General features: G+C 33.7%; 26 protein-coding genes across 41 annotated transcripts; 18 read left to right on the top strand and 8 right to left on the bottom strand.

Moving 5' to 3' along the window:
• Window positions 1-2,633: 2,633 nt before the first annotated feature.
• Window positions 2,634-11,636, bottom strand: UbcE2M (NEDD8-conjugating enzyme UbcE2M). Of its 4 annotated transcripts, XM_023172957.2 has the most exons (5): window positions 11,506-11,636; window positions 8,518-8,599; window positions 8,373-8,467; window positions 3,630-3,948; window positions 2,634-2,892 (listed from the first exon to the last, which is right to left on the bottom strand). In XM_023172957.2, exons 1-5 carry the CDS (start codon window positions 11,515-11,517, stop codon window positions 2,834-2,836), a joined length of 567 nt encoding a protein of 188 aa, XP_023028725.1. In that variant the 5' UTR covers window positions 11,518-11,636; the 3' UTR covers window positions 2,634-2,833. The 4 variants fall into 4 exon arrangements, with proteins under 4 accessions (XP_023028725.1, XP_074029067.1, XP_023028717.1 ...); XM_074172966.1 differs by lacking the exon at window positions 11,506-11,636 and having other exon boundaries at window positions 3,588-3,948; window positions 8,518-8,749; XM_023172949.2 differs by lacking the exon at window positions 11,506-11,636 and having other exon boundaries at window positions 8,518-8,749.
• A 240-nt stretch (window positions 11,637-11,876) lies between these two features.
• Window positions 11,877-13,398, top strand: RpL18 (Ribosomal protein L18). The gene is made up of 4 exons (XM_023172940.2): window positions 11,877-12,010; window positions 12,142-12,228; window positions 12,289-12,547; window positions 13,116-13,398. Exons 1-4 carry the CDS (start codon window positions 12,008-12,010, stop codon window positions 13,331-13,333), a joined length of 567 nt encoding a protein of 188 aa, XP_023028708.1. The 5' UTR covers window positions 11,877-12,007; the 3' UTR covers window positions 13,334-13,398.
• A 3,192-nt stretch (window positions 13,399-16,590) lies between these two features.
• Window positions 16,591-18,310, bottom strand: LOC111516486 (uncharacterized). The gene is made up of 3 exons (XM_023172643.2): window positions 17,993-18,310; window positions 17,766-17,935; window positions 16,591-16,927 (listed from the first exon to the last, which is right to left on the bottom strand). Exons 1-3 carry the CDS (start codon window positions 18,184-18,186, stop codon window positions 16,593-16,595), a joined length of 699 nt encoding a protein of 232 aa, XP_023028411.2. The 5' UTR covers window positions 18,187-18,310; the 3' UTR covers window positions 16,591-16,592.
• A 1,776-nt stretch (window positions 18,311-20,086) lies between these two features.
• LOC111516824 (uncharacterized) lies at window positions 20,087-33,107 on the top strand. Its single transcript, XM_023172931.2, has 9 exons — window positions 20,087-20,495; window positions 20,572-20,986; window positions 21,897-22,127; window positions 23,168-24,033; window positions 27,041-27,305; window positions 28,005-28,383; window positions 30,298-30,453; window positions 32,881-32,938; window positions 32,989-33,107. Exons 1-9 carry the CDS (start codon window positions 20,293-20,295, stop codon window positions 32,990-32,992), a joined length of 2,577 nt encoding a protein of 858 aa, XP_023028699.2. The 5' UTR covers window positions 20,087-20,292; the 3' UTR covers window positions 32,993-33,107.
• Window positions 33,108-39,881: 6,774 nt separating this feature from the next.
• Window positions 39,882-43,932, bottom strand: mRpS35 (mitochondrial ribosomal protein S35). Its single transcript, XM_023172922.2, has 5 exons — window positions 43,580-43,932; window positions 43,437-43,524; window positions 42,147-42,678; window positions 40,832-40,997; window positions 39,882-40,016 (listed from the first exon to the last, which is right to left on the bottom strand). Exons 1-5 carry the CDS (start codon window positions 43,683-43,685, stop codon window positions 39,940-39,942), a joined length of 969 nt encoding a protein of 322 aa, XP_023028690.2. The 5' UTR covers window positions 43,686-43,932; the 3' UTR covers window positions 39,882-39,939.
• Window positions 43,933-44,514: 582 nt separating this feature from the next.
• LOC111516801 (p21-activated protein kinase-interacting protein 1-like) lies at window positions 44,515-45,935 on the top strand. The gene is made up of 2 exons (XM_023172913.2): window positions 44,515-44,713; window positions 44,770-45,935. The coding sequence occupies exons 1-2, from the start codon at window positions 44,645-44,647 to the stop codon at window positions 45,916-45,918; spliced, it is 1,218 nt and encodes a 405-aa protein (XP_023028681.2). The 5' UTR covers window positions 44,515-44,644; the 3' UTR covers window positions 45,919-45,935.
• A 301-nt stretch (window positions 45,936-46,236) lies between these two features.
• On the bottom strand, window positions 46,237-51,050 carry BHD (folliculin). Its single transcript, XM_023172905.2, has 3 exons — window positions 50,637-51,050; window positions 48,060-48,209; window positions 46,237-47,926 (listed from the first exon to the last, which is right to left on the bottom strand). Exons 1-3 carry the CDS (start codon window positions 50,895-50,897, stop codon window positions 47,117-47,119), a joined length of 1,221 nt encoding a protein of 406 aa, XP_023028673.2. The 5' UTR covers window positions 50,898-51,050; the 3' UTR covers window positions 46,237-47,116.
• A 3,749-nt stretch (window positions 51,051-54,799) lies between these two features.
• msk (importin-7 msk) lies at window positions 54,800-86,351 on the bottom strand. The gene is made up of 13 exons (XM_023172879.2): window positions 86,125-86,351; window positions 83,293-83,604; window positions 81,087-81,239; window positions 79,287-79,439; window positions 77,676-78,114; window positions 76,142-76,406; window positions 75,867-76,083; window positions 75,397-75,804; window positions 73,467-73,865; window positions 71,593-71,824; window positions 69,927-70,187; window positions 69,726-69,869; window positions 54,800-55,355 (listed from the first exon to the last, which is right to left on the bottom strand). The coding sequence occupies exons 1-13, from the start codon at window positions 86,206-86,208 to the stop codon at window positions 55,294-55,296; spliced, it is 3,129 nt and encodes a 1,042-aa protein (XP_023028647.1). The 5' UTR covers window positions 86,209-86,351; the 3' UTR covers window positions 54,800-55,293.
• On the top strand, window positions 59,266-61,750 carry LOC141481419 (uncharacterized). The gene is made up of 2 exons (XM_074172912.1): window positions 59,266-60,043; window positions 61,349-61,750. Exons 1-2 carry the CDS (start codon window positions 59,434-59,436, stop codon window positions 61,654-61,656), a joined length of 918 nt encoding a protein of 305 aa, XP_074029013.1. The 5' UTR covers window positions 59,266-59,433; the 3' UTR covers window positions 61,657-61,750.
• On the top strand, window positions 61,995-68,115 carry LOC111516773 (uncharacterized). 2 transcript variants are annotated; one of them, XM_023172889.2, is made up of 2 exons: window positions 61,995-64,420; window positions 65,305-66,597. In XM_023172889.2, the coding sequence occupies exons 1-2, from the start codon at window positions 63,908-63,910 to the stop codon at window positions 65,926-65,928; spliced, it is 1,137 nt and encodes a 378-aa protein (XP_023028657.1). In that variant the 5' UTR covers window positions 61,995-63,907; the 3' UTR covers window positions 65,929-66,597. The 2 variants fall into 2 exon arrangements, with proteins under 2 accessions (XP_023028657.1, XP_023028664.1); XM_023172896.2 differs by lacking the exon at window positions 65,305-66,597 and adding an exon at window positions 67,400-68,115 and having other exon boundaries at window positions 62,854-64,420.
• Window positions 86,352-88,560: 2,209 nt separating the features above from the next.
• MED23 (Mediator complex subunit 23) lies at window positions 88,561-114,621 on the top strand. The gene is given in 11 exon segments (XM_023172871.2): window positions 88,561-89,145; window positions 89,287-89,632; window positions 91,131-91,417; window positions 95,652-96,073; window positions 96,143-96,352; window positions 100,920-101,176; window positions 105,752-106,193; window positions 109,371-109,453; window positions 109,456-109,984; window positions 113,271-113,566; window positions 113,954-114,621. Coding segments are annotated over 11 exon segments (3,894 nt in total). The 5' UTR covers window positions 88,561-88,734; the 3' UTR covers window positions 114,565-114,621.
• A 1,302-nt stretch (window positions 114,622-115,923) lies between these two features.
• On the bottom strand, window positions 115,924-117,435 carry LOC111516479 (18S rRNA aminocarboxypropyltransferase). 2 transcript variants are annotated; one of them, XM_074172880.1, is made up of 3 exons: window positions 117,122-117,435; window positions 116,498-117,049; window positions 115,924-116,087 (listed from the first exon to the last, which is right to left on the bottom strand). In XM_074172880.1, exons 1-3 carry the CDS (start codon window positions 117,204-117,206, stop codon window positions 116,044-116,046), a joined length of 681 nt encoding a protein of 226 aa, XP_074028981.1. In that variant the 5' UTR covers window positions 117,207-117,435; the 3' UTR covers window positions 115,924-116,043. The 2 variants fall into 2 exon arrangements, with proteins under 2 accessions (XP_074028981.1, XP_023028405.1); XM_023172637.2 differs by having other exon boundaries at window positions 116,498-117,052; window positions 117,122-117,423.
• A 924-nt stretch (window positions 117,436-118,359) lies between these two features.
• On the top strand, window positions 118,360-126,044 carry LOC111516733 (uncharacterized). Of its 2 annotated transcripts, none has more exons than XM_023172862.2 (4): window positions 118,360-118,924; window positions 119,151-119,388; window positions 120,143-120,604; window positions 125,577-126,044. In XM_023172862.2, exons 1-4 carry the CDS (start codon window positions 118,724-118,726, stop codon window positions 125,909-125,911), a joined length of 1,236 nt encoding a protein of 411 aa, XP_023028630.2. In that variant the 5' UTR covers window positions 118,360-118,723; the 3' UTR covers window positions 125,912-126,044. The 2 variants fall into 2 exon arrangements, with proteins under 2 accessions (XP_023028630.2, XP_023028628.2); XM_023172860.2 differs by having other exon boundaries at window positions 118,369-118,924; window positions 119,151-119,430.
• A 4,383-nt stretch (window positions 126,045-130,427) lies between these two features.
• LOC111516723 (uncharacterized) lies at window positions 130,428-134,691 on the top strand. 2 transcript variants are annotated; one of them, XM_074172856.1, is made up of 3 exons: window positions 130,429-131,058; window positions 131,748-131,806; window positions 132,423-132,491. In XM_074172856.1, exons 1-2 carry the CDS (start codon window positions 130,614-130,616, stop codon window positions 131,780-131,782), a joined length of 480 nt encoding a protein of 159 aa, XP_074028957.1. In that variant the 5' UTR covers window positions 130,429-130,613; the 3' UTR covers window positions 131,783-131,806; window positions 132,423-132,491. The 2 variants fall into 2 exon arrangements, with proteins under 2 accessions (XP_023028619.1, XP_074028957.1); XM_023172851.2 differs by lacking the exon at window positions 131,748-131,806 and having other exon boundaries at window positions 130,428-131,058; window positions 132,423-134,691.
• Window positions 134,692-135,260: 569 nt separating this feature from the next.
• LOC141479890 (uncharacterized) lies at window positions 135,261-139,137 on the top strand. The gene is made up of 2 exons (XM_074172829.1): window positions 135,261-135,922; window positions 137,315-139,137. Exons 1-2 carry the CDS (start codon window positions 135,493-135,495, stop codon window positions 139,135-139,137), a joined length of 2,253 nt encoding a protein of 750 aa, XP_074028930.1. The 5' UTR covers window positions 135,261-135,492.
• A 1,638-nt stretch (window positions 139,138-140,775) lies between these two features.
• On the top strand, window positions 140,776-146,902 carry LOC111516650 (uncharacterized). The gene is made up of 3 exons (XM_074172822.1): window positions 140,776-140,892; window positions 141,629-142,076; window positions 143,472-146,902. Exons 2-3 carry the CDS (start codon window positions 141,632-141,634, stop codon window positions 145,550-145,552), a joined length of 2,526 nt encoding a protein of 841 aa, XP_074028923.1. The 5' UTR covers window positions 140,776-140,892; window positions 141,629-141,631; the 3' UTR covers window positions 145,553-146,902.
• Window positions 146,903-147,383: 481 nt separating this feature from the next.
• On the top strand, window positions 147,384-152,951 carry LOC111516662 (uncharacterized). Of its 2 annotated transcripts, none has more exons than XM_074172841.1 (5): window positions 147,384-147,853; window positions 147,969-148,133; window positions 148,191-148,292; window positions 148,356-148,432; window positions 148,780-149,045. In XM_074172841.1, exons 1-5 carry the CDS (start codon window positions 147,844-147,846, stop codon window positions 148,897-148,899), a joined length of 474 nt encoding a protein of 157 aa, XP_074028942.1. In that variant the 5' UTR covers window positions 147,384-147,843; the 3' UTR covers window positions 148,900-149,045. The 2 variants fall into 2 exon arrangements, with proteins under 2 accessions (XP_074028942.1, XP_074028937.1); XM_074172836.1 differs by lacking the exon at window positions 148,356-148,432 and adding an exon at window positions 152,267-152,951 and having other exon boundaries at window positions 147,394-147,853; window positions 148,780-151,007.
• Window positions 152,952-159,277: 6,326 nt separating this feature from the next.
• Window positions 159,278-167,173, bottom strand: LOC111516711 (pre-mRNA-splicing factor ISY1 homolog). The gene is given in 5 exon segments (XM_023172843.2): window positions 159,278-159,645; window positions 160,800-160,909; window positions 161,332-161,481; window positions 165,049-165,413; window positions 166,038-167,173. Coding segments are annotated over 5 exon segments (798 nt in total). The 5' UTR covers window positions 166,064-167,173; the 3' UTR covers window positions 159,278-159,498.
• On the bottom strand, window positions 162,480-164,933 carry LOC141481370 (uncharacterized). Of its 2 annotated transcripts, XM_074172777.1 has the most exons (5): window positions 164,473-164,933; window positions 164,193-164,357; window positions 164,034-164,135; window positions 163,894-163,970; window positions 163,284-163,546 (listed from the first exon to the last, which is right to left on the bottom strand). In XM_074172777.1, the coding sequence occupies exons 1-5, from the start codon at window positions 164,480-164,482 to the stop codon at window positions 163,427-163,429; spliced, it is 474 nt and encodes a 157-aa protein (XP_074028878.1). In that variant the 5' UTR covers window positions 164,483-164,933; the 3' UTR covers window positions 163,284-163,426. The 2 variants fall into 2 exon arrangements, with proteins under 2 accessions (XP_074028875.1, XP_074028878.1); XM_074172774.1 differs by lacking the exon at window positions 163,894-163,970 and having other exon boundaries at window positions 162,480-163,546; window positions 164,473-164,841.
• Window positions 167,174-169,579: 2,406 nt separating the features above from the next.
• LOC111516699 (uncharacterized) lies at window positions 169,580-172,455 on the top strand. Of its 2 annotated transcripts, XM_074172770.1 has the most exons (3): window positions 169,580-170,100; window positions 170,167-170,403; window positions 170,870-172,455. In XM_074172770.1, the coding sequence occupies exons 1-3, from the start codon at window positions 169,995-169,997 to the stop codon at window positions 171,781-171,783; spliced, it is 1,257 nt and encodes a 418-aa protein (XP_074028871.1). In that variant the 5' UTR covers window positions 169,580-169,994; the 3' UTR covers window positions 171,784-172,455. The 2 variants fall into 2 exon arrangements, with proteins under 2 accessions (XP_074028871.1, XP_023028605.1); XM_023172837.2 differs by having other exon boundaries at window positions 169,585-170,403.
• Window positions 172,456-173,071: 616 nt separating this feature from the next.
• Window positions 173,072-176,272, top strand: LOC111516678 (uncharacterized). Of its 3 annotated transcripts, none has more exons than XM_074172762.1 (3): window positions 173,072-173,217; window positions 173,458-173,902; window positions 174,714-176,272. In XM_074172762.1, exons 2-3 carry the CDS (start codon window positions 173,461-173,463, stop codon window positions 175,598-175,600), a joined length of 1,329 nt encoding a protein of 442 aa, XP_074028863.1. In that variant the 5' UTR covers window positions 173,072-173,217; window positions 173,458-173,460; the 3' UTR covers window positions 175,601-176,272. The 3 variants fall into 3 exon arrangements, with proteins under 3 accessions (XP_074028863.1, XP_023028588.1, XP_023028585.1); XM_023172820.2 differs by having other exon boundaries at window positions 173,072-173,320; XM_023172817.2 differs by lacking the exon at window positions 173,072-173,217 and adding an exon at window positions 173,257-173,398.
• A 1,724-nt stretch (window positions 176,273-177,996) lies between these two features.
• LOC111516623 (uncharacterized) lies at window positions 177,997-185,828 on the top strand. Its single transcript, XM_023172778.2, has 3 exons — window positions 177,997-179,999; window positions 181,102-181,398; window positions 184,895-185,828. The coding sequence occupies exons 1-3, from the start codon at window positions 179,546-179,548 to the stop codon at window positions 185,722-185,724; spliced, it is 1,581 nt and encodes a 526-aa protein (XP_023028546.2). The 5' UTR covers window positions 177,997-179,545; the 3' UTR covers window positions 185,725-185,828.
• A 4,481-nt stretch (window positions 185,829-190,309) lies between these two features.
• LOC111516613 (uncharacterized) lies at window positions 190,310-195,822 on the top strand. The gene is made up of 5 exons (XM_023172762.2): window positions 190,310-191,078; window positions 191,748-191,908; window positions 192,059-192,301; window positions 192,634-193,041; window positions 193,902-195,822. The coding sequence occupies exons 1-5, from the start codon at window positions 190,993-190,995 to the stop codon at window positions 195,296-195,298; spliced, it is 2,295 nt and encodes a 764-aa protein (XP_023028530.1). The 5' UTR covers window positions 190,310-190,992; the 3' UTR covers window positions 195,299-195,822.
• A 2,860-nt stretch (window positions 195,823-198,682) lies between these two features.
• On the top strand, window positions 198,683-208,023 carry LOC111516641 (uncharacterized). 4 transcript variants are annotated; one of them, XM_074172745.1, is made up of 3 exons: window positions 198,683-199,347; window positions 200,331-200,627; window positions 204,251-204,424. In XM_074172745.1, the coding sequence occupies exons 1-3, from the start codon at window positions 198,903-198,905 to the stop codon at window positions 204,283-204,285; spliced, it is 777 nt and encodes a 258-aa protein (XP_074028846.1). In that variant the 5' UTR covers window positions 198,683-198,902; the 3' UTR covers window positions 204,286-204,424. The 4 variants fall into 4 exon arrangements, with proteins under 4 accessions (XP_074028846.1, XP_074028840.1, XP_074028849.1 ...); XM_023172788.2 differs by lacking the exon at window positions 198,683-199,347 and adding an exon at window positions 205,844-208,023 and having other exon boundaries at window positions 200,468-200,627; window positions 204,251-204,701; XM_074172739.1 differs by having other exon boundaries at window positions 200,331-204,255.
• Window positions 208,024-209,458: 1,435 nt separating this feature from the next.
• LOC111516603 (uncharacterized) lies at window positions 209,459-212,379 on the top strand. The gene is made up of 3 exons (XM_023172753.2): window positions 209,459-209,575; window positions 209,673-210,123; window positions 210,896-212,379. The coding sequence occupies exons 2-3, from the start codon at window positions 209,676-209,678 to the stop codon at window positions 211,807-211,809; spliced, it is 1,362 nt and encodes a 453-aa protein (XP_023028521.1). The 5' UTR covers window positions 209,459-209,575; window positions 209,673-209,675; the 3' UTR covers window positions 211,810-212,379.
• A 2,337-nt stretch (window positions 212,380-214,716) lies between these two features.
• On the top strand, window positions 214,717-216,908 carry LOC111516457 (uncharacterized). Its single transcript, XM_074172792.1, has 2 exons — window positions 214,717-215,663; window positions 216,427-216,908. The coding sequence occupies exons 1-2, from the start codon at window positions 215,216-215,218 to the stop codon at window positions 216,669-216,671; spliced, it is 693 nt and encodes a 230-aa protein (XP_074028893.1). The 5' UTR covers window positions 214,717-215,215; the 3' UTR covers window positions 216,672-216,908.
• The last annotated feature ends 8,127 nt before the right edge of the window (window positions 216,909-225,035 follow it).

Here is a 225,035-nt window from a genome sequence, read left to right as displayed (position 1 = left end):
AGCAACAAAGATACAAGACATTTTTTCAGTTTTTTTTTCAACATAGTCTCTTTTTATATCTACACCCAGCGTTTTTCTCTGCAAAATAATTGTTCAGAAAGGTGATTGCCTCTTTATTTTACGAAAATCTGTCTTTCGAGCACAATTTTCAGATGCGGGAATAATAAAAAGTCGTTTGGGGCTAAATCTGGTAAGGAGGGTGGTCAAATAGATCAAACCGTAACTCGGCACAGCACAAAAGGGATTCTGAGGTGCATAGCAAATTATTCAAACAGAGAATCATGCAAGGCACTTTTTAAGGAGCAGGATGTCCTAACTTTAACATCTGTTCATATGTATGTGTTCCAAAATAAATCAACTTTTACAACAAATCTAAGATTTCATCAACATCTTGGAAATCATTGGAGAGATGAGATGTAAAAACAAAAAGATAAGTTTACCTAACGATATAATTCTTGCAGATGGAAATACAGTAGCTGGTAGTGAGTCTGTGGCTAATGCCTCCAGTAATCACTTCACAAATTTCCACTGCCCTACACCGAACCATAATAATATTAAATTTTCTGCGTACGCAACAAAAACATTTTTTCTGTATCCAACAACACCTGAGGAAATTATTTCTGTAATTCAAAAAACATCCTCAAAACCCGCAGCAGGTATTGATGAAATCAGAGGTGACATTCTTCGTGCTGTAGCCAACATCATATGCATCCCACTCTCTTATCTTATAAATGAATCTTTTTTGAAGGGTGAATATCCAAACAGCCTGAAAATATCAAAGTCCATCCCAGTGTTTAAAAATAAAGGTGCGAGAAATGAAATCGTAAACTATAGAAATATTAACCTACAGAGCCAAGTAGCAAAAATATTTGAAATGTGTTATAACAGAAGAGCAGTTGATTTCTTAGAATCATGTCTCATTTCATCTCATCAACACGGTTTCCGGAATAAGAAATCTACATTATCAGCAATTAGTGAATTGACCACTTTCATTTATAATTCATTGAATAGTAAATTACAACCGGTAACTATATTTTTTGATCTCACAAGAGCCTTTGACACCATCAATCATGCTCTTCTTATCGAGAAACTTCATGGAATAGGAATTCGTGGTATTACTAATAAGTGGATTGAATCACATCTTAGTGATAGGAAACAGATTGTTACAGTTGCGAATTCCAAATCTGACGTAACGTATGCCAGTGTTGGAGTACCATCTTAGGCCCATTATTGTTTATTATATTTGTGAATGACATAAAGGAAGTATGTTTAACCTAAAATTCAATAGTGGCGTATGCTGATGATACTACATTTGGCATTAGTGGGAAAAACAGAGAATTCATAGATGTCGCTAATGAAAGTGTGGCCGAATTTCACCAGTACTGCGTGAGCAACGGACTTACTGTGAATCCTCATAAAAGTGTTTTTATGACTTTCTTACCGAAAAATATTCGTCACGATTATAGTAATCTGATAAGATTAAATGGACATTCCTTACATGAACTGAACTCAGTGAAATTCTTAGGAATAACACTGGATAGCAAGTTGACATGGGAGATACATATTAATAACATAGTAGGTAGGCTGAGCTCGGCATGTTTCTTAATTAGATAACTAAAGAATACGGTTTCGATCAGTGTCTTAAAATTGGCATATTTTGGGCTGGTTCAGTCAATATTATCTTATGGCATAATATTCTGGGGATCATCGGCACACTTAAATAATGCTTTCATTCTTCAAAAAAGGGTGATACGTTGCATGAAAGGAATACATCCCAGAGAATCGTGTAGGCCTTATTTTATTGAATTAGGCATCATGACACTACCATCTCTTTATATATATTTGTTAGTATTAGATATGGCAAATAAAAAATTGGTAGGAAATAATGAAATACATGGTTATAACACTAGGAATAGCAATCATCTTCATCAATCGTTCTCTAGACTGACAGTGGGTCAAAATTCTAATCATTATAAACAGATAAGATTCTATAATAAAGTTATAGACATTTTTGGTCATATAAGAAAGTTCAAAAAAATAAAATCTTTATTATCAGACTATTTGTTAAATATGGCATTTTACTCCACAGAAGAATTCTTAAATATGTAGAATTTATATGTTTAGTATGTATAATATTTGTATAGATGTATGTTCTGGGCCTATGTTTAATTATTTAAAGTGTGTATACACATATATTATGTTCATAATTTTAATCTAATCCTATTTTCTGACAAGTCCAACAGACTCTATACATTGTTTTTCTTTTTTTTTCTTGCAATAGTATTGGAGTTTACAGTGATGAATGAATTGATTTTGATGCTAGAACCAAAAACCATTTTCATTTGCCCTTAGCTAAATTCAAAGTAACTTCATGTGGACTGGAATACATAGATCCAAAGATATATAACCACCTTTCAGATCATTAAAAAAAGGCCTCGACTAATTTCTCTGTGTTCAAAAAATCATTAAAGAATTATTTATTAGAAAAATGTAACTAATATTCATATTAGTTTTAGAGTATGAGCCTGTCTCCTCTTTTTCATTTGTATTTCTGCATTGACACTTCCTAAACAATTTTACTGTCTGACTGGAAATAAAGAATTGTTATGGTTATTATAATAAAAACCCGACAAAATATTTCAATATTTTATTAAGAAATTACCCATCTATGTTGTTTAAAAAGTAAGATGAATTAGCATAAATAACAAAAAACAAATTAAAAAGCCTCCTAGCCACAGTATCATCCATTACAATTCGAATAATCGTCCAAGTGCAATACGAAAATTTTGAAAACCCCATACCCAAACATCAGCCAGACTCCTGAAAGTACAAATCAGAGGTAGTTCTTCCATTGTTTGAATTTCTTGTAACAATGCTGCCTATACTCAGGATCTACAAATAAAGAATAATTCGTGGACAATCGGGTTTCAGTTATAAACCAGTCTTCTCAGCTGTTGATTTTTTTTGGGAAGATACAAAGTTTCGCAGTTGCGCGACACGAACTCAATTTCACAAATTGATTTTCTCATTCAAAACTAGTAAGAACTATATAATTTCAAAATTAATTCGTTAAAGTCAACAGTTTGTAAAGATCAATCTGATATTCTCAATGCCCACTAGGTGGCAGCATTGTATTGCAAGTTAAACACGAATATGATCTAAGAGATCTCTTGTTGCATGATGCCCAGTGGATCGTCATACATGGTCGATAACGTTTTCAGCTGTTAGGAATATTTTCATTGGTTCTGTGATGATGGTGTGCAACATGTTCACAACTGCAAGTGATCACACCTAAGTACACGTACGAATAGTCTTACCCCTTTGATGAATATTCAGAAAAAACATGGATTAACTAACACGCTAATGAATTTACCAAGACTCTGAACAGTCGTCAACAAACACTAGGATCTCTATACCTAGCAGCTGAATGAATTTCATCACAACTACGAACCATACTGAAATCCGCTGTCCACCACAAGAGATAAGTTAAGAAAAAAATAATCGACCCAAGCATTTTCAATAAGATAAAACTTTACGTATTTATCGAATCAACCACTGAAACATATCCTGGCAACAAAAGTCCTTACACACAGCACTCCATCACTTTAAACAACGGTCAAAGTAAATACCACCAACGTATCCCCCACGGATGGCTTTCTGCACGTTCTGCTCAAACAGTCTCCGATTGTTAGTGAGAACTTCGGCCGCTTCCTTATTCAAGGGATCTTCCGGGTTGGGTTCTAGGAATAGATACTGCAACCCGTAGACGATGCTGTTGATTGTTAGAACTGGTTTCCAGTCTTCTCTAAGAATGTTGAGGCATACGTTTCCTTGCTGATCGATGTTGGGGTGGTAGACCTGCGTTTCGCACTTCACTTTCGGGGGCTCGTGCGGATAGCTGGGACCCACTTTGAAACTGAAGATGAAACGACCAGTTCTGTAGAAGCCCTGAAATGGAACAATCATATTGCAAACTGTGGGATGCAAAAAATTGCAATTATATTTGAGTAAGTATGACTGATTGATTGATATGTTTAAGAATAGAATTCTTCTTACAAACACAATGTCATAAATAAATATTAATATAAACATGAAGTATAAGATGCGAAGTATGAATGTATAAAATTCAGTTAAATAAAATAAATACATATGCCAAGACAAGAACCAGGACAACGAATAAAAAAATATGTTTTTCACACACAGTACAATCGCAATTTTCATACATTCTAAATTACAGGGCATCGTCGAAATATCCTTGTACATCATAATAGGCTTTATCACTCAATAGTTTTGTATATTTCTTTCTAAATATGATATAAATTTTTGTGAAAGAAAGATTTTGGCTTTCTACTACTCCATCTTGATACAAAAAAAAAAGATGAGGGAACCTTCCAAAGAAAGGAAAGAAGTAACTCTATACATGGATGTGTAGATCATGCAAAGAAGTAACTTTCAGACACAAACTGAAAGAAAGTCCTCCTGAAACAGCTACTCATATAAACATTGAATTACACGAAAGAAAAAAAAAATTCTTTCGAAACAAATACTTCTATATGAACACTGAATTATACAGAAGATACTTTTCTCTACTCAGTTTGAATTTCAAACATTCGTTGTGAAATAAAAATCAGATATCATTCACATGAGTTCTAATTTATATGAATGGTAACAAATTGCACTTACATGGATCACTGTCATCCTCACTGGTATACATTGAGGTTTCGCCTTAAGACACTTGCCCCAAGGCTCTTCAGTACCAAATTGGATTACATTATAGAAAATACATACACTTCATTCATACACTTAATGTCACGGTATATCCTGATTCCATTATACATCAACGAGTTTTGAGCCAAACATGTTTTTAGAATTCTCAATTCATTTGACCGCCTTGTGTGGTATGTGGCTGTAGCTGTAGATTCATAGTTCTTCCTATTTTTATGTATGATCGATACGGTTTCCAATATAAATATTAAAATAACCGTATAGATTATATGTTCTCGAAAAAGGGGTTTACATGAATCCCGTCATTAAGCTTTACATAAGTAGACTCACAAAAACTTTTGAAACGACCTAATATATTATATAAACAATGAATACACATCCTGATCACAAAAATATGTACCACCCAATCTTAAAGAACCCCTATAATGCAGCAAATAACACTACAAAATCCATTCAGACAGAAAATATAAACTGTGTGAAACTAGATTGTGCGTATATTCAAAAGATCAAGTGGATTATAACAAAGAAAATCTTAGTAGTTTTTTTTTTTAACGAACTCGTGTTTAGATATAGATTCTAAAAATGATGAAGATATTCTAAGAGCAGCAAAAAAACTCAAACCAAAAAAAATCTTGTGGCCCCGATATTATTTCCTCTCATATAGTTAATTGATGCATACAACTCTTGATCAAACCCCTAAAAATAATATATAATATAATCTTGCAAACTAGTACTCACCTTATACTATGGAAACGCTCAAAAGTGTGTCCAATATTTAAAAATGGCATAAGGGAGGATATACAAAACTATCGGCAAGTAGCACTGATTTGTGCAACCGCTAAGCTTTTTGAATCAATTATTCACGTTTATCCATGTCTAAGCGAAAAACAACATGGGTTTTTACCTAAAAGGTCCACGATAACTAACCTAACATTTTGAATTATTCAAGGAAATCGAAAGTCAAGAAGATATGATTTTGCTACAAAATGGCGTAGATAGAGCTTTCGAGTGGTTCCTGGCAAATCGCCTCACATTTAATATTGACAAATGCTTTAGTATGTCAATTGATAAGAAAAAACCAACGAAATGATTTTCAGTATAAAATAAATAATGAATATTTAGCCAAGAAGACAGAATGTAGAGATTTGAGAGTTACACTGCATGAAAAACTCACTTTTGAGCAATATATGACCAATTTTATAAGAGCATATAGAATGTTGGGCTTCATTATTAGGAACTCATTTAAATTCACAAAAATATCCACATTACCAACACTTTATAGTCCTTAGTATATTGAAATATGGTGCAATAATATGGTCTCCTTGAAGGGGTTATATTTTTAGGAGTGATTAATTTTTGGCTGGGATTAAATCAAATAGGTGAATGAATGCCATTACGATGTCATCGATGACATAAGCAGATCAAGCTTATTCCGTGACATTAAGTGTATGAACGAAGTGTGTGTATTTTCTATAATGTTATCCAATTTGGTACTGAAGAGCCTTAGGGCAAGTGTCTTAAGGCGAAACATCAATGTATACCAGTGAGGATGACAGTGATCCATGTAAGTGCAATTTGTTACCATTCATATAAAGTAGAACTCATGTGAATGATATCTGATTTTTATTCCACAACGAATGTTTGAAATACAAACTGAGTAGAGAAAAGTATCTTCTGTATAATTCAGTGTTCATATAGAAGTATTTGTTTCGAAAGAATTTTTTCTTTCGTGTAATTCAATGTTTATATGAAAGTAGCTGTTTAAGGACTTTCTTTCAGTTTGTGTTTGAAAGTTACTTCTTTGCATGATCTACACATCCATGTATAGAGTTACTTATTTTCAAATTGATTACTTCCTTCCTTTCTTTGGAAGATTCCCTCATCCTTTTTTTTTATCAAGATGGAGTAGTAAATGGTCTCCTTATTATTCAGTTCATAAAAATGAAATTGAAAAGGTATAGAAAACATTCTTAAGATTTCTACAATACAAAAAACATGGTGAATATATTTTCAATCTCAGTTATCATACCTCCTTAAGTGAATTTAAAATGCACAACCTCAGAATTTAAAAGAAAAATTGCTTTTCTATTTTTTTCTATAAGCTATTGCAAAATGAAGTAGACAATCCACACTTGTCGAAAACGTATCTGAACTGCAATACATACTTTAATAATAGAAGAAATGATATATTTGCATAAACCTCCATTCAACCTAGGTTTAAGTTCCCCATTATACAATATTTGTTCTCTTGCAAATTGTTTGAGGAATGTAGGCAATGTATTGAACCAATAGGAATGAAAATGGTGTACCATTGTATTGTTTAATGTATTATAATTGTAAATTTTTTGTTACTTTGAGTGTATTTTACTATTTAACTACATTGTTGGCATCTGTAAAATATTCATTATTAGAAGCACAAATAAATATCTATCTATAATGACTTCACTGTATCACAAGAAAAATATTAACCATTTCTGAATAACTGAGAATTTTGTTTCCAAAAAAATAAAATTTCATTTGTGACAATTGATATTGAGCCCATGATCCATAATTACACTTACGATTTCTAATTGCACTCACCTCACTCAATTTGCATTGTTAATCTTATAATCGTAAATAGACAAGAACAGAAACTATGATTAGAATGCATTTGATGTAAGTAGCAATTGAATTTCTTGAAGATTTTCAAATATTTTCAAAGCAAATTTTGGTCGTTTTGTATATTGGCCTCTATTACGTTGCTTATTCGCAGTTTTACAAATATTACGTATTCTACAAAATTCAAATTAAAAGCCACCCTTATTGATTTCTTTATAGCACTTGTGTGCTCTCTTTTTTTCAATCACCAATTGTTTCATTTCTGAGATGAACTTCATCGGAAACAAGATTTCAATATTTTCACTTGGACAAACATTCAAATGGTTATATAAAAAAAATGTAGGGCAAGAGTAATATCTATCTTATTGAACATAATAGACAAATCAACAGCGGCTAAGTAAGCAATAAAACAAGTCGTGTTAATTTTTTAGTCATAATATAGAAGACAATAACAATATTTTGATGAAAATTTGGCTCCATTACTTATAATCATCGAAATCAGAACTTTCAACTAAAATAATTCTAAAAATGTCGCGATCATTTGGATAACTATTAATATTCATTTCTAATCAAAAGTGTCATTTATGAGTTAGTGGAGATGTATGACATCATCAATGATTTTGATTATTAATTTGCAGCTCATACTTAAAAGTATATCTACTTGTGACTCAACTTGACATTGTTGGGTTGTAAAAAATTGATGAATTCAATGTGAAACATGTCTTTAAATATTCAAATACACCTGACAATTTTTTTTGTTCACATAAAATTTTGGCATACAGCCAGATTCAATTTGTTTCAGATAAAGAACTGCTTAATATATCAGAGAATATTTGCGACTATTGACATGATTCAATCCATAGAAATGATAAAAATGCAATTAAAATTTACATTTATGGGTATAAATGTTTTTCGGTAATCATTAGAATTGGAAAGCTCTGCCTAAAAATATCCACTAGCTTAGCCACTGAAAAATACTACAAAACTAGTAAAATATGGGTCGCATAAAAATACACCCAAAAACTCGACTTTCTATTTTATTTACATACCTCATCAGGGCAGATTATTAGTTTAAAAGTAAGCAGATCATCTGGATCTGGAAATTCTGTGGTGCAAGTTTTTGGAAGGTTCAACTCGTTTATATCTGAAAAAGAAACTTTGATAGCCATTTTAATAACATTAATATTTACTGACCTTTTGTTATTCTCAGTTGTGCAGCTGATGCCTTTTTTTGATTGCCAGTTCTTAGTGAAGATTCGCCATCTTTTTTTTGTTGCTTTAATGAAAATAATTTTATCATATTTAATAAGTATTTTTACTTGGTATATAATAATATCAATTATTTATAGCATATGAAACGTATAAATTTATACAAATAGAAATTCAACAATTTTTTTTAACCACTGACAGCTGTCAGAAGTGACAAGAAGTGACATCGCAGAACTCGAACATAAACATGAAGCTGTTTTCGATTGCTTGTACCAGAATCACACCTGTTTATATATGTCATTTCCAAGTCAACCGCTGATAGTAGAGGTTTTTGTTGACACTGCTGGTTTTCTGCATTTTCTGGCGCTTATGTATTCAAAACGGATTCGTCTGTGATTCTAATACATTCATGATGATTCTTACCTAGCGTGAGGTTGGTTTCGAAACGGAATTTGACGTTACGTTACGTCAGTTGTCCAAATTGCTAGTTGGTCCATATTTTGAATAGAAAAAAGGAATCTGGTACATTGGTTTTAAAAATGCAGCTATTTTGTAATATTCATGTAAAAAATTGAGGTTAGAGAAAATTGAAAAATTCGTTTTTATTAATGAATTTAACATCTGACACAAATTGAATCATTCTATTCTGGCGAATCTTATTATTAATGACGTCACTACGAATCGTTTTTGAATACATGCTCGAATAGCAGGACAACGAATGACTTTTGACAGAAATGACCCAGTCTAGATAGAATACGTATAATATCAACAAAATACACCTAGTATCAAAGTCAATTGGAAATGGTCGGCACTGATTCGTCTTAAAAATTAATGGAATGAGTAGCGAGTCAAAAATGTAGAGAAGCCTCTTTAGTCACCTCTCAGGTAACGATTGTGTTTTTTGACTTTTTCACGTATTTGCTATTGACTAAAATTGAAAGAGTAGACATCACAATTCAAAAATCAGATATAGTATTTTTTGAACAAGTCAACTTATATCTTCATTATAATAAAAGCTCCCAATTATATACAGATATGGAGATAGAAAGCAAACCATTTGTATATATATATATAGACAAAGAAGATTTTATCGAGTGTGTATGATATACAAATCAAAAAAGAAACAATTAGTGGACATAACACTCCAAAAAGGGGGGGCAAACCGCGGACATATATATATATATATATATATATATATATATATATATATATATATATATATATATATATATATATATATATATATATATATATATATATATATATATATATATATATATATATATATATATATATATATAAATCAAGAATGGAATAATTCGTGGACATAACACTCAAAAAAAAACGGGAGCAAACTGCGGACACGTGTTTCTGGCTATTGACTTCATCAGCGGGGTGCAGCCAAGGGTAAAGATGGGCAACACTTGTTTGCCGAAATCAGGACACAACACAAACGCACGGAGTCAACAACAGGAGCCAACCGCACATTTGCGTGGTCATGTTAGATGTAGCCTGGGAATTCTAGGTCTTCTAACTGGAACCACAAATGTGCGGTTGGCTCCTGTTGTTGACTCCGTGCGTTTGTGTTGTTTCCTGATTTTGGCAAACAAGTGTTGCCCATCTTTACACTTGGCTGCACCGCGCTGATGAGGCCAATAGCCAGAAACACGTGTCCGCGGTTTGCCCCCCTTTCCTTTTTTTTTAGTGTTATGTCCACGAATTATTCCATTCTTGATTTGTATCATAAACACTCGATAAAATCTCTATCTGTATTTATATCGTGGACCCGGATGTCACGCAGGTAGCTATAGCTGCCTCCGTGGTCATGTTAGATGTAGCCTGGGAATTCTAGGTCTTCTAACTTGATCCACAAATGTGCGGTTGACTCCTGTTGTTGACTCCGTGCGTTTGTGTTGTTTCCTGATTTCGGCAAATAAGTGTTGCCCATCTTTACACATGGCTGCACCGCGCTGATGAAGCTAATAGCCAGAAACACGTGTCCGTGGTTTGCCCCCCTTTCCTTTTTTTTTTGAGTGTTATGTCCACGAATTATTCCATTCTTGATTTGTATCATACACACTCGATAAAGTCTCAAGAAAATAACTATTTCGAAATAAAATTCTGAAACATCATTCTCTCCCAACTACCTACACAGTAGGTTCTGGTAAACGCCTACCGAAAAACAACTACTTCCAGACTAATACCACGCTGGATATTGAATTATATCCTACAGACACTTATCCAGATACCCCATAAAAATTAGTCTCGCAGAGACTAATTTTTATGGGCAGAAGAACCATGCTGAAATTATTTATAGTAGATTACCTACAGACCGGTTTCGAGCTATTACTTATCTGGTACGTATGTATCTCTCCTTGATACAGTCTTCAGGCACGTTTTGATATTTGTTTCTGAATTTGGGTCCGTAAGACAAAACATTCAAAATTGATTTAATCAAAAATAAAGTAGAACAAAAATTGTGAAATATAAATATACAAAATAACCTGTAGTAATTACATTGCGATTCACACTCATTTACCTAATTTTCATATTTTTAATGTTAATAACAGATGATGTGATATAATGAAAAATGAAAACGTTTCCAGTAATGTCATAACGGACCCATGTACCTTTTTTTCAAATTACACTTCACATATAGGATTTCCACAAAATTTTGGCTTGAATATATTAGAAAATTGAATTATTTAACTATGCATTAGTTTCATTTACTATATTGAATAATAAAACCTTTGCCACAAAAATCAAATCTAAAATATTTACACAGAAAATGACGAATGAATCCTTTTTCCAACATTCTTCCTCGTGGTTAAAACATGTAGGGCGATTACTAGTTGACAAATCAATCTAATCCAAATTTTTGTCACTTTGCTTTTAATTTCATTGATCCACTTATGCTTTTATTGTTCAAATAAAAATGAAATCATATCGTACGAGTTAGATGTAGTCACTCACCTGATCAGACATTCGTAAATTTATTCACATCCATGAAATTTCAACTATAAAATTTGAATCATTTTTTAACATTACGAAATCTTCGACATCCACTACCTACTCTGTCATCAACCGAAGTTCTCATAACCAAAATAAACATAAAAGTCAAAATATCCTCTCTGACGTATATCTGACATTCGGAATTATGTTCGAAATAAATATTTTCATTGTCAATAGAATCGCCAGAGGATGCAAATCAAAATCGTTTTCCTGGAATATATAATTTAATTTTTTCATGATTTTTGGGAACAGAACAGAATTGTCGATACTGTATTATTGCATGACGTGTTTGGTTTGTTTTTGAAATGTGTTCCGAACTTAATGAAGAAAATGTCAAATTACAACTAGATTAATGGTAACGTATTACAATGTGTTCCGTGACTGTTTCTATCAATTCCATTCCGTGAAACAAAACAAGCCTTCCTCTAACCTCTCACTTCTTCTCTAGTAGTTTGTGTCGAAAATGGTGAGTGCTAATTTTACTGTCTCCTGAAAGTATTTTGAAATATTTAAAACATCGTGTATTTAATTTATCGAATTACCCAAAATATCGTCTCAAAATGAATCATACAATGTTTTCAACAAAATATTTTTCAGGGTATCGACATAAATCACAAATATGACCGTAAGGTCAGAAGGACTGAACCTAAAAGTCAAGATGTGTATCTTCGATTATTGGTAAAGGTATGTAACTTTAAGGTAATTTCTTTTTTAGATAAATGCTTTATATTATGTTCCTTTTAGCTCTACCGTTATTTGGCTCGTCGTACTGGTGCCAAATTCAACAAGGTTATATTGAAAAGATTGTTTATGAGCAGGATATACAGGCCCCCAATTTCCCTATCTAAGGTTGTTAGATTAATGAAGAAGCCTGGCAGAGAGGGGCTCACAGCTGTTATAGTTGGAACTGTAACAGACGACTCCAGGATTTTCGAAATTCCCAAATTGTCCATTTGTGCACTTCGTGTCACTGAAACTGCCAGAGCTAGAATCCTCAAAGCAGGTAAATCAATGTCCTACTTTCCTTAAAGCCAGTATATTTGGTTGTATTCTTAGAATACTGATTTTTGTGCTCTACTCGTAGAATCCCAATCTTAAATTGATTCATGAACAAAAAGTTGCCCATTTGAGAGCGTATCAATTAATAAGTTATGCAAAAACTGATTTACAGATTTGTACTTAAAATACTGCCTGGGTTATTCAACATTTAGAAAATCTAAGAATATTGTTTGAAAGTGCTCTTTTTATTTATTTCATACAATTCAAATCAATTATGTATCAGTTCATTCAATTCAAGGAACTCTGTAACTTAATTTTCCATACTAAGAAGACTCCACCTTTCTGGTGATGAGCTTCACGCTTTTCGACTACTTTCTCAAATTCCTCCTTCGTTTCCTTGAATACGTTTCCAAATTATAACTTCATGTTCTCGTGTGATTCCTAGTAATGAAATCATTTTTATCATCTCGTGTGTTTCAACTTTTAGCAAAAATTTCACAAACATTTTTATTTTGAAATTATATGGATTTAAATTCTTGAGGCTAGGAATAAATAATGTTCTCTATTCTCAGGTGGCGAAGTTATTACTTTCGATCAGCTAGCCCTCAGATCGCCTACTGGCAACAGGACTGTCTTGATTCAAGGCAAGCGTAATTCACGTGAGGCAGTGAAACACTTTGGTCCAGCTCCAGGTGTTCCTCACAGCCACACTAAACCTCTGGTGAGATCAAAGGGACGTAAGTTTGAGAGAGCAAGAGGACGCAGGAAGTCGTGCGGATACAAGAAGTAATTTTAGTCTTATAACTTGACTTCTCTGTATTTCGTTTATGTTCAATAAATTTTGAATACAGTGTTCGAGAGTTTATCATTTTTCTACTACCAGTATACTGTGTACTAGACCATACAAAAATTAATATCTGTTCATGATACACGATTGTGTATATAGTAAATCACAGATAAATGAACAAAAAAATTAAAAGAAACATTACCGTATTACACCAAAACATGAAATGATACAAAATACTCTGTATACACCTAAAGAATTTCACTTGAAATGCTCGGCAGAATTCACACAATTAACAACTGACTATATATCCAGAAATTTTAATTAAAATGTGGATGTGTCAATAGATGATGAATGAAATACATAGTTAGACAAACGATATTCAAATTCGAATAGAATTCTGAACAGAAACTCAAACTTCAAAGATTTTTTTCTTTACAGTTGCTGATACCCCAACTATATTATTCAATTTAATATCACGACAGAGACAATTACTTTGCTCTGATTGATGTAACTGAATTATATTTCTCTACATCTAATCTCACAATCACAAAAGAACACAGATATATATATATTATATATATATATTATATATATATATATATATATATATATATATATATATATATATATATATATATATATATATATATACAGTTACAAATGTATCAATTGGAAATAGTTTTGGCTAGTTGAGAATACAGGTTAGATTTAATTTCATTTGCAATTACGTGTATTGAATAAATTTTCAATAACTTTAACCGGCTGATATCGATTGTGCTGAATGCAAAGGGTATAAACGAGGAGTTCGCAGACGCTAGTCGTAATTCACAAAGACCCCTGGATACTAATTTTGTATGAAATCACATAATATGAAACCTCAATCGTAATTATAAATATTCATGATTTCTTGTCGAAAATCCTTTATATCTGACGTCACAAACCGTAACGCTTGTTCATCAAATTTGAGAATAAATCACAAATTTCTTCATCTGATTATATGAAGCAGAGTTCATTACTTTTGAAATAGTAAGATTGATTGACTTACCTGGTAAAGAAGATCAATCGAGATTTTTCGAGCTTGTCTTCCGAAAATAATTACACACCCTGTAGTAGTCGTTAGGTGTGGATTAACGACTACTACAGGGTGTGTAATTATTGAGGAAGACAAGCGAAGAAAAATAGTAAGATTGATTGACTTACCTGGTAAGGTAAGCTTGTCTTCCGAAAATAATTACACACCCTGTAGTAGTCGTTAATCCACACCTATCGATTAACGACTACTACAGGGTGTGTAATTATTGAGGAAGACAAGAGAAGAAAAATTTACATTTATCATTGAAACATTACACATTACCAAATTACACCAAAACATGAAATGATACAAAATACTCTGTACACACCTAATTTGATATGTTCGAACATAGACCACTTTAATGAAATTGTGTATTTTTATGTTTCAATCATAATTTTTTTTAAAGAATTTCACTTAAAAGTTTGTTGGTTTTGACTTTGTCAATGATTCAAGTTATTATAGAACATCAAAAAATTGTTTGCTCAGTCATACCTTTGTCTAAGGGGGGTGATTCTAATGATCCATCAAACCTAAGACAAATTTATCTTAACAACCAACTCTAGCAAAGTTCATTGAAAAATTAGTTGAGATAAGACTTTATCAACTAAATATAAACAGAATCATCGATGCGGGTTTCAGGAAAACAAAAGCAATATTTAATATTCTCAGTAAGGCATACAGTACTTTGATAGTGAAGCAACTGCAGCAGTGTTGTGTAAATTATCAAAAGCTTTTGATTGTGTCGACCAAAAAGTACTACATCATTATCAATTTACTGAAAACTGCCTGAAATGGTTTGAATCCCACAGAGCAGAGACAAAGAATGTAAAAGCAGGAGCACCCCAAGGATCGATCTTAGGACCCATACTCTCTACCAGATGTAAATGACCTGACTCTAATGTGTGTAGTTCTGGTAGTTTTACAATTTTTCTAGATTATACCACACTTTTGTGCCATGACAAAAACCAACAAAATATACACTATGGGGCATTTGTAATAACATTAAAGAAATTAAACCATGGTATGACGCAAAACTATTATCATTTAACATAAAAAAACAAGTATAATCACTTCTTAAGTGCAATCTACCAAAATTCAAATGGAAAGTACTCTAGTGGAAAATAAATCTCTTTAAAACTCTTGGGATCTAAAGAACTAGGGTTCCATGCTGCAAAAAAGTCTATGCCTCCACCTAAGATGTGACAGCATTTTGCGGTGTATGCAGTAAACGGCTTTCTCATTATCTCTAACAAAAATGTGCAGTACGGTAACCCTGTGGAGCTAAGTGCAAACTTATGTTTGTGATGCATGGAATATCAACTGTGAACTATATTGATTTTGAATTATTCATTCAAAAATTGATAAATATCGTTGAACTCACTTTTTTTACAGCAGTAGATTAACTTTATAGTACCTACTTTGTTCGTTTCAATCTAATGTGTTTTTGTAACTCCATATCTTAATAATTATTTATTCATGGTATGTACTGTCTCACCCAGCATTCTTCCCAGACCTCCCGCCAATCGACTACCATCTTTTCAAGCACTTCAACAACTTTCTCACCGGTAGAACCTTCGCCAATCAGAACTAGTCAAAAAGGCCTTCGTCTACTTCATCGAATCCCGAGCAAACAATTTTGATGCTGACGGAATTAATCGATTTGTTATGTTGGCAAATGTGACCAATTCAAATGGCGCTCATCTCGATTAAATTAAATAAGTATTCAATGGAGGGTAGGCTGGTAAGTTGACGGTGGTTTGCTTCACTCGCTCAATTGACCGCTGTGTGAACTGGTGGTTAGTCCCGCAAGGTCGGACGATCGATTTTCACTTCCTATCGTCCAACCCATGTTAGGAATCACACGTTAAAATGTATGACCTCGTTAGTCCTTAGCTCGCACAAGTTTAGACTTTTGAGAGTTGTCATTCGTATGGGGGACAGCTGGTTAACGAAAAAACAGATTTTCAACAGATATTACAGTTTAGTAGACTCATAAAAACTAACAAAATTTTTGAAATAACCTAATATTCATGTGCCTATGTATTTATATATATATATAACTACTTTTCACCTTCTGTTTTCACACAAGCTTTGTCAATAAAAGTGAATCTGAGGGAATAAAACACATTTTGATCAATTTATTTGATTTAACTGATGGTTACAACTCGAAAAAATAAAACTACAAAAATTTTATTTGTAATCTTTATTATCACAGTTTGCCAAGAGCTCTTTCTCAGCAAGTTTATCTCTCTTACTAACACATTTGTTACCCAAAATATAAAACCTCAAGGGCCGTGTCGTCCATTCTCCAGCATTGTTTATACCAATTCGTGATGTATGAACTACTGTGAAATCTTCAACGATTTCAGGATGCTCCTCCAACCAAATATCTTCATTTTTCAGATCTGTTAGGTCAATTTTATTACAATTTTCTTTGGTTATGTTCATTGCAATGCAGAGTTTAGAGGGCCCATCACATAATTTTGAAATCGTTTCGATTTGCTTGCCACGTTTATTTTTCTGCGCTGGAAATTAAATTCAAAAACGTAAATGATGACAGTAATTTTATTCTGGCAATTTGACACATGTTCATTTACTGCGGCTATATTACATAGAAAATTCAGAAAATTAGCATAATATCAATACTGATATCCAAAATATCGGTACATGGCTTTGTGATAATGTCTTGAATGTAATGAAATCTAAATTTATATTTGGAAAAATTCAAATTAAACGAATAAATGAAAATGAAACCATAAAAATGAGCAATGAGAAAATTAAAGACGTGAGAGGGTGTAAACATTTGGGAATTATTTTCTAATAATTATCAAATTGAATAATTTGAAAACATTTCAAAATATAGCAATGAGCTTGTAATGCACTGTTTGGAACCTTTGGCGTAGTAATGAATATTACTGGAGTTTTTTCCCAACACCAAACCTTTATTTTAATAACTCGACACGTGTTTCGATCACCAAATGATCATCTTCAAGAGGAAGATTAAACAGTTTAATATTAAATCTACTACTAAATCTACATTCGTTCATCTACAAATATAATAAAAAATGATAAAGTAAGTGAGAAAAAATGGACCCTACAGTGATTGTTCATGACCATGGTACTCATAGAAGAAATTCGAAACATAGTTTGAGAATTGTTAAACATTATTTGGTAAATGGTTTGAACAAATATAGTGTAACATTATTTGCCACAATATGCTACATTTAAAAATCATAATTACTTACAGTTGACTAACAATGACTACTTATCTATTTGATCCTGTTCTGGTATGTCCAAAAAAAGTAATTTCGCTGTAATCATTATACACTATTATAAATCTTTTAATAAATGGCTATAACCTACCTCTTGAGGATTTCATAATATCAATTCCGCATAAGGGTTCAATAGCTCTCAGTAAAACGGCTGCTCCTGGCTCTTTGCTGGAAATATTCAAGCAATAGTACATCCCATAAGTCATATAAACATAAGTTGTTCCGGCAGGCATGTACATCGGTTCGTTTGCGGAAGTTCGTCTTCAAACATAAAACAAAACTCAGTACGTGGGAAAACGAAAATTGATTTGTTCTTGCCTGCCATTGAAACTGTGAGAGGCTTTATCTTCTCCACCTAAATAACACTCAGTTTCTACTATTATTCCTTTCAGAATTGATCCATCTCCTAACTTTCGAACTAGTATTTTTCCCAACAAATACAATGCAAGTTCTTTGCATGGGATTTCGATATCCTCTTTGAGGAGTCGTTTACAATTTATATTAGGAAACATCTCTTGATTTCTTCATCATTCAAATAAAATTCAAACAAATCATAAAAATAATAGCTATAATAGAAAATGAATTAGCGTCTGTAGAGATCAGCACCTTCGCATCAATACTTGTCACCTTTAACAATGTATAGTTCTATAAAGGCCCTTACGTGAATCTGCGGACTCCGCTGAACTTTGGTGGGACTTCTGACAGGAATCATGATGGGCTCCACTTCCTAACCGATGATTGGAAAATCTCTGAGTGTTAAATAACTATAATAGGACTAACATGCATGATAATGTTAAAAAGTTATTAATAATACAGACGAAAAAAGTTCACCCTCATAACTTTTGAACAGAGAAATATATCAGGGTTGTACAAAGTCAATCAGTTTAAACACTAGGGTTTTTATGCATGTTCCACATATCAATATCAAATTTTCAGTAGTTTGCAAAATAAATCAAGTTTTCAACTCAATAATAATCCATGCCGTTAACAGTTCCGGCAGACTGAGATCGATGGACAGGTTTTTGTCAATAGTGAAAAATGCTCGGCAAAATTCACACAATTGACAACTAACTAAATATTCAGAGTTTTTAAATAAAATGTAGATGTGTCGAAACATGATGAATGTAAATTGAATGAAATTCATGTTAGACGGCAGAGACAATTACTTTGTTCTGAGTGATGTAACTGAATTATATTCCTCTACATCTAATCTCACAATCACGAAAGCGTAGAAAGAACACAGATATATGTATGCAACAGATTCACACTTACAAATGTATCAATTGGAAATAGTTTTGGCTAGTTGAGAGTACAGGTAAGATTTCGTTTCATTTACAATTATGTGTATTGAATAAATTTTCAATAAATTCAACCAACTGATATCGAGTGTGCCGAATGCAAAGAGTATAAACGAGGAGTTCGCCATTCGCAGACGCTAGTCGTAATTCACAGTTACAACTATAAATTTGACAATTTACATTGAACCTCATAATTCACACTAATATTTGTAAACTCGCAGTTAAAATGAAAATTACCAAAATCACACTCGAAAAATTTCAATTTTAATACCGTTAATAGTGACAAATAATGTATACCATCGAATTTTGGGACTCTTCTATGTTTTCTTAGGTTTTGTCTATTCAAAATTATTTATGATAATCGCATTACGTCGTTGCAAACGTAACCAAAAATTCGGTTTAGTGATATAAATATTACAAAAACTTTTTATGAACGAACAAGATGTTATTTGAGTATTGAAGTGAGATATATTTAGTTCATGAAAAAATTGAACTAGTGTGATTCCCAGAGATCATAAACCACATTTCTTGTTACTTTTAGAAAATCCTGATTATCATAGAACATTTCAATATAATAAAATCTAACTGCAGCCCGCGATGTCAAAACTCAAAGCGCCAAAGAGTTTGCTATCTCGCCTTCCTAAGATGCATGTTTTTCAGTGAGAAATTTTTTTCTCCACTTTTTTTTATGATCAGCTTGTTTATTGTTTTGTGTTGATAGCTAGGCTAGTGTAACTAGTATTTGCTATGTCACTTTTTATATCCATATACATGATAAAATGGATTGCTTGTGACGTCATTTTTACATATATTTACATGCAATCACACAACGTCTTGACCACTGAGTCACACCACCATCTGACGAATCAAATCTTAAAATTTTCACATTAAATTTGGAATACATACATAAAACATCATGACGTATTTGACACTAAGTGTATGACTGATGTCATACGGCGCCGAAGGGAAGTAAAGACCGTAAAAAAAGAGAAGAGGGAGAAGATGAGTGACGTAAATGCCACGACGTGAATCTTTTTATCTTTTTTTAGTTGTTGTAGTCAAGGTTCTCACTTCAATGACCATTATATATTATGACGCCACTGTTTATATCTTTAAATTTGAAATAACCGTTACCAACGGATGTCTGTTTATGCTTCGTGATGTCTATATGTTTTGATATTTGAAAATTGTTTGACATTTCCATCTTTATGTATTTGAACTTTATACAAATGGATTATTCAACTTTGTTTTTCCTGATCTGAAATAAGAAAATTGTGCTTAAGGCAGTAGTGAGAGAGAAATCAAGAAATAAGTCTAAAAATGGTGAAAAGCAAGCGAGAATTGACCACTCCTCGAAGGAGAAATTCTTTGTCCAAACAACGTATTTTGGATCGAACTATTTCCAAAGTCGTTTCTCGCCCTAATTCTGGTACGAGTACTTCACGAACACCTGCCGTAGCAAACATCAAAGTTGTGGTGAGGGTTCGTCCACCAAATGGATCTGAACGAGAAGAAAATTGTAGGTAGGTACCATCAAGCATCTTATGTACTTGACAGGGTATCTTTGAATGCAATAAAATTTTCTATGGGATTTTACAGAATTGTTGTCAAAGTTGTGGATGATCAGATGCTCATTTTTGACCCTAAAGAAGACACCCAAGGTTTTTTCTTCCATGGCGTTCAACAGAAAGGCCGAGATCTTCTTAAAAAATCTCACAAGGACATGAAATTCATTTTTGACAAAGTATTTCCTGAGAATGTGACTACTGAAGAAGTTTTCAAGGACAGTACTTATACGTTGATAGATTCGCTGATGGATGGCTTCAATTGCTCAGTTTTTGCCTATGGAGCCACTGGTGCTGGTAAAACATTCACGATGACTGGTAAAGCTGACTGCCCTGGCATTACATATCTCACAATGACTGAACTATTTAGAAAACAAAGTGAACTCAGTGTTGAACGAGATTTTGAACTGGGCATAACTTATTTGGAAGTTTACAATGAACTTGTAAAGGTATGTGCGTTACCATCTTATTTGATTTTTCGCCTGCTTTGTTTATCATCATGTGATAAACAATAATGAAAAATATTTACAAAAACAAGCTATCAGAGGTCTAATTGGATTAATACATATAAGAGTAATTATACCCTTTATTATAAGGGTTGCTATTGGAATTGTAAATCATTTAGCAGACTCCGCTGTATACTATTTAGAATGATTTCACTTTCCTAATCTTTGAGAAAGGTTTTTTTGTGAGATTAGTATTTGGAAAAAACTTTTGGCTTTCTATTTCTCCATCATTCATAGCGATGCTACACTAGGTAATACATTGAAGAGTATTGATATTAAATTTATATAGGCAATTTATAAAGGACAATTTACTGGCTGAATATACAGTGTATATTATGCTATAACTTTTTGGATTGCTCTTTATTGTCTAGATTTCAAATTTATTCATTTTTTGTTTGTGGAAGGTTTAAAAGCCAAAAAATATGGAAAATATTTTGCCTCATTTAGATTATCGAAAGTTATTTTTTATTTTATGGAACTACTTTTTTTTGTTTTTTTATATCAGAAGAAGCAGTAACTGATGCCAAAGTCAAAAAGCTATTGATGAAAATCACAAGATGCAGATTTTACTGATCACACTGTATAAAAAGTTTCAATGTTTCCAATCAGTTCGTAGTTATTAACTCGAAGTACTTGTAGAGAAAATCAACCAAGTGGCTTTCCCATTTTATGTTACAGTTCTTCAACGAACTTTGACAACTAACTGGGATTTTTAAAATCTCATTTGTTTACGTATTCTTTTAGACTTCTATAAACTCTTTTTTATGCAGTAAATAATTCTAAAACGTTTTGGAAAGTTATTTGTAAATATTTCACTTCAGAACCGAGTGTACAAATGTTCAATTTTTTCAAGGATTTGTTGAACCCTGGGGTACCTTTGAATTTGAGAGAAGATGCTAAGTACGGGGTTACAGTTGCAGGAATAAAGTTGTATCAGATAAAAAGTCCAGATGAATTGTTCAATCTCCTAGAGCAAGGAAATAAAAACAGAACCCAACATCCTACTGACGCAAATGCAGAAAGTTCCAGATCACATGCGGTTTTCCAGGTTTACATCAAGATGACAATCAAAGGCACTAAAGAGGTATTATACATTGATCTCACCTTAGTTTTCCAGGAATAAAAATTTCAATTCGATAGGTATGGGGCATCAAATTGTAAATATATGACATTATTTTTCATTCATATGAATGAATTATTCTCCAAAAATTAAAGAAAAAAGTTTCCATAAACAGTAAATGCATTTTCACTGTATTAGGGAGCAGGTAAAATCACCAGATATATTATTTATTTATTCAACGGCAAAGCCAATTTACAAAAACATATATAGTGTGAGGAACTACAAAGTTTTTTGAATGTTCATGGCTGCTGTCTACATTACAATTTACAATTTTACAAAATATTTAGCGAAGTGTGGAATACAAAATATTAATAAATCCTTATGACTAGTGATTACATTACTAAAATATGAAACAAATCTGGTACTTACAAAGAAAATGGTAAGGTAAATAAAAGCTTTGAAAACTCTATAGCCTTTTCAATTGATTTTTAAAGACCTGAAGTGATACAATAAACAGATCTAAGTTATTGTGGTATCAATTTCCTAGCTTCAGAATATGAGGAATCGGACTGATCAAAGCATAATTGTTATGGAAAAAATTTATATGAAAAATATCAGGATTTCTTGTATCTTTTTGTTTGATATGAAAAGCTACTAGTTGAAGTGGTTCTAGGCAGTTTATCTCACTATCTATTGATTTGAAGAGGAAACTCAAGTTCATAGAAATTCTCCTATCTTCCAATCATTTTATATTTAATTTGGTTAAGAGTTGACTGTACTCATATTCCTTTAGAAGCGCAATTCCTTAAGAATTTCTTTCGAACATTCTCAATCAAATCGATATTTACATTATAGTATGGGTTCCATATAACCGAACAATATTCAAGAATGGATCTTACGAAAGCACAATATAAAATATTTTTTGTTTTAATTGAAAAATCAGTAGAAATTCTCGAGACAAAACCTAGCATTTTGAGAGTTTTTGCCACAATTTCAGACACTTGAAGATAAAAATTTAGACAAGTTTGGTATAATAAATGAATTTTAATACAATTTTTTTTCAGCTCCGTACCGCCAAGCTCAGCATGATTGACCTGGCAGGCAGCGAAAGGGGATCTGCCACTGGTTTCGCGGGAGCTCGTTTCACTGAGGGGGCCAACATCAATAAATCTCTCCTTGCTCTTGGGAACTGCATAAACAGCCTTGCTGACGGTCATCGTCATGTACCCTATAGGGATTCTAAGCTTACCAGACTCCTCAAAGACAGCCTTGGCGGCAACTGCCAAACCGTAATGATAGCCAACGTATCTCCCTCTTCGTTGACCTTCGAAGACACCTACAACACCCTGAAATACGCCACGAGGGCCAAAAAAATAAAATCCAACATGAAGAGGAACATAGTGAACGTAGAAGCTCACGTGGGGCAGTACATCAAGATGATTGAAGACTTGAAACAGGAAAATAGTGCTTTGAAAAAAGAATTGGAGGATAGTAAAAAAAGAGAGTGCGATAACAGTGACGTGAAAGAGATGGAGGGACTGAGAGAGGAGATAAACGAATTGAAGATTCAATTGAAAGAAGAAATGAGCAAGAAGAGTGAAAGTAACCTACAGAAGGAGTGCGAAAGACTGAGGATCCAGTGCGACTTATTGAGCAGACAGTTGAACAGCAATACCGACCAACCTGAAGGAGGTGAATCGGAAGGCAACAACAATTTAATGAAACGCTTGGAATCAATTCGCCATAATGGTCACTCGGTGAAAAAGGAGAGAACTTTCGTGAAGGATCTTTTGGACAATATCGGAGATGACGGAGGGGGTGCAGATGAGTTGATTTTGAATGAAATCAAAGCATTGATAGAAGAGAAGCGAGAGTATTTGGAGCGGCAGTTTCAGTTGGAAAAAACCGAGTCTGGTACATATTTGCAAAGGTGAGATTTGGCTGACTACAGTAATGATAGAAATTTATTCTGGGTTGTCCATAAATTATTTGCCTTCTATGATGCCCCACATTCCCATGAACAATCACGAGTTGTTTCTGAGCCTTTGTGGCATTAAACATATTAATAATAGTAACAACAGAAATATACAGTTTTATGAGGGAATATAATAGCATAAATATTATGAAACAATGACTGAAGGTAAATTCCAAAGCTGTATTGAATAATTTCTCTTCCGCGATAGCTCTAAAATAGAATGTAACTGTGTCAAAGCTATTTCCCGGGTTTTTTGCCTGACGTTTCGTATTCCACCGCTGTAAACATTATCAAAGGCAATGAGGTAATTTTTGAAGTGCTCCAGTAGTTCTCAATGTTGAAACTACAATGCTGGAGTTTGTCTCCTGTTTTATAATGTCATAGTGGCTACGTTTCTCTTGATTGCTGACCTTGCTTGTGTACAATTAACGACAGGTAGCCAGATTTTATTTATGTTCATTGCCTCTGTCTTTCTATTGAAATTATTCTTGTGTTTCTGAATTTCTATTGCCTCTCTATATATTCTTGGATTGTAATTTTGAATTTTATTGAGTGTTATAGTATCTTTGAATCAGATAGGTAATTTGGGTGCCTTCTTTGGCTTATTTGTCCTATACTTCTTTTCGTGGTTCCAATGTAGACCGACTCACAGCTACAAGAAATCCGGCATACCCTGGGTATTGCTGATAGCTCTCCGGGGTCCTTAACTGACCTCAGACAGATAGTTTTTGTTGGCCTAAATATTGGTTTCACGTCGTGTTTCCCTGAAACTCTCCCAATTCGGTCTATAACATTTTTGAAATAGGGAAGGAAAGGGGTTATTTTGAAATTTCTCTCCTGAGCCGTATGGCCTGCTCGAATTCTACTTCGCTGTACCCATTCCCTTTGAAGGCATTTTTTAGGTCATTCAATTCCTCAGATTCACATATATGTCATGCTCTCCCAACCAACGTTTTAATTACCCCTGTCGTTTGTTGTGGCTGGTGGTTTTGTGTTAGCCCCTCTTTTGTTGTGGCTGGTGGTTAGAGTTTCCATGCAAATACTTGTATGTGTGTGTTAGTTTCCTGTACACTCTGTGGCCCAATGTACCCATGGATTTCTTGAGTTAAGATTTAATGAAAAATTGTTTACTGTCTCACCATCTTGCCATACCTCGACAGTTGTCTTGAATTTAGTAGCATAATGTATTCTACGAAAAAGTTGATTTGTGAAAATAATCAAACTTAGTTTGTAAATTTTGAAAATTTCAGTTTGTCAAGTCGTTTGAAAATTATTATTCTTCATAGTCTGTACGCTGCTCGACATCAACTGAATTGTCACTTCTGTTTTTCATTTGTATTTGAAAAAAAAATCAATTAAATTCAATTCAATTTACTTGTGATGCACTGTTTGGAACCTTTGGTGTAGTAATTAATATTACTGGAGTTTTTTTCCAACACCGAATCGTTATTTTCAACACCTCGACGTGTTTCGATTCCCAAGTAATCATCTTCAAGATACACGTCACAAATTACATATAGGTAGACATTTCACGTTTGAAAATGACAATTTTAAAAATACAATGAATAAATTAAAATATATTATTGAATAAAAGTATCCAAATAACTGTAATAAAATTCATCAATATTATAAAACATTTTCGACAACAGAAAAGTTTTGAGATGGTTTCTGAATTTGAAGTCATTAGTTTCCTTCTTAATTGATTCCAGGAGCTTATTGTAAATTCTTACACCATCGGAGATGGGTCTTCTATGAGAGTTACATTCAAATTATTTCGAAGTGTTTTTAGATATAGTTAAATCTGGTTGAGTAACTCTGATCATTACTATGAATGCTAATGCTTTTTTTACACGCTTTATATTAGCTTCACCTGTATGTATGTATGTTTGTTTGTATGTATGTTTGTTTGTATGTATGTTTGTTTGTATGTATGTTTGTTTGTTTGTAACTCTCAAGCTTGGGATCTGTATTGACAGAATTATTGCTAGATCTATTCGCGGGCAGATGGCGCTGTACGTAACTATCTATTATTGCTTGATCTGTTTGCGGGCAGATGACGATGTACGTAACTATCAATTATTGCTTGAGCTATTCGCGGGCAGATGCGGCTATATGTAACCTCCTTGATAGGTTGTTCAAAAGAAAATCAAAATAAAAAACATATTTTAAGAATTATAAGTGTTAGCGAAATTTTGTACTACAGATGAAATATTTAAATATTTATAATTACCCGTGATTCAGTACAGAAAAATGTTTCGAATGAAATGAAAGATACATTTTAAAATCTAATTCGATTATTTGAAAGCAAACCAGAATATGGATTTCAACAATGAAAACTTTATCGTAAATTGTGCACCTATAAAATTCAAATCAAAAGATTGATTTGAAAAATAAAATTATTCACTGAAAAAATATTTTTAGTCCAATAATATTTTGAATGAAACTTCAAATCAAAACATCAAGACTGAATTGTTTTTTAAAATTATTACTGTTGAAGATTTATAATACTAGTGACTAGAACTTAAAAAAAAATATTTTTGATAATAAATCGGACTAAAAAGTGAAAAGTAAATATAGTTTAAAAAAACTAAAAAACATGCCTTTAAAGAACATCGAACTACAAAGTTAAAAATAATTTTTTTTAATAAGCTTATTGTAAATATGTTTAAATATGTTATTGTTTTAGGCTTATTAAAAAATATTTTTAATTTTTTTGTTCAATGTTTTTATGTTTTCTCATTGTTTTAGTTCTACTTCTCCCATTTTAATTTCTATGTTTTCAATCCTTCCTTGTCTAGAGTGAAATATTGAAAAATTTGTTTTACCAGTATTGACATACAATTTGTTTGTTGAGAACCAAAGTCTGTTGAAGATCTGCACAATTAGTTGGAGATATATTGGGATACAAAATAAAAATTGAAGCAGACAAAATTCTTCTGAAAAGCAATATATTTATTTTCAGATGCCTCAAAGAGGAAACTGATGCAAGACTGAGTGATATTTGTGTGAATACCCCAGAAAAACAAGACGCTCGTAAGAAAATCAATATGGCCATTGATAGACTCAAGAAAAAAGAGACCGCTTTGAAAGGTGACCTGGACCAAGTAGAAGATTGTATAAGTAACTTAGAACAAAAAATTGAGAAAATGAAAAATAAATATCCTGAAATTGAAAGGTTTTTGAAGGAGGAGGTGCTCAAATTGTCCGCTTTACGTTTGAAACACAAAGTAAGTAAATTGCGTTCAGATTTTTTTTTAACATGAATGTCGATCTGAAATAGTTCAAGAATATTAAAACAGACGCATTGAAAAGTGCTCAGGATTATTTTATGAAGCAGACTATGAAAAGCAGACATTAATTTCATTTGGTTGATACAACCAACTGATAGACCGGTTTAGGAGTACTTGCCCCATCATCAGTGTGAACCGTCTGAGTATCACGACGAAACAAATATAACTCCAGCTAGTCATGAACTCTTTCTGCAGTTGGCTCAGTGGAATGTCCTCTGCGCCACTTGCAGACAGAGCCACAAACACATACTCTGGGGTGGGAGTCGGAATAATGATTAATATTTCAGAGAGGTGCATATGACATGCTCTGGTTTCTGATGAGACCATGCCCGGTACTGATGATGGGACAAGTACCCCGAAACTGGTCTATCGGTTGGTCTTATTGACCAAATGATATTAATTTCTGCTTTTCTTGCGACGAATCTTCTAAATCGAAGACGTTGCACGAAGGTGTCTGATGGGGTTACTTCAACTCTCTGCGCGGCATTGGCTGGGTTAGTTGTTGTTTTTCTGTTGGGTATCTGCCACACGTACCTACAAAGTCGTAGGTCTACATGAGAGACAACGGGTAAGGTGTTTTCACCTGAACCTATAGCATGTCAAATGCACGGTGTTTTCATTTGCGCACTGTTTCAGCTTCAAATCCAAGAAAAGTCAAACGAACTCCTCCACAAAGACCAAGAAGAGAAAACGATGCTTCTGGAAAAGATGGGATCGACTCTGAAATCGTGGTACATGCTGCTTCAGGGTCACGGTTTTGCGTCTTCGGACATCGTCCAGCACTACCACGAAATAGTGATGAGTTTTCAAGGCAGAAAAAACATAAAATGGAAAGAGGCTGTCGATTCAGGCACGAGCTCCATGGCGAGTATTCCCGAAGCGGATAAAGAAGTGAGGGCTGTCGGTAACAAGCGAAAGATCGAAGAGAATCCGCCAGAAAATCTCGACGATACTTTCACGTTACCCGTCGTGTTTTCTCCGAGACCGAGGAAAACCGAACAAGTCATGTCAAAAGGTGGGATTGGATATAGTTATCTAGGCGCTATCGTTATGGAATTGTTTCACGGTGTTTTCTTTAACGTTACCGTTAAAAAAACTTGACGTGTATCCAACTGCTGAAACATTAAATTTTTCTTGAAAGTGTTGCCGTTTTTACTGGAGAGCTTTATTCTAAATGGGTTACATCATTAATTTAAAAAAAAAGTGGGATACCGCAAGGATCAATTCTCGGACCTTCTGTTCCTTATATACGGGGCTAAAGTAATTTTTTTTTTTGGAAAATAACAAATATTTGCCGATGAAACGCTTCCATTTACAGTGGAAATGGCATGCAAGAAATGGGGAATGTTCCTCAATTTGGGTTATTACAGCAAATGCAATTTTGAACAAAATAAAGTTGAGTTTAATTCATGAGTTTTTCAAATTCACTTCGAAAAGTATTGAAATTGATGTTTCAAAGGTTGGGTTTTAATTTTTAAAGGGATTTGTTTCTAATTCACATATTGGCAACAACGCCTATATCGAGTTGAAATAATTTATACGTACCTAGATATTCTACTTTAAAAAAGGAAAATTATCTTTATAAATCAACAATTAGGGCAAAATATAAATTATAGTTCAATACCACCTCCACAAGCCACATGAATAACAGTTGTTTTGTTACTTATTTATATAGAGGAAGATGGGCTATGTGCACAAAATGTCATATGTCACAGAATGTCTCGGAACTCGGAACATAAGTAAACAGAAGACCACGCCTCTGAAATATGTCATCTTTGTTTGTCTCATACAGGTAACAGATTGATTGTCCTTTATTAGCTATAACCGATGTTGCCAAATGGTGAAATAGGAACGAATCCCTTTAAATGTTGAATGCATTATTTCATTCCTCTTTTTTAAGTATTTGAATAATTTTTTAAAGAAAAAGGTTGAAATGAAAAGGTTTAGAATGGGTTGTTTTAGAGCTCTTTTATGAAAACTACTTGATTTTCGTCAGGAGGAACATTCCCCATTGAAATTCAAAAAATCAAATATCATTATGGCTCCCTGTCTTTAGTTATCACTAACTTTTCAGAATCTTCTTTCAAATTCCATAATGAAAATATCGTGGTACATAGGACAGTATTTGATATTTTCAAACAATAAGACGGAAAAGAGCTTCTATTATTGGAATTTTATTTATTTATGTGCCACCTCCAGTTGGAAGTTATCCATATATATATTTCGTACCAACAAAATACTTTAAAGCAACGTCCAATATTATTATCACTTGTATATTCAAACTATACTACAAAGAGCTCACAATCAAACTTGTAAAAACCAAGGAAATGATTAGATTTGTCACTTTTCTTAAATTCAAATTATGCACCTTCAATAATTTAGTCAAAAATAAGCTCAAAACATTCAAATTTGCTTTCGAATACTAATAGTGACCAAACATTCAACAAGATATTCAGGCAATACAAAATTAATGGAAATGAAAACAAATATTAGGCAAAGCTCGACTTATTATAAAGGTATCAGTATCAGTGCTGATCTACTTTTTCTTTTATTTATAGTTTTGATTTTTTTCGTACTATAAACATGCTTTGTTTTTTGGAAAAATAAATTCGTTATTATTATCATTATTAGGCTCCAGTTTGCATGTTAGATCTAATATAAATCTTACTCATGTATGCAAAAAACCCGAAAGAAAAAAATATCACTATATAAACATTTGCATTTCACTTTCTTTATTTGCCTAACCTCTCATATGAAGAGCTAAATACATAGAATCTCTGCAATAATTTGATTTTCGCTTTCAACCCCAATTAGACTACATGTGGGAATCCCCCAAGCGTCTCCTTTTTGTCAGACTAGGAACCAATGACAATTGACTGACTGACCGTTGTTTGAGCTATATTTTCACGGAAATTGTCATTTGTTTCAGTTCTGAAGCCTCCCCCTACTAAGAGGTTAGCAAATTATCCAACTCGGTCGCCTAGGAATAAAGAGAATAAAACATATAGGAGGCCATTCGACACTACCAAAAGTGTGGCAGCTGCAAAAGCCATAGTCGCAGCTAAAACAAATTCAGGATTGAGAGGTATGTACTAAAGAGCATTCGTGACATTAGAAGGAAAGTATGCAGGCTTTGAATGAAATAACTGTGATAAAGTTAGTTTGTATGCTTTTTTATAAGCATATTAGTGCCATTCTTGGAATTTTATTTATGAATCACACATCAGTGTGATTCATAACACAGGTCTGCAAAAAAACTTTTTAAAAAATTGTTTCGATTTCGTTAACTGATCTTTATGTAGTTTTTTGCGCTGATTTCAAAAATGACATTTGTTTTTATCTATCACGTAAGGTTTGCCTACAAAATAAGGATGAAATAATTGATAAAGTACAAAAAAAACGAGGAATTGTGGATATATTTTTATTATTTTAACATGAAGTAAAAGCAAACAAAAAAACAATGCTAGATAGTTAAACTAAGCATAATAGTGATACACAAGTGTTTGCAAAGTGATTATAAGTCTTTGTAAAAACGTTTTCTTTTTCCCGTCAAAGCTTCTTTTGGTACTTTTTCGGCTGTGTTCTTGTGAATTGTCCCTTTTTAACATCCAAGAGTAGTCTGCCATCATGTTAACATCCACCGACCTTGGTATCTGCGTTCCATTTCTTTTATGTCTTGATGGAACCGTTCTCCTTGTTCCTCACTTATAGCCCCTAGATTTTCGGGAAAGTAGTCCAGATATGAGTGAAGGAAATGGACTTTGACACTCATGTTGCAGTCCAACATTTTGTAGTTTCGTATCAATTCAGCAACCGAAGTTTTGTAGTTTGGGTCTTTTTTGTTTCCAAGAAAGCCTGTTATTTCTTTCATTTCCATTTTAGTGACAAAGCTTTCATCTTTTAAAAGTTTTCTTATGTCAGACCCAACGAAGACTCCTTCTTTTAGTTTAACATCGGATAGATCAGGAAACTTTTTAGAAAGATACTTGAAACAATCTCCTTCTTTGTCTGATGCTTTCACAAACTGTTTCATTAGCCCCAATTTGATATGGAGTGGTAGAAGTAAGATTTATTTAGGATCCACTAAACTTTGTTTTTCAACATTTTCAACTCCAGGAATAAGACCCTTTCTTATTGGTCACACCCGCTTGACATAGTGTTGTTTCCTGTCACGGCTATCCTATTCACATGGGAATCATGGAAACTTAGTGTAACCACTTTGTTGACCTAGTAACATTGAAATAACTTTCAGATCTCCACAAATGGTCCACTTATGATCAGAGTAGCTGAGCTTATTAAGAACAAATTCAAGATTTTCGTAGCATTCTTTCAAATGGGCCGAGTGTCCAACAGGCACAGAAGAATATTGGTTCCCATTGTGAAGAAGTACAGCTTTCAAACTTCTTTTTGATGAATCGATGAAAAGTCTCCATTTCTCTGGTTCATAAGTTATGTTGAACATTTCCATGACGCCGGGTACATTGTTGCAGAAAACTAAGTCATCCTCTTGTGTAAAAAAAAGGAACAAATTCCCTTTCTCTAAATCGGTACCATGAAAATGAAACACCGAAGGCTAACATATGTCTTTCTTTAAGTCTACACCCTAAAATTTCTGCTGAGTTCTTTAGGAGGCCCAGATCTCGTACTAAATCGTTCAAGTCTGATTGAGAGAAAAGTTGAAGGTCATCGGTACCTGGATCGTGGCTGTCGCTACTGCTACTATGTGTTTTTGCGTCTAAATCGTCTCAAATGTTGTCCAAGGTATCCGGAGGTGAAGGAATAGGCAAGTTAGGTCCATGAGGAACAGGGCGACTGCTGAACGTATATTGGTGGGGAATGAAATATCCTTTCTGTTTTTTAAATTGAAACCTTGCACTGAACAAGAACAAAAATAACAGCTCCATAATTCAGACTCAATTTACCGCTTATATAGGCTATATAATACAGAAACATCGAACCCATACCGAACCTAAAAATTTCAGGTGAAATTTGTGACTAATCTATAGGTGATACATTTTTTTTACTATTTTTTCCTTAATCTGCACACAAAATACTGTTAAAATCACTAGTTGAATATCCTAAAATGTTTTTATCGCAGACCTTTGTAATCTGTCAAAATTAATATTTAAAAACAAATTAAAAGTAATTCCATAAAAGTCTCTTTCAAAATCATTGAATGATTTCTTGTATCTATTACTAATATGACTTCTGTTTTCATTTATATCTTCCATAAAATTTTTCATGGAATTCGTCTTTGGTGGATATTAACTACATAATAGAATAGGACATAATAGAAGCAAATGAGTTGCATTGAAAAAAAATTATGAGGCGAAATACCTCACGAGTCAGTTCTTGGGCCTATCATCTTTGATGTCTACATCAATGACCCGGCCAAATACTTTTGAAAGCCGTGTTATAGTACTAATACTTTATTTTTCATCCACTAATTAATTTTTCTAAAACGTTTTCATCTCATTGTATTTCTATTGTGTGATGACCGTTTTTTTTTCAGGAACAGCAAAAACGCCCACCAAGCCATTGTCTTTAGCAGATCGTCCCAGATTTAGAAGGTAAATAAGTTCTTAACAAACTGCAAATTCTAATTTCTGTTATTTTTTAGTTGAAATCTTTTTCATAATGTGTTTACTGGATATATTTTTGCAATAATTAAAATATTTATTTTACTTTTATATAAGATTTGAGTTTTATTGTAAATAAATTGCTTCTACACTTTTTTAACTGTCACTTTTATTGAAATCTATCTACTGAGTAAAATGCAGTTACAATAATCAGTTATTGAAACCATGTGGGTGTGGAAGGTTGAAAAATGGGTTTTGCTTTTTTCATTTGAAAGCTACTCACTCAATCGACTGCTGTGTGAACCGGTGGTTCAAGCCGCCAGGCCGGACGATCAATTTTCACTTTCTATCGTACTACCCGTGCTAAGAATTGCACGTTAAAAAGGTAAGACCTCGGTAATCCTCTGCTCTCACGAGTTTCTACTTCTGAGAATTGTCGTTCCTAGGGGAGGGGGGGCAGCTGGTTAACTTGTGTGACTGACAAAGTCTTACCTTGTTCCATTAGAAAACGTAATTTTGGAGTACCGCAAGGATCTATTCATGGTCCTCTCCTCTTTTCAATATTCATTAACAATTCGCCTATAAAGGACTCCGATAAATTATTAGCTGATGGTAAGTGTTTTTGAGCACTGGATAAGCAATTATGTCAAGAACAGGTCACATATAGTTAAAATCAAAAACTTTGAATCAGAAGATATCTTGGTATCTTCTGGAGTGTCATTTAGGCCCCCTGCTGTTTACTCTATTTATAAATGATGTAATTCAAATCATTACTGTAAATTCCTGCTGTTTGCTGATTACCTTAAGCTATATCGAAAGTATTGAAGATTGTCATAAGATACAGGATGATATCAATTCTCTATATGTTTGGGATGTCGTTAAATCAAGGAAAATGCTTTTGTATAACGTTTGCTAGAATAAAAAATGTCAATCTAAAACGGATCAGTGAAATAAGAGATTTGAGTATAATTTTTTATGTGAACCTTTCATTCATCACCCACGTCAACACCACCATCAATAAAGCTTTTAAACTTATTGGTTTTGTTTTCCGAAATTGTAAGGATCTAACAGTAGATGCCACCATAATTCTTTACCTAGCATATTTTGGAGTATGTGACACCAATCTGGTCTCCTCGTTATATTGTACATACAGTGCTTTTCTTTAATGTCCCCCTTTTATTTTTTGAACGGGTCAACTCAAAAAATTGAAATCTGGGATAATGAAATGAATGCATGAATACTTTATTTTGAAGTGAAATTGACAGATGAAACTTTCATGATGGCGACTGGGCGCTAACTGGGAAAAAACTGAATGGAAAAGGGGGTCTTGTGACACATCTTTTTGAAGCTCCTGACAAATGCTTCACAACCCTAGAATACAGCATGACTCACGGTCGATGGTAGGTTAGACGTTTCTGGAAAATGCAAAGCATGATTTTTCTGAAAATTTCACCTCTCACATTTCCTTACCTGTATATCATGTATGTCATCTTGAAGCATTTTTCACCATCTTTCAATTTATCGAGTAATATACAGGGGGTTTCATTTGAAAAAGTGAACTTTCGACTACTTTTATGCACAATGGAAATAATAGTAATTTTAGCACGCCCTGTATGATATGGAGTCGATTTCTTGGTGTTATTTGAATATTTCGAGTTTGTCCAAACTATCATCAAAATATCAACTTCTCATGAATTGAGAATACTGATGTACTTAATTTCAATTAAGGCTATGTTTTGGACCATATTTAGCACAATTTAGAGATAGAGATAGGTATAGAGATATAGATAGGTATAGAGATAGGTATAGGACATTATTAACAAAAAAGTATTAAAATACTAGAGCGATTCCAAAAATGTAATAATATACGGGGTGTTCCATTTAAATATAATTGCTAGGACTTTTTGATAGAAGTGGCAACGCCGCAATGCTTAAAATATTTTAGATCGATAGAACAGGTAAGGAAATGTGAGAGGTAAAATGTTCAGAAAAATCATGCTTTGCGTTTTTCAGGAACGTCTAACCTACCATCGACCGTGAGTCACGGTGTGTATTTCATTTGTGTATAGTATATATATAATAATGGACCTAGGATGGATCCCTGTGGTAATTATCCCCGAGATGTCATTTTCAATCAAATGTTGGGTTCTGTTTGTCAAATTGGATTTGATTAAGTCCAAAAATGTGTCTTATTTATCAAGTTTGTTGCATAAAATTTCATGGCTGACACTGTCAAATGCTTTTGACAGGTCAATACACAACTTACACAAAGTTACAGTACAATGGTCAGTCGGTAGCCAAGCGGTTCGGCGTGGGTGCTTTGTTCACTCACTCGAATTGACTGCCGTGTTGGTCGGTGGTTCAAGCCCTAGTCTGAACGATCGATCCTCACTTGCTACCGTCCAACCCGTGTTAGGAATCACACGTTAAAAGGTAAGACCTCGTTAATCCTTAGCTCGCACAAGTTTCGACTTCTGAGGGTTGTCGATCGTAGGGGTGCGACAGCTGGTTAACGGAAAAACAGATTTTAAATCATCTTTGTTCAAATGATGTAAAATTTTTTCAATGGCTTGATATATTGAATAGTAGTTAGTTTCTTCATCTCTGTTTCCTTTTTTAAATATAGCTTTAATAGATGCCACTTTCAATACTTCTGGGATAACTGCTTGTGAGAAACATACATTTATAATATAAGTCAAAGGATATGTTATTATCTCTGTTGTTTCTTTCAATAGACACATAGGAATCAGATCTTCATCAACACATTTTTTATTTTTTAGTTGTTAAATACATTCTGTTATTTCAAGCGGAGTGGTAGGTTCAAAGAAAAAAGCATCATCACATTCTTTTATTTTTGTATAATCTGGGATATTTGGTTTATTTATGTCAGGGCAAGCTTCATTAAAATACTTATTGATTTCATTCACTATGGTTTGTGAATCTTTATATTTTTTGCAAAACTTCCTAGGATATTGTTTTGAGGTAGTTAGGTTTTTTGATTAATGACCATGTAGCTTTGATTTTATTTGCGGCTTTCGTTATATATTCAGTGTTGGACATTTTTTTAGCAGCTGCAATAACTTTACTGACTTGTATCTTGATAACTTGAAATCGTTCCCATACAAACAATTTTAAATTATATATGATATCCTTCCTCACACACAAGCAGTTCACTGCTTCGTAAGTTCTTGTTGTGTTTTATTCTTGTATTGTCTAAACCAGTGTTTCCCAAACTTTTTTGCCTGGGGACCCACCTTCATTGTGGAATTTTTTTCACGACCCACCTATTGAATAATATTAAGTATTCACTATTGAGGAATACACGTCTAAAAGAAAATGGTACAGGTGATATAAATGAAGATAAAATACAAAACGAAAAAGATTTTTCATTCAGAATCTCAAAACTAAACGAATACAAAAAATTAAAAAATGGAACTTGTGTTATTAATGTGATTTGCGGAGCTGGTGCTTACGATTTACAGGAGTTGTAAGTTACAAGGGTTGGAAGCTTTAAACGCAGGTCACTTTCCACACAAAGCCTATTTCTATATTTATTTTTTAAATATTCAAAGTGGAGAATGCCCTCTCACACAAATATGTGGTTGAAAACCTCATCAGCTTTCTTTTAGGGCTATGTTCGAAAAAACTGGTTACTCTTTCCTAGCCTTTATCCAAAATGGGAGAAACAATTAAAAAGTATCAACTGTTTTTAATATGTTTCCGCGACCCACCTAAGTTGCACTTGCGACCCACCAGTGGGTCGCGACCCATAGTTTGAGAACCACTGGTCTAAACGAATTGTATTTTGATACCTTAATCAGAAAGTGAATAAAATTATTATGATTATTATTAACTGATTTGTTCTCTGACATTCAAAAAATACTTTATTTATTCGTAATACTATACAGATTTATTTACATTCACTTTTCAATATAACTAACAAAAATAAAGTCACGCTGTTCCAATTCACCATAGTTTCTACAAATTGTAAATCTTGTCTTTTTGACCACAATAACTCACTACCCGATGATACATTATACACCAATACATAAATTTCCCGCATTTGGAATAATTTTCAATCCTCTTTCAACTGCAACTCACATCACGTATCGTTCATCCTCTCATAACGAGACACGGCTCTCATAAACAGTTCCTCAACGGTAGGTTCCGAAGAACCTCTAGCTCGTATGATATTCGTAAGCCGTGCACGGTCCAAAATCACTAAGAACCCAACGACAAGCATAGCGACCATCATTACGGCTCCCATTAACACTACTTGGATTCCATAGTGAGGCATCATGAAGTGACTGTGGTGTGGAATCAGATCGCATAGTCTGTAGCTGTGATAACCGATCATATTTGCGCTGGTAGTTTCTCAGAGACTGATTTTTCATTGATTTCACTTCTACTTATAATATTAGTCATGGTTTTTGGGTATAATTTGCCTGTCTGTCAGAAGGGCAGTGTAGCATTGTTAGTTACAGTTGATGGGTTTTTATGGTGCTGAAGTACAAGGTCTGTTCAAAAAATATTCAATAATTCATCAATTTCTATTTTGTTCCCTTCAAAGAAGTCCCCCTCAGATGTAATACACTAGTGCCAGCGTTTTCACCAAACCTCTAAGAAGCTCTGATATGCACTTTTTGTTATGTCCTTGAGTTCTCTCGGCGATTCAGTTTTTATGACCTCAGTCATCGCAAAATACCGTCGTTTTATGGGTAGCTTCAATCTTGGGAACGGGAAAAAGTCGCAGGAGACCAAATCTGGTGAATACGGTGGATGAGGTATGATTACGGTGTTGTTCTTGGCCAAAAAATCACAAACAAGCAATGACGAGTAAACAGGGGATAAAATACTTACTGGCTGGAATAAAAAGCATGAAAAATTCCCCCTGTTACGACGTTTATGGATTGAACAGTTTAATATTGAGAACATTTCTGATGGTTTACTAGATCTCCTAAGCAACCTTATCAATATGCGCTTCTTGACTGGAACTTTTCCCGATGTATTCAAATCAACCAAAGTTATTCCGATCCACAAAAGTGGCGACAAGGTCAGCCCAGCAAATTACCGACCTATTTCGATAACCCCGATTATTGGAAAGTTAATGGACAAACTTGTGAAAAACAGACTAATACTGTACTTGGAAAAATATAAAATTCCAAATAGTAGACAGTTCGGTTTCAGTTGTAGGTCCACGGTTCAAGCCGTGGAGGAGGCGGTGGGCGATATAGTTGAGACTCTTGAAGCAGGTAAAGTAATTGCCATTGCGACCTCAGCGAACATTATGTTCGCGATGAGTGTACCAACATAAAAAAAATCGCTAATCGAATATACGTAGTCCGCGAGATTTGAATATTCGCTTTATTTTTTGAACGAACCTCGTATCACATTTATTGGGTGACTGATTTTTCTTTGAATTCAACACAATGTGATCTGTGTTGGGTGACCCATATTGTGAATGCCTAATTCAAAGAGTCTTTTCTTGAAACCACAACACATTAGTTAATTTGTATAATTATATCTGAATCTATTGTGTTTTGGACGAATTCAACCAACATACTCTCAGGTGATTGGTGTGCAGTAGTGTTTGTATAGATGTATTAGACGCCACAGGAATAGAAATCGTTTTAATTTGCAGCTTTGTTTATGAACATTTATGCTTATAATATGTACGTGTTACTTATATGCATTTCTCTTTAGTTCGGCTTAATTTATATGACCTGTCTATGAAGAAAAAGTCTTCAAATTTCAGATATCTAATTCAGTTCTCATGAGCATTATAGTAGGCAATCCAGTTATTATTTGAAAACTGCAAAAATTAAACGTGAATTTAAAAGAAAGTCACTACACTCTCATAGAATAACGATTTACAACAGAACAGTAGGTATAGTAAAATCGAATCAACTACTTCTTTGGCCAAATTAGAAAAAGATTTGATATCTGATAAAATATTCACCTATTGAACGAGTAATTTTTCAATTGAAGGTTTTTAGGCTATCAATTTTTCTGTAACTCGCCATTAGATGGGGCTGTAGAACAATTTTTTGAAAGCACTGTTCTATAACGGTGCGCCCGCCTAAGTTCGTTGATTCTGTCAAAACATTGGAACAACAGGGTTACAGCAACATACTACAAGTAGTTTATATTTGTTAATTTAGTGTCCCATATACACGTTTTATTTTACTAGACTTTGCCAATAAGATGTTCAGATCTTGGGTAATAAAGCATAATTTGATTTGATTGATAATGTTCATGTATACTTATTTGTTTATTTTTGTTAATGACCTCTATAAACGTTTTTTGCGATCAATAAACATGGTATGTTTTTTGGGAACAATAATCGTTAAATATTTCAAATTAATTTTTGGGAAAGATAGGTTTTGAAATTGATTGCTTCTTTCCTTTCTTTGGAAGATTCCCACAGAAATTACTATTTTTTGGCCGTAGCATTTTTCAGGTTTTGCCCCTCCTAGAAAAAGTTGAAGAGCCGGGCTGAGGATTCTATACATGTAATTTCACAATACTTTTTCAATAAAATAAAAAATGTATTACTGGGAAATGGGAGAACTATATTTGTATGATTATAATTGAAGATTTAATACAAAATATTTTGTATTTATCATCAGAATCATCATACACTCCAAGGTTACTTGTAAGCTATTCTTCAGGATAAAATGATATTTCTTACCACACTCTCTATCGTAGATTTCTTTGTATTTATTCAGAAAATATATATTTTCAATGGTGTGAAATTCAGAATTTTCATTTTACTAGAAGTAACAAGCTGAGGCACAAAACACCAAAGATTGGTAGCCTAAAATGCAATGCAGTTTTCATGTAAAAAGTGGTTTGCCAGGTGATTTCTGTATCAGGTGCAGTATGTATATTTTATTTATTTTGGACTGGGTTGTTTGAAGGATTTAGAATTGAGCAGGTTTTTTCCTTTAATAAATGCTTCATGATTTACAATAATTCAGTTCTAGTTATAATTAGGAAGGTGCAGCTGGCAATTTCAATAACTTTCTGACAACTTCGTTATATCTAGCCCATGCATACTCACTCTCACCTGAAAAAAAAAAGTTGATATCAAACATGGAACTTATCACAGTTGGAACACTAAATATCAACTAAAAAATAGAATTTCCATATTCCCAACAAAATTTTTTCATATTCTACAAGATATTTTTGTCCCAAACACCGAAGTTCCATAACTCTAACATTGCCTATTTATATCTAAGATATACTCCACGTACATACGTAACTTCACACAACACGAATGATTTCAAAATGTTATAAAATCGAAATTGTTTTAAAAATAACCTTCAAGAGGAAATGTCATTATAATGTTGAGATCAACATCTTCTAACACTCCGCTTTTCTAACCAATTTATGTTTATTGCGATCCCATCATCGAGAAACTTAAACAAATTGTTGCGAGCAAAAAATATTGTCAGTTCTTCAGAAATAACATAGAGAAATGACCAAAATACAGATCTATAAGTAGTTATTATTGGAGTCTGATTGAATTGAATTATATCTTCTGATTTAACATCTAACATAAGGTGAATCTGGCGTAGAATTAATCCAAAACAAGCACTCTTTTCCCAATCACTAGAAATGCAATACTTTTCTCGACTTCCGTTTCACAAACCAAGTTGACATCCTCAGGAGTTTTCTTCATCTCCTGGAGGCACCAACTTGGTGAGTGAACCGCTCTTCAAGAAAAGTATTGCACTGGAAAAAGCAAAGAGCTTGATAGATATCTGCAGATATATGTCCTGTCTGAGTGAAAAAAACTGTAACAGGATACAGAGCTAGGTTTTAGTCAGGGAACGTTCCAGCAAATATTTGAACTAGAAATTCAGGCGCAAAGTAAAATACCTTCATTCATCAATTTATTTACTGCTTCTGAGTACTCTTCAATATTCTCGATTTTCTCGGCAGGTTGACCAAATATTGCTTCTACATTAGTCTTGGATTTACTTTTTTCCCAATCATAATGTTCCATATCAGCTTCCGACTTCAATTTTTCCCAAGGTTCAACTTTCTGTAAAATAGCAATTCAGTAAATAGTCAATATAGTTTTGGAGATGAAGAAGGTGAAATGGAAACGTGAAAGGATTAAAATATGTCAGAAGTGAAGGAATACACAAATGGAGTGCTAAATTGATACATTGGAGATCATATTACCGATCTACAAAAAAGGTTAGTTCAATGGACCATTAAAGTTATAGACGAATCACATTGTTTTGTGCAAAACTGAAATTATATGAAAAAATGAAATATTTGCGAAGAAAGTCTATGGTCACAGAGAAAATAATGCATGGATATAGAAATCAAATATCTGTATAGTAAACGGACTATGCTTGAACTAAATGCTTATGGAAGAATTCTTAAGGCAATAGAGACAGCAATGTGAGGGTATTGAAATTGGGTTCTAATCTGAACATAGTGTACAAGAACACAACCTCAATTTGCAGTAAGTAAATGAAAAAAAAATCAATACCGGGAAATACGTCACTGTTATTTCGACTTGAAGAATTTTTCGGACGCTATATATGGAAAAACGCCATGAAAGGAAGAAAAACATTTATTGAAAAGCATTTAACTGAGTATGAATAGGAAATAGATCATTACTGAAATAAAAAATAACATAGAAAAGGATTGTATACTTCTTTGATCCTGTTTTTGGACTCCTGTACTGTAATAAAAAAGTAGATGATATTTTTCAGAAAAATACAAGGGGTATTAGAAAAAAATTGAAAGTTGCTTCAGCCAGAGAGCTATTGGACAAAATGAAATTGAGGACAGAAGAATAGAAAGACAACTTTCAACAGCAAAATAAAAGCAATTCGTCCAGGAACGGGAAATGACAAATTCAAGTAGAGAAAACAACTTCAAAATTTTTTCAAGCCAGAACACTATTGTAATAAAAGAAATTGTTTTCTTTTGGAACAAAATTGTTTTATTTTGGAACAAAAGAATAGAAATGTAGACCAAATATAAATTTCAACGGTGAGATGAAAGCAATTCTAATCAGACGAGTAAGTGACAAAAGCAGGTAGATAAATAAGAAGATAGGAAAATATTTCTGAAAGGAAACGGATCAAATGACAATTTGGTATGTGTGCAATGTCAATGTATATTTCCACATATTCAATTTCTTTCATTTATATTCTATCTCAATTGTTCTTACCCAAGATTCGTGGTAAAGAGCCGTTATCAGGTACATGGCATAATCATAATTCTGCTTTTTCAGTGGACACCTGTCCGTAACTATAGTAACGGTATCGTTTTCTTCGTTATACCTTTCACCAATCAGCCTCAAGAACTTATCTTTCGCTCTAGCATTCAACTTCAAGGACGACAATTTAAATCTCACAGTTACAATTCGTGACAGTGGATCTCTTATTGACGGGGACGAATGACAATAATCACTAGAAATGACCTCGATTGGAAAATGTTTCTGGCAAGTTTCCTCGTTATTAAGAGCTTTTGGCCAGGGAGTACAGAACTTTTTCAAAGCTTCACACTGTCTTTTTATCACTGGTGGTGTTAGATGGAGGAAATTTGGTATTTTTATCAACTCAGCATTGGCGAACTTGTCTGGCGGGGCCCCTTTTTCAACATAGCCTTGACGAACTGGCAGAGGTACTGTTGCAGGGTGAAATGATCGCGGGCCAGGCCATACATTACCCCAGTCCTGATCTACAGGCATCTGATTTGTTCTACAATAATTTTTTTAATTAACCTTCCAGTAGTCACGCATTGAACTATTCTATAGTAACTGCAGAGAAAACTAGTCTGTGGGAGCTGATTGAGTACTGATGTTTTTTTTCCTCTTTTACTAATAATTTTTATTCGTCAACAGATGGTACAATCAATTTAGAACAACTAAATAGAAAAAACAGTGCTGCTAGGAAAACAGACGACTTCAAGTACAGTGAAATGCAAACAATTATCACACATTTCATAATTTCTTTTACAATTTTACAAATTTTAATGAAATTTCTACACATTGTGCTGATTTGGTCTGGAATTTCCAGTATACAGTTATAAAACGGTTGGAATCTTATTTTAAGAAAATTCAAAGGTTTCTTTCAATTTATACAAAACAGTTTTAGTCTCAGATTTTTTGTCTTGCAATCCATTTGAAATAAAAATAAGTTATTTTCAGAAAGAAGAAATAAAGATGAACTTTTCATTAGAATAGAACTGTTTTTTCTAGTTTTATTCAGGAAGTAATAATGAAGTAAATTTGGATTACTTGTTCCAAATATTGTATTTTTTTTTAGTAACTCGAAGTTAAGATTCCAGCTCTGATTTGTGTGTAATTGATCATATTGAAAATGGATATTTCAATGTAATGCTGCCCTTGAAGGTATATAAAGTCACAGAAGCCTAAACTGTGACCAAATTAAAAAACTTGCACAACTGCTGGAAGGTTCAATTTTAAACAATACCGCAGACTAGTAGGGACAATTACCTTGGAGGCAATACACGTAATTGCTTCTGAGGTTTTCTCTGCTGAATTTGTCCTTTAACATTTTTCAGGTTCAACACTCGAAACTCATCTGAAATAAAATAAATGAAATGAATAAAAATTATTTTATCTGTACAAAGTACAACCTTTTCTATCAACTTCTGCGTTTGCAAGATTTGAGTACCAGCAAACAACAGATTTTTCAAAATGTTTGGATAGTCCCACCTCAATATTTCTTGTAAAAGCTAACATATTTTGTTATACGATTTGCAAAGGAAAAAATTATCCTCCTTAAGAAATAAGAATGTGTCTCAATACTTATTCTATAAAATTGTTACTATATTGAAGCAGAAATCTAAAAGGGATAAATCAGCTATTCATTATCTGTCATTAAAGTACCCAAGAGCTAAAAGTTAGTTTTGAAAATATATGGAAAATATATATGAATGTAATATAAATAACCTATAACCTATTCTATAATCTACTAGCCACCGTCTTCTTGTCAAGTAGTGTCTACTAGCCGTCAACCAGGTCAGGAGTCTAGAGTGACAAGATAATTTAAAACTTTTTAGCGACTTTTGGTACGGTGCGATGTCTAAAGCATCTTATTTGCTACCGTCGTATTGAAACTCTATATTCGTTAAAAATGTCAAACGCTGAAATATAATAATAAGCCAGACATAAACTTTTTATTGGCTTTTATTTTGAGGACCAATTATCAGTTTAATGATTCCAAGTATACCATAGAATGAGGCAAATGATATAATGAAAAATTGTAGCATTTTCCTGAATAGACCTGGTCCTGCTAATCTCGAAAATAAACCTGTGAGAACAGAAATGGTCGTAACAAATAATAAACTTAGTAGAAATTAGACAAAAGTTATTTTCTTTATCCAATATTCAATATGGATTCCTACAAAATAAATAGGTTATCCATCGAACAAATCATTCAATACTCAGTGAAATAAATGATAATTTTGCTGTTCGGAAGATGCTAATTAACAAACGAGTGTGAATCACAAACCATTTACTCTATAGTGATATAAATGCCTCATCAACTTACGCTAAGAAGCATAAAAGAGAAGAAGAGTAACTTAACCTGTAAATAACTCTCATATTTTTAAGGTTCGTATTTATCACATTTCATATTTAAAATGATACTTTCTATGACTTTTTATTTTTACTGTATACTTACTTGTTGATAATAAACCATGAAGACGTTCGAAATCATTGCTGGAACTTCCGAGGCATTCTTGTTAGGATATGATTTTGATAGTGATGTGAGTATTATTTTCTGCAACAGTTTCAACAACTCCATAATGTTTTTTTTCTTTAGAACTCTAGCCTAACACAAAGTTTTGCAACTCATGACCACAATGGTAGTTTGAGGTCTCTGGCAGTATCTGGGCGATATGTAGCTTCAGGAGGAGTAGATGACAGAATCATTATATATGACTTCAAACTCCGTAAAGAGTGTACCATGCTCACGCACCACAAATCAACAGTGAATTGTTTAAGTTTCACTAAAAACCATTCACATATTATATCTGCTAGTGAAGACGGTGTTTTATCCATTGTGAGAGTTGGAAATTTCAATTTGGAGAAAATATGGGACAAGGCACATAAGGGAGAGAAAATTCTTGACGTGGCTGTGCATTCTTCGGGAAAACTGGCTTTAACGCTAGGTGCAGATGGTACTTTAAGGACCTGGAATTTAGTCAAAGGACGACAAGCGTATGCTGTCAATTTAAACATCAAAAGTAGAGACAGAAAACTTTTGGAGAAAGTCACTTGGGCTGAAGATGGAGTCAGGTTTGTTATTTACGGTGGAAAGTATACCGAAATTTGGAGTATAGAAGTAGGGGGTGTGTTGAAATCAATTGAGCATCCTGACAAGGTAGTGAGTTGTATCTGGTATTCGGATAAAGAAATCCTAGTTGGCTATGATAATGGAGAAATAGCTTTGATTGAGATCGACACACTGAAGAAAGACATTAGAAAGGCTCATGATACAAGAGTCAAAGCTATCTGTCAGCATTTGAGTTGGTTGGTGACTGCCTCTAGCTCTGGCGAAATCAAAGTGTGGAATAGAGATTTTGATGAACTAGCTAAATGCAATTCCAATTGTAGAATAAATTGCTTACAAATCATTCCTCAAATCGACATTAAAAAAGAGGAAAAGGAAGATGTGGAACTTGAAGAAAAAGAAGACAACTTCCAAATGAACACAAAACGAACTGTTGTTATAGAAGATGGTAGTTCAGCTGGAGACAGTGATTCAGATGAAGAAATAATAGAAAAAATTGAAAAACCGAAACAAAACAAAGTTTCGCTGAAAACAGAAGTTACAGAAAGGAAGGGTGAGATACTTGTTGTTGAAAACTCTCAATCTGAAAAGAAAAAACACAAAAAAAAGAGAAAATCCGTTGATGTCTTACAGTCTAATGTGAAAAAAACAAAGAAAAAAAAATTTGCTTTGAAATAAATTTTTGTTTGTTATCATTAGTTGTATTTTTACAGTATGTATATGCTGAAAAAGTTTTTTATCTATTTGTGTGGTTGACCACGAATTCCCATTCCATTTTGTTCAAGTTGTAAAGCAACTGATTGCTTTCATATTATTCCTCTCATAAATATGAAATATTTATGAGGTATTATCATATGCATATGTGTGTAACATTAATCACTACATAGTGTAAAACAAAGTCACTTCCATCTGTCTGTCCCTGTGTATGCTTAGATCTTTAAAACTACACAACAGATTTAGTTGCATTTTTTGAAATAAAATATAGAGAAACACAGATGATTTTGGAGTTTTCTAATGTTATGTCATCATTGAACAAATGTGCTCACACTATAAATAGAAAGTAATAAATGAAACTGAATATCAATTTCAACTTTTGAATAGGCTGTACCCGTGATATATTAAAAAAAAGTGTGTACATACGTATTTTGACGTGAATATTATGAATCCGAAAGAAAAAAACGGTGCTCGCCCTTATTTCTAGAGTTACAGCCCTCCAAAGTTCCGAAACTTTTCAGCCTTCTTGCACATTACAAACTGTTGAGTCACAAGTGTTTATTCAACCTTATTTCACCTTTTCTGAAACATAAATAATCAACATTTTTCCTTTAAACAAACTTTAGTTAATAACGGATTCATTTTCTGGTGACATATATCAACAGAGAGAATGTAGGTTGTGACTCTTTGTATAGTTCTGGTCTGATTCTGTTTAAAAACTGTTTTTCCATTGATCAGCATTGCATTCAATGATTTGCCTAGTCCTATAAAAAGTTGTGATTCATTAAATTCATTCAAAAGAAAATGTATTGAATATATTTCAAGTGATAGTCATCAATAATTTATCTTGTTTTCACAATGCGACTTGTCTCTATTTTTATATTTTTCGATTTGTATTTTATAGGTGACTGACTGTACATCATTTGCTAATAAAGAGTGATATATTTGAATTCGTGGAGGAAAATTGGTTGAAAATCATATATTAATAAGCTGATGTGGTGAAGAAAGGCTGGAAAGTTTCGGAAGGCTGTAACTCTGTAAATAAGGGAGAGCACCGAATATTTCTTTCGGATTCGTAACCTACACGTTAAAAAATGTAAGAGCACACAACATTGTTTCTAAAATCGGCGGGTGCAACGTATCCGAAATTTTCCCTAACTCTTCAGTTACTTTCTGAACTTTTGCCATCAGCAAATTTTTTAAACCAGTCTGTTGTACACATTTCAATGCACCCACCGCTCTGGGGTATCCAGTAAGCCAGCAGAGGCAAGTCACACTTGCGAATCTCCAAAAGTCTCATCAGCTCGTCACATGAATTCGTGGCCCAGCTAAGAACGCAAGCGTTGCTAAACCAGTGCATAATGAGATCCATCAAATGATATGATAGTGTTGTGTCCGATATATCAGGATTCTTCACAGCTACTTCTATCGAACTGATCAGTCGCGGAATATTGATTGGAAAAGTGGCATCGAATTTGCAACTCCAAACGTTGTCTTTCTTGAAAACCTCGCACGATTTTCCAGATGCCGGTAAAGCAAACTTTTTGGGCAGTAGTTGGCGAAAATGCTTCAGGATGTCTGTGTTACACTCTGTCACTGTTATTCCAGTCAATGTGCAATATAATATTGTCTGAAACACATTTTCAGGCATTTCTTTTCCTAATTCTCTCAACATATTCACTGAACTGCATTCTACTGGACACTGCGGTACACTGTGGGGGACGTTTCTGTATATTTTGGCTCTCAGGAGAAAGACGAACCACATGTGCAAGTGGGCAAATACATTGTGTTCATTCACCAGTTGCGGAAGTGGTCTTAGTTGAACTTTACTGGCATTCTGAAATTGTTCAAAGTCTCTTCTGTATGCTGTAGTTTCTTTGGCTGAAGTTGAGTTATCTGCTTTCTGTTGTAATTCTTCGCTGATGTGTCGTAGGTTATCCTCAATGAAGTTGTAGTGGTTCAGCAGTGGTATCTGAAATAATGGTGCAACTCATTAATTTAATTAAAAAAGTGTGATGAACAAAATTAAACACCAAGTCACCAGGTGACTTGGTGTTTGATTTCGATTTTTTCAGCAATTGAACATTGTTTACTGATACATTTACCTGATGATTTCCAAGAACTACTATGCAGAACTTCCTTCTGAAACCTCTAGCTAGTGAATCTCTGATGTTGAATACATGAGATATGATGTGGCCTCTGGTATCATCCCCAAAATAAATAGTTCCCGATTTTTTTCCTTTTTCCTCCACCACCTATAAAAATAGATAGATAGATATATACTTCATTGTCCAAGAAAATACAATCTTATTGACAAAGCTTGTTAAAAATCTGATATATATGAGTATAGCACTTCAAAGAATAAAAGAAAAGAAACAATTCAAAAACACAAATACTCGGAAACACGATTTGAGCAAAACTAAGTTCACATATCTAATAGAAAAAATATAACAATAGAAAATAAAATTTAACAAAGTTTGTAAACAAAATAGTTTGTATATAAAAAAGTCCCTTTCAAAAAATGTAGATAACAAATATACACAATTTGAACATAAGTTCACATGTCATGGCAATAAAATAAGATATATCCCAGTATAAAATATAATTTAAAGTATAGGTGTCAATATAAACAACAAAAAAACGCCTATATTAAATCACAACAAAGTTCCATTGTCATATTCTAGTACACTTTAGTTGCAAGAACATCTTTAACAAGATTTCTGAACTTTTTATAGCTTTTTTCCTTTCTAATTTCGTAAGGTATGTGATTATACAGCTTTTTACTTTCATAAATTAAAGGATACTTTGTCTGGCTTGTTTTTGGAACAGAAAGATGTATTTTATTTTCAGTTACTTGCCGGGTTATGTAATTTGTATGTTCCGGAGTTCCAACCATATTATGTTTTTTGTAAATCAGGAAACAGTTTCAAGTATGAAAATACAAGTAACAGTGAGAATTTTTTCTATTAAAAATAATGGTCTGCATGACTCACGCACTCCCACCTTGCATAAGTATCTAACAAACACTGAATGAAAAAGTTGTTGACTGCAAAATCCCCAGAAGGCAACACCATATCTCAGGTGGGACTCAATTAGGGAATGATATACCATTTTTGTTGTGGATGAACTCAGTTCATTTGAAACTATTCGAAGTGCATAACATCCTGATGCCAATTTTTTGTTCAAAGCTGAAATACGTTGATCAAATTTCAATTTGTTATCCATGAAGATTCCCAGGAATTTGGATTGGTTTTTATTCTCAAGAATTTGTCCATTCAAGTATAAATTGTTAATATTACAGCTGAAGGTGAGTAGTTTTTTTTTATATTAAAGCACAAGTAGTTTGCATCACACCATTTTTTCACAACTTCTAAATCACTAGAGATAGTTTCTTTCATATGCCAAAGGAGCGTGGTGTCATCCGCAAAGATCGTAAAAATTCCTTGAATTGAGAGAGTCGTTTACATAAATAAGGAAAAGAATCGGGACCAGTACGTGGTGATATCAACAAAATTCATATTGCAATTGAAGAACATGCCGTGAAAACATATTTCGTAAAAAATGTTATGGTGCATTTCAAGATATTTCGAGAACTTCCGATTTTTTCTGAGTAGAATATTTATAATTATCGATTCAATATTCCGTTGGAGAGGTTTACAAAACTGTTACTTGTGTTTCGCTATGCAATAGTTTCCTCACGCAGGACTGATGTAGTACTCCTAAATTATTATTTTTTAAAAAAAGTGTTGTCCGTTTTAATCTCCATATCTCTACTATGTCTTTGTTATGTATGCTGAAGTTATATTTGGTTTTATACACTATATTGGCAACCATATTTTTAAAGAAATTAGGAATATTTCAAACAAGGTTGACCCAAATAAATTAGCGTTCTCTAATTTTTCTTCTAGTCTTTTTCTTTTATGGCTCAACTGTATATCCATGTCTGAACTTGTGTCCCTCTGTAAGGTGAGTCGCAAAAGTGGAATTTATGTTTCCACTCTGGAAACTGTTTCTATGTTCTTTAATGCATGCTTTAAATTTTCTTCCAGTTTGGCCTATGTGTAACAACGGAGATGAACACAAGACGATTTATACACTCTTGATCTATCTGACACCAAACTCTTCCATTTGATATTTTTGATATTGATGCTCAAGTTATTTGGGCCGATCTGGTATAACAATAATTCTCTCTCAAAATAGAAAGATTCAACAATTTGTCTCTGGTCCGGATTTCTGGCCAAATTATCCTGGAACATAATGAAGCTGCCGACTCTCTTGCAAGGGGGAGCAGTGCAAGCAGTTTTGTCAAACAAACAATGAATAACAGAACCCTAAGATAGTTTCAGACTTCTGACAAAATTTACCACGATCGGTCCATTCTGGGGCATTGACTACACCACAACTGAACTAATCGGCTTCATTAAGAAGAGACATATTCGTTTAGGATTGGAATTGATGTTAGCACAATTGAGTCCTTCTGGGTTGCAAGTGCGGTCAAAGTGAGTGACCATACTGAAATAGAGACGTTCTCTATGTGCTTAGAAACATTTTTCATCAGTAATTGTGCATCGTTGTTGAAAAATCTGTTTTGGTTATAATTTCAAGTAATTTGTCCAAATTGTCGCATCTTAAACCATTATTAAGCTGATATTTACTTAACCTCTCTATTAGTTTCAACTCACTTCGATACTAAGACTTCTCAGCACAACATCTTTGAGAGTATGTGCTACATTTGTGTTGAGAGATGCTCTAGAAGTAATGTAGCAATAATGTTCATCTTGGCAAGTGAAGACTGTATCTGGTGGCAAGGACTCGCAGGCTGAACAAACAAGGCTTTGGGAAAGTATTTGTTCTTTGGGAATATCCTTCGATTTTTCTGTACATAGTAAAACACAAGGTCCGTGTTTATCACAAAAGTGACCTAAAGCCACTGTTACATCCATAATACATCGAATAAAAGTGTAAGAACATTATATAACAGAGTAATTACATATTTCAAAATTACTGTATGAGTCAGTATTACAAGATATTTATTTTTGGATCAAAAATTGTACCAGGCCATAAAAAATATTTTTTTCAAATAAGTATTTTGAACATGTAATTCCATGATTGACGAAATATAATATTTATTTACATTACAATAGATTTATCCAGTCACAATAAATCTTCCTTCACGTTTATTCCCAGTAAAATTTTGGAAATAGAATAACACGAAATAGTACTAGTTTTCTAGAAAAAAAAGTACCAGATTTTACAGAAAACTTTTCAATTAATAATTATATATTATTATTATCTTTGTATTATACAAATATATACAAATTATAATATCCACAGAGTAAAATACAAGCAAACAGCTTCTGAAAATTGAGACTGAAATTTATGTGCACCACATATCACTTTTGGTTGGAAGTTGTTTTCATGAGTTCTGTAGGAAAGTATAGAAGGACCAGAAAAATTAATAATATTATTTATTCACAGTTATAAATGTAAATTCACATTTATACGTGTGTATCAAAAGTTACAACTGTTAATTGAAAAAATCACACTTACAATTGATAATTTAAACTTATGACTGTAAATCACCACTAGCGTGTGTAGACAGCAAATTCCTTACATGTAAACTTTATACTGTGCACAATAGATGGTAGCACGTTACAACTAACCTCTAACCTAACCGAAGTTATATTCAAGGAAAACATATGTATTAAAATTCATTAGTTAAATATAGCAAAGATGCGTAGAATTCTTAGTGTTAAACCGGTTTGCTTTTATCTTGTCAAAAATTCTAGATGCAAGAAATGTGATTGACCCAACTTTGTGCGCACGTTTATAGATGGGACAAAAATCGTTCCAAATGTAAACATTGGATTGCGCTGAACGCTTTCTGTGAATGGTATGCCGAGGTACGTTGAAATCTTCTTATTTTATGAAGAATTAAGAATGCTGTAGATCGGGTGTTTACATCAAAATATTTTACATAGGGAAAGATTCAAGTTACACCATGGTATTTCTATGCATCTTGGATACAGCTTCGAATAGCTTAGGTTACAGGTTATATTTTGTTTTCATTATACGACATTTATTATGCTATGTGAAAATGTGAAGAGATTGTTGTCTACAGACGCTTGTCCTAATTTACAATCATATCTGAGAATTCACACTTATAACTTTGTAGGTGAAAATTATAGGTATAATTATAACTATGAATTCACAGTGTTTATTGTGGAAAAGTAATATACATTTTCGTGACCCTTGCGGTTTTGTGTTTCTGATTTCCCGAAAACGATTTTCTCTCAATCATACATAATATGCTTTATATTCTGTGCTCTGTGAATGGAGTCTAGAGACAAATACCTCTGCTAAGCAGAAACACAAGTAGATTAATTATTATCAAAGAATGTCTCATAAATAATAATGATAACCGGAGTTATACACATTTTTGCTACTATTTCAATGTCGTAATGTGCGACGTTTATGATCATTCAAGTGATACCATTGTTGAAAAAATATCAAGATGGCGGTAGTATTCCACAATATCTTTTTCAACACTAAAATTTTCCATTCTCTGAAACGTTAATAAATATATTTATCTGAAAAATGTATGAGTTGAACAGCTATTTGAGAGTGCTTCCTTAACTAGTACTCACCGTATGGATGTGTGTAACTTTCCGTCACGTAATGATAGGCTTTTTCTTCATGTGACAAGCGCAAGTACGTCGCTATGTGGAAGGAGCGGTAGCAATATTATCCCGGCAATGAAGTCTATCATTAGAACAATGTATGTAGTTGTATTTATCCATGGTCAAGTTGAACCACATAATTGTGAACAATTAAAATATCGCTAAATTATGGGATTTCGTTGTTACCATTAGTACTAGAAAAATAGAAATCGTTAAACAAAAGTTTCAGGCTATTTCTGGGAAAGAAAGTTTTTGGCTTTCTACTACTCCATCTTGATACAAAAAAAAATGTGGGAATCTTCCAAAGAAAAGAAGGAAGTAATCAATTTGAAAATAAGTAACTCTATACATTAATAAATTAATCACTTCTAAAAATATAACACCTTCAATTCAAATGAGATTTCAGGTTATTTTTCGAAAATAATGTATTAACTAGACTATTTTCTCGGTAAAAATGTAGGAAGCAAATATAAGTATAATTCAAATTTCCTGTGTTTCAATCGTTTTCATCATGAAATTCACTTGATTAAATTTATTTTTCTGTGATATTCACAATAGGGTTTGGTAAACTTTATAAAACTCCATACAAACATGATTTTGTCCGTTTCCGATAGATGACGTTATAATCATTTGGATTTTTTTTTTCAAATTTATTGAATTGCGTGTGCTTCATTTCATACTTTTCACTGTTTATTAGACATTGGCACGGAAAAAATTCTGGTTGGAAGGTTTATACGCTTTTTTTCGAGGGAGTTTTACACCGTTAACTTCTAATTCGCGATAAATATGACAAATGTTTCTTTTCAACCGAAAGTTAAGCCAGAATTAGGTGCCTCCTTGGCTTGGAGTTCCGTTTCCGATATGGTGGTGGACGGACGTGCTACAAAGAAGGTACGCGGACGCCATTGTTGAAGACGGAATTCATTTCATGTTGTGAATGTCAGCCGTTATATAAGTAGCTAGCATCAATTAAATAATAATAGTGTTAGGTGTTAAAATAAATAGTACTTCGATTCACGCCGGTTGGAGGCCGGATGTCAACTAGCGTACGCTAGTTGCACACACACCGATTTTGGACGGCCGATATTATACCGGTCGTCCAAATTCCAATAGTGAAATACATGAGGGAACGGGACCTTGCACACACGCCGACCGGTGATCGTCGCCGGTAAAATACCGGTGAGCAGCCGTCCACTGCCACTGTATCGCCGGCAGTACCGGGAAGTAGTGGCGTACATGACTAATTACCCTCTTGCATACTCACCGGTTTTTACCGACCATTCCAGTCTCGAATAACATGGTTTAAACCATATCCACAGCGGCCGGTAGTAAAAGCGTCGCACCTATTGTGTGAGGCTTTCCATCTTTTGCAATTCTTAAACTAGCAAGGTATGACGCCTTTATCAAGTTAGTATCAGTATCGACAAACTTCGTCAAACATTGGGTTTCTTTCTTTAAAAAATTCAATGGGCCCACCAATCAAATCAGGGTGCTTAGTATTTTCGTGTCGCATCAGTAAAGAAGGCTTCATGGATTGGTTCGAAAGTGTTTCGACATACAACACAATGAGGAATAGGAATGTCACTGGTTTCAGTCACTGGCTTCACTATGAAACCGTACTGTAAGTAGCTTTCGTCATATTTACGATTGGCCGGTAATTTAGGTTTTTTAGCACAATCCTTTGACGTAGAAGAGGACGTCAGAAATCGTTTCATAGTTCAGTTTTCTTATACGAAATCAGAATTAATAATTACAACACCCACAACAAACCTGTAATGCCAATTGAAAGTAAAATACAATCCTGTTAAAGACCCACAGGTAAAAAATGAAACACCCTTTGTTTACCAATTGTACTATCTGGGGATTCCTAAGTCAAATTCCTAAAGTGTTTTATTATGTAATAGAAAAACAAAGATGTCAGGTCGTTCACTGGGTTATGGGTATTTCGTTTTTCTAGCGACCCGTGAGCTGAGTCATGTTTGCTATTAACAGCATGTTGCTCACATGACTCACGTATACCACCTGAAACGTTCTCACTTACTACCGGTTGGGAACCCTGCTTTAGAAAATGAAACAAGAAATTCAATTTTCAGGTTTATGCTAACCTTAAATCCTCATGGATAATATAGGCCAATATTTTTATTTGCAGCATATTCAAACAAGAATGAGTTATCAGAACATATAATGATAATTAGAGGCTTGCCTACACAATATTTCAAGTTAATAGAAAACTGGAAATTCATCCCAGAACATTAGTCCAAGAACAAAAAATTTCGTGCTAGGGATGTCACCATTAGGACTTAGGCATAATACTTGGCACTCATCGAACTAAACTCAAACGAACTTACAAGACCTATGACGGGTACACAGGTCTCGAGTACTGTTTGGAACACCCCTATCTCGAATAAAGCTTAATCATAAAAGAACCATAAATAACATATTTAATTTAATAATTAAATAAAACTATTTACAAAAAACCAAAGCAGCGGAGCAAACAACCAGTATTTAATGTAACCTGTTCACAATATAATCTAATAAAAAGGCACTTAATTAAAAAATGAAAAAGATGTTTTTATTCAAACTGTACAATCACTTCACTGGTCAGCAGTCAATTTTACATTCAGTCACATAAAAATTACAAGTGAAAACGATGAATCATTCATGAGTTTCCATCGCCGAATTTGAAGGATGCCGGCACAGCCTGTTGTGTGAATATGTAGCCTGGAAAACAAAAATTATTAGAAACACTTTCATTAATAATGTTATCTCAGTTATGAATACGTCTATAGTTTCATTGCCATTTTTATGAGTGGACCCAATCAAGGAATTTTAAGTTACTGTTAAATGACAAACATAAATCAGTGGTGCCATTAGTACCACACTGTCAGCGTCCAATGAAGATCAATCAATCAATCAAATCAAAATATACATTATTGTCAGAAGATTTTTTATTCCATCGACAAAGATTTGTAGGTATAAATATAAGCATAACTAATGGTGTATAGATAAAAACTGGCAATTGATAAAGGTTTGAATGAAACAGGTACAAATACAATAAAAATAAATATAAAATGGAATACAGGTTTTAAAATGATTCATTAAAATACTCTTGCAAGCTATAATAGGATCTATCAGCTAGCAAATTTCCAACTACTTTCTTGAATTATACGTTGGTCAGATTTGGAGAACTCATATCTACTGGTAAGTGATTGAATAATTTTCCACCATTATAAGAAATGGAATCCTTGATTAATGTTGAGTTAGGTATAGGAAGTCTAATATTAAATATCCTATTACGAGTAGCATAAGGAGACGAAATAATGTCAAACTCAGTTTTATGTTAGTGCACTAAACATACAGTTTCAAGAATGAACAGTGCAACGACGGTTAAAATCTTATTGGCCGCAAAATAATTTCTGCCTGATTCCCTAGGTTTGAGAGAAGGGTTGCACTGCATGTTCCCCAAAATGGTATTCCATATCTTATTTGGGATTCAATTAAAGCGCAGGTAACCGTTTTTGCTGTGTGAAAACCCAGCTCGTTAGAAACTACCCCTACTGCATAACATCCGGAGGAGATTTTACTCTTGAGTTGTCTGACGTGTTCATCAAATTTGAGCCTATTGTCAATATAGAGACCCAGAAATTTTGTGTTCAATTTGTTTTCCAAAATATCATTGTCTATTGACAGTTCTTTTAGCAGACATTCAAATGTTATTATATTTGTTTTGGAGATATTCAAGGATAATAAATTAGCATCATACCAATTTTTCACCTTTTCTAAATCAGCTGGGTTTTTTCCTTCCACAACATTGTTGTATCATCCGCGAATAGAGTAAAGCTGCCACATATATCTATCATAGTCAAATCATTGATATACAACAAAAACAGAACTGGACACAACACAGAACCCTGTGGCACACCAGATGTGATTGCCCTGTTTTCTGCGAGTTCTGAGAGGTACAATTCAAACCAATTGTACGTCACCCCTCTGCCGCCATACCGGTGAAGTTTTTTGAGTATTAATTCATGATTCACACAATCAAAAACCTTCGAAAGGTCACAGAAATTTGCGGCAGCTACTTCACCATCATTTATTTTTGAATAAAGTTTATAAAGGAAAGAGAATATTGCATCACTTGTATCTTTTTCCGTCTGGAACACAAATTGGTTATTACTCATGATATCATGCAAATTTAAGGAATCATTCAATCGTTTATTCACTAATTTTCGCTAAGGTTGGAATTAGAGAAATGGGCCGCAGATTGGAGGGATTATGCAAATCACCACCTTTATGTAGGGGAATAACAATTGAAGTCTTAAAAGAAGGAGGGAATGAGCCAGTTTCGAAGGAGACATTAATGAGATTAAGTAAAGTTTCCAATGCATTGCCTGGTAGATTCAAAAGTATTTTTACCGAAATCTCATCATACCCAGCGGTATTTTTATTTCTGATGTCGTTCAAGGTTTCAATTAATTCATGAATATCTGTGTAATACAAAATTAGGCTATCATCGATATTAATATTTTCTAGATTGATTAAAGGATCATAGGGCAGATAGATCTATCTACCTCCTCTCCACATTTTTCTGGATATAGATCTATCTACCACATAGATCTATCTACCTCCTCTCCACATTTTTCACATTGCCAATTGCACAAATCAATTTAATGCAGAGTGCAACTCAACAGATTGTCTCTGGCCTGGATTCCTGCCCATACTGACCTGGAAAGCAGTGTTGCCGGCGGGCAAAATTTAAAATCACCAAATCTATGAAGCAAAAATCACCAGATTTGAAAAAATACACCAGATTTCAGAAATTCTACCTATTGAACAAAAAATGAATAGGAAATTGTGTACAAAGTTTGAAACAAAAAATATATTGAAATAAATATTCATTCTCACACAATAAATAAAAAAAAAATAGAACTCTCTTATAAATATTTGAGCACAAACAGAAAATTAATGGCTAAGACAATAAATGAAAAAAAATAAACAGAACTCTCTTGTGAATAAATATTTGAACAAAAACCCAAAAACAAACATAAAATGGCCAAGTATATTTTGATCAACTACCTACTATTATTATTTTGATTCATACATTTCATGATCACATTTCCTTATACTATCAGAAATTTCAAAGATGTAACAGTATTTCTCATTGTTTAATATAACTCTTGTAGAGTGAAGAATTCTACTGAGGATATCTGAATTCAGTCGAGTTCTGATTTTCTTTTTATTATTGCCAAGTTTCTGACACATGAATGGTCAGTTGATTCATCAATGAGAGTGAAAAACTTTGTAGATCCAGTTTCCTGTAATAACGAAGCTAGTGAATGATAACCTAAAACATTTTTAATAACAGCAGTGCATTTTGTGCGCTTCAAATTAACATCTTTCGCTGCCTCAGGATGTTTGCTTGCTTCTTTCATCAATTCTTCCAAATGATCAACACTGCTTATAGCAATATTATGTTCCACTATGAATGAAACTAATCTTATTTCTAGTTTTTGTGGTTTTTTCTTTTGAGTTCGGTTTCTGTGAAGAACCTCATTTGTGAGATTGGTTACTGCAATTTTACAGAAGAAGCTTTCTGCATGTGTTTTTTCGTCCTTTCATACTTTTGTACTGATGCTATTCCACCTTGCAAATATATATTACATCATTTACACAAAAAATTATTGCTTCTTAATTTACTACATTGAATCCATGTAAACTTTTTTCCCATTGAGAATTGTATTTATGCTTATAATTCCTCTTCCGTTTGGATATTTACTTTGTTTCAGTATCATTAGGGATTGTATTTGTATATGTTTCTGATGAATCTGAATCAATGGGAGAATGAACAACTACTACAAAAAATACATCAATTCGTTAGCTAGACTTGTCCTACACAAATAATATCCATGGATTTCATCGTCTTCAATTCGTTTTCCTTATTTTGCATTTTGATATTTTTTATAATTTATAGATTCAAAAGAAAACAGGTTAGGTTCAGTTAACAATGTTAGTTAGCATTTGAATAATGAACAGAACCACAGAACCACAGAACACAGAAAATATGTGATGAAACATTGAACTCATATAATCATACGCTATACAACTGGTAAGAGTTGTATGAATTTATGCTTCATGCCGATGATAAACAATGCGAGGTTATCGTTTTCAGTTACCGGGCTATACGAGCGACAAGCTTAGCGTTCTTATTCTCTTTCAGTTTCAAATTTGTCATAAACAAACAAAAATCACCAAAATATCACAGTATAGGTACAATGTTCAAATAAAGCTCGTTTCACGAAATATGTAGTTGACAAGATAGCACTGAAACGAAATATTATTCTGCGTCTGGCCCCTTATCATTGTGAACTCGGTTGGACTCAAGTAAAGGATTTCGTTGCAAGACATGTAAAATAGAAGATGTTAAAATACTCTTTGAGGAGTCCTTACCACCTCTACCATGGGTGGCAGCAAGTTTTGAACGGTTATAATCACGAGAGTTCAAGATTGTGGCAAATTTCGACATCAGATTCGTGATTACGGAACAAAATTAAACAAGTACCAGTAAACAAAATTGAAACTCTAGGGCGAGTCCGGATACCGAAGTATTCCTAAACAAATTTCAATTTTGTTGTAAAAAAAAATTAAAATTCAAATTATACCATTCACCTCTTACCCATAATCCAGCCACGACACTGGATCAAACGCTGTGACAGATGACACTGGCAGTCACTGTCAAAGCACCATCAGCTACATTGCAACACCAAAAAATCGCGTCTTATCGCGTCAAAACCTCAACAACATGACCAAAATCGAGAGCAGACTATGCGCTTGCAAATTCAACAAAACCGACACAGGAATGAGGCAGAGCCCCAAGAAACTGGACCTCACCTTCGTCGAAAATCATCCGACATCGACAAATCTTGAGAAACACTCGCAGTGTTCCTGCACCGTAGAAAAATGCAAAATGACTCAACTGCTGAGATTGTGCAAAGAAAATCCAGATTGGATTATCGGAGTGTACCGCGTTAGCAAATCGGAGGACAAGTGTCTACCAGACATAGATTTGGATGCTCGACCGGTAAGTGACTCGTCGGATAAACTCACCGAAACTAGCGGCAAAAGTAAATACCACTACTTGATGACAGACCAGTCTACTAGTTATACCCCGATGGATAACGAAGAGTTGCACACAGAAGCTGCAGAAACGCCAAGTAAATGTTCACTGCCCAGCGAAAAACTCAAAATTGAAGACCAAGATGAAAAGCTAGATGGTGAATGTTCAGCGAATGATACGGATACATCAACCAAAGATACTAAAAAGGTCCCGAAATCGATTTTACACAAGACAAACACAATCATGAATTTGGATAACAGCAGCAATGTGTCGAAAGATGATTCAAAAAATGCAGGTCAGTGATAAAATGAAAACTTTCTTTCTCAAACACTAAAAATGTACCCCCTTTCAATTACTACTATTATTACTGTTTCAGCATTTACTAATTTGTTAATTTTGCTCCTACAAAAAGATACATTTTTAATTCAATATTTCTCGAGATTTTCCACGATTGACCGAGTTAGTGGGATACATACACAATTACTATTCGCAAAAAAAACCTTCATTTCTGTAATAAACCTAAGTTTAACGAAGTTTAAAGCCATTTTTCTAATATTTTTTCAATAGTGCGAGAAAACAGCTCGCAGGTGTCATGGCGACGGCTCTGACGTCACGCTTAGGTAAATATGCCATTGTGCCTATGCGCAAAACAATAAATTAATTCGTGCGGTACTGCACAGTGGCGTGCAATGTGTGCGGTGTGGTGTAAAAACATATCAATAAGAAAACCCATCAAAGTTTTTTTACATGTTCCAAACAAGAAAATAATAAGAGATAAGTGGTTAAAGCAGCTCGCATGGTGAAACCCGAAAGACGTAGGTAGTCACGAATTCGCCACTGTACTTCTGTGAAGACTACTTTGAAGTGAGTATGTTATTATATATTGATAGGTCCTAAACTTAAAACGTTTGTTTGACGCGAAATAGAAATATTGAGGCTATGAAATAACTAATTTATTGAGGTTATGTTTGTTTTGGTGTTTACTATCAGGAAAAATACTACTAGTACTAGTAAGTGCTTTTTAGTTACAAAATTTACTCGTTTTATCGGTTATTAACATGGTATTAACTCTAACAATAGCAACTTACAAGCTGTGAGGGAGCTAACCTCAAAAATAAACCATGACAAATTTACTGTATTAACAACCTATGAAAAAAGTAAAATAAACTAGTATGAGTTTGAAACGAGTTTGTATCTAAATTTGTTGTATCTAGGGTAAAGATAAATACAAAACTTACTTACAAGGAAGTTTTGACGTTACTAAACTCAGACGAGCACAATAATGGAAAATCAACCCAAATAAGCAATCAGTAGTATTCACAACAACAAAATACAGTGAATGAGAGTGTTGACAGAGGAGTTTACCTAAGCGTGACGTCATGCGCTGTGATTGGTGTTTCAGTCAAAATGGACGATTGCAGTATATTGATGTTGTAATTTATTGAAAATCTCAATAATTTGAATGTTTTAAATGAAAGTAAAGCAGTGTTTTAAATTTTTTTAATATGAATTTTCCCCTAAAACCATTGAATCGACTATTTTTTGATACTGTCATGCCTATTCTGTCACCAAACAACATTCTCACCAAATTCAATTGCAGATGCCAGCGAAGATAAGACGAAGAACGTTATGATCGATCATAAGGAAAAACCAAGCCATCCAAGTGATTGGAATATCTCGATCACTAATCACGAATCTTCGCATATCCTATCCTTGCTAAACTTCGTTATGAAAAAACAGAAGGAATCGCCCCAGACCACGATGGATATCCAAACCGATAAGAAAATTAAAAAAACGTGTCTCTCGCTCCTGAAATGTTTTCTGTGCACCAAGAAAAATGAACGCAAAGTCAGCTACTTCGATCAAATCGGTCCACGATATTCGTCTGATAATAATAGCACCGATTGAAGGAGAAAGTCGAGAATCGCTGCAAGAACGTCGCAGGTTTGACGTTGATGATACAAATAATAACGAAGAAATAATAAATTGTTTGTCACTTGTTTTTATCAATTTGCTTTTAGAGGACTTTTCTAGATAACTGTTTGGAAAGCCAGTGTCACAATTTTTCGGGTTTGAAGGCCGTCAATTTTTGGAATTTTTTCCTGACGTTTCTTTGGCGCCAGTCGCTAGCTACTTCAGAGGTTTATGCATCTTGAGTTCATCTCCGATGAATGGATATTACGGCTGCGTAAAACGTATTTACGTTGACTCAGGTAGTTTAATTTTCTTTCTGCTTTCAATGAACTGTCCGATCATATAAAATATCGTCAAATTCAAAAAATTATTGAAAGAATTTATACTTCAGGAAAGAAACTACGACAAATCGGCTCCCATTTTGGGGCCATTTTCAAGAATTTGATGTGATTTGACGCCGTGGTCTCAATCTGCCTACTCCCCAGGTCTCGTCGCGAGTTCTCTCTAAGGTCTCAATCTGCATACCCCTTAGATTGAACTGTTCAACCTAACCCATCCCATGTATTTTTTATGGCGCTTCATTCTGGCGATTTTTGGAACTCAGGCCCAGTTCAAACGGAAGGGACAAAGTTCCGCGCCTCGCCTTAGCCTTTGAGGCCCACTTTAGACCACCTCCACTCCTCCACTTTTGCCATTCATTCAATCGACTAATCAGAAACTACCGCGCGTACAGCGGAAAATTCAAATCAGTAGATGAACAAGGCGGGTACGAGCACACTTCAAGGCCGCGCGTCGCTAGTGTTTCAGAGAGACTTTAGTGAGTGGGAGTGCGAAACGTGTAACGTAATCAAAGCAGAGAAGGATGGAATGAGTATTGGAGATATTCAAAGAGCGAAGCCCGCCTTGGGACTCCGCCTCACCCTTCGGGCCCCCTCGTCGCGCACCAGTCACGTGGTCATTGGCAGCTGAATGAAATGAAATTAAAAAGACTTATCGGTATGAGAATCGAACCCAGGTCGTCGGCGTGGTAGACGTTGTCCTTAGCCTCGACACCAACGTGGAATATTGGAAGTAATTGCGAATTGTTGATATTTATGGCGGTTGTTTTGTCGAAACCGAAATTGACTCATTCTCTATACTTATACAGTCTCTATACTTATACAGTCTCTATACTATACGGTCAAACTTTTCTTGTGGGGTTTTCTCAAGTCGCAGGTGTATGGGAATAAACCACAACCCACAGCAGTCTTCAGAGCCAACATAATCCATGCCATCGATCAAGTTCAGCCTGATTTATGCGCCAGATTTATGGAAAATTGAATGTTTCCGATGCCCTCCACCCAGAGCTCTGGCGGACATTTAAACGATATTCCACACATAATGACATCAATAGGTCTTTCAAACGAATAACAAATTTCAATATTTCACACAAACTTAGTTTCATTTAAATTTAAAGATGAAATACCCTATATTTATCTATACTGAAAATTATTTGAAAAGCACAGCCCAAACACAACGCATTTAAGATCAATCACCAGACAACGTTGTTTAGAACCACCACTGGAGTTACGCTGAACCACAAATCCATTTGCTCAACTGTCCTCAAAGAACAAGCCTGAGTAAATAAGCCCCCTTAAGAAGACTCCATCTACTGGATAGACAGATAACTCAATACTCGAGTATCAAGAATAAAGGAGGCTCCCCGAAGCGGTCAATTGCAAAGCTAAGCTTCTACATCGACCGCCGAACTTGATTCGTCTTCCGTCTCTCAATGCAGATTTAACTGCAACTAGGAAACCCAGAATATAACCACAACGTATTTATCATTTCAGCGCTATTTCAACCGCTCATTGGTTTTATCAGTAGTGCTAGGCTGAAAAACAAATGTATTTCTGGACCCAACTGCTTTGGAAGAACAAGCCTGAGAAAAATAGGGCGATGACATCTCTCCTTAATGGCGCCCTCTATGGGGTAGACATAGAACTCAATCCTAGAATATTAAAGATATTCGAGGCTCCCCAAGGCGGTCAGTTGCGCGGTAAATTCAGTTATGATTTGTTATAACTGAATTTCACTCTACCTGAAATCAGAGTATACCTTATCACCCAAGAGACGAACATTGCCCTTCAACACCCAATAATAACTAACCCCTTATGAATATTTACGTCATTTTGACATTTTGACAAGTCAACTCGCTGTCAACGAAATTTAACGAACACAACTGTATAGAAAATCGCAAATAACCATGTTGCTAGTAGAAAATATCGAATCTCCGGCCCCTGTTAAAAACAAAAACTGCATATGTAGAAACCCGAAAGAAAAAAACGAGATAGATCAAATTCCACCCGATGACTCGGCAAAATTAGAACTCTGCAAAAGATGTTGCTTCAACGGAAAGTGCACAATTAACCAGCTACTGAAGATTTGCCAAGAGGATCCCGACATCATAATGGATGTCTTCAAAATGGCTACGGCAGATGAAAAATGTCTGCCAGAAGTCGAGTTAACATATGACCAGCCCCAGAACAAAGATGATAACAGTGATAAAAACGTAGACCCGCAGAACAAATACCATTTTTTGATGGTCGACAACTCGACGAGTCTCTATGTGGTTCAGCAGCAAGTGCCGGACAACTTTCGAGCAGCAGAGCAGGGCGACAAAAAGGAAGACATCGCGGAAATTAAGGAAGAATGCAATCATGAGACTGAGGACCAAGAGCGCAGCCAAGAAATTATTGAGGCATTACTTCAGAACAAGGTACGTGACATTTTTTTAACCGATATTCGAAATTGAACAACGATATATGTATAGGGTTTTGTAGTGGTTCAAAAATAATGTTTATGTTCAATGATAGCAATGTGAATTTGAAATACTTAACAGGTTATATGAAGGTATATCAACACACACCAACATACCAACCACACTGTACATTTTTAGGTAAAGGAAGACCGAAGAGGGTGTCACAAGTCATAGATATAACTAAAAGGAGTAATGAGACAGTTCAATTTCATTCCAATGAAAAAATGTCAACATAACTAAAAGAATAATTTGTTCAGGCCAGTCTCGACTCACCTACACTGTAGGTTGAAATTTTTGGCGATTCTGGACACGCCATATTCGTATAATTATCCTAAAGCGGTGACCGTAAAACGCGAAATTATTCGCCTGCGATTCACCTCACACGTTGATATAAACAACTTCATATTATTTTTCTTTCTCTGTTTACATTTCTGCGTTTTCTGCACACTATAATATCTGTATTTTTATTGAGATGCACAATCACTAAGAAAATCCCAAGAGTCCCAACTATCGAGTTTGTTTGGGTCTCGAATCTGGCGGATTACTCTACTAGTAGTTCAAAAAGGTTCCTATTAAGGCTTCATAAAATATAGAAATAATAACAGTTGTATTGATTTATTTTTGATAATTAGTTTACTAAGTAGAGACAATGCAAAAAAAGTAGTGAACCATTTGACAAAGTTCTTGTTATTTATTTACTTGTCTACTTATATGTTCGATGCGGTTCCTGGTGAGGCTCCTTTTATAACAGTCATGGCTCGCGAATAATCTAATTTTGAAATAACTTCTCTCCGCTACAAATGAAAAACCGCCAAAAAATAATTCAGTATCTCTCAATTTAGGAGAACCTTTCCAAAGGTATACTCAAGACGAGCCAATCAAAATACCAAAAGGACATCAGCATCAAAACTAAAACGGCTTCTATGGAAAAACTCATTGATAGAATTAGAAATCTTCTATGGACCGACAGCGATGATCAAATTATGCCGGAGATCAACGTGAGAAAATCAAGAAAAAAATCGATCAGGAAAAACTACGAACAACTTGTGTCGCCGGACACGGAAAAGAGTACGAGCGAAGACGAACAGGAAAAAGGAAAAAACATTTACTGGACCCCATCGTACTTTGAGGACGAGGATACTATACTTATTCCTCGAGTACAGCAAAATTGGCAGACTTCGCCGGACAATTCGGAACTCAGCTCGTTAATGAACACGCCTTCTACCTATCTCGAATCCTTGATAAAAAAACATAAAAACCGGCATTCTTCCCGCAGACATGGGACTATTACGACAGTGATAGGAAAAAATGTAGAGGCGAGAGATAAAGTAAGCCGAAAACATTGGTCGAGATGTTTCGCCTGTTTTAAATGTAAAAAGAAAACTAAGCCCGATACGAAATTGTCGAATGTGTTGGAAATCGCTAACGAAACTGAAGATACAGCGAGTTATAACTCTGAAGAATAACTGTGACGGTGATTACGAAATTTTGATTGAAGTAGTTGGTGTTTGGTGAACTTCGTATTGAAAATCGATGTTTTCAAATAAAATTTCAGTTCATTCATAAAATATTTGTTTCATGGTGACACTTGGTTGGGAAAGACACAAATTGTTTTTTTGTTAAAGAAGTGTGTTTTTTTTTAGTTTTACTCTTATCGATTTGCCAACGAAGTATAAGGTTGTTTCAACCTTATACTTCATACTTCAGTCGACCAATCAGAAGCTACCGCGCGTACAGCGGGAAATTCAAATCAGTAGATGAACAAGGCGGGTACGAACACACTTCAAGGTCGCGCGTCGCTAGTGTTTCAGAGAAATACTTTAATGAGTGGGAGAGAGAAACGTGTGACGTAATCGATACAGAGAAGGATGGAATGAGTATCGGGGATATTCAGAGAGCGTAGCCCCTTTAGGACTCCGACTCATCTCTCGGGCCCCCTTGTCGCGCATCAGTCTCGTGGTCATCGGCAGCTGAGTGAAATTAAATTAAAAAAGCGTACCAGTATGAGAATCGAACCCAGGTCGTCGGCGTGGTAGACGTTGTCCTTAGACTCGACACCAACGTGGAATATTGGAAGTAATTGCGAATTGTTGATATTTATGGTGATTGTTTTGTCGGAACCGAAAGTTATCGAAGTGTTTAAAAGATGGTAGTCGGTCAGCGAGAGGTCTGTGGAATGTGGTGGGTGAGGCATAACTCGAACCTCAATTCGTTTACATTTTCAGTCGGTGATTTGTGAAATGTGCGAACGGGCAGGATAGGACCTCTTCTGTTGACCGCTGACCACCATACAGTACTTATGGGCTTTTTCTGGTGATTTTCGCCTTTGGGAAGTGCCTGGGTGGCTCATCGGTGTCCAACCACTGTCCTGAACGCCTCCTATTGTCGTAGAGGATACACAGATCCGATCGTGCAATAGCAACGAAGAAAAGACCTCCAAACGTGACAGTTGCTATCGATCATTCAAATCGTGGGGCAACAACTTTTTTCGAGCATTCTGACTTTTCCAATACGTCTTAAACCATCAAAAACCATATGGGAGCTGAAACGCTGAGTTACACGAAATAAACTTTTCTCTACACAACATTTCTACACAATATGATTAATGTAAGAAGTAAAATTTCACTTACATGGAACACTGTCATCCAGACATCCGAAGTTTCGCCGTAATACATGTCTGTTACCAGTTTATGATATTTGTTTGACTATTCAAACCTACAGGACTTCCGCCTTCCTGATTCCAATTCAATAAATAGAAATAATTTCAGTTATCGGACCTAATATAAACGACCTAATAAATTAACCTAATATAAATATGCAGTTTTGTATAATGTAGTAGAATAAACTATTATATTCTGTATCGAATCCTGAAGTTTTTTCTTCAAATGCAATTCACATAGCTAGCACACAAACAATAATAAAAATATCTCTCTCTAGGAATATAACATTAGGAGCATAATGAAATCGAGCATCCGTTCGAGTGAGTCAAAAGAAGAAACATCGAGCACCTCCCACACCAAATCTGTCTCTACGGGAGAAGGCGTTATCCTGGAAAAGCCGAGAAGCATATTATGGAGCGACAGCGATGACCAAACGGAACCACCTATCAATCCGAGAAGAATAAGGAGAAAAAATAACGCGTCTTGGGATAAAAGCATAAGTGGAGAAGAGCAGGAAAAGAGCAAGAACATTGTGTGGAGTTCTGAATCGTATCAGGGAAGCGAAGAAACCGTGCGCCTTCATCAGCTGCCGAAAAACTGGCATATTACGCCCAGTAGTTCGGATGTCAGCTCACTGGATAACACGCCATCTTCCTTTCTCGAATTAGTGATAAAAAAAAAGAAAGAGCAGCTTTCTTCTGAACAGCTCGATCCCGTTAAGACCCTGGTGGGAGTGGGAGAAGGTGGGGAAGATAAAGGGAGGCGGAATTATTGGTCGCGATGCCTCAACTGTTTCAAATGTAAGAAGAAGACTAAAGCTGATACTAAATCCTTTTACGTTCTGGAAAGTACTAACGAAGAAGACGATTGAAAGATAACCAGCATGGTCTACTATCAAAATTGTTGTGAAGTAATTGGTTGTTATGTTTTTGTTATGAGCACTGTACTATTATTGAAATTTAATTCTTCCTTAAATAAAAAATGCAATTTCCATACGCGTGTTTTACTATTCATGATTCACTGAATGATTATAAATTAGTCGAGAACAGAGAATGTTTGCTCATCTTCCAACAGTAATATAATAATAATGATAATTTACCGCACATCTATCTATACTAATATAAATGTAAAAGTTTATGAGGATGTATGTATGTTTTTGGCTCTTTCACGCCTAAGCAACTGAACGGATTTAGATGAAACTACATAAATACAGCTTATACATCAAAATAACATATAGACTACAATTTACAAACGTTTTGTGTAATTTTGGTCATAATATAACGATAAGTATCAAGTCGAACAAATTCTTGCTCCCTGAGAGCTATCTTGGCGTGCGCTACCTATACCGTTGGAGTTACATGTAGATGACGTACCGTATGATTGTCGACCTTAAATAGTTCTAAATAAAAGTCCGTGATAGCCACTATATGCAAAATAATGAGCCATGAATACAATTAAATTGGATACTTTTTTTACAATGCACATTTTAGAATATCTATCAGGATCTTATAAAAATTGATGCAATTGTCATTTCAAGTATTTAATATAGATAAACTTTGTCTTTTACAGTAAGTAATTTGGACGAATCGTTTGAAAGTTATTACGATGAGATTAAGTTGAAGCAACACAGTAAACCATTACGTGTCGCGTCTACTGTAAAATGCCGGAGGACGATGCGCGGGGGTAGTGTGACGAGCCAAAAATCAGACCGCGTTTATTAACGTATTTGGGCCCCGAGAAGAGTTAAATTAATTAATTACCGTAAAATGACCCGCGCCATCAATTAGCTTAATTAGGCGAAAGCCCCGATGCTTCCTGACCGACGATGATGATAAGAATGGTCGGTATCTGTAATAATCGTAAACTTGTCACCGCTAATTTGCCATCGATAATTAATGGGGTCAGAATCTCGACAGTCACGTAGGCATGCAGGTGTTCAAATTATTCGCGATATAAATACGAGGAAAAGATCCCTATTAAATCAGTTCAGTTTGAGCCATCGAGTGGAAACCATCTCCGTCGGTGAAAGTGTTAATAACAGATAACAGATCCAGGGTAAGTTTGAAGTAAATATTCTTTAAAAGAGCATAGTTCAAGTTCAATTAATAGTTTAAATATTTTTTTTACTGTTACAGGGTGTTTCCTAGACAGATGTGCAAATAAAAGGACAGGTCATTTCCAATCAATTCCATTATTTTTTTTTGTTCAAAACTGTTCAATAGTTATTAAAAAAAAATTTCAAATTTCACATAAAAATTATTTGGGTTTGAAGTAACGTTGGACAAAACAAATGTACAGGTTCCACAAAAAGTTACCATTTATTGCATCATTATTTTTAATTTTAAACTATGTTTTTCAAATCAAATACAGAAAATGTTTTTAAATTTTTTGAATAAGTAGTCATTTCAATTTTTTTTTTCAACTTTTGAAGAAGGAAGGAATGAAAGATTTTGACTTCTACTTCTTCATTGTTATACAAAAAAATATATCTTGTATAAATATCTGTCGGATATAATTCAATATTCAGCGCGTATTAGCCGAGGAAGTTGTAGTTTTCCCACAGCCGATAATAAAAAAAAAACACAAAACTGATATCTACTCACCCCCTTGTTGTTCTATTCTTTTACTTTCTCTAGCTGCAGCCCTTTGTTCCGCTAATATACAAACTTCGTTCAAAGTTTTTCGTTGTGCTTCAGTAAGATGACTCGTCAAAGCATTATACCAATCGGGATCTTGGTTTTGAAGGGCTGGAACGAAACATCATCAGTTGTACGTCATTTCAAAAATTGTTGGCACATATTCACCTGTCATGACTTGTTTGAAGGCCTGATATTCGTCCACGGCGCAGTCTTCTTCGTCTAGAGGCGTGGTATATGACTCCAAGATAGTCTCCTCATTCGGTTCGAAATCGGTATCGTCATCGTCTGAATTATCCTCGATGTCATTTATGGTTGTGCTCATGTTGAGTCCATGTGCGGCTGCCCCGCTCGTAACTCTCTTCGATAAGTTTTCGAGATATTCTTGACCCTGGTCGTCGATTTCGTCTTCGTCCGAACTCAATGGATCTGAAAAACAAATGTACTTCGTACAACCTCTCGAATCATTTGAAATATTCAAATAATAATATTCATTTCTCTTACGAAGGGCAGAATACAGTAACAGATGTATAATAACCCAATATCTCTGAAGGATTTATGTTAAAGAATAAATAAAATAGAAAAAAGAGTATAACAAATGACCTGGTAGGTTGAATACTTTAACTGTATTACAAAACTTACACATTTGTTAAAATTAAATACTACTTAAGAGTCAACAAGAAAGAAGAGTACGGGTATTTTCCAGGTTTGTTGGCCGTGATCTGCAGGTTTTTAAGTCCGACGTTTCGTCTACTACTGCGGTAGACATTATCAAAGGTGATGAGATAACAGTCAGAGTGGGGATTATTTTTTATCCATATAAAAATCCTGTGTTATCATACGTTTGTGTTCAGATGCAATTCATTTTATAATTAGTTATTACTAGATGAGCTGAAAAGTTCATAAGCGAACACACAGATGGTGCTACTACTATTGAATTAGTATTATTTTTACTCAACTCTAACCTTCAAAAGACACGCATACAAATTTCACAGCTGTCGGACTATTGGTTTGTGGGATAGAACATACTGAGTGAAACAATTTTTGTCAGTTTGAAGAGAATGAATTAAAAGGAATTTCCTGTTAATAGAGCATTGCTTTTTAGCAAAAAAATAATTATTGAAGCCAAGGCTTGTCTTAATGAACAGCGACGATGCACGCAGTGGACGCCCCAAATAAGACTGTTACCGACAAAAACATCAAAAAAGACCACAAAATAATTTTGGATGACCACACAAGGAAGTTGATCTAGATAGCTGAGACTCAAAAGACATTAAATGAACGTGTTGGACAAATCATGCTTGAATATTTGGGTATGCGAAAGCTTTTGAAGGACGAAATCAGGGGAAAACGGTCCCATTAAAAAAAAAAAGTGCTGTTTTATCAAGATAAAGCACCATGTCACAAATCAATGAAATCGATGGTAAAATTACATGAATTGAGCTACGAATTGCTTCCACATCCACTGTATCTGGCCCCCGGCAACTTTTACCTGTTCTCAGACCATAAGAGAATGCTCGCTGAAAAGAAATTTAGCATCAATAAAGAGGTAATGATCGAACTGAGTTGAGGCTAAAACAAATCATTCTATAAAATGGCATCGAAAACTTGTATGACTGCTATAATCGCTGTATCTCCCTCAAAGGCAACTATATTGAATAATAAAATCAAACTGTATAAAAAAAATTCTATGTTAGCCTACGATACTTTTGTATATTCAGTCGATATCCCTGTTGAAAAAATGTACTTTCAGTGATCTCAATAACGATGACCAAATTAATTTGGACACCTCCACCATTCAATATATGTAGGCAGTAAACTGAAAACAACGCACCTTCAATCTCCCCCTCAGACGTGTCACTTTCTTCCTCTTCTGCAGCTTCCAAAGCTTTGGCAGCATACGCCCTCTTTAGTCCGTCGAACAATAGTATCAGTGATGGTACAACCTTTGGTGCCACTTCTAGTAGTGCCGAAGGTTTTGTTGGCATCGATATCAACGTACACAAACCCAAGACGCATAATTTCCTATCGTGAATCCCCAAGAAACAGTCTGTATCATGCAGCCACTGAGAAAGAAAAGAAGATAGGAGTTCAGTCTCTTGTTGGACAATTCAAAAACTGTATATGCTCAGGAACAAATTTTGAGATATTTCAAATACTAAAATGAAAATCACTATTACTACATGAGGGTCCCAATACTGATCCCTGTGGAACCCCATGTGTTAAATTTCTACGCTGACTGATAATATTTCCTATATTCACAAACTGCCTACAGTTTTCTGAACCAACAATGAATTTCACACCCATTCTGACACTATCTAATTTTTTTCAGTGAAATTGAATGATCAACAGTGTCAAAAGCTTTACGTAAATCAAGTGGTAGAACCATTTACGATCAAATTTTAAAATTCAATAGAATTTTTTTTCAACGAGTTGAGATTAAATGAACAAAATAAACGAACTACAACAGATTTATATATGGTATCATATTTGTTTTTACCACATGACTGGGAATGTAACACAGTCAAATTATATCAATTTTTTTAAATAATGGATGACGACTTTCATAAAATTTAGAATTTGTTATTGCTCTTGTCCTTTTTGGGCCTCAGGTAGACCATAAAAAAGAACAATATTCTTGACACTTCACAACAGCAGAGTTATTTCTCAGACTGCAGCAAACATAATGAATCTTTTGGTTCTTTCCATGCTTCTAAAAAAAAAAAAAAAAATATGTTTTCCTTGATGAACTTATCAAAACGTCTCTGAAGACTGTCATCAAGGTATCTTGCATAAATGTCTATCGGATATAATTCAATATCCATCGTGGTATTAGCCGGGAAGTAGTTGTTTTCCGGCAGACATTTACCAGAACCTACTATGTAGGTAGTTGGGAAAAATGAATACTTCGAGATTTTATTTCGAAATATTTATCTAACATATATAATTCTCGTGACACAGTATTAGTTGCCATACTCCTCGGAAACTGCGTGACCGATTTTCATGAAATTTTATATGTATATTCTGTAAGTATCTTTGATCAGTCATTCCCAACAGGTGTGTTTACCTGTGTCACTTCTCACTCAGTAGACAACACGGAGTAGGGATAAGAACGAAGCTGGTCCCGTCTCCCTCACACAATAAACCTTCCCTCATTCCTACACAGTTTTTGACCACTATTGTTTATCCATCGAGCGTAGATACAGTTTGTGATGCCACCGAAGGTGTGAATTATCCAACAGTTTTTGAATTCATTGGATTTGCCAAGCATGCCATCACATAATTTACAACTGAAGGTTGGATCGCTCCGTAATTTGAATCCACCACGGCTGTGCAACAGCACGCAATTGGTCGTTAAAAAATTAATGAAAAACGTTGACGAAACCAGAATTTTAAATAGCAAGTTCCGATAGAAATAATTCATGTGGCAAAACAACGTTTTCTGGGCCAGCTAGTTTTCTTATATTAATGAACTTATTTTGGTAGTTTTTTGGAACTTCATGTCCAATATTCTGCAATAATTTCAAGATTTATCCTTGTTCATCAATTTCATATGATTATTATATAATTTAATCATCATTTTATATTTGTATTGGTACATTTGAGTAGGTTAAGTCATCTATCCCACAATATTTTCACTTGTAATCGAAGATTCACCATTGGTAATTAAATAAACATGATTTGAACAGAGTTGTATCGTAATCTTACCTGCTTGATGAAGTGGTTGGTGAAGTTTGGCATCTTCTGCAACACAGAAAACAACAGCTGAGGATCGTAGTACAAAGCGGCTATCAACACTTGCAGGCACATTGTCCTCAACTCGCTAGTTTTGACCTCCCCGAGCAGCCTAGTGGCGGCGAGTTCCACCAGCATCGGAGCAGCCTGGTCGATTCTCTTGCGGCACTGTAGAAGCACTACTTCCAATAGTTTGGCGGCATGAGATTCGGGATCCTCTCCACAATCCTTACTGAAGATCAGTTTGCACATGTTGTAGATGGCCATCAGCCTATTTTCGTCAGAAAGGAAAGCATCCGTGTCGACACACACATAGTTGTGTAGGGAAGGCATCATGTCTGTGAAGTGGTCGTAGGCGTTTTTCACAAATACCTGAAATTAACAATGGTTGTTGTCAGGGTTGTCAGATTTGAATCAAAAGATTCTAAAACAAGTCGTAGAAGCAAATATCTGAAAAAACTCCTCATGAAATCTAAAAAAAAAAAAGATCATCCTTTATTTTCATAAATTAAACTCTAAAAAACACAGTTTACAACAACAAAAACAGCTATTAGTTCTTATTACCTGCATGAATAGATGATGAAAAAATAAAAATTATTAACAAATACATAAATCAGTATCACTATTTTTCGAGATTGAAGGCCGTCTATTTTTGGTATTTCTTCCTGACATTTCTCTGGCGCGACTAGCTAGCTTTTCAGAGGTTTATACATCCTGAGTAATCTTTGATGAGATATTACTCAAATACAAAAATTTATAAATAAAAAAATCACGATTCAAATAAAAAACATTGGAATTTTTTGTAACACTGATTCTTACTTTAATTTTTTACTGCCAGGGAAACTCAAAACAAATAGAAATGGAGTATACATGAAAATATCTACAATCCTTTGATTCGGTCGACAAATAAATTCTGAAAACATTCACCTAATAGTGTCATATGACCTACCTACTTAAAGATCTTTTGTAATCAACTTGTAATTAGCTTTTAATATGTTCAATTCCATGTATTTCACTGTATAAATTTGAAGTGGCGGTATTATTAATGTTCGCGATTTGTTTTACATGTCTCATGTTGTAAACACAATCTGAAGAGATTAATAAAGTATATAGGTATCAATCTATCATATTTAAGAAACTACTTCTATGTTCTTTTATTCTGTGGGAAATGGTTTTTCCCATTTGACCAATATACGGTTTTTGGCAAGAACCAGAAGTCTACTTATATACTGCTTACGTACCCAACCCTGAAGTTACGTCTTTATCGTTTTTAATAAATTTGCTTGAACTCTTATTTGCCCGGTGCAATTCAATATCCTGATTCTAGAAATGTACGACCCGAGTTTTTTCTGAAAGACAGTTTCCAGAAAATGGAAAGTTTTAAGCACCGCTCATTAGTTGGACCCCTTTGAGCAGAATTGTCCATAGTACATACACATGAAGGACAATGTCAAATGCTGCCTTTAGCTGTATGCAATCTATCCCTTGAACGAAGTCAAATTCCACGTTTAAGGTCATATTGCACGCACATAGCACAAGGGCCTCCTTCAAGGTCAAACCAAGGTCCCATGTCCAAGGTCGTATGGTCTTACACACAGTGCGGGACCGTGTGACGACAGTCAAAGTAAGAAGTGGTGGGGGATGATGTTTATATGGCGTTATTCACACCAGACGAAATTTTTAGGCTCATCTTGATGTCATCATAAATCATTGAAATGCCATTGATTACGTCATAGTGGTGGGGGAAGGCCGAGACCCGGCTGTAGACTCCTACTTATACACTCCTTATGTACCCAACCCTGAAGTTACGTCTTTATTGCTTTTAATAAATTTTCGTAAACTTTTATTTGCCCGGTTTTTCCTTTCCAAAGTATGTCAATGTCCTAAATAATTACCAACTTACCTGGTAGAGCAACTCGAACACCTTCCACATTTCGTACGAGATCTGTTTGCTGGTCAAATCGTAAATCAAAGCCATAACTTCCTCGTAGAACTCGTGTACCTCGTTCTGCAACACGTGTGCAATAACCGGGAGAATTGTCGGTTCGAGCATCTTTATAACTTCTGGACGTTCGTCCATGACAGTCAAAAGGGTTTCTATGGTATTCAACAAACCCATGGCCGTGATAGCCTTCTCGTCAGATCCCTCGTCCGTATCCAGGACTTGGTTGAAAGTGGTAGCCAGATGTTGACAAATCTCCACCGCGATAGGGATCAACTGCTCGGTGTAGACGCAAACGAGTTTTTGCATGACACCTGTTGCATCTTCATTTTCTGTTTCCCTGATTATAGTCAGTAACTCTAGAGCAATCTGAGGAATTGAAATCATACAATTATCTACTGAATACAATGAAATCATCTTGTCGTACATACCTCTTTCACTTTCGGCTCGATGACTTTATGTGCCTTTTCCTGGAAGTTGAGCAAGGATTGCAATGCTATTGCAGCTTCAACTTTCACCGGTAAATCTTTGTCATATAGCAGAGCATGCACTGTTAACGATATAGCTTGAAACAGAATCTCGTCGTGCTTATAATTGAACTCGGCAAAGAAATGCATGACCCAGCATGCCCTCGCTCGCATATGACCCCTGTATATGAAAAAAAAAATAGAACTGAAAGTCAGAAAAGGGAAAGTCTGATACATACTTGTCACTGTTGAATTCGGGGAAAACAAATTTAACGAACAGATGGTCCAATTGATCGCGGTACATTTTCTTTTTGAGGAGAACATCAGCCAAAGTTCCGATCATGTGCAGGGCTCCGTCTTTTTGAGGAGCCTCGGTGGCGGGGTTGGTGAGGATTTGATTAAGAAGCACCATGGTTTTCTGTAGCATTTCCTTGCGTTTTTTGCATGAAGAGTGCAACAAGGTTTGTGCGGCTGTGACAGGCGATACGAAGTCTTCAAACACGTCTGGAAAAGGATGCACAAATAATTTCCAGACAGACAAATGCTTTACAAAATGTTACAGTGCTTCCCACTAACAAATGAATAACTTCAAACCATTCAGCTTTTACCTGTATCGTGCCATTCGGGCAATTTTGAATACAATAAAAGCAGTTAATCCAAAAATATTTTTTCTTTTGCTTTAATTGAAGTTTATATGATAGTAGTTGTTTCGAGAGGGTTCTTTCCTCAAGTATGCGTCTGAAAGTTACTTTTTTGCATGATCTACACATCATTATAAAGAGTTTATTTTGGAATTGAATGCTTTCTTTCTCTCTTTGGAAGATTCCCACATTTTTTGTATAAAGATAGAGAGGTAGAAAGACAAAACCTCCTAAAAATATACCCCTTTCATTACTTGAGCATATTATTTTATCCCGACATTAAAAAACTGTCAAGAGTCAACCTCTTTTCAAAAAAGTTTAAAATATTTACCAAACAATCATCGTCCCATAAGCACAATATCTATAGCTGGAAAGATTATAGATTTTTTTTCAAAAAACAGGTTGAACTCTCACTTCAAATAGAATAAGCAAAAAAAACTTTTTATGTTAAAGGTTTAATTGAAAAAAAAAAGATAATGATGTAGATAATGCACTAAAAACTAAAAAATAATTCAGAAGGTCATAGGTTAGCAGTCATCACAAGACTTCTCGGCAATCTACTGTATTGATCAGATAAAAAAATAATTAAATTGTTGGGCGTAGCGTAACCTGAGTAAATATGTAAATACTACTATTATTTTATTATCTGATCAATACCGTATATTGCTGAGGAGAGTGATGTGATGACTGCTACCTATAACCTTCCCAATTATTTTTTTAGTTTTTAGTACATTATCTACATCTTTTTTTTTTTTTCAAAAAACCGTTCAAAAATTTTTTTTTACTTATTTTATTTTCAAGTTTTTAGTTTCTAATTTTTATCCACCCTAATAATATGTAATCCGCCATTTTATGGCTCTGGCTATATGGAATTTGCATCTTTTTGCATCATCTATTCTACCAGTCGAGCCGTGTCATTTGATACCCATATTGGGGTAGTTGTGAAAAAATATGTAATCCACCATTTTGTAGTTGCGGCCATCTTGGATTTACAATGATACAGAATTAATTAAATTGTATTATCATCAGAACTAAATGTGTGTACCAAATACCAGATCAATCTGCCAACATGTACAACAAATTGTTGTGCCTACAAACAACCTAACAGTGAACAGAAGATCAAAGTACTCACCGAACTTGACACGTATATATTCATGAGGATCCACTGTCCACAACTCGTGATCTTCTGCGGAGTAGCTCATCAGAGGAAACAGAACGTCTTGTATGATGACGGGCATGTGCTGTTTGAGTATTTTCCATGTGTGGGCATGAGAAACTCCCTGATTGATGTAGTTCAGAGTCTGCTGCAACACTCTCTGGGGTATCCACTGGTTTCCCCGAAAACCGTCCAGGACTCTCAGGAGCACGTTGAGGATACCGGAGCTGAACGTATGAAGATACCATTCGGAGAATTCGTTATACTCTTTGGTGACGTGTCCGGGAGAGCCGTATCTTTCAAACATGCGATAGATGATGTGCAATGCCCACTTTTTGCATTTCCACCATGGCAGGTCCGATCTTTCGTCTTCGTCGGGTTCTAGAGCTGCTGGTGGTACCGGACGCTCTATTACCTTTGAAGTAATATTTTTATATTGAAATGTGATACTTTCGCACAACAGAATAGTCACTTATCCAACTGTAGACTGTATGAATATCAATACTCCCAAAACGAGAACTTCTATAACTTACAAATGTTCCAAGGGTGATTTTAAATATCAGAATTGATTCAAATTTCCGCACCAGTAGAATATATGCAATTCCAGAAAATGGCAGGTATTAATCACCGCTCATTAGTTGGCTCGCTCTGATCAGACTTGTTCGGAGTACACATGAAGGGCAATGTCAAATGGTGCCTTTACCTTGTATGCACTCTACTCAAGGTCAAACTTCACGTTTAAGGTCATATTGCACGCACATAGCTTAAGGACCTACTCCAAGATCAAAACTTGAAGGTCATTTTGCACGCACGTACCTCAAGGGCGCCCTTACCGGTCAAACTTAAGGTGGTGTACCGGAGATAGGGTCGAATCTCAAGGCCAACCTCCCATGTTCAAAGTCATATGGTCTTACATACAGCGCGGGCCCGTGTGACGTCAGTTAAAGTCAAAATTGGTGGGGGATGATATTTCTATGGCGTTATTCACGCCTAATGCACCAGACGAAATTTTCAAGGTCATCTTGATGTCATCATAAGTCATTAAAATGCCATTAATTACGTCATAGTGGTGGGGAGAGGCCGAGACCCGGCTGTAATCTCCTACTCAGAAGTGAAAAAACTTAGAGAATAAAAAAAGCGATGGCGTCGTGAGCAGCTCAGAATCTTCACTTAAGTACGAGGAAAATTGCAACAGATACAGTGCTGAAGAGGCCGTAATGTTAGCAGACCTCACTCCCACTGATTTCCGTTATCTGGGAGGTTGTTAAGAAATGAGCCTTATGAGTCTTGTGTGGCCTATTCTGCTATGGCTTCATTCACAAGGTGTTCGTTCCGTAAGTTTCAGGAATAACTCAAAACTATTAAGTTCTAGAGCATTTAATCACAGTAAAACTGTGTTAAACAAACAGTTTTTTTCAAAAACACAAATATTTCAAAGACTTGTTACAGTAATTCCTTTTTTTCAGTTACTCTTTTGTTTGGTTTGATATAATTGAACTAAAATGTCTCTTTCAATTCGTAAATAAAAACTGGTTATTGATATTTTATTTGTCTAGTCAATAATGATTTAAAAAAATTAACACCTACCTGCCTACAAATTTCCATCCACTGAGCAAAAGCTTCCTTGCTGATCAAGTCCAAAGGTAAAACATATTGAGTAAGAGCAAAGTAAATCTTGAGCCCTTCTTTTTGTAACAGGACAGCTTGCTCTGATTGATCTGCTAGCAAGCGTACCTCGAGCTAACAATAATTCAAATAAGTGATTTGATTAAGTGGTAAACCTTATATAAAGAATTTTCAATAGACTGTATTTTGATAGAAAGATTAGTTCATTGCTACAAAGCAATGCGTTGTTCACTACATCAAGCAACATCATTACAAATATCTGGGAGTGATTGATAATAGATCGCCGGTGACCTGGAACCAACATCTACAAATAGTAAAAATGCGGAGGTAGCACTGATACTAGCCAGACAAACTGACGGAAAGTCATGAGCACAGATTTATGTTCATTTCAATCGGCTAAATATGAATGAGGAAACTGGCAGAGAGGGAACCCTTACAAAGCAACCATCTGAGAAGAGAACTAAGAACTGATCCTATAAACCAGAGATCAGCTCAGAAAAGTTAGAGGGTTACTTACCTGGACTCTGACCATTAAGAGGACACCTGAACAAAATAGGGCTGTATACGAATACCTTAGCTGCAGGCAATGAAACAAAGGAGTAGAGACAGATCGTCATGTTTCATATGCCTGAGGGGCATTCAATCACAAGAGGATAATAATTGACAGTACGCACGATTGAAAATTGAACAGTTAAAAAAACAGTAAGTATGGTGACAAGAGAAATGATGAAATGGAAAAATATGTCTATTTTGAGCGTGCAATATATTGAGTATTCAGTACAACATAAGAAGGAAGATTTTTCTTCGAAATTGACTGTGTAGTAACACAACCTCAATTTTTTTCCAAGCTAAGAGTATTCACTTGTACATGAAGTATATTGTGAAGATTGAGAATAAACAATAATTTTTCAGATACAGAAAGAAATGAACAGATTTGGTAGGGAAATTATATATGTGTATTAAGTGAATATTCCAAGAGCTATTAAAAATTCTAATGGGGGTAAGTTTCACTCCATAATTTGCTTCAGAATTTCAATGAAAAAAATCATGGTTTCCAGTAATGATGCATTGACTATGCTTTTAAGTTGCCTGGGAAGGAAAATAGTACTTCACATGAGAAAAACCGTAATTTTTCATCCAATGTAATGCTAGTAACTTATGCACGTCCTGGTATTATAAGGAGTTATGTGTAGGCATCATGATTTTTTGCGTTTTACTGGAATTGCTTTTTTTTCTAAAAAAAAGACGTACACAACATACATTAAAATATGATTTTTACATTCCTCAATAGTTGAAAAATTTACATCTAACGATAAATACTTTTTTCATAGACTTGTCAAATGATTTGGTGAAACTCAATAGTTTCATGAACATGATCAACTTTCTCTGATTCAAAGAACATTCTATAATTGTAAACAAAACAAGACACTTAATAATAATTATAGTGATGTCATTATTAAAATTCCAAAGTTTGCAAATAGTTTTGTGATATAATAACTCCAGAAGCCCAGTGCATTATGCTGTATTGTCAATCACAATGGAAGCATTTTTAATATGAGTGGCTGAGTATCCTACACAACCAGCACAACATACCAACTTCATGCATTAATGTGTCTATATAACCCTACCAATTTACGCAAATTAACCCTTAAGAATACCAAATTTTTGTGGTTCAGAAAACTATAATAAAATTGTTGTAAGTAAACGTGATTGTATTTGTGGCAAGCGAGAATACTTGGGCTCATTAATGATTGTGCTTACCTGATATAACTGCGGCAACAACAAATTCATTGCCTCATGTAGTGGGCCCCTATCTTCCGCTTTCTTGTATTCAAAGTTCTTAACAAGCTGGTAGAGACATAGAAAGGCTCCATGCCAACCACTCGGATCCGGATTCGATAGATAAACACTTATCTACGAAACAAAATAAATCAATATATCAGAATGGAAATGATAAAAGTAGATATTGAAATAATAATAGATCATCTCCATTCATCGATATGAGTAATAATGACAAATATCGTGAAAAAATCATAATTTTAAAAATTTTGTTACTATCATTATAACTTTTTGTAGGTTTTCCCTGAAGATGATAATAAATTTTATCAAAATATTGGAATAACTTATAACAGTACACTTCCGTTCTGCTGTTCACCCAAAGATACTTTCCAAGTTTTGTTCTTAACTAGTCAGCAAAGACTGTCCTTTGTCGGATTGCTGAAATAACTCTAGAGACCAACAAAAAGAGTCTAAAATTAAACTGTCGTGTGTAAAGTCTGAAATTGAACAAAGATAAGTTTATTCATAACACGGGCAAGCCCAATTCAGATATAAGTAGTACAGTGCTATGTAGTACTTGACGCAATACAGTGAATTAAAAGTGAATTATAAGAATAATACAATTATTTAAGAAAAAATTAAAATGTATAACAATATGAACTAATATAATTTCTTACACGCAAGTAACACTAGACATAATACAACAACACAAGCAGAGATTATTAGATGGATAGGTGAAGAATACGGTTTTAAAAGTGGGAAACTGATACATTACAGATTTGAAGGTTATTTAAAGAGTCAGCCAATCGAAGAAGAAGACGAAACAATTCAAAAACACAAATACTCAGAAACACAATTTGAGCAAAACTAAGTTCACATATCTAATAGATAAAATATAGATAGATAGATAGATAGATATGTTTATTCATCACTGAAGTTTTACAAGATACAACATATAAACTTGCATAACAATAGAAAATAAAATTTAACAAAGTTTGTAGACAAAATACTTTATATAGTCCCTTTCAAAAAATGTAAATAACAAATATATCCCAGCATAAAATATAATTTGAAGTATAGGTGTCAATATAAACAACAAAAAAACACCTATATTGAATCACAGCAAAGTTACATTGTAATATTTATCAAGATTTTAGTACGCTTTAGTTGCAAGGGCATCTTTAACAAGATTTCTGAACTTTTTATAGTTTTTTCCTTCCTAATTTTGTAAGGTATGTGATTATACAGCTTTTTACTTTCATAAATTGAAGAATACTTTGTCTGGCTCGTTTTTGGAACAGGAAGATGTATTTTAATAAGGAAAATAATCGGGCCCAATACTGATCCTTGTGGAACGCCCCATAAGATAAGATATCCTTAGTGTGTGATGATTAATTGAATTTGTGAAAAGAAACCTAAAAAGTTTGTCTAGTTGAACGACTGGGGACATGTAAAGATATTTTGGAGAGAAGCTCGGGGCTGATACTCAGTCCGTTGATAATTTTGAATAGAAGTAATGAGGGTACCAAACTGGGGAACAATAATCGAGATGAGATCTAACCAGGGAAAAATAAAGAGATTTAATAGCAGTGATGTTGGTGAAATCAAGAGTGGTTCTCTTTATAAAGCCAAGCATCTTCATAGATTTTTGAATTACAGCGGAAATGTGTGATTTATAGCTAAGTGTGGAGTCTAGGATCACACCTAGATCTTTGGTTTCAATAGCAGAATGTTATGAGTAAACTTATCTTTGTACAATTTTCAAACTTTACATATGACAGTTTAATTTTAGCCTCTTTTTGTTGCTCTTTAGAGTGATTTTAGGAATCTAACAAAGACACTCAGCATATTGTCCTCAGAGTAATCTTCATCAAGTCAGGAAAACGTTTATAGCTCATAAATATGACTCCAGAGAACCTTGATAATTTCTTTCAGCATGAGATTAACATATTGATTAACGATTATTCTGCAAATTGGACAAAGTTGGAACCGTTTTCAATCAAAATGATAAGGAGAGACTTTTATTCAACAATTAGCTCTTACCAAAAATTAATTATGAAATGAAAAAAAGTGGCCCAAGAACATTACCTTGTGGCACATCAATATCTACACCCATTTCAGAAGAAATTGGCACAGGTGGAATACTGCGTTCTAAATTCCAGTTTTGAAAAAAATAATTAGTCAGTACCTTATCGACGATCTGCGTCCACTTGCCGGGAAAATCATGTTTGACCATATGGTTGACGCACGTGCACAACTGCGTCCTGATCAGTTCGGGGGCGTGTACGACGGCGTCCACGATGCTGTCTCTGATGAGAGCCCTGTCCTGTTCGTGAAGAGCGAAAGCGGGCAATTGCCCCGGTTCCACTTCGCGCTCGTGCCAGTTGTTGGATATGAGGTTTTTCAAGTAAATGGCTCCTGCTTGACGCACGGGCATATCGCAGTCCGCCATCATGATGATTTGCAGCAGGGACGGGGCGAATCCGATTATCTTATGGATCTGTAGAAGAATAAGAATTAGAGAGCCCCCAAGAGTATAGCTTCTATCAATGGTAATGATAATCATATATACTAATGATAAATTCACATACTTAGATTACGATTTCAAATTACAAATTATCATCAGTAGGGTTTATATAAATATATATGCAATATTTGCTCTATGAATGATCTAACAGTTGTTTCAAACAAATGAACACTAAACTAAATATAAAAAATGACTACTAAAAGTTAATGAATAAAATCTTTAATGACATTAGCACTTTAAAAAAATGATGATGAATAAATTAATAACACTAGCGTCAATGTATAAGGTGATTGTTCAAGTTTCACAGGCTACTTACATTTAATTAGCGATTTTTAATTATTTTCATGCTTGTAAATTCGTTTCGAACATACATTCACACTTTCAGTTTTTAGCATGTTTAATTTGTTATTGAGAGGCATAAAAGTTAAAAGTGTTTTACGTGTTCAGCGATTCTCTGCTATCAATCAAAAAGTTTGCATCAAATTTTGTGTATAAAAATTGAATCAATTATGATCAAATATTTTGTCTGTCATTCAAGCGTCTGATAATAAATGTTACTAAAGCAAATGTGTTGAAAATATTCAAATCAAATCAAAATATGCTTAATTACCCCAGATCTGAACATCTTATTTATTGATTTGATTTGAAATATGGGTTATAAAATAATGCTTAGAGACAAGAGCAGGGTATATAGACAGAACGATATTAAGCCCAGCTGAACAGATACAAATATAAATCCATGAATATTGAGTTAATGTAAATATATAATGCAATGTAATGAACATTGGTAGCCATTTCGTGTTGATTTACTCGATAGAGCCTTGGTAGAATTCGTCCACACTATAATAGGGCCCTCCCAACAAGAATTTCTTTTCATTATATATTTGCCTTGAATTAATGGAAAGATGATTAAATAATGATAGAACAATATAATTTTGTGTAAGAGCTAGAGTAGGTGTTGGTGGTATTAAATTGATTTTTATATATTTTGTGGATAAGACACACTGTTTTCAAAATAAAAAGACATGCTAAGGTCGGATTTTTTTGCGTCACAAATAGTGGGCGACATGAATCCCTGTTGCATAAATATCCGATGGATCTTTTTTGTAGAAAGAATACCATATTGAAACGAAATGGTGCACAATTTTCCCAGAAACAAATTCCATAACGTAAATAGGACTCAATTTGTGGAAAATAAACTGATCTTGTAATAGTAGTATCTAACTCTAGCAACAACTCTCACTGCATGTCTTTTATATAAGTAGTCGACCTGGGAATCAAATATTAGATTTTCATCAATGAAGAGCCCTAAAGATTTGTTTTTCTCCAAATTTTCAATTTTTTACATTTTCAAAGTGTACTTCCCCTATGTTACATCTAAACGTGACCACATTTGCTTTATCGATGTTGAATGATTAAAGATTGGAATCACACCACTCTTTCACCTCATTTACCTTATTGTGTAGCGATCCTGTGAATGATAACTGATTCAATTCCATAACGAATGTTTATAATATAAACTGAATAGAGAAAAGTATTTTTTGAATAGTTCAGTTTTCATATAAAAGTAGTTGTTTCGAAAGTATTTTTCTTTCGTGTAATTCAATTTTTATATGAAAATAGCTGTTTCGACAGGGTTTTTTTTTTTCAGTTTGTGTCTGAAAGTTACTTCTTTGCATGACCTACATTTCTTTGCATAGATTTAATTCTTTGAAATTGATTGCTTTCTTTGGAAGATTTCCACAAGATGAAGAATTAGAAAGTCAAAACCTTTTCCAAAAAGTGATCTCTCCTGAAAATATACCCCTTCCAATTCAAATGAATAGTTATTGGCTTATAACTGTTGTTGAACGGACTATTTCTTTTTACACATTTCAATGGTATTGGGAAAGATCACTCTGGGAAAAGATAAATTCACTATGAAGAAAGGGCATTTCATCCAGATAACTTGATTATTTATTTGTATATTTGTAACCATTGGAAAACTTGAAGATCATGACTTGTGCATGATGCGAGAACAATAATATCTAATTAATTATTAATTTGTGTGTGGAGTTTCTCCATGTTTGGTGATCAAATTGAAAGAAACACTTGATTTCTGTGAAAGAAACATCTATTGATGATATTAATTTAGAAATAGATATAAATACATAATATTTGACAGTAGTTCAATTTGCCTCACAACCAGATAAATGGACAAAAGGCCTCATTTAAGGAAATGACCTATTCTCTGGTAGGCTACATTCTCAACTGCAGATTACTGGGTTATCAGATGTCAAATTTCATATTTGATTCAATGTGAGGAATTGAAATCTATTTATTGTAGGTTAATTTGATCTTGAAAGGATTATTTTTCTTTATTCTTTATAGAGGTCCGATGCCGCATATTTCATGATTTGTGATAACATAAATATCAACAGTAATATGTAAGCTCATTAATTAACTGTTCATGCTGCATAGGTTATTACAGGCACATGTATAGGAAATACTTACTAAAGTCAACTGGTTTTCGGCTTGTTCTCGTCTATTTGGGTCTATTGTTGCCCTCAAAATTTCAATTATTTTTCTCACTTCCATTTTTATCGCTGTTCCCGTTTTCACTTCTAGAGTTCAAGGGTAGGTAATATTAACTTTTCAATTTCTACAAGATTTTCGGGGCCCACAGATCGTGCACAGATTCCTATGCTGTGAAAGGCACGAAGGAACACGAAAAAAAGAGACATTAATGACATTCACTCGAAGTGTCAAATATCTTCTGCTAGCGTTTTCCATTAGTAAAACAAGTGCATAATCGGTGTACTTAGTTCTCCAGTAATGTATCATGAAATAGAGGGCGGTATTACACGAAATGTGAACTGGTTTTACCAATGGAAACTGCTATGAGTATATTTTCCGAAAATCGACAAATAAGTGATTGATCTGGAAGGAGCTTTAAGTTTTTTGATTTTCTACTTTTGCATAATTAAACAAAAAAATTGAAAGCCAAAAAGCTCTTGCAAAAAAAATGATCTAGCCTAAAATGTTTCTTTTTTCAATTCATACATGATTGAGTTTTATGAAACGATTAGCATTTGGTATCATTCAGGGTTTGTCTGACATCAGTGGTGTCAGTCTATCAGTATCTGATGTCCAGTCATCATTATTACAAAGGTACTTGTCTGTGGCTATTTTTTGAGGAACACTAAAGGCACAACACAAAAAAAAGAGCAGGAATCATTTCAATCAATGAAGAATAGTTATTTATGTATCAAGGAAATTAGGAGGGCCTTAATTACCGATGGCAAAGTTTGCGTCCCGAGGGCCTCTGGCCCGAGGAACAGCAATTGCCTGAGGTTATTAAGGCTCATTAATTCCCGTGGTACATAGATAATTTTATTTCTGACCGATTTCAATAAAATTTTGTTCATTTTTGAAACGGAAAAATGTACCAATTCATTACCTTCCCGGTATATTTGAATCAGGTACCATTGATTATAGTAGAGTTTTCTTGTTGCTAGGTTGTTGCTATGTTACTTGTTTATAAACAGAACTTTGTTATCAAGCTGTGTTTGCGGTGAAAACGTGTTTTCTACCCCAAATATAATGGAGGATATTTTGAAAAAAGCTGAACAAGCAAGAGAATCATTAATTCCATCGAAAAGTGAAGCCGTATACCAAAAAGAATACAAGATATATCTAAACTGGCTGACACGGAAAAATGTTATGCCAAAAGATGTCACTGAAACTGTATTTCTGGCATATTTTCAAGAACTGGTAAGGAATTTTCTATGTTTTTCGGTAGATTTGGTAGTAATTGTGTTTATTCAGGTACCTCGACTGTAGTGAACAGAAGCTCCAGCCATACAAAAGAAGAAATTGTTTCCAGTGGCGGAAGTAATTTTCAGGGAACATTTCAAAATTGTACATTTATTATTTGTAAGGACGTGAATAAATAAAATATGGTTCAGTTTTCATTTCTATTTATTTTTACTTGTGAAAGGTAGAGGGAATTATAAAATCTATAATGTCCCAAGGGAGTTATGACCCTCTTTATTGATAGCGTAACTATGACGATATAAGCTTATAATATCCCGGTCAGAAATAAAATAATATTGTTATAGTTCATTAGTTATAATGTTAGAGTTTATGTTTTGTATTTTGAAACACAACTTATTTACCTGCACCTTATACATTTACATTGAAAACCAACTTTCACCTAGTTGCGAAAATTGTCAAACTTGAAGTGAAAAAAATAGTTTTGTTGGAAGAAAAAATATTTTGGCGCTTTGAACTGATAAATGTATCAAAAAATAAATAAAGTGAGGCGGATCTTAAGAATCGATGCATGAATTGTAATAAACACATGTCCACAGATTTTCTCCGATACAGAGCTGAACGGCCCGATGAGAGATAAATCAAACTGTGAGATGACTCTTCACTTGGGTGAATATTCAGTGAATGACTGCATTCAGAGTCAACTTGAGAAAAAACGGATAGCATTATTGTGAGACATTTTTTTGTCCCACAATAATTATTGTTTAATTTTTTTTTCAAAAATTCGAGCCAATCGTTTTTTTCTCCGGTTGTAAAATAAAAACCCTCTGATTTCAAAATATCCAACAGTACTAATATTCCGTTCATTGTAATTTGCCAGAATCCAACACAGTTCAAAGTATTTGTTATATATTTTCGCCTTTGCTTTTAGAAATGCATAGTGTGTTAAGAAAATTATAAGATTCTTTCAATTTAAAGAAAACTTCTTTGGGCATAACCACAGGCATAACTATTATACACGGAATAGTGACTAGATATTTCAATTTCAATGTGACTGAACCACACAGAACTCATTTATGGTTGAATCATTGTACATTGAACGCCTTAGAACATCTCTTAGAGAGCTTTGAGGATTTTCCTGTAGTGCTTGTGTTCTGTCCTTGAAAAAAAAATAAGCATAAGAAGAATAGGAGCTGATAACCTGAAATTTATTGTTATGTTTTAATTTATTTATATTTACTTTTATGTTCCTTGTGAATTTGTAAACTGCAATAATGAACCATCGTCACGAATCAATACCATATAAAATATGAATATGATATGAATTGATCCACTAAAAAAATAGTTAAAATGTCTGAAGCAATTAATGTACTTCTGAATGATATTCTGAAAGTAGATGGTATCGAAGAAGCTTTCAACTGCTTTCTGGTACACAGAGCAGACCAAGAAACCGAGAAAATAGTACGATGGCAACAAGAACTGAACTCCGCATTTTGCCTGAATCCAGATCAGTTGGACGCAGCTATCAAACAATATTTGATAGTTGCTTCGGGATGCTCGCACAATCAGTTGCAGTTACTCATATCTCTACTGGAGACTGCTGTCAAAAATGGAATACTTCCCGCTCGAAAAGTCTGCGAAATTATCATAACAAGTACCATTTTACAACACAACAATTCTCACTTTTGGGTAGAATGTTTCAAACTAATCAAGAAAATTATAGATATGGTTGAATACAAGGGTGTACGAGAAATTATGAAAGTAAGTTGTGTTAAACTAAGGCGGTGTCATCTATATACTGTAGGATGTAATGATTTTTATTAAATTATGTTCAAAATGAATATTATTGATAATGATTTCTCTTCGAAGTCTAATTCACTTTCTAATTATTTGTTTTTGAAGGGTTGCTGTGAAAAAGCAAAGTTATTGCCTTGGCGCTTAAATTCTGGTCTTCAGCCACAAACACGTGTTCTCATAGACGTGGCCACAAAAATTATGGATCGGAATGCGTGCCTCCTACCAGGTTACCTACTTGTGAATGAACTTCAGAAAGCATACCCAGATTGTCCGCATTGGAGGCTTTCTTCATTATTTTCTGATTATGTGGACAGTTTCCGAGCTTGTGCTCAGATGGTATCGATCGTGGGGCAAGCTGAAATGAGGCCTGTTGTGGAACATAGCGGATGTCCTGAACATTTAGTCAATCCGTGGAAGCTTGACCCACTTACCTTGCGCTTTAGCCTCAAAGGTGAGAAAATTTAGTTTGTAAATGAGAAATTAGTTGGAGCAATCACTGACAGTAGCTGTAAATGATTATGTTTCCCACACTGAAATCAGTATCAATTCTAAATGAAAAAATATTGGTTAATTGGTTACAGTAGACGAAAAAATATTTTTTTCTGAACCATAAGTGAAATACTGTGTTTCAACTATCTGCACACTGCCAATTCCATTAGAATTTTACAGTATATGTTTTTTTTTTAATTATTATATGAATGTATCATTGATGTCTTTGTGTCATGATTGTGAATCCTGGAGCCACTATTATAATTATTTTCATTTACAAACAATATTGCATCTAGAATATAAATGGAAGGTAATGTAAGTGTGACTCATTTTATGAAGATTGGTTTAGCATGAGTTTTGGAATCAACTTTTTCTAAATATAACATTATCTTTTTTTTTTTGGGGCATGAATACTTCACTTTCATGTGGGAAGCTCCCCGTGTCAGGATTCCATAGTTTATGTTGCAGTGAGCCATACCAAAATATGCAATTCTCAGCACATCATTAGAAACTAAACTCCTTAGTCCTCTTAATGTGTAGCAACACCTTGAGAGCTTTTTACATAACGATGTCGCAGGTCGCAGGGTTTGAGGTATAATCAAATTATCTTTATTATTAGTATTGTGACCGTGTATATCGGGCACAACAGAGTAATTATTAATGATTTGTTTGACATATGGTAAGTTTACAAAAATTATCAAAGAGTAAAGTGTCATTATTCTCAACGTTTTAAATATATATATATATATATATATATATATATATATATATATATATATATATATATATATATATATATATATATATATATATATATATATATATATATATATATATATATGTATGTTCCATTGTAGCCTGGCATCTACATCTACACCCAGAAATTTAGTGTGTAGCATGTCTAGGTCGTTTTCTACATTGTAGGATATTCTGGATTCAAAAATGAGACTTTTGTTTTTTTTTTCATTGGGTATGAACTTGTTTGTCAAGAACCAGGTTTTTGCTTGTTCCATAACTTCCCCAAAGATTGTAGCCGGACTCTTCCCTTTATTGACACTGATGCCAAATGTCGTGTCATCAGCATACATAATCGTCTCGTTACATATTGAACAAAAGTATTTATTTGTTAAAAAAAATCAGTCTTTTGTTAACTTTTTTTGAGTATTTTCATCTTCCACAATCTGAAAACGTGAAACAGTTACAGAAAGGGCAGACTTCTAGTTCATTCCAATAAGTTACTGTGTAAATTCGAAATATTATTCATATCTATAAAGGAAGTTTAAGAAGAAAATGATTCGGCGAGGGAAAACTTTGATATATGTTTATTTTTTCCAATTCTGAGGTGACCCAGATACTGTCTCGCATGAGTGGGTTTTCGGTATATAGATGACTGCATCAATCAAGTGATCAATCATTCTACTTGGAATTCGTGTATAACATATTGTTTTTTTATATTTCAGGGACTCTACCGTATGCTCCGGAACTCTTAGAAAAACAAACGGGGCTGTTACGTTACGTCTTAGAACAACCTTACAGTCGAGATATGGTATGCGGCATGCTAGGCCTGAACAAGCAGCACAAACAGCATTGTCAAGCTATTGAAGAACAACTCATTGAACTGGTAGTCTTAGCATTAGAAAGGACCGAAGCTGAGGGGGATGAACAAGCTACCCAAGATTTATGGCTTCACCTCTCCTCTCAGTTGATATATTTCGTGCTCTTCCAATTTGCAAGTTTTCCCAGCTTGGTATGTATTTTTTTTATAACTCTGCTGGCTCTGAAGACTTTCAATAAGATCAGTCTTACCATATTTAGTTTTCCTGCATTCAGGTAAAACTAATTACAATCATATAGACATGTTAATGAATGAAAGTTACCTGAGTTTATTCCGGAATAAATGATGGAGTAGTGGCAGCCATTTTCTGTAATCTAACTAAAGCATTTGGTTGATCATGCATAGTGCTGCAAAAACTTTAATACTAAGGATTTAGAAAACTCTCTTAGCAATGGATATAATCACACCTATTGAATCGTACTCAAATTGTGAGAACTAACGAAAATTCAAGATTAAAAAACTCAAATGTGGGGTTCCTCAGGGCTCGGTTCTGGGTCCAGTTCTTTTCTTAATCTATATATGTTGATACATTATATGCTGACGCAACTGTCGTCTGGGACAGTCCCAACATTGAAGACAGGAAAAAATGTGTTGAGGAAGATGTGGAAAAAGTATTCAACTGGTGTTACTCACATTCAAGTACTCTTAATTTAGAAATAATAAAAAATAAAACCTCCGCAAAATATTTAGGTATAAATATATTATCTAATATGTGTGTTTTATGTGTACATTCAAGTACTCTTAATTCAGAATTAATAGAAAATAAAACGTCTGAAAAAGAACAGTTTATATCTTATAACGGCTATGATTCATTTTATTACAATCGTTTATCTGGAATACCTCAGGGGTCGAATCTCGACCACTTCTGTTTTTATTATTTATTAATGACCTCAGTAATTATGTCGATTGTAATAAGTTATTTTTTGCAGATGATTTAAAAATATATATACCTGTCGAAACTATCGAAGACAGTAATACATTGCAACGACACTTAGAAAATATACAGACTTGGTGTGAAGTTAACAAACTATATCTCTCTAATATTTACATATTTACTCAGGTTACGCTACGCCCAATGATTTAATATTTTTATCTGATCAATACCATGGATTGCTAAGGAGAGTGGTGTGATGACCGCTGTCTAGGCCCTTCCGAATTATTTTTTAGCTTTCAGTACATTATCTACATCACTATTACCTTTTTTTCCCTTCAATAAAACTGTTTAATATAAAAAAAATGTTTACTTATTTTTTTTGTTGTTCTGATATTACTTACTTATGTAATAGTTTTGAATTATTCTTTTTTCCATACTATGAACATGTATGTTTCTTGGGAAAATAATTTGTTATCGTATGCAATTGAAATCATGTTCTATATTTTCTTCTTTATGAAATATAAGAACAACTGATGTTGGCTTTATATAATACTTTCTGAGGTTCTTTATTTTTATTTATAAACATATCATTGGTCAGTAATCAGAATAGATCTGGTGTTATGGCCTACAAAATATTCTTTGGTTAATATATTCCTGTAGTTATTTTTAAATTTAAAAATATAAAGATGGACTTTAAAATTGAAAACAAAAAATATTAGTATAAAAAAAATAATAAAATAAAATGAAGTTTCACACCTACATGTTGGTGTAACTATTGTTTGAAAGATACAACATGGTGAAATTATACTCAATCAGCCTATTTTCTAAACAGTTATCTGTATGTTCAAATAGAATTTTTTCAAAGCTTTTTTGACTTCACAAATATTGCTTACAGCAAGTTGGTCGCTACAAGTTATACAGAGTATTTATTGATTTGTTTTGCGCTCTTCCTAGTTTGTTAATTAATTGTTGTGATGCATTACATATATAAATCCTTTATTTAGCAATGAAACTGCTAATACAGTACATCTATAATCAAATACGACACCACAATGTGTTACTCAACTAAACTCAGGAATAAAATTTCAAAGTATGAGTACTACAATAAATATACAACATCTACTTAAAATATCACAGTTGTTAGTCAATATAAAACACAAACAAAATTCAAATATAGAATACAAAAAAAAAGTTTATACAGTCAAAATTTATATTATATAAAGGCTAGTTCATTCACCCAATAGATGACTCTTCAACTTTCTTTTGAATAATGCAAGAGTGCTACATTCTTTAATATTTTTGTTCAAACTATTAAAAGCTAACATTCCTGCATGGTAAATGGATTTCTCAGTTCACTTTTATTATAGTGATGATGATTCTCATTGTATTCAATATGCCTACTCAGGTATGTCGGTGATAGGTGATTATTCATTTTATATATCATTATCATTGTATAGTAATATATGAGATCTGTCACAGCCATCCATTGCAATTGCAATTCATTGTATCTATCAAATGTTCCACATCATGTGCACAGTAATATACAAGTGTGTCATGAGCAAAGAGATGAATTTTACACATTGCCCCAACATGGTATGAGATACCTTATATGTGATTCAATATAGCTGTAATATATTGTTTTTTGACATTGAGGTTTATATATTTTGCACAGCATTTTAATGCTCCTGTCATTGAATCAATTTTTATTATCACTTTGTTAATATTCTCTGTCTACTGGAGTTTATTATCTATCAACAGTCCTAAGTATTTGTAAACTTCGACTTCTTTTAGCAAGTTATTGTTTATATATAATTGTATTGCTCGAATTGGTTTGATTTTGTGCTTTAGCACCATATATACAGTTTTTTCTACATTTAATGCTAGCTTATTCATCAGTAGCCATTGATAGTATTTGTTTAGGTCATTATTCACTGTTTGTTCTAATGTTTCAAGACAGTTATTTGAATATACTAGTGCGCTATTATCAGCAAAGGTGAAGTATCTTGCATCCAAACTAGCCATTTTCAGTGAGTGGACATACAAAAGATACAGTATAGGTCCGAGAACTGATCCCTGCGGCACACCAATATTTATATTACACTCATCACTTTGAATGTTTTCTAATTTTGTGTATAATTTTATCTCTGTTAGGAACGTTTTTAACAGTTTATAAGCAACCCGTCTGAATCCGATATTAAACAGTTTGTTCATAATCTTATCTTCATTCACAGTATCTCAAATGCTTTTCTGAGATCTACAAATACCGTTGTTGCACTCAGAATACTTTTTTTTCTTGAAAGCCATATTGATATGAGTCGAAGCAGAAAGTTTCATTAATAAATCTCACTATTCTGACTTTCAACACTTTCTCCACTATTTTAGAAAAGACACTTAGCAGTGATATGGGCCTGTAGTTATTTAGCCTATCATGTTTTCCATTTTTATATATAGGTATCACTTTAGCTATTTTTAGTTCCGGTGGGAAGTATCCCTTTTCCATAATGCCATTTATTAGCTTTACTAGATGATCACTGATTTCATCAATAATATTCAGCAAGTCCTCCTTAGTTATACCATCATATCCTGGTGCTGAAGCATTTTCCAGAGAGTGAATTATAGTTGAAATTTCTTTTTTATCAACAGGCTGGAGAAATATGGATTTATTGTTTTCTTGTTCTATGAAGTTCAAATCCATATCTTGTATATTCTCCGTGATATTTTCTCCTACCTCAAAGTAATACTTAAAGAACCCATCAACAACTTGGAGCTTATCTGTAATACAGATTCCATCTTCTAATGTTATTTTGTCAATACTAGTTTTCCTTTTTTGTTCTATTGATATTATGTATGACATTATTGATGACTTGCCATATCTTTTTTGAATTGCTACCTGCTTTGTTCATCTGTTTTTCAATCCAATTCCTTTTCAGTTACTGTCTCATTGTATTAACCACATTTTTGAAATAATTAAACCTTTGTTGAAGTTGGGGGTTGGGCGATCCTTTTAGTTTTTTATATACTTTGTCTCTCTCCTTGATTTTGTCTAGGAATTCCGATGTTATCCATTCATTTCCCTCTTTTACCTTCAGTATTGTTGTTTCTGTACAGCCTTTTTTTTCCTCTACAATAATTTTTATGATTCCTTCAAAGTTTTTTATTTTCTCATTATTTAGTCGGATTGTAACATTTTCTATGAATTTTTTGTAGTTAACTCGATTTTTTTTCTATTTTTACCAAGCTTTACCATTTAGATTTAGTCATTCAAAGTATATTCACATAATTATTGTAAAACTAAAAAATATTTCGAGTTGGCAAAATTTTTAATTTACTGCATTACCAGAGGATAAAAAATAGCAATAGTCTAATAATAGTTGGAGAAAAAAATAATTTGTGTTTGGTATATTACATAACTCGAGACTTCAACTTAAAATATAAGTAATCCTTTCTTGAACTCGTACCTCTTCTCAAATCATACAAATATATCCTCTTCAGGTTATATCTCTACATTCTCGTTTACAAGGAAGAGACCTCAGAAGGGGCAGGGACCAACTAATGTGGGTTTTGCTGCAATTCATTTCGGGATCGATTCAACGCAATCCTTTGTCGAATTTTCTCCCTGTCTTGCGATTGTATGAGCTGCTTTATCCGGAACAGGAACAACCCTTGCCGGTTCCCGATTTCAATCAGCCCCAGTGCACTCGGCAAATGGCCACAACTTGCATCTGGATTCACTTAACGAAGAAGGCTCAAGCAGAGCTGGTCAACATCACTTGGCCCGTGCCGACCAAGCTACGGGCTCATCACGATTTCTTGCAGCACCTGGTTCCCCCCAGTAATGCCGCTCTCGCGATGGGGAATGATTATAGAATCGCCCTGTTGTGTAATGCTTACTCAACGAATCAGGATTATTTTAGGTAAAAGAATAGCCGAGCGTTCGCACAGATTTAAGTCTGACGTATCTTTATAATTTTTGTGTATTCCAGCAAACCGATGGCAGCACTTGTCGAGACTATACAAGGGAGCGCCAAGTCTGCCTCACCTCCTACAGCTCCTTTGAGTATGACTGTCCTCGATTCCCTCACCGTACATTCCAAAATGAGTCTGATCCACAGTATAGTGACTCACGTTATCAAGCTGGCCCAGGCAAAGTCCGGGATGCCCCTGTCTCCGGCCTTAGTGGAAACATACAGCAGGTAATATTAATTAGATATTAATGAGGCATATGATAAATTGATACACTTTCGATTCTTGTTCCTTTAGAAGAAAATACAAAATAAAAAAAATTCAAAACCTTGGTTTGATAATTAGTGTCCGACCGAAACCGAATTTCGGCAACGGTCTCAGTTTCGGCCGAAACCGAAACCAAAAGTTCCTTACAATGATTATGTTTTGAGAGAAAAATAAAGAAAACTTTATTATAATCAGTCAGTCTTTATTTTTTCATCTTTAAATCACAACGTTATGCAGTCTTAGATATTTTCACTTATTGATAATCAACAAATCAACATAACAACCCCTTATTTAAGAAAAAATATTAATTGCACCTTAAAAATACTTAAAATAGGTGAGGTGTTCATTTGAGTAGGTGTAGATTCTTCTTTTGAATATTATTAATGGTTTTTCAAAAATATTAAACATAAAATTACTTATTTAAGGTATATAATAGGTATAGTTCAAGTGAAAGATATAGACCCCCCTACCTTCCACCAGTTCCCCTTTAATAACACACACAATGCGGTACTCATCACTACATTCTCTTGGTCACCGTAACATGACTTCAAATTTAATTTTATGACTATTCAGCAAATCATAAAACTTGGTTAGTAAAAATTATCCAATACGAACCGCCAATTCTTCAGTCCACGTGTAATTGGTTTTTTTTTGGCCTTTGACTTCGCCGACACCTTTAAGATTACTATATCGGTTACTTAGACTATACTTAATATTTATGTAATAAACAAAGTAAATCACAAAGTAAGTCACGACATTGATTAATCACGTGGACGCGTCGAATATGACCGATCACAGCGCGAGAACTCCCGAATGTAGTTTCGGCAGGTTTACCGCCGAAACCAAAACTCGGTTTTTTTGCCGAAACTCGACCGAAACCGAAACCGAACTTTCGGGTCTGACACTATTTATAATCAACTATAGGATATTCACGTTAAGAAGAGAATGACGCCATTTTCGGTAATTTTGTATATCCAACATAACAAGTTTAAAATTCCCAATGAAATGCTTTAAATAGCAATGAAACTAGTAAAATTTCATTTTGTATGTTGCTCAATTGATAGTAAAATTTCAGATGTTGCCGAAAAAAAACTCGAAAACTGTCTGTCTTTCTTTTCTTTTCAGAACTAATCATTTCTTTTGATAAGACCTGCGTATATTCAATATGTTTAAAACATTGTCGAAACAGTCTCAACAAAGTTGTATTTCAACAAAGTAAATTGATAGTAAGTAAAGTTAACAGCAATAAAACAAATCAACAGTACAAAAAAAAATTAAAAAGATCTAAATAGTGCACATGTTGGCAATGCCGTAACTTGTCATCTTGTGACGTCATTCTCTTCTTAACGTGAATATCCTATATCACAATTAATTTTAGAACGTGATAAATATTTTTTCAAGAAAAAACTTTTCCTAATTCTCAATTTTTTAATGAAAAAGGCTCTCAATTGAATAAATTCTTCAAAAAAAGTACAAGAGAAAAAAAATTAAAGTATTGTCAAGAACAATTCACAAATATTAGTCCCTGGTATAAAATCACTGTTGCACAATAGAAGTAATATTAATAATGGTAAAAATTTAAAAAAATATTAATTTGAATAATCATGAAACTGACAATTTATCTGAAATTTGGGAAATAATGATAATTTTGTTGCGATTGGAAAAAAATTGTCTTCTACCATTCCAAATATTTCAAGGCGACCTAAAAAACATTCAAGTGTGTCATCTATGTATTTAGGTCATTAAATTTAACTGAAATTGAAGAAATAAGAGAATATTTGAATCCAAGAAAAGCTTCTGGCTATGCTGATATTAGTATAAATATTGTTGAAGCAGTCAAAACTGAAATCTCACCAAATTTATTCTTCATTGTTTCGAAATCTTCTGAAAATGGTATTGCAATTGCAAAAGTTACACCTATTTATAAGAATGGCAAAAAAGATGATCCTTACAACTACCGCACAATCTCGGTATTATCAGTATTTTTCCAAAGTTTCAGAACGATTGATGAATGAAAGATTAACCGATTATTTGGAAAACAATAATATTTTATACTAGTGATCAGCATGGTTTTCGCAGGTCTAGTAATACAGAGGCAGCAGCAATGGATGTCATTTCAAAAATTCAAACTGAAATTGACAATAATAAAGAATGTTGTCTCTTGTCTTCAGATTTGTGTAAAGGATTTGATACTGTACATCATAATGTAGTGATCTCAGAACTAAACAATTTTGGCATTAGTTGGAAAATCCTTGATTGGTTTGTAAATTATATGAGTGATAGACAACAATATGTTTGCATAGAAAATCAAAAAAGTTCCATTAGAAGTATATGTTTTGGAGTACCGTAAGGATCTATTCTATCTAATAATAATTCAATAAGTTATACCCATTTTATTAAATCCCTAGGATTATATATTGATGAAAATTTATTGAGGACGAATCATATTGAAATTATTCAAAAAAAATAGCACTCGTCATTGGTATTCTATTCAAAATTAGGAACTATATTCCTCTCAAATTTTTGAAAAATATTTATTTCAGTTTTATATTTTCACAACATTAACTAATTTCTATTAGGGGATCAGCCGATAAATCCACGATCATTAATAAATTTGTATATAAATATTTTATCAGTGTTTTATCTCCGTGTCAGTTTAATCAACATTATTATTACATAATTAAAGAATTACAACAACTAAAATCTATAAAAATAATAAAAAACACTTGAAATACACATTCATATACATACACAAATATACACATGTACATTTACACGTTTATACACATATACATAAACACATACACGTACAAGTATTTGTACATACACATATATGTGTATATACATATACAGTGTGTCCGCAAAGTATGGAATAAATTCGATATTTCCAAAACCAAAGGTCGTTTTACAAAATTAATATTCTACATTTTACAACAAAATTTCATTATCTATATTATACATATTAATGTGATGACGTCATCAACAATTTTTTTAAATGCAACAGTTTTAGATAATCCGTAACGAGCTGATTTCGAAAAGGTATGATACTTGGGGTCTAACGGACATAATTTGAAAGATGTGCGCTTAGAAAATGAATTTTATTAATATCTAATAAAAGTAGAAATTAATTATTTTATATTTTTTTCTAATGTATAATTCAACACTGGGAAAGTAATCCAGTGATAAATACATGACTTTATTGTAAATGTTCGAACTGTACTCCTTGCTGTAGCTGTCAGTAACCGGGCTAACAAGTATTTCTTATTCATTTCAAAAAACTAGGCGGCTAGTTTTTTTGCTATTGTGAAATGTAATTATTTCGATACGTTCAGTAACTGTTAAATAGAACAGTAGTTGTTGTATTAATTCGTGAAGTTTCTGTAGTATTGCTTGGAATTAATTTTAAGAATTAATGAATTTAAGTGTAAAGCAAAGAAATGAAATTCTTATGATGATTGGCTATGGAGACAGATCGCGAACTCAGGTGGAAGTGTGTAAGTTATTTAATGAAAAATATCCAGAAAGACGCATAACGCAGTCAACAGTAAGTAATATTGAAAAGAAATTTAGAGAAACTGGTACAGTTGAAAATGCACGCAAATCAGGTCGTCCTTCTACTTTAATTAATTTATTCCCAAGTAGAAATATTCCTGGAAGTTTTGATGAAAGTTTATAGTTTCAACAGGATGGTTCGCCTCCACATTATGATGCGGATGTTCGTAGATATCTCGACCAAATGTTTATGAACCTATGGATTGGTAGACGTGGACATATTGTATGGCCAGCGAGGTTGCCAGACTTAAATCCGTTGGATTACTTTATGTGGGGCCATCTGAAGAATGTTGTTTATAAAACGAAACTAGCAAATATTCAAGAATTAAAAGAGAGAATTCGAACAGAAATAAACAGTATTTCTCAAGAAACCATAAACAAGGTTCAACAAGAATTTATTCAACGTTTAGGTTACTGTCAAATACAGCAAGGACTACAGTTCAAACTTTTAAAATAAAGTAATGTATTTATTACTGGATTACTTTCCCATTGTTAAATTAATCATTAGAAAAAAATATAAAATAATTAATTGATTTCTACTTTTGTTGGATATCAATAAAATTTATTTTCTCAGCGCACATCTTTCAGATTCTGTCCGTTAGACCCCAAGTATCATACCTTTTCGGAATCAGATCGTTACGGATTATCTAAAACTGACACCAAATACAGGGTGTTGCATTTAAAAAAAATACCGATGATGTCATCATTAATATGGATCACCCTGTATAATGAAATTTTGTTGTAAAATGTAGAATATTAAAATTGAAAATCGACGTGTTTCAGGTTTTTGTAAAACGATCTTTGGTTTTGGAAATATTGCATTTATTCCATACTTTGCGGTCACACTGTATACACCTCAGTGAACTGAGGTTGAGAGCATTTGCAACAAAGTTTTAATAATGGTTCTCTATATGGATGCTTACGCTGAAAGTATTCTTGAACAGATGTCATTTGTAATCGATAATATTGTTCAATCAGACTATTGGTCTACACGGAGATAGAATCTCTTGGAATCAAAGGATTTCTGAACCAGCTACTGCCTCAAGTGTACAAGTCTCACGCTTGGGGAACTTTGTACACACTTTTGGAGATGTTCAGCTACAGGATGCACCACATCCATCCACACTATAGGGTGCAGTTATTGAGTCATTTACATTCATTGGCCGCTGTACCGCAGGCCAATCAAACGCAGCTTCATTTGTGCGTGGAATCGACCGCATTGAGGTTAATTACAGGTAACTATTTTTCTTCAAATCATAACATAATTTACTGTAATTTTACAGTATTGAAAGTTGACCAAACTCATTACTTTTCAGTTGTGTTCGAATTGATTTCAGTTTCAAGTGAGGATCGAGAATTTACCTACCTCAAAATTGTGCTCAAAAGAAATGTTTTTGAGGTAAAGGTAGGAAATTGATATTTTTCGAAAGTTGTCAATAAAAAAATAAGGGTAGTTAGAATCTCAAATAACTTTACGTCACACTATTTTGAAAGAAGCTTGGTATAGCACTGATCGAGCTAATTTCCTGTAGACAAACACATTAATTAATCGATATTCGCATAAATATTCCTTCTTATCTGCCATATGGCAATTTCAACAACCCAATAAGGTTTGTTAAGTTATTTTTTGTTTATGAAAATGACAAAAAATGTCAGTACGACTGAATATTGGGAAACCATATTGTAGGACCTCTATTTATTGATCAAAATTTAACAGGGGAACTGTATTTGAAAATGCTGGAAACTACTGTTGACCCTCTCATCACTGAAATCGTCGAAGCGAATCCTAATGAATTCGATATTGTATTCCAACAAGATGTAGCAGCATCACATTACTCCAAACAAGTAAGAAACTATTTGGATACTACTTTTCTCGGTCGTTGGATTGGCCGTCGAGGTCCTACAGAATGGCCAGCCTGCTCATCAGATTTGACACCTTTAGACTTTTTTTATGGGGCTATTTGAAGCAAAAGGTGTACGAAAAATTCAAGTAGTTGGTTTCTGGTATAGTTATCTTCAAAATACAAATTGTTATCCAATAAAAAACTTTGTATTTTATCTTTCCTCGAATTTTTATTCGGTACTTTAATGAGCTGTCGCGAATGATAGGAAGCGTTGTCAAAAACTATCACACTATTCACATCCAAATTTGGGATCAATGTGTTTTCAAACCATTCCTCTAAAATATTAGCTTCCATGTTCTTATGATAGTCAATATTGCAGTCCTCCTGTTGCAATCCTTGCAACAGTCCTCAAGTTTTTTTCCACATAATTTCAAAGAATTCGAAACCCATACTTTACTTCCTCCGCAATGCACAATGATTAGTCGCGATCCTTTGTTTGCAGGCATGTTAGGCGTACACATTCTCGAACCATCAGTCCACCCTTTCGTAACTGTGTCGTGAGTGTCATACTAAGTTTCGTCCAAATAGAAAATTTGCCGTTGTTCTTGTCTATTTAGTTATTTGTTCTAAGTATTTCTTATGCAATTCCACTATTCTTCTGCTTTCCATAACTGCTTGGTGTTTGTTTATTATTTTAAATCTAAACCCTAGTTTCTTTATCCAATTTTGAAGAGTTTTGTCACAGCAGCTCATGTTATGGCCGGAAGTATTCAATTTCTTCCTTATGATTTCAATTGTTTCATTGCTTTTGTAACGGTTGTATTTTTTTAAAGATTTCATTAGATGAACATCTAAAGGTTTTGGTAATCCCGCATCAAATCGCGTCTTGCGTTCATAAGGTTTGTTTTTGACTATTTTACGTACAGTTGAGAAAGGAATTTCGGTCAAATCTGATGTTGCTTGTAATAGTTTTTTTCCCCTAGAAACCAAACTTGATATGTAGATTCTTATATACATTGAAACATACTATCTGTGTTTCAATATTTAAATGCATCCGAATCTTATTCACTGGTATCTCTTTTTCGCATTGTTCACCAGCGCTATTGGAATCACTACACAGGAAAAAGTCTGCGTTTTTATCATACTCGTTATTACTATTAGTACTTGTCCAAGGACGCCACATTTTAAACTAACCACAAAAATTTTAAGTAATCATAACTTCACCAATATCGAATTTCAACATTCAAATCGCGATCAGTCCCTGAACTGAACACGACGACGATAACTATCCCCGCATTCCCGATTTCTATTCGTCACCGTAACATGACTTCAAATTTAATTTTATGACTCTTCAGCCAATCATAAAACTCGATTAGTAAAAGTTATCCAATACGAACCGCCAATTCTTCAGTCCACGTAATTCGTAGCGGCAATAATTCTTTGTATTGGTTTTTTGGGCCTTTGAATTCGCCGATAGCTTTAAGATTACTATATCGGTTACTTCGACTAACCTGTATTATTGCCTATATGGGTGCTATATAAAGGCTAATTTAATAAACCATTGACAAAATGGTTTAGACTTTCACGGCTGAGGTTTTCAGTGTCATTGCTTTTCACTTAGTGAAGGAGACCACAAAATTTTGTTTGAAAACACGGATCTAATTACCCCCAACCAGGGATATCACAGCCGACTGGTACGGGAGGCAATAGAGATCCACAAACACACGGAGAATTTTAACAGAAAAGAAGAAGCGGGGAACCTCAATCAAATATGGAACCCCATTTTAAGGAATTTGAGAATAACGAACAGGACAACAGGCAGCAAGATTGTTAATGTTCCAGGTTCAAGTGCAGGTACGAGAACAGGTACAAATGCAGGTACAAATACAAGTGATTACCTGACAAGACATAAATTGGCTTTACGAAGCCTAAAAGGTAGTCATCGGACAGCAATCCATGATGGTTAAACCTCTGAAGAAGCTAGCCAAAAGTCCATTCAAATCGTTCTGAATGAACTCCAAATAACGTTCTCCATTCAATCGGTCCTGTAGAACGAATGGTCCTATAAGATGGTTTCCTATGATACCAGCCCAAACATTCACGTTGAATTTCCGTTGGTGTTTGGTTTGCAATATCCCATGGGGATTTTCTTCGGCCCATATATGGAGATTATGAGAGTTGATAACTCCATCTCTACTGAAACCTGCTTCATCAGTGAATAAAACTCGATTAATAAAAGTCATATCCTCTCTTTGCCTATCCATGAACCAATTGGCATATTCCAGTCGTGCTGGAAAATCTTGAGGTGTCATGGCATGTACCTTCTGGATGTGAAATGGGTGGAGCAGATGTTCCCTAATTATTCTATGAATAGTGGACTTGGATGTATGGAACTGTTCTGATAGATTTCTGATGCTCATTGAAGGATCATCAGCGACGGCTTCCAAAATATTTTCCTCCAATACAACGGTACGTACAGTCCTAGGAGCGCCCTCACCACCTCGTTTTGGCAAAACTGTACCTACAATAATATCGAAATAAAACAACGTGCTCAAATTAATTATCAATTATTACATACCTGTCTCCCTCAAGCTGCGATCGACACACTCGAATGTTTCTCTTGACGGTACCGTTCGATTGGGAAAATGCTCGGAATACAGACGACGAGCTTCTGCAGCATTACAAAATGCTCGTCCATAAAATACATGCATATCTGCATATTCATTGAATGTAAACTGTTCGGCCATATCAAAAAAATTCAAAATATCCTATAGAATATTGACAATACAATGATAGTCATATGACAACGCACTACTCAACAAAACAAAATCGCATTCCAGTTTCTCATTTTTTATCAAAACTTTCTAAAAGGTTTTTTTTTGTCAACATCTGTGAAAGAAATGGAACATAATTATTCCCTGGATATTTTTCACCTGATCATGTGCAGCCGTTTTTGTAGTTCATTCGTTTGCTTTTTATTAGTATAGTAAATATTTTTTCCGATGTGCGTTTTTTCAGCTAAATTTAGATTCGTGTTAAAGAATTTCTCCCATAAAATTATAATTATAATTATCAGTGAAACTCCTCAACAGTTTAGCTGTGAAGAAGAATTTGAAACATTCGAATGTTGAGTTTCATGAGATTCAGATAACTGATCAACACGAAACGTGATTATTCCACACGTATTATGTACATACAAAATATGAAATGAATTCGATATTTCATAGTAGAGTAGCTTGTTAGTTTAAAAACACCACGAATCTACAGAACTTGATATTTCTTTTGAAAAAATATCTGCTATCACAGTTATAAATGTTGTTGAATTAACGTTATCATTATTATTTTTGCTTTGATAATTATTCATTTCAAATAATGGTGGACGAGCGGGTTTGATGTCGTCGAGTAGAACTACATTTTTATCAAGACTCGTTGCTCCGATCGACTTTGCACACGAGTACTTTTATTCATGAAATTGTCCAAGTAACCTTATTTTGTTGGAAAATATTGAAAAATATCTGTCATTTCAAAGTTTTGGGGTGTGGACCATCGGGGGTAGTCCGTTCCTGACTTTGTAGCAAAACAACTGACTCCTGCATGAAAGCTCATCGACGGAATTCATTTGTTTAGTCAATTACCAAAATTTGGATGATTTTGAATATTCACTTGAAAAGTTATCAAAGAAAAACATTTTTCATTTTGTAACTTCGAGGGCCCGTAACTTGGTTACGAAGACTTTTTGGAAAAAAAGTTATATGAAGTACTGGTGATATTTTGACTTCATCTATACATTCCCGAGAGGAAAAGAGGAAGTCCAGGGACACCCTGTATATATAGTTGTATTATTTATGTAAAGTTTGTTGATTATAGTATATTCAAAGTTAGCTAACCTGTATATTAGGGAATCCTAATTCAATAAATTCTTCTCAAATTAATCATGCGCTGCAATCCAAACTTTTTCCTTCCCAGGTCTGGGCAGCGGCGACGTCCAACCGGAACTCTCCCGTTTCCTCCAAGAGCCCAAAACCATCGTATCCGCCGAATCCGAAGAGCTAAATCGAGTCCTCGTGCTCACGCTGGCCCGAGCGACCCACGTGACAGGCACTGACGGCTCCTGGTGCCACGAACTCCTCACCACCATAGCTCAGAGCACGCCTCACGCGTGGGCCCCTCACACGCTGGACTGCTTCCCGCGAGCCCTAGCCGAGTTCTTCACGCAGCACGCCGTCCCCAAAGAGAACAAGCAGCAGCTGAAGAAGGCCGTCGAGGAAGAGAACAGGAAGTGGGCGTCGATGAACAACGAGAACGACATCATGGCCCACTTCGGAGTGCCGGGAGCGCCTCCGCTGTTCCTTTGTTTGCTGTGGCGGATGCTGCTTGAAACCAATCACATCAGCCCCATCGCGTACAAGTAAGGCATGTTTTCTTCTGTAGTATTTAGTGAAAGTGTTTCTGAAAGCATAGAGACTTCTTTATCATTTCGGATGTCATATCATACATTAGGTTCGTTCCAACCTTGAGTCACAAACAGATTTCCAACTGTTTATAAATCGTTGTCAACGCGCATGTCTGGTAAATATTGGTTTCTGATTAATTTGAAATTTCTGATTGGAACAGCTGATAGTTCAACTGAAGTTTGGCATGGAATTTCAACATAACCTTTAAAAATAATTTGGGAAAGTTTTTGGCTTTCTACTACTCCATCTTAATACAAAAAAAGGGGATGAGGGAATCTTCCAAAGAAAGGAAGGAAGTAATCAATTTGAAAATAAGTAACTCTATACATGGATGTGTAGATAATGCAAAGAAGTAACTTTCAGACACAAACTGAAAGAATGTCCTCCTGAAACAGCTACTTTCATATAAACATTGAATTACACGAAAGAGTAAAAATTTTTTTCGAAACAATTACTTCTATATGCACACTGAATTATACAGAAGATACTTTTCTCTACTCAGTTTGTATTTCAAACATTCCACAACGAATGTCGCTCCTAAAAATATAACCCCTTCAATTCTTTAAAAATAAATCTAATCAAGTGTATTTCTGGAGAGTAAAAGAAGGTTGCAGTATTTTATATCTCTATTCTATTTACTTATCAACATGGAACTGAGAGGTCACCGCAATAATTAATTTGTGTAATTAAAGATGTTTATATTATAGGTTCACTTAAAGAATTCCCAATTTTTCCTGCGCCAGCAAATACATAATTTATTTTATAACAATTTTTGCAGGTTATGTTGTTTGTAAGTTGCATGAACATAAAACAGAAACAGTAATATGGAATACGCATGCGTCAGATTGATGGTTAGAAGATAATCCTCAAACCATTCTGATAGATTTCGATCTGATAGATTGGAATCTTGGATGGAACAGAAAACTGATAGTTTACTAATGGTTGGAAACTCACGTTGGAACGCAATCACATTACTGCGCAGAATCCTGACTGTCAGAAACTGTTTCTGACGCTGGTTGGAACGAACCTATTGTGTTGATGTTAAGTGTTTGCCTTATTCGAAAAACTTTGTTTTTTTTTTTGCAAAACTTCATATGAGGGATTTGACTACGCCACTCCATCAATCAGTCAATCAAACATTTATTAAATCAGTTTTTCTTCACAATCACATTTGACAAAAAAAAACATAACATCATAAAATACTGGCCGATTCAACTGGTCCAACAAACATAAAAAAGATAAAAAGTCAATATAAAACACATAAAAAAAAGTTGATAAACTACAATCAAATTACGATTCAAGGAGAAAGTCATCTACAGAGTAGTATGCTTTTTGCAATAGAAAAATCTTGAGTCACCTTTTGAAAAGATTGATATTTGAGGATGTAATGTCCTCACTAAGCTTATTATGTAGCTTAACCCCATAGCACATGGGGTGATTCTTTATAATAATAATAATAATCTCTTTATTAACTCAGATTGATTTGTATAGCCACAGGAGCAGAAGTACAAATGAAAAAGAGGAAAATGTCAATGTACAATATTGAAAAGAAATAAAACTATACAAAATAGATAATGTCACAAAGTTATAAATTGAAAAATGTGTAAAATAAAATAAATATATATATATATATATATATATATATATATATATATATATATATATATATATATATATATATATATATATATATATATATATATATATAGTTATGTCCTCACTAAGCTTATTATGTAGCTTAACCCTACAGCAACTGGGCTGATTCTTTGATACTGTTAATCTACTATAAGGTTGATGTAGTTGAGAGTTATTTCTGGTGAAATGTTCATGGATTTGCTCATTTCTAGGAATAATTGAAGTATTGTTTTTATATACATCAGTATTTGGTAGAAATGCAAACTAGGCATTGTTAATAAACTATAACGAATGAATAATGGCCTGCAGTGTTCACTTCAAGATGCACCAGCCAGAATTCTGATTAACTTTTTCTGAATAACAAAAACTTCTTCAGCTTTAGCTGATAAACCCCACTGTTCAAGACCATAGGAAATTACTGACTGAATTAAACTGTGGTATAAAAGCTTGAGAACATCAAGAGAGACTGTTTGTTTTAACTGACGAAGTAAATATATATGTTTACTGAGCTTCAGTTTGACACTATCAACTTGTCACTTCCAGGTAAGTTTATTATCAATATCAACACCTAAGAATTTAGTACAATCAACTTGATGTGAAGTTTCATTATTCAATCTAACCAAATAGCTTTTATCAATTGTATTTTTTAGTAACAAAGTCGAGCATTTGAGATTTAGCAGAATTTAGCAGCAGGCCATTCATAGAACATCACTCAGAAATTTGATCAGTCACATCATTAGCTCTGACAATTACTTCGGACATAGTTCCCGAAGATACTAAAATGTTTGTGTCGTCCGCAAAAATAACCCAAAACAAAGCCTTGAGATACCCCTCTTGATATACACATTGGGGATAGTTGATGATATAGTTAAGAAAAATACAAAGAATAAAAATAACTTACATTATACTGCTACCCAGCAGAATAGAAGAAAAGGAGATGTGTCGCATTCTTAAATGCTCTGGAATCGTTTCTGAAGAGTGATCAATGAATACTGAAAACTCAATACTTTCTGTCGATGATCCTGACATCCCTCAATATTTATAAAGATTCATATGCCAGGATTACATTGTTGCGTATTTGGAGATTGTTTTATATTTCTATATCCTGTAATCGTATCAATTTTGATGTCTATGAACTTGGAATATTAAAAGATGAAATTGTGAATACTGAGTGTTTTTGTTTTAGAATATTGAAGTTGAGGTTGAAACATTTTTAAATGCATGTATTTGCTTGAATGAATTTGAATTATTTCATGAATACTTTCCATATTTGACAATATTACTGGAAATCTACGAATAACTCAATGGAATTATTATTATTATTCTTGGAGCTCTTCAACTTTTGAGTCTCCTTATAGAGGAGCTTGCTTCAATTCCACGTTGTGGAAAATGAATTTTCAACTGTAAAACTCGTTTAGTTTTTTACACACAAATCCCATTCCAATTATCCCATCCCAATTATTTGTAGACTTAAAAACCGTATGTTTTTACTTCAGGATTCTGGAGAGGATTGGCGCCAGAGCTCTGTCCGCGCACCTGCGAAAGTTTTGCGACTGCCTCGTTTTCGAATTCAGCAACTCCCCGGAGGACAGCACGTCAACAAGTGCGTCGACACCATCAACGACATGATCTGGAAGTACACCATCGTGACGATCGACCGACTCGTGCTGTGCCTCGCCCTCAGAACGCAAGAGGGCAGCGAAGCGCAAGTCTGTTCCTTCATCATACAGCTAGTGCTCCTGAAGGCGACAGAATTCCGCAACAGAGTCCAAGACTTTGTCAAAGACAACTCGCCCGATCATTGGTTGCAAACGAACTGGCACGAGAGGCATCTCGAGTTCCAGAGGAAGTATCCGGAGAAGTTTGCCCCGGAAGAACAGAGCAGCGGTTACCATCCGAATTTCGGTAACGTCTGCCTGAGGTTTTTGCCGGTTTTCGATATCGTCGTGCACAGGTTTTTGGAGATTCCGCAGGTGACGAAGAGTTTGGAAATACTGCTGGAACATCTAGGATGTCTGTATAAATTCCACGATAGGCCTGTTACGTATCTGTACAATACGCTGCATTACTATGAGGCTAAGCTGAGAGATAGGCCGCCACTGAAGAAAAGGTTAGTATGGTTACCTCGCTTGATATTAGAATTTGTGCCGTTAAACATCCAGTTTAACACCAGTCAAGGACATACTTAAAATAAACTAAAGCTCTAAAGCTAAAGATAACATACATTTGAAAAATTTACAATTTAAAATAATTTTATCCAATAAATTACAATGTCAAGCCACAGTAGAATTATAAAACCAGTAGGCTCTCCTACCACGTGATCCTTCCGAGTTGCCGGGGACCTTCAACCGCTCTTAGGATGAGATTCTCATCAAACGCGTTCAGTGCTGTAGTATCGGAGGATTCGACGGTCCCACGGGCATCGGATTAGTTATAAAAAACGGTCGGAAATTGATTTTGTGTTCAGTTTATTCGCTGTTGTTATTATTGTTTTTAGTTTTTGTAGTTGATTATGAGTAGCTTACCACAAAATCTCCTATAATATCCTTAAATTTCGTTTTTCAAGTGGAAGTTGTACCCTAGTGAAATGTCTAGACGCAAAAAAAGGACTAGTAATTTAGACAACAGCTACGATAGTATACCATCTGAATCGCAAATTCTGAGAATAAATTACCAGGAGAATTAAAAAGCAGCGATTATAAAAAACGATCTCAATAAAGAAAATAGACGTTTATGTAAGACTATCGAGGAGAAAGAACTTTTGATTATTGAAAAAGACAAGATTATTAATCGATTGCAGAAGGAAAACAAATTACAATATTTTCATGATTTAATCACTACTATTTCGGCTCAGGCGAAGCTCTCTGACTCACATAGACAGGCTTGTCTGGCCACACCGTCAGCGGCCGATCCTTCTAAATCTACCTCCTCTCCACATTTTTATGGAGAGAGAGGCTAGATGGACTACATATAGATTTGTGCACATTGCCAATGGGGAATGTTCCTCAATTCGGGTTATTACAGCAAATGCAAGTTTGAACAAAATAAAGTTGAGTTTAATTCATGAGTTTTTCAAATTCCCTTCGAAAAGTATTCAAATTGATGTTCCAAATGTTGGGTTTTAATTTTTAAAAGGATTTGTTTCTAATTCACATATTGGCAACAGCGCCTATATCAAGTTGAAATAATTTATACGTACCTAGATATTCTACTGACATTGATGGAAATCTATTCAGGAATATTCTTGGAAAAAACCAAGGAAAATTGTTCATCAATTGGCATAATTTAAAAGTCTATGCTAATAATCAATTAACACAGTGTTACAAATGTTGCCGATTGAATCACTCTTCAAGAAACTGTAGAAATTTAACAATTTGCTCTCGATGTGACAATTGTTATGAAGAAAAAACTGTTCTGTTTCTAAAATAAAATGTGCAAATTGTGAATTTTTGAATTTAAATTTTAAAACCAAACAGCTCATTGACCATGTAGCTACCGATAAAAATTGTCCAGTGATCAAGCAAGTACTTTTCTCAAATTGATTATAGTTATCAATCCAATTCAATTGAATACTCTGAAGATTGGATTAAACTTGTTCATTGTTCATCGTCCCTAATTGCTATCCAAGATCGGCCTTTCAGCCTCTCCTAAATTTACTAGATTCATAGCGGAATACGTAGTTTCTGCATAAGTCTTTCTAATAGAACATTTAATCTAGTGACATATTTTCATGTGTACATGTATTTAAAAGAAAGAAATTTATTCATTCATGGACCAACTACTTGGTATCAAACATGTCAACTTATACTTATAAATATGTAAACAAATAAACATGTAAATATACATTCAATACATATAAACATAGGACCGTAAAATACAGATAGATATATATACATATATGTAATATAAATAAATAGAATAAATAAAATATAAAAGAATAAGATTATTTACACACAGATATCCACAAAAAACTCAATCAGCGAAATACTCTTGTAATGTATAATAAGATTTAGCCAACAAGAAATCTTTCAGTGATTTTTTTAATTCGATAGTATTACAGGCCTTCATTAGATTAGGGAGTTTATTATATATTTTTACCCCAGCATAAGTTGGCGATTTTTCAAATGCGGATGTTCTGTGAGTTATTGTTATTAAATTTGAAGCATTTCTAGTGCAATATTGATGGTGGTAATTGTTTTTTATTAGCTCATTTTCATGCTTTTTAATGTGTAAGCAACTTTTATAACTATAAATGCAGCAAACTGTCATAATCTTTTTACTCTTAAAAATTTCCCTGGAAGAATCACGTGGCTTCATGTTGAATATCATTCTAACAATTCGTTTTTGTGTAACAAATATCCTATTTATTTCTGTAGCATTTCCCCATAACGTAATGTGATTATTGGTTGCATTTTTACAATATGACTAGTTTTAAATAGATAATTTTTTTATTCTATCTGTACTTTTGTATTGGGTATTGTGAATTTTCTTAAAAATTGATTTGAGTGAAATGGGCCTTGAACACATAAATAAATAAGTATATAATTCGTGAATTTTTTTATGTCTCTCAAAAAAACTCTTAGCTTCTATAGGAATTTTGATCTGAAAAGGGAAAAATTCAAATAAATGAAAATAAATCTGATGTACTTTTGTATAAGGTATTATATGTAGCTATTTTGAATTTTTAAATTGTATTGAGTGAAATGGGTCTTGAAATATGTGAATTTTTTATATCTTGTAATCTTTATTATTATAGGATACATCCTAATCTTACAAGACATAATAACTAATTAATAATTTGAATTTCCACAGTGCCAAAAATATTAATAAAATTCAAATATGTATATAGATAATAACAATAATGAAGATAAACTAAATAAAAAGATAATAATAAAAAATATACAATTTATAATACCCAATGTTGAAAACCAATATTGATATAGTAACTACATATAATATACATATTTTCCAACTAACTAACGCTCTAGGTATTCCAATAATTTACTTTTAAACCCTCTTACAGTATTTTCCTCTTTAATGGCATTTGGTAATTTGTTAAATTCCCGTAGTCCCTTGTAGAATAAGTTTTTAGTTCCGCCACCAGTGTGAGTTCTATATATATATGAAAATTATTATAAGATCTTGTCTCATGTTCATGTATTTGATTATTAAAAACCAAAAATTCATTAAAATATGTTGGTTGGAGACTTTTGATTATTTTAAATATAAAAACCATTGTTAAAAAGAATAATCGATTTGAAATCGACAGCCATTGTAGTATATTTAACATGTGATCAAAGAAAGTTTTAGTTTCTATAGTAATTTTGATCTGAAAAGGAAGGTATTCAAAAAAATCGTGTCCTTTCGTCGAGCGTCAATATCTTGATGATTTTTAGGTTGGTAGCTGCCGTTTTAGGAAGTCTGAAAGAAACCCTTTCGGAACCGTATCAAGCTTTCCTCGCGAGGTCTCCTGACGAGGTATGGTTGCCGGAATTGGATTACTATGTTCAGGTGGTGAGAAGAATAGTAGATGTTATCAGAGGAACTAACACTAATCCAATGCCTGACTGGAGGTTTAACGAGTTTCCAAATGCGGGGGCACATATTCTGTATACTTCTTGCGTGGAACTGATGGCTCTCTCGGCAGGACCTCCTGCTGTTGCTAACGGGCTTCTGGATGTTGTTGCTAAAGGTATGTAGCTCTTTTAGATTCAATGTGATTTCAATAAGTACTATCTGGGCTCAAAAGTCTAGAGCCTCACACATAGATGGGCTAGTCTTATTGAATTCACCGCTTTTTCAGTTAGTTCTAACCTTAAAAAGAAAGCTGCTGAAATTTCATGATATGCTACTCATGAGTTGGTGAGTTATTGTGCTAAGAGTGACACTATTTTTGTTATTTTCAAAACAATGGATCAAAAACAAGTTCGTGTTTTAATTCCACACTGCTTTTTGATGGGAAAAAATACTGTTTAAGCAAAGCAACGGCTTGAAATATAATATAAATAATAAGTCTACAGTTGTATTCAAACACTATGTATTATGATTTCATTTTCCTAACGGAGGCTGTTTTTTCAAGGTTTCGTGATGATACCGTCTGCTGACATCCACCAGTGGATCAATGCAATCGGTCTGGTGCTGGCCGCCCTTCCAGTCAGCTATTGGAGCATACTACACGACCGCCTCCTATCGACCATTGCTGAACTAGAAACCTGGCCCTTTGACTGTTCACCGTTCCGCCTCTTCGACTTCAAACAGACACATGCGGGTCTCCTGCACAATCGATTCAGCTACATGCTGGCGCTGTCGCATTCTGTGTGGCACCACGCAGGCCCCGGTCTGATTTCCAGCGTCCCCCGTTGGGTGAGAGAATGTTTACCTGTCGTCGTTCATACAGAGGAGCAGTTCCTGTTCGTTTGTCACTTGGTCGGGCCGTTTCTGCAACGTTTTATGGCCATAACGGACCTGACTAATGCTCTGTATGAATTGTTGGCGCAAGTCGACCAGGCCCAGAGCGAGATGAAGTACATGGACCCCATTTGCGATTTGTTGTACCATATTAAGTATATGTTTATCGGAGATAGTATGAAGAAGGAGTTGGAGGCTGTTGTGAGGAGGCTGAGGCCCCAGCTTCAGCTGCGGCTGAGATTCATCGCGCATTTGACGATTGAAGAAGTGAATGCTTCTTAGAGTGATTTTAAATATTCGAGTTATTTTAAAATTAAAGTAATAAATTTATTTCATAAGCTAGTTTGTTTGTTTATTCATTCACAGGTTCAAAACCCATTTTACTCGGTACAAATAAATTAATGTCAGTATACGAGAATGCAAAAACAACGCTTAGAGAAAATAAATAAATGTATTCATTACAAAAAAATTATAAATATTCGATCAACAAAGATCAAAGACAGATGCATCTTTATCGGACTAGATAGAAAAATGGGATGTGAATACGCATTTTAACATACAGTTAAAATACAAGTTGAATTAACGTGCATTTCATTAGTTTGGACTTGCATTGTCTAATATGATATAAATTGTTTTGAAATCCCACTTTCACCGGTTATAGCCAACATATATATGAAGTGGTTTGAAACTCTGGCCATTGAAGAAGCCCTGAATTTGGTTGAGATACGTGGACAACACCTTCATAATATGGAACCATGGGAATGCAGAACTAGACACCTTCCTGAAGCACATCAACAACATAAGTCCTTTCATCACTTTCACAATGGAGAAGGAAGTCCATAACGAATTGCCATTCTTAGACGTTTTGATGAAGAGGGCCGACATTAAATGGGAAACATCTGTATACGGAGAACCCACTCACACAGGACAGTATCTGAACCAGTAATCCAACCACCATCAATCGACTAAGAGAGGAATCATCAAGACTCTATTAGACCGTTCTTTCGGGCTCTTTAATATAAAGGAACGTCTCAAAAAGGAACTGGGCATCATTAAAAATGATCTTCACCAGAATGGTTATTCCAGAGTGATGGTAGAAGAGGCTTTAACTAGAAGATAGCAAGAGCTCCTCAAGGAAGAGAAGCTGCCGCAACCAGTACTTGTACTTTCCTACATAAGAGGATTGTCAGAAAGGATAAGAATTGGGTGCAAGTATATGTCAAAGCCACATATATGTTGTCCAACAATGCATTTAGCCAAGCTAACGTAGAAATACGCAACATATGGAAACCTCTAATCGAGTGGAACACGACCAATTCCCGCCAAACGGTCAGCTCCCGCTAAAACCGATTAAGCAGAGAGAGGGAAGAGGGGATAGGTGAAAGCACTCGAATGACCTATAAATAGTCAGATCTCGGAGGAACAAGTCCAGTTATCACCTGAAGACGATTGTTGATACTAACAATCGATATGTCGTGAAGTAACTTGGTTTGGAATCTTTTATATTTTTAATTCTTGTTAATAATTTTTTAATTTTCTTCTCGTGTTGATAGTTCAATTTTTTTACTTTTTTCCATGTAAGTATCACTGTTTTGTGCTTTTTTAGGATTTATTTTTTGTTTTAATGAGATAAATTACAACTTTTGTTATCTCTGTAAATATAAAATACTTTATTTGATCAAAAAAACATACTTATACATTACAATAACATTGGAAAAATGGTACATTTATCTTTCATCATAAACTGATGATAGGATTCTGTTATTCGCTGTCACTTTCACTTGAACTTGGAAAATCAGATTGAGCTGAAAAAAAAAATCATATTTACTTACAAAATATTGATATTTGAGTGGGTCAGGTAACTTTAAACAGTTCAATGGTTCAATAAAAAACTTTATTGGCTTTCTACTTCTCCAATAATATAAAAAGGTAAGTTTTCCAAAGAAAAGAGAGCAAAAATATCAGATAATAATGAAATGTGTAAAACAGCTAAATATATTTCTTTCAGGTGTACACTTATCCATACGTTTATCGAATTTATACACCCCAAACATTTACAACGGGAAATCATAAAAATAGTTGAACAGATATCTATGAGAAAACTATAATAACACAATAATTATGAAAGTTTTGAAATAAGTAAAAGACTGCTAAACTGCCATAAACATATGATTTAGTAACACTCACTTAGAAGATAATACATCTTAAGTTATACCTTTTCTCTGTGTTTGTTTCAGCTGCTCTTCTTCCACAAATTTATTTTGGGCTTCAATAACTGATTTGCTGTCAGTGCACTGGGAGTATATGTCTAATATTTCCTTATTGAGTTCAATAAACGAATGCCCCCATGTGAATTTATTTAGATAAAATTTAGCAGATTCCCTGAAACCAGTTATATACATCGTTGCAGCTATAGCTTCAACACAACTCAACTGGTATGGCCTACCATAATTTATAGGATTTGCTGCAATTAACAACGGTAGAAGACGCCCGTGAGTTGCTTTCAAGGCTGATATTGGTGTCTCGTCTATTTTTGCCCATGAACAATCCACAACTGCAATTCCTTTGCTTTCAACGATTTCTCGGTCCTGAGGGCTGACACATTTTTCTCCTAGTGGTGAAAGGACGATTCCGGGAAATCGTTGTTTAATCTTGAGACACCTTATTAATTTCATTCTAGCTAACTTTCGACCAGAACATTTTCTGGGGTCACACTGGTTGAAGTCCCACATCGCTACCGGAAAATTGGGAGCTACTTCATCGTCATCTTCTGAAAGAATTAGTATTTCTTAGCATTTGTAAATTTAAATTTCCAAAAGAAACTCAATGTATGACATACCTGTGCTGGAAGAAGTATCATCACTATCATCATCAGTTTCTTCCCCCAATTGGACATGTTCTAATTTGTCCTCTAAAATATTCATATTGATTCTAGAATTCAACCTCTTTTATTAAATATTATATTCAATTACAGGAATATGTAAACCATTGATATAAATATAGCCTAATTTTTATGTTAGAGATTATAGGTTTTATTCTTCTCTTTTTTATGGACTTTGCTTCCTTTCGGCGCAGTAGGCCAGTCTCCTGGCATAACATCCGTTATACAATAGTCGCTTCGTCCGGGAGCGTGTGTGTCTTGCTCACTGACATGTCGATGGCACAGAACACCCTAAATAACTGTAGTTAGGATGTTTGTGTCGATGGTCTTGCTCACTGACATGTCGATGATCTTGCTCAACACAAATTACGTCTTCTTCAAAATTTTTGGAGGCCGATCGATTCCTCAGAAGCTTAGAACATAAAACATCTATCTTCCAAGCACATAAGCTATCATTCACAAGCGCGAAAAAATTGGAGTGTCATTCTCGCGCTGACAGGCCGTCATCTCATGACGAATTTCTCATTGGTTGAAACATACAAATGATGCTAAACAACGCGTCTTAGAAATTCTGATCTCAGTAGAAGAATTATTTATTATTACTCTGATAACATTTTCCGCTGGTAAAAATAGTGCACATTCTATGTATCGCTGTCTAAATAATTCAATGAAAAAAGAAATACACTGTACACTGGTTTCACTTACAAAATGCCGAAATAGTTTACTGTCCTGTTTCACAAATTAGTAACTGTTTGAGGCACAGAACAGTGGTTAGTTCAGTGTCGTCGGTCAGAAATATTTTCATACAAACTACTTGTTTTTCTGAACCTGACATGTCCCTTCGACATCAACGTTTTGTTTCGAGCTCACGAAATGGCAAAAGTCAAAGAAATTATCTTCCTTAGATCGAAGACACCGCACTCGATTGTATTTTTCAGTTGTTTACTCCTCTATGCTGACTCAGAGGAATGAAGTTTCATGTTTATCCTCTTCATCAGATATTAGAATGCAGGGTAGAACCAACCACCGAAATCGGTGTTTACGCAGATGTTGAATTTGACGTTCAAGTGTATGAGTGACGTAACACCAAAATTTGGATATTCTTTTTAATTTATTGGAGTCAATGTTCTCTCATTAATGCCAGTTCATATTATGACCTTACATAGGGAACTTACAGATTTTTTTTTTAATCGTAAATGTGTTCTGCTATGATAACTGTTAACTACTGCAGAATATTAGCAGTGAAATATCAGTAGTCAGTTTATAAACAATATAAAAAGTTAATTGCGTTGAAAAACCAACTCAAACAAGCGTTTGAAGACGCCAACTGTCATGACGTCATAGTGTATCAATCAGGGCGCACCTATATGGCGCAGGTTGTGACTGCCGTTTGTATAATTCTACTGCAGTTGCAGAGAAATGTTTTTGTGTAAAAATGAGGTACTGGGTTTTTAATAGATTGGTATCAAGTTGTATAGTTTCGATATTTGTATTTAACCTTGATTCAGCTTTGTTTGTGTTTTGTTGAATTTATAAATCTAACAAGGACTTTCAAAAGTAATGGAACAAAAACAATATTACAAATATTGCATTGTGCCTTTGTGCACAAATACTTCCATCAAATCACCCAATAAAATATTTATAAGAGTACCTGAAGATGATCGTAATCGTCGCATAAAATGGTTAAATGCATGCAAAAGGAATAAAAATGATATTTCACATAACAACAAAGCTCTTCATGTATGTGAAGACCATTTTAATGTAAGTATTTACATATTATTATCTATCTGATTTGTGAGATAATTGCGTTCAAGCTAGGGATATTGGAAAATTGAATATTATAATTGATATTAATTGTAAAGCTAATCAAAACTATCCAAACTGACACAATTTAACCCAAATTATTCATACAAATTTCATTGAGTTAGGTTCTATTATCAAATAATTATCAGTTCCTTAAAATTAATGCTTTTTGTTTTATTTACAGCTAGAAGAGGATATGGAAAATTACATAAAATTTAAGCTTATGGGTGCACAAAAGAAAATGAAACCTGATGTAATTCCTCATATATTTAATTGTCAATCAGATAGGAAAAGAGCATTTTGTCACCCCCCTAGGCCAGCGGCACTCAAAATAATTGAAAGCAGAATAGTTGATGATGCTGTAGCTTCTACTTCGACCTCAGTTACAGGCAATTTAAATTACATGAAAATAGAGCTACAGGGTACCCAAATAGTTGAGCCTGCAAATAATCTATTTGAATATGGTAAAGTGGCACATATATACATTTTTATATTCTTGAGGTATACACAAAACAAGGCTACTTTAAACATACAAACAACTGGCAGATTATCGTATTATTCTTTTATGAATCCGCTGTCGGTCATGTTTGTTCGAATTTACACACTTAATAGTAAATAATACTGTGTAAAATTAAGTAAATACAGTAAAAACCACAGATTTGGACAAAAATATCACAATAAACAATAGAAACTTCGAACCAGCACACGTCAACAGTTCAACATGAATGGTGTCTGGCGAAATACAGTATGACACCACATCCAATGGCTGGGCGTTTTGGTCACGTGACGAAATTTAAATTTTTATTAAACTTTGATTGTTTCTGTAGAATGAATAGCATTTAAAAAAGAGTTTTTTTGTAATGAAAGCTTTATTACAATATCTTTTGATCCTCAAATGTAATTTTTGTGATAACATTTTTATGTAAAGTAATTCATTGCTTATTTGATTTCACTTTGGTAAAGTGCTCGTAAAATTATAATTGTGCAATAATTCGTCTGTAAGTTAGTTTGGTAAAGCCAGACTCGAAGGTAAAACGGTGTAAACATTCTATTCCTGAATTATTATTGTTTGGAACGAGGAGATTATTACTATTAATCTGTTATTGGGTTGGCGTTGAAACCATGCTGTAAGTAGTTATATACAAAAATTAATTTTGAAAATACCTCTGCTTTTAGCAAAAATTTCTTGGGATATGGCTTCTTTAGAATGTGAAAGGCAAATTAAGAGGGAGGTGCAATCTGTTGATGATGAAGTTCCTTTTCAAAAACATGACGTGAAATCTGAACCAAGTGAAGCTGAAATGTTCAGTGAATGTGAAAGAAATGGCGATGCCTCTGATGCTAACATGTCTACCAACGATTTGGACGAACACGATGAATTGAAAGTGAATATGCATATAAATAAATTTGATCCAGAAGAAATCACAATTGAGGAAACTTTTTTTACTCCTTACTTTGATCTCAAATCTGAAAAGTGTGAGAATGCAATGATGGAAGGTTCGAATTTGAAAGCATGTGAAGAACTATTTAGCCACGAAAATGGATCCAGTAATAGCAGGCGAAACCATAACGAGTCTCACGCCATACTATTTGGAAATATGACTGAGGATTTGAAGCCTTCTGTTGGTTTTACCACTGGTAAGTTACAAAATTGCTATTATTAAGAATAAAACTACTGTAAAGATCAATACAGTTTTCTGTAAGATTTTTGCCATGAAAGGTTTACAAAACTTCTTGACCTGTATCACAATATCTCACTCAAGCAGGAATGATCAACAAGAACCCTTGAGGGGTTAAGTTGCACAGAATTCATTGTTTATTCATTTATTTACGGGCAAGCCCATTTAAAGTATAAATTACAATGTTAAATTATAATTAAAACAAAATCAGATAAGGTACTGAATTACAAATTCCAACTAAGAATAGCTTAAAAGGGGTAAATTCAAAGTTTAAAAAGGGGTTAATTTTATAGTATAAAACGACAAAAAACAATGAGCGAAAATAAAACATATACTGCTATAAACTATACACTAAGACATTAAAGATCTCGAGATGTTAAACATCTCGAGATCAACGTTACTATTGGTTAACCGTAAGATTCTTGGAATGCATCTATTGAATGTGTGGTTCAAACGATAAAATGGTACATAAAATGTTTGTTGCTGTCGAGTGGAGTGGTTTTTGAACATGTAGATAATTTTTTTTCTAGGAGTTTAGCACAACTGAATTTGTCGTTAATAATATTGAAAAGTAGTGTCAGTTCTCTCTGTTTCCTCCTAGTTTCCAGGGAGGATTGCAGTAGCAACTCAAACTTGCAACAAACACCCGATTTATATGCTATGTATCTGAGAAAGTAGTGTTAGACATTTTCGATGTTCTTAATAAAAGTTACACAATGAGGGGACCAGACAGAAGAACAATAATCCAGGTGTGGACGGACCAGTGAACAATAAAGGGTTTTGGTAGCAGTTGGGTCAGAGAATTCTTGGATTAGCCATTCGATAAACCCTAGCATTTTCATGGCTTTATGGATAGCCGTGGGTATATGTAGATTGAAGCTCTAGGTGGGATCAAGAACAACCCCAAGTCTTTTATTTGATTAACAGACTCCAAGACATGACCATTTAAAGTGTAATCAAAAGTGGTAGAAGGTAAATGGGATCGATAAAAGCACATGACATGGCACCTTGTGACATTCAAGTCCATGACATTTAAGGATCACCAGTTTGATTGTCAAGGTTAGACTAAAGCCTATGGGCATCCAAAGAGGTTTTAATAGTCAGAAAAAGTTTTAAATTACCTGCAAATAATAGTGGTTTGGCATGCCGGAAGCAATGAATAATGTCGTTAATAAATATATTGAATAATAAGGGACCGAGGTGTGACCCCTGAGGAACACTAGAGGTTACTTGGAATAACGTGGAGTAGTGTTGTGTTTCGACCAAAAAGATGTAATGCTCTTGCATTCCTCTCGAATTGAAAATAATTTCATTCCATTTTTGGTACTGCTCCAGTGACATTCAATTCTACCTACCCCCATGTGATATAACATCAAAGGTGATAACTGAAGTTTCATTAGGATAATGATCTCGGTTGCAATATACCAAAGTGCAATAAACTTGAATTAACACCTTTTTCTAACAACCTATAGAACGGTCGTGTCAAAGATATGTTCTGCGAGTCTGATACCTCTGCTATAGAAGGTTTCTCTAGACTAGTCTTTCTCAAAGTGGGCGATAACGCCCCCTTGTGGGCGTTGGAGGCCAATAGGGGGGCAGTAAAGGGCACAGAGGAGATTGATGGGCGTTGAAGCAGTTTAGGGAGGCGATCGCTAATTTAAAAATGTTTTTTGCTTTTAACACAAACTTTACCACTTCTTTACGCTTAACGCGCGGTTCCTCGTGTAACGCCATCTAGGGGACTAGACAGTAACTATTTCATGTCCGATAGTTGTCAAATTGTACCATAGATGGCGGTAAGCTTCAATGCGAAGCGAGAAGTTTCTAATCTCCATTCTTGAAAGTAATAGGCCCGCCCGCTGCCTCATATAAAAGCTCGCGCGCCATCCAGCCAGTAATGTCATTCGGCGACATTAGGAAAACAAGTGAATTTAGTTAGCGACTAGCTAGGTGAACTGCTGTACGTGCGGTGGTGAATAATGTAAGTGGTGTCATTAGATGTCGTAGATGGCGACAATTACCGGACTGGGTGTTTGATCCTTTTTTTAAATGTTAACACAGCAGGATCATCCCAGCTGAAAGAAGAACTAGAAAATAAAAATAAAATTCTAAAATGGATACCAAGAATTTTGGCTACAAACGCCAATCCCGCAATTGTACCCTGGATTGCGGTCCATCGTTCAACGATTTTTGATAGACTTTCCATCATCATATTTGTATGAACGTGAATTTAGTGCTGTGGCAACGTTGCTAACTAAAAAGAGAAATCGGTTGCAGATTACCGAACGCGGTGTGAGTCTTCATCCTTCACATTGGATTAGTTTCAAAATTCAAATTGAAATGTTTGTTTTAATAACATGAATAAAAAAATTCCTAATATTACAAAATGGTGTTTTACATTACCCTCATCAGAAAGTCTTATTTTCTCATTTCCTCATATTTTATTAAAATAATGATTGCGATTATAATACTCAAGATGTAGTAAATTTAAAAAAATGGGGGGGGGGCGCTAGAAAATAATTAATTCTCGAAGTGGGCGGTAGATTAAATAAGTTTGAGAACCTCTGCTCTAGACCCTCATCATCCTTCATTGCAAACTGCAATAAGTTTCAATAAGAATGCTAAACAGAATGTCGTGTGTGATACCAATACTTTCTACTATAACTTAAAATAGTGCAGATTTCTTTTCTACTTGTATTAATTTTGAATCCATGAATTGGGGTAAATTGTTGTTAGGTAAGTCACTTGAGAAAACTTTATGATATACTCTGTTCAATATTTGATTTATTCAGCCCCAAAAAGAAAATCTCTAGAAAAGTTTTCCTATGGCTTACCTTGGAAATGAAGACCTTCGCATAAACTACAAAATTTTCTGAACACAGATCCAGGTGCTAATCACTTTCAAAGGAATGTTATTCCAATTGAATGAAAGATACCGAATCAAAAATGCAATCGAATCTCTCATACTTTCGGAAGTAAATTAACTAAAAAACAGGTACTCAAAAAGCATCTAAAAGAATATTCCACCTCCCTGGACAATTAATCTCCCTCAGTGCAACACCATGCTGATTAACCACCATCCGAAAAATCAAACTACTCCACCCATAATCCAAAGAGCATTCTCTGCACTGACATCCAACTACAGGGACTACAATCACATCTACACCGACGCGTCTAAAACACCAGATGGAGTAGGAGCTGCAGTTATTATGGTAAACATACACTTTTCTTATCATCTGCCGTCAACTTGTAGTGTTTACTCGGGAGAATTATTAGCAATAGCGAAAACCTTAATCCACTGTAGAGAACTAGAAGGAAACTCTGTTATTCTTACCGACTCTTTCAGTGCTGTCCAAAGTATCAAGCAACTCTACCCCCGGAATGCCATTCTTCACATCATTAAAAAAGAACTACGGGAATTATCTCAGAGCAATGAATGTATTGAAATAATCTGGATTCCCTCCCATACAGGAATTGTGGGCAAAGATAAAGCAGACGAACTAGCTAGGCAAGCATGATCCAACCCTCTCGCCATCGCCAACCGTACCCAAAAAATTCCTCATCAAGACTACCACTTCGTAACACATGATGAATAAGTGGAAAGAGAGATGGACCTCCTTAGAAAATAATAAGTTGAAAGAGATTAACCGTGGCTTGTCCTCTCAGAATTACTACTCATCGAGAAGATATCAAGTTGTTCTCTCCCGTGTAAGAATCGGACACACCAGATTACCACACCAACACCTGATGAAAATAGAAGATCCTGCAAAATGCATATATTGTGATCAGATAAATAGTGACGTCAGTCAAAGTTATCCGGTGATTTCGATCGAGCATTAGAGCTGAAGAATATTGAAAATCTTATTCATTTTTTGAAAGACATCAATGTTCTTGTCAAAATTTAATTGTTTTAATCTTTCTTTTTTTTTCTCAATTTCATCAGTATTGTAATCGATTGTACTTCCGCTAATAACCCCCGAGGTTGATGCGGTTATGTTGAAGAAGAAAAAAAAAAATCCAAATGTTATCTATATTGGTTCTGGTTAAGCAGTTTTATTCTCTCCAGCCCTCTGAGCAACATTTTTTATTTATTTATTCAACGGTTAGTCCCATTTACAATTTGTTGAAAAATAATTTGTAAAATCTTAATAAAAATAAAGATAATAAATACATAATACAATATAAAATGCAAAACAATAATATACTGATAAAATCACAGTACAATTTTGACATGGAGAAAAAAAAGTTTCTAAAATCTTAAACTGAACTAAAGATAATAAATACATAGCACAATAATGATAATATAAAACAAAATACAACATGGTACTAAACTCACAGTACAATACAATAGTGGTACGATATATAGTATAAAAATAAAACAATATAATGATAAAATAGTATAGAATCAATCAATCAAAATGTTTCAGGAAATAATGAGTCTTCAATGTTAGGAAACTATACCTATTCTCAAAGGTGGTAAGTCGTCTGATGTGAAAAACGACCTGCCGTTTACAAGATAGTATAATAACAGATTAATTAACCTAACAAATATTTTAACATTATTCAAGAGCAATATGAACCTCCCCAAGTAATTGTGACATTTCTGAATTAATAAAAGAATAAATAAATATATCTTGAAAGACCAACTAAACAAGAATATACAGAATCACAAATTGTTCTTCCCTAGTAACTGCAACTTTATTATATGATATACAATATTGAAATATAATTGTATTAAAAAAAAAAGGTATTTGCATAAAATTGATTCGCAAACTAACAGAAAAATAAAATAATACAATTATCTCATACAAAGAGCCAGTCACTAATTTTGCTTTCTATAGGTATACTTTCCAACGAAAACTGTAAGTCAGAAATGGACGGGGATAACCCATGAATATAAATTCACTCCATTCATATGAATTTTTTTACAGATTCTGGAAACATCTTTGTTGAAACAAAGGAAGAAACTATCTTTGAGAAGAAAGAAGAGATAATGGAGTTTGCTGTTGAAAATGATCACGTAAAGCATGGGATTTTAGCAACAACAGTTAATGAACAATACAATTCTATAAACTGTTTGAATTTAAAAACCAGTGAAAAACCTCATAGTGGAGAAAAAACATTTCGGTGTAAAATATGCTCAAAATCATTTGCTAGAACTGATGCTTTAAAATACCATGAAAAATTGCATTTTGGAGAAAAAACCGTTTCAGTGTCAAATATGCTCAAAATCGTTCAGTCGAAGTGGTGTTTTGAAACGTCATGAAAAAATTCATACTGGGGAAAAACCCTTTCGGTGTAGAATATGCTCAAAGTCATTCATTGGAAATTGTGATTTAATTAGACACGAAGGAACTCATTCTGGGGAAAAGCTGTTTCAGTGTAAAGTTTGCTCAAAATCGTTCAGTCGATGTGCTTATTTGAAATATCATGAAAATATTCATACTGGAAAAAATCTCTTTCAGTGTGAAATATGCTCAAAATCATTCATTCGAAGAACTCATTTAAAAAATCATGAAAAAATTCATACCGGCAGAAAACCATTTGAGTGTGAAATCTGCTTTAAATCATTCTCTCAAAGTTATAGTTTGAAAATCCATGAAAAACTTCATACTGGCGAAAAATCTTACAAGTGTAAATTCTGCTCAAAATCATTCATTCAAGGCAGTACTTTGAAATACCATGAAAAAACTCATACTGGGGAAAAACCCTTTCAGTGTAGAATATGCTCAAAGTCATTCATTAGAATTAGTAATTTAATCACTCATGAAAGAACTCATTCTGGTGAAAAACCGTTTCAGTGTAAAATATGCTCAAAATCATTCAGTCAAAATGGTCATTTGAAAAGCCATGAAACTATTCATACTGGAACTAAACTCTTTCAGTGTGAAATATGCTCAAAGTCATTCTTTCGAAAAACTGATTTGAAAAATCATGAAAAAAATCATACTGACAGAAAATCATTTGAGTGTGAAATCTGCTTTAAGTCATTCTTTAAAAGTCGTTATTTGAAACTCCATGAAAAAGTTCATACTGGCGAAAAATCTTACAAGTGTAAATTCTGCTCAAAATCATTCATTCAAGGCAGTTCTTTGAAATACCATGAAAAAACTCATACTCAAGAGAAACAATTTCAGTGTAGAACTTGCTCAAAGTCATTTATTTGCCAAAGTAGTTTGATGAGCCATGAAAAAATTCACACTGGCAAAAAACCCTTTCAGTGTAAAACTTGCTCAAAATCATTTATTCATCAAAGTGGTTTGATATACCACGAAAAAATTCACACTGGCGAAAAACCATTTCAGTGTAAAGTATGTTCAATGTCATTCATTCGAAATAGTGAATTAATTAAACATGAAAGAACTCATTCTGGGGAAAAGTCGTTTCACTGTAAATTTTGCTCAAAATCGTTCATTCGAAGTGATTATTTGAAAAAACATGAAAACATCCATTCAAGGAAGCACTTCGAAATATGAAAAAACACTACAGGTGAAAAGAAAGTCCTTTCAGTGTAAAATTTATTCGAAATCATTCAAGTTGGTGATTTGAAATGCCACAAAAAATTTATACTGGAGAGCAGCCATTTCACTGTAAAACTTGCTCAAAATCATTTATTCAACATAGTGATTTGATGTACCATGAAAAAATACACTGGGGAAAAACCATTCCAGTGTAAAATATGCTCAAAGGCATTCATTCGAAATAGCGAATTAATTAAACATGAAAAAACTCATACAGATGAAAAACCATTTAAGTGTAAAATCTGCTTAAAATCATTTAGTCAAAATTGTCAATTGAAGTCTCATGACAAAGATCATGATTCTTTGGAATTATAATTGTCAACATTATAATATTCTTACTTCAGAACTGTGTGGGTTAATATGGTCGTGGATGGGTTTTTCTATTAACTAGCTGTTGTCATTCTACGACTGATAAAAGTGTAAACTGGTTTAATGTTTAGACTTGATTTCTATCTATAATTTACATACATTTTAACAAAATTACTCTACGTAACAAATCAAATTAAGTCTCAAGACTGTATTGACGTTATCTAAAGTGTTGTAATGCCAAAACGTGGATATCTCGATCCTTTTTTAGCTGTTGGGGTAAGTGTTCTATCATAAATGTCAGTCCATATTATGATGTCACTGTTATAAAATGTCATGTCTACCACTCTGTGCTATTACAAATATGTTGTACGCTGTACCAGTGCTGCCACTGGTAACATAATTATCGAATTGAAACATATTTTTCCTCAAAATTAAGTCAAACGGTGATGTGTAACATAATCGATAATTGTAACATAATTTTTTAGTCTTGGAATGTTTCAACTTTGCAGGTTTCATTCTTACTGTACCAATAAAAAAAATTATTTTTTTTTATTTCATTCAATCATTATCGTTACTTCTTGGCAACCACCATTTATGTAAATATTACCGTAGTTGGAAGACCGGCAAAGGTATCTGTCTCTTGTTTCACTGAGCGGGGAATTCACTTAACTACACAGGGTTCGGGCCAGTTCGGGGTTTTCCACGAAATCTTTCCCGTGTTATTCGCTGATTTCTCGATTTTTATGGCGATTTGCCGATGGCCGATGTTTGTTTTGCATTCTGCTGTGGTTTATTTGTTCTTAGTGCGTTCAATAGTTCAATGACAAATATTCTATTGTGTTTCACCTATCGAAAGTGATTATTTTAAGCAATATGGCAATTACCAGTAAATGCAAATTGATACACGAACGCGATGATAAAGTCTCTGATTCTGACTCGGAAAAAGATGCCAAGAAGTTAAAGTGAATAGGCGAGAGAATAAGCCTCAAAAAAATAGAGGTGAATGGGAAAGTATTCTTGATTTCAAAGGATGATTAAAATCTGTTGTAGGTAAGATCTGTTTTACTGTTGAAATATTTGTGTAGTATTATACGTATTTTTAAGGAAAATCTTCTCGTGTAAAATGTATTGTTTGTGATACAGAATTTCAAGCAGATATAACTGTTTTGAAAAATCATAGCAAGGGAGTGAAACATTTAAAAAACTTAAAGAAAATTGCAGAAAGTCAACCAAAAATTACTGCCATGATCTCTAAAAGAGACAAAATTAAGGATCAAGTATGAAGAGCAGAAATAAAAATTGCTGCGCTATTAGCGGAACACAACTTGCCGATGAGATTTTGTGATCTTTTGATTCTTTTATTAAAAGACGCGTTTTCGGATTCAAAAATTGCGCAAGGAATGCGGATGGGAATAACGAAGGTGACAGGAGTTATAAAACATGTTTTGGCAAATTCACATTTTGTTGAACTAGTTGAAGAACTGAAAGTGAAAAAATTCAGCATTTTGATAGATGAATCCACAAACAAAGGTTGTAGTAAAAAATATTTGTGTGTGTGTGTACGTTACTTTGGCAACAAAATGAAATAACCACGAAATTTTTTAATTTGGTTCAATGTTTTTCAAATCAAAATCCAGCTGAAGCAGACGCAGGTGCAACAGCAGAAGTAATTTATAACAAAATTCAAAGTTTATTTGAGTCTGCAAAAATACCTTTCGGAAATATAATAGGTTTTGGCTCTGATGGTTGTAACACTATGTTTGGTTCCAAAAATTCCATAGTAGTAGGTTGAAAGTATTTCCCTGGTATTATAGTATTAAAATACATCTATGTGCTACAATTTTAATGTTACAGAAGATATGATAAGTTCAATAATCTCGTATCGTATAAACACTATAAAGATGAAGATGTTGATATTCATTTTGATACCAAATAATTTCGGACTAGATTTAGGTTTTTGTGTTATTTTTTTATTATCTGTTTTTTATTTGATTATATATGAATAGAAATGAGTGCGGCGTTTTTTTCCAAAATAACAAAACAAAGAAAATTGTATCATAATTTTGAAGAGAAATCGATAATTTTGGCAGCTCTGCACGATAATTTCTTCATCAGCTGGTGGCAACACTGGTGCTATTACAAGTATGTAATGTAGTACCACAGATCACCCTAACTGTGTTCTGTGGTAGTCAGTGCTGCCGTTAAGGTACTATTGTACCGCATTCAGTACTATTCCATGATTTTGATACGAAGATACTACCCGGATCAATATGTAGACTATTCGGTACTATTTACTATAATCCCAATTTTTTACATTTTCACGTTGACTCCCATCGAGTACAGTAAAAAATAACAACAATATGTGTGGCAACAATGCAATTCCGTGTTTCAAGTTCCAGATCAGCAAATACCGTACTTGTGTCAAAATTGCGAGCTATCATCATAACTCTGCATTGTTTAATCCTGTGTTCTGTATTGTGCCTGTGAACTGTGGTTCTGTCATCTGTCAGTCAGTCAGCAGAACAGCAGTTTCAACTTCTAACCTCACACCTCACCTTGAGAAATTGGTTTTATTGTTTTGTCAAAACAAAAAGGAATATGGACAGGTAAAAATAAATTCTCGAATGTAGCTACTTGAAAACGTCTTTAGTATTGTTCATTCTATTGTGACAGAAACCTAATTAAAACAAAACACATTTGCAATCGTGAAAGAACAATTTGAAGAAGGAAAAAGACACCTTTTTATCAAATGTTCTGATCATGATCTTCCTCTTAAGGAATATTTCTTAGTTTCCAGCAAATTTTTTACTCCATATATTTTCCGAATTTAAATGGATAACATTATTACACGTTTGGCATTACTGGCATTTGGTCTGAAATGACTTATGCGCATGTGCCATGCTTAGTCTTGCGCAGTACATTTTGGGTACTATTTTCCTGTAAATTTCGATACTTTTTGAATTGACGTTGCGGCAGCACTGGTGGTAGTACGCTGTAAGTAGGCATCAGAAGTATTTCACGCCCTGGCATAATAGGATTATCATTATCATTGGTCAGAACGAAATTATTGGTGTTTAAACTGTACCATACAAAAACTAATTTTGAAAATACATCTGCTTTGACCAAACCTCTCAGGATATGGCTTCTTTTGAATGTGGAAGGCAAATCATTAGGGAGGTCCAATTTGTTGGTTATGAAGTTCCTTTTCAAAAACATGATGTGAAATCTGAACCAAGAGACGCTGAAATGTTCAGTGAATGTGAAAGAAATGACGATGTCTCTGACAGTAACATGCCCACCAATGATTTGGACGAAAACGATAAATTGAAAATAAATATGCCTATAGATAAATTTAATCCAGAAGAAATCAAAATTGAAGAAACTTACTTTAGTCCTTATTTCGATCCCAAATCTGAAAAGTATGAGAATGCAATAGTGGAAGGTTCAAATTTTAAAGAATGTGAAGGACAATTATTTAGCCATGATAATTGGCCCAGTAATAGCTGGCAAAGTTATAATGAGTCTCATGCCATTCTACTTGAAAATGTGACTGAGGATTTGAAACCTGTTGGTTTCACCATAGGTAAGTTGCAAAATTGCTTATATTAAGAATAAAATTACAGTAAAGCCCAGTGCAGTTTTCTGTAAGATTTTTGCCGTGAAAGGTATAATAATAATAAATTGATAGATGTAACCGTTACTACCTAGTAAGAAATAATCATGAAAAATGAGAAATGAAACTTTCTGTTTTTTATCACTTTTACTTGTAACTAACATTACTGCAGTTTCGTTCTATAAGGACATTTTCAAACTTATACATTAAATTAATGATTACATTATGATTACATTAGCCCTCATATAACACCACTTTAGGTACTAACAGAGGTACTTAACTTAATTGAGTATCTTAATTTTGTTCGCCTGTGACAATGTGGATACGCTAATTTCAAAACCAGTGGGTAAACTAGATTGATTTAATCATTTAACAGGTTGCACCTGCAATGCTTATGCTTCTGAATTTCCAAATAATTGAGTTTGCATACCAAGGGATGGTTTGAAAACGTCGAATCATTTTTATCTTGTCTGAAGGTCCTTTCATGTTCGGCATACCATTTTGAGAAATTTCGACCACACAAACACTATTACACTCCAGACACTTGAGCTTATGAACTCCAGATTTCTACAACTTGTTCACTTTATCTTTGGCAATCATCTTCTTTGAGAACCATAATACAAAAAACAGAAATCCAAATCAGCCTGTTTCTTTTTCAGAAGGTAATCAGACACAAAATATCCCAAATATTTGAAAACTATACCTTTTCTCCAAAGTGGTAAGTCATCTGATGTAAAAGAACGACCTGCCCGTTTACAAGATAGTATAATAACAGATTAATTTTCCTAACAAATATTTCAACACTATTATTCAAGAGCAATATGAACCTCCAGGTAATTGACATTTCTGAATTAACAAAAGCATTCTTCATATCGAAGGAATGAGTTAGGTTAGATTAATTGTTATTAACTCTCATTATTTTAAACTTATACATTCATTTTATGTTTTTACAAATGATGATTAGATGACGCTACTAGAATCAGCAACAATTCAGAAATTGACAGGTGTTTGTGAAGTGAATAACAAATAAATATCTCTTGAAAGACTAACTAGACAAGAATGTACAGATTTACAAAGTATTCTTCACTAGTAACTGCAACTTCATTATATGATATACAATATTAAAATATGATTGTATAAAAATATATTACTTATTAACGTGAAATTTGCATAAAATTGGTTCGCAAATTAACAGAAAAATAATGTAATACAATTGTCTCATGCCAGTCACTCATTTTGCTTTCTATAGGCTTTTCAATGAAAACTGTAAGTCAGAAATGGACGTGAATAATCCATGAATATAAATTTACTCCATTCATATGATTTTTTTACAGATTCTGGAAACATCTTTGTTGAAACGAAGGAAGAAACTATCTTTGAGGAGAAGGAAGAGATTTTCAATGGAAATATTCCATCAGGTCCAGATGTTATGGAGTTTGCTGTTGAAAATGATCACGTAAAGCATAGGATTTTACCAGCAACATTTAATGAACAATACAATTCTACAAACTGTTTGAATTTAAAAACCAGTGAAAAACCTCATAGTGGAGAAAAAACATTTCGGTGTAAAATATGCTCAAAATCGTTCAATCGAAGTGATGTTTTGAAACGCCATGAAAAAATTCATACTGGGGAAAAACCCTTTCAGTGTAGAATATGCTCAAAGTCATTCATTAGAAATAGTAATTTAATCATTCATGAAAGAACTCATTCTGGTGAAAAACCGTTTCATTGTAAAATATGCTCAAAATCGTTCACTCAAAGTTTTCATTTGAAAAGCCATGAAAATATTCATACTGGGGAAAAACCCTTTCGGTGTGAAATATGCTCAAAATCATTCGCTCTAAAAACTTATTTGAAACGCCATGAAAAAATTCATACAGGGGAAAAACCCTTTCAGTGTAGAATATGCTCAAAGTCATTCATTGGAAAAAGTAATTTAATCATTCATGAAAGAACTCATTCTGGTAAAAAACAGTTTCAGTGTAGAATATGCTCAAAGTCATTCATTGGAAATTCTCATTTAATTAGACACGAACGAAGTCATTCTGGGGAAAAGCTGTTTCAGTGTAAATTTTGCTCAAAATCTTTCAGTCGATATGCTTATTTGAAAGCCCATGAAAATATTCATACTGGAAAAAATCTCTTTCGGTGTGAAATATGCTCAAAGTCATTCTCTCAAAGTCGTAATTTGAAAATCCATGAAAAACTTCATACTGGCGAAAAATCTTACAAGTGTAAAGTCTGCTCGAAATCATTCATTCAAGGCAGTTCTTTGAAATCCCATGAAAAAACTCATACTGGGGAAAAACCCTTTCAGTGTAGAACATGCTCAAAGTCATTTATTCTCCAAAGTAATTTGATGAGGCATGAAACAATTCACACTGGTGAAAAACCATTCCGATGTAAAACTTGCTCAAAATCATTTAATGATAAATGTGGTTTGATATACCACGAAAAAAATCACACTTGCGAAAAACCATTCCAGTGTGAAGTATGTTCAATGTCATTCATGCGAAATAGTGCATTAATTATACATGAAAGAACTCATTCTGGGGAAAAACCTTTCAAGTGTAAAGTCTGCTCAAAATCATTCATTCAACGCAGTTCTTTGAAATACCATGAAAAAACTCATACTGGCGAGAAACCATTTCAATGTGAAATTTGCTTGAAATCATTCATTCAAAGAATCGATTTGAAATACCACGAAAAAATTCACACTGGAGAAAAATCATTTCACTGTAAAATATGCTCAAAGTCATTCATTCGAAATAGCGAATTAATTAAACATGAAAGAACTCATTCTGGGGAAAAACTTTTCAAGTGTAAAGTCTGCTCAAAATCATTCGTTCAACGCAGTACTTTGAAATGCCACGAAAAAATTCATACTGGAGAGAAGCCATTTCAGTGTAAAACTTGCTCAAAATCATTTATTCAACGTAGTTCTTTCAAATATCATGAAAAAATACACACTGGAGAAAAACCATTCCAGTGTAAAATATGCCCAAAGTCATTCACTCGAAAGAGCGTATTAATTAGACATGAAAGAACTCATACAGGTCAAAAACCATTTCAGTGTAAAATCTGCCTAAAATCATTCAGTCAAAATTGTCAATTGAAGTCTCATGAGAAAGGTCATGATTCTTTGAAATTATAATTGTCAACATTGTAATATTCTTACTTCAGAACTGGGTGGGTTAATATGGTCGTGGATGGGTTTTTCTATTAACTAGCTGTTGTCATTCTACGGCGGATAAAAGTGTAAACTGGTTTAATGTTAGACATGATTTCAATCTATAATTTACATACATTTTAACAAAATTACTTTATGTAATAAATCAAATTAAGCCTCAAGACTGTATTGACGTTGTGTACACCAGCGACGAGACCTGGGGAGTAGGCAGATTGAGGCCCCTGTGTCAAGTCAGAAAAACCTTGCAGCGTGTCACCATCTTGAGGATTAGGCAGATTGAGACATCAGTAAAAATGGCTTCCATTTCGAAACGTTGAACTACCAAAAATATAAAACCTTTCGAAACTGACTAGGAGCTAGTACTCCGGAATCGGTCTATATACATATATATATATATATATATATATATATATATATATATATATATATATATATATATATATATATATATATATATATAAAATAGATAAGTACTCTTTGATCATTCCCATATTGATTTCAATTTAAGAGCCACCGGAATACAGCTGTTTCAGCCTATTGGGCATCGTCAGCAGCTTGACTGCATTAACCTTTCTAGATTTTATATATATATATATATAATATGTACTACAAATGACTTCCTCAAGAATTATATTCTTTTGATAATAAAATATATTCTGATTAACTTCGAGAGTTTCAATTTATCTACCAATTCAGATGTGAAAAATGTTTTTATTTTGACAATAAAGTATATTCTGATTAACTTAGAATGTTTCAGTTTGTCTACTAATTCAGATTTAACAAATATTTTCATTGTTGAAGCATTATGATATATGTTTCAAAAATGAATCAAAATCCTAAAATTTCAACGACGAAAGTATGTATGTAACACGGAAAACATGCAGATGTCAAATCTGACGTTTAAGAGTGAAGTGTTGTAATGCCAAAACGTGGATATCTCCATCCTTTTCTAGTTGTTGGGGTAAGTGTTCTCTCATCAATGTCGGCCATATTATGATGTCACTGTTATAAAATGTCTAATTCACGTCTAATTACAAGTACGCGTACGCTTTACGCATCAAAAGTAGTTCATCCACTGACATAAAAGGATTATCATTATCATTGTTCAGAACGAAATTATTGTTTATTGGTGTTGAAACTCTACCACACAAATATAAATTTTGAAAATACACCTGCTTTGACCAAACCTCTTAGAATATGGCTTCTTTTGAATGTGGAAGGCAAATCAAGGGGAGATCCAATCTGTTGATGATGAAGTTTCTTTTCAAAAACCTGACATGAAATCTGAACCAAGAGATGCTGAAATGTTCAGTGAATGTGAAAGAAATGACGATATCTCCGATACTAACATGCCCACCAACGATTTGGACGAAAACGATGAATTGAAAATAAATATGCCTATAGATAAATTTGATCCAGAAGAAATCAAAATTGAAGAAACTTTTTTTATTCCTTATTTGGATTCCAAATCTGAAAAGTATGAGAATGCAATAATGGAAGGTTCGAATTTGAAAGAATGTGAAGGACAATTATTTAGCCATGATAATTGGTCCAGTAATAGCTGGCAAAGTCATAATGAGTCTCATGCCATACTACTTGAAAATGTGACTGAGGATTTGAAACCTGTTGGTTTTACCACAGGTAAGTTACAAAATTGCTAATATTAAAAAAAAATTGCAGTTTTCTGTAAGATTTTTGCCTTAAAAGGTATAATAATAATAAATTGATAGATGTAACCTTTACTACCTGGTAAGAAATAATAATGAGAAATGAAACTTTCTGTTTTTTATCACTTTTACTTGTAACTAATGTTACTGCAGTTTCGTCCTATAAGGACATTTTCAAACTTATACATTAAATTAAAAATGATCGATTACATTAGCCCTTATCTAACACCACTTTAGGTACTAACAGAGGTACTTAACTTAATTGAGTATCTTAATTTTGTTCGCCTGTGACAATGTGGATACGCTAATTTCAAAACCAGTGGGTAAACTAGATTGATTTAATCATTTAACAGGTTGCACCTGCAATGCTTATGCTTTTGAATTTCCGAATAATTGAGTTTGCAACCCTTCCTTGCATGGTGCAAAATTTCCGTATTAGATTTGGGAACTTGTGGTTGCATGCCAAGGAATGGTTTGAAAAGGTCGATTCATTTTTATCTTGTCTGAAGGACCTTTCATGTTCGGCATACCGTTTTGTGAAATTTTGACCACACAAACAATATTACATTCCGGACACTTGAGCTTGTGAACTCCAGATTTCTCCAACTTTTCCACTTTATCTTTGGTAATCATCTTCTTAGAGAACCATAATACATAAACAGAAATCCAAATCAGCCTGTTACTTTTTTAGAAGGAAATCAGACACAAAATATCCCAAATATTTAGAAACTATACCTTTTCTCAAAGGTGGTAAGTCATCTGATGTAAAAAACGACCTAATGATAACAGATTAATTAACCTAACAAATATTTTAATAGTATTATTCAAGAGCAATATGAACCCCTAACCCTAAGTAATTGAAATTTCTGAATTAATAAAAGAATTCTTCATATTGAATGAATGAGTTTGGAGTTAGGTTAGATTAATTGTTATTGACTCTCATTATTTTAAACTCATGCACGCATTTTATGTTTTTACAAATGATGATTAGATGACGCGACTAGAATCAGCAACAGTTCAGAAATTGACAGGTGTTTGTGAAGTGAATAAATAAATATCTCTCGAAAGACTAACTAGACAAGAATGTACAGATTTACAAATTGTTCTTCACTAGTAACTGCAACTTTATTATATGATATACAATATTAAAATATAATTGTATGAAAAAAAATACTTATCAAGGTTAGATTTGCATAAAATTGGTTCACAAATTAACAGAAAAATAATATCATACAATTATCTCATATAAACGTGCCAGTCATTTATTATGCTTTCTATATGCTTTTCAATGAAAACTGTAAGTCAGAAATAAACATGAAAAACCTATGAATATAAATTTACTCCATTCATATGAATTTTTTTACAGATTCTGGAAACATCTTTGTTGAAACAAAGAAAGAAACTATCTTTGAGAAGAAGGAAGAGATTTTCAATGGAAATATTCCATCAGGTTCAGATGGAATGAAGTTTGCTGTTGAAAATGATCACGTAAAGCATGGGATTTTACCAACAACAGTTAATGAACAATACAATTCTACAAACTGTTTGAATTTAAAAACCAGTGAAAAACCTCATAGTGGAGAAAAAACATTTCGTTGTCAAATATGTTCAAAATCGTTCAGTCGAAGTGGTCATTTGAAAAGCCATAAAAAAATTCATACTGGGGAAAAACCCTTTCAGTGTAGAATATGCTCAAAGTCATTCATTGGAAATAGTAATTTAATCATTCATGAAAGAACTCATTCTGGTAAAAAACCGTTTCAGTGTAAAATATGTTCAAAATCATTCAGTCAAAGTAGTCATTTGAGAAGCCATGAAAATATTCATACTGGGGAAAAACCTTTTCGGTGTGAAATATGCTCAAAATCATTCGTTCTAAAAACTTATTTGAAAAGCCATGAAAAAATTCATACAGGGGAAAAACCCTTTCGGTGTAGAATATGCTCAAAGTCATTCATTGGAAATAGTAATTTAATCATTCATGAAAGAACTCATTCTGGTAAAAAACCGTTTCAGTGTAAAATATGCTCAAAATCGTTCAGTCAAAGTAGTCATTTGAAAAACCATGAAATTATTCATACTGGGGAAAAACCCTTTCAGTGTGAAATATGCTCAAAATCATTCGCTCTAAGAACTTATTTGAAACGCCATGAAAATATTCATACTGGGGAAAAACCCTTTCGGTGTAGAATATGCTCAAAGTCATTCAATGGAAATTGCGATTTAATTAGACACGAAGGAACTCATTCTGGGGAAAAGCTGTTTCAGTGTAAATTTTGCTCAAAATCTTTCAGTGGATATGCTTATTTGAAAGGCCATGAAAATATTCATACTGGAAAAAATCTCTTTCGGTGTGAAATATGCTCAAAGTCATTCTTTCAAAGTCGTAATTTGAAAATCCATGAAAAACTTCATACTGGCGAAAAATCTTACAAGTGTAAAGTCTGCTCGAAATCATTCATTCAAGGCAGTTCTTTGAAATACCATGAAAAAACTCATACTGGGGAAAAACCCTTTCAGTGTAGAACATGCTCAAAGTCATTTATTTTCCAAAGAAATTTGATGAGCCATGAAAAAATTCACACTGGTGAAAAAACATTTCAATGTAAGACTTGCTCAAAATCATTTAATCATAAAAGTGGTTTAATATTCCACGAAAAAATTCACACTGGTGAAAAACCATTTCAATGTAAAACTTGCTCAAAATCATTTATTCATAAAAGTGGTTTGATATACCACGAAAAAATTCACACTGGCGAAAAACCATTTCAGTGTGAAATATGTTCAATGTCATTCATTCGAAATAGTGCATTAATTATACATGAAAGAACTCATTCTGGGGAAAAACCTTTCAAGTGTAAAGTCTGCTCGAAATCATTCATTCAAGGCAGTTCTTTGAAATACCATGAAAAAACTCATACTGGGAAGAAGCCATATCAGTGTAAAACTTGCTCAAAATCATTTATTCAACATAGTGCTTTGAAATACCATGAAAAAATACACACTGGAGAAAAACTATTCCAGTGTAAAATATGCCCAAAGTCATTCATTCGAAATAGCGAATTAATTAAACATGAAAGAACTCATACAGGTCAAAAACCATTTCAGTGTAAAATCTGCCTAAAATCATTCAGTCAAAATTGTCAATTGAAGTCTCATGAGAAAGGTCATGATTCTTTGAAATTATAATTGTCAACATTGCAATATTCTTACTTCAGAACTGGGTGAGTTAAAATGGTCGTGGATGGGTTTTTCTATTAACCAGCTGTTGTCATTCTACGACTGATAAAAGTATAAACTGGTTTAACGTTTAAACTTGATTTCAATCCATAATTTACATACATTTTAACAAAATTACTCTACCTATCAAATTAAGTCTCAAAACTGTATTGACATTGTGTACGCCAGTGACGAGACCTGGGGAGTAGGCAGATTGAGGACCCCGTATCAAGTCAGAAAAACCTTGCAGCGTGTCACTATCTTGAGGATTAGGCAGATTGAGACATCAGTAAAAATGGCTTCGAAGCCGAAACGTTGAACCACCAAAAATACAAAAATTTCCAGTACTGACGAGGAGCTAGTAGTCCGAAATCGGTCTACCTATATATATATATATAAATATAAAATAGATAAGTACTATTTTGATCATTCCTACATTGATTCCAATTCAAGAGCCACTGGTAGACAGCTGTTTCAGCCTATTGGGCATCATCAGTACCGGGCAGGCGGTCCTCGATTTTTACTACTGTCAGATAGAAGACAGAATGAATTATTTTTCTTTTCGTAATATTGGAAAATCATCTTCCAAAATGATTATCAAAGTTTTTCACAATGAAAATAGTATCAAAATTTCTAAAAGTAATATTAAAGTCATTGGAAATATTGAAACACAGTTGAAAGATTCTACACCCGACTTGAAAAAATCAAACGTTTTTTATAATATACCTTGTAATAAATGTGAATTAAATTATATTATAACAACTTCCACAACATTATCAAGCAGAATAACTTCACACAAAAGTCCTATAAGATTAAACGAAAATTCATGTGCACTAGCTCAACATTCAATTGAAACAGGAGACAAAATTAAATTTGATCAAGCAACAATTTTATTTTCAGAAAAAATTTGCCCAAAAAACTTTTTCACGAAATGGTCTTTATTAACAAAAATCCTAATAATAATAACAAAAAACAGACATTGAAAATCTGAGTATAATTTATAATTATTTACTAGACATAGATAAATCTCAGTAATATTCTCAATTTGAAGTAATCACAAGTATAAAATTCATTCAATGAGCATTTATGAAATAGAAATGAATATAACAAATTGTTACCATTCATTTAAAGTAGAACTCATGTGAATGATTCTGATTTTAATTCACAACAAATGTTTGAAATACAAACTGAGTAAAGAAAAGTATCTTCTGTATAATTCAGTGTTCATATAGAAGTATTTGTTTCGAAAGAACTTTTTTCTTTCCTGTAATTCAATGTTTATATGAAAGTAGCTGTTTCAGGAGGACTTTCTTTCAGTTTGTGTCTGAAAGTTACTTCTTTGCATGATCTACACATCCATGTATAGAGTTACTTATTTTCAAATTGATTACTTCCTTCCTTTCTTTGGAAGATTCCCTCATCTTTTTTGTATCGAGATGGAGTAGTAAAAAGCCAAAAACTTTCTTTCCCAAAAATTAATCACTCCTAAAAATATAACCCCTTCAATTCAGAAATTTTTTATATCAGATATCTGAAAATGACATTATTAATACCAATGCGTCAATTTTTTGAAATGTTTTTAGCAATATTCAATTTTGAATTGTGAAACTCATATTACTCATAAGTATTGTCCTTTTTTTTTTACTTTTTTTCTATTGTGTTTCATTTTAGCGTCCTGACGAAGTCTCTATTCAGAGACGAAAGCTTGGCGCTTTGTGAAATAGAGTAAGTTTGTTTTTTGAACGTGTTTGACTGTATATATATATATATATATATATATATATATATATATATATGTATGGAAGGAAGAAAGGGTTATATATATATATATGAAGAGATATAGATGTTATTGAGTGTATATGATATAAATCAAAAGTGAAAATTTGAGTATTCTGTCCACAGATTTTACCTTTTGATATATATATATATATATATATATATATATATATATATATATATATAAAATATGTACTACAAATGACTTCGTCAAGAATTAAATTCTTTTGACAATAAAGTATATTCTGATTAAGTTTAAGAGTTAACAAATGTTTTCATAGGAACATAATATATATAATAATTAGTTCAATAATGAATCAAAATCCTAAAATTTCAACGACGAAAGTATGCAACACGGAAAACATGCAGATGTCAAATCTGACGTTCAAGAGTGAAGTGTTGTAATGCTAAAACGTGGATATCTTCATCCTTTTTTAGTTGTTGGGTTAGTGTTCTCTTATCAATGTCAGTCCATATTATGATGTCACTGTTATAAAAATGTCTAATTATAGATTAATTACAAGTGCACTGAGTACCCTGTTTGCATAAATTCAAAAGTAGTTCATACACTGACATAATAAGATTATCATTGTTCAGAACAAACTTATTGTTCTTTATTGGCGTTGAAACTGTACCATACAAAAATACATTTTGAAAATACATCTGCTTTGACCAAACCTTTCAGGACATGGCTTCTTATGAATATGGAAGGCAAATCAAGGGGGAGATCCAATCTGTTGGTGATGAAGTTCCTTTTCAAAAACATGACGTGAAATCTGAACCAAGAGACGCTGAAATATTCAGTGAATTTGAAGGAAATGGCGATGCCTCTGATACTAACATGCCCACCAATGATTTGGACGAAAATGATGAATTGAAAGTAAATATGCCTATAGATAAATTTGATCCAGAAGAAATCAAAATTGAAGAAACTTGTTTTATTCCTTATTTCGATCTCAAATCTGAAAAGTATGAGAATGCAATAATGGAAGGTTCAAATTTGAAAGAATGTGAAGGACAATTATATAGCCATGATGATTGGTCCAGTAATAGCTGGCAAAGTCATCATAAGTCTCATGCCATACTACTTGAAAATGTGACTGAGGATTTGAAACCTGTTGGTTTTACCACAGGTAAGTTACAAAATTGCTAATATTAAGAATAAAATTGCAGTAAAGTCCAATACAGTTTTCTGTAAGATTTTTGCCATAAAAGGTATAATAATAAATTGATAGATGTAACCGTTACTACCTGGTAAGAAATAATCATGAAAAATGAGAAATCAAACTTTTTGTTTTTTATATCGTTTACTTGTAACCAACGTTACTGCAGTTTTGTCCTATAAGGACATTTTCAAAGGTATACATTAAATTAAAAATGATTGATTAAATTAGCCCTTATATAACACCAGTATAGGTACTAACAGAGGTATTTAACTTAATTGAGTATCTGAATTTTGTTTACCTGTGACAATGTGGATACACTAATTTCAAAACTAGTGGGTAAACTAGATTGATTTAATCATTTAACAGGTTGCACCTGCATTGCTTATGCTTCTGAATTTCCAAATAATTGAGTTTGCAACCCTTCTTTGCATAGTGCAAAATTTTCGTATTAGATTTGGGAACTTGTGGTTGCATGCCAAGGGATGGTTTGAAAACGTCGAATCATTTTTATCTTGTCTGAAGGACCTTTCATGTTCGGCATACCATTTTGAGAAATTTCGACCACACAAACACTATTACACTCCAGACACTTGAGCTTATGAACTCCAGATTTCTACAACTTGTCCACTTTATCTTTGGCAATCATCTTTGAGAACCATAATACAAAAAACAGAAATCCAAATCAGCCTGTTACTTTTTTAGAAAGAAATCAGACACAAAATATCCCAAATATTTAGAAACTATACCTTTTCTCAAAGGTGGTAAGTCATCTGATGTAAAAGAACAATCTACTCGTTTAAAAGATAGTATAATAACATATTAATCAACCTAACAAATATTTAAACATTATTATTCAAGAGCCATATGAACCCCTAAGTCCTAAGTAATTGAAATTTCTGAATTAATAAAAGAATTCTTCATATTGAATGAATGAGTTTGGAGTTAGGTTAGATTAATTGTTATTAACTCTCATTATTTTAAAGTTATGCATGTATTTTGTTTTTACAAATGATGATTAGATGACGCGACTAGAATCAGCAACTGTTCAGAAATTGACAGGTGTTTGTGAAGTGAATAAATAAATATCTCTTGAAAGACGAACTAGACAAGAATGTACAGATTTACAAATTGTTCTTCACTAGTAACTGCAACTTTATTATATGATATACAATATTAGGTGAGATTTGCATAAAATTGGTTCGCAAATTAACAGAAAAATAATATCATACAATTATCTCATATAATCGAGCCAGTCACTTATTTTCCTTTCTATATGCTTTTCAATGAAAACTGTAAATCAGAAACGGACGTGAATAACCCATGAATATAAATTTACTCTATTCATATGAATTTTTTTTACAGATCCTGGAAACATCTTTGTTGAAACAAAGGAAGAAACTATATTTGAGGAGAAGGAAGAGATTTTCAATGGAAATATTCCATCAGGTTCAGATGGAAAGGAGTTTGCTGTTGAAAATGATCACGTAAAGCATGGGATTTCACCAACAACAGTTAATGAACAAAACAATTCTACAAACTGTTTGAATTTAAAAATCAGTGAAAAACCTCATAGTGGAGAAAAAATATTTCGGTGTAAAATATGCTCAAAATCATTTGCTAAAGCTAATGCTTTAAAATACCATGAAAAATTGCATTCTGAAGAAAAACCGTTTCAGTGTCAAATATGTTCAAAATCGTTCGTTCGAAGTGATTATTTGAAAAACCATGAAAAAATTCATACTGGCGAAAAATCTTACAAGTGTAAAGTCTGCTCGAAATCATTCTTTCAAGGCAGTTCTTTGAAATATCATGAAAAAACTCATACTGGGGAAAAACCCTTTCAGTGTAGAATATGCTCAAAGTCATTCATTAGAATTAGTAATTTAATCACTCATGAAAGAACTCATTCTGGTGAAAAACCGTTTCAGTGTAAAATATGCTCAAAATCATTCAGTCAAAATGGTCATTTGAAAAGCCATGAAAATATTCATACTGGGGAAAAACTCTTTCGGTGTGAAATATGCTCAAAGTCATTCCTTCAAAGTCGTAGTTTGAAAATCCATGAAAAAATTCATACTGGCGAAAAATCTTACAAGTGTAAAGTCTGCTCGAAATCATTCATTCAAGGCAGTTCTTTGAAATATCATGAAAAAACTCATACTGGGGAAAAACCCTTTCAGTGTAGAATATGCTCAAAGTCATTCATTGGAAATTGTGATTTAATTAGACACGAAGGAACTCATTCTGGGGAAAAGCTGTTTCAGTGTAAATTTTGCTCAAAATCTTTCAGTCGATATGTTTATTTGAAAGCCCATGAAAATATTCATACTGGAAAAAATCTCTTTCGGTGTGAAATATGCTCAAAGTCATTCGTTCAAAGTCATAATTTGAAAATCCATGAAAAAATTCATACTGGCGAAAAATCTTACAAGTGTAAAGTCTGCTCGAAATCATTCATTCAAGGCAGTTCTTTGAAATACCATGAAAAAACTCATACTGGGGAAAAACCCTTTCAGTGTAGAATATGCTCAAAGTCATTCATTGGAAATTCTCAATTAATTATACACGAAAGAACTCATTCTGGGGAAAAGCCGTTTCACTGTAAATTTTGCTCAAAATCTTTCAGTCGATATGCTTATTTGAAAGCCCATGAAAATATTCATACTGGAAAAAATCTCTTTCGGTGTGAAATGTGCTCAAAGTCATTCTTTCAAAGTCATAGTTTAAAAATCCATGAAAAACTTCATACTGGCGAAAAATCTTACAAGTGTAAAGTCTGCTCGAAATCATTCATTCAAGGCAGTTCTTTGAAATCCCATGAAAAAACTCATACTGGGGAAAAACCCTTTCAGTGTAGAACATGCTCAAAGTCATTTATTCTCCAAAGTTATTTGATGAGTCATGAAAAAATTCACACTGGTGAAAAACCATTTCAGTGTAAAACTTGCTCAAAATCATTTAATCATAAAAGTGGTTTAATATTCCACGAAAAAATTCATACTGGCGAAAAACCATTTCAGTGTGAAGTATGTTCAATGTCATTCATTCGAAATAGTTCATTATTTATGCATAAAAAAACTCATTCTGGGGAAAAACCTTTCAAGTGTAAAGTCTGCTCAAAATCATTCATTCAACGCAGTACTTTGAAATACCACGAAAAAATTCATACTGGAGAGAAGCCATTTCAGTGTAAAACTTGCTCAAAATCATTTACTCAACATAGTTCTTTCAAATACCATGAAAAAATACATACTGGAGAAAAACCATTCCAGTGTAAAATATGCCCAAAGTCATTCACTCGAAATAGCGTATTAATTAGACATGAAAGAAGTCATACAGGTGAAAAACCATTCCAGTGTAAAATATGCCCGAAGTCATTCACTCGAAATAGCATATTAATTATACATGAAAGAACTCATACAGGTCAAAAACCATCTGACTAAAATCATTCAGTCAAAATTGTCAATTAAAGTCTCATGAGAAAGGTCATGATTCTTTGAAATTATAATTGTCAACATTGTAATATTGTTACTTCAGAACTGGTTGGGTTAATATAGTCGTGGATGGGTTTTTCTATTAACCAGCTGTTGTCATTTTACGACTGATAAAAGTATAAACTGGTTTAATGTTCACACTTGAGTTCAATCTATAATTTACATACATTTTAACAAAATTACTCTACCTAACAAATCAAATTAAGTCTCAAGACTGTATTGACGTTGTGTACACCAGTAACGAGACCTGAGGATTAGGCAGATTGAGAATCAGTAAAAATGGCTTCAAAGCCGAAATGTTGAACTACCAAAAATACAAAAATTTCCGGTACTGACGAGGAGCTAGTACTCCGAAATCGGTCTATCTATTTATATAAATATGAATAAATAAGTACTATTTTGATCATTCCCACATTGATTCCAATTTACGAGCCACTGGTAGACAGCTGTTTCAGCCTATTGGGCATCATCAGTACCGGGCAGGCAGTCCTCGATTTTTACTACTGTCAGATAGAAGACAATGAAATATTTTTCCTTTCGTAATATTGGAAAATTATCTTCCAAAATGATTATCAAAGTTTTTCACAATGAAAATAGTATCAAAATTTCTACAAGTAATATTAAAGTCATGGGAAATAATGAAACACAGTTGAAAGATTCTACACCCGACTTGAAAAAATCAAACGTTTTTTATAATATACCTTGTAATAAATGTGAATTAAATTATATTATAACTACTTCCACAACATTATCAAGCAGAATAACTTCACACAAAAGTCCTATAAGATTAAACGAAAATTCATGTGCACTAGCTCAACATTCAATTGAAACAGGAGACAAAATTAAATTTGATCAAGCAACAATTTTATTTTCAGAAAAAATGTGTCCAAAAAACTTTTTCACGAAATGGTCTTTATTAACAAAAATCCTAATAATAACAAAAAATAAGACATTGAAAATCTGAGTGTAATTTATAGTTATTTACTACACATAGATAAATCTCAGTAATATTCTCAATTTGAAATAATCACACTTGTATAAAATTCATTCAATGAGCATTTATGAAACTGAAATTTTTTATATCAGATATCTGAAAGTGACATTAATACCAATGCGTCAATTTTTTTAAATGTTTTCATCAATATTCAATTTTGAATTGTGAAACTCAGATAACTTGTGAGTATTGTCCATTTTTTTTCTTTAGTTTTTTCTGTTGTGTTTCATTTTAGCGTCCTGACGAAGTCTCTATTCAGAGACTTGTGGCGATTTGTGAAATATAGTAAGTTTGTTTTTTTTAAACGTGTTTGACTGAAAGTCCCGTTAGTTCCTACCTTCCATGTACTACCTTCAGCCGTTATTAAAAAATCTATATATATATATATATATATATATATATATATATATATATATATATATATATTTTGAGTAGAGCCTAGATGATGACAGCACGACCAGCAGTTGAAAGCGCTCACATATAATTTAATAGGAGTTATAAATATCATTGGAGTTTTTTCCCACCACCAAATCGTTATTTTTAACACCTGGACACGTTTTTCGATCACCAAGTGATCATCCGTTGTGACTCCGTTCGTTTGTGCTGTATTTTCCCTTTATTTGGTAACCAAGTGTTGCCCATCTCCGCACTTGGCTACACCGTGCTAATGAGGCCACCGGCAGACAGCTGTTTCAGCTATATATATATATATATATATATATATATATATATATATATATATATATATATATATATATATATATATATATATATATATATATGACTTCGTCAAGAATTATATTCTTTTGACAATAAAGTATATTCTGATCAACTTCGAAAGTTTCATAGTTAACAAATGTTTTCATTGGAACATTATAATATATGGTCCAAAAATGAATCAAAACAACGACGAAAGCATCGTCCATAGATATTCTAATAAGTCCGCTCACTCTCAGCAGCGACCCAAATCATCACCCTCCGTCCTCGCGCGTCCCTTGCCTGGCCGGTCGGTCGTCAGTGCCCGTCTGACGGGGGCGCCAGTTTAACAGAGTGTCTCCGATTGAACAGTTCGCATCGTTCCGGCCAGTTATACTTAGTGCGTAAAATAAACATTTTATTGGAACTTTTATTCTTGTAGTTATTTGAACATTTTTTATTGTTGTGATGACTTCTCACCGTACCTTTTGCAGTGTGGATTCTTGTGATAGTTTACGTGAAAATATTTCATTTTTTCGATTCCCCAAAGATGCCACAAGGTAATAAATTCATCAAATACATAATGTCAGTTATAGGTCAAAAATGTTTCGGTAGTAATGTGATTTAGATACTATTTATAACTAATGTTCAAACTATATTTACTATATTTCGCAGCATTTGGTTTTGTTGGAGACCACAAATATGCTAACTTAACACCTGAGCAAGCCTACATTAGAATACGAGTTTGTAGAAAACATTTTGACGATGAATCCTTCACTTCCTCTGGAAAACATTTACTTACCACTGCTGTGCCCTTAAAGTTTCCAACAAAATTGGACGGTAAAAAATTTTCCACTTCACAAGCATGGAATATTTTTTTGAATGAGTTATTTTCAGGTAATGATCAAAACAATGACAATCCAGGTCCCTCCAGCGTATTAGCTCCTTCAAAATTAGATGCGTGTACACAAACAGATACATGTCATGAAGTTGAACAAGGTAAATGCCAAAGCTCTATGATGATGAACATAATCACTCATTCATATTACAAATGTTTTTTAGAATTAATTCCCAACAAAGAAACTGATTATGTATCAATAAATCAGTCCAAAGTGGGTTATCTCAAGAATTCGTGGAAGGTGAAAATACAATTTTTTGGCTTTCTTCTTCTCCAAATCAAAAAAAATAGAAATAACAACTTCCATGAAAGAAGTAAAATCAAAAAAAAATTACAAACACTCTCTGTTGATAGGTTCATGTATATCATTCAAAGACGTTTGAATCATTAACAAAAGGGAATAAAGAGTCCATCTATTTTTTTGATTTGGAGAAGAAGAAAACCAAAAAATTGTTCCTCAAACTTCATTCTCTCCACAAAAAGACCTAATTCCTCAGTAAAAATACACTAATTGGTACTTGAATCTAACCTAAAATTCTTTCTATTTATTCCTCGAATCACTTCTAATATGTGCTAATTTCTTTATAGATGTATCGTGTCAAACTTCTTCCAAATTATCTGATAGCAGTCCCAGAAAGCAAGGACTCAGGAGAAGAATTAAGGAGCTGCAAAGCGAGCTCAAATCTTCGAAAAGGCGCAAAACGGTAACACGAGAAGATGTTGAACAATTTTTGGACGAGCAGTACCCACAGGAGGCCACTATGTTGATGAAAAATCAACTGACATTACTCGACAAAAATCCCAAAGGAGCCAGGTACTCTAAAGAAGTCAAGCATTTTGCTTTGAGCTTATTTTTATTAGGACCAGAAGCATACAAGAAATTATCTAAAGTTATGAGATTGCCATCTCCCTCTACTCTGAGAAAGCTGACTGAACATTGGAAAATTACCCCAGGATTCAATGAATTCATTTTTAAAATTTTGGAATTAAGAGTACCTTTGATGTCAGGTAAAACTAAGGATTGTATTTTATGCATTGACGAAATGTCAATCAAATCAAATTTATTTTATAATGTGTCAAGAGACGTCGTCGTTTCGACTTTTATAAAGTCATCCTCAGGGCACTACAAAGTTGCAGTGAATCAGATATAAATACACACATACAGGTGAAAAATTATTAAAATTTGCGACTAGAATCACTTCTGCGGATGAGAGGTCAAGATTGAGTAAATTTGGTACAATTCAATTGACAGTAAAAATGTAATGTAGAGGACAGAGGAGGTCAATTGAATTGTACCAAATTAATGTACTCAATATTGACCTCTCATTCGCAGAAGTGATTCTTGTCGCAAATTTCAATATTTTTTTATCTTGTGTGTATTTATATCTGATTTACTGTAACTTTGTAGTGCCCTGAAGATGACTTTATAAAAGTCGAAACGTCGGCAACGAAATAATAGTAGTTTCAGTTATTCGACCTAACTCCAACCAACCCCCAGCTAAATATTTGAAATGTGTCTAAATATATATGCCAAAATACTGAATAGATTATAATTATACTATCAGGGTATACTCAAGAAAACAACAAATCACCATTTGATTAGGTAATATGTAAATAAAGATTATTCATCTTCATTTTCTTTTTATTGTGGAGTCCCTTTATAAGTATCTCAACCTTTTTACCTGCCCATAATTTAAGAAATCAGATAATTCATGCCAGTTATTACAACGAAATATTCCTCAATTTATTGTTATTAGAATCTCATATTATATAATCATCTCAATGAAAGATCATACAAAAACATAAATACATAATATATAATGAATATGATCAACACTTGACGCCTGACCCTCGTAGACACACTTTCGAGTAAACATATTGTTCGCGCTGCTGACTGACCCTCGTATAACGTATTTCTACTGGTAGCCGCATGATTTACGACCGCTCGCAAAAAAAGCGGCATATTTTACCCACATCAAAGGAGTTACCAGACTTATTAGAATATCTATGGACGATGACGAAAGTATGTAACACGGAAAACATGCAGATGTCAAATCTGACATTCAAAAGTAAAGTGTTGTAATGCCAAAACGTGGATATCTCCATCTTTTTTTAGTTGTTGGGGTAAGTGTTCTCTCATCAATGTCGGCCATATTATGATGTCACTGTTATAAAATGTCTAATTCACGTCTAATTACAGATGTCTAATTACAAGTACGCTTTACGCATCAAAAGTAGTTCATCCATTGACGAAATAGGATTATCATTATCATTGTTCAAAACGAAATTATTGTTGTTTATTGGTGTTGAAACTGTACCATTTAAAAATAGATTTTGAAAATACATCTGCTTTTACCAAACCTCTCAGGATATGGCTTCTTTTGAATGTGGAAGGCAAATCAAGGGGGAGATCCAATCTGTTGATGATGAAATTCTTTTTCAAAAATATGACATGAAATCTGAACCAAGAGATGCTGAAATGTTCAGTGAATGTGAAAGAAATGGCGATGCCTCTGATACTAACATGCCCACCAACGATTTGGAGGAAAACGATGAATTGAAAGTAAATATGCCTATAGATAAATTTGATCCAAAAGAAATCAAAATTGAAGAAACTTGTTTTATTCCTTATGTGGATCCCAAATCTGAAAAGTATGAGAATGCAATAATGGAAGGTTCAAATTTGAAAGAATATGAAGGACAATTATTTAGCCATGATAATTGGTCCAGTAATAGCTGGCAAAGTCATAATGAGTCTCATGCCATACTACTTGAAAATGTGGCTGATGATTTGAAACCTGTTGGTTTTACCACAGGTAAGTTACAAAATTGCTAATATTAAGAATAAAACTACAGTAAAGTCCAATACAGTTTCATGTAAGATGTTTGCCATAAAAGGTATAGTAATATAATATAATCGGATTTTTAATGGGTTCCAATTCATTACAACTAATATTGTATCAATGGGAGTCGATTTTTTGCATACAAGAATGATTCACATTACTTTATTCTGCATTTTTTGTAATGCTGCGATACTGTTAGAATCTAATACCAGCAGTAAACTTGGACAATAGCTCAATACAGTTTTCTGTAAGATTTTTGCCATAAAAGGTATTATAATAATAATAATAAATTGATGGATGTAACCGTTACTACCTGGTAAGAATCATCATGAGAAATGAAACTTTCTATGTTTTTCATCACTTTTATTTGTAACTAACGTTACTGCAGTTTCATCCTATAAGTACATTTTCAAACTTATATATTAAATTAAAAATGATTGACTACATTAGCCCTTATGTAACACCACTATAGGTACTAACAGAGGTACTTAACTCAATTGAGTATCTGAATTTTGTTTACCTGTGACAATGTAGATACGCTAATTTCAAAACTGGTGGGTACACTAGATTGATTTGATCATGCTTATGAATTACCAAATAATTCAGTTTGCAACCCTTCCTTGCATAGAGCAAAATTTCTGTATTAGATTTGGGAACTATCATTTTTATCTTGTCTGAAGGACCTTTCATGTTCGGCATACCATTTTGAGAAATTTCGACCACACAAACACTATTACACTCCAGACACTTGAGCTTATGAACTCCAGATTTCTCCAACTTGTCCACTTTATCTTTGGCAATCATCTTTGAGAACCATAATACAAAAAACAAAAATCCAAATCAGCCTGTTACTATTTTAGAAGGAAATCAGACACAAAATATCCCAAATATTTGGAAACTATACCTTTTCTCAAAGGTGGTAAGTCATCTGATGTAAAAGAATGACATTGTTATTCAAGGGCAATATGAACCCCCAAGTAATTGACATTTCTGAATTAATAAAAGAATTCTTCATATTGAATGAATGAGTTTGGAGTTAGGTTAGATTAATTGTTATTAACTCTCATTATTTTGAACTTATGCATGCATTTTATGTTGTTGAAAAAATTTTGCTTTCTATATGCTTTCCAACGAAAACTGTAAGTCACAAATGGACGTGGATAGTCCTTGTATATGTTTTGTAACCTTCCATTAATATAAATTTACTCCATTCATATGTAATTTTTATACAGATTCTGGAAACATCTCTGTTGAAACAAAGGAAGAAACTATCTTCGAGAAGAAGGAAGAGATTTTCAATGAAAATCTTCCATCAGGTCCAGATGGAATGGAGTTTGCTGTTGAAAATGATCACGTAAAGCATAGGATTTTACCAGCAACATTTAATGAACAATACAATTCTACAAACTGTTTGAATTTAAAAACCAGTGAAAAACCTCATAGCGGAGAAAAAACATTTCGGTGTAAAATATGCTCAAAATCATTTGCTGATGCTGATGCTTTAAAATACCATGAAAAAATGCATTCTGGAAAAAAAACCGTTTCAGTGTCAAATATGCTCAAAATCGTTCAGTCGATGTGCTTATTTGAAATGCCATAAAAATATTCATACTGGAAAAAATCTCTTTCAGTGTGAAATATGCTCTAAGTCATTCGTTCAAAAAATTAATTTAAAAAATCATGAAAAGATTCATGCCGACAAATCATTTGAAAAAATTCATTCAGGCGAAAAATCTTACAAGTGTAAAGTCTGCTCAAAATCATTCATGCAAGGCAGTTCTTTGAAATACCATGAAAAAATTCATACAGGGGAAAAACCCTTTCAGTGTAGAATATGTTCAAAGTCATTCATACAAACTAGTGATTTGATTAAACATGAAAGAACTCATTCTGGGGATAAGCCGTTTCAGTGTAAATTTTGCTCAAAATCTTTCAGTCGAAGTGTTTATTTGAAATACCACGAAAATATTCATACTGAAAATAAACTCTTTCGGTGTGAAATATGTTCAAAGTCATTCGTTCTAGAAACTAATTTGAAAAATCATGAAAAAATTCATACCGACAGAAAACCATTTGAGTGTGAAATCTGCTTTAAGTCATTCTTTCAAAGTCGTAATTTGAAAATCCATGAAAAGCTTCATACTGGCGAAAAATCTTACAAGTGTAAAGTCTGCTCGAAATCATTCATTCAGAGCAGTTCTTTAAAATACCATGAAAAAACTCATACTGGGGAAAAACCCTTTCAGTGTACAATATGCTCAAAGACATTCATTCAAAATAGTAGTTTAATTAGACATGAAAGAACTCATTCTGGGGAAAAGCCGTTTCAGTGTAAATTTTGCTCAAAGTCGTTCACTGGAAGTGTTTATTTGAAATACCATGAAAATATTCATACTGGAAAAAAACTCTTTCAGTGTGAAATATGCTCAAAGTCATTCATTCGAAAAACTAATTTGAAAAATCATGAAAAAATTCATACCGACAGAAAATCATTTGAGTGTGAAATTACAAAGTAATTTGAAACTCCATGAAAAAATTCATACTGGCGAAAAATCTTTCAAGTGTAAAGTCTGCTCAAAATCATTCATTCAAAGCAGTTCTTTGAAATACTATGAAAAAACTCATACTGGGGAAAAAACCTTTCAGTGTAGAACTTGCTCAAAATCATTTATTCACCAAAAAAGTTTGATAAGCCATGAAAAAATTCACAATGGCAAAAAAAACATTTTATTGTAAAATATGTTCAATGTCATTTATTCGAAATAGTGAATTGATTAAACATGAAAGAACTCGTTCTGAGTTAAAGCCATTTCAGTGTAAATTTTGCTCAAAATCATTCAGTCAAAGTTATCATTTAAAATATCATGAAAAAATTCATACCTCAGACAAAAAATTTCAGTGTTTAATCTGCTCAAAATCGTTCAGTGGAAATTGCCATTTGAAGTCTCGTAAAAAAGTCACACTAGGTAAAGGCCATTTGATTTCAAATTTAGTCAAAAATAGTTATTTCATAGCTTTCTGAAACTTCAAATAAACGGTGAAACTATAGTCGTTGACATTGAAATTATAGTTGTTAGCATTGAAGTATTCTTATTTGGGAATTGGTTTTTTGTCAAAATTGATATGGATGGGTTTTTTTTTATCAACCAACCTTCAAACCGTTACAACATTTATTGTGAACATTTGAATTGTTTTCAGTTTATTATATATTAATATTGCTATGTCTCAACTAACTACTATAATCAGAATCATATGCATTGATATGTATTCCTTTCTTAACAAAATACTCTACTCATCAAATCAAATTAACCATAATAATAATTATAGAATTTTCACAAAATTTTATTCATAACGTTTGTCGCTACACGGTAGTTTCATCAGTTACCAGTACATTCTACATATTCTACAATATCTTTTATATATTTCTTATATAACCATATAATTCTATATTTCAAATAACCCTATATGAAGGAGATTATAAAATAGTTTGATGTACCAGTAACTGATGAAGCTACCGTGTAGCGAAACGAGTTTTAAACAAAATATCCTGTGAAAACTCTATAATTATCATCATGGATAGCATCAATCTTCATCAAGTAAAGGGTCAGAGTATTCGTAAATCAAATTGTGTCTAAAGACTGTATTGACGTATTAACAAAATAAATATTTCGAAATAAATTCTAAACTTTTACCTCTCTCACGTCCCTGCATGGTCGAATGCGTCATCTGAAAGCATAAAGCTTAGCTTGAGGCTTTCATATAGAAATAAAAGTGTGTGACCATGTAAAATGCCCGTTCTTAATGGTACATTTCCATCTATGTTGAAAGTATCAACAATGATTTCAGTTCCAGAACTAAAGAATACGAATAGAGCCAGTGGTGCTCAACCAATAAATACCCTGTTGGCTATAGAAACATTAATAGAGAGAGTTTATATACAAATGATGAGCTTTACGAATAGTAATGATATTCTATCTGAAAATCAATCAGGTTTTAGAACTGGACATAATTGTGAAACAGAGATTCAAATTGCTTTATTTGACTGGAAAATGTGGGCAGATCATAATATGAATATAGGAGCAGCTTACCTGGATTTGATAGTAAAAAATACTGAAAATCCATTCATCATTCAGAAATGTTTGCTTTCAAATGGTTAGTAAAAAATATCAAAGAATGTAGCTCTTTTGCATTGTTCAAAAGAAAGTTGAAGAATCACTCATTGGGTGAATGAACTGCTGACTTTATATGTATAAAGATCTGAACAGTTTCAATAATTCTCAATCTTTTGATGATTTTAGTACTATTCAAACGATTTTTTTGTGTATTTTATATTTATATTTTGTGTTATATATTATGTGACTAGCAACAATGAATCCAACTGGTTCAACTTCTGACTCTGACAACGGTGAATAACAACAAAATATTCAAGAATAATCGAAATGAGAAAACTCAATAGATTTTGCTTCAAAGTAACAACATGCTGTCAGTGATTTTAAGAGAAAAAAAAACATGTGGGAATATCACTTATTCCTGATAAAATCAATGATTATTATTGTTCGATTGCAAAAAACCTTGTGAGAATATAGTGGTACCTTACGATCCCTTATTAAATGTTGAAGATGTCGGAATTGAGGATAACCTAACTTTGTACGATACAAATATTAGTGATTTGAATATTTTGAGTAATATAAAGAATAAAAATGTATCTGGTTATGATGGAAAATCTTCCAATTGAGGCACTGCAAACATTGGTATCTCTAATCAACACCTCTTTCCAGAATGGAATTTTTCCTGATTTTCTGAAAACCTCCGTTGTCCTTCAATTATATAAAGTTGGAGATTCAGATGATCTCGCAAATCTTACCTTTCAGGAAGGAATCAAATGGTAAGAACAACAGGACTTTCAGAAAAAAAAAATTATGTGGTGTTCCACAAGGATCAGTTTTGGGACCCATCTTATTCGTATTATATATCCATGACATTAAATAATACTAACTTTAAAAAATTTTGTATGAATTCCAATGACAAGGTATTATTTTTAAATTATGATATTTGACAATTATCATGATTTTGTCTTTGAAAAACCCTGTAAAGAGCACTGAGCCACTGAATTCATTGGATTGAATAACTATCGACAAATAAATATCTTGGCAATATTTTTTCTACTTTTAAGAGTTGAACTTTATGTACATTGAATTGGTTTAGTGAAAAAGCGATGGAAGCAACATTCGATTCTCAAGTTCATTTTATGAACTCCACCAATAATTTCGGTGATATAAAATTCTCAGTATATAAGTTAAAAATTCCGTCATCATCTGAAATTTATCATCATCCAATGTTGTTGGAGTTTCATAATTTTCATTCTTAGATCGCTATACATGAACGTCTTTGTGATCGTAGTGGGAGATGATCTCGACTTTATTTCATGTATGTTTATTGAATTTTTTATTATATTTGCTCAAACTAGGTGGAATTTTCAAGTTGCACTAACCTAGGTTTTACAATAATTTTTGTGTATACGCCAATATTTATTAAAAAAAATTCACTGTAAATTGACCATTCATTAAACTGAGTTTCAACCTGTAATTTTTTAGATTGTTGTGTACTTGTTTTGATATATTATTATTTATTTGTTATCTTGAAATACTGTATTTTTCCAAGTAAAATTTTATTTCCAGATGTTTTTATTTTATTTCTCTCCTAGGAATTTTAATAAAAGGAAAATACTTTTGAAGTTCCCCAGATTGAAATTGAACTGAGAACCTTATCCTGACTTTTTACATGAAAAAACCATGTCTATAGTCGATTTCTTTAGGCCCTTGAGTAATAGAATCATTTTCGAATAGCTGTTCCATAGAGGTACATAATTGAGCAGATTTTTTGCAAAAATATCACAAACATCCCAAGAAAATGTATTTGCTTGTAACTTCAATTTCTTCTGAATGATAAATTGAAATATTCAGAATTTGTAAACATGAATTTGAAATAGGGTTAGATTTTGTACTTCTTTGTGCCGTTAGATGGCGCCACTTGTAGCACACTGTCTTTTACTTAGTTCGAAGGAATAAGGTAAGTTACGCCTCCGATAGGTTAACAGCCCATTTGTCCCTTTAACAAATATCAGCTGAAAGGGAGCCAGGCTTCAACCGAAACGAAACGAGGACGACCTTCCACATGGGTATGGGTCAACAGCTGTCAGTTGAAAGAATAAAGGGAGCCAGGCTCCAACCTGACCGAAACCAAGATGACGATTTAATAGCTTATCGAGCGGGTGGGCGGGCCACCAACCAAATCCAATTTGACATTAGTGACAAGACGTTAATTTATCTTGAATGATAAATAGAAATATTCAGAATTTGCAAAGATGAATTTTAAATTCAGTCAGATTTTTAATTTTTTTCGATGTCGTTAGATGGCGCCACTTGTATCACGTCCCCTTCTGCTTAGTTCCAAGAAATAAGGTAAATTACGCCCTAGATGGGTTAACAGCTCATCGGGTGGGCGGGCCACTAACCAAATTCAATTTGACGTCAACGATCAGGCAGAAGATTGATATTTTGAAATCTAGAATTTCTTGGACAAATTATAATGATTGTGTTTTGTATTCAAAGTAAAATTCTCTCTCCCCTGCTAATTAAAAATTACTAAAACGAAACCTTGGATTACCTTTATTTATAATGTTCAACTACACATTGAATAGTAAGTTGTAGGTGGTGTCATCTATTGGCAAAAGTGAAAAACTGAAACTTTCAGGTTTTTCTAGCATTTGTTCAGTTTCGGAAAAATTGCAGATACCATTAGCTGGAGTTTTATTCATTGGACACCTTTAGATTCGGTCTTGAGTCAGAAGACTCATATTTTGAAATCCAGAATTTCTTCGACAAATTATGATACTGATTATTTGCATTCAATTTTACAACCTCACTCCTCCGCTATTTAAAAAATCGCTAAAACCTCAAGTTTTTGTCTTTATTTATAATGTGCAACCACGCATTGAATAGCGACTTGTAGATGGTGCCATCTATTGGCAAAAGTGTAAACCTGAAACTTTCAGGTTTTTCTAGCATTTGTTCATAGTTTCGGAAAAATTGCAAATATGATTAGCTGGAATTATGTTCATTCGGCACCTTTAGATGCGGTCATTTGTGAAAACTTGTATTTTACTTAGTTTTAAGTCGAGACATAAAGTTAAAATACACCTTAGATAGCTTAACAGCTCATCAGGGCAGAAGACTCATATTTTGAAGTCCAGAATTTCTTTGACAAATCATGATGATTATTTGCATTCAACGTTACAACCTCACTCCTCCTCTATTTAAAAAATCGCTATAACCTCAAGTAGTTGTCTTTATTTACAATGTGCAACCACACATTGAATAGCGAGTTGTAGGTGGTGTCATCTATTGGCAAAAGAAAAAAGTTGAAAATTTCAGGTTTTTTTCAGCATTTGCTCATAATTTTGGAAAAGTTGCTAATAACAGCAGCTGATATTTTGTTTATTTGAACACCGTTAGATGGCGTCATTTCTAACACATCGTATTTTACTTGAAAAAAAACTAACATATTTGTCATTTTTCTTTGGTGGCGTGTAGTAGTAGCAGATTTCAGTCGTTTCTGGACCTCCCCCCACCACTATGACGTATTAATTGCTTTTTTTATGCACGGTACAGGGTTTATCATGTGCTTGTCTATGTACAAACATACGTCTGCATACTTCAAAGATCCTCCAAGTAATGAATGTTCCATCAGTGTGAGCCCACCAAGTTAGTAGTGGTGTGACGTCACAGCAGCAACCGTTCAACGATAGGAGAACGAGATGTTCACTCTACGGCGTGTGGCTGAGTAATGCGTATTCATCGGTGTATCCTCACCTCTCTCTCGATGAGATGAACCTTGACGGAAATTTAGTGGAACTATCAAGTCGTAGAACAGAATGATTTATTTTGAAGCTTTTACCTTTTTTTCTTATGATTCGGAAGTGTGCAGGACTTTCCCGGAGGAGGGTTGCGCTCAAACTCAATTAGGGTCAAGGAATGTCTTATATTGAATAAATGAATGAAAAGTTGAACTAACAATTGTGGAAGGTAACCATTACCCAAAAAAAGGTCGATAAAAAACTGATTTTTTCCTCCACAAAAAATGACTTTCGTTGAATAAGTTGAACTACTATTGTGCTGGAAAGCTATAGAAAGTACAATCAAAATATCTTTGAAAGTTGGATGTTCATTCATAGAAACAAAAAATTATCTATTATTGATTTAATTAATTACAAAAATCGAAACATATTTACAAAAGAAATAGTACCCATTTCTTCTCTTTGAGTAATTGCTAACAATATTTGTCAGGATCAGTATGAATCACTTTCTCATGAAAATAATATATTTTAACATTTACAATAAAACCAAAGACTTGATAATACAACATTGACTATGATTTTTTTATTTCTTTGAAACACAGAATTCCCTTAGGTATGTGCCATCAGTTCCAGTTTCCTTCTTTTCAAAAGGGCTTGCTCGATATCTTGTTGTGAAGGTACAGGTACATGCGCGACAAACCTTTTTTGTGATCCATCTTGGATAGTGTCAGTGTCAACGGTATTCTCCTCATCGGACTGAAAAAAATCAATGATCAGTAATCGAAACCAAGCAAACTTGGTTGTTGAAGACACATTTTTCACAATACCTCAAACTAATATCACTCCCAATGAAATCATTAAAAAATTATAGATCACGAGCAATACAGATGTATACTGTATCCTAATGTAAGAGATCTGTTCAAAAAAAATAGGTGAATTTTCCTTTTTCTCAAAAAATAATCATTTATTTATCAATTTCTATTTTGTCCCCCCCCTTCAAAGTAGTCCCTGTCAGATATATATAAGATACACTTGTGCCAGCATTTTTTTCCAATTCTCCAAGTAGTTCTGATATGCACTTTTTAGTATCCTTGAGCTGTCTCAGAGATTTGATGTTGACATCCTCAACAACGTCTTTAATAGTAATTTGACGATTCTCCATAACAATTTTCATCACTTTCTTAAATTTTTTATCGGTGTGCCAAGGTGAGCGTCATCATTCACATCTTTTCGACCTTCTGTGAGAAGCTTGTACCACTTGTAAACATTTCTATGAGTCTGAGCAGACTCACCGTGTGCCATTGTCAACGTTTCAAGTGTTTTTGAGTACTTAATTCAATTTTTTACACAAAATTTGATGCATATTCTTTGATCCGCTTTTTTCAATAGAAGAAAATTGCCAAACAATCAAAACACTTCTAATGTTTATGCCTCTCTCCAATAAAGTAAACATGCTAAACAGCTGAAACTGTAAACATATGTCCAAGACAAGTGTACCAACCCAAAAAATTGCTAATCGAATGTCCATAGCCTGCTAAATTGGAACATTCACCCTTATTTTTTCAACAGACCTCGTAAATATAATTTTGTCTCGAAATGGTAGTTTTCAAAATAGGATTCTCAAAAAATACAAGTGTAACATTACTTGATCATAAACATTATCGCTGTCAAATGCTACATTGTTGAGTCAAGATTACAATATATTTGAAGATAAAATAGTTTATATTTAGTTAGGGAATTATCTGTAGCAACAAGGCTTAAAAAAGAACTAAAAAATCCTTAAAACTATAGGAAATTTTGATTCAAAGGTTATTCAAATTCAAAGGGGCCCCACAAATTTTGTCTCTTTTTATTACATAAGCTGAAAAATGTTTAAAGTATCAGATTCTTCTGACAATAAAAATACTCACATCTGCAACTGCATATATATTTTCTTCCTCTTCTTCTTGCTCTGTATTGTCTGATTGATTTATCCTTTGCTCTTTTTTGTCCTTCCAGGCTTTAACTGCCTTTTGAATGGCTAGAAAACAGTATTAAATATTATTTTCCTTAAACTATAGAATTTTTTGCAATAGTTTTTGCAGATATATAATACGCAGATATATAATATTGATAGGACAGAACTCAGTACATAGCAATCATTTTGTATGTCACATTAACAGAAAACAAATGTGTATTTATTATTTAAAATTCTGTGCTTGAAGCTTGGAAATCGTTGAATCTTACAGCTCACAAAAACTGAATGTTTCAGATATTTTTCCAAATCCACAATATCATGGTTAATGGTAATGGTTAATAAATTTTCTATCTACATATTTTACTCTTAGAGAGAGAAAAAAACACAGTTTTCAATACCCAATATTTATACTTCATGGTTCATGTCAAATCACTATGAACCACCATTAGTAACTAGTGTAACGATAATATTGATGAAATAATTACCAATTTTTTCTGCTTTCTGTTCAAGCGGTATGAGAATTCCATCATCGTCATCCATGTACCCATAGAAATCTGCGTCGATGTTTTTTATCAGTTCCACTGTAGTCTTTCAGGAAGGAGGCTGCGGCTCTTGTTCAAACAACTCGCGAACCCCTGTTTACGGAAATAAAAAATTTTATGATTTCAACGTACACTTCCCACATGTAATTTATTGACTTGGTGCATATTCTACTTTTATCAAAACTCGAATCACACGTTGATCTTCCTCAGGAAATACTGATTTTCAATAGATAAATCTTGCATGATGAAAGTTTCTCCAGAATAATTTGAAATTGTTTGTCTTTACTCCACTTTATCTGATTACGGGGTTTTTCAAATTCGTTATATGAATAATGTGTAATTAAAATTCATTGACGATTTTATTTTCAATGCTAAAACCTAAACTGGGATTATGTATGTTATACAACAAACATTTTTGTCGAATATGAAATATAAGTAACAAGGGATTTCTTTGCAATTGTCATTAAAATCATCACTACTCTGAAAAATCCAAATATTTAATTATTATTAATTATTTTTATGCGAGACGAATTTTCAGCTTATCCTTACACAACAAATGAATCACATTCAACTGTCGGTCATGAAGTCTAATTTTATTACTATTAGGAGAGAATATGTTGAAAAAATGTCATTATTCACATTAAATGGTTGTTCAATTGAAATGATTATTTTTCATTTATCTTCCAGTCGTAACATGAAAATATTCAAACTACTATGTGAACACTTTAGTCATCGTCCATAGATATTCTAATAAGTCTGGTAACTCCTTTGATGTGGGTAAAATATGCCGCTTTTTTTGCGAGCGGTCGTAAATCATGCGGCTACCAGTAGAAATACGTTATACGAGGGTCAGTCAGCAGCGCGAACAATATGTTTACTCGAAAGTGTGTCTACGAGGGTCAGGCGTCAAGTGTTGATCATATTCATTATATATTATGTATTTATGTTTTTGTATGATCTTTCATTGAGATGATTATATAATATGAGATTCTAATAACAATAAATTGAGGAATATTTCGTTGTAATAACTGGCATGAATTATCTGATTTCTTAAATTATGGCAGGTAAAAAGGTTGAGATACTTATAAAGGGACTCCACAATAAAAAGAAAATGAAGATGAATAATCTTTATTTACATATTACCTAATCAAATGGTGATTTGTTGTTTTCTTGAGTATACCCTGATAGTATAATTATAATCTATTCAGTATTTTGGCATATATATTTAGACACATTTCAAATATTTAGCTGGGGGTTGGTTGGAGTTAGGTCGAATAACTGAAACTACTATTATTTCGTTGCCGACGTTTCGACTTTTATAAAGTCATCTTCAGGGCACTACAAAGTTACAGTAAATCAGATATAAATACACACAAGATAAAAAAATATTGAAATTTGCGACAAGAATCACTTCTGCGAATGAGAGGTCAATATTGAGTACATTAATTTGGTACAATTCAATTGACCTCCTCTGTCCTCTACATTACATTTTTACTGTCAATTGAATTGTACCAAATTTACTCAATCTTGACCTCTCATCCGCAGAAGTGATTCTAGTCGCAAATTTTAATAATTTTTCACCTGTATGTGTGTATTTATATCTGATTCACTGCAACTTTGTAGTGCCCTGAGGATGACTTTATAAAAGTCGAAACGACGACGTCTCTTGACACATTATAAAATAAATTTGATTTGATTGACATTTCGTCAATGCATAAAATACAATCCTTAGTTTTACCTGACATCAAAGGTACTCTTAATTCCAAAATTTTAAAAATGAATTCATTGAATCCTGGGGTAATTTTCCAATGTTCAGTCAGCTTTCTCAGAGTAGAGGGAGATGGCAATCTCATAACTTTAGATAATTTCTTGTATGCTTCTGGTCCTAATAAAAATAAGCTCAAAGCAAAATGCTTGACTTCTTTAGAGTACCTGGCTCCTTTGGGATTTTTGTCGAGTAATGTCAGTTGATTTTTCATCAACATAGTGGCCTCCTGTGGGTACTGCTCGTCCAAAAATTGTTCAACATCTTCTCGTGTTACCGTTTTGCGCCTTTTCGAAGATTTGAGCTCGCTTTGCAGCTCCTTAATTCTTCTCCTGAGTCCTTGCTTTCTGGGACTGCTATCAGATAATTTGGAAGAAGTTTGACACGATACATCTATAAAGAAATTAGCACATATTAGAAGTGATTCGAGGAATAAATAGAAAGAATTTTAGGTTAGATTCAAGTACCAATTAGTGTATTTTTACTGAGGAATTAGGTCTTTTTGTGGAGAGAATGAAGTTTGAGGAACAATTTTTTGGTTTTCTTCTTCTCCAAATCAAAAAAATAGATGGACTCTTTATTCCCTTTTGTTAATGATTCAAACGTCTTTGAATGATATACATGAACCTATCAACAGAGAGTGTTTGTAATTTTTTTTTGATTTTACTTCTTTCATGGAAGTTGTTATTTCTATTTTTTTTGATTTGGAGAAGAAGAAAGCCAAAAAATTGTATTTTCACCTTCCACGAATTCTTGAGATAACCCACTTTGGACTGATTTATTGATACATAATCAGTTTCTTTGTTGGGAATTAATTCTAAAAAACATTTGTAATATGAATGAGTGATTATGTTCATCATCATAGAGCTTTGGCATTTACCTTGTTCAACTTCATGACATGTATCTGTTTGTGTACACGCATCTAATTTTGAAGGAGCTAATACGCTGGAGGGACCTGGATTGTCATTGTTTTGATCATTACCTGAAAATAACTCATTCAAAAAAATATTCCATGCTTGTGAAGTGGAAAATTTTTTACCGTCCAATTTTGTTGGAAACTTTAAGGGCACAGCAGTGGTAAGTAAATGTTTTCCAGAGGAAGTGAAGGATTCATCGTCAAAATGTTTTCTACAAACTCGTATTCTAATGTAGGCTTGCTCAGGTGTTAAGTTAGCATATTTGTGGTCTCCAACAAAACCAAATGCTGCGAAATATAGTAAATATAGTTTGAACATTAGTTATAAATAGTATCTAAATCACATTACTACCGAAACATTTTTGACCTATAACTGACATTATGTATTTGATGAATTTATTACCTTGTGGCATCTTTGGGGAATCGAAAAAATGAAATATTTTCACGTAAACTATCACAAGAATCCACACTGCAAAAGGTACGGTGAGAAGTCATCACAACAATAAAAAATGTTCAAATAACTACAAGAATAAAAGTTCCAATAAAATGTTTATTTTACGCACTAAGTATAACTGGCCGGAACGATGCGAACTGTTCAATCGGAGACACTCTGTTAAACTGGCGCCCCCGTCAGACGGGCACTGACGACCGACCGGCCAGGCAAGGGACGCGCGAGGACGGAGGGTGATGATTTGGGTCGCTGCTGAGAGTGAGCGGACTTATTAGAATATCTATGGACGATGCTTTAGTTATCGAAATAACCAGATATGGTCTTGTCAAAAAGTGTATGCTCAAGAACGCTTCAACGGCCAAATAAAATTGGGAATCCCTGTCTCAGTAGAAGACTACTCTTTGATATTTCTTTGAATCAAAAACACATCCAAGTCTTTGACTGTACCATACTGTATTAGTAAGTTATTTACAATATATGTCTTGTAAATTGCATTTAGAAAATTAAAAATCATTGGTGCTCCCTTACCTGGCAATTCTTTTGCAGCACCGAAATACTTGTAACCCCTATTCCCTGGAACCTCTTTTCCTTCTTGATCCAGCATACGAGGCCCCACTCTCTGATAATCTGGTCCTCCCAGCTCTTCAATCTGATCCTCCCAATGGTGCTTCTCTCGAAGAAGTTTGTTAATTTCATCATTCAGGTCTCTTATTCGGAATTCTCCAAGACCCGCGTTTTGGATTTGAGCAACTTTCTTGGCAATTTCTCTAATGATCTGCATTCGTTACTTTTCACAAGCATATAAACTTTTCCATTCCGATGCTAGGTAAGGCCTTTTTTTGTGCTTTTCTGTTTCTCCCAACTGAGCTGCTCTCCATCTGGCTAAGGTGGTCCTGAAATCAATTGGAAAATAACAATGAGTATTTATTCACTCCTAAGAAACTACAACATATACAGGCAATGTATACAAGAAATATTCACTTATAAATTTATAATTTCAAAAGCTATTTTGGAATTGGTCAAAGAAAAATATAGGAGTATAATGATATAAATTTGTCCAGCAACTAATTCTTTAACGCCAATTTGAGCTTAACAGAATTGGGGAAATGTTTGCGATTCAATTCATTATAGACAGTTATTTCTTTGTGAAATGAAGATATCCTGAAAAACATAGATTTTTGGAAATAGCAGATTTGAGACCTACTGTTAACAGATAATTGTCTTGTTTACTGTACATGTACATTTCTACTTTTATCGACCTCTTTTTGGCTATTTTTTACCTTCCACAATCGAAAAATATTAAAATTATAATGGAGAACTTGTAAAAAGAACTTATATAAAGTTCTCCATTATAATTTTCATATATTTCAGATTGTGGAAGGTAAAAATACCCAAAAAAGGTCGATAAAAACTGATTTCCCTTCACAAAAAATGACTTTTATTGAATACATTTCTATGTTCTGTAAATTTTATAGTGGAATAAAGTATATAAATTAGAGGAGGTATTGAAAACTTACATAGCCTTTTCAGCATTACGTGCCATATCTCTGTCACTAATTCGAACAAAACTGTGTTTACTTCTATATGGTGTCACAGATTAAATATAGATGCGAAAACTAGGTCTCTCGCCAGAACTTAGTTTTTATACGCATGCGCGGTTTCAGGTGGTTTTAACTTCAACCTCACTTTTCACTCAACATTCCTTTGTTATTGTTTACAACTTTTCTTTCAGTAACACAGGAGAATGTTTCGCAAAGGAGGAACAGTTTGTTTTGTTCATAGTTGAATTCTACAAGGTAGGCAAATGTTAATAATTTTCATTTCCGTGTTAGGAATCACACGTTAAAAGGTAAGACCTCGTTAATCCTTAGCTCGCACAAGTTTCGACTTCTGAGGGTTGTCGTTCGTAGGGGTGCGACAGCTGGTTAACGGAAAAACAAATTTTTTTTTTAAACAGCATTATCTCAACACAGCTTTGTGAACATTGTATTTATAATCATTTGGAAATGTCCAATGCAAATAAACTTATATTTTGTTCATGTTTTTTTAGAGCTGTTTGTTGGCTGCGGTTATGTAAGAGAGAGGATTTATTATGTAAAAGGATCCATGCCTTGCATAGAAACTATAAGGTATGTGAGAAACATTTTGCCAAAGAAGTCATTTCTCAACCTGGAACTCGTAAACATCTATTCCAAAATGCAGTTCCATCCATATTTCCTCACAGTGCCACTAAGCACTTCTTGGAAGTTATCGATGATGATAATTGGGAAGGACCTCCTAAGAAAATTGCTGTCTTAGATGGTGAGTACCATTTTGCATGTTCTTGGTACATATTTTTTTGATGGGTACAGATACCTATGTTGTGTCCCAAGTTTACATATTGGCTGTAATATCTTCTGCATTTCTAAATGATAATTTGTTATTTTTGGACATTACTAGTAACATCGTCATGCACGCAGAAACCATAACTTCTCCTCCAGCTGCTACAGGCGTCAGGTATGTTTTTATGAAATATGAGGAAAGAAAACAATATCAATTATTATTCTATATGGGGTTATTTTGATTTTCTTAAAAATCATGTATTTCTTTACACACAAGATGTATGTACCAGTTTAAGAAGAAATTAGGCTAAATCAAGAGTTTTATCAAACATATATACCCTCACTGTATCAATGAATTACATTACAGTTTTTTTTCCAGTCCCAGGTTAAATTTCTTCACCTTCTTCGAGTTGTTACAAATTTTGAGCCATCGAACATCAAAGGCGGCATCAAAGCTTTCGTATCTGTATTTAATCTGTGACGGTGTCTTGAGGAATATAGAAAACAAAATACAAAATATGAAAATGCGGTTATGTTTCTTCTTTTTACATTAATGGATTTAGCTGATAGGGCTATCCAGCCATGATGTTATGTGAATGAATGACAGTAAGATGTTTGATGTTCTCTTCTTCTTCTTCCACATTTGGCTTAGTTATGTCAAAATCAAGCTGCAATCCCTTGTACCAAGAGAGGGCGCTGCAAATGCCAATATGTCTGTTTTATTAGTGAACACATATTTATCTGAGATTATGTTCATGTATGACGTTTTCTTCTTCGTCTCCTTCCATATTTGGCTCATTTGAAAATTATCTGACACGTTCTTCGAACTTTGTTCGATTTTATACGTTTTATATTATTTATACAGTGTGCCAAAATATTTCATATTATTCTGAGGTATGTTTGAAGTTGCAAGTTACTAATAGGTCCTTGATAACTTATTTTCAAATTGATTGCAAAATTTGAACCAAACTAGACAATGAGCGAGTAAATATGCGGAACAATTTGAATAAATCAAAAACGGTTCATGAAATTCTACATTACTACAGAACACTAATTTAATTTTCTATGAAATTCATTTAACTGTCGAACAGTTTGTATTTGTTATTAACTAGCGCTCTCATCGAGCAATGAATGAAATGTCAAAAGCTGACAAATCTACTCGTGACGGGTAATTATGGATGCGCAGGTTATCTTGGCTTTTGCTTCTGTACGGCGGGCGCATTTAGCCAACATATTATTGTGAAATCATCTAAAAGAATAATTCGTTCCCGAAACCGTGTGTTCCAATAATTGAAAATATTATTGTGAGATTAATCATTAGACCACAGAACAGTAAGTCACTAGATGATGAATAGAAAATAGAATGTCGTATGAAAACAACATTTTACAAATCAGTACAAGTATTTTTCGAAAGAATAGCTACTGCAGAAAGTAAAATGCCTATCGAGAGGGAGGTGGTAAATTTTTTTTCCGATTAGCGCCAATTATGATAACTTCATTCCATAAAAATTATAATAATTACACAAATAACCCTGCTCTGCTGGGTTATTTCAGGAAATATTTGAAAATTTAATGAACATGCCTTAAGACTGCTGAAGAGCACAATTTTTTAGCATAGGCAAAGATTATATAGTAGTTTATCCTAAAGTATACACACACCATGAATTTTAATTTGCATAATAACATAATTTCCCACAAATAATCTCGTCAAATGGGTGAATCATATATAAATGTTTTGAATAAATAATAAAGTATTCACCATTAATAATCATTATGTATATTATATGGATTTTTTTTATATAACATACATTTTTCACACTATGAATTGTATTCAAGGACAAAACTGAACTTGAAAGACTATGTAGTAGAAATAGAGTTTCTCTACTAGGTACTTTTCTTCCTGACTATCATTTTAGGAACGGTGTCATCAGCTACAGACCTTTTTCAACAATTTCGCGACGCAAAGTTTTTTCTATCCGGTTTTAAGCCATTTTACATTATTTTCATGTTACTTAGTTCTCCATATTTATATTTTCACATCATCAACAAAACGGCTGAAGCTGAAACATTGACTGAAACCAGAAAATTGCTCAGAGTCCAATTGGTTCAACTTCTGTCTCTGACAACGGCACAGAACAACGGTAAACACTAGCAAAATAATCAAGGATAATTGAAATAAGGAAACGCAATAGATTTCGCTTCGACGTAACAATATGATAACAAATACATGACCGTTATTTGAAAATATAACACTATGATAATAATAATAATTACACACATTCCACAAACATTTTTATTTCTAGATGCGTTTCGCTAACACCGTAGCTTCTTCGATAGAAGTAAAAATTATGTAAATATTATCATGGGAAAACGAGCGAATGAATGTTATTACATGCTGTCATCGATGACAGGAGTGGATTTAACCCATTCGTGGTATTTTTTTGAATGAACTGAGTGCTTTATTACAGTATTATAGCATTCTCTGTGGCTTTGTCTTGAATTGTTATCCAGATTGGTGCTGAAGAGGCAAATGGCTTATTCCGAAACATGGATGTTCTTCATTGAAGATGAGAGTGTTTCGTGTATGTGAAATGTTACCTCTTCCATATACCATACTGCGTAGCAATCCTGTGAATGATATCTGAATCGATTTCATAACGAATATTCGGAGTACAAACTGAATAGGAAAAGTGTTTTTATATAATTCAATTTTCCTATGAAAGTTGTTGTTTTGAAAGTATTTTTCTTTCATGTAATTCAATGTTTATATGAAAATAGCTGTGAAGAGTTTATTTTGAAATCAATTGTTTTCTTTCTTTCTTTGGAAGCTTTCCCTTTCTTTCCAAAGATGAAAACATAGTAATACAAGTAATGAAAGTGAAATCCTGCTGGTAGGTGATAGAAATGTGCATGCTCAAGAATTCTGTTATTCTGTACAAATAGAAGAAGAAAATGGTTATCAACCAAGACATATTCGATCACTTTTAGGCGCTATTTTAATTTTAGAGTCATGTTTATGGTTTGGGGACAATTGAAAATAAACATTAAGAAGATTATTATTGATTTTTATCTGTTGTGTAATTGATGACGACACTATACTATAACGAGTTATCTACAAAAATAAATCTGCTTTAATCAAACCTTTCTCAGGATATGGCTTCTTTTGAATGTGGAAAACAAATTAAGAGGGAGGTCCAATCTGTTGATGATGAAGTTCTTTTTCAAAAACATGACGTAAAATCTGAATATGGAAGAAAAGGTGATGCTAACATGCCTATCAACGATTTGGAAGAAAATGATAAATTAAAAGTGACTATGCTTATAGATAAATTTGATCCAGAAAAAATCAAAATCGAAGAAAATTTTTTTATTCCTCGCCTTGATCTCAAATCTGAAAAGTGTGAGAATACAATAATTGAAGATTTGAATTTGAAAGCTTGTGAAGAAGAATTATTCAGCTATGAAAATGGGTACAGTAATAGTTGGCAAAACCATAATGAGGCGCATGCCATACTACTTCAAAATGTGACTGAGGATTTAAAACCTGTTGGTTTAACTGCAGGTAAGTTACAAAATTGCTATTAAGAATAAAACTACTTTAAAGCCTGATACACTTTTCTGTAAGATTCCTACTATAAAAGGTCCATGAAAACACATGTGTATCACTATACAAGAGCTTCCAATAGATCCACATTGTATTTATTATATAGCCAAATGTAGCTATGCAACGGCGAACTGAAAATAATTGTTCATATATCTCCAACACTGTCAGTGTTTAGTCAGCACCTGATGATTCTAACTTGGTTAGCGAAACGAGGGTAGAGACACGTTCCACCAAAGTCTCCAAATCTACCTATTGAGTTCGAGGATTACTATGAACATATGCAAAAGTATATAACATACTGAAGGAAAATGTTTTTTTTAAGTTTTGTTACTACATTTTGTAAAACTTGAAAAGTTACCCTCAAAAATGTTTTATGATCTTCAATGGATATAAATTTACTTCATTCATATGTTATTTTTTACAGATACTGGAAACGTCTTTGTTGAAACAGAGAAGGAAACTTTTATTGTGAAGAAGGAAGAGATTTTCAATGAAAATATTCCATCAGCTCCAGATGAAATGAAGTTTGCTGTTGAAGATGACCATGTTGTTAAACCTGAGATGGAACCAACAACAGAGAGGATTAATGAACTATACAATTCTGCAGACTGTTCAAATTTAAAAATTAGTCAAAAATTGCATAGTGGAGAAAATTCATTTCAGTGTAAAATATGTTCGAAATCATTTGCTAAAGCTGGTTCTTTAAAGTACCATGAAAAAGTGCATACTGGAGAAAAACCATTTCAATGTCAAATTTGCTCAAAATCGTTCAGTCAAAGTCATAATTTGAAATACCATGAAAAAATTCATTCTGGAGAAAAACCCTTTCAGTGTAAAATATGCTCAAAGTCTTTCATTCGAAATAGTGAATTAATTAAACATGAAAAAACTCATTCTGGTGAAAGACCGTTTCAGTGTCAAATATGCCCAAAGTCATTCATTCAAAATAGTGAATTAATTATACATGGAAGAACTCATTCTGGTGAAAAACCGTTTCGGTGTCAAATATGCTCAAAATCATTTAGTCGAAGTAATAAATTGAAATGCCATGAAAAAATTCATACTGGGGAAAAACGTTTTCCCTGTAAAATATGCTCTAAGTCATTTATACAGAATGATGTATTAATTAGACATGAGAAAACTCATTCTGGTAAGAAACCATTTCAGTGTCAAATTTGCTCAAAATCGTTCAGTCGAAGTGATAATTTGAAACACCATAAAAAAATTCATACTGGGGAAAAACCATTTCAGTGTGAAATGTGCTCAAAGTCATTCATGCGAAGAACTCAATTAAAAAATCATGAAACCATTCATACTACAGACAAAACACTTCACTGAGAAATCTACTTAAAATCGTTCAGTGGAAATTGCCATGTGAAGTCTCATAAAAAAATTCATACAAAGGCCATTTCATTTTGAAATTTACTCAACAATAGTTATAGTCATAGATTTTCAAAACTATAGTTGTTAACATTGAAATATTCTTACTTGAAAACTGGTTTTGATCAAAATTGTTGTGGATGGGTTTTTTTATTACCCAGCTATTGTCACTCTATTAAGGACAAACTCAAAACTGTTGTAACATTTATTGTGAACATTAGACTTGACATAAATTAATTTAAGTATATAGACTGTATTGACAAAATAAATAATAATAGTTGTAGTTTATTGAACAAAATTACAATTTTCCTCGACTGGCTATTGACTAGAGTATCAATATAGGAATGATCAGAGCAGTACTTATCTATCTTTTATATATATGTATATGTAATGTGTATATGTATATGCAATGTATATCTGTAATGTATGTATGTGTTAGGAATCACACGTTAAAAGGTAAGACCTCGTTAGTCCCTAGCTCGCACAAGTTTCTCAACTTCTGAGAGTTGTCGTTCTTATGGGGGCGACAGCTGATTAACGGAAACACATTTTTTTTGAACAGATGTATTATATATATACAATATATTTTTTCCAATAAAAAAGCAAATGCTGAATTTGCAAAAGCAACAACGTTATTTATTCATTTATTTAGAAGGCAAGCTTAATATAAATACATATCTTACATTATTAAACTATGTAAATATAACGAACATTTGAAAGTACATTTAAAGGAAAACAAAATATACATATCTATAGATCGTTTGGTTAGATCACATTAAAGAAACAACAACAAAAAAAAAATATACCAAATACGATAATGATCTGTCACTAATGTACTTCTTTAATGATTGGTTTCATAATTTGGTTTGTTGAATTAGATCATTTTATTAATCTTAAACTTGTTATTTCTTCTCATATTGTAATCATGAACTTCATTATTTTTCAATAAGAAGATCTGAAAGTAATTGAATAGCAATCCTTTATACAGTTTAGAAACTAACATTAATTTAATTGCTCTGTAACGGCTACATCCCAATATTAATTGCATACCCCGGTTTTGAAGCTTTTGCAATTGCGCTGTTTTATTTTCACCAAGCAGAAAAAGTAATGTACGATAATAAAAAGGAGGTTGTATTAGGTTTTTACAAGGAGTCAACCTAGTATACATAGACATTTTTTTACATATACGAAAAGTTTTTTAGAAATATTTTTTTACAAATAAAATCAGCATGACTATTTAGTTTTAAATTTTTATCAATTATAAAGCCCAAATATTTATTTTGAAATCAATTGTTTTCTTCTTTTCTTTGGAATATTTAGCTTTCTTTGGCAAAATTGAAAACATAATAGGTACTAGATGTATTACGAAGTAATAAAAGTGCAACCCTGCTGGTGAGTCAAAGAAATAGGAAACTGTGCATGCACAAGAATTTTCCACAATAAGAAGAAGAAAATGGTTACATATACATAGGCGCTATTTTCATTCTTATTAGTGGTTAGTGTCATGTTTATGGTTTGGTCACAAATGAAAATAAACATTTATCTGTTATATAGCAGCAAAACTATACCATAAGTAGTTATCTACAAAAATAAATTCTGGACATAAATCTGCTTTATTAAAACCTTTTTCAGGATATGGCTTCTTTTGAATGTGGAAGGCAAATTAAGACAGAGGTCCAATCTGTTGATGATGAAGTTCCTTGTCAAAAACATGACGTTAAATCTGAACCGAGTGAAGCTGAAATGTTCAGTGAATGTGGAAGAAAAGGTGATGCCTCTGATGCTGTCATACTTACCAACGATTTGGAAGAAAACGATTTAAAAGCGAATATGCCTATAGATAAATTTGATCCAGGAAAAATCAAAATCGAAGAAAATTTTTTTATTCCTCACCTTGATCTCAAATCTATCAAGTGTGAGAATACAATAATTGAAGGTTCAAATTTGAAAGCTTGTGAAGAAAAACTATTTAGCTATGAAAATGGGTTCAGTAATAGCTGGCAAAACCATAATGAGGCTCAAGCCATAGCACTACAAAATGTGACTGAGGATTTGAAACCTGTTGGTTTAACCGCAGGTAAGTTACAAAATTGCTATTAATAAGAGTAAAAACCCGATACCGTTTTCTGTAAGATTCCTACAAAAAAGGTCCATGAAAACGTATGTGTATCACTATACAAGAGCTTCCAATATATCCACATTGGATTCATTATATAGCCAAATGTAGGTACGTAACGGCGAACTCTTTGTATCCTGTTATGGATTAGAGCCATTACAGTTGACAGTTGAGTATTTTGAATTCAAGTTGAACCCAAATTTGCATTTTGTTGTGTAGAGGCTCAAAAAATATGCACACACAAATTATTCATTCAGTTATTAACAGAAAATCTATTTTTTTTTATTTTTAATAGGTAGAAAGACAAACTGAAACAGAAAAGTATTTTACGATGATATCATATAATTTACAATTATATATAAATTGAAAATATAGGGCAATATATATATATAATTTTCAATTTCTGCAAATAGAAAATATATTCTAATGATTTAAAGCCAATCTTTTTGTGACAATTGTTCATATATTTCCAACATTGGTTAGTGTTTAGTCAGCGCCTGATGATTCTAACTTGGTTAGCAATATGAGGGTCGAGGAACTTTCCGCCAATGACTCCAATTCTACCTATTAAGTTCGAGGATCGTAGAGTAGGGAGGGTGAGTGTAACCCCACAGCACTTAGGCCACATGTGACCCATTGTACAAGTTCGAGGATTACTTTGAACATTTGCAAAAGTATATAATATATTAAAGGTAAATGTTTTGTAAAACTTGAAATGTTTTGGGACCTTCAATGAATATGAATTTACTTCATTCATATGTTATTTTTACAGATATTGGAAGCGTTGAAACAAAGGAAGAAATTTTCAATGAAAATATTCCATCAGCTCCGGATGAAATGAAGTTTGTTGTTGAAGATGACTATGTTGTTAAACATGAGATGGAACCAACGACAGAGAGGATTAATGAACAATACAATTCTGAAGACTGTTCAAATTTGAAAATCAGCCAAAAAATGCATAGTGGAGAAAATTCATTTCAGAGTAAAATGTGCTCAAAATCATTAGCTAAAGCTGGTTCTTTAAAATACCATGAAAAATTGCATACTGGGGAAAAACCCTTTCAGTGTAAAATATGTTCAAAGTCATTCATTCGAAATAATGAATTAATCAAACATGAAAAAACTCATTCTGGTGAAAAACCGTTTCAGTGTCAAATATGCCCAAAATCGTTCAGTCGAAGTGATCATTTGAAATACCATGAAAAAATTCATACTGGCGAAAAATCTTACGAGTGTAAAACTTGCTCAAAATCATTTACTCATCAAAGTGGTTTGATATACCATGAAAAACTTCATACTGGTGAAAAACCTTACAAGTGTAAAGTCTGCTCAAAATCATTCATTCAAGGCAGTTCTTTGAAATGCCATGAAAAAATTCATACTGGGGAAAAACCCTTTCAGTGTAAAACTTGCTCAAAATCATTCAATCATCAAAGTGCTTGGATTTACCACAAAAAAATTCATACTGGGGAAAAACCCTTTCAGTGTAAAATATGCTCAAAGTCATTCATTCGAAATAGTGATTTAATCAATCATGAAAGAACTCATTCTGGGGAAAAGCCGTTTCAGTGTAAATTTTGCTCAAAATCATTCAGACAAAGTCATCATTTAAAAAATCATGTAAAAATTCATACTTCAGACAAAAAATTGCAGTGTTGAACCTGCTCAAAATCGTTCAGTGGAAATTGCCATTTGAAGTCTCGTAAAAAAGTGTAGGTGAAGGCCATTTGATTTCAAATTCAGACAAAAATAGTTATTTCATAGCTTTTTGAAATTATAGTTATTAACATTGAAATTATAGTTGTTAAAATTGAAATTATCTGTTTAAAAATCTGTTTTTCCATTAACCAGCTGTCGCACCCCTACGAACGACAACCCTCAAAAGTCGAAACTTGTGCGAGCTAAGGATTAACGAGGTCTTACCTTTTAACGTGTGATTCCTAACACGGGTTGGACGATAGCAAGTGATAATCGATCGTTCAGCCTGGGGCTTGAACCACCGACCAACATGGCAGTCAATTCGAGTGAGTGAACAAAGCATCCACGTCGAACCGCTTGGCTACCGACCAAATTGAAATTATAGTTGATAACATTGAAGTATTCTTACTTGGTTTTATGTCAAAATAGATATGGATGTTTTTTTTTTATCAACCAGCAATTGTCGCTCTACGAACGACCACCTTCAAACTCTTATAACATTTGACTTGTTTTCAGTTTATTATTTATTAATCTTGCTATGTCTCAATTAACTACTATAATCAGAGTCATATGTATTCCTCTCTCAACAAAGTTACTCTATTTATTATAATTATAGAATTTTCACAAACTTTATTTAAAACGAGTTTCGATACACTGTAGCTTCATCAGTTACTAGTACATCAAACTTATCTGCTCTCCAGACGGGCGAGATATATATATATATATATATATATATATATATATATATATATATATATATATATATGTTATTTCTTTTATATTTAAACATATACCCATGTACAGCAAGCGCCAAAGGTGATGGCTAGCGATCGCGCTGGTATAGTTTCTCCCAACTGAATTACTCTTGGATTACAAAAAGCCACTTGCCGGCCAGTGTCGTACCTTAATAATATTTTATTTAGTATTATAGGTAGTGTTACCCATGCCCCCTCCCGGGTTGAATGCTCTGAAGTGAAAGCTTCGCCCCGCAACTAGTTTGCGAGGAAAACCTAATACTCCACTCCATCCACCCCCGCTCTCCGTAAGTCCTCAACTTACTGATGGACACTTCAGCAAGATTGACATCATCTGACCCCTTTTGGTCGAAAGTCAGCCTTTAGGTGCTATTCTTCCGCGATCGGATAAATGTTTAGTCGTGACTATTCCTAACTGAATTTTTGCATGGGGTCCCCCAAAAACTAACCGGCGGCTATTGTTATGAGCGTCGAACATTCCCCAGTGAATCTGAGGATTACTGAGTCGCGGTCGTGTTGTTCTGCGTTGAACTTAGCTGAAAGAGAATTCGTCTGATTAGTACTATGCTTACCTGAGTCGCCTGACGGCAACTCGTGGGGATGGTCGTTGGTTTTGTTTTGTTGGCCTCGGGTGTTTACCCCTTTCTCGGAATCTGGGGTCATCCATGTTCAACGCATCGTGTAGATCGCGTAGCGCTGGGTTGTTGTGCGTTCTGATTCTATCGAACACGCTTTTTTGCGTGTTCTCTCATATACACATCCACATATTGCGTTTCCAGGTCTAAGTCTCTGTATATAAATATGTTGGGGATGTAGTACGGTGCGTTTACGGCGGCCCTTACGCTCGCATTCTTAAACGACTATATCTTCTTCCTGTATGTCTGTGCGTACTGGCCCCAGGCATACAGTATTATGGGCATGAGTACGGGTTTAATCATCAGCAACTTCACTTTCAGCCCTATCTTGCCACTGCGTCCTATGTATGGTGCCAGGCGTGTCTAGCCATTCCTATTCTCTGCCGTACGTGAGACTAAAATGTTAGTTTCCTGTCTAGGATGACCCCGAGGTATGTCGCTTTGTTGGTCCACGGAATCTCTTGTCCGTTGAAGGTGAAGTTGCCTTCCGATTGCACAAGCCTGCGGGTTAACAGTATCGCCTGTCTCTTGTCAGGGTTTATACTGATCTTCCATAGGTTGGCCCACTCCTCTAATCTGTCTGCCTGTTGCTGCAAGTATCTTGTGACATGCGCTTGGCTCGTGGATCTCGCCAGCATCTCCAGGATCTCTTAAAGTTGTTCTCCGGCTTTGGCACGTCCGCTGTATATGCGGAGAAGAGGTGTGGCGAAAGGACTGCTCCTTGCGGGACCCCTGCTTCCAGTAGTCGAATTGTTGATAGTTCGTCTCCTACTCTGCAACGGCATCGCCTGTCAGCTAGAAAAGATTGAATTAATCTTACCATTGGTGTATCCAAAATCGCTCATCTTGGCCAGTAGTCCGTCATGCCAAACTCTGTCGAACGCCTTGGAGACGTCTAAGAAGATTGCTTCGGTGTTGTATCCTTTGCCGAGGTTGAAGCCTTCGGTCGCAAAGTCTACTACCCTCAGGACTTGTATCTCTGTCGAGTGTTCTGATCTAAAACCGAATTGTTCATCCGGGAGGATTCCTAGCTCTATGGTTTGATATTCGAGTCTCTTCAAGATGACACGTTCCGTCACTTTGCTTATGAAAGGCAGTGAGCTTATTGGCCTGTGATTATTTGGTAACAGGTGGTTCTCCTTGAGCTTCGGGATGTGGATAACCGATAAGCCTCTTTGAACTGGTACGGGAAGTTCTGCAATTTGAGTATAGCATTTATGATGTTAGTTATAGTTATGTTACCCTTGCGCGGTAGTACTTTCAGTGCCCGGTTTGTTATGTGGTCCGGGCCTGGTGCTTTCCGAGAGGAGAGACGTCTTAAAATGTCTTTCACTTCCTCGGGAGATGTCGGGGCCAGGGGTTGCGCGTTGTCCGTTTATCGTTTTAGTCTTCGTACTGTTCTTTCCGCCTATCTCTCTATTTCATCTACCTCGTCCGCGAACGGGACATCGTTCTCTCTGCACTGCCTTTAAAAGTTGTCCGCCAATGAGTCCGCTTTCTCTTGGTTAGTATAAACAATTCCTTACAGACAGTGCAGTTCTTTGAAATATATAATGATACACACCTGTGTACAGATCATTAGTATGTCTTGCATGAGCTGTAGTGGGGGTTATATTGAAAATTAGTTTTTGCGCATGGGGGCAGGCTCGCCATCACGTTTGGCGCTTGCTATACTGCAAATGACTTCGTCAATAAGCATTATATTTTTTTGACAAAGTATATTCTGATTAACTTCGAGAGTTTCAGTTTGTCTATCAATTGAGAGTTGAAAAATGATTTCATTGTTGAAACATTATAATATAAGGTCTACAAATGAATCAAAATCGAAAAATGTTAACAACGAAAGTTCGTAAACACTTAAAACACGCAGATGTCAAATCTGAAGTTCAAGAGTGTGAGGGTCGTAATGCCAAAACGTGTATATCTCCATCCTTATTTAGTTGTTGGAGTCAGGTTTTTCTCATCAATGTCTAGTCTATATTATGATGTCACTGTTATAACAAGTACGCATCAAAAGTGGTTCATTGGTTATTCAAAATAACTTTAGTAAAGAGCATTTAAATTATAATTATGCAATTATTTGTAAAGCGTGGTTTGAAATATTAAAGCTGGTTTGATAAAACCGGGCTTGAAAGTAAAACTATATACAAAGGTTAAACGCTGCAAAGATCCCTAAATCGCTGAAAAAATTGCCATATTAAAAATTTAGTACTAAAATAAAATATAGAGTGGTAAACTTGCAGTTGGTCATCTCATGGAATATTTCTGTGGTCATCTTCCTTCTGTTCCTTTTCTGTTAGGTCACGGAATTGTTTACTATTCTGTAGTCATGTCTATCCGTCATGTTTATGGTTAATCCACTGACATCATAATAGGATTATCATTGTTCCTGAACTATTATTTTGTTCTGAACGGGAATATTGCTGTTTATCTGTAATTGTATAGGTTTCGAAACTACCATAAGTAGTTATCTACAAAAATAAATTTTGAAAACATATATGCTTTGACCAAACCTCATGGATATGGCTTCTTTTGAATGTGGAAGGCAAATCAAGGGGGAGATCCAATCTGTTGGTGATGAAGTTCCTTTTCAAAAACTTGACGTGAAATCTGAACCAAGCGATGCTGAAATGTTCAGTAAATGTGGAAGAAATGGGGATGCCTCTGATACTAACATGCCTACCAACGATTTGGACGAAAACGATGAATTTAAAATGAATATGCCTATGGATAAATTTGATCCTGAAGAAGTCAAAATTGAAGAAACTTTTCTTATTCCTTATCTTGATCTCAAATCTGAAAACTGCGAGAATGCCATAATGGAAGGTTCCAATTTGAAAGCATGTGAAGAAGAATTATTTAGTCATGAAAATGGGTCCAGTAATATCTGGCGAAACCATAATGAGTCTCACGCCATACTATTCGAAAATATGACTGAGGATTTGAAGCCTTCTGTTGGTTTTACTACAGGTAAATACTATTCTGAGTGACTAAAATAAACTTGAACTATCACCTTTTTCAAACAACCTGAACCAGGGGTCGGCAAATAGTTTTAGGTTTAGTCCGGTAACAGCACACACGAAACGCTGCTTCTGTGGATTTTTCTTGGTCGCTCATTCAACGAAATAGTAATTTGTACTCTTTTCATATGAACTGAGATATGTCTGAAATTTATACTTTACGAGCCTGAATGCCAAGAGGAAAGTTTTTGTGGAGTTGCTGATGAGTTGTTTCGTAGTGTCGCTTCAAATTACCACTTTGAACAATAGCGACAGTTTTATTAAATATAAGGCACCCTGGAACCGCTTGGGGCCTATCAGGCAGCGTAAAACAATATTGTTCAATCTATTCTGCCAAATTTTGGTATATAATACAATATTTGCAAACTGCGATAAACTTCAATGAGAATGCTGAACAAGATGTCATCTGTGAGGCAGATGCCTTCTACTATATCTTAAAACAATGCAGATTTTTTTTCTATTTGTGTCAATTTTGAATCCATGAATTGGAATAAATTGTTGTTGGGTATGTCACTCGAGAGATGGTAAATATTATTTATGTTACAATCTGTGTTCAGTATTTGATTTATTCGGCCCCAAAAAGAAATTATCTAAAGAACGTTTCCTATTGTTTACTTTGGGATAAAATACCTTGTTAATCTATCAGAAAGCTTTATAGAAGCTACAAATCTCATGAAACTCAAAGAGAACTATTTGAAATTATCTGAATACATATCCAGGTGCAAACACTTTCAAAAGAATGTTATTTCATTATATGAAAGATACCAAAGCTGAAATATAATCCCATCTACCATACTTTTGGAAGTATATTGTCTTAAAAAAAGTACTGAAAATTAATATATAAAAAAAAAGTAACGTGAGAATTGCATGAAATGTGTTCGCACATTTACAGAAAAAGAAATATAATACAATTGTTGCATGTCACTAATTTTGCTTTCTATATGCTTTCCAATGAAAACAGTAAGTCAGAAATGGATGTGGGTAACCCTCATTCATGTTTTGTGCCCTTTCATTAATATAAATTTACTTCATACATATGTATTTTTTCACAGATACTGGAAACATCCCTGTTGAAATAAAGGAAGAAACTATGTTTGAGGAGAAGGAAGAGATTTTCAATGAAAATATTCCATCAGGTTCAAATGGAAAGGAGTTTGTTGTTGAAAATGATCATGTAAAGCATGAGATGGTACAAACAATAGTTAATGAACAATACTATTCTACAAACTGTTTGAATTTAAAAACCAGTGAAAAACTGCTTACTGGCGAAAAACCATTCCAGTGTAAAATCTGCTCTAAATCATTCATTCAGGAAAGTGCTTTGAAGTACCATGAAAAGATACATAGAGGTAAAAAGCCATTTAACTGTAAAATTTGCTCGAAATCATTCGCTAAACCTGGTGCTTTGAAAGACCATAAAAAAAATTCACACTGAAGAAAAAGAATTTCAGTGTAAAACATGCTCAAAGTCATTCATGCAAAATAATGAATTAATTAGACATGAAAGAACTCATTCTGGTGAAAAACCGTTTCAGTGTGAAATATGCTCAAAATCGTTCAGTCGAAGTGATCATTTGAAATACCATGAAAAAATTCATACTGGGGAAAAATTATTTGAGTGTGAAATCTGCTTTAAATCATTCTTTCACAGTCATGGTTTGAAACGCCATGAAAAAAATCATACCGGTGAAAAATCTTTGAAGTGTAAAGTCTGCTCAAAATCATTCAAATACGACAGTTCTTTGAAATACCATGAAAAAACTCATACTGACGAGAAACCATTTCAATGTAAAATTTGCTTGAAATCATTCATTCAAAGTATAGATTTGAAATACCACGAAAAAATTCACACTGGAGAAAAATCATTTCAGTGTAAAATGTGCTCAAAGTCATTCATTCGAAATAGAGATTTAATTAGACATGAAAGAATTCACTCTGGTGAAAAACCGTTTCAGTGTCAAATATGTTTAAAATCGTTCACTCGAAGTTCTCATTTGAAATACCATGAAAAAATTCATACTGGGGAAAAATCATTTGAGTGTAAAATCTGCTTTAAATCATTCTTTCTCAGTCATAGTTTGAAAATTCATGAAAAAAATCATACTGACACAAAATCTTTGAAGTGTGAAGTCTACTCAAAATCATTCAAAAACGGCAGTTCTTTGATACACCATGAAAAGATGCATACTGAAGGGAAACCATTTCACTGTAAAATTTGCTTGAAATCGTTCATTCGAAATAGGGAATTAATTACACATGAAAGAACTCATTCTGGTGAAAAACCGTTTCAGTGTCAAATATGCTTAAAATCGTTCAGTCGAAGTGGTGATTTGAAATACCATGAAAAAGTTCATACTGGGAAAAAACCCTTTCAGTGTAGAATATGCTCAAACACATTTATTCAAAAAAGTGATTTAATTAAACATGAAACAACTCATTCCGTTTCAGTGTAAATTTTGCTCAAAATCGTTCATGCGAAGTGATAATTTGAAATGCCATGAAAATATTCATACTGGAGAAAAACCCTTTCAGTGTGAAATATGCTCAGTCATTCATTTGAAGAAGTCATTCAAAAAAAAACATGAATACATACATATTTGAGTGTGAAATTTGCTTTAAATCATTCTTTCGCAGTCATAATTTGAAACGCCATGAGAAAATTCATACTGGCGAAAAACCTTTCAAGTGAAAGGCTGCTCAAAATCATTCATTCACGGCAGTTCTTTGAAATTCCATGAAGATAATCATACTTATTCATTAAAGTGGTTTGATATATCATTAAAAAATTCACACTGGCAAAAATTCAGTATAAAATATGCTCAATCATTCATCCAAAATAGAGAATTAATTACACATGAAAGGACTCGTTTAGGAGCAAAGCCGTTTCAGTGTAAATTTTGGCCAAAATCATTCAGTCGTAGTGATAATTTGAAATGCCATGAAAATATTCATACTAGCAAAAAACCCTTTTGTTTAAAATATACTCAAACTCATTCATTCTAAGAACTTATTTGAAAAATCGTGGAAAAAATCCATGCCTTGGACAAAACATTTGAGTGTAAAATCGTTCAGTTGAAATTGCCATTTAAGGTCTCATGAAAAACATCGTATTAGGTAAAAACTATTTTATTTTGAAATTTAGTCAAAAATAGTTATAGCTTTTTGAAACTATAGTTACACTTTTAACTCGTATGAGTATCAGGAATTAGTTGAACTGGTAGTCAGCAGTCCAATTATAAAAACGTTTATTTGTGGTTTGAATAAAGTGATTTTTTAAAAAATTTGTATCATCTATGTACAGCAAAATATTCTACAAAACTATCTATTTGATTTCGAGTACATTGCAGTTATTCTTAAGTTAGAAGCTAGTGCAACATTCTAAGTGCTTATAAAAGAAAACTGCTTTATCTGAATAAAAACATTGAATCATTATATTTATTACTATGGACAAAAAGAAATGCTCTGAATGTCTAGAGGAATATAAAGCCGGAATTATATTATTGTGTCGTGACGCGCCACAAGTATATCATATCTATGCATTTAGTATGTTTAGAATTGTATTACTAAAGTGCAGTATGTCGGGACGCGATCTGTCGTGACGGCGATCAGTCAATTCCCGATCGGCATCAAAACGATGGTGGGGTTATGACACAACACTCCACACTAGTATGTTTCTAATCTGATGCGTTAACTAGGTAGAGTAGAGAATAGTCGTTTGCATTTGTACAAGATGTCGGACGAACTCATTGAACTTGTTAGAAAATACGAAGTGTTGTATAATCCAAAATATAAAGAATACAAGGACCACTTAATAAGAACTGCAGCATGGGAAGAAATTGCTCAAAAATTGAATGAACCAGGTGAGTTTTCAATCTTTTTTATTTGTTTAGGTACTTAAATGGCATAAATAATAGACACAATAGTAGGTATTCATGAACAAAACTTGGTTATTCTTTTCTACACTGTCTGATGGATTCCATCTGCCATGGTACTTGTCCGTCTGGGCTAAAAAAATATTCTTTATATTTCTCTCTAACGTAAACAGCGTCATGAGATGGATTTCTTGCAATAAACTCAATATCAGATAAATAATCTGAGATTTTGTCGTTCACATGTAGATTTAACAAAGTATCTTCGGGTTCTTGTGGGTTTAGGGTACGTAAGTAGTTACGAAGGGTGCAAGCAGCTTATACGATTTTATCCGCCATGTCCGGTTGTACTTGCATTGGTCCTTGGAAAACTCTAAATTGTGCTCTCAATATTCCAAAAGCATTGTCCACAGTTCGTCGAGCACGTGATGAGCGATAATTAAATACTTTATTTGGGTCATTATTCACCAGTTTTGCTTTACTGTAGGATTTTAACAGATAAGCTTTTAGGGGAAACGCTGCATCAGCGACAATTGTGTATGACAAAGGTTCTGAATTTTGGTATAATGGTTTATTTCGTGGAACAGTCAGTTGTTGCCGCTCAAACATTTTCCCCATCAATGACTTATCGAATATACCACCATCACTGTTTCGACCGTAGGCACCTACATCTATCATGTTCTTGTTTATAATTATAATAAGTTGATCTAGCATTAATTGGACAAATTAGGTTGACGTGCTTGCCATCTAATGCCCCAATTCAATTTGGAAAATTCCAATATGTTTCAGAGTCTTTTGCAATTTCAATCAATTTCTCTTTAGAAGGTTGAGACATTACAATGGGGGTAATATTTTCTTGTACTATATTTCTCACTGTAGTAAATCCCATACGATAACTGAATGCCGGAGAATGAAAAGAGTTTCCAGTAGCCAAAAATCTGTGAACAAATGTTCAATGTTGTTATTTTTGTTACAGTTGAAAAGTGCAAAGACAACTGGACAAAATTAAGAAATGCATATGCCAGCGCAATAAAACGGCGTAAAAATAAAAAAGGTGGACAAGCCGCATCACAAGTGATAGCATGGAAATACGAAGAGCAAATTAATTTTTTACGCCCTCACATGGAATCGAGGAACGCCAAAACTAATTTTCCAGAGCCAACACCAGAATCACCTATAGACATGACTCCGTGTAGCCCCCCTGACGTTTTCGTTAATGACTCGCAAAACAGCTCAGCATCGCAACCTCCACAAACTCAAAGTTCGGATGCTAGTTGGAGTGATGGATCTCAAAGGAGCTCAGCGTCAAAACGAACATTATCAGTGAATAACAAACCTAGCTTAAAAGACATTTATGACTTGATGAAGTCGTCAAATGAGTTGAAAAAGCAAAGGCAACATGCTAAGCCAGATATGGATGATACTGACTTATTTTTTTTGAGTATGAGTAAGGCAGTCAAGGCGCTCCCAAAACTCGATCAATGCAAAATAAAGTTGGATTTACATACAGCTGTTTCTCAAGCAGAAATTCGAAAACTCACTCAAACGGATTACGTATTAAAGACACCGCTTAATATAGTATCTCAAACAACTATTCCAAAGAGTTCTTACCAACCTATCCAATCACCTGCATCCATCCAGCCATGCAAAAGTGTACAATCATATGATTTTTCAGGCAGCACACTTGGGACAAACTCTTATCAGGAGCTTATTCAATCTCCCACAATCATACAGTCATTCAACAGTCCAGAAATCGGTAGTCCAGAGTCTCGCGATTCGAGAACGAACATGGAAGAACATTGTTAACTTAATATATCAGGACTATTTTAAAAAATTGTTGAGTAACGAATATTGATGAATGATGTTCTTGATTATTTGAATAATAAATAAAAATAAAACTTACATTAAACATACAGCAAGCCTTTCTTTTGTTCCAATAGGTCGACGAAATCGGGTTTGCATTTTTTTAATATCATTTTCTACCATAGAATGTAATATCTCAAATTGATTTTTCGACATCGCCGTCACGTCAGAGAGTAGCACAACACACCAAGACACAACAATATAATTCCGGCTTAATTCTGAACAAGTTTTTTTGTGAAGGCAGTTGCGTAGAATGTGGGGATCTAACTAGCTCTGAAATAAAATGTCTGCTACTGAAAACTAAACGTAGAATAGTATTTCTATGTAATCAGGACTCTAGAAAGTTCCTATTCTTATGAAACAAATAAATGAAATAAAGGAAACCCTAGAGAAATTTATGAATGTAATAACCCCAGTCACCTATTGAATCTAACTAACCAAGGAATTACTGATGAACATGTTAGGAATCACACGTTAAAAGGTAAGTTAGTCGTTGGTCTTTAGCTAGCACAAGTTTCTCAACTTCTGAGAGTTGTCGTTCGTATGGGGGCGACAGCTGATTATCGCAAAAACACATTTTAAACAGAATTAAACATTCCTAGGAGATAATAAATGAGATAGCGTAATGACAAACAAGGCAATGTAATATTGTTATAACGAATATTCGGGAATATGAAGCAACAATATCATAAAAACGCCAAGAAAATGATATAAAGTCAGCAACTAATATTCTTCGGAGTTACAATATAAATCTGGAGAAGAAAAGAGAATTGAAACTTCCATCAATTTATTAAATCTGGAGAATATAAAAGTATTTAGAGTTGATAAAATTATTCCTAATAAAAACAGATTCCTAAAAGTTACTCTGAGAACTCGAAAGATGTTCTTACTGAATTGAAAAATGAATCAAATGGGACTCCAAGCATCAATATTTTTGGTGATGAAACGCGTAAACAGAGGTATTATCATAAATTTGTGAAAAATAAACTCGAGGAACTCAAACCTAAAGGGGATAACTCAAAAACGATTAGGTTTATAAGCAGTTAACCCTCCATCTTCACCAATACACAAATTACAAAAAACACATAGATAATCTTAGTATACTTTTTAACTGTGACATAAGTTATGCCAACATACAGAGTTTATTGGTAAATAAGGACGAAGCCAAAATATTATGTTATAACTCTGCACTGATTTTGTCAAAGTCGAACTATATCTGAAATTGAAGAAGCAGAAGTCCTTTTTACCAACTACAACATTACAAGGTTTGACTCTACTTCTGCAGAATAGAACACAGAACAAAATTGGCATAATTTTAGAAACATGGCAAAGATGTATTTTTTATGACATTAAACTTATATCTTCTCTCCGTAATGAGTTTGTAAATTCACTAAAACCTAAAAAAAGCAATTTCTCTGTGACAAAATTAATATGAATGAAAGAAATCCATTGTTGATATGGAAAGAACTCAGGAAAAATGTTAATATGAATAATAAATTATCCTAGTTTAGTCAAAAATGGAGAGGGTCAAATAAGCACTATAAGAAAGGATGATGAAATTGCAGAATGTTTCAGTTGATAGAAAGATTACGTAAGCTCACTTACAAATTTTATTAGCAAAAAAGTATAGTCAGAAGAAAAATGTTGCTTACTGTATATGATGCCCTGGCCGAGTCCATTTTACGGTATTGTCTAATAATATGGGGAGGAATATTCAAATCTTCCTTACCTAATTTAGAAATTATCCAAAACTCACTCATAAAAATTATGTTCAGAAAGAATAAATGCTATAATACTCATTATATGAAGAGAGTGGAATATATAGTGTAGAAAACTGTATACTTTCCGTTGTATATTATGGACAGCCAGAGTTACGAGTACATTTGTTCAGAATATATAATACTCGTTTACACACTTCTCAGATTACAAAGGTTCACGATGCCGACTCACTCACAATCAAAAATGTATTACATGCATTGGACCAAAACTCTACAATTCTTTACCGCCGTCACTAAAATGTATGAAGAGTTATACTAAATTGAAAATAGAATTGAAAACATCAATCACAACTACCACAGATTGGAAACAATACTGGATAGTTGACTAATTCACCATACTGCAGCCACTCAATACAATGTCACAAACTTTTGTTTCTGTATCTTCTTTCGTATTTGATGCTCTTATTATGCAAAAAGACTGCTCATCATTTTGGTCGTCCTTCTAGGACTCCCCAGAACAAATTAGTAGGTTTATCTTAGTTTGTAAATGTATTGGATTTGTGGCTGTAACACATGCTTGGCTTAGATAGCCACAATCCTTCATAGATATAATTTATAGTTCCGTAAAATAAGCTGTAATTGTTTATATTTTATATTAATCTGAATTGAATAAATTTTGCTTTGATTTGATAGTATTGGGGATATAATTGAAAGCATTGATGCGACTCACGTAAGATATGATTTACTGTCATTAGAAAGCACCTTTGCACAGATGATGATCTCACAAAAATCATGAATAACTTGGAAAATAAATCTAGTAATGAAATAATTGATAAAAAGTTTTTGAAAAGTACATATGGGGTCATTGGCAATGTGTTGTTACATTAATTTCTTCTACAAACGATGTCTCACTCTTACAAGAAGATTTGTCACAATTTTATGTCTGGTGTGTTGTGAATCAAATGAATTTGAATATATTCAATAATGCTTCTGCCAAACATTTTCTAGAATTATTCACCCTGTTCTACATGACTACAGTATCAATAATATACCAATTAATAGGAAATCAGTGATGAAGGACTTAGGAATTATCTTCAATCGTGAATTGAACTTCAAATCCCATAGTGAGTATATTATAGCAAAATCACTCAAGATGTCGGGCTCCATCAATATATCATGTAAGGAATTCAGTTTGAACAGTCTCAAGTTATTATATTGTTCATTAGTTAGATTATTATTGGAGTACGCTTCAATAATTTGGTGCCCATATTATGAGATACACATAAACCAAATTGAAGCTGTACAAAACACTTTCCTGAGGATCTGTGCATACAAGTTAGGTCTAAGAAGGGGAGAATATGCATACAACAACATTAGAGATCAGATGAATCTATTATCTTTAAAGAATAGAAGAATTATTTTAGATTCATGTTTTTTAAGCAAAATTTTAACTGGCAAGATCAACTGTGAGGAGATTTTATCTTTAATTAATTTGAATGTCAACAGACATACCAGAGTCAGTATCGAAACATTTAAAATACTGTTCCACTCTACAAATTATGTTTTTTTCTCTCCTGTCACAAATACCATCAAAATTGAACTGAGTCGCATTATTTCCATAAAGATTTCCTTTGAATATTCTATACTATTTCATCATTATATTTGCTTTCTTTTTATATTATATATCATATTATTATTATTGTGCTATGTATTTATTTTTAAGTTTAAGATTTTACAAACATTTTTTTTTTCTCCATGACAAAATTGTACTGAGATTTTTATCACTATATTATTGTATTGCGTTTTATATGTATTATGTATTTATTGTATTTATTATCTTTTGTTTAGTTGAAATTTTACAAATAATTTTTTTATAACAAATTGTAATTGGTACTACCTGTTGAATAAATAAATAAACATTTTATCAATATATCATAAGAGTATGGAGTTTTTCCTGATCAACTAATAACTAGTACTGTTGTAACTATCCAAGAGGTTTTGAATACGGTTACATCTCGGGAATATCGACTAATTAATACCTTAGCTAGTCTTGAAAAAATATAAGAACTGGTAGAATACCAGCAGTTATTACAATACTTGAATATTGATAGTTTTATCTTTGAAAATCAATCAGGCTTTCGACAACATCATTCATGTTAATCATCATTGCAGCTAGCTATTACTGAATGAAAAGAAAGTGTTATATAATTGCAGTATTCTTAGATTTGAAACGAACTTTTGAGACAATCGATGGTGAAATTCTGATACTGTACTTGAGTGGTTCAAAAATTATCCCAGAAATCGTAAACAAATAACTTATATCAACCAAAGTTTTCTCAACCTGTTGAAAATTCATTTGGCGTTCCACAAGGTAGTGTCTTGGGACCACTATTGTTCTTATTGTATGTAAACGACATGCATCTTTTCCATTCCTGTGACTTTAGTGGTAATTTGGAAAGCGCTATCAACAATTCATTCCTATCTAAATAACAATAAACTTGAATTTAATATAAATAAAACTAAAGCAATGATATTATCTACACCACATAAGATAAAATATGTTAATATGAACCACTATATGCTTTTAATAAATGGTGAAAAAATCACATTTATAAACGAAATTAATTATTTAGGTTTCATGTTAGATAACACTCTTTGAATGCCAATTTAAATTATATTTACAAAAAAATTTCGAAAAAAAAGATATATTTCTTTATTATTAAAGTCATCTGAGCAATCTTTGTAATCTAGATTAACAGTTTATAATACAATTATTCAACTTTGATTTCTGTGTAAGTATATTATATTCCTTCGATGCTAACAAAATTTCAAGTCTTCAGAATCGAGGAATGCGTATAATCTTAAGGTGTAACCAATATACAAATATTATTTTCATGTGCGACTCATTAAAATGGTTACCTCGTTCACAGGCAGATAGGGCGATGACAAACCTTGTTGTTTGTTGTCCGCTTCAGCCTAGTTCAAGGAATGATATTCTGAAGGAATTCGATTTTCAATCATAGGAAGTCATTGACTTTATGTTGCACTGACGAGTGGTCAAACAGCCCGAAACCGGTCTGCAAGTGTGTTTCAATAGATGAAAATCTACGCTTCAAAACAGTTTAGGATCATTTCGCAGTCGAAACCAGAACAGAGGATTCATCAGTATTGAAATTATCCTCAATAAACCAGAACGCTCTATATCAACTTCGCATGATCCTGACGTCCTAGAACCTGAATTTCGTAGAACCAGAACAAACCTATTAATTTCTTTCCAAATTTGTATCATGTTTTTCGTTCTTCATGTTCTATGTGTTTTGACAGTAGATTGTCATCTTTTTGACAGAAAGCCCATTCCATATAAGTAAACACTACTTTATGGTGTGTTTACAAAGTTGATGTAGGGAATATTATTACAAAGCGAGTCGTTAAGTGGTGGTTTTGTATTTGTGAAAAAGTTGTGTCTGTCTAGGTCTAGTTGTCTAGTTTCAAAATGAACAAGTGTCGTGCTGTGGGTTGCTGTAATTTGCAGGGTGATGTCGGCATTCATTTTTTTCGATTTCCAATTGACGAAAAAAGGTATGTTATTCTAGTTTTTATTATGTAAGATTGAAGGAGAACATATAGCGAAAATAAAAATTGTTATAGAACATATATAGCGGGGTCATTAATATGCAGACTTTTTTTTATGAAATTAATTTAATAAAACTGAACTTTATGAATAGTATATGCCTCACAAATAATGATATAAAATGACAAAATAATCGGAGTTCCACTGAAAATCCACAAAGGAAAATAATTGTTGGAACCACATCAAGCTTTTGGCTAGTGAGTATCTGTAGGAAAAAAATTACTTCCACTGAATCTCTGCACAACCAAAGTTTCAAATATATATTCAAATAACTTTTTTTGGAGCGTACTTTCCATTTATATGTTCCAGATTATCTACTATAAATAGCAAATATATCCATTCCAAAACTTAGAAATCTGTATTTTATACTGAAGTTTTGATTTACAATAACCAACCCAATAATATAAAAAAGTTACTTCAGAAAAACGATTCAAAACCAAACGAAATAAACGTTTGTTAAATAACCTTTTTTTTTGTCTCTCATCAAATTCTGATCCAATCTATTTAATACCTATATTCATTTGTATTTTTCAATTGATCAAGATCCTTACTTCAAACACTAAAAGTTTCTTGGGGCCAATAAAGATTATTGTTATTTATATTTATATATTCTCTAGATGCATGCAGTGGAAGAAATTCGTGGAGTTTGTTGGCGATGTTCCTCCAGAAAAATGTCACAAAAACATGAGATTGTGTCATTTTCACTTCGATGAGAAATATTTTACATCAACCAGAAAAAACCGCCTATATAAAGATGCAATCCCCACAATTCGTTCAGGTAAGAATAAGAATTCTAATATCACGTGAGACAACCTCCCCAAATATGAATAGGTTTTGGGCTTCCTTCAAGAGCCACATTTTCATTTGTGACTGAAAGTATTATAGAGATACGTATTCATACCAAAATTAAAAAGTTTATTTTCAACAGTTGATGTACCCGCGACATCGGGAAATGCTTATACAAGTGAGGACGTGAAACCTCTACGTCAGGGTGAACTTGAAGAAGATTCGAAAATCTGTATGATCGAGGAATCTTTTGATAGGGAAAATTATATGGAACCATTGGCGATAAAACTTGAATTAGATGAAGAAGCTCCAAATTTGGAAAAAGCTTACAAAGATGAAGATGAGGCAGTGTCAAATACTGATTATTCTCACTCATTTGATGGAGGTATGATTTTCTTCCGTTTTTCACGATATGCAAATAATTATTTTTTATGTTGGAAGATCCATTTGCATCTGGAAATTATTTGTGTGTGTGTGTGTGTGTGTGTGTGTGTGTGTGTGTGTGTGTGTGTGTGTGTGTGTGTGTGTGTGTGTGTGTGTGTGTGTGTGATATTCAAATCTGAAAGAGTTTTTTTTTCAATTTTTGATTAGATTTTTCATTCTCATATCAACAGGTAACTACATAATTGTTTACTTCTATGCGGTGCTTTTAGGTTAGGAGTTATTTATAAAAAATAAATTATGAAAATAAATCAGCTTTAATCAAACCTTTTCCAGGATATGGCTTGTTTGAAAGTGGAAGGCAAATCAAGATGGAGGTGAAATCTGAACCGAGTGAAGCTGAAATGTTCAGTGAATGTGAAAGAAATGGCGATGCCTCTAATACTAACATGTCTACCAACGATTTGGACGAAAACGATGAATTGAAAGTAAATATGCCTATAGATAAGTTTGATCCAGACGAAATTAAAGTTGAAGAAACTTGTTTTATTCCTTATTTTGATCTCAAATCTGAAAAGTGCGAGAAGGCAATTAAGGAAGGTTCCAATTTGAAAGCATGTGAAGAAGAATTATTTAGTCATGAAAATGGGTCCAGTAATAGCTGGAGAAACCATAATGAGTCTCGCGCTATACTACTTGAAAATATAACGGAGGATTCGAAGCCTTCTGTTGGTTTTACCAAGGGTAAGTTACAAAATTGCTATCAATAAGTATAAAACTACTTTGGAACCTAATATAGTTTCCAGTAAAATTTTCACCATAAACGACTCATGAAACCACATTATGTGTATCACTACACAGTAGCTTCTAATTGATCCACTTTGGATCTATTATATAGCAAAATGTAGCTATACAACGGTGACTACTGTTTCGGATTTGAGCCAGTACTTACTGAAATATGACAGATACTGATGAAATGCCAAAAATGCCAAGATACACACTGTTTAGAAAATTGAACTGTATTTTAGGAATTTCCTACTTCAATAAATAAACGTATTATTTAACTATGTAAGAAAATATTTCAAAAAAGCCCAATGCAATTCATTGATATCTTGAACTTTTAAACGAACTATTTTTTTACACTCCATCTTCATTTTCATTGTATGCACTCCATAAACCACTCCTATCTTATACAAAAACTGCGTGAACGGTAGTTTTTATCACTTAGTGAAACTGCGGCATTCCAAATCCATTTTCATGAGACAACTTCAGATAGTTCGTACTGGAACCTCTGGCGTTGGAAAAGTTGGAAATAGAACAACTTCAGAGTGGAAAAACTGTTTGAAAATTTATTGAAAACATTTTTCCCATGCCAGAACAAGCGGCAAAACACGGTACTTTTGTCTAATGTGGTAAAAGTATTTCCAACAGATTCATTTTTTGTCAAAGACTCTAATTTTACGTACTAAATTTGAGAGATGGTTTGAACACATGCAAAAAGTTTTTTCCTACATTTTGTAAAGTTTTGAAAGTAACCCTCGGTATATGTTTCGTGACCTTCAATGAATGAAAACTTTCTTTATTCATATGTAATTTTTTCACAGATATTGGAAACATCCTTGTTGAAACAAAGGAAAAAACTATATTTGACGAGAAGGAAGAGATTTTCATTGAAAATATTCCATCAGCTCCGGATGAAATGAAGTTTGTTGTTGAAGATGACTATGTTGTTAAACATGAAATGGAACCAACGACAGAGAGGATTAATGAACAATACAATTCTGCAAATTTAGAAACCAGTGAAAGATCTCATAGTGAAGAAAAACCATTTCAGTGTAAAATGTGCTCAAAATCATTTACTAAAGCTGATGTTTTAAAACACCATGAAAAATTGCATACTGGGGAAAAACCATTTCAATGTAAAATATGCTCAAAGTCATTTGTTCGAAATAATCGCTTAAAAATTCATACTGGCGAAAAACCATTCCAGTGTAAATTCTGCTCCAAATCATTCATTCAAGAAAGTAATTTGAAATACCATGAAAAGATACATACAGCTGAAAAGCCATTTCAGTGTAAAATTTGCTCCAAATCATTTGCTAAACCTAGTGCTTTGAAAGACCATGAAAAAATTCACACCAAAGAAAAAGAATTTCAGTGTAACATATGCTCAATGTCATTCATTCGAAATAGTGAATTAATAAAACACGAAAGAACCCATTCTGGTGAAAAACCGTTTCAGTGTCAAATATGCTCAAAATCCTTCAGTCGAAGTGATAATTTGAAATGCCATGAAAAAATTCACACTGGAGAGAAAGCATTTCAGTGTAAAATATGCTCAAAGTCATTCATTCAAAATAGCGAATTAATTAGGCATGAAAGAACTCATTCTGGTGAAAAACCGTTTCACTGTCAAATATGTTCAAAATCGTTCAGTCGAAGTGCTCATTTGAAATACCATGAAAAAATTCATACTGAGGAAAAATCATTTCAGTGTGAAATCTGCTTAAAAGCATTCTTTCACAGTCATAGTTTGAAACGCCATGAAAAAAATCATACTGGCGAAAAATCTTTGAAGTGTAAAGTCTGCTCAAAATCATTCAAACACGGCAGTTATTTGAAATACCATGAAAAGATTCATACTGAAGAAAAACCATTTCAGTGTAAAATTTGTTTGAAATCGTTCATTCGAAATAGTGAATTAATTACTCATGAAAGAACTCATTCTGGTGAAAAACCGTTTCAGTGTCAAATATGCTCAAAATCTTTCAGTCGAAGTGGTGATTTGAAATGCCATGAAAATATTCATACTGGAGAAAAACCCTTTCAGTGTAGAATATGTTCAAAGTCATTCGTTCGAAATAGTGATTTAATTAAACATGAAACAACTCATTCTGGAGCAAAGCCGTTTCAGTGTAAATTTTGCTCAAAATCGTTCAGCCGAAGTGATAATTTGAAATGCCATGAAAATATTCATACTGGCGAAAAATCTTTCAAGTGAAAGGATGCTCAAAATCATTCATTCACGGCAGTGTAACATATGCTCAGTCATTCATTCCAAATAGATAATTAATTACACATGAAAAGACTCATTCTGGTAAAAAACCGTTTCAGTGTCAAATATGCTCAAAATCATTCAGTCGTAGTGATAATTTGAAATGCCATGAAAATATTTATACTGGCAAAAAACCTTTCATGTAAAATATACTCAAAGTCATTCATTCTAATAACTTATTTGAGAAATCATGGAAAAAGTCCATATCTTGGACAAAACATCTGAGTGTAAAATCGTTCAGTCGAAATTGCCATTTAAGGTCTCATGAAAAAAATCATATTAGGTAAAAGCTATTTTATTTTGAAATTTAGTCAAAAATAAATATAGATTTTTGAAACTATAGTTACACTTTTAACTCGTCTGAGTATCAGGTATTAGTTGAACTGGTAGTCAGCAGTTCAATTGAATAAACTTTTATTTGTGGTTTAAATAAAGTGTAAAGTGTGGTTGAATAAAGTGATATTGAAGTAGTTCTTTGATTCTTTTCCCGGACGGTTCCCTAATGAAGGTTCTACTGTGTTTCTTGCCAGGTACTTTTGTCCAGTACTATGTGTGCTTCTTATTGGTCCATGTCCTAATCTGGTTTCGTACCAATGATTTTGGTACCCCCAAAGCTGGTTCAGGACCTATATATGCAGTTGATGATCCGCGTCTAGCGCATTCATCAGCTTTATCATTACCTGTGATTCCTGAATGCCCTGGCACCCAGTACAAAGTTAATTTGTTCCTGTTTGCAAGTTCATTCAGTTTTTCATGGCATTTCCAGACCAGTTTTGATGTCACCTTCGGGTTTTTCAGAGCCCCTAGTGAGCTCTTGCTGTCTGTTAATATATTGATCCGCTCATTTCTTTAGAGGTCTCAATTTAATAAGCCTTGCACACTGCAAGATAGCATACACTTCCGCCTGAAAGACGGTTGTGTATAGTCCTAGCGGATAACTGTAGTTTAAATTTCTATCCGCTCGGTATATTCCAGCTCCCGTTCCATTTTTGGTCTTCGATCCATCTGTATACTAGGTGTTTTTTCCAAACATGTTTTCGGGATGACGAATGGTCTTCCACTCTTCACGGCTTATGATTTTGGCCGTGAAGTTTGTGTTAAAGGTGTACTTCGGTGTCATGTGGTCCGTGCACATATTCAATATGTGCTCCTCCACTTGTTCCGAAATCTCTATTCGGTCCGATCTTTTGTAGTTCGGTGAGTTTTCCAGTCTGAATTAGCCCATCCTGGCCTCCCCCATTATCACAAAGTGTAAAGGAGATAGATTCAGAGGTCTCCCCAATGCAGCTGTTGGGGTAGTTCTCATTGCTCCCGTCTTTCCCAAACATGCAAGTCTTTGCACATTGCCTAGTTTGTTGATGACGGTCGCCTGCTTCATCTTTGGCCGCCAGACTAGATATGAGTATGTTATCATGGGTTTAACCACCATCGTGTATAGCCAATATACTATGTCTGGTTTTAGCCCCCATGTTTTTCCATAGGTGCGTCTGGCGAGCATCAGTGCTACCTCCGCTTTCCTCTTCATCCTGTGCAAGTGTTGTTTCCAGGTCAGTTTGGAATCTAGGATTACTCCCAGATATTTAGCCTCCCCCGATACTTGAAATACTTCACCTCGAAGTTTTAGAGGTCCGAGACCCTCCGTTTTAGTCCTCTTGGTGAATGCTACTGTGGTCGATTTGGATGGGCTTATGTTAAACCCTTCTTCGGTCCATCTTGTTATGATATTCAGGGCCTGCTACATGCATCCCTTCACTACATTATTGTATTTACCCTGGACTAAGATGACTAAGTCGTCTGCATAGCCCAGTGCTTTATACCCATTGTGGTCCAAGAGACATAACAGCTCGTCCATTACTTACAAGGTTCCATAACAGAGAGGATACAACCCCCTTGAGGACAGCCCTTTGCTACCTGTGCCACGACTGTTTCCCCCACCTACAGCTTGTCTTGTCGATCCCTCTTCTCCTCGACGCCTGGATGATTGATTCTAACGACGTATGTCGCCCTCAATGTCCAAGAAAGCAGCTAAAAGTACTTCCTTGTTTTTGTAAGTATGTTCTACTTTTTCTGTTACCCGACATAGAGCCATTCCTGTTGACATACCTGTCGTTACGACAGGTATGTCAACAGGAATGGCTCTATGGTCTCGATGTAATGGTCTGATAGCCAGTGATACGTTCCTGATATGCCTGTCAAGTAGTTTTTCTAGCGTTTTCAACGCAAATGACATGAGACTAATTAGTCTCAAGACCTTCGCCGAGTCCTGTCCGATTTTCCCAGGATTCCTTATATATTGCGTTACTTGGGAAGATATTTAAAAATGAATAAATATGCCCCGACACTGCAGAAGAGCGTAATTTTTCAGCATAGGCAAAGACCATATAGTTGGTTTACCCAAAAGTATACACAAACATGATTAATTTCAATTTGCAGTAATGTCACAATTTTTTTCCAAATAACCTCATTCAATAGTTAAATCACATACATCGTTTTGAATGAATAAAGTATATATGAATGCTAATAATTATACACTATAAATTTTATTCAAGACACGTTTCACTACACAGTAACTTCATCAGTTACTGATACATCAAACTATTCTACAACGTATTTTATACAAGGACAGGTAGTTACAAAACCCAATTAGATAAATGATGGTAGATTTCGTTTAAACAATTACAATGCAATATTATTTCGAGGTAAACAGGTAATTTATAAGAATGTTAATTCTGAGAATTGTGAATTGATGGATGTGGCCGTTACTACATGGTGGGAGATCATCATGAGTAATGAAAATTAGAATACATTTCCTAAAAGAACAATTCGTTCTGGCCAGTCTTGACTTATTTACTTAGCAAGGTAATGAACTGACTCCTATTAGAAAACAACTACTCCCTTGGCTAATACCACGAAGGGCGTTGGATTATATCCGACAGGTGTCAGTGGAGGATACTACACTGAAGCTATTGGCGATACAACTACTCGGAATACATTTTCAATTATGGGAACACACTTCCAGACCGGTTTCGGCCTGTTTGGCTCGTCAGTGCAAGGTAGTGTCTATCATCAACCTAAAGTCGATGATTTCCGATAATTAATAATCGAATTCCTTTCAGAGTATCATTTCTCGAAGTAGGCAGAAGCGAGATTACAAATCTTTGTAAAGAGTTTAATTTGGAATTTTTATTCTTTTCTTCGGAAGATACTTCTTTCCCAAAAATGAAAACATAGTAATAGATTTATTATGAAGTAATGAAAATGCAACCCTGGTGGTGATGGAAATAGGAAATTGCGCATGCACAATAATTTTATACAAATAAGAAGAAGAAAAAGGTCGCTGAAGTGACACATTCGATCACTTCTATACACTATTTTTATTCTAGTTTAGCATCATTTTTATCGTTTGATCACAATTGAAAGTAAACATTAAAATTATTGTTGATTGTTATTTATCTGTTATGTTAATTAGTAACAAATCTATACTATAAGGAGTTATCTACAAAAATAAATTCTGAACATAAATCTGCTTTATTCAAACCTTTCTCAGGATATGGCTTCTTTTGAATGTGGAAGGCAAATTAAGAGGGAGGTTCAAACTGTTGATGAAGTTCCTTTTCAAAGACATGACGTGAAATCTGAACCGGGTGAAGCTGAAATGTTCAGTAAATGTGGAAGAAATGGCGATGCCTCTGATACTTACATGTCTACCAACGATTTGGACGAAAATGATGAATTGAAAGTAAATATGCCTATAGATAAGTTTGATCCAGAAGAAATCAAAATTGAAAAAATTTGTTTTATTCCTTATTTTGATCTCAAATCTGAAAAGTGCGAGAAGGCAATTAAGGAAGGTTCCAATTTGAAAGAATGTGAAGAAGAATCATTCAGTCATGAAAATGGGTCCAGTAATAGCTGGAGAAACCATAATGAGTCTCGTGCCATACTACTTGAAAATATAACAGAGGGTTCGAAGCCTTCTGTTGGTTTTACCAAGGGTAAGTTACAAAATTGCTATTAATAAGTATAAAACTACTTTGGAACCTAATATAGTTTCCAGTAAGAACAATGAATTTAAAGTGAATGTGCCTATAGATAAATTTGACCCAGAACAAATCGACATTGAAGATAATTTTTTCATTCCTCACCCTGATATCAAATTTGTAAAGTGCAAGATTAGAATAACAGAAGGTTCCAATAAAAAAGCATGTGAAGGAGAATTATTCAAACATGAAAATGGATCCATTTATAGCTGGCGAAACCATAATGAGTCTCACGCCATTTTACTTTCAAATATGACTGAGGATTCTTTTACCATGTATGTTGGAAAATAGTCCAAAAAAGTCCAATGCATTGATATCTTGAACTTTTTCATATAAGCTACAAATCTCATGAAACTCAAGAGAACTATTTGAAATTTTCTAAACACAGATCCAGATGGAATTCACTTTCAAAGGAATGTTATTTCAGTTATATGAAAGATACCTAAGCTGAAATATAATGTAATCTTTGTTTGAAGGTGATTGACAATGTTTCATGATGAATTTCACTAGTTCAGACTTCCATTGTCTACTATATAAAATGATTTGAAATCCCTGAAACAACTAAAAAAGAAGAAGCTGTTCATTTTTTATTCTTCTTTTTCAGTTGTTTCAGGTGTTTCAAATCATTTTATATAGTAGAAAATAGAAGTCCGAACTAGTGAAATTCATAATGTAATCTCCCATACTTTGGGAAGTATTTTGTCTCAAAAAAAAAACTGAAAAATACTGTATGAAAAAGAAGTAACGTGAGAATTGCATGAAATTCGTTCGCACATTAACAGAAAAATAATATAATACAATTGTCTCATGCCATTAATTTTGCTTTCTAAATGCTTTCCAATGAAAACAGTCAAAAATAGATGTGGGTAATCCTCATTCATGTTTCGTAACCTTCCATTAATATAAATTTACTTCATACATAAGTAATTTTTTCACAGATACTGGAAACATCCTTGTTGAAATAAAGGAAGAAACTATCTTCGAGGAGAAGAAAGATATTCTCACTGAAAATATTCCATCAGGTCCAGAAGGAATGGAGTTTGTTGTTGAAAATGATCATGTAAAGCATAAGATGGTACCAACAATAGTTGATGAACAATACTATTCTACAAACTGTTTGAATTCAAAAACCAGTGAAAAACTGCTTACTGGAAAAAAACCATTCCAGTGTAAAATCTGCTCTAAATCATTCATTCAGGAAAGTGCTTTGAAGTACCATGAAAAGATACATAGAGGTAAAAAGCCATTTCACTATAAAATTTGCTCGAAATCATTCGCTAAACCTGGTGCTTTAAAAGACCATACAAAAATTCACACTGAAGAAAAAGAATTTCAGTGTAAAACATGCTCAAAGTCATTCATTCAAAATAATAAATTAATTAGACATGAAAGAACTCATTCTGGTGAAAAACCGTTTCAGTGTGAAATATGCTCAAAATCATTCAGTCGAAGTGATCATTTGAAATACCATGAAAAAATTCATACCGGCGAAAAATCTTTGAATTGTAAAGTCTGCTCAAAATCATTCAAACACGACAGTTCTTTGAAATACCATGAAAAAACTCATACTGACGAGAAACCATTTCAATGTCAAATTTGCTTGAAATCATTCATTCAAAATATTGATTTGAAATACCACGAAAAAATTCACACTGGAGAAAAATCATTTCACTGTAAAATATGCTCAAAATCGTTCATTCGAAATAGGGAATTAATTACACATGAAAGAATTCATTCTGGTGAAAAACCGTTTCAGTGTCAAATATGCTTAAAATCGTTCAGTCGAAATGGTGATTTGAAATACCATGAAAACGTTCATACTGGGGAGAAACCCTTTCAGTGTAGAATATGCTCAAAGTCATTTATTCGAAATAGTGATTTAATTAAACATGAAACAATTCATTGTGGAGCAAAGCCATTCCAGTGTAAATTTTGCTCAAAATCGTTCAGTCGAAGTGATAATTTGAAACGCCATGAAATTATTCATACTGGAGAAAAACCCTTTCAGTGTGAAATATGCTCAAAGTCATTCATTCGAAGAACTCATTTAAAAAATCATGAAAACATACATACTGGCACAAAATCATTTGAGTGTGAAATCTGCTTTAAATCATTCTTTCGCAGTCATAATTTGAAACGCCATGAGAAAATTCATACTGGCGAATAATCTTTCAAGTGAAAGGCTGCTCAAAATCATTCATTCAAGGCAGTTCTTTGAAATACCATGAAAATATTCATACTGAAGAAAAACCATTTCAGTATAAAACATTTATTCATCAAAGTTGTTTGATATACCGTGAAAAAATTAACACTGGTAAAAAACCCTTTCGTGTAAAATATACTCAAAGTGATTCATTCCAAGAACTTATTTGAAAAATCCATACCTTGGACAAAACATTTGTCTTATGAAAAAAATCATATTGGGTAAAAGCCATTTTATTTTGAAATTAAGTCAAAAATAGTTATAGCTTTTTGAAACTATAGTTACACTTTGAGTATGAGTAACAGGTATTAGTTGAACTGGTGGTCAGCAGTCCAATTATAAAAACGTTTATTTATGTTTTAAACAAAGTGATTTTTTTAATTTTGGATTATCTATGTGCAGAAAAATATTCTACAAAATTATCCAGTTGATTTCAAGTACATTGCAGTTATTCTTAAGTTAGAAGCTAGTGCAACATTCCAAGTGCTTGTAGAAAAAAAAATGCTCTGAATGTCTAGAGGAATATAATTCTGAACAAATTTTTTCATGTGATGGCTGTGAAAAACTTGTTTGCAGTTCTGAAATAAAATGTCTACTACTAAAAACTAAACGTAGAATGATAATTCTATGTAATGACTGTGAATCAGGACTCTGGAAAGTCCTTATTCTTATGAAACAAATAAATGAAATGAAGGAAACTCCAGAAACATTTATGAATGTTTAAGTGTATTTGTTTTTTTTTTGTATATAAATATAGTTGAGTATCTGTCTTAAGTGTCCGATCTATGTTATACTGTGGACCGTTATTGTTTTATATAATTTTCACATTTTTTATTTTTGACATTTCTTATATCATGTAAATGGTCGAAAACACGAATAAAATTATTATTATACACAAACATGATTAATTTTAATTTGCATAACAACTACGTTCAATAAAATGTAGCAATTTTTTCAAAATAACCTCGTTCAGTGGTTAAATCACATACAAAAGTTTTGAATAAATAAAATATATATGAATGCTAATATTTATACAGCTTTTACACTATAAATTTTATTCAAAGTACGTTTCACTACACAGTAACTTCACCAGTTACTGATACATCAAACTACTTTACATCTTGTATACAAGAGTAGGTAGTTACAAAACTTGATTAGATGAATGATTGATTCTGGTAAAACATGTAGATTTCATTAAAACAATTACAAGGCAATATATCATTTCTAGGTAAACAGGTAATTTATAAATATATTAATTCTGAGAATTGTGAATTGATGGATGCAGCCGTTACTACGTGGTGGGATATCATCATGAAAAATGAGAATCAAAACAAATTTCCTAAAAGAACAATTTGTTCTGACCAGTCTCAACTCACCTAAATGGTAGGGTAATGGGCTGACTCCAATCAGAAAACAACTACTCTCCTGGCTAATGCCACGAAGGCCGTTGGATTATATCCGACAGGTGTCAGTGCAGGATACTTCATTGATGGTATTCCTGCATTAGTAGGCTGTTGGCGATACAACTACACGGAATCCATTTTCTATTATCTGAATACACTTGCAGACCGGTTTCGGGCTGTTTGGCCACTCGTCAGTACAAGGTAGTATCTATCATCAACCTAAAGTCGATGATTTCCGATAATAAAAATCGAATTCCTTTCAGAGTATCATTCCTCGAACTAGGCAGAAACGATGTTACAAATCTTTGTAAAGAGTTTATTTTGGAATCAATTGTTTACTTCCTTTCTTTGTAAGATACCGCTTTCCAAAAAATGAAAATATAGTAATAGATTTATTACAATGTAATGAAAGTGCAACCCTGCTGGTGATACAAATAGGAAACTGCGCACTGTTGCCAACTGCTCAAAATCTTTTCCCCTAAGCCTATTTTAAAACCCCCTAAATCCAAACCAAGAAACCCCAAATTTTTTAAGTAAATGAAAAATCTAATTAAATATTCAAAGTTGCTATAACAGTTAACAAGTTAATGGATTATCGTACCTTCATATTATTATTATAACGAAGTTTTAAATGAAGAGGTTATTGAAAAATGTTACGTAACATTTTTAAAACATGGTAACTTTTTTATTGCCTTCATGTGAGTACGTCAGTACACAACATCAACTAATAAATGAAAAAATAGATACATCAAATGAACACACATATATGAGCATGAATACTTATACTATATTAATTCCCAATTCATTAATAATTTTGAAAAACTCATCATCTTCTTGTTCTTCATTTGTGTCGATATCAATTATTCATTTTCTCTCTAGAAAAATTTACCCCCAAAAATCCCCTTTTTCAAATTATATTCCCCAAATTTAGGGGGGAAATCCCCAAGTTGGCATCACTGAAACTGCGCAAGCTCAAGAATTCTGTACAAATAAGAAGAAGAAAATGGTTGCTGACTTGACACATTCGATCATTTCTAGACACTATTTTTATTCTAGTTTAGGCACAGATTAAATATATTTAATCTGTGGTTTAGGATCATTTTCATGGTTTGGTCACAATCGAAAGTAAACATTAAGATTATTGTTGATTGTTGTTTATCTGTTATGTAAATTAGTAACAAATCTATACTATAAGGAGTTATATACTAAAATAAATTCTGAACTAAATCTGCTTTATTCAAACCTTTCTCAGGATATGGCTTCTATTCAATGTGGAATGCAAATTAAGAGGGAGGTCCAATCTGTTGATGATGAAGTTCCTTTTCAAAAACATGACGTGAAATCTGAACCGGGTGAAGCTGAAATGGTCAGTAAATGTGGAAGAAATGGCAATGCCTCTGATACTCACATGCCTACCAACGATTTGGACGAAAACAATGAATTTAAAGTGAATGTGCCTATAGATAAATTTGACCCAGAACAAATCGACAGTGGAGATAATTTTTTTATTCCTCGCCCTGATATCAAATTTGTAAAGTGCGAGAATAAAATAACAGAAGGTTCCAATAAAACAGCATGTGAAGGAAAATTATTCAACCATGAAAATGGATCCATTTATAGCTGGCGAACCCATAATGAGTCTCACGCCATACTACTGGAAAATATGACTGAGGATTCGAAGCCTTATATTGGTTTTACCACTGGTAAGTTACAAATTGCTATTAATAAGTATGAAACTATTTTGGAACTTGAAATAGTAGATTTAAGCCATTACTCTTTGAATATGCAAATATGTCATCCAGTAGTGAAAATAGGTTGATCAATGTTCATAACTATCAGTATCAACAGAATTGGGTAGCTAGCAGTTGCTGACAACCATTCAGGCAGATCATATCGAAGTCAGGATGTATGCGAAAATTAAATTAAAAAGCCAACTGGTTTGTAAGCGACTGCTACCCAGTTTTGTTGGTAATCACTAATCAAATTAAATACTGACATCCTACTAGCATCGCCCTCTAATGGTCAGGGTAAGTACTGAAAATTTTAGGGTACATGAAAATGCCGGTTCTGAACTTCTATGGGCTTTGTCATCTTTGGTATAAGGTTACACACTGTATAAAAAATTAAATTGTATGTTAGGATTTTTCTACTTCAATAAATTAATGTTATTCTTTTACCATGTATGTTGGAAAATAGTCCAAAAAAATCCAATGCATTGATATCTTGAACTTTTTTATTATATAAGCTACAAATCTCATGAAACTCAAGAGAACTATTTGAAATTTTCTTAACACAGATCCAAATGGAATTCACTTTCAAAGGAATGTTATTTCAGTTATATGAAAGATACCTAAGCTGAAATATAATGTAATCTTTGTTTGAAGGTGAGTGACTATGTTTCATGATGAATTTCACTAGTTCAGACTTCCATTGTCTACTATATAAAATGATTTGAAATCCCTGAAACAACTAAAAAAGAAGAAGCTATTCATTTTTAATTCTCCTTTTGTAGTTGTTTCAGGTATTTCAAATCTTTTTATATAGTAGAAAATAGAAGTTCGAACTAGTGAAATTCATAATGTAATCTCCCATATTTTTGGAAGTATTTTGTCTCAAAAAAAAACTGAAAAATACTGTATAAAAAAGAAGTAACGTGACAATTGCATAAAATTCGTTCGCACATTAACAGAAAAATAATATAATACAATTGTCTCATGTCATTAATTTTGCTTTCTAAATGCTTTCCAATTAAAACAGTCAAAAATAGATGTGGGTAATCCTCATTCATGTTTTGTAACCTTCTATTAATATAAGTTTACTTCATACATAAGTAATTTTTTCACAGATACTGGGAACATCCTTGTTGAAATAAAGGAAGAAACTATCTTCGAGGAGAAGGAAGATATTCTCACTGAAAATATTCCATCAGGTCCAGAAGGAATAGAGTTTGTTGTTGAAAATGATCATGTAAAGCATGAGATGATACCAACAATAGTTAATGAACAATACAATTCTGTAAACAGTTTGAATCCAAAAACCAGTGAAAAACCTCATACTGGCGAAAAACCATTCCAGTGTAAAATCTGCTTCAGTTCATTCATTCAGGAAAGTGCTTTGAAATACCATGAAAAGACACATACAGGTGAAGATCCATTTCAATGTAAAACATGCTCGAAGTCGTTTATTCAGAATAGTGAATTGATTATACATGAAAGAACTCATTCTAGTGAAAAACCGTTTCAGTGTCAAATATGCTCAAAATCTTTCAGTCGAAGTGCTCATTTGAAATACCATGAAAAAATTCATACTGGGGAAAAATCATTTGAGTGTGAAATCTGCTTTAAATCATTCTTTCACAGTCATAGTTTGAAACGCCATGAAAAAAATCATACTGACGAAAAATCTTTGAAGTGTAAAGTCTGCTCAAAATCATTCAAACACGGCAGTTCTTTGAAATACCATGAAAAGATTCATGCTGAAGAGAAACCATTTCAGTGTAAAATTTGCTTGAAATCATTCATTCAAAGTATTGATTTGAAATACCACGAAAAAATTCACACTGGAGAAAAATCATTTCACTGTAAAATATGCTCAAAATCATTCATTCGAAATAGGGAATTAATTACACATGAAAGAACTCATTCTGGTGAAAAACCGTTTCAGTGTCAAATATGCTTGAAATCGTTCAGTCGAAGTGGTGATTTGAAATACCATGAAAAAGTTCATACTGGGGAGAAACCCTTTCAGTGTAGAATATGCTCAAAGTCATTTATTCGAAATAGTGATTTAATTAAACATGAAACAACTCATTCTGGAGAAAAGCCATTCCAGTGTAAATTTTGCTCAAAATCGTTCAGTCGAAGTGATAATTTGAAATGCCATGAAAATATTCATACTGGTGAAAAACCCTTTCAGTGTGAAATATGCTCAAAGTCATTCATTCGAAGAACTCATTTAAAAAATCATGAAAACATACATACTGGCACAAAATCATTTGAGTGTGAAATCTGCTTTAAATCATTCTTTCACAATCATAATTTGAAACGCCATGAGAAAATTCATACTGGCGAATAATCATTCAAGTGAAAGGCTGCTCAGAATCATTCATTTAAGGCACTTCTTTGAAATACCATGAAAATATTCATACTGAAGAAAAACCATTTCAGTGTGAAACATTTATTCATCAAAGTTGTTTGATGTACCGTGAAAAAATTAACACTGGTAAAAAACCCTTTTGTGTGAAATATACTCAAAAGTCATTCATTCCAAGAACTTATTTGAAAAATCCATACCTTGGACAAAACATTTGTCTTATGAAAAAAATCATATTGGGTAAAAGCCATTTTGTTTTGAAATTTAGTCAAAAATAGTTATAGTTTTTTGAAACTATAGTTACACTTTCAACTCGTATGAGTAACAGGTATTAGTTGAACTGGTGGTCAGCAGTCCAATTATAAAAACGTTTATTTGTGTTTTAAACAAAGTGATTTTTTTAAATTTTGGATTATCTATGTGCAGAAAACTATTCAGTTGATTTCAAGTACTGCTGTACTGCTTTATCTGAATAAAAACATTGAATCATTATATTTATCACTATGGACAAAAAAATGCTCTGAATGTCTAGAGGAATATAATTCTGAACAAATTTTTTCATGTGATGGCTGTGAAAAACTTGTTTCCAATAGCGCAGGATGTGGGGATCTAACTAGTTCTGAAATAAAATGTCTACTACTAAAAACTAAATGTAGAATGATAATTCTATGTAATGACTGTGAATCAGGACTCTGGAAAGTCCTTATTCTTATGAAACAAATAAATGAAATGAAGGAAACCCCAGAAACATTTATGAATATTTAAGTGTATTTGTTTTTTTTTTTTTGTATATAAATATAGTTGAGTATCTGTCTTATGTTATATGATCTATGTTATACTGTGGACCGTTATTGTTTTATATAATTTTCACATTTTTTATATTTCTTATATCATGTAAATGATCGAAAACACGAATAAAGTTATTATTATTATTATACACAAACATGATTAATTTTAATTTGCATAACAATTACGTTCAATAAAATGTAGCAATTTTTTCAAAATAACCTTGTTCAGTGGTTAAATCACATACAAAAGTTTTGAATAAAAAAATATATATGAATGCTAATATTTATACAACTTTTACACTATAAATTTTATTCAAAGTACGTTTCACTACACAGTAACTTCACCAGTTACTGATACATCGAACTACTTTACATCTTGTATATAAGAGTAGGTAGATACAAAACTCGATTAGATGAATGATTGATTCTGGTGAAACATGTAGATTTCATTAAAACAATTACAAGGCAATATATTATTTCTAGGCAAACAGATAATTTATAAATATATTAATTCTGAGAATTGTGAATTGATGGATGTAGCCGTTACTACGTGGTGGGATATCATCATGAAAAATGAGAATTAAAACAAATTTCCTAAAAGAACAATTTGTTCCGACCAGTCTCAACTCACCTACACGGTAGGGTAATGGGCTGACTACAATCAGAAAACAACTACTCTACTGGCTAATGCCACGAAGGCCGTTGGATTATATCCGACAGGTGTGTGTCAGTGCAGGATACTTCATTGATGGTATTCCTGTATTAGTATGCTGTTGGCGATACAACTACACGGAATCCATTTTCAATTATCGGAATACACTTGCAGACCGGTTTCGGGCTGTTTGGCCACTCGTCAGTACAAGGTAGTATCTATCATCAACCTTAAGTCGATGATTCCCGATAATAAAAATCGAATTCTTTTCAGAGTATCATTCCTCGAACTAGGCAGAAACGATGTTACAAATCTTTGTAGAGTTTATTTTGGAATCGTTTACTTCCTTTCTTTGTAAGATACCGCTTTCCCAAAAATGAAAATATAGTAATAGATTTATTACAATGTAATGAAAGTGCAACCCTGTTGGTGCTACAAATAGGAAACTGCGCACTGATGCCAACTGCTCAAAATCTTTTCCCCTAAGCCTATTTCAAAACCCCCTAAATTCTAACTAAGAAACCCCAAATTTTTTAAGTAAATGAAAAATCTAATTAAATATTCAAAGTTGCTATAACATTTAAACAGTTAAAAAGTTAATGGATTATCTAACCTTCAATAAAGAGGTTATTGAAAAATGTTACGTAACATTTTTAAAACATGGTAACTTTTTTATTGCCTTCATGTGAGTACGTCAGTACACAACATCAACTAATAAATGAAAAAATAGATACATCAAAGGAACACACATATATGTGCATGAATACTTATACTATATTAATTCCCAATTCATTAATAATTTTGAAAAACTCATGGTCTTCTTGTTCTTCATTTGTGTCGATATCAATTATTCATTTTCTCTCTAGAAAAATTTCCCCCCAAAAGTCCCCCTTTTCAAATTATATCCCCCCAAACTTAGGGGGGAAATCCCCAAGTTGGCATCACTGAAACTGAGCAAGCTCAAGAATTCTGTACAATTAAGAAGAAGAAAATGATTCTTGACACATTTGATCACTATTAGACATTATTTGTATTCTAGTTTAAGGTAATTTTTATGTAATTAGTGACGAAACTATACCATAAGGAGTTATCTACAAAAGTAAATTCTGAACATAAATCTGCTTTAATCAAACCTTTCTCAGGATATGGCTTCTTTTGAATGTGGAAGGCCAATTAAGACAGAGGAGGTCGAATCTGTTGATGATGAAGTTCCTTTTCAAAAACATGAGGTAAAATCTGAACCGAGTGAAGCTGAAATGTTCAGTAAATGTGAAAGAAATGGCGATGCCTCTGATACTAACATGCCTACCAACGATTTGGACGAAAACGATGAGTTTAAAGTGGATATGCCTATAGATAAATTCGACCCAGAACAAATCGACAGTGAAGATAATTTTTTCATTCCTCACCCTGATATCAAATTTGTAAAGTGCGAGAATAGAATAACAGAAGGTTCCAATGTAAAAGCATGTGAAGGAGAATTATTCAACCATGAAAATGGATCCATTAATAGGCGAAACCATAATGAGTCCTATGGCGAACTAGTTGAAAATATAACTAAGGATTTAACGCCTTCTGTTGTTTTCACAACGGGTAAGTTACAAAATTGCTATTAATAAGTATGAAACTACTTTGGAACCTAATATAGTTTGGACCTTCAGATCTATTATATAGCCAAACGTAGCTATATAATGGTGAATCCTTTTACTCCTGTTTTCTAGTTTGTAGTGCCCTACAATTTCCTTCAACTGGACTATGCTAGGTGTTGCTAGGAGATGTGTTTGTTTAGAGGATTTTGTTTAGAAAATATTATAAAGAATTAATGAAAAATGCAATTCAAAGTAGTTTAAAAACTACAACTTCAATGAATACATGTTATTATTTAACCATGTATGCTGGAAAATATTCCAAAAAGCCCAATGTGTTGATGATGTCTTGAAGTTTTATAAGAAAGGCTGTTTTACACTCCATCTACATTTTCATTAAATTTTTATTGTATGCACTCCAAAAAGCACTGTTTATGCACCTTCCAAATCCATGTTTGGGACAACAACTTCAGAGTGGAAAAACAGTTCAAAAATTTATTTGAAACACTTTCTATAACAGAACGAGCGTCAGTACATAGTACTTTTGTCCAATGTGAGAAAAATGTTTCCAATAGATTCGTTTTTGCCAAAGGCTGCATTTCTATTCATCAAGTTCGAGGATTGCTTTGAACACATGCAAAAGTATACAGCATATTGAAGGTGAATATTTTAGAAAGTTTTGTTTCTACAATTTGTAAAACTTGAAAAGTAACCCTCTAAAATGTTTTATGATATTCAATGAATATAGATTTACTTCATTGATATGTTATTTTTTTCAGATACTGGAAACATCTTTGTTGAAACAAAGAAGGAAACTTTCACTGTGAAGAAGGAAGAGATTTTCACTGAAAATGTTCCATCAGCTCAAGATGAAATGAAGTTTGCTGTTGATAGTGAACATGTTGTAAAACATGAGATGGTACCAACAACAGAGAGAAATAATGAAGAATACAATTCTGCAATCTGTTCAAATTCAAATACCAGCGAAAAACTTCATAGTGGAGAAAAACCATTTCAGTGTAAAATATGCTCAAAATCATTCGCTAAAGCTGATGCTTTGAAATACCATGAAAAATTGCATACTGGTGAAAAACCATTTCAATGTCAAATATGCTCAAAGTCCTTCGTTCGAAATAATCGATTGAAATATCATCAAAAAATTCATACGGGCCAAAAACCATTCCAGTGTAAATTCTGCTCAAAATCTTTCATTCAAGAAAGTACTTTGAAATACCATGAAAAGACACATACAGGTGAAAAGCCATTTCAGTGTAATATCTGCTTAAAATCATTCATTATAGCTAGAGATTTGAAATACCATGAAAAAATTCACACTGGAGAGAAAGCATTTCAGTGTAAAATATGCTCAAAGTCATTCATTCGAAATAGTGAACTAGTTAAACATGAAAGAACTCATTCTGGTGTAAAACCGTTTCAGTGTAAAATTTGCTCAAAATCGTTTATTGAAAAGGGTGCTTTGAAATGCCATGAAAAAACTCACACTGGGGAAAAACCATTTCAGTGTAAAATATGCTTAAAATCATTTACCCGAGGTAGTTCTTTGAAATCACATGAAAAAATTCACACTGGTGAAAAACCCTTTCAGTGTAATACATGCTCAAAGTCATTCTTTCGAAGTAGTGAATTATTCAAACATGAAAGAATTCATTCTGGGAAAAAACCAGTTCAGTAGGGTATGCTCAAAATCAATTATCCAAAAAAGGAATTTGAAATTATATGAAATACAGGGAAAAAATTCCATGTAGAATCTGACGAAAATAGTTTATTAAAACAAAGAGATAGTTCATTGACCTTCACAGATGCAATGGCATTATAATAGTTTACTGATTTTGCTCTTTTTAACTTCTAATAGTTTTAGGAGTTTTCCACAATCTTATGTATTTATATAAATAAATAATACAGACCAATCCAACAGATTATTATTAAACCAAGGGATTGTTGTTCGTAGTTGCTTACCAGAAAGAATAACAAAAACAAAATTCGTGAAGAAATTGAAATGTTTTTTATAAGTTTAATGTATAAGTTTAAAAATGTCCTCATAGGACAAAACTGCAGTAACGTTAGTTACAAATAAAAGTGGTAAAAACATATAGAAAGTTTCAATTCTCTTTTCTTCATTATGATTTCTTACCTCGTAGTAACGGCTACATCCATCAATTTATCAAATTGAAAAACTTTTTTTGGAAAAATTATTTCTTACTATCGAATATTTTTGTTATTGGAGAAATGAACTCTTTCAGTTATAGATTGAATTTTTTTCACTAATTATTTTTTGACTATCAAAAAAAAAAGTCAAGTATTGTTGTTTTCTATATATATTTTCAATTCTTCATTTGTTTCTTGGTACGAATAAAGGAATAATTCAAAATAACTTATATCATAAATAAATTATTATCACCTAAGAAATAACTTCATTTCATAAAAATCATTGTACTTATCCAAATAACCCTGTCCTATTGGGAAATATTGAAAAAAAATTGATAAATATGACCAGACACTGCAGAAGAGCACAATTTTTTCAGCATAGGCAAATACCACATGGTAGTTTACCCAAAAGTATATAAAAAAATCCTATTACATAGAATTTTATATGATGCCTGGACAAAATTATTTTTATTGTGAACCCTAGTTTCTATCTAGACCTAGAATTTTATTTATGTTTGTTTATACCTTTGTATGTTTATATGTATGCATGTTTATAACTTAATTACAATTGTGACTCATCCTATCTACACATTATGTTGCAAAAAGTATCAATAAAAATCTATCTATTTATGTATGTATGTGGCTCTTTCACGTCTAAATGACTGAACGGATTTAGATCAAACTTTACATAAATACAGCTTATACAGCAGAATAACATGTAGGCTACAATTTACAAATATTTTGTGTAATTTAGTATTAAGTAGGTCGGAAAAATTCTTGCTTCCTGAGAGCTATCTTGGCCTGCACCGCCTATACCGTTGGAGGTACATGCAGATAATGTACTGTAAGATTGAATACCTTAAATAGATAGATAGATTTATTGGTCCTTCGTGCTACACTATGTAGATGGGACAGGTCATATTTCTCAGGTATAATATAAATGTGTAATATTATAAGATGTCATTTGAATAAAAAAAATAAAGTGACACACATTGTAAAACAAACATACATATTAAAATATAAGTAAAAAATAGAAATAGATAAACAAAACGTTACGATATATACGTCACAATGACAGTGATCTGACGTTACCAACTTCAAGTATAAATTCATCTACTGTGTAGAAACCTTTTTCTAATAGAAACACTTTCAACTGTTTTTTAAAAACTTGAGGTGGCAGTGTCTTCATATCGCATGGCAGTTATATTAAAGAGACGGATACCAGCAAACAATATACTTTTTATACTTAACGTGATGGTGTTTTTGGGTGATGAGCATATGGTTATTTCTAGTATGATAATTATGGACTTCCGATCTCGACTCTAATTGTCTTTTATTTTCATGGATATATGTCAATGTTTTCAGAATGAACAAACAGGCAACAGTTAGTATTTTATTTTGACGAAAAATCTCTTTACATGACGATCTGTAATCTAGATTGAAAATTATCCTCAGTAGTGCTTTCTGTTTTTTGAAAATTCTGTCCACCTCAGTTGCTAAACCCCAGACAGCAATGTTGTTGTAAATAATGGACTGAAACTTAGCGAAATAAACTGATATCAGTGCTTTAGTATCTAATTTATTCTTAAGGAATTTAATGAGATAATACGATTGGTTCAATTTCTTGGATGTGAACACTATATGTTCTTGGCAAGTAAAATGTGAGTCCATTATTGTTCCAAAGAATTTTGTTGAGCTTGTTAATGCCAAGGATTCATTCCGGAAAATGAAAATAAAATCATGTAGGCTTGGAGATGAATTTGCAAATTCAATTCAGACAGTTTTTCTCAGGTAAACCATAAAGTCTATTCCTGTAACACCAGTCATCAAATTCGTGTAGGTCTGAGTTCAAAAGGTTATGCATTTCTTCCAGTTGTTTTACATGAAAGAATAATGGAAGTGTCTTCTGCGTTAAGGTATATCGCACCATTACTTATATTATTAGGTAGATAATTAACATATAATAGAAAAATCAGTGGACCGAGGTGTCCCATTTGTTACAAGGAACTTTGTCTTTTACACTAAGCAATTTGGACGAATCGTTTAAAAGTTATCACGATAAGATTAATTTGACGCATTAACTTGACGCACAGTAAGCCATTACGCGTCGCGCCTACTGTAAGACGGTCTAAGCACTGAAGCGCCATATATTAACGTACAGCCGAAGCCACTGAACCTAGAATCTTGAAATATGCAGGTGGGTTCTTTGTATAGCGTAAAGAAGCATCAAGAAAGGGAATCAGGTAACTCCAACGGTATAGGCAGCGCACGCCAAGATAGCTCTCAGGAAGCCAGAATTTTTCCGACTTACTTATCGTTATATTATGACCAAAATTACACAGAACCTTTGTTAATTGAAGCCTATATGTTATTCTGATGTGTAAGCTGTATTTATGTGGAGTTTTATCTGAATCCATTCAGTCTTTAGGCATGAAAGAGCCACAAACATACACACATTTATATCAGTATAGATAGATAATGTTAAAAGGCCTCTCATGTGTTCTCTTCTTTATTGGCCGATGCTTCCTGTTCAGGCGCAATATTACCGACCACTGTCGGTAATATACAAAAAGAAGAAGAAAATGGTCACTGACTAATTTTATTACTTTTTAGGCAGTAATGCCAACTTTTCATTTACTAAAAAAATTTGGGGTATCTTGGTTTGATTTTTGGGGGTTTTAAAATAGGCTTAGGGAAAAAGATTTTGAGCAGTTGGCATCACTGCTTTTAGGTACTATTTTCATTTTAGTTAAAAGCCATGTCTATTGTTTATGGTTTGGTCACAATTGAAAATAAAAATTAATGAGATTATTATTGTTGTTATTATTGTTTGTTGTTAGTCTGTTGCTGTTGGTGACGAAACTATTCCATAAGGAATTATCTACGAAAAATTTTTGAAAATAATTCCACTCTAATCCAACCTTTCTCAGGATATGGCTTCTTTGGAATGTGGAAGGCAAATTAAGACAGAGGTCCAATCTGTTGATGACGAAGTTCCTTTTCAAAAACATGACGTGAAATCTGAACAGAGTGAAGCTGATATGTTCAGTGAATTTGAAAGCAATGGAGATGCCTTTGATACTAACATGCCTACCAACGATTTGGAGGAAAATGATGAATTGAAAGTGAATATATCTATAGATAAATTTGATCCAGAACAAATCAAAATTGAAGATAACTTTTTTATTCCTCACCTTGATCTCAAATCTGAAGAGTGCGAGAATGCAATAACTGAAGGTCCTAATTTCACAGCATGTGAAGGAGAATCATTCAACCATAAAAATGGATTCATTAATAGCCGGCATAACCATAATGAGTCTCGCGTCAAAATAGTTGCAAATATGACTAAGGATTTGAAGCCAGATGTTGGCTTTAACCCGGGTAAGTTACAAGATTGTTATTAATAAGTATAAAACTACTTTGGAACCTAATATATTTTTCAGTAAGATTTTTACCATGAGAGATTAATAAAACCACATCATGTGTAGAAGTATAAAGCAAAATGTAGCTATGCAACAGTGAACTTTTTGATTGCTGTTTGGGATTTGAGCCATTACTTACTGAAATACGACAGATACTGTAATAGGTTTACAGTTAAATTGTGCTTTACGAGATACTCACAGATTTTCGTGTTTTTTTCTGGGGTAATACTACATGATGGTAGAAATATTAGGTTACACGCTGTATAAAAAATTGAATTGTATATTAGGAATTCCTCAGTTCAATAAATAAATATTATTATTTATCATGTATGCTTAAAAATATTTCAGAAAAGCCCAATGCTTTGATATCTTGAACTTTCATAAGAAACGTAGGTATGCACTCCAAAAAGCACTGTTTATGCCTTCCAAATCCATGTTTGAGACAACAACTTCGGAGCGAAAAAACAGTTGGAAAATTAATTATAAACACTTTAACCGCACCAGAACAAAAATACTGCTCTTTGACATCATCAGGAAATGATAAAAACAGTGTTTAGTCAGCTCATGATGATACCAATTCGATTAGCGAAACTTCGATCAATACACAGTACTTTTGTCCAATGTGGTAAAAATGTTTCCAATATCATAATATTACCCTCGCAAATATTTTGTGACCTTCAAAGAATATAAATTCACTTTATTCATATGTTATTTTTTTACAGATACTGGAAACATCCTTGTTGAAATAAAGGAAGAGACTGTCTTTGAGAAGAAGGAAGAGATTTTCTATGAAAATATTCCGTCAGCTTCAGATGAAATGAATTTTGCTGTTGAAAATGACCATGTTGTAAAACATGAGATGGTACCAACAAAGGAGAGGATTAATGAACAATACAATTCTGCAATCTGTTTGAATTTAAATAATAGCGAAAGACTTCACAGTGAAGAAAAACCATTTCAGTGTTAAAATATGCTCAAAATCATTCGCTAAAGCTGATGTTTTGAAATACCATGAAAAGTTACATACTGGAGAAAAACCATTTCAATGTCAAATATGCTCAAAGTCGTTTGTTCGAAATAATCGATTGAAATATCATCAAAAAATTCATGATGGCGAAAAACCATTCCAGTGTAAAATCTGCTTCAAATCATTTATTCAAGAAAGTACTTTGAAATACCATGAAAAGACACATACAGGTGAAAAGCCATTTCAGTGTAAAATTTGCTTGAAAACTTTCATTCAAGGTAGTTATTTGAAATACCATGAAAAAATTCACACTGGAGAAAAATCATTTCAGTGTAAAATCTGCTCTAAATCATTCATTAGAGGCAGTGCTTTGAAATACCATGAAAAGACACATACAGGTGAAAAGCCATTTCAGTGTAAAATTTGCTCAAAGTCATTTGTTCAAGGTAGTGATTTGAAATACCATGAGAAAATTCATACTGGCGAAAAATCTTTCAAGTGTGAAGTCTGCTCAAAATCATTCATTCAAAGCAGTACTTTGAAATTCCACGAAAAGATTCACACTGGAGAAAAGTCATTCCAGTGTAAAATTTGCTCAAAATCATTTATTCAAAATGGTGCTTTGAAATGCCATGAAAAAATTCACACTGGGGAAAAACCATTTGAGTGTAAAATATGCTTAAAATTATTTACTCGAGGTAGTTCTTTGAAATCACATGAAAAGATTCACACTGGTGAAAAGTCTTTCAAGTGTAAAGCTTGCTCAAAGTCATTCACTCAATGCAGTACTTTAAAATATCACGAAAAGATTCACACTGGAGAGAAGCCATTTCAGTGTAAGATTTGTTCAAAATTGTTTGGTCGAAGTGATAATTTGAAATCACATGAAAAAATTCACACTGGCGAAAAACTCTTTCAGTGTAAAATATGCTCAAAGTCATTCATTCGAAATAGTGAATTGATTAAACATGAAAGAACTCATTCTGGTGAAAAACCATTCCAGTGTAGAATATGCTCAAAATCATTTGTCCAAAAAAGTAATTTGAAATTTCATGAAAAAACTCATACGGGGAAAACGTTCAATGTAGAAACGGACGAAAATAATTTATCGAAACAGAATTGACCTCCACAGATCCAAAGATGTAATAATAGTCAATAAAGATACCGCAGCATCATCAGAGGTTTCCTCAAGCTACATATTTGCCCAAAACGTTTTAAACTTGATAATTTTAAGCCACACTGTTCTATAGCAAGATGAAATTGTACCTATACATGACAAGTTGCAAAAACTGTTAGTTCATATGTGTACTATTTCTATAAATAAATAATATAGACCAATCCAACATCATTATTAAAGTAAGGTATTGTTATTCATAATTGCTCACCAGAAACAATAAAAAAGAGAAAATCCGTAGAGAAATTAAAAAAACGAATTGAAAAAAATTTTTGGAAACAAACTATTAAAGATTTTTTTTCTATTGGAGAAATTATTTCTTGTGATTGAAAATTAATTTTTTGTTTGGTTAATATTCCGGAGAGGTGCATTATGACATGCTAACGGAAAAAACAACAATTATCCCAGCTAATGCCGCGCAGAGAGTTGAAGTAAAACCATCAGGTACCTGTGCAACGTCTTCGACTTGGAAGATTCGTCGCAAGTTATTTCCCACTATGAAAAGCAGAAATTAGACCGGTTTCGGGGTGATTGCCCTATCATCAGTACCGGACATGGTCTCTTCAGAACGGTGTGAACCATCTGAGTATTAAAAGCAAACCATAACACCCACCTCAGTCATGACCCGTTTGTCCTTCTGGCAAACATCAGTTCAAAGGGTAAGGGAGCCAGGCTTCAACCTGAATAAAATCGAAATGAAGAGCAAACAAATATAATTCCAACTACTCATAGAATCTCTCTGCAGTTGATTCAGTGGGATGTCAACTGCGCCACCTGCAGACAGACCCAGGAAATAAATCACTACCGCCATTCAAAATTAAACTTATAATTGAATTGCTCGATCATCAGTGATCTGAACATATACATGTGGATTCATTTTACTATTGTCCTGAAAATTATTTTATAACATGACTTTTTTCATGATGTTTTTTTCCAAGCGTGGTTGAGTGGAAGAATAACGTTTTGCTAAACTCCGCCATATAAATGAAGACCATTTATTATTATTATTTTTTTTTATCGAAGTATGCGCTGGTCCGGCCTTATCCCTCGAAGCCCCGTTACATTCGGGAGAGGGCGCCAGCATTATCAACCAATGACCACTCCCCACAACGTGGGGTAAGTGATCATTGGGTCCGCGAATCATGTCCCCTGAGCAAGCGCAGTGAGCCAAGAATGACAGCCTTCTACATCTGTCCGGCTAAGATTTCTGACTTAGTGCGGCAGGCCGGTATGATTTTAAGATTCGGGAGTAGAGAGGGCATGGATAGAGTCTGCGGAGTTCGAAGAGAAAATCTCGATATTTCATTCGTTTCTCCTCCTCTTTTCGAATGATATTCGTCTCGCCAGGAGCTGAAAACTCCACAACGAATATCGTCTTACTCTGGTGGTCGAGAAGGACTACATCAGGCTTACTAGCTTGTATGAGCCTAAGGGTGGGGAACGAATAGTTCCAATAAACTCGGCACTTCTCGTTCCCCACAACGGATTCAATATCCCCCGAGCGCAGGGCAATACCGGTTTCTCGTCAAACCGCAAGAGTACCGTTAGAAGGTAAGGGCCACGTTATGTTGATGGATATAGGCCGAGACCGCATATGCTGGACATGCTGATAGCAAGTGCATCATACCTATCGCGCGACTGCGGTAGACTAAGGTGTTGAAGATTCCATCCTAGCAAGCCATGATGAACCCCTCAGTTTCCGACTTCAGCCCACTCGACCTGAGGAAAGCAAAGTCAGGCGCTTTGATAAGCCAAGGTCTCCAATGTTATTGAAGAAGACCCCATGCATTGGCTTATCCTTGTGTTTCCGCAGAAGTGAGGTTATCTCTGCGGCTTTATATGAGCTTTTTGCTGTGGTCACCTCGTTCAGTGTCGAAAACTAAACCGAGTTCATCAGCTGCTCGGGCAGCTGCCCTAAAGAGAAATGCTACAATTCCTGCTCTCTCATGGTCACGGACCATGCAGAGAAGGGGATCCAAACTCCTCACGACTTTACAGGCTGTATCCAGTACCATTCTGTCATGTAAACACTCAAAAGTCCACGGCCTCCCTGTTATCGGGGGAAGTACAACCGTGGAACGGACGATTTGGGATGCAAACTCCTATAGAGATGCATCATTTTTCGGGTCTTTACGTCGAGTTGATACAGCTCCTTCCAAATGAGCAGAGTAAGATTGGAACGACAAGCATATTTGTTGCAGCAACTTTGTTTTTTCCCGACAGTTCCGATGACCAGATCTGTCAAAGTTTGTGCTGATACTTGCCGCGGAGAGAGTTCTTCACCTCTTGTGAGTGGCGTTGTTCCACCCCGAGGTAAGTATATGTCTCTCCGGCATCCAAATGGTCTAGGATGCTTCCATCAACGAGCTGCACATCCTCTCCGTAGTCCCCGCATCGTCCTCTTTTGAGATGGACCATTGCACATTTGTATATCCCGAATTTCATACCGATAGCATGTATGTACTCTTCCACCACCCTCAAGGACTGATGGAGATCCTTCTCTCCAGAGTCATAAAGTTTAAGATCATCCATGTAAAACAAATGGGTGGCCTTGTGACTCCCGTCTCCGGGGGTGCCATTGTTATACCCTCGAGTATTTCTAAGCGCAACGTATAATGGCAATAGTTAGATGCAGAAGAGAAGGGGACTGAGGGAATCACCCTAAAATACACCGCTTCTGAAAGTGACCCACCCTGTTTGGACTTTTGCTTGACCAGGTGTTATGGTGAAGCGAGTTCGCCAAAATGGTATCAGTTGTTCAATGCATCTTACTATTTTGTCGGGTACCACAAGGCATCTGAGCAAATGCAAGATGAGCTCATGCAATATTGTATCAAATGTCTTACGGTAATTGATTCAGGCCATAGAGAAGTTACGCATATATTGTATCGAGTCCTGCGTTACACATCTATCGATGAGCAGGTTCTCTTTACATCCAGCGACTCCTCTCTTCGACCCTATCTGCTCATATATCCTTTAGAACACTCGATCAACTTCGGTGAGTATTCGTGTGTATAAAATGCGAATAACACGAATTTAAGCATGTTATCTGTCTGTAATTCTTAGGAATCGACAAATCTTCGCTTTTGGGGATGAGAACGGTCCGCCCCTCGACAAACCAATCCGGAATCGGCTGCTCGCCGTCCAGCCACGAGTTGAAAACTCTGGCCAGATGGCGGTGGGTGCTTGTTAGTTTTTTCCACCAATAAGTATGCAGCCCATCTGGGCCAGGAGCAGCAAAGTTCTTGGAACCCACAAGGGCTTTTCGAACGCCATCGGGGTTATCGGGTTGCGCAGTTCATTCAGCTCAGGCTGTTGAAGCTCTCTATTGAAAGCTTCGAACTGTGCTAGGGCTGAAGTGTCTGAGTTGAGTGACTGCGGGTGTTCATAGATATCCTTATAGAAGGATTCCATCTGATCAGCGGTCGGCGGATTATCCACAACACGTGGAGGCTCTTGGAATAAGCGAGAAGGTTTCTCAAGGAACCTAAGGTTTTCCGCGATACTTCTCGCTCGCCTCACTAGTGACTTCTTAGCAGCCAGCACTAGTATTTGTATCCTATCAAGGCAGTGCTGTTTGGTGGTCAGCAGCACGTCTTGACTAAAAGTGTAATGGATACGTCGTAGTTTGGCGGCTATTCGCCGCACTGCAGGCGCGAAATGCCTGTTGGCCGCCCTGTAATCCATCACACATTGGATACGAGACGTCTCGCCGACGTGATCTTAGCCCCATCTTGTGTACACGACGTTCAATCTTCCGAACCGCAAGGCCGGGATTTCGTCCTTCCGATTGGGAAAGCGATTGGACGACGCTATATTATTATTATTGTTGGGAAAAAGCTTTTTGACTTTCACTACTCCATATTTATGCAAACAATGTGAGAAGTGGAACAAAAAAAACGTTTTGCCTATTAAACTAATTTCTCATAAAAAATAACTATATATCTCTCAAGCTCATTATTTTGTTTTTTAATCATTTAATTAAATGTTATTTGAATGTAGCAGTAAGTGTTATAAAATGTTAATTAACCCACTATTTTAGTAATTTTACGATGGATTTCTTTTATTTTCTGAGCGGATTGACAAAATATATGGTCTATATTTTCTTACCTTCCTTTAAAACTGAATATATTGGCCCTGTTGTAATCTGTTTTCAGGTTTAAAGTAAAAATACTTTGGAAAAAATTAGATCAGAAGATCAACTGATTTTCGTTACATCAATCAGATCCATGGGATATTCAATAGTCACGTAGGAAAAATTTATTAAACAATTATCCTTTAACAAAAATAAGTACTGACACTACCCAAACACATGAATGAAAGAATATTCATTTTTGAAAAGTTATGTTCTTATTTTGCGATTATGTATACATGAAGCAACTTCCTGATGCACACTTCAGCCGGAGTTATGTAAATTTGGAATCGTTGAAGATCATGCTTCTGCTGGAGCTTCTTCCTCTGCAGGCGCTTCTTCTCCCCCTTCACCTCCAGCTTCTCCTTCTGCTTCTCCTTCCGCTTCTCCTTCGCCACCTTCTTCACCGCCTTTTTCTCCTCCTTCCTCTTCGTCTTTTTTGTCATCTTCTTTCTTGTCATCTTTCTTGCTCTTACTTCCGCCGGAGTCTCCCCCTCCCTCTGAGCCGAGTAGACCTTCGATGAAGTCCTTCACTGGGTCCCAACATGCGTTAACCAGGAGTCCCAGATACCACAAAGTGAACATGCATGGTGGGTGTTGATAGAGGGTGAAGTCGTGCAGGTAATCTAGTTCCCATATTGGAGGAATATCGGACATTTCGTCGATGTTGCTGAATACTATTAACTTTTTTCTGAATCACTGCATGTACTTGAAATTTAGTTTGGAAAAATCTAACGAAAATCACGATGACATATCTACATTGTGTCAAATGGTAAAAGGTTTTCAAACAAAAGCTGAAACAAAACGTATGCTTGATTCCACTGCTATTAAAGTTATTAAATTTCATAAACAGGGTGTTCTCTAACAGTGACGGCTCGTGCATTGGAGAACAGGGGAGGCTAAAGTCTTAAAGACCATTTACACACAGAAAAGCCCGCCGGAGGCGCGAAGATTTTTTTTTGGTACCTACCGCACCTATTTAAAGCAAAATACGTAACATTTGCATGAATGCAAAGAAACATTGTATATTGTCGAAAAGGTGAATTGAAAGGTGTATTTTGTAATTTTGGATAGGAAGGAAAAAAATAAAAAAAATAAACTAAAAGTAAACATAACATTTGTTCTTAACCAAGACGATATAGATGTTGCTATATTTTGTTTGCTAAACAATTTTAATTTACAAGACGAAAATATATGCTCCTTAGATTTAAAATGTCTTTTTGTAGAACGAGGTACATTTTTTAAATCGGAGTATCCTATTTTAGACCACGTTTGGTATTCGGTTTGTACAGAAAATAAAACACAGGGCCAACAAAATAGTTTTTCTCGTTTAATGGAGCCAGTTAACCAATCGCATTCATCGTATCAACTAATATTAAATCTTCGATTTTGTCGATTATCTGACGCTTTAATTGAAATCAAATTTGGTTGAGGCCTTCCCCAGAGTTTTAATAATGTAAAATTTATTATCATAAGATGAAGAGTTGAAAGTATTTGTCAGCATCCAATAGACTATATCGTCAGATTTTTTAATTTCGTCCAAATTATCCATAATAAATGGAAAAAAACTTACTGAAAAGTGAAAACCTGAAAACACCTTGAAATTGAAAGAAAACACTTTAAAAACACATTAAAAATATTACCAAAAAGCACTGCTATAATACAATACTACCTGTTTTATACACAAATAACAAATATTCTCAAGAAATACTAAAACAATTTACCGAAATATTTTTCAGTCCCGGTCCGTCACGGCATCCCGTCCGAATAATTAAATAAAAAACAAATGCAGTTCCTGTACACTAACGGAGACCAACTGGAGGCTAGCCTCCTCTAACGCTATAATTTCTACAACTGAAATTACAAATCGGGACGTATGTCCCTGGTTGGATCGGTCTCGTGGAGCCTGTGTACTTTAAAGCGGTCGGAGGCTTGGTTCTCTTGCAACGTATGACATTTATTATTTCGGGTTGATGGTTTATTCGTTATTCGTTCATGGGCGGTGCGTTTGATGTATGTTGATGCAGGATACAGTGTGGTACTTACTACGTAGTGAGTGATAGTGTTTTTTCGGGCATATTATGTATTTATATTAATGATCAATGGTAAAGTTATGATACCCAAGCATTTTTATAAAAAAATATAATCATAATTATTTGTCAATATATTTTAATTCATTGCGATGAATAGCCTCAAATTTTATGGGGAGGCTAAGCCTCCCTTGCCTTCTCTGAAGAGCCGCCGCTGTTCTCTAATGATATGCTAATATCCAAAGCTGTGAATCTACATAAAAATAATGATAGGTTGTTGCTATATAAACTAAAAAATGTTTCATTGAGAAAATTCTAGGTGTTGAAGTTGTGAGAACAACATGGAAATCACTACATAATACATTCGGTGAAAAGTCCCGGGTCTAAGTAAGAAAACGCGTTTTTTTTTTCTTCAAAATTGGTTTTATTCATCAACATAATCTTCCATCAAGAGCCACACAATCATTCCAGGGCCGTTCTAACACTTCAATACCACGTTTGTGGAACGATTTATCTTTTGCCTCAAAATAGACGTCAGTTTCAGCAATAACCTCTCTTCATTCGAACGAAACTTCTTGCTGTTGAGCATTTTTTTAGGTCTGCCAACAGCCAGTAGTCGCTGGTAGCCAAATCTGGCAAATATGGTGGATCTGGGAGAAATCCGAATTTTAATTCATCTAGTTTCGCCATTGTCTTGATTGACTTTTGACCACCCCAGCGGGGTAGGCACAAAGTATGTGCTTTGCTGTTTCATCGTTAATGAGGTAGTCGGATAGTCAAGGTGCAAGATGCCCACCTTGATACCCGCGACAACCTTCCCATGAGGGTTTTTGCAGATCAGCTACACCTGACGATGCTTTAGATTCAACCGTGCAGGGCTTTTTCGCCTCTGGTTTTGGTGAATCATCACTTGAGCGCAAACGTTTGGTAACCTACTCATGGGGGGTTTGTTCCTCCACCTGGGACACATTCTGCGTACGACGCTCAAGAATTTGGTGCAAGGCGGTTTCATAAGGTAACCCGCTCTT

Source organism: Leptinotarsa decemlineata, unplaced genomic scaffold (genome assembly GCF_025532065.1).
Source record: "Leptinotarsa decemlineata unplaced genomic scaffold, Ldec_3_MD MMD2_P_RNA_scaffold_12, whole genome shotgun sequence".
NCBI classification, from domain to species: domain Eukaryota; kingdom Metazoa; phylum Arthropoda; class Insecta; order Coleoptera; family Chrysomelidae; genus Leptinotarsa; species Leptinotarsa decemlineata.
Note: the sequence above shows the minus strand (reverse complement) of the source record. Positions and strands in the feature narration are given on the sequence as shown.

Excerpts from the sequence above, each read along its gene's own strand:
- UbcE2M (XM_023172949.2), bottom strand. The coding sequence starts at position 8,623 with ATGATAAAATTATTTTCATTAAAGCAACAAAAAAAAGATGGCGAATCT. Across the intron at positions 8,468-8,517 it reads ACAACTGAGAATAACAAAAG|ATATAAACGAGTTGAACCTT; the intron begins GTCAGTAAATAT and ends TTTCTTTTTCAG. Across the intron at positions 2,893-3,629 it reads CCGTGGGGGATACGTTGGTG|ATCCTGAGTATAGGCAGCAT; the intron begins GTATTTACTTTG and ends CTTTATTTGTAG.
- RpL18 (XM_023172940.2), top strand. Across the intron at positions 12,229-12,288 it reads ATCTTCGATTATTGGTAAAG|CTCTACCGTTATTTGGCTCG; the intron begins GTATGTAACTTT and ends TGTTCCTTTTAG. Across the intron at positions 12,548-13,115 it reads AGCTAGAATCCTCAAAGCAG|GTGGCGAAGTTATTACTTTC; the intron begins GTAAATCAATGT and ends CTCTATTCTCAG.
- LOC111516486 (XM_023172643.2), bottom strand. The coding sequence starts at position 18,186 with ATGTTTCCTAATATAAATTGTAAACGACTCCTCAAAGAGGATATCGAA. Across the intron at positions 17,936-17,992 it reads TCTCACAGTTTCAATGGCAG|ACGAACTTCCGCAAACGAAC; the intron begins GCAAGAACAAAT and ends TTATGTTTGAAG. Across the intron at positions 16,928-17,765 it reads TATTATGAAATCCTCAAGAG|CGCAGAAAAATAAACGTGGC; the intron begins GTAGGTTATAGC and ends TTTAATTTCCAG.
- LOC111516824 (XM_023172931.2), top strand. The coding sequence starts at position 20,293 with ATGGTGAAAAGCAAGCGAGAATTGACCACTCCTCGAAGGAGAAATTCT. Across the intron at positions 20,496-20,571 it reads GAACGAGAAGAAAATTGTAG|AATTGTTGTCAAAGTTGTGG; the intron begins GTAGGTACCATC and ends GGGATTTTACAG. Across the intron at positions 30,454-32,880 it reads AACAAATTCAGGATTGAGAG|GAACAGCAAAAACGCCCACC; the intron begins GTATGTACTAAA and ends TTTTTTTTTCAG.
- mRpS35 (XM_023172922.2), bottom strand. The coding sequence starts at position 43,685 with ATGTTAGCTTTTACAAGAAATATTGAGGTGGGACTATCCAAACATTTT. Across the intron at positions 43,525-43,579 it reads CGCAGAAGTTGATAGAAAAG|ATGAGTTTCGAGTGTTGAAC; the intron begins GTTGTACTTTGT and ends ATTTTATTTCAG. Across the intron at positions 40,017-40,831 it reads AAATAAATTGATGAATGAAG|GTGAGAGTGAGTATGCATGG; the intron begins GTATTTTACTTT and ends TTTTTTTTTCAG.
- LOC111516801 (XM_023172913.2), top strand. The coding sequence starts at position 44,645 with ATGAAGACGTTCGAAATCATTGCTGGAACTTCCGAGGCATTCTTGTTA. Across the intron at positions 44,714-44,769 it reads GATATGATTTTGATAGTGAT|AACTCTAGCCTAACACAAAG; the intron begins GTGAGTATTATT and ends TTTTTTCTTTAG.
- BHD (XM_023172905.2), bottom strand. The coding sequence starts at position 50,897 with ATGGATGTAACAGTGGCTTTAGGTCACTTTTGTGATAAACACGGACCT. Across the intron at positions 48,210-50,636 it reads TGAGAAGTCTTAGTATCGAA|GTGGTGGAGGAAAAAGGAAA; the intron begins GTGAGTTGAAAC and ends CTATTTTTATAG. Across the intron at positions 47,927-48,059 it reads TAGTTCTTGGAAATCATCAG|ATACCACTGCTGAACCACTA; the intron begins GTAAATGTATCA and ends CCATTATTTCAG.
- LOC141481419 (XM_074172912.1), top strand. The coding sequence starts at position 59,434 with ATGACCAAAATCGAGAGCAGACTATGCGCTTGCAAATTCAACAAAACC. Across the intron at positions 60,044-61,348 it reads AGATGATTCAAAAAATGCAG|ATGCCAGCGAAGATAAGACG; the intron begins GTCAGTGATAAA and ends ATTCAATTGCAG.
- LOC111516773 (XM_023172889.2), top strand. The coding sequence starts at position 63,908 with ATGTTGCTAGTAGAAAATATCGAATCTCCGGCCCCTGTTAAAAACAAA. Across the intron at positions 64,421-65,304 it reads AGGCATTACTTCAGAACAAG|GAGAACCTTTCCAAAGGTAT; the intron begins GTACGTGACATT and ends CTCTCAATTTAG.
- msk (XM_023172879.2), bottom strand. The coding sequence starts at position 86,208 with ATGGAAGTGAGAAAAATAATTGAAATTTTGAGGGCAACAATAGACCCA. Across the intron at positions 71,825-73,466 it reads CCAACCACTTCATCAAGCAG|TGGCTGCATGATACAGACTG; the intron begins GTAAGATTACGA and ends TTTCTTTCTCAG. Across the intron at positions 55,356-69,725 it reads AAGAATAGAACAACAAGGGG|GCTACATATTCACACAACAG; the intron begins GTGAGTAGATAT and ends TTTGTTTTCCAG.
- LOC111516479 (XM_023172637.2), bottom strand. The coding sequence starts at position 117,206 with ATGAATATTTTAGAGGACAAATTAGAACATGTCCAATTGGGGGAAGAA. Across the intron at positions 117,053-117,121 it reads TGATACTTCTTCCAGCACAG|AAGATGACGATGAAGTAGCT; the intron begins GTATGTCATACA and ends TAATTCTTTCAG. Across the intron at positions 116,088-116,497 it reads GAAACAAACACAGAGAAAAG|CTCAATCTGATTTTCCAAGT; the intron begins GTATAACTTAAG and ends TTTTTTTTTCAG.
- LOC111516733 (XM_023172860.2), top strand. The coding sequence starts at position 118,724 with ATGGAACAAAAACAATATTACAAATATTGCATTGTGCCTTTGTGCACA. Across the intron at positions 118,925-119,150 it reads TATGTGAAGACCATTTTAAT|CTAGAAGAGGATATGGAAAA; the intron begins GTAAGTATTTAC and ends TTTTATTTACAG. Across the intron at positions 119,431-120,142 it reads AAATAATCTATTTGAATATG|CAAAAATTTCTTGGGATATG; the intron begins GTAAAGTGGCAC and ends CTCTGCTTTTAG.
- LOC111516723 (XM_023172851.2), top strand. The coding sequence starts at position 130,614 with ATGGCTTCTTTTGAATGTGGAAGGCAAATCATTAGGGAGGTCCAATTT. Across the intron at positions 131,059-132,422 it reads ACCTGTTGGTTTCACCATAG|ATTCTGGAAACATCTTTGTT; the intron begins GTAAGTTGCAAA and ends ATTTTTTTACAG.
- LOC141479890 (XM_074172829.1), top strand. The coding sequence starts at position 135,493 with ATGTGGAAGGCAAATCAAGGGGAGATCCAATCTGTTGATGATGAAGTT. Across the intron at positions 135,923-137,314 it reads ACCTGTTGGTTTTACCACAG|ATTCTGGAAACATCTTTGTT; the intron begins GTAAGTTACAAA and ends ATTTTTTTACAG.
- LOC111516650 (XM_074172822.1), top strand. The coding sequence starts at position 141,632 with ATGGCTTCTTATGAATATGGAAGGCAAATCAAGGGGGAGATCCAATCT. Across the intron at positions 142,077-143,471 it reads ACCTGTTGGTTTTACCACAG|ATCCTGGAAACATCTTTGTT; the intron begins GTAAGTTACAAA and ends TTTTTTTTACAG.
- LOC111516662 (XM_074172836.1), top strand. Across the intron at positions 148,134-148,190 it reads GTTTCCAACAAAATTGGACG|GTAATGATCAAAACAATGAC; the intron begins GTAAAAAATTTT and ends AGTTATTTTCAG. Across the intron at positions 148,293-148,779 it reads ATGTCATGAAGTTGAACAAG|ATGTATCGTGTCAAACTTCT; the intron begins GTAAATGCCAAA and ends ATTTCTTTATAG.
- LOC141481370 (XM_074172774.1), bottom strand. Across the intron at positions 164,136-164,192 it reads GTTTCCAACAAAATTGGACG|GTAATGATCAAAACAATGAC; the intron begins GTAAAAAATTTT and ends AGTTATTTTCAG. Across the intron at positions 163,547-164,033 it reads ATGTCATGAAGTTGAACAAG|ATGTATCGTGTCAAACTTCT; the intron begins GTAAATGCCAAA and ends ATTTCTTTATAG.
- LOC111516699 (XM_023172837.2), top strand. The coding sequence starts at position 169,995 with ATGGCTTCTTTTGAATGTGGAAAACAAATTAAGAGGGAGGTCCAATCT. Across the intron at positions 170,404-170,869 it reads ACCTGTTGGTTTAACTGCAG|ATACTGGAAACGTCTTTGTT; the intron begins GTAAGTTACAAA and ends TATTTTTTACAG.
- LOC111516678 (XM_074172762.1), top strand. The coding sequence starts at position 173,461 with ATGGCTTCTTTTGAATGTGGAAGGCAAATTAAGACAGAGGTCCAATCT. Across the intron at positions 173,903-174,713 it reads ACCTGTTGGTTTAACCGCAG|ATATTGGAAGCGTTGAAACA; the intron begins GTAAGTTACAAA and ends TTATTTTTACAG.
- LOC111516623 (XM_023172778.2), top strand. The coding sequence starts at position 179,546 with ATGGATATGGCTTCTTTTGAATGTGGAAGGCAAATCAAGGGGGAGATC. Across the intron at positions 180,000-181,101 it reads TTCTGTTGGTTTTACTACAG|ATACTGGAAACATCCCTGTT; the intron begins GTAAATACTATT and ends ATTTTTTCACAG. Across the intron at positions 181,399-184,894 it reads CCATGAAAAGATACATAGAG|TTGAAAAGTGCAAAGACAAC; the intron begins GTAAAAAGCCAT and ends TTTTTGTTACAG.
- LOC111516613 (XM_023172762.2), top strand. The coding sequence starts at position 190,993 with ATGAACAAGTGTCGTGCTGTGGGTTGCTGTAATTTGCAGGGTGATGTC. Across the intron at positions 191,079-191,747 it reads TTTCCAATTGACGAAAAAAG|ATGCATGCAGTGGAAGAAAT; the intron begins GTATGTTATTCT and ends TATATTCTCTAG. Across the intron at positions 191,909-192,058 it reads AATCCCCACAATTCGTTCAG|TTGATGTACCCGCGACATCG; the intron begins GTAAGAATAAGA and ends TATTTTCAACAG.
- LOC111516641 (XM_023172788.2), top strand. Across the intron at positions 204,702-205,843 it reads TTATATTGGTTTTACCACTG|ATACTGGGAACATCCTTGTT; the intron begins GTAAGTTACAAA and ends ATTTTTTCACAG.
- LOC111516603 (XM_023172753.2), top strand. The coding sequence starts at position 209,676 with ATGGCTTCTTTTGAATGTGGAAGGCCAATTAAGACAGAGGAGGTCGAA. Across the intron at positions 210,124-210,895 it reads TTCTGTTGTTTTCACAACGG|ATACTGGAAACATCTTTGTT; the intron begins GTAAGTTACAAA and ends TATTTTTTTCAG.
- LOC111516457 (XM_074172792.1), top strand. The coding sequence starts at position 215,216 with ATGGCTTCTTTGGAATGTGGAAGGCAAATTAAGACAGAGGTCCAATCT. Across the intron at positions 215,664-216,426 it reads AGATGTTGGCTTTAACCCGG|ATACTGGAAACATCCTTGTT; the intron begins GTAAGTTACAAG and ends ATTTTTTTACAG.